At 41.6% G+C, this 249,870-nt stretch overlaps 4 protein-coding genes across 13 annotated transcripts; 3 read left to right on the top strand and 1 right to left on the bottom strand.

Moving 5' to 3' along the window:
• Window positions 1–15,177: 15,177 nt before the first annotated feature.
• ephx4 (epoxide hydrolase 4) lies at window positions 15,178–71,955 on the top strand. The gene is made up of 7 exons (XM_041208677.1): window positions 15,178–15,536; window positions 19,858–19,943; window positions 27,464–27,621; window positions 33,189–33,317; window positions 45,664–45,767; window positions 46,535–46,683; window positions 71,460–71,955. The coding sequence occupies exons 1-7, from the start codon at window positions 15,294–15,296 to the stop codon at window positions 71,680–71,682; spliced, it is 1,092 nt and encodes a 363-aa protein (XP_041064611.1). The 5' UTR covers window positions 15,178–15,293; the 3' UTR covers window positions 71,683–71,955.
• Window positions 71,956–103,174: 31,219 nt separating this feature from the next.
• btbd8 (BTB domain containing 8) lies at window positions 103,175–191,871 on the top strand. Of its 7 annotated transcripts, none has more exons than XM_041208838.1 (19): window positions 103,175–103,278; window positions 105,610–105,807; window positions 111,271–111,471; window positions 129,212–129,516; window positions 132,260–132,377; window positions 133,056–133,145; window positions 138,640–138,720; window positions 145,925–146,021; window positions 149,195–149,283; window positions 149,374–149,476; window positions 154,543–154,725; window positions 159,472–159,609; window positions 160,217–160,346; window positions 168,313–168,374; window positions 168,669–169,386; window positions 169,920–169,995; window positions 179,560–179,699; window positions 185,914–188,274; window positions 190,016–191,871. In XM_041208838.1, the coding sequence occupies exons 2-19, from the start codon at window positions 105,671–105,673 to the stop codon at window positions 190,483–190,485; spliced, it is 5,499 nt and encodes a 1,832-aa protein (XP_041064772.1). In that variant the 5' UTR covers window positions 103,175–103,278; window positions 105,610–105,670; the 3' UTR covers window positions 190,486–191,871. The 7 variants fall into 7 exon arrangements, with proteins under 7 accessions (XP_041064772.1, XP_041064773.1, XP_041064775.1 ...); XM_041208839.1 differs by having other exon boundaries at window positions 103,245–103,282; XM_041208841.1 differs by lacking the exon at window positions 103,175–103,278 and adding an exon at window positions 103,293–103,645 and having other exon boundaries at window positions 159,472–159,606.
• Window positions 155,476–247,613, bottom strand: glmna (glomulin, FKBP associated protein a). 4 transcript variants are annotated; one of them, XM_041208846.1, is made up of 20 exons: window positions 247,550–247,613; window positions 242,369–242,437; window positions 240,436–240,561; window positions 239,107–239,226; window positions 237,607–237,715; window positions 235,517–235,763; window positions 235,304–235,406; window positions 226,592–226,782; window positions 224,615–224,668; window positions 223,018–223,048; window positions 220,287–220,376; window positions 220,093–220,134; window positions 214,321–214,394; window positions 212,954–213,038; window positions 211,341–211,450; window positions 210,134–210,197; window positions 209,169–209,295; window positions 208,739–208,821; window positions 208,474–208,627; window positions 155,476–155,541 (listed from the first exon to the last, which is right to left on the bottom strand). In XM_041208846.1, the coding sequence occupies exons 2-19, from the start codon at window positions 242,405–242,407 to the stop codon at window positions 208,502–208,504; spliced, it is 1,821 nt and encodes a 606-aa protein (XP_041064780.1). In that variant the 5' UTR covers window positions 242,408–242,437; window positions 247,550–247,613; the 3' UTR covers window positions 155,476–155,541; window positions 208,474–208,501. The 4 variants fall into 4 exon arrangements, with proteins under 4 accessions (XP_041064780.1, XP_041064781.1, XP_041064779.1 ...); XM_041208847.1 differs by lacking the exon at window positions 155,476–155,541 and adding an exon at window positions 202,780–203,316; XM_041208845.1 differs by lacking the exon at window positions 155,476–155,541 and having other exon boundaries at window positions 207,762–208,627.
• LOC121288974 (protein SPO16 homolog) lies at window positions 196,706–204,773 on the top strand. The gene is made up of 5 exons (XM_041207835.1): window positions 196,706–196,747; window positions 199,185–199,278; window positions 203,182–203,353; window positions 204,320–204,398; window positions 204,654–204,773. The coding sequence occupies exons 1-5, from the start codon at window positions 196,706–196,708 to the stop codon at window positions 204,771–204,773; spliced, it is 507 nt and encodes a 168-aa protein (XP_041063769.1).
• Window positions 247,614–249,870: the final 2,257 nt, after the last annotated feature.

The raw sequence follows: 249,870 nt of genomic DNA, 5'->3' as shown, positions 1-249,870 counted from the left end.
TGAATTTGCAGGACTTGCATTGAATGGGGGAACTTAGTGCACAATGGATATTATGGACGAAATAGTTTTGTGTACACATTTATATAAACTCAGAAGAAAAATATCTGTTAGAGATCGCTGGTATTATGAGGTTAATGAGAGAATTATATACAGTCAAACTTCAGTTGCACCAAATATAGTGGACATTTTTTTAACCTCTTTTCCTATTAATTACTGATTACTGTTCTGATTTTTGTCAATATCTGTTCATTTATTTGTATTAATTCTTCACAAATTGGTTGTTTGTAATCTAGCATTTACTGTATGAAGTTGATCCATGTGCATTTACAAAAAAAAAACTATATGCATAAATTTAGCATATGATTTTGTATTTCATCATTAGAGAATGAAACACTGAACATGTTGTATTGTTGACTTTAAGAATGAGCTGGTCACATTTGGTGTCAAATTTCTCAAAACAGCTCTTATTTAAGGGAAAACAACCTCTATAAATGTGATGGTCTAGCTATGTTATCTTTCTGTCCCATTTAGAGTTTTTGTTTTGGAGATGAGGTCACTGGTTCTATTACTGAATGTTTTGTTACATTCATTCTGTAATAAACTAGCACTAAATTTAAAGTCTTTCAATATGTCTGATTATTGCCATTAGTATTGTTCCTTGGAGCTGCCTTTTTGTTGGCTATTTATAGTTTACTTATATATCTTAAAGATCTCAAGATTAAAACTGTCCAGCCAAGCCATTTGGTGTATTGATATGCTGAAATGGATAGATTTTCAATTTGCTGACTTGGAGTAAAATTGGCATTGTATCTCCAATCTCCACTCCCTCCACCCCACCCATCAACCCCCCAAAATGGCTGTGACTCTAGGACTAACTTTGATTTATTTCGTTTAGGTCTATCAAATCAGGCTTGACGGAAGATGTACATGCATTAAAAGTAATGTAAGCTTGATTTGCAGCAGACTTCAAAGTTGTCAAAGCATCACGATTTCATAACAATCAGAGGATATGTTGCTACTTTCTGCTATGAGGCAACCTTGCCTGACACCGAGCACAGCATCTCAAAGATGCACTCTGTCCAGTGAACTGTACCAGCTGAGAGCTTTCAATGTAGCATTCCTGCAGGTCACCATCTAGGTAGATAGCTATTGTTCCTTTGGGTATGCAACTGTCAGCATTTCTCAGCAGTTGTCTATCTCTCTCTCTCTCTCCCCAAAATCTTTTGATGAAGTGCCAAATCAGATGTTTCTCTTCCTAAAGCCTAACACTTTACTACCAATTGATAAGAAATACAAGGCCCCAAGCACCTTATTGCCCAGTGCAAATTCTTGTGCAGCTGGTCATTCATATATTGCTGGGAAACTGGCGGGCCTGAAGTCTCTTAATTACATATCGCTATTGGCATCAATATACCTGTTGTTTACTCAGAACCAGGTTGAATATAGAAGGTTCAGAGGGGAATTGAAAAAGCAAATGAGAAGCAAAGGGAGTATGAGAAGAGACTGGCAGTAACATTAAAGGGAATCCAAAAATATTTCTATAGCCATATTATTAGTAAAAATGTGATGAGGTAGGGCCAATTAAGGACCAAAAAGGGGATTTATTAATGGAAGCAGAGTGAGGTATTAAATGAATACTTTGCATCTGCATTTACTAAGGTAGATACTGCTGCCCAGGCTATCTTGAAGGAAATACTTTGGACACTAGAAGGGCTTAAAATTGATGAGGTATTTGATAGGCTGCCTACACTTGATCTTAATCAGACACCAGGCACTAGAGTGCAGCTTGAGCTGAGAGAGAAGCTAGGAGTTTAGTGAGTGAGGGAGTTTGGTGCAGAGGCGAAGGAAGTGTTCCTTTCTTCTATCTTTTTCACCCTCTGGTGTTTGGTTCTTATATCGGCGCAGTGGAAGAAGCTGATTGGTGAGTAGCTGGTAAGTTATTCTACTCATAAGTAGTTTGTGAAGTTAAGGTTTGCTGGGCAGCTCAGCCAAGTGCCCCCTGTGGTAAATGGAAGTCACAGACGCAACATGTGTCCTAGACAAACACATCTGCAGGAAGTGTCACTGGCTGCAAAAGCTTGAGCTCCATGTTTCAGACCTCGAGCAGTGTCTGGTGTCACTGTGATGCATCTGCGAGGCAGAGCGCTAAGTCGTTGTATCGCAGTTTAGGAGCATGCAGGCAGAGGGAATGGAAGACTTCCAGGCAGCCTAAGAGAGTCTCCCCGAGTCGATCATCTTTGCTAACCAATTTTCCATTTTGGATACTGGTGAGGGAGATAGTTCCTCAGAGCAGTACAGCAAAGGCCAAGTCTGTGGCACCGCAGATGACTAAGCTGCAAAAGAGGGGAGAAAAAAAGAGTGGAAGGGCAATAGTCTTCGGGGATTTGTTAGGGGAACAGACAGGCGTTTCAGTGGCTGTAGGCGTGACTCCCTGGTGTCATGGTCATGATTTCACAGAGCAGCTGCAGGACAGTCTTCTGGGGGAGGGTGAACTGCCAGAGATCGTGGTCCACATTGGTACCAACAACATAGGTAGGAAGAGGGATGAGGTCCTGAAAGCAGATTCGAGAGGGTTAGGAAAGAAATTAAAAAGCAGGACCTCAAAATCAGTAATCTCAGGATTGCTCCCAGTGCTATGTGCTACTGAGCATAGGGATAGGAGGATTGAGTGATTGAACACTTAGCTGGTGTAGGAGGGAGGGTGGGTATCAGATTTCTGAGACATTTGGACCAGTTCTGGGGGAGCTGTACAGGATGGACAGGTTGCACCTTAGCAGGACTGGGACTAACAGGAAGTATAAAAGTAGTAAACAAAATTAGAAGGCAGGTGAAACAAAGGTGAGCATCAACTAAGATCAGGATGTGGAATACTTATATAAAATGAAGTTTAAGGGCACTCTATCTGAATGCATGCAGCATTCGCAACAAGTTAATGATTCGAAGGTACAAATAGAGGTAACTGGGTATGATTTAATTGCTATTACAGGATGAAGAGTACTCTGAACTGAATATTCAGTGATATTCATATTTAAGAAGAATAGACAGAGGGGGAAAGGATGTAGGGTAACACTTAGTAAAGGACAAGATCGGCATGTTCGTGAGAGAGGATCTTGGATCGAAATATCAAGATGTAGACTCCGTTTTGGAGCTAAAACAGGAAGGGCCACCAAACTGTAGTGGTAATGTTGGGCACTGAATAAATCGGGAAATTAAAGCTGCATGTTACAGGAGAAATACAGTAATGGGCAACTTCAATTTACATAGACTGGATAAACCTAATTTGCAATAATGCTTTGAAGGATGAATTCCTGGAGAGTGTACACAATGGGTTTCTGGAGCAGTTTGTTGAGGAATCAACAAGGAATTGAGCTGCTTTAGATTTATGTATTGTATTATGTATTGAAAAGGGGCTAATTAATAACCTTGCTGTAAAGGAGCCATTAAAAATAGTGACCATAATATGATAGAGTTTTACATTAAGTTTGAAAGTGATATAGTTCATTCTGAAACTAGGGTCCTAAATCCGAACAAAAGAAATTTTGAAGGTATAAGGGGCAAGTTGGCTATGATGGATTGGGAAAATGCAGTAAAAGATTTGATGATAGACATGCAATGGCTAGTATTTAAAGAAGTATTACATGGTTAACAACAAATATACATTCATCTAAGACACACAAACCCAACAGGAAAGTTGAATCAACCATGGCTGACAAAAGAAGTTAGATTGCACTAGATCAAAGGGACTGGCTTGGCTCAAGGCTGCCAGAAAAAGTGGTAAGCCTGAGGATTGGGAGCAATTTAAAATCTGAGAAAAGATGACCAAGAAACTCAACTGGTATATCAAGATGCATCATGGGATCACCCAGGCTTGGCCAAGTTGAAGATATTCATTTTAAAGATGTCTGCAGTTTCTTTATAAAAAAATTAAATGAATATGATCTTTTGGCCAGGCCAGGAAGTTGGTGAGTAACCTATGGTAAACTAAAGGAATGTGACCTTTGGGCCAGGATAAAATAAGTTGATGAATGGTCTATGAATCGTACTGTAATAAACTGAATTGCTTAACCTCTGGGTCAAACTGAGATATGCCAATGTCCTGGCACAGCAGCAAAACATCTGGATAGATAAGCAAAGTTCATGTTTTGGAATAAACTGTGAACATCTTTTGTGCTAAAAGCATTGTGATTGTTTTACAAATTCCTCTCTAACTGCAGCAGATCATTTCGTGTATATGTTGTAAACTCATTTGTAATTAAGGATGTAACGAATTAGACGTACAAGGTAAGAACATTGAGTTATCCCAAAGATGGTGTGTATTTATAACTGATAGAAACTGTATAACTTCAAATTGCCTTTTAGAGCATTATGAAAGGGCACTTCCCCTGTGTGCACACTTGTGCTGAATAAAACTGCTGATTAACTCTACCTGACTGTGTCATGCCTTTTAGATAATCCACAACAAAACTAATAAAGGGAAAAGAGAATATGAATGCAAACTAGCGAGTAACATAAAAGCAGATTGTAAAAGCTTAGTTAAGTATCTGAGAAGGAAAAGATTAGCAAGGACAAATGTAGGTCTATTACAAGTGATAACTAGATACTTAGAAAATAATTATGATTGGGCAGGGTCAACATGGGAAATCGGGTTTGACAAACCTGTTGGAGTTTATTGTGGTATAGATGAAGGAGAATCAGTGGATGTGGTGTATCTATTTTCAGAAGGCCCACAGAGGAGGTTAGTAAACAAAATTAGAGCCATGGGCTGAGAAATAGTTAACAGGCAGAAAGCAGAATAGGAATAAACAGGTCATTCTCAGGATGGCAGTCTTGTTACTAGTGGAGTACTTCAAGGATCAGTGCTTGGGCCACAGCTGTTCACAATCTATATAAATGATTTGGATGTTGGAACCAAATGTAATATTTCCAAATTTGCTGATGACAACTAGGTGGGAATGTGAGGTGAGGAGGATGCAAGAAGGCTTCAAGAGAATTTGGACAAGCTAAGTGAATGGGCAAGAACATGGCAAATGGAACATAATGTGAATAAGTGTGAAGTTATTCACTTTGGTAGAAAAAAAATAGGCAGTTTTTTCTTAAATGATGAGGTTGGGAAGTGTTGATGTCCAAAAGGACCTAGGTGCCCTTGTTCATGAGTCCATAAACTAGCATTCAGGTGCGGCAAGCAATTAGGAAGACAAATAGAACGTTGGCCTTTGTTGCAAGGAGATTTGAGTATGGGAGTAAAGTCTTGCTACAATCTTATAGAGCCTTGATCAGCCTATACCTGGAGTACTGTGTACAGTTTTGGTCTCCCTATCTAAGGAAGGATATACTTGCCATAGAGGGAGTGCAACAGGGGTTCACCAGACTAATCCCTGAGATTGTGGGACTGTCCTGTGGTGAGAAATTGAGGAAATAGGCCTGTATTCTCAACTTTTGAAGAATGAGAGCTGATCTCATTCAAACTTACAAACTTCTTACAGGGCATGACAGGGTAGATATGGATAGGATGTTTACCCTAGCTGGTGAGCCTAAAACCAGGTGACAGAGTCTCAGAATAAGGGGCAGAGCATTTAAGACTCAGATGAGGAGGAATTTCTTCACTCAGGAGGGTGATGAATCTTTGGAATTCTTTACTCCAGAGGGCTGTGGAAGTTCAATCATTGAGCATTTTCAAGACACAAGTCGAAAGAGTTCTGGATACTAATGACATCAAGGGACATGGGGATAGTGGGGGAAAAAAATGGCATAGAGATTGATGATCAGCCATGATCTTTCTGAATGATGGAGCAGGCTCAATGGGGCAAATGGCTTACACCTATTTCCTATATTCCTAGGACCGGGTGAGATGCATTCAAGGATACTGAGGGAAGCAAGAGTGGAAATTGCAGAAGCACTCGCCATAATCTTTCAGCCTTCCTTAAACTCGGGGTGTTTCCAGACTGGAGAATTGCAAATGTTACACCCTTGTTCAAAAAAGGGTGTAAGGATAAGCCTAGCAATTACAACCAGTCAATTTAACCTCAATGCTGGGGAACCTTTTCAAAATGATCATTCAGGGGGAAATTAATAGTCATTTAATTAGGTTAATTAAGAAAAATCATCATGGATTTGTTAAGGGAAAATTGTGTTTCACTAACTTGCTTGTTTTTTGATGAGGTAACAGAATTGATGAGGATAATGATGTGATATGTTGTACATGTACTGTACAACAGATTTGTGAACATAAGACCATAAGACAAAGCAGCAGAAATTAGACCATTCAGCCCATTGAGTCTGTTCCGCCATTTAATCGTGGCTGATAAGTTTCTCAACCCCATTCTCCCACCTTCTCCCCGTAACCTTTGATCCCCTTACCAATCAAGAACCTATCTATCTCAGTCGTAAATACACTCAATGACCTGGCCTCCACAGCCTTCTGTGGCAATGAATCCATAGATTCACCACTCTCTGGCTAAAGAAGTTTCTCCTCATCTCTGTTCTAAAAGGAGTCTTCCCTTTACTCTGAGGCTGTGCCCTCAGGTCCTAGTCTCTCCTACTAATGGAAACATCTTCCCCACGTCCACTCTATCCAGGCCTTTCACTATTCTGTAAGTTTTAATCAGATCCCCCCTCATCCTTCTAAACTCCATTGAGTATAGACCCAGAGTCCTCAAACGTTCCTCATATGTTAAGCCTTTCATTCCTGGGATCGTTCTTGTGAACCTCCTCTGGACCCTCTCCAGGGCCAGAACATCCTTCCTGAGATACGGGGCCCACAATTGCTCACAATATTCTAAATGTGGTCTGACCAGAGCCTTATAAAGCCTCAGCAGTACATCCCTGCTTTTATATTCTAGTCCTCTTGAAATAAATTCCAACATTGCATTTGCCTTCCTAACTACCGACTCAACCTGCAAGTTAACCTAAAGAGAATCCTAGACTAGGACTCCGAAGCCCCTTTGCACTCCAGATTTCTGAATTCTCTCCCCATTTAGAAAATAGTCTATGCCTCTATTCTTCCTACCAAAGTGCATGACCTCACACTTCCCCACGTTGTATTCCATCTGCCACTTCTTTGCCCATTCTCCTAACCTGTCTAAATCCTTCTGCAGCCTCCCCGCCTCCTCAATACTACCTGTCCCTCCACCTATCTTTGTATCATCTGCAAACTTAGCCAGGATGCCCTCAGTTCCTTCATCTAGATCATTAATTTATGAAGTGAAAAGTTGTGGTCCCAACACTGACCTCTGCGGAACTCCACTAGTCACCAGCCGCCATCCTGAGAACATTGAATTATCCCAAAGATGGTGTGTGTTTATAACTGATAGAAACCGTATAACTTCAAATTGCCTTTTAGAGCATTATGAAGGATATTATCCCCACTCTCTGCCTCCTGCCAGACAGCCAATCTTCTATCCATGCTAATACCTTGCCTCTAACACCATGGACTCTTATCTTACTGAGCAGCCTCCTGTGCAGCACCTTGTCAAAGGCCTTCTGGAAGTCCAAGTAGATAACATCCATTGGCTCTCCTTTGTCTAACCTACTTGTTACCTCCTCAAAGAATTCTAACAGATTTGTCAGGCATGACCTCCCCTTGATGAAACCATGCTGACTTTGCCTGATTTTACCATGCACTTCCAAGTATTCTGAAATCTCATCCTTAATAATGGACTCTAAAATCTTACCAACAACCAAGGTCAGGCTAATCGGCCTGTAATTTCCCATCTTTTGCCTCACTCCCTTCTTAAACAGGGGGGTTACATTAGCGATTTTCCAGTCCTCTGGGACCCTCCCTGACTCCAGTGATCCCTGAAAGATCACCACTAACGCCTCCAATATCTCTTCAGCTATCTCCTTCAGAACTCTGGGATGTAATCCATCTGGTCCAGGTGATTTATCCACCTTCAGACCTTTCAGTTTTCCTAGCACCTTCTTGGTAACGGCCACCATACTCACCTCTGCCCCCCGACTCTCTTGAACTTTGAGGATGTCACTCGTGTCTTCCACCGTGAAGACTGACACAAAGTACCTATTCAGTTCCTCTGCCATTTCTTTGTTCCCCACTACTACTTCTCCAGCGTCATTTTCCAACGACCCAATGTCCACTTTTGCCTCTCTCTTACCCTTTATATGTCTAAAAAAAACTCTTGCAATCTTCTTTTATATTACTGGCTAGTTTACTCTTATATTTAATCTTCTCCCTCCTTATTTCTTTTTTAGTTGTCCTCTGTTGGTGTTTGTAGGCTTCCCAATCCCCTGGTTTCCCACTGCTCTTCGCCGCATTGTATGCTTTCTCTTTAGCTTTTATGCTCTCCCTGACTTCCCTTGTCAACCATGGTTGCCTCGTCCTCCCTTTAGAATGCTTCTTCTTCCTAGGGATGAATTTTTGCTGTGTCTCCCAAATTACTCCCAGAAACTCATGCCATTGCTGTTCCACTGTCTTTCCTGCTAGGCTCATCTCCCAGTCAGTTCTGGCCAGCTCCTCCCTCATGCCTCTGTAGTTGCCTTTATTCAACTGTAATACCGTTACATCTGATTCCAGCTTTTTCCTCTCAAATTGCAAGGTAAATTCTATCATATTATGATCACTTCCTCCTAAGGGTTCCTTCACCTTAAGCTCCCTTATCAAATCTGCCTCATTACACATCACTAAATCTAGAATTGCCTGTTCCCTAGTGGGGTCCACCACGAGCTGCTCCAAAAAGCCATCTTGTAGACATTCCACAAATTCCTTTTCTTGGGATCCATTACCAACCTGATTTTCCCTGTCTACCTGCATATTGAAATCCCCCATGCTCATGGAATAACAGAGACAGTACCGACATGGATACAAGATTGGCTGAATGACAGGAAACACGGCACTGGTTAATGGATGTTTTTCAGACTTGGATGTAAGTTTATAGCGGAGTTTAGTGTTAGGACCCCTGCTGCTCTTGATGTATATTAATCACCTTGGTGCAGAGGGCACAATTTCAAACTTTGGAAGTATTGTCAACTGGGATGAGGATAGTGTTGAACTTCAAAAATACATGGACAGGTTGGTGGAATGAGCAGACACTGGGCAGATGAAATTTAATGCTGAGAAATGTAAAGTGGTTCATTTTGGTAGGAAGAATGTGGAGAGATGATAGAATGTAAAGGATACAACTCTAAATGTGTTGCAGGAACAGAGAGACCTGGGTATATATGTGCATAAATCACTTAAGGTGGTAGGACAGGTTAAAAGAGCAGTTAATAAAGCTTTCTCATTCGGGGCATAGAGTACAAAAGCAAGGAAATTATGCTAAGCCTGTATAAAACACTGGTTTGGCCTCAAATGGAGTACTGTGTCCAGTTCTGGGCACAACACTTTTTAGGAAGGATATGAATATATTAGAGAAGGTGCAGAAAAGATTCAAGAGAATGATTCCAGTGATGAGGAACTTCAGTTACTTAGACTGGAGAAATTGGGACTCAACTATTCTATGATTCTTTCTCCCTTTAATGCTAGATTTATCTGGTTATTCTCACACGCAGTAGATCATATTTACTTTTGCACTGCTCATGAACCTTTAGAGATTTGTGTGCAGAGATACTTGAAAGCAATAGGATTGAAGTAATGGGAATGGTGGACTTTAATTAAGAAAATGCGCAGCAGGATGTGGATGAGCTGTAACTTGTAAAGTAGTGGAACATGCAAAAAAAATATTTGAAAAGTCAAGCTTTGGAGTCAAAATGTAAGCTCACTTCCCTCCTTTGCACCTCCTTCTCCCTTGTCAAAGTATTGAAAGTAGAAGAAGGCAATCCTAGTGACTGAAAAGGAAGGGAACTCAACTTGAGATTGAGCAGCATATAATCCTGGTTTGCATCAGGACTCTGTATAGTATAACTACTGCTTTAATCTGAAGTCAGGCCCTTGCCTAGTGCTGAGCATAGCTTCAGAGTCCATTCAAACCTTAATTTTCATTTTACATGTTCAAATTGGTCTGAGGCTGAAACTATTTGTATAAATACATCCTAAAGGCTGAAGTTGGTAAAGTCAACATTCAGACCACATTGCTGCAGAATAGGATACAGGAAAATGAAAGAGTTTTTCTTCAGGGTCTTGAACTTGCTCAGAACAATGTAGGATGCAATGGTTGGAATAGAAATTGAAGTGGAAAACTACAGCAAGATCACGATCATACTTTCAGATGTGGTCATTCTAACTCACTTTGGTGTCCTCAATGACCACACGGTGAGCGCAAAGCAGTGCACTATATGGCAGATGTACTCAATGTCCATTGGAAAGTGTGTTTGGAGTACCATTCAATATAGGTACAAGTAAATTCTCTTGTTATGGTTTCATGGGGAAATCGCAAGAGAAGGGAAGCCAGAAATGGAACAGTGAAGAGTGAGCAAGAGTATATTGAGGAAGTAGTTCATTTTCCTAAAAGAAAAGGAGGAGGATATGTGCTTGCTGTTGAGTTTAAACTATGAATGGCAAAAATAATGGGAAATTATCTGCTAGATGCAAGAGCTAGTGGAATGGAGTGTGAGGATAAATAGAATTATGGCTGTCATGCTTTTGGGTTTGGCATTAAATAATTTTCTCTACTTCACTCTGTCACTGGCCACACAGGCTACCCATCCTCTACGATTTGAATTGTGCATTACCTTCCCAGTATCTAATTAACAATACAAAATCCAGGGATGGCAATGGCAAGCTGTTTGAGCCATTTGAGTTATTGGAATGCAACATGTGTAGCCAATGACTGATTAAAAACACACTATAAGACCACAACACTCACTCTAAATCAACAGATGGTTTATTAATAAGGAAGAAATGAACAGAATATCACAAAATGGCGACTCAAATGCTTCACTATTATCTTTGCCTAAAATAACATAGGCATTCACTGCCTATCTATACACAGACTTTAAATGGGCTTGCTACATCTGTGAAATGTGCTGTAGTTTTAAAACTGATCTACCTTTTCTGCTGATTGATGAAATTAAACTTCCACGATGGTGGGAAAGATGAAAACTCTATTTTCTGGCACAAAGTCAACATCCTTTTGAAGATGTACTGAGACTAAAAGAAATAAGGCAATCACCTCTCCAACAATTACATTAGATCAACAGTTACTCATAGGTTATTTTACTTGTACGACTGCAATTTCTACTTTGAGTGTCATATAGAAGCAGATATAAGCAAAATGGCAAGCTGAGTAAATTGAATGGCATGACAGCGAAATAGCAAAGGATCACTAAATGCTTTTTAGAAATAATGCAACTAAATGAATGGACAAAAAAAATTAATTGATTCAAGGAATTAGTCATTGGCAAGGTCAGCATTTATTACCTATCCCTTTTGTCCCTGAGAAAATGATGGTAAGCCACTACCTTGAACTACTGCGGTCCGGGTGGTGAAGATACACCCACAGTGCTGTTTTGGTGGGACTTGCAGGGTTTTGACCCATTGATTATGAAGGAATGATGATTTATTTCAAAGTCAGGATGATATGTGACTTGGAGGAGAAATTGCAGTTGATGGTGCTTCTGTGCACCTGCTGCCCTCTTTCTTTTAGGCAGTAGAGGGAGGTCATGGCTTTGGCAGGTATTGCCAAAAGAAGCTTGGCAAATTGTTGCAACACATCTACCAGATAATACACGCTGCAGTACACCAGTGGTGGAGGGAGTGATTGCATAAGGTGGTGGATGGGATGTTGATTAAGTGGCCTACTTTGTTCTGGATGGTGTTGAGCTTCTGATGTGTTGTTGGAGCTGCACTCACCCAGGAAAGTGGAGAATATTACATCAAACTCCTCATTTGTTCATTGTAGACAGCGGAAGAATTTGGGGAGTCAGGTCGTTAGTCACTCACCACTGAATACCCAACCTCTGACCTGTTCCTGTAGCCACAATATTTATGTGACAATCCAGTTAAATTCCTGCTCAGTGGTGACCCCCAAAATATTCATGAGAGAATTCAGTGATGGTAATGCCACTGGATGTCAAGAGGAGGTGGTTTTACTCTCTTGTTGGAGATTGTCATTGTCTGCTACCTGTGTGGTGTGAATTTTACTCGCAACATATCAGTTCAAGGGTGGGAATCCACCAAGATTGGCCATAGGGCATAGGATTGTCCTGGAGTCTCCAGGAATGAACAATTAATATCTTGCACATTGCTTCTAGCAGCCCAAGAGAAAAGTATTAAGTATTCTTTTTGTTTTCTTTGAACACTTATTTTTGTAACTAATAAATAAATTAGAGATGGTGGGAGAAGCCCATTTAACAAAAAAGAATCACTCAATACATTAATAGAGAGTCTTTTTTTTATTCATGCAAGGGATGTGGGTGACACTGGCTAGGCCAGCATTTATTGTCCATCCCTAACTGCCCTTGTTCAGAGGGCATTTTTAAGAGCCTACCACATGGCTGTGGGTCTGAAGTCACATGTAGGCCAGACCAGGTAAGGACTGCAGATTTCTTTCCCTAAAGGACATCAGTGAACCAGATAGGTTTTTACAACGAAGTCTGTCTACTTTTTAACTGATGGGGATAGGTGATGTGGCAGGAGGCTGGAGAGGTTTTGCAACCGGCTCAGGGTTTGGAGAAAACACAAAATACTGGAATTCTGGACTTCATGTCTAACATCAGCCCGACAGAGTCATCTTCAAGGAATCATACCTTACAGAAAATGTCCCAAACACAACCATCACCATCCCTGGGTATGTCCTGTCCCAAGAGCAGTGTATACACTTGGGAAGGAGTTGCCCTGGGAGTCCTCAACATCAACTCCAGACCCTATGAAATCTTATGACATCAGGTCAAATATGGGCAAGGAAACCTCCTGCTGATTACCACGTACCGCCTTCCCTCAGCTGATGAATCAATACTCCTCCATGTTGAACACCGCTTGGAGGAAGCATTGAGGGTGGCAAGGACACAGAATATACTCTGGGTGGAGGACTTCACTGTCCATTACCAAGAGTGGCTCGAAAGCACCACTATTGGCTGAGTCCTAAATGACTTAGCTGCTAGACTGGGTCTGCACAGGTGGTGAGGGAACCAACAAGAGGGAAAAACATACTTAACCTCATCCTCACCAACCTACCTGCCACAGATGCATCTGTCCATGACACTATGTGTAGGAGTGACCACCGCACAGTCATTATGGAGATGAAGTCCCGCCCAAAACATTGAGGATAACCCCCATCGTGTTGTGTGGCACTACCACTATGCTAAATGGTATAGATTTCGAACAGACCTAGCAACTGAAGACTGGGTATCCATGAGGAGCTGTGGGCCATCAGCAGCAGCAGAATTGTACTTGCACATAATCTGGATGAGTGCAGCTCCCACAACACTCAAGAAGCATGACACCCTCCAGGACAAAGCAGCCTGCTTGATTGGCACCACATCCACAAACATGCACTCCCTCCACCACCGTTGCACAGAAGCAGCAGTGTGTACCATCTACAAGAAGCATTGCAGTGATTCACCAAGGCTCCTTCGACAGCACCTTCCAAACCCATGACCATTAACATCTAGAATGACTAGGGCAGCAGGTAAATGGGAACACCACCAACTGGAAGTTCCCCTCCAAGTCGCTCACCATCCTGACTTGGAAATATATCGCCGTTCCTTCGCTGTCGCTGGGTCAAAATCCTGGAACACCCTCCCTAACAGCACTATGGGTGTACCAACACCACATGGACTACAGCAGTTCAAGAAGGCAGCTCACCACCATCTTCTCAAGGGCAACTAGGGATGGGCAATAAATGCTGGCCCAGCCAGCGAAGCCCACATCCCATGATGAATAAAAAAAATCAGGTGCATGATGGGCAGAAATACCCTCCAATTAAATATTGGGAAGACTGGCCATTGTTTACAGTCCCCATGACAAACGCATTTCCCTAACCATTGATTCCAACCCTCTCCTTGCAACTCTCTGAACCAGACAGTTTGCAACCTTGATGCCATATTTCAGCTTGACTACATATCGACGTCATCAGTGAGGCCTCCTGTTTCCAACCCCCTAACATTGCCTGACTCCATCATCACCTCAGCTCATCTGCTGCTGAAGCCCTCATCAAGCTTTGTTACCTCTAGACTTGACTATTCCAGCCCAGCCTCCCACATTCTAACTATCCTTGTCTTCAAATCCCTCCATGGCCTCCACCCACTATATCTCTGAACTCACCTCCACCCCCACAACCCTCTGATAAATCTGCATTCCTCTAATCCTGTCTTCCTGAGTATCCCCGACTTTAATCTTTCCACCATTGGAGGCTCTGAAATTCTTTCCGTCTCTCTATTCCCTTTTAAGATGCTCCTCAAAACCTACCTCTCTGACCAAGCTTTTGCTCACCTATACCAATATCTTTTTGTTTGTAGCTCAGTGTTAAATTTTGCTTTATAATGCTCCTGTGAAGTGCTTTGAGATTTTTATTCCATTAACAGCACTATATAAATACATGTTGTTGTCGTTGAAACCCAGCAGGGCAGGCAGCATCTGTGATAGTTCAGCCCAACAAACGTGTACTCTCTGCAGTCCAGTGTTGCCAACCCTCCAGGAACAGCCCGGATTCTCCAGAGAAACAGAATTAATGTTTCCGGTTGGTATTCCTCTATATGATTTAATCTGTTGAAGGGACATTCCAGGAACACTCCCTGCTTCCCAAAAGGTAATGAATGTAAAATTGCATGTAGAAAATAGCCAACCTCTCCTCTCTCTTCCTCATGATACCCACATGATCGCTAGTCCTAGTCTAAGCAGGAAGGAGTCCAGTGCTTTCATTTCGAGGGGACTTTCACATGGATTTGATTGTCTTTGCTGAATGGAAGGTTGGTTTTTGCATATCCAGTCGAATGGCTTTATTCAATGCGAACCTAGCTCCTCCGAACAAATCCGACCCTTAAACAAGATGCTTATGACATGACATGACATGACAGCCTTTCAGCCAGGCAGCACAGTCTGTTGTCCTGCTTCTACGGTGGGACTATTTTTATACCTAGTGATGATTTGCATTGACATGGCGTCTGCACCACATTCACCTGGGCCACCTCACCATGTTTCACCCCGCTTTTTGGAGAGCTGTTTCCCATTGCAGGCATTGATCCGACCAATGAAATCTGTAACATAAATTTGAAGAAGAAAAAAAAAGTAGTACGCTTTACGTAGGCGTAATCTTTGACGCTGCGATCTCTGGTGGTTTCCATGACTTCAGTTTGAGGGGATCTTCCTTGGCGCCCGCTGCACTGAAGGTGAATCTGCCGGAGTGAGGGAGAGGGATCTTTCAGTGGATCGATCGCTGGCGAGAGCCCTCCTCCCCAGTCGGACTATGGTGAACCTGCTCTGCGAATTCCTGATGTTGACAACTCGACTCCTTGTGAAATCCAGGAAGCTGCTGCTCTGGGCTCTGACTTACAGTTTCTGTGGGCTCTGTGCCTGCCTGGTCTTGCTGAAACTTTTGTGGCACATAATCAGGAAACCAACAGAGACCTTTCAGTGGATTGTCCGCGAAACTCTGCCCGCCTGCTTAAACGACACGTCCCTGGGAACACACTGTTATGTACGAATTAAGGTAAAAAAAAGAGAACCATCCGCCCGGGGTTGCTGCCCACTGCAGGGTTGAGTAGCGAGGCAGGCTGGTGTTTTCAAATGGTTCTTTTTTGCATTAATTTTCCTCATGACCACCAACCCCCCCCCCCCCCCCCCCCCCCCCAGTTTTATTCTTGTTTCTCGTCGACCTGCAGGAGGCCTGCATCTGATTTACTAACAGTAACTCCGAAGTGGGGCTTTGAGCTGCTGTGGAACGGCTACAAGCATCTTAGACCTTTGGCTTAAGCGAAAATGTTCCCTTTTTCTTTAAAACAAAAAGCAGACCAGTCTTCTGAAATCACTGGAGCGCCCCAGTCCTGAACTATGTAACGTGCACTGCAGTCTTTCCTTACACGGTCATATTTCTCCCATTTGCAATGGGGCTGACAATTGGCCAGTCTTGTTTATCAGCGGCAGGGTTGACCGAGGAAGTGCTGAAATTGAGGACAGCTCCTCCATCAACTCGGTTTTAGGCGCAGCTGAAATCAAACAAGAACGCACCAGATACGGGGAGCAGAACAAATCTTTTGACGTGTATCAATTTGCTTTTCCCCTTCTCCCCCTCCCCCCACCCCCTCGTTGTCCTTTCATCCAAAGCAATGATGGCCAATTTCACGCGGTTTTCCCCCACCCGCATTGCTCAAACTCCGAACCATGTGGTTTTCACAAAGTACAGAGCCTTTTACCTGCTGAGCACGTTCTCCCGCTGCAGTTCACCTCTAGCTGTGTCTTGGCTAACACGCTGCTGGAATAGTAATTTCAGAAGTGCCTCCGAGCAAGCAACTCACATGTGGCACAACATTGTAATACTTTTAGGGATTTTGTTTAACCCAAACAACGAATTCCGAAACCTGATCCTCCCCCGATCCTTAAAGCCACACGTTAACGGACTCCGCCTCGAAAAAATAACTACTTTGAAGATTTTAATGTGAATATTTCTAGTTGCTTCCACATATAAAATATTACATTTATATTTAGCAAGGTGGGTCAATGACAATTTGAAGCTTAATGATGCTATGGCAGTTTTGCTGCCAAACTTTGGGTTTAACAGTGTAGTGTCAAAGACATGTCTCATTTAGTGGTGTGATTTATGCCTCTTCAAAATTAAGTGTTTTGCAGTACATATTTATTTGAAATCGGATTAATTATGGCCCTAACTGTTAAAAAGGTCCAATAGTGATGCGGTGATAATTCGCATATTGGTAGTTGCGAAACAGTTTTTTTGGAACATTGTTGCGTTTAAACAATTGGGTTTCAGATAACTTGGGACTCTCAATATCTAATACTAGCTAACAATGCGTTAATTTAAATGATGCAGACAGTTATCTGTGCCATCTAATTTCTTATTATTTAAATGTAGAGCTAGTAAAATGCGTTGAGAAAATTAGAATAATTTAATATTGGATATCTTGTCTGTCTTTTATTCCATGTTTTGTTTTGGTGCTTTAATGAACATTTTGATTGACAGCTCATTAAACTGATTTTATTTGTACTGCTTAAATACACTGGAATGTTCATCATCATCATATGATGCCAAAGATGCACAGATAAGAAAATTGTAGAAGAGAGTGATAGCTGTAAAGTCTGTGATAGATTACTGTTATTCTGTCTTAAGCTGCTACATTTTGTACATATTTTGCTCTGTACGTGCTTCTTAATAGCATTTTTGATATCTAATGGATGAATTGTTTTGCTATTATTTTTGCCTTATGTTGATTCCCCATATCTGTGCTGAGTCTCTGTTTCAGATTGCCTTCCCTCTGCTTCAGGTGACCTATCCTTTCTGTCTATTTCAAACCCTCCTTCAGCTATTACACACATCAGTGCTGCTGCATTGTGTCCACTTTTATTTTCCTAGCATTCCATCAACAAGAAATGCTGCAAAATGTGAGCTCTGCTGCCAATATTGGTGCTATGGAAAGTATATGCACTTTTAAGAGCGGCACTGAGGGTGTATGGATGACCCATCCTTAAGATTGCGAGGTAGCAGCATTAATGATTGCAGGGGATGTAATGATCTGGTGGGAGTTATCTATCAGGAGGGTCAGGAGACATGTAGAAGGAGGGTTGGAGACAAGACATTAAGTACTTGGTTTTGGTGGGGTGGAGGGGGGCATTTTTTAAGTGGGGGATTTGAAATCAGAGAAAATTTCAGAGGCGCAAAGTGAGCAAGGTGTAGCCAGGGGTAAACTATGGGTAAAAGGAAGAACAGAGATCTTTGAAACCCAAAGCTGGCACAGAGACATACAGAGTGGTCTCCATGAGAAAAGAAAGTGGAACTAGAAATGACAAGCAAGTGAAAGATGAAAGGGAATATTTGAAGTGCATGGAAATGAGAATACTGAAGAAACAGAACAGAAGGACAAGGCAGAAAAAAAGAATAACCTGACTTTGAGGTCCACATTGTTTTCAAGTTAGCTGAGAATTTTTACATGCTCTTAGAGAAATGTCGTTATATAAAAGGTCCTGTCCGAGCTCTGTAAACTTATTATAACTTGTCTCCTTCCACACTATGCTGTAGCTGAAAGATTGAAAAAGAAGTATGTGCGTGGGGTGAGAATGTGGGTGTAAGTGATGAAGGGGGTAGAAATGTGGAGGAGGACACTAGAATCTGGAGCAATTAGGGTCACCTGTATTTTCCCAGTTACCATGGTGCTTATTAGTCATTTTAAGTACAGCTTTAACAATGCACGAATGCTTCGCGTCTTATCAAATTGGATCACTTTTTGCGAATTTATACACTGCTATTATTATAACCTATTTTAAAATTTTAACTGTAATATGTGACTTTGGTTTGGTAACTACAAAGAATTACATATATTCTTGACTCTTAAAACAGCAGAAGTGGATGAGATTATGCACAATGATAATGTTTTAATGGTGATTAATTTTAATTTGCAGATCCTTAACAAGATTCTGATGACAATAAGCGGCACATTTAATTAGTGACAAGTGCTGAAGGCTGAAATTCTAATAATGCCTTAGTGTTATCAGAAGTAGTGTAACTCAAAATACATATTTAATTGGTTAACTTCAAAGTGAAATGTATTTTGCACATAGGAGAGCATAAGAAAATTCAAGTTGAGATAATACTATTCACCTCATATGGGCTAGTCTGACATTCAAAAGAAGAGGGGGAAATAATTTGATTTTTAAAAAACAGTCACCAAACAAAAGATGATAATTTTTTTTACAGATAGAATTTTGGGGAATAAAAACAAAAAAATGCTGCAATCCTCAGCAGGTCAGGCAGTATTTGCGGGGAGAAACAATGGTTAATGTTTCAGGTCGAAGACCTTTCATTAGAACAGAAGGAAGATAGAAGTGTAAGAGTCTTTAAGCCAGTAGAAGTGGGGAGGGGGCAGGCGGAACAAAAGGGAAGGTCGATGATCAAGGGTTGAGATTCAAGGAAGAGATGGGTGAGAGGAAAGGGGAGGGGTGAAGAATCTAGAGGGGTATTGGTACCCATGAGTTGTTGAAGCTTGCAATCCTTCACACCCAAAAGAAAAATAAAAGGTTTTTTGTTGAAGTGCTGAATGAGGCTAAGGGTGAAATGAAACTGTGAACCTGGTGACAGAATGAGTCGGTGTTGCTTAAGAGAGAGATCTCACTTAATATTGCCTTACGTGACTCAGTATCAATTTTTGTTCCTTGATGCTCCTATAAAGCACCTTGGTACATTTTACTACTTTAAAAGCCCTACATAAATGCATGATGTTGTTATAAATTCCATGTAGCTCTATGTAAAACTGGTAATATGTGGGTTAGCAGGAGGAAAATGACTCTGGAATCTACTGGATTGGCATAAAAGCCAAATAAATTCACAAATATCCTTCAGGGAAGAGAACCAGCAATCCTAATCTGTTTTGCCTACATGTGATTCCAGTCCCACATTATGAAGTTGAATCTTCATGGTCAAAAATGATTCATTACCTGCATTGTCTAGATCCCAAGGACAACTTAAATATTGTCACATTAACTTCACACCAAATTGCTCCTATTTTATTAAGTGCTTGAGTTATTCAGCGATCGATAATTTACTCAAAAGACTTGTCTCATTTTATTCTCACGGATAGGGTGTAGACCATTAAGATTACTTATTGCTTTATATCACAGTTTCATGCTGTCCTGGCAACATGATTTTTCAGTGTAGATGATGTATTTGGGTAACCATAGCCTCTAGTGGAGCTGGTGGATATAGCACATATGTTTACAAAACAATTTAAAAAGAAACTACCACCTGCTGTTTTAAAATGGATGACATATATTGTACTCGATTGTTTCCTCTCTCTCTCAATTTCCAGGAGTCAGGATTAAGGTTCCACTATGTTGCTGCTGGGGAAAGAGGCAAACCCCTTATGCTGCTGCTGCATGGATTCCCAGAGTTCTGGTAATGAACCCCGTAGTTTGTAGCATTTGAAGATGTTGCTATTCTACTCCGTTAGTATATAAAACATATTTAATTACAGTATAAAATTATTTCTACAATAAACCGAAACTGGTATGTAGTATTTGCTTCACTAGTATAGTGTTTGAGTTACTGTTGTTATGAGAGTTGTGATGTGGGTGAAAGAGTATTGTAGCATTTGGCCTGAAGGTGCATGACATCATGTGATATCTGCTATGTGTTGTTGAGAGAGAGCAAGAGAGAGATGCAGAGCTGCGCACCCTCTTGATACTCTTGAGAGCTCATTGAAGCACTTCTTGCACTGGATCCAGGTCATGCAGCTAGAGCTCCTGAAGCTGACAATCTCAGCCATGCCTCTTCATGCCTGGTGCACTTGGTGCTTTTGGATCCTCCTGGCACTGGCTAAAAAGATAACCTCCCCCTTCTCTCTCGACTCTTCCAGCAGGACCTCAAGGGACTACACCTATGAAACATTTGAGCAATTGCCTTTCCTACCAGCCAAACTGCGAAATCTCGCAGAAGAGGAAACAACCCCGCTTTAGGAGGTGCTTTAGTTACCTCTGCAAGTGAGTGGGTTTCTCTCATGGGTCAGTGAATTGAGTTGGAAACCCACTTGTAAGTTTATAATGAGGCCCAGGAGTTGAAGTACATTGGGCTTATTCTCTGAGGCGATAGGAGTATTTTGCACTTGCCCCATTCTTCACCAGCCCAAAAACAGCTTGGGACCCCAGACTTCAGTATGTAGAAGACTGGTGTAATTCTGTAAATATGGTGGCCATTCTGTACTTATAGTGAGAATGCTCTACCTAAAATAATTGGTAGCACAATGGCATTCTGTGTTCACAGTTCAAAAAGTTTTGATAGTGTATAGTATTCAGTCTGCATTGAGAAGCATTCTCTTACATATCACTGCTGGCTAATACAAACAAAATTGGATTGTTTGTGGATGTAGACTGTTTGTACTAGGATGAAAGAACAACTCTTTTGGTTCAGACAGAAAGGTAGGCTGTGATGTTGCTCTGCAAATTTTAGTTAACGGATTGTAAACTCTCTTCAGTTGTGAATGTTGTTCTCCTTGGATTGGATTTTCTGTCCATTGATTATAACCTTGGTTCGATTGTCAAATCTAATCGAGGTAAACGAAGGGTCTCTGAAGAAGAGTCATACAGACTCGAGGCATTGGCTCTGTTTCTCTCTCCACAGATGCTGTTGGACCTGCTGAGTTTTTCCAGCCTTTTCTGTTTTTGTTTTGGATTTCCAGCATCCGCAGTATTTTGCTTTTATCTAAACAAAGGGTCTCACTGGCTGAAAGAATTTAAATCCTTAGGAAAACCTGACATTTCTTGTTGCTGTTACCGAGATCAGCATCCTAAAAAGCCTCTGTATCTGCCTAACATGGAACATTGAAATCCTGTTTGTTAAACTGCAGAGAAATCCTACCTTCTGCTCCTGAACTAAGTACAGTGAAAAATCAGGGAGCCCTATCTTAATTCTGTAAGTGAATATTGTTTTGTTATGTGAGTTAAAATCTCCCTCATGCAGTCTTTTGCTCATTGTTAGAATCTGTCCTCCCCAACATTGAAAAGATATGGCCAGGCTGCAGGTTCTCTGCCAGGCTGTCTGCAGCTTTGCTCAGGTCTGCTTGTGCTGAAGTCTGATGCTCACGTTTTTTTGCAGAAACATGAACACTTCTACAAGTACACCTCAGTGTTCTGTATCAAGCCAAGTGTTTGGGCGGAAAGCCAGCGACAAAGCTTTGTGCATCTCTTAACCTGCCTGTAGAGACATTTTCCAGATAATGTAATTGTCTAGAATGCTGTCCCTATTGTGCACAGTTGGCTATAAATTGCTGAGTTAGGATTCCTGGAGCATAGATTAGCCTTTGGAAAATCTGTCGCTCATTTTGTCCCTAGGTAGAATTCCTTCAAGTCTTTCCAGCAGCCAAACGAGGATCAGTCTCATGAGGCAGCTGTCCTTGTCACTCTGCCTGTCCCCTAATGTACTAAAACAGTCCTGGCTACGAAACTTTGTATTTACAGTGAAAGTGCCCTGCGTATCAGACAAGAACACAAGGACATTCTCAATATATTTACAATGGGAATGTTCTACAATGAAGGCTGTAGTGCAAGGGCATTCTCTATTTATAGTCAAATGCCCTACATATGAAACTCTTGCGTGTTACAGAGCATTCACAATAAAAGATGATGCTGATTCAAATTAGGCACAAGTTAAGTTTTCCAAGCGTGTATTTGTTCTGTTCCAGTGTTCCTAACCCGGCAGTGCATTGCCCTGCAGTTACAGCATTTGTATGGTCATAGCATCTGATTTTTCAGTATTCTCAAAATTAATCCTATTCTGCTAAAATTCTTGATTTTCAAACTTTCAGGTCCTTAATCTAATTTTGATTTACTAAATCAATTTCAGTTTGTCCCTGGAATTAATTAGAATAGTTAACAAAAAATTATGAAGTTCCTGGTTTCCATTCCTAAACTTGAAGCATTACAATTTCAAGTTAAATTTATAACATTCATTACATTCTCCAAAATGAAATCCCAGTAATTCACAATGTCTCATGCAAGAATCAGTTGTAATTTTTAAAATAGAATTACTCAATAAAAATCACAGAATCACAGAATCTTAACAGCACAGAAGGAGGCCATTTGGCCCATCGTGTCTGCACCGTCTTTCCAAATGAGCTTTATGACCTGGTGCCATTGCCCGGCCTTTTCCCTGTCCCCCTGCACACTGTCTCTATTCAAATAATCATCTAACACCCTCTTGAATGTCTCGATTGAACCTGCCTCCACCACACTTCCAGGCAGTGCATTCCGGACCCAAACCACTCGTTGTGTGAAAAAGTTTTTTCACACATCACATTTCCTTCTTTTGCAAAACACTTTAAATCAGTGCCCCCTTGTTCTCGATTCTTTTATGAATGGGAACAGCTTTTCCCTATCTACTCTGTCCAGCCCTGTCATGATTTTGAACATCTCTATCAAATTTCCTCTTAGCCTTCTTCTCTCCAAGGAGAACAGTCCCAACCTCTCCAATCTACCTTCATAGCTGAAGTTTATCATCCCTGGAACCATTCTTGTAAACCTCTTCTCCACTCTCTCCAATGTGTTCACATCCTTCCTATAATATGGTGCCCAGAACTGTACACAATATTCCAGCTGAGGTCTAACGAGTGTCTTATGTAAATTCAGCATAACCTCCCTGCTTTTGTACTCCATGCCCCTAATTAATAAAGCCCAGGATACTATATGCTTTATTAACTGCTCTCTCCTCCTGTCCTGCCACCTTCAATGATCTATGCGCATATATACTCAGGTCTTTCTGCTTCTGCACCCCTTCAAAATTTCACCCCATATTTTATATTGTCTGTCCATGTTCTTCCTATCAAAATGAATCACCTCACACTTCTCCACATTGAACTTCATCTGCCATCTATCTGCCCACTCCACCAACTTACCTATGTCCTCTTGAAGTTCTACACTGTCCTCCTCACAGTTCACAGCACTGCAAAGCTTCGTATCATCTGTAAACTTTGAAATTGTCCCCTGTACACCAAGATCTAGATCATTAATATATATCAGGAAAAGCAAGGGTCCCAATACTGACCCCTGGGGATCTCCACTACAAACCTTGCTCCAGCCGGAAAAATATCCATTGACCATTACTCTCTGCTTCTATTTTTCAGCCATTTTTGTATCCACGTTGCTACTGTCCCTTCTTTTCCAAAATGTTTGTGTTGCTTGCAATGCAACCAACTTCCAAATCCAAATTAGCTATCAAATGTGGCAGTAGCATAGCGTTACATATAAATTAAAATATTGAAGCAAGCCATTTAGTCCAACCACTCCAAGATGTTTATCCTCCATGTGAGTCATAATTTTAAATTTTAAACATCTCTCTTGAGTAAATCACTCCTTAATTTTCTCTTCTAACCTTTCCAATATTTTCTTCATTTTTGCATTTCCTTTTACCAGGCCCAGTTGATCTGCGCTGTACCCTCTCTATTGCCTCAACATCTTTGTTACACTGGGGAGCCCAAAATTGTCCGATCCACTTGAGGTGCTGCTCTTAATGCCTTGTGAGCTTCAGCTCCCAAATGTCTCTGTTTTTCCGCATTACCTAATCATCCTCCATTCAAAATATAATCATTCTTGTTATTTCATTTGCTGAAACTTGCCACCTCACACTTGCACTGAATTCCACCTATCATATTTTTTGCCCATTCCACTATCCTTTCTGCTGAATTCTTTGGCATCTTAAATGGTGAGCATTCAAACATCTAACTGTGTGCACTTAATGTTTTGGAAATTCAAACAATCCCACTTATCTTCCCACACATTTAAATAAAAGCAACATGATGAATTATTTTACATTTATTGTAGAAAGGCCATTAAAGTTGTACAGGCATAGATTCACCATGATGATGCCAGAGATCTGAAACAGTAGTTATGAAGAGATTTTCGGGCCATTTTTGCTGGCACAGAGAGGCTTAGAGGAGACCTAATAGAGGTTTTTAAAATTGCGATGGTTTTGATAAGGTGGATAGGGTGAATTGGAGGAATATTTCCTCCAGTAAGGAAGTCAGTGACAAGTGTTCATTGATTTGCAATTATGAGGGGAGAGGTTAGAAGTTTCTAAACATAGAGGGTTGTTCAAGCATGAAATACTTTTCCAAGTAATTGAAGAAGAGACCATTGTGTGTTTTATTGGAAACTTGTGTCACAATTTTAACTGAAGGAAGATGCTCAAATATTGAAGAGAGCTGGGCACTGATATTAGCAAAGAGCCAGCAAACATGATGGGCTAAGTGGCCACCATTTTCTGTCAACCTCCCAAGTTATTCTATTGTGTGTCTTTTACAGGCAGCCTCTTAGTGGTACAGGTATGGGATCAGCTCAACTGTTCTCTCAGTCACAAATGGAGCATATACCAGCAGCATAAGTGCGGGACATTTGACTATATATATTGGATACCCTTGCATTACAATCTTCATTGTAAGACATTCCCATTGTAAACATATAGAGAATATCCTTGTGTTGTAATCCAGTGTAGCAGGGCATTTATTTTCACTATAAATATAGAATTATCAGCATTGCAGAGTTTTGTACCTAAGGCTGTTTTAATACATTAGGGGACAGGCTAAAGCTAATCAACAACTTAAAAAAAATAAACTAATACAACTCTAAATAAAACTGAAAAATATCTGTGAATAAAGGCCTGTGGCTAAGGCCACAGCTTTGACATGAGTAAATACTGGACTAGTAACCTAGAGGCCCAGGCTAATGTTCTGGGGACATGGGTTCAAATCCCACCACAGCAGCTGGTGGAATTTGAATACAATTGAAAATCTGGAATAGAAAGCTAGTTTCACTATCATCAATTGTTATTAAAAACCCATCTGATTCACTAATGTCCTTTAGGGAAGGAAATCTTAACTGGTCTGGCCTACATGTCACTCCAGACCCACAGCAATGTGGTTGACTCTTGCTCTCCGAAAATGTTCAGTTCAAGGGCATTTAGGGATGGGCAACAAATGTCCACATCCCACAAAGAAAACTGTCAATTTTTATTAGTGTCTTTGTTTGTCCCCCTTGTTTGTTTGACATACAAAAAGTAGTGGTTACAATGAGCATGAAGTTGAATGTGAGCTTACCATGAGTTATGCCGCAGCTATCTCCAAAATTCCATTTATTGTATTATGAGTGAAAATGGAAGCACGAAAATTGCAATTTTTGCAGTGGGGAATTATGTCATTTTGCAGAGTTTTGATAGTGAAAAATATATTTCCTAGGGGAGTTTGGGAGTCTTATCTCACCATGCCCACAATGGAATATTCAGATTTTTGAGATTTTTTTTGTGCATTATTAAGCATTATAAACTGTGCTGTAACTTGGCATTTGGAGCCAAAAATAATTTATTTTGGGATGGTTTCATGTTTACATATGTATATATATATATATATATATATATATACATACATAACATTTTGAATAATTTTTAAATATTAAAATAACAATAGTTTTGTGAGGCAAAATTACCTCTTGATTTGGGTATCACTGAAGGGATCCTTCAATGAGTATAACACAGAAGGCTTCTCTATATGCAGATGCGATATGCTATTATCATGGTAGAGAAAAAGAAATCCAAAATCCCACTTACTTACCGAAAGAATTAAGCCATAAGATTCCACGAAAAACAGAAAAAATTTTACAATACAGGAGTCAAATAAAACAAACACTAAATACTATCTTGTGGTAGTCCTGTCACATCCATTCATGAATGGTGGTGGACAATTCAACAACTCACTGGAGGAGGAGGCTCCACAAAAATCCCCATCCTTAATGATGGGGGAGCCCAGCACAACAGTGCAAAAGATAAGGCTGAAGCATTTGCAACAATCTTCTGCCAGAAGTGCCAAGTGGATGATCCATCTCAGCCTCCTCTGGAGGTCCCCAGCATCACATATGCCAGTCTTCAGCCAATTCGATTCACTCCACGTGATATCAAGGAATGGCTGAATGCATTGGATACTGCAAAAGCTATGGGCCCTGACAATATTCTGGCAATGGTACTGAAGGCTTGTGCTCCAGAACCTGCTGTGCCCCTAGCCAAGCTGTTCCAGTACAGCTACAACACTGGTACTTACCCGGCTAAGAAAGAACACCCGGCACAAAGAATTTCAACTCTTCTTCTAGAATTTAGCTGGATCCCCAGCCAACAGCAACGCTCAACAAACTTGAGTTCCATGGGCAGGGTCTTCACCAAAAATGGCACCTGTCTGCAGAACCTCCTCAACTCTGCTTACAATGTTCTGGATGGCGTAGATCTATCAATGTTATCTTCAAGTAGCAGAAATAGCCACAGCAACTGTATCTGCTTATTCTCAGCTTCTGGATCTAGCTTCTGTCTTCTTTAACCTGCCTGTACTGCACCACTGGAATCACCATCATCATCATCTACTGAGCTTTGATGGCTCTGTGTCCTTTTATTAGGTTTCAACCAATTTCAGTCTATCCGGAAGCTTTGGTTTCCGATCTCAGTTTCAATCTTAGTTTCTTTAGAAACCGAGAGAGTCAGTACCTTTATCAGTTTCCTTTTTGGTTTCCCTTTTCAGTTAGGGTCTATCTGAAAAACAAAATACAAGCTTTGAAACCACGGATTCCACCACATAGAACTGAAGGAGATAACGGCATAAATAATGGAAATGCAGAAAGAGGAGGAGCAGAGCCATTGGACTTAGGAAGAGTTTGAATTCAGACGATTTTGAGTCATGCATTTGGACAGCACAAACAGGGGCCCCTGAAACACTAGCAGTTTAAAAAAAACCGCAGGCATATGCCATATATACACTTAGGTGGCCCGGGTAGCACAGGGATGTAAAAAAAAACTTTTGATACTTTAATTTTTTGTTTTTACGGAAAGGGCTAAAGGTCATTTGGTTTCAGTGAGCATCAATATTTCTTATACAATTTCCTTATCTGATATAGGTACTCTTGGCGTTATCAGCTTCAAGAATTTAAGAGTGAATTCCGAGTGGTTGCAGTTGATTTACGAGGATACGGGGAATCAGATGCGCCCATTGGTCGAGAAAACTACCAGCTGGATTGTTTGATCACAGACGTAAAAGACATTGTGGATTCCCTCGGTAGGTTAAGTTGGAAGGATTGTCTGGTTGGCTCTGAATGGTGTATTTTATTCTGTGGCTGTGCCCCAGAGAACTGAGAGTCCTACTCCCTCCATGTCTCCTTCTGATTTCCACAACTATTTTTTTCCCTCTGCAAACCTCCCAGCAGAGTGCAGATAGTGCGCTTGTGTTGTAACCAATGGTTACCAACTTACATTGTAGCTCTTCAGCTTTGTTCAGTCGCCATGACTAACTTTTTAAGTGTGTTGGAAAGCTGGGAAGCAGTGGGCTGATCTGCCAATCTGAGAATTCTGTAATGCTCAAATCATTCTCTTCTGCTGTCAGCAGGCTGTAATTTTTCAATTATGCCTACAATCACAGAAATAATTCCCATTGATATTTTAGGCAGCAATTTTTCCCCAAGCACTTAGAATTACTTTTTTTGCCATTTTAACAAATAAGGGGCTATTTTCCTACGGTTCTGTACTTTTTGGTTTTCATCCATCAGCATGATGGATGAGCACCATTTTATCTTCCATATTTTCAAGCAACCCTAATCACAGAATCACACCTTCAGCCCATCGAGTCTGCACCGACACGTGAGAAACACCTGACCTACCTAGCTAATCCCATTTACCAGCACTTGGCCCAGAGCCTTGAATGTTATGACGTGCCAAGTGCTCATCCAGGTACTTTTTAAAGGATGTGAGGCAACCCGCCTCCACCACCCTCCCAGGCAGCACATTCCAGACCGTCACCACCCTCTGGGTAAAAAGGTTTTACCTCACATCCCCCCTAAACCTCCTGCCCCTCACCTTGAACTTATGTCCCCTTGTGTCTGACCCTTCAACTAAGGGGAACAGCTGCTCCCTATCCACCCTGTCCATGCCCCTCATAATCTTGTCATCTCAATCAGGTTGCCCCTCAATCTTCTCTGCTCCAATGAAAACAACCCAAGTCTATCCAACCTCACTTCATAACTTAAATGTTTCATCCCAAGCAACATCCTGGTGAATCTCCTCTGCACCCCCTCCAGTGCAATCACATTTCTGTCACATACAGTGGCAGAAATGAAAGAAACCAATCAATTGTAACATCCCAATAAGAATTATACTTCCAACGTTTTTCCAGTGGGGAACACTCAATTCTCACCATAGAAAAGAAGATCAGAGACTGGGAAATCAAGATCCTAACTGTTCAGCACTGTGGAAGGATGTGCTGAGCTTCTCAGTCTAAAGATTGCCCCACAACTTTGCACTGATTTGACCAAGAGGGCAAGGCAGCAAATTGCTGACCAGATCGACTTTTCACCTTTCCTTCAAGGGGCTGAGATTGGCAAGAGGTTCAATTACTTTGGCGGGTGGGGGGCTGGACATAAAGCATGAGAAAGACCTGCTTGCTGTTATGAGGAAATGAAGCACGTTTAGTATAAACAAATGTAAAATATCACACATAAGGAAGGAAAAAATGTGTAACGAACATATTGCATGAATTTCCCTGCCCCGACCTATCCCAAATTTCTCCCTCAGGGATATCCTCCCTCCTTTCCTCGCTCACTCCCTGCACAGAACGACTCCTCTTCCTGTTTCTCGAAGGCCACAAAGTTTCATTGCAAGAAAACCTAGATTGGTCAGCCCAAGTATAATGGCTGTTTGGGGAGAGAAGTTTGCAGATTGGAAGGTGCTTGTGAATTTGTAGTCAGAAAGAAACCAAATAAAATAGCTACTTTCAAAGGTAATTAGCCATTGTCTAAGGAGGCCCATAGGCATCTCTCCCTTAGAGAGAAAGACAATTGTTTATATAGCTTGAGGAACACCACATCAACCCTAGGACGAGGAAAGGAGGCAGGTCTCCATGAACTACCACAGCCAGTGCAAGGATTGAACCCATGCTGTTTGGCATTGTTCTGCTCCAAACTCTAGCCATCTAGTCAACTGAGCTAACCCACTCTCACACTTAAAGGAAAAACTTTTAACACATTTGATACTTTAAAGTATAGGGCTAGATTTTCCCATGGGTTTTGGGACCCCAACATCAGGACCAAATGGGAGTCCCGAGCCCACACACCAGCAGTGAGACTTGCTCAGCAATCTTCTGGGAGGCAGCCTCCTAATTAACAGTGTCCATGCTCATTGTCCTGTTAAGGACGGCAGGCAAGCTTTAGATGCTGCAAGCCCAACGTCACCGAGAGAGTTGGGCACTACTGAGGTAGGCCGGGGACCGCGAGGGCATCTCAACATAGAAGCACCCTCGCTGTGCTGCAGTGCAGTGCATAAATTAACAGGATTAATGCCGAAATGTCCAATGGAATGGAGGGGTGACCCCACTGCCAGATCGAGATTGGCCACCATTTCAGTCTTTCATGCCTGAGGCCAATCAATGGAGTTTCTGGTTCTGATGGCCACCTAGCCTGCCACAGGGAGGCTGCCTTCATTAAGCTGGCTATCTCCATATGTGGCCTTAATCACCTGAATTGGCTGCCCGCTGCATAGTGCGGCAGTCGATCCTCTTCCCAACCCGTGCCCGCCTGTCCTCAGCGGCAGGAATGCATCGAGACCTACCCCAACACAGCTCTCCACTATTTTCCAGCACCCCCCACCCCACCCCCGTCACCCCACAACCCACCTATAACCCTCTCTCTGTGGGTCCGGGAAAATCCAGCCTGTAATGTGTGAAATATGACAATTATTCTCAAAACAGTTAGATATAGCACGTAGATAAATGAAGTACCAGCAGTACTGAGATTTAGAAACTGTGTGCTTCCTTTTTATCACTGAGTCACAGGTGTGAAGTGTGACTTAATAATTCAATTATAATTTATATCCCGCCTGATGATATAATGGTAAGATGGCAAGGTTGGTACTTGAGAAGAACAGAAGGTGGGTTGGCAAGCCACTTGCATCCCAAACTATCCTGCGATCTTGGAAAGTGTCTTGTTTTTCTACAGAACTATTTATTTCCATCCTAAAATATATCTTCAATTTTGAACTGAAATTACAGAAATAAAATTCACATCCTTTAATACTTGGTATGTGTGCAGCAGGCTGCAGTAATTCTGAGGAAGCTGTGTAGGTTTTCAGCAAAACTTTTATTGTGCCAAGGCTGTGTGACCTTTCTCTAACACCCTCAGCAAGATAATAATTGGCTTAATTGTTGCCTTCAATTCCCAAGCCTTAACCTATTACCACTGTATTAAATTCCTGTTGGAAAATACAGTTTGCCAGTAATGTGGACAATATCACCTTTGGCATTAAAATTATGATTTTCTACTCACCATTAAGCAGGTGTTAATAATGTTCAGTTTCAAAAAAGGTCCATCCAATTTGTTTGTTGTCTCATATTTTGCACATGCTTAAAGGAGATTTAAGAAATAAATACTGGAATAAAGGCTCAATTTTATTCAGGCTTTAAATGTCTTAGCAATGATTTTCACAATTAAATCTAAGGTCGCTGGAGACGACTGCTGCTAGTTTTGAAAAATGTGTGTTTTGAAATCCTTATCCTTAAAGCGCATTTAACAGGAATTCAAAAAATATCTTTGGGTGTTATGATTTTCAGTTTGAAAATAATGGTCCACATATTTAAGTAAAAATACAGGAGAGACTTTCAACACTCAACGTTAATAAAGTGTAAATCAGACAGCAGCTTCCAGCAACCATACTAGTGCAGTTAAACTTGGAAATCAGGAAGTTGCTGTTTAAGTTACCCTGCACTTCTAGAAGCTTCACTGTAACAGTATCTTGCTGAGAGACTGAGAGATAGAAACATATGGAACAGTGTGAGGTTCCTGTACTTACATAATAAATATCCACTAAATTTGTCAGAAAAGGTTGAAGCTTGTGCATTTCGATGTAAGTAAAATTTTAAAGGTGTGATAAGCCTTAATTACTGCCAAATCCAGCTGGCACTGATAATTAACTTTTACAAGTGTGGTGTCTCATTCCTTCAGATTTTAATTATTATTGGACATCTAAAATATTTTTCAAACAACTTTATCTTTCTGTCTCTTTTGCTTAATCCAGTCTTTCTTTCCCTTTATTTATTTCATTTTCTATATGATTTGACATTGAATTAAATATTCTAACTTACACTTCCTGGTTCTGACTCCACAGTCAGGATTTTCGAGGAATTGGGAGGAACAAAGGCAGATGGGGCCCGAAAATGCCAGCAATAGTCACTGTAAAGGTTTCCCAATTCTATTCCCACTGCCGACCAAGTTAGCAGAAGTGGATTCTGGACCAGCAGGGCTACCCGGCATGTGATGGGTAGCTGATTAGCTTGTTAAGAGCCTTGTTAAGTCTAGTTAAAGGAGGTTGGTTGGAATTTTCCAGTCACCCTCTTGTTTCCTCTACTGATGGGACCATTTGAGTGCCCGGAGGCAAGCACCCATTGGCAGGCTGGAAGTCCATGTTTCAGGTAGGCCCATGGGTCCTTTCTACCTGACCGGTTGGAAGAACAGTGACAGGCCACTGTGTAGAAGGAATCCCCCTACCCCCTCCCTGTTTCCTGCTCCTGAAGGGAAAATCCTGCCCTATGTGTCAGAGTAAGGAATTTTCAATCTGATTGGTTCAGGAGTTGCAAGGTTGCTTTCCCTGTTCACGAAAACAGATGGTGTACTGGTAATGTCACTGGACTAGTAATCCAAAGGCCCAGGTTAATGCCATGGGGATGTGGGTTCAAATCCTAACATGGCAGTGGGTGGAATTTAAATTCAGTTAATAAATCTGGAATATAAAGTAATGGTGACCATGACAATAATCATCATTTGTTTTAAAAACCCACCTGGTTCACTAATATCCTTTAGGGGAGGAAATCTGCCGTCCTTTTCTGGCCTATCCTACATGTGACTCCAGACCCACAGCCTAGCAAGCCACTCAGTTCAAGGGTAGTTAGGGATGGGCGACAAATGCTGGTCTTGTCAGCGATGCCCACATCCCATGAAAGAATAAAAAAAGACCTTAAATCCTCTCTAGAGAACACTGCACTGATATGGATCTCTAATCACTGCAGGTTCCAGTGCAAAGTCCTACAGAAAATCTCTAGATAATTATAACTGTAATGAATACTTGACACTGGTCATTGGCCACTGACTGAAAAATCCTGGTCTATTGAAGGCTGTGTGATTTATTTTGCTTTTCCATGTTGTAAACTATCTTATCAGTTGATATATTTTTCTCATTTTAAATTTGGCCTCAAGATTATCTGCACAAGGATAAGGTTAGATTCTAAAGAATCTAAAAACAAGATTCTAAAACACCAGTGAACTATTGTACTGGCTGTAGTAAGCAGCTTTTAATGGAAAGCTATGTTCTGATTTTACTTGTCCAGGCGTTTTGAGGCACCACGACACAATGATACTTTACAGCCCAGCTTGCTACGACCACAAAGCCAAGTGTATGGAAAACAAAACCTTCAGCCAAGTGGAATTTATGATTTGGGTTTAGAAAGAGATGGGATGTTTCAGAACTGAATGGTTTTGCACTATACAGTTTTCTGATCGAGTTGATTTTGATTTTTCTGATCAAAATTCCTTACATTAATTTTCTCAATTCTATGTATCGAGGTGTTGGCTTTTGCTTTTTGCGCAGGCTACAAGAAATGTGTCCTGATTGGCCATGATTGGGGTGGATTAATCGCCTGGTGTTTTGCTATCTATTATCCTGAGATGATAAGTAAGATTGTCGTTTTGAACTGCCCACATCCTACAGCTTTTTGTGGTAAGTCCCATTCTAAGCCACTTGATACTGTTTACTTAATGATAAATGATTGATGTCCAGGAACCCGTGGTGGGTGAATGAATTTTCCAATGAGTTTTTGAACCTCAGAGACCAAGTGACCTCCTGAGGGTGCTGCATTGGCTGATCTCTTGGGTTGGGGCACTACAATAGGTTTCAGCATCTGTTGGTTAGGGATAAGAAAATGATTATTCAGCAATACGTCTGGAAGTAAAGCCAAGATTAGGTTCGGTGGTAATGTCCCTATGGGCAGAAATTTTCACTTGGTGGGCGGGCATGCACCCAACCTGCTCGAACGTGAAATGAGACGTGTTGACATCGGCCTGTTAAGGCCATTAATTAATCAATTAAGTTCAATTTTTCGTTGCCCATCCAACCTAACAGTTGCCAGACAGGTGAAAAAGGCGGCCTTTGCATTTTTTTGGAAGCCTCATCCACGGGCAGGATGAGGTTTCCAAAAGCAAATAAAATTAAAATAAAAACTTTAATTTTTCTTTAATCATATGTCCCTGCTCATATGACAGAGTCATATGAGGAGACATGTTTCATGACATTTTTATTTGCTTTTTTTTTAACAGCACTTCATCTCCCTGAGGCAGCCTTGTGCCTCAGGGAGATTATGAAGCGCTCACTCGCGCACACGCATGAAGTTTGTGCTCGGCCCTCTTGCACCCCCCCCCCCGCGCCCCCCCCCCCCCCCCCCCCCCCCCCCAACCACACAGGCAGTGCTCAGTGCTGTTGCTCGCGTTTCATGCTGGACGAGCCTTAATTGTGAAATCGCAGTCCGGTGCTGATCGTGCGCAGCGATTGGCATCCCGACCGCCCCATCTGACCCCTGCCAAGCTTGCCCACCAGGGACAAAATTCTGCCCTATGAGTAGCAGCCATTTTTGCAAAGCACTCAAAGTCCACAGATTCCAATAATATATATGTATATGGCTTAAATAACAGTGCTTAAGTTTTGAGGCTGCTCATAAAAAGGCAATGTATCATTTTTTGAAATGCATGAGTTTTATTCCTAGCCCCACAAAAAAACCCAACCAGTTGTCAGTGCGTTTGTGCCTTTCAACTCCACCCTGCACTGCCACCATCCCCCACCTCCTCAACAACCTCAGATCATCCCCCCACTCACTCCGTCCCCCACACTTGCTTCTCCCTTCCCCATCCCTGTCTTGGGACCTGCTGGCCAGCTATGTGTGAGAACCTGTCAATTTCCCACCTTCCCTAACCAGGGACCTACAGCTCACCAACTTCATTTAAATGAGGCCCAAATTTGTCTGAAGCCGGAGACTGGCAAAGATCACAAAGACACTGTTATTCTGCTGATTTTGCAGCTGTTTTGGCTGCATGTATAAGCTTTCACAATTAAGACTGATTTAATTAGAAGCAAAGTCTTCATTCTTCTTCACCTGCTGATTTTTCCCCAAGTTATTCCAACCCAGGTTAGACCATCTATCTGCAAAGGTTTTGATTTGGGATTGATATTTCTCTAGTTTCTCTTCCTCAGAATGGAATGCAAATATTTGATGCATCTTCCTTTAGAAGTTTTGAAGCACTGTTCCCCAGATGGAGTTTAGTTCTATTTCTATCCCATTTCTTTATTATAATGTCCTGCCATCCTAGACATTCACCTACTATTATCCACTTTCTCTTAGAGCAGATGCGTAGAATCTAATTATCACGGTTTCAACAATGGGACTCAGTTCAACTCAGACATTCTCTAATGATTCATCCCTCCTTTCTTGTCTTCCTCATGATTCCTTTGTATTTGAATTCAGTGTTAATTAGTTTCTATTTCAAAATTGTTTCTAAAAAGATTTTTGTTTTATTAAGGTTCCCAGTTTGGCAGATCCTTACAGTTCACAACTAGGATTTGAGCAATTAAATTATTCTTAATACAAAATATAACAGCACCAGACAATTTAAAGAACATAAGAAGTAGGAGCTGGAGTTATCTATTTGGCCTTTCGAGCTTGCTCCAACATTCAACAAGATTATGGTTGATGTTCTATCTCAACTCCACCTTCCTGCACTATCTCCATATTGCTTAATCTCCTTAGTATGCAAAAATGTATAGACCTCTGTCGCAAATACAATATTAGGTGAGTAAAAAAAGTACAACACAAAATACTATTCTGCATGGCAATGATTGTGGAAAATACTCCATTTTATAACACTGATGCAAAGTAAATCCAGACCATTACTTTAAGATAAACCTCTCAGCAGACATGGGAGGATAGCTTCAAAATGTCAAAAGGCAAATTTAGTAACAATAGATTCTTCTGCATGCAAAGGGTGACATGCCGGATGGCATTCAATATAGAGTAACGCAGGTGAAAACCTTGTAGGTGTTTAAATTATATTTAGATCCTTGAAGGGGGCTGCAGATTTTTCTAGAATGTGACATTAGGGTGCCTGTAATTATGTTGTGGAGGAGAGGCAGGCGAGGACCTCATAAATGTTTAAATGTCGGAGTCCTATGATGCAATTAGCACCCCGTCATTAACGGCCCATGGTACAAGTGATGCCCAGTGCCAAGCCCGCTAGTGAAATTTGGCAGCAAGCAGGAGTGGGGCCAGGATACCCTCAGGTATGGAGATTAAAAATTCCTTGTTGGGAACAGAAATGCCCATCCAGATCCTACAAGCAAATGTCCGGGGCTGTGCAGCCCTTCCCTTCCCCCACCCGTGATCTCCCCGATAGCCACCCTTAGCTAGGGCCAACGTCGTCAGGACCCCAGGGGCAGCCCACTACCACATGAAATTCCAACAATTCCCACAGTGGTCAGGCAGGAATCTGTCCTGGGGCATGTCACTGTGTTAAAATAACTCGAGACTCATCCTGGTGCTGTCATGGCCACTTCCTGTCCACCCTGGCTCACATGCGCTGCAGTAACACACCACGTTAAAATCGGGGCTAATATCTCTGCCTGAAATGATGGGCAAGGCTCGGGCCCATTCAAAACCCAGAGTTAAAATCAGGCCGAATATTGTCTGGTTCAGGTTTGCGTATCATTGTTGCCGATGATACATTGGGTTCACAGAACCTGGAGACAATGCCTCATATTTTCTCTTCACCATTTTGTATTCTGACTAATCTAATAACTACCTCAGCTGTGTCAGTATCTGACCAACCTTTACTTCAGCCTGCTAGAATTTCATCAGGGTGCTTTCATCAAGTTGAGGGCCTGTAACACCACAGCAGAAGTTCTAAGGCTGTTTTCTCCCTGTAATCAAAACTAAAAGTTGGTTTCATTAAGAAAATTCACCGTTTGCCCCATAACATCAGTCCTCTGTGGGGTACCATTAATCCAATGCCTTTAAAAGATGGCTGCTTCAGCTGCCAATAGCTGGATTCCATCCTCTGCAGTCTAAAAAGGAGAAACTGTCATAGAAAATAATGGGCAGCGAGGCTCCAAGTTTATGCATCAGGCAAAATGCAATTTGCACATTTTTACTGCTACAGAAATAGCACGGCATCCTCTTTGTTCCTTCGCAGTAGAGGTTTGCTTTCCTGAATTATTTCATTCCTGCTTCCAAAAAAAGAGAGATTATTTCAAATCTGTTTTCATCAGTCAAGGACAAATAGAGTAGCACCATGGCAACATGCTTACAATATGCACAGTATATAAATATCTGAAAAATGTTTTTGCTGATGTCAAACAGAATCTGATTTATGTCCTTGTTTTTGAGGTTAATCAGAGTATTAAATGAATTCGGGACCTATTGTGCACTGTTGTTTGCACGTTAGGAATCTCTCAAAGTAAAGCAGACCCATAGTGAGAAACAGATTTGCTTTGTTGCTCTTTATGCTGAATGGATGAGTGTTAATCTGCATCTAATTAAGTGCTTCTTTTAATGGAAAAGCCCCAGTTAAGAAATGCACATAGCCTAGCCTGCAATGTAAAAGCTGCAAAGACGTCAAATGAGAAGGAATAATTAGATATACATTAGGGGGTATGATTTCCTCTCGCTTATGCTCACTGAGATTTCCTGCCTGTGCTGTTTTCATCCACCTGTTTATTTTAAATGGGTTAAAATTGTGTTAAAACAGCACAGTTGGGGATGTAACGCTAATCTATTAATCAGTGCGCTGAGGAAATTAATACCCTAGATAATTGTATGACATAGGTTCTTCCTGATTAGTTTAGTTAAAGCTAAATGAACTGTGAATTAATTATTAATGTTTCTAAGTCAAAGCTAGATTATTGATTAGTTCAATAATGCAGAGAAACCATAGCTATCAATGGTGATAGTTTTATCTTGGCGTTCCAAACCAATGGAATCCTCCAGGGATCTCTTGTGGACCTTCTGCTGTCCACTAATATTTATTAACAACTTTGTCTTATTTCTTGTTTTAAAGATGCACACAGGCCATCGACAGTGTAGCTGAGCTAACTTTATAGATAACACATTTTCCTAACATGAACACACATCTGCAGTAACTGAACTGTCAAGACAGGTTCAACATGTAAGAAATGACCTTCAGCCTCCAGGTCAGGTGACCCTCTATATAGTACAGAGTACTGTATAGTATCTAATACTGGAGTCCACAACCACAGTCAACTATTATCAAGTCATTCGCCTTTTTTTGGAAACTTTTATATAACTCAAGAACCCTTATCTATTCTTTATCACTCTGTTTTGATCAGTCTGTTTTGTCTTTTACTCATCTCTGGTTTTTTCACAATTCTTACACTGGATGTTCTGAATGGTGACAGAGGTGATTTTGAAGAACAAGGGTCTTTCTCCAGCTCTGAGTCATTATCACCCCTTGGATAGTTTTCGGGGCTCTCAGGCTTTGATTGGTTATCTGTTTCTTCACTGGTGCATTCTGGTTTTTGATCTTCAGCTCCACTTTCTGGTTCGGAGCAGGGTTGTGTTTCACTTGTTTTCCTTAAGAATTTCTGGTTTCTCCTGTGCTGTTATCTGTTTGGGAGTCTGCACCATGTAAGACCTTGGTTCTCCTGTAATTCCTGTGACAACAGCAAAATTCCAGATCCCTTCATGCTGAATCCTCACCGTCTGTCCCGTACTCAGGTCAAGCAGAGGTTGGGCACCTTGATCAAAGTACTGTTGCTGCTTCTGCTGTCTCAATTTGAGCAGGTCCTACTAGCTGTGGAAATAACAGCTGGGGTGCAGTGGAAGCTTAGTGCTTAGTCATCTCCCCATTGGGAGCTGTGCTGGAGGTGATCCAATGCCATCTAATAGAGTATTCCTGAAATCCAGCAGAGTCAGGTAGGGGTCTCTTCCATCTGCCTTTGCCGCCTTCAATTTGTGTTTTAAGGTCTGCACAGTCCATTCCACCATTCCATTGGATTATGGATATTTGGGACTTGATGTAGTCTGGCAAAACTCCCAGTCCTCTGAAAATTTGCAAAACTCAGTGCCCGAGAATTCTGGACCGCTATCTGAGGTGAGCACAGCTATGCCATGGTGAGCAAAATTGATTTTAAATGATTTATTACAGTGATGCTCTTACTATCATTTCTCAGCCGCATGGACTCAAAAAAACTTGGAGTAATAATCTACTGCTAGTAGGTACTCACTGTTGTCAGATGTGAACAAGTCCACTCCAATTTTCCGCCAGGGCCTCTCTGGAACACTGTGTGGTTTTTATTGCGATTTACTGTACTTTTGGCACATTGCATTCATCATTTCCCCAATTTGTGCTCCTATTCCAGGCCGATACATCTCGAACTCTTCTCCCGCGTGTTTCTATGCCGAGGTGACTTTCATGTATGTGCTGCAGCATTTCTCTCCTCAGTGTTGCAGGAATTATGATCTTTCCTCTCCCTTGTAAAGTATTCCTTCTGCTCCATGAAGTTCCTCACAAAAGTTCCAGTACTCTTGTACAGTAGAAGGGGCTCCGCACCGATGTGTGGGTCAGCCAGTTGGCACAATCTGCTGCAGTTTTCTCAGAGTGGCGTCATTCTTGGTCGCTTTCCTGATCTCATCCAGTTTGGTTACAGCCACAGGTAAGTTCTTTGTCAGCGTGTGAACATGTGATTCCGTTTCTTTATCCTCTTCCTCCTGCATGTGACAGAGTGTCTGTGCTGTACATTTCCTTACCTGGTTTGTATTTAACTCTGACCTGGTACTTCTGCAGACGCATGAGTAATCTTTGGATTCTTGGTGGTGCACAGTTCAGGGGCTTTTTAAGTACAGCTTCCAAAGGCTTATGATCAGACTCTACCTCCATGTCTTTGCCATAGACAAACTAATGGAAGCGTTCCAGACCAATCATATTTGCTAGCATTTGTTTCTCTATTTGGACATACCGCTGCTGTGTTTCAGTCATTATCTTTGAAGTATGTCACCGGTGCCTCAGTTTGCAAGAGGACAGCCCCCAGGCCAGGCTTTAAAGCATCCACTGAGATCTTGCAGGACTGATTTACATCGTAATACATAACACTGGTGCCTGGGTCAGTGTTCTCTTCAAAATAGTCAAAGCTTCCTGGTGACTTTGTTCTGAGTGCCGTTACACATTGTTTTGTAGAAGTTCTCTGAGAGGTGCTGTCAGGTCTGACATGTTCAGAATGAATTTCCCAAAAAAGGTCACCATTCCCAAAAAACCTCTCCAAATCTTTCTTACATTCTGAGGGTGGCATGTTCATGACTGCTTCGATTTTACTGTGGTCCAGCTTCAGTCCCTCACTCATTAGCACATGTCCCAAGTACTCGATTTCATGAAGACCTATTCTGCACTTTTCCTTCTTCAACTTGAGGTTCCTTTCTCTAGCTCTGGCCAGCACCAGCCTCAGTCTATGGTCGTGCTCTTATCGTGAGGCTCCCCAGACCAGCATATCGCCAATATAGGATTCCACACCCTCCAACCCTTCAAACACCTGCTTCACTGTCCTGTGGAACACCTCCGGAACTAAATTAATACTAAAAGGTAAGCATAAAAACCTGTATCGCCTGAATGGTGTGTTGAAGGTACAGAGATAGGAACTGTGTTCATCCAGCTTGACCTGCCAGAAGCCTGAACTCGCATCCAGGAGTGAATTGTATTTAGCATCACCTAGCTTGCACGTGATCTCTTCTACTGTAGGCAGCTGGTAATGCCTGGTTTAGGTCTCTGGGATCCAGGCAGACTCCCATCTGATTTTTCTACAGTTACAATTGGATTAACCTTTGTCGGTTCATCAACTTTCTTGATGATGTGAAGTTTCTCCATTTTGTCCAACTCTGCTTTCAGTTGATCTCTCAGCATTACTGGTGCCTATGGAATTCATTGCCACAGAAGGCTGTGGAGGCCAGGTCATTGAGTGTATTTAAGACTGAGATAGATAGGTTCTTGATTGGTAAGGGGATCAAAGGTTATGGGGAGAAGGCAGGAGAATGGGGTTGAGAAACTTATCGGCCATGATTGAATGACGGAGCAGACTCGATAGGCCGAATGGCCTAATTTCTGCTCCTATGTCTTATGGTTTTATGGTCTTATGGTCTTTCCTGGGTGGGTGTATTTTGGGTGTCACAGTTTCATGAGTCTTGATGGTGTGTTCTCCTTTTAGGCAGCCAATCCCCTGGAACACATCTTTATACTCGCTCAGGATGTCATCAGTGGTGACAGTCACTATTCTCTTGATTAGCTTCAGATTTTCACAAGCTTTGATTCCAAGAATGGGTTTTGCATCAGTTTTCACACTGTGAATGGAAGTGCTTGAGATTGTTTTTGGTAGTTTAAGTGTGCACGTGCCTTCAACAGCAATGTTTTCACCTGTGTAAGTAGACAGCTTCATTTTTGTTTTAGTTAGCTGTTTTTCTTTCTTTATCTTATGATACAGGCTGACGGGAATGACATCTGCTTGTGCACCTGTGTCAAGCTTGAAATTCACCATTATGTTGGCAATTTTTAAATCAACTTTCCATTCGTTGTCTTTGGAATTTGTTGTTACTTCACCAACAAAAAGTTCAGTTTCAGTATCTGTGTCATCATCTGCAATTGTGTGCACTTTCTTCGATTTACACATCTTAGCGAAGTGATTTAGTTTATCACAGTTCTTATGCTGCTTTCCGTAGGCTGGACAACTATGTGGTAAATGCTCTGTTCTGCATCAGCTGCATTTAAATGTTTTAATAGCAGTTTTGTTCTTTTTACCTTCAGGCTGTCTATTTGTTCTTTCCCGGGGCTGTTTCTGTTTAACTGCATATAACTGCTTGATTGTGTGCAGTTTAACATCTTCTGTCATCTGTTTAATCTAGCATTTTGTTGTTTCTACATTCTGCAGATATTTATTGCTTTCTCTATCGTGCACTCAACTACTTTCAAAAGCCGTTCTCTCAGAGAGTCATTTGCGATCCTGCAAATGATTCTATCTCAGATGAGTGATCATTCAGACTCTCCAAATTCACTTAATTTAGCTTGTTTTCTCAGCACACTATTGACTAATGTTGTCACTGCCTTGTGTGCACGTAAAAAATAGGTATCTTTCATGTGATGTTTTTCTTAGGGCTGCAGTAGGCTTCAAATTTTTCCATTATTTCTCTTTCAAGTCATTTCATTTCTCATCACTTTCAAACATGAATGTGTTATAGACTTCAAGGACCTCTTCCCTTGCTACATGAAGAAATATTGAAGACTGTGCTTGAGGGTCTTTTTTATCACTGCCCATCGCTGTGAGGTAGAGCTTGAGGCGCTGTTGGAACCTCCTCCAGTTTTCACTGATATTATCCTCCAAACTGAGCTCTGTCGGTGGTTTCAGAACCTCCAATGTTGCATTTAGTTTACTCCTGACACCACGTCTTGTTTCTTGTTTTAATGATGCACACAGGCCGTCGACATCGTAGCTGAGCTAACTTTATTGATAACACATTTTCCTAACATAAACACATACCTGCAGTATCTGAATTCTATCAAGACAATGTGCTATCTGACCGTCAACCCACAGGTCAGGTGACCCCGTTTACAGCACAGAATACCATACAGTATTTAATACTGGAGTGCACAATCACAATCAGCTATTACCATGACAAACTTCATTGAAGGTGCTGTAAGCAGAATTCCTAGTTTTGTTCTGACATGGATTTGCATGTTAAAACAACATTTTAAATGATGAAGAAAACTGAAGAGCAGTTTCTGCAAACTTTGGAGCTTCCTTATAAGCTAAAAATATATCAAGCTAAATGGAGCCTAAAGCAGGAATTCCTGATGCAGCACAGAGTAGGACGGCTCACACATAGTCCATGAGGGAAACGTATTGGTCTACACCAGGTCCCTCATACAGATTTTTCTTTATTAATTCATGCAAAGTGGGCATCGCTGGCTAGGGGCAGCATTTATTGCCCAACCCCAGTTGCCCTTGTGAAGGTGGTGGTGAGCTCCCTTCTTGAACCGCTGCAATCACTGGTACATCCACAGTGCTGTTAGGGAGGGAGCTCCAGGATCTTGGCCCAGCGACAGTGAAGGAACGGCGATATATTTCCAAGTCAGGATGTTGAGTGGGTTGCAGGGGAACTTCCAGGTGGTGGTGTTCCCATGTGTCTGATGCCCTTCTCCTTCTAGATGGCCATTTTTGTGGGTTTGGAAGGTGCTGTCTAAGGAGGCTTGATGAGTTGCTGCAGTGCATCTTGTAGATGGTACACACTGCTGCCACTGTGCGTTGATGGTGGAGGGAGTGAATGTTTGTGGATGGGGTGCCAATCAAGCTGGTCTGCTTTGTCCTAGATGGTATCAAGCTTCTTGAGTGTTGTTGGAGCTGCACTCATCCAGGCAAGTGGAGAGTATTCCATCATACTCCTGACTTGTGCCTTGTAGATGGTGAACAGGCTTTGGGGAGTCAAAAGGTGAGTTACTTGCCACAAGAATCCTAGCCTCTGACCTGCTCTTGTAGTCGCAGCATTTATATGGCTAGTCCAGTTCAGTTTCTAGTCAACGGATGTTGATATTTGGGGATTCAGCAGTGGTAATGCCATTGAATGTCAAGGGGTGACGGTTAGATTCTTACTTGTTGGAGATGGTCATTGCCTGGCACTTGTGTGGCGCGAATGTTACTTGCCACTTGTCAGCCCAAGCCTGGATATTGTCCAGGACTTGCTGCAAATGGACATGGACTGCTTCAGTATCTGAGGAGTCGCAAATGGTGTTGGACATTGTGCAATCATCAGTGAACATCCCCACTTCTGACCTTATGATGGAAGGAAGGACATTGATGAAGCAGCTGAAGATGGTTAGACTGAGGGCACTACCCTGAGGAACTTCTGCAGTGATGTCCTGGAACTGAGATGATTGACCTCCAACAACCACAACCATCTTCTTTTATGCTAGGTATGACTCCAGCCAGCGGATAGTTTTCCTCCTGATTCCCATTGGCTCCAGTTTTGCTAGGACTCCGTGATGCCACACTCGGTCAAATGATGCCTTGATGTCAAGGGCAGTCACTCTGATTTCATCTCTGAAGTTCAGCTCTTTTGTCCATGTTTGGACTAAGGCTGTAATGGATAAACACAGTAAGAGAGGAAATATTATCTAAATTACCAGGTCTGGATGAAATGAATCTCAGACTATTAAGGGAAGCAAGGACAAGGGCAGCAGATATCTGGGAACACCACCACCCGGAAGTTCCCCTCCAAGCTACTCTCCACCCTGACTTGGAAATATATCATGCTCCTTCACTGTCGCTGGGTCAAAATTCTGGAACTCCCTTCCTAACAGCACTGTGCATGTAACTACACCACATGGACTGCAGCGGTTCAAGCTGGCAACTCACCACCACCTTCTCAAGGGCCATTAGGGATGGGCAATAAATACTGGCCCAGCCAGCACTGCCCACATCTCTTGAATTAATGAAAAAAAGGGAGGAAATAGTACAGGTTTAGCCATAATTTTACAATGCTATGGTGATAGGCATTGAAAATATTACTGGTCATTTAGAAAGGCATGGATTTATAAAGAACAGTCAGCAAGGACTGTTAAAGGGAAGGTCCTGTCTGAGTAACTTGATTTGATTTTTTGAGGAGGTAACAATGGAGGTAGCAAGTTTGATGTAGAACATGTATTTTAGCAGTGCTTTTGACAAAGTCTCATTTGGCAAAGTTAAAGCTCACAGGTTCAAGTAAAAGTGGCAACTTGAATCCAAAATTAGCTTGGTAGCTGGAAGAAAGGACTAATGGTCAATAGGTGTTTTTGTGTTTTGGAACATTATTTCCAGAGGAATTCTGCACATCTCCAGTCCCTTGCTGTTCATGGTATTTATTAATGATTTAGACTTAAATTGAGGGTGGTTAAGAAGTTTTCAGATGAAACAAAAAATGATTGTGTGGTTGATAGTGAGAAAGAAAGCTATAGACTACAGGAAGATATCAACGGACTGGTCAAGGTGGGTGGAAGAGTGGCAAATGGGGTTCTATCTGGAGAAGTGTGAGGCATTGCATTTGGGGGGGGCAAAGAGGCAAGAAAATACACAAATGGTAGGATTATAGTGTATACAGCGGAGGGGAACAGAGGACACTGGATTGAATGTCTACAGATCCCTTGAGGTAGCAGGACAAGTAGAAAAAAAGAAGGTATGTGGGATACTTCCCTTTAATAGTCAAGGCATAGAACATAAGAGCAGGCAGGTTAATGCTAAAACTGTATAAAACACTAGTTAGGCCACAGCTAGAGTATTGTGTTTAGTTCTGGTCATCGCAGACATGGGAGAATAGCTTTAAAATATCAAAAAGCAAATTTAGCAATAATAGTGGGAGATTATTCTGCATGCAAAGGTAACATGTTGAATGGCATTCAGTATAGGATAAAATCTTATAGTTGTTTAAAATACATTTAGATACCATGAAGAGGGCTGCAGATTTTTCCAGATCATGAGATTAAGGTGCCTATAGTTACGTTGTGGAGGGGAGGCAAGTGGGGACCTGATAAATGTTTGAATGTTGGAGTCCAATGATGCAATTGGGTGTTAGAGAGGATGTTTCTGAAATTTTCACCAGAACAGGTGAATTTTTACCATGAGGAAAGGTTGGATAGCCTGGGGTTGTTTTCTTTGGAACAGAGAAGGCTAAGGAGAGATTTCATTGTGGATCAGAAAATTATGAAGGGCCGAAATGGAGTGGAGAGGAAGGACCGAATTCCCTTAGCAGAAACGTCAGTAACCAGCGGGCACAGATTTAAAGTAATTGGCTAATGTTGAATCTGGTCTTTAGTAATAAATGTCAAGGATTTAACGAATTGGAACAGCGATGTGGGCAGTGCGCCCAGTTCTCTGCCACTGGAGCAGATCCAAGTTAAGTCACCGAAGATGAGATTCTGTGTTGAATGTACTTTACGAAAAACAACATTATACATTTTTTTAAAACGTGAAAGAAATTCATTGAAATATCTTTTCTCAGATTACATGGTACGACATCCCTCCCAGCTGATAAAGTCAAGTTACTTTTTCTTTTTCCAAGTGCCATGGCTTCCTGAATTTGTTCTTACAATAAGTGATTTCAAGGTGAGCAATGATCCAGATGTAAGTGAACTGGTTGAGAGAGCCTTTAAAGTTTTTAAGCATATACTGAATATAATTCTTTCATAGTTTTAACACAGTAACGTTTCCTATTTATTTTATCCAGCAGTAAGTTGTGTGACTGTGTTACCCTGGATGATGAAATGCAAGAAGATACTCATAGTCTTCATTTAATACAATTATTGCATTAGTTTTGAATGTCAATAACAACAAAGTTATTAGGAATAGTGTTAAGTTTGTGCCTGCCATTTAATCTTGGAGTTCAGACCACATCCGTTAACTAATCTAGTTTACCTAAGCTTTGAGTAAGTTACTTCCTCATTATGTATTCTCAACCATCCAAGTGGGACCAGTTTTGCTGGGTGCCACACTACCTGCAGGACACATATTTACAGTTATTTTGTGTTAGTCATATAGTGTACACTCAGGCGCATTATTAGGAAAGGCATGCAAGTAACTTGTGGTGCAAGAAGACCTAGGGACAGATCTTAACTTTGTGCAAAAGTAAAACGCGTGATTGTAAGCCAGAAACCTGTTCCACGTCTCGTTCCAGTTTGACTCCTGTTGACTTCAATGGAAATAAAATTCAGGGGAGATGCAGAATGGGCTGCCAACTAATTATCACCTGTTTATACTGTCACATAAAATCAGTAACTATCCCTTAAAGACTGGGAGAAAAGAAAACAGAATCAGCCAGGAATTAGACAGAAATAATGTGACTGCCACAAAATATGGTTATGTTTGTGTTCTAGGTGTTGAAGTACTTATTCACAAGTCAGAGCACAGGCATTAGGACAAATGGCTGCAAGATGACTGCGGATGAGATTGAAGCCTATCTGTACATCTTTTCCCAGCCTGGAGCCTTCGCTGGACCACTCAGCCACTTCAGAAACATATTCAGGTACACTGATTACTAGAGTTGAAAAAAACAAAGCCTGTGCAAAAGTTAAGTACAAACGTATGATGATTTTAAAGCCCTGTGATTATGTGACCCATACATACACTTGTTTGGTTTTATATTTGGATTCAAGTACTGCAGCTAAATAAGATAAGGATCCAGGCTTGACATGTATTTGCAGAGTCTGTCAATCAATTCCCATCACTAAGATCCAGCAAAAGTCTGGAAAGATGCACTCTTCTATTTTACTCTCTCCTACCTCTCTGTTTATCACTTATTATTTTTAGTACTAACTGTCCTATACCTCAAGATCAATAACTTACCTTTAGGGAACAGAAAATAGGCTGCAGCACAGATTAGAATCAGGTCAAATTTCTGTCTGATATTTTCTCCTGTGAAACACCTTAAGACTTTTTACTGTTTTATAAGCGCTATATAAATGCACATTGCTTTTGTTGTTGTCCCAGACTAAAAAGGCAGATGGAAAACCAGCATTGTATTTGACGAGGCTATGGCATGAGAACGGTATCACCTACTTCACCATCACTCTGCCACCTCCTTCACCATCACACTGCCACCTCCTTCACCATGGCTCTGCCACCTCATCCACTGTCACCCTACCACCTCCTTCACCGTCACTCTGCCACCTACGTCACCGTCACTCACCCACCTCCTTCACTGTCATTCTCCCTCTCTCCTTCCGCCTCGCTCTGGCACCTCCTTCACCATCACTCTGCCAGCCCCTTCACTGTCGCTCTGCCACCATATTCACCATCACTCTGCCACCTACTTCTCCGTGGCTCTCCCACCTCCTTCACCGTCACTCTGCCACCTCATCCACTGTCGTTCTGCCTCTCTCCTTCCGCCTCGCTCTGCCTCCTCCTTCACCATCACTCTGCCACCTCCTTCACCATCACTCTGCCAACTCCTTCACCGTCACTCTGCCAACTCCTTCACTGTCACTCTGCCTCCTCCTTCACCATCACTCTGCCACCTCCTTCACCATCACTCTGCCAACTCCTTCACCGTCACTCTGCCACCTCATCCACTGTCGTTCTGCCTCTCTCCTTCCGCCTCGCTCTGCCTCCTCCTTCACCATCACTCTGCCAACTCCTTCACCGTCACTCTGCCAACTCCTTCACTGTCACTCTGCCTCCTCCCTCACCATCGCTCTGCCACCTCCTTCACTATCGCTCTGTCACCTCCTTCACGGCGGCTCTGCCACCTCCTTCACCGTCTCTCTACCACCTCCTTCACCATCGCTCTGCCACCTCATTCACCGTGGCTCTGCCACCTCCTTCACTGTCGCTCTGTAACCCCGTTCACCGTTACTCTGACACCTCGTTCACCGTCGCTCTGTCACCTCGTTCTCTGTCGCTCTGCCACCTACTTCACCGTGGTACTGCCAACTCCTTCATTGTGGCTCTCCTGCCTCCTTCACCGTGGCTCTGCCACCTCCTTCACCATGGCTCTGCCACCTCCTTCACCGTTGCTCTGTCACCTCCTTCACCGTCGCTCTGCCACCTACTTATCCATGGCTCTGCCACCTACTTCACCGTCACTCACCCACCTCCTTCACTGTCGTTCTCCCTCTCTCCTTCCGCCTCGCTCTGGCACCTCCTTCACCATCACTCTGCCACCTCCTTCACCGTGGCTCTGCCACCTCCTTCACCGTGGCTCTGCCACCTCATCCACTGTCACCCTACCACTTCCTTCACCGTCACTCTGCTGTCTACTTCACCGTCACTCTGCCACCTACGTCACCGTCACTCACCCACCTCCTTCACTGTCGTTCTGCCTCTCTCCTTCCGCCTCGCTCTGGCACCTCCTTCACCATCACTCTGCGAACTCCTTCACTGTCACTCTGCCAACTGCTTCACTGTCACTCTGCCTCCTCCCTCACCATCGCTCTGCCACCTCCTTCACTATCGCTCTGCCACCTCCTTCACGGCGGCTCTGCCACCTCCTTCACCGTGACTCTGCCACCTCCTTCACTGTCGCTCTGTCACCCCGTTCACCGTCACACTGACACTTCGTTCACCGTCGCTCTGACACCTCGTTCACCGTCGCTCTGTCACCTCGTTCTCTGTCGCTCTGCCACCTACTTCACCGTGGTACTGCCAACCCCTTCATCGTGGCTCTTCTGCCTCCTTCACCGTGGCTCTGTCACCTCCTTCACCGTCACTCTGCCACCTACTTCACCGTCACTCACCCACCTCCTTCACTGTCGTTCTCCCTCTCTCCTTCCGCCTCGCTCTGGCACCTCCTTCACCATCACTCTGCCAACTCCTTCACGGCAGCTCTGCCACCTCCTCCACCGTGGCTCTGCCACCTCCTTCACCATGGCTCTGCCACCTCCTTCACCGTGGCTCTGCCACCTGCTTCACCGTTGCTCTGTCACCTCGTTCACCATCGCTCTGTCACCTCATTCTCTGTCACTCTGCCACCTACTTCACCATGGTACTGTCAACCCCTTCATCGTGGCTCTCCAACCTCATTCACCGTCACTCTGTCACCTCCTTCACCGTCACTCTGTCATCTCCTTCACCGTGGCTCTGCCACCTCCTTCACTGTGGCTCTGCCACCTTCTTCACCGTCACTCTGTCACCTCCTTCACCGTCACTCTGTCACCTCCTTCACCATGGTACTGCCAACCCCTTCACCGTGGCTCTGCCACCTCCTTCACTGTGGCTCTGCCACCTGCTTCACCGTTGCTCTGTCACCTCGTTCACTGTCGCTCTGTCACCCCGTTCACCGTCGCTCTGTCACCTCATTCTCTGTCGCTCTGCCACCTACTTCACCGTGGTACTGCCAACCCCTTCATCATGGCTCTTCCAACTCCTTCACCGTGGCTCTGCCACCTCATTCACCATGGCTCTGTCACCTCGTTCACCGTTGCTCTGCCACCTCGTTTACCGTGGCTCTGCCACCTCCTTTACCGTGGATCTGCCACCTCATTCACCGTCGCTCTGTCACCTCATTCTCTGTCGCTCTGCCACCTACTTCACCGTGGTACTGCCACCTCCCTCACTGTGGCTCTGCCACCTCCTTCACCGTCACTCTGCCACCTACTTCACTGTCGTTCAGCCTCTCTCCTTCCGCCTCGCTTTGACACCTCCTTCACCATCACTCTGCCAACTCCTTCACCGTCACTCTGCCACCTCCTTCACTATCGCTCTGCCACCTCATTCACCGTGGCTCTGCCACCTCCTTCACTGTCGCTCTGTCACCTCGTTCTCTGTTGCTCTGCCACCTACTTCACCGTGGTACTACCGACCCCTTCATCATGGCTCTCCCACCTCCTTCACCGTGGCTCTACCACCTGCTTCACCGTTGCTATGTCACCTCGTTCACCGTGGCTCTACCACCTCCTTCACCATTGCTCTGTCACCTCATTCACCGTGGTTCTGCCAACTCCTTCAACATGGCTCTGCCTCCTCCTTCACCGTTGCTCTCCCACCTCCTTCACCGTCGCTCTCCCACCTCCTTCACCGTCGCTCTCCCACCTCCTTCACCGTCGCTCTCCCACCTCCTTCACCGTGGCTCTGCCACACTTAATGTAAAATGTTTGTTTTGATTAAGCTCAGTTAAAATGTCAAGCCTCCTAGTTGATCATTTACAGCTAGCTCATCATTGCACCATTATCTGGCTAAGTCTTCTTTCCAAAGAAAAGAGAACAGTATAGCTTGTCAATTTCAAAACAAGGAAATTCCTACTATTGGTGAGACATGATTTAAGGATTGATTCAGTTGTTAACTAACATCCGAGCTGTGACAAGCTTTTATTTGGATTGATATCAAGAGCTCAGCTCATTCACTGTCTCTCTGCCACTTTATTCACCGTGGCTCTGTCACCCCGTTCACCGTCGCTCTGCCACCTCCTTTACTGTCGCTCTGCCAACTCCTTCACCGTGGCTCTGCCACCTCCTTCACTATCACTCTGCCACCTCCTTCACCGTGGCTCTGCCACCTCCTTCACTATCACTCTGCCACCTCCTTCACGGCGGCTCTGCCACCTCCTTCGCCGTGACTCTGCCACCTCCTTCACCGTCTCTCTGCCACCTCCTTCACCATCGCTCTGCCACCTCATTCACCGTGGCTCTGCCACCTCCTTCACTGTCGCTCTGTCACCCCGTTCACCGTTACTCTGACACCTCGTTCACCGTCGCTCTGTCACCTCGTTCTCTGTCGCTCTGCCACCTACTTCACCGTGGTACTGCCAACTCCTTCACTGTGGCTCTCCTGCCTCCTTCACCGTGGCTCTGCCACCTCCTTCACCGTCGCTCTGCCACCTACTTCACCGTCACTCACCCACCTCCTTCACTGTCGTTCTCCCTCTCTCCTTCCACCTCGCTCTGGCACCTCCTTCACCATCACTCTGCCACCTCCTTCACCGTGGCTCTGCCACCTCCTTCACCATGGCTCTGCCACCTCCTTCACCGTGGCTCTGCCACCTCATCCACTGTCACCCTACCACTTCCTTCACCGTCACTCTGCTGCCTACTTCACCGTCACTCTGCCACCTATGTCACCGTCACTCACCCACCTCCTTCACTGTCGTTCTGCCTCTCTCCTTCCGCCTCACTCTGCCTCCTCCACCATCACTCTGCCACCTCCTTCATCGTCACTCTGCCAACTCCTTCACTGTCACTCTGCCTCCTCCCTCACCATCGCTCTGCCACCTCCTTCACGGCGGCTCTGCCACCTCCTTCACCGTGACTCTGCCACCTCCTTCAACGTCTCTCTACCACCTCCTTCACCGTCACTCACCCACCTCCTTCACTGTCATTCTCCCTCTCTCCTTCCGCCTCGCTCTGGCACCTCATTCACCATCACTCTGCCATCTACTTCACCGTCACTCACCCACCTCCTTCACTGTCGTTCTCCCTCTCTCCTTCCGCCTCGCTCTGCCACCTCATTCACCATCTCTCTGTCACCTCCTTCACTGTCTCTCTGTCACCTCGTTCCCTGTCACTCTGCCACCTACTTCACCATGGTACTGTCAACCCCTTCATCGTGGCTCTCCAACCTCATTCACCGTCACTCTGTCACCTCCTTCACCGTGGCTCTGCCACCTCCTTCACTGTGGCTCTGCCACCTCCTTCACCGTGGCTCTGTCACCTCCTTCACCGTGGCTCTGCCAACTCCTTCACTGTGGCTCTGCCACCTCCATCACCATGGCTCTGCCACCTCCTTCACCATGGCTCTGCCACCTGCTTCACCGTTGCTCTGTCACCTCGTTCTCTGTCGCTCTGCCACCTACTTCACCATGGTACTGCCAACCCCTTCATCATGGCTCTTCCACCTCCTTCACCATGGCTCTGCCACCTCCTTCACCGTGGTACTGCCACCTCCCTCACAGTGGCTCTGCCACCTCCTTCACTATCGCTCTGCCACCTCATTCACCGTGGCTCTACCACCTCCTTCACTGTCGCTCTGTCACCTCGTTCACCTTCGCTCTGTCACCTCGTTCTCTGTTGCTCTGCCACCTACTTCACCGTGGTACTGTCGAGCCCTTCATTGTGGCTCTCCCACCTCCTTCACCGTGGCTCTACCACCTGCTTCACCGTTGCTATGTCACCTCGTTCAGCGTGGCTCTACCACCTCCTTCACCTTGGCTCTGCCACCTCCTTCACCGTTGCTCTGTCACCTCATTCACCGTGGTTCTGCCAACTCCTTCAACATGGCTCTGCCTCCTCCTTCACCGTCGCTCTCCCACCTCCTTCACCGTCGCTCTCCCACCTCCTTCACCGACGCTCTCCCACCTCCTTCACCGTCGCTCTCCCACCTCCTTCACCGTCGCTCTCCCACCTCCTTCACCATCGCTCTCCCACCTCCTTCACCGTGGCTCTGCCACACTTAATGTAAAATGTTTGTTTTGATTAAGCTCAGTTAAAATGTCAAGCCTCCTAGTTGATCATTTACAGCTAGCTCATCATTGCACCATTATCTGGCTAAGACTTTTTTCCAAAGAAAAGAGAACAGTATAGCTTGTCAATTTCAAAACAAGGAAATTCCTACTATTGGTGAGACATGATTTAAGGATTGATTCAGTTGTTAACTAACATCCGAGCTGTGACAAGCTTTTATTTGGATTGGTATCAAGAGCTCAGCTCATTCACTGTCTCTCTGCCACCTTATTCACCGTAGCTCTGTCACCCCGTTCACCGTCACTCTGCTACCTCCTTCACCGTCACTCTGCTAGCTCCTTCACCGTCACTCTGCTACCTCCTTCACCGTGGCTCTGCCACCTCCTTCACCGTGGCTCTGCTACCTCCTTCACCGTCACTCTGCTACCTCCTTCACCGTCACTCTGCTACCTCCTTCACCGTCACTCTGCTACCTCCTTCACCGTGGTTCTGCCACCTTCTTCACCGTCACTCTGCTACCTCCTTCATCGTGGCTCTGCCACCTCCTTCACCGTCACTCTGCCACCTCCTTTACCGTGGCTCTGCTACCTCCTTCACCGTGGCTCTGCCACCTCCTTCACCATCACTCTGCTACCTCCTTTACCGTGGCTCTGCTACCTCCTTCACCGTCACTCAGCTACCTCCTTCACCGTGGCTCTGCTACCTCCTTCACCGTGGCTCTGCTACCTCCTTCACCGTCACTCTGCTACCTCCTTCACCGTCACTCTGCTACCTCCTTCACCGTCACTCTGCTACCTCCTTCACCGTGGCTCTGCCACCTCCTTCACCGTCACTCTGCTACCTCCTTTACCGTGGCTCTGCTACCTCCTTCACTGTCACTCTGCTACCTCCTTCACCGTCACTCTGCTACCTCCTTCACCGTCACTCTGCCACCTCCTTCACCGTCACTCTGCTACCTCCTTTACCGTGGCTCTGCTACCTCCTTCACTGTCACTCTGCTACCTCCTTCACCGTGGCTCTGCTACCTCCTTCACCATGGCTCTGCTACCTCCTTCACCGTCACTCTGCCACCTCCTTCACCGTCACTCTGCCACCTCCTTCACCGTCACTCTGCCACCTCCTTCACCATCACTCTGCTACCTCCTTCACCGTGGCTCTGCCACCTCCTTCACCGTCACTCTGCCACCTCCTTCACCATGGCTCTGCCACCTCCTTCACCGTGGCTCTGCTACCTCCTTCACCATGGCTCTGCCACCTCCTTCACCGTGGCTCTGCTACCTCCTTCACAGTCACTCTGCCACCTCCTTCACCATGGCTCTGCCACCTCCTTCACCGTGGCTCTGCCACCTCCTTCACCGTGGCTCTGCTACCTCCTTCACCGTCACTCTGCCACCTCATTCACCGTGGCTCTACCACCTTCTTCACCGTCACTCTGCTACCTCCTTCACCGTCACTCTGCTACCTCCTTCACCGTCACTCTACCACCTCCTTCACCGTCACTCTGCTACCTCCTTCACCGTCACTCTGCTACCTCCTTCTACCTCACACTGCAACCTCTCCCTGTGTTACACTGTCACCTCCTTCAGTGAGAAGGGCCTCTAAATCTGGCTCACTGATGTTCTGAACTTGCCTCCCAGTTCTGCCACTAGTTGCTTGAGAACCTCTTTGGGATTTTATGTCTCACATTGACTCTGTTCCTCCATTTTGTAGAAGCTCAGAAATAGCCTGGTGAGAAATGACTGCAGATGCACAGGATGATGAAAGCTGGGGAAGAAAATACCTCTGTCTCTGGGAACCTGCTGTCACTTTCATGGCTTTTAAACCCTACAGCAACACATATTCTTTCCCCCATTCCCAGCAATTTATTCCCGAAGATCGGAGGACCTGCTGAATCTTAATGCCTCGACCTCATTAGAATTACTCTGTTTCCTGCCTAACATCAAATATTGCACCTACCCAGTGGATCTGGCAGCTTCCTCTTCCTTTTGGCTGCTGGGAAGCCCCTCCCATAGCTGCTCATTTGAAACTATTGCTAAAATCTTATTTCAGTGTTACAATCGCGGGCCTCATTCTCCAGACTGGGTTACTTGAGTGCCTCCAAACCCACACCAGAGTAGCAAACTTTGCTGATTTGCATGCACCCCCACACCCCACCCCTCCACACACCGCCACAGCCCCACGACCTCCCCACCACCCCCAACCCTAATCAACTCCCTGCTGTCTTGGGGAGATTAAAACTCTCCCACCCTTCACACCTCCCAAGATTTTGGATTTCAGTCACTTAACCTGCTCTATATCAATCAAGTTTACATTCTACCTTCAGTGACTATTTCACCATAAATATACTTTCTCATTGGCTTTTAATGTTTGGGTTTGATAATACTTTTGTCTTCATCATTGTCACAATAGCTGTAATCTGATTTTTTTTTCTTCCTCTAAGGGAGCTATTAATACATTTCCTTTCTTCCTGGAATATCTTACGCTTGTCCTTCTATCACTTGTCACAGTATTCAAATGTGGGTCACTACATCATTTTAACCTTTTAAAATCTATAGTTTGAAAAAATCATTTGAAATGCAACCTTAGAAATTGAACATCAATAAAGTCTTAGGTGGAATCACTAACAAATATACTCTCTGTCACTTTGAAATGATGCATTTTTTTGAGGATCTTCACATTCAAATCCTAATTTAGCACCAAGAAGTAGAAAGATGTGGTGTAGCCTCACAAATTTCCAATGCATTGGGCGAGATTTTGCTGTTTCAGGGCATCTAACAGCATTTGTCATTTGTTTAGACTCGTCCCTCGAATCCTTCAGCTATAAAACGTGTTTGCATCCAAAGTAATAGAAATTGTGAGCTGATAACTGTGTTGTGAGGGAAGCAGGGCACCTGGGACCTGAGTGAACACAGCAAGCAAGTATCTCCTTCAGCAATGAGATTCAAGGATTGGAAAATAGCACAACAGAAAGGTTGGGTGGGAGTGGGAGATAGAGTTCAATGTCAAATCAGGTACAACAAGGGAAATAAAGAGAGGGAATAAAACATTGGGTTGAGAGAGAGTGAAAAGAGGGAAAGGAAAAGTAAGAAAAAAGCATTTTAAATTTAAAATTTGACATTTTTAAAAATCTCCCCTGGGGCAGGATTTCCTGGTCAGTGAGCGGGGGAGGGGGGTGGGGCCCGCTCACTGACACGTAAAATGTCACGGGATGATGATGGGCGGAATTCCCGATGTCACCCCGCGTCATTTCAATTTTCAGGTTGGCGGGGGTGCAGCCGAATCAGCTGGGCGCCCGCTGACCTGTCAATGGCCTATTGAGGCCATTTAAAAACTAATTGCAGTAGTTAAAGGACCTGCCCGTCCAATGTTAAGGTTGGTGGGCAGGCCGGGAGCCCTGGCGGGTTTCAGAGAAAGCATCAAACCTCATCCATGGGCGGGCTGAGGTTTCATCTAGGTTTTAAAAATTTAATATAAGTTTAACTAAAAGTGATGGACATGTCCCAACTCATGTGACAGTGCCACATGAGGGGACATGTCAGGGAAATTTTATTTTTATATTTTTAACATTTTTGAATTTGGCGCTGATCTCCCTGAGGCAGCACTTAGCCTCAGGGAGATGAATGCACGTGCGCGCGAAAGAACAAACTCTCGGCTGAGGGAATCCCCCCCCCACACCGTCCATACAGAGAGCGCACAGCACTTCCTGGCGAATGTCACGGTGGGCGGGTCTTAATTGGCCCACCCACATAAAATGGCGGCGCGCCCTTGATCGGTGGTGCACCTGCACATGCCCACTCCTGAACTTCCCCCCCCCAACAGGGGGAAAATTCTGCCCCTGAATTTCGTAGCTACCGTGCAAATACAACAATTTAATCTTTCAATGCATTTTAGTAGTGAGGCCATCAGTGAGATGCCATTTCCATGAAACTAACAGCAGAGTGGCGCATCTAATAGAACAGCTTATGAGCAATCGTATTTAACTATGCATCTACCCTGAAGTTGCTGTACTATTTACACATGAATAATGGCAAGCGCCATTCACCTCACTGTTATCCTGACAGCAAAATCTGGAGTGAGTTGAAAATTTCAATTGGGTCCAACTGGGAATTGGATGCAAAGGGGAGCAGATGTGGTGAATGAGTTGACTTAACCTGTATGTCGCCTAGTTACCAGTGACACAGGTCTAGCACTTACACACCTTTGTACTTGTAAATGCTTTGTGGGGATGGAATACCTTTGCAAGGGGGAAGGGACCATTTATTTGGGGAGAGAGACTGTGAGGTTCTTAAGCAAATTGATAAAGGGAGTGACAAGGTATTGGAGGTGTTGGCAGGCTTCAAAGTAGACAAATCTCCAGGTCCGGATAATTTGTGTCCCAGACTGTTGAGGGAAGCAAGGGAGGAGATCACATGGGCTCTGACGCAAAATTTTTAATTCCTCTCTGGCCACGGGGGACATGCCAGGGAACTGGAGAACAGCTAATGTGGTTCCACAATTTAAGAAGCATTGTAGAGATAAGCCAGGGAACTACACGTCAGTGAGTCTCACGTCAGTGATAGGGAAACTATTGGAGAAAATTCTGAAGGAGAGAATCTATCTCCACTTGGAGAAGCAAGTTTGGTCAGGGATAGTCAGCATGGCTTTGTCAGAGGGAGGTCATGCCCAACAAATTTGATTGAATTTTTTGAGGAGGTGACCAGGCGTATAGATGAGGGTAGTGCAGTTGATGTAGTTTATATGGATTTCAGCAAAGCCTTTGACAAGGTCCCACATGGGAGACTTAAAAGAAAGCAAATGCACATGGGATACAGGGTAATTTGATAAGGTGGATTCAAAATTGGCTTAGTTGTAGGAGACAGAGGGTGATGACAGAAGAATGCTTTAGTGACTGGAAGTCAGTGTCCAATGGCGCACCACAGGGATCTGAGCTGGGTCCCCTATTATTTGTCATTTATATAAATGACATAGATGACTATGTGGGGGGTAGGATTAGTAAGTTTGCAGATGACACAAAGATTGGTCGGGTGGTTAATAGTGAGGTTGAGTGTCTTGGGCTACATGAAGATATAGACGGGATGGTCAAATGGGCAGATAAGTGGCAGATGGAATTTAACCCTGAAAGGTGTGAGGTGATACACTTTGGAAGGAGCAACTTGACAAGGAAGTATTCAATGAACGGCATGACACTAGGAAGTTCTGAGGAACAAAGGGGCCTTGGCGTGTGTGCCCATGGACCTCTGAAGGCGGAGGGGCTTGTTAGTGGGCTGGTGAAAAAGGCATTTGGGACACTTATCTTTATCAATCGAGGCATAGATTACAAAAGTAGGGAGGTCATGTTGGAAACAAAAACAAAAATACCTGGAAAAACTCAGCAGGTCTGGCAGCATCTGCGGAGAGGAACACAGTTAACGTTTCGAGTCCGAATGACTCTTCAACAGAACTAAGTAAAAATAGAAGAGAGGTGAAATATAAGTTAGTTTAAGGGGGGGTGGGACAAGTAGAGCTGGATAGAGGGCCAGTGATAGGTGGAGATAACCAAAAGATGTCACAGACAAAAGGACAAAGAGGTGTTGAAGGTGGTGATATTATCTAAGGAATGTGCTAATTAAGGGTAGAAATCAGGACAAGCAAGGTACAGATAGCCCTAGTCGGGGTGGGGTGGGGTGAAGGAATCGAAAAAGGCTAAAAGGTAGAAATAAAACAATAGATGGAAATACATTTAAAAATAATGGAAGTAGGTGGGAAAAGAAAAATCTATATAAATTATTGGAAAAAAAACGGGGGGGAAATCAGAAAGGGGGTGAGGATGGAGGAGAGAGTTCATGGTCTAAAAGTGTTGAACTCAATATTCAGTCCTGAAGGCTGTAAAGTGCCTAGTCGGAAGATGAGGTACTGTTCCTCCAGTTTGCGTTGAGCTTCACTGGAATATTGCAGCAAGCCAAGGACGGACATGTGGGCATGAGAGCGGGGTGGAGCGTTGATATGGCAAGCGACAGGGAGGTCTGGGTAATGCTTGTGGACAGACTGAAGGTGTTCTGCAAAGCGGTCACCCAGTCTGCGTTTGGTCTCTCAAATGTAGAGGAAACTGCATTGGGAGCAATGAATGCAGTAGACTAAATTGAGGGAAGTGCAAGTGAAATGCTGCTTCACTTGAAAGGAGTGTTTGGGCCCTTGGACGGTGAGGAGAGGGGAAGTAAAGGGGCAGGTGTTGCACCTTCTGCGGTTGCATGGGAAGGTTCCATGGGAGGGGGTTGAGGTGTAGGGTGTGATGGAGGAGTGGACCAGGCTGTCCCGGCGGGAACGATCCCTGTGGAATGCCCACATGTCCATCCTTGGTTTGCTGCATTGTTCCAGTGAAGCTCAACACAAACTGGAGGAACAGCACCTCATCTTCCGACTAGGCACTTTACAGCCTTCTGGACTGAAAATTGAGTTCAACAATTTTAGATCATGAACTCTCTCCTCCATTCCCACCCCCTTTCCGATCCCCCCCTTTTTTTTCCAATAATTTATATAGATTTTTCTTTTCCCACCTACTTCCATTATTTTTAAATGTATTTCCATCCATTGTTTTATCTCTACCTTTTAGCCTTTTTCGATTCCTTCACCCCACCCCACCCCCACTGGGGCTATCTGTACCTTGCTCGTCCTGCTTTCTACCCTTAATTAGCACAGTCCTCAGATAATATCACCACCTTCAACACCTCTTTGTCCTTTTGTCTGTGACATCTTTTGGTTTTCTCCACCTATCACTGGCTCTCTATCCAGCTCTACTTGTCCCACCAGCCACCCCACCCCCCCAAACTAGTTTATATTTCACCTCTCTTCTATTTTTGTTGAAGGGTCATTTGGACTCAAAACGTTAAATGTGTTCCTCTCCACAGATGCTGCAAGACCTGCTGAGTTTTTCCAGGTATTTTTGTTTTTGTTTTCGATTTCCAGCATCCGCAGTTTTATGTTTTTATTTTAGGTCTTGTTGGAGTTGTATAGAACCTTGGTGAGGCCACAGCTGGAGTACTGTGTGCAGTTCTGGTCGCCATGTTATAGGAAGAATATGATTGCACTGGAGGGGGTGCAGACGAGATTCACCAGGATGTTGCCTGGGATGAAACATTTAAGTTATGAAGAGAGGTTGGATAGACTTGGGTTGTTTTCGTGGGAGCAGAGAAGACTGAGGGGCGACCTGATCGAGGTGTACAAGATTATGAGGGGCATGGACAGGGTGGATAGGGAGCAGCTGTTCCCCTTAGTTGAAGGGTCAGTCACGAGGGGACATAAGTTCAAGGTGAGGGGCAGGAGGAAAAACCGTTTTACCCAGAGGGTGGTGATGGTCTGGAATGTACTGCCTGGGAGGGTGGTGGAGGCGGGTTGCCTCACATCCTTTAAAAAGTACCTGGATGAGCACTTGGCACATCATAATATTCAAGGCTATGGGCCAAGTGCTGGTAAATAGGATTAAGTAGGTAGGTCAGGTGTTTCTCACGTGTCGGTGCAGACTCGACGGGCCGAAGGGCCTCTTCTGCTTTGTGTGATTCTGTGATTTATTTGAAACTAATTATTTTTTAAAATGCTCTATGACTGTGTGCACTGCTGGCAAGGCATGAGTGGTCCAATTGTGAATGATGTACTGCTTCAGTTAAATGTAGGCCAGTCAAGGTTGGATTGGCAAGTTTCCTTCCCTGTAGGAGATTAGTAAATGACTCGGGTTCTTTCCATCAATCTGCAATTTTCTTTTTTTTTCTCGATTCTGCCAGTTCAGAAATAATTTGCTGACATTGGAACTTTGGATTCCTCATGTGGTACAATAACCACTACACAACTATATACTATGCCTCTCTTTACAACAATAATATAAGCTTCAACCAGTCCCATTGGACCAGAATAGTATTGGTGTACATAAGATCACCAAGTTAATTGCTTGAAAATTAATCATTTTGACTCGAGCTATAATTCCTAATAAGGTCAATGTTTTAAAATACATTTATCTCCATTATAGTATGATTATGTTTGTGATGAAGGGTGAGAGTGAAGAGGCTGCTTATATTAGTGTAAGAATCTAAGTAATTCACTGCATAATGATTGCCTTCATAAAGCTTGAGGAACTAATAAATTCTGCATATTTTCAAAAACAATTGTACAAATTTCTGTTTATGGTTTTTATAAGCTATGTACCCAACATATTTTACTCTACTTAATTAGCGTAGGGGCTAGACCTTTAACCTCAGGAACTGATCAATTATGAGTACCTGGCACATGCAAAGTAACTATTTGCTTGGCTGACCATTTATTTAAGTTTTTGCCATTGTTTGGGCTGATGTCAAGTGTTCTGCTTTTGATCTTTGGCCAAAACATCTCTCTGGTAAATTTCAATTATGTGATAATAAACCTTTCTGGGTGATAAGGAAATATCCATTCTGATGACCATAAGTGCAGTTTAATATTGCCAGTTGGACAAAATGGGAAAATAATTATGATTTAAGGAATTGCTGTGCCAAAAATTGAAAAAAAAAATCAGAAGGAAATCAGTTACCAAGGAAGCACTGCAATCAGCTGGAGAACAGTGCCTGTTCACACTCAGCTTGAAATCGCACACTATCATATTGGAAATAAACACTTTCGAAATTTCTCATTACACTGTTTTAATGAAGCCATTACCCTGTTTAAGATAAATGGGTTATTTCACTAACATGATTGTTAATAACATCACACATCGCAATTTGAGCCAACAAGACATTCATGGGTGACTCCTTGCTGATACACAGCCAAATAGACAGAGAAGAAGAGTCATACGGTCTCGAAACATTAACTGTTTCTCTCCTCACAGATGCTGCCAGACCTGCTGAGTTTTTCCAGAATTTCCTGTTTTTATTTCGAATAGACAGTGTTAGTAGAAGAAAGATTTGCATATATATAGCAACTTTTATGAGCTCAGGACATCCCAAAGTGCTTTATAGCCAATTAAGTACTTTTGAATTGTGGTCACCATTATAATATAGAAAAAGTGATTGCCAATTTGCACGCATTAATATCACAGAAGCAGCAATAAGATACATGGCCAGATTAACTATTTCAGTAATGTTGGTTGAAGAATAAATATTAGCTAGGCCACTGTCTTCATACTAGTGAATTTTCACTTTTACTTAATTTTCATCCTGATTTTATTCTATTTAACTTGCAGTAAAGACTTGAATTTTGACCTAATTGCATTCTATCATCCTGTAGTGAAAAGTCAAGTTCAATAAAATAAGGTTACAAAGACGTAAATGAAGAATAAATTGCATTCCGTTAATCTCGCCATCATATCAAAGATGAACCCACGACCTTTAACATCTAGAAGGACAAGGGCAGCAGATAGATGGGAACACCACCACCTGGAAGTTCCCCTCCAAGCCACTCACCATCCTGACCTGGAAATATATCACCGTTCCTTCATTGTCACTGGGTCAAAATCCTGGAACTCCCTTCCTAACAGCACTGTGGGCGTACCTACACCATAGGGACTGCAGCGGTTCAAGGAGGCAGCTCACCACCACCTTCTCAAGGGCAATAGGGATGGGCAATAAATGCTGGCCTAGCCAGCGACGCCCACATCCCGTAAATTAATTTTTAAAAATGTGGGCGTCACTGGCTGGGCCAGTATTTATTGCCCATCCCAAATTGCCCTTGAGAAGATGGTGGTGAGATGCCTTCTTGAACGGCTGCAGTTCATGTGGTGTAAGCACACCCACAGTGCTGTTAATAACCCCTCTATCCCAAGTACAAATTTAAGCAAAAGCATAAGTTTGAAAAAAACAACATTGTCCTTGTCCCACCCACCCCTTGCTCAAAACCTATTACATCACTAACTTTTCTGATGAAAAGTCATCGACCTGAAATATTAACTCTACTTCTCTCCACAGATGCTGCCTGACATGCTGATTATTACTAGAATGCTCTGCTTTTGTTTGATTTCCAGTATCCGCAGTATTCTGGCTTTTCATGTAGAGACTAATAGAATTACATTTCTTTTTTCATTTGCAGCGTGGCAATCCAATTTTTTCAAGCTAGATAAGCACAGCAGAATAACGGAATGCAATAAATTCACATTTCGGTTCTTTGTTGTATGCTAACTTTCACCTTGGTGGTGTTCTGTTTATATGAAAATGAAAGGTCATTCGGGCCAGTTTGTGGATACTTTTGGTGCCCTGGTTGCGGGGTGAGGGGCTGGTGTTAGATGTTCAATGGAAATTGAGTGAAACTGACAAACTCTTTTCGTGGAAGATCGTCAAGGCCGATAAAGGAAAGGAAACTTGGATTCCGTCTACCTCAAGTAGAAAGTTAGTGGGCTAGCCTGCTGTACATTCAAGCCCCTTTCTCAAAGGAAGCATTATACCAGAATCCTCAAGGTTGTAGCACTTCAGTGAACCAACATGGCTGCTGTACTTGGTTCTTCTACGTGATTCGCCACATGCCGAATCTCTGATTTTTCTTTGTTATTTGGGCAGGCACAAAACAAAGAGATGCACATTCCCACGGAGAGAACAGAACTACCAGCAGCATCAACACCTCATCAAGGATAGGGCCATCCAGAAGGGATATTGCATTTTTTTTTAATGGGCTTCCAAATGGGCACTAAATATCTGTAGCAACAAACAGATATTTAACCTGCATTATTTTGGGTGGGGGGGGCACTGATCAGTGCTGGGTGCATAGTCTGGGGGCTAGTCGGGGGGTGGGAGTTAGTCGGAGGGTGTGGGGAGGGTATAGCTGGGGCTGTGGCTATAATCAGGGGTGGAGGGATTGTTGGGTGGGAGGCCAAGGTGGGGGGGCTGTCTGCTGGTGAGGGGGGTGGGGGGTAGTCGACAGAGTCTAGGAGCTGGGGTGTTGGGCGTTCAGGTGGTAAGGGGGAGTGGGGAGGTAGTCAGGGCGTTGGGGGGATAGCGGGGGGAAGGGGTATAGTCAGGGAAATGGGGGCGTAGTTGGAGTCCAGTGAGGAGGTTAGAACTGGTTTTAATCCTAACTTTTCCTGGGTAACTAATGCACTAAGAGAGTCGGAACCATCTGAAGTCTCTGACTTTAAATCAGAGTTTCGAAGGATTCCAGGCCTCCAATGGAAGTTGAAACTTCCCCAACATCCTGTCATCCCGGGCAGTCATGGAAACTTCTAGGTGGGGGGTGGCTGGTAGCATCATATCTTCCTGTGTATGACCCTCTGGAAAAAGGAAGATCTGGGTCCTTGATGTTCACACTCAATGATGTGGGCACAGGTGTCGAGTAGAGCTGATTTTATTTGATCCCACTATTCTGGAATTGAATTGAATGTATGAAGATTTTTCAAATTGGTTGTGAGCTGCACTTGGAAAGTCTCTCTTTGGTGGGGCTGCCTTAAGGCTGAGTCATTGATCTTCCTCTTGGACTTTTGGGTCTTGCGATGTCTTGGTGCTAGGTTGACGTTCATCACCAATCAGACAAGTCTGTGATCGCCCAACAGGCATCAGTTCCCCGTGTGGATCGTGTGATACAGACATCGCTTAGATCTTTGACCTGAACAATGACATAATCCAGGAGGTGTCAATGCTTTGATCTAGGATTTCTCCATGAGGTCTTGTATTTGTCCTTCTTACAGAAGAGGGTATTTGTTATAATGAGGCCGTGCCAAGCACACTTTGTCAGCTGGACGATGCCATTTGTATCGGCTTTTCCCACGCCAGTTTTCCCAATGGTTCCTCTCCAGACGTTGGCGTCATGGCCAACCCTGGCATTGAAGTCCCCCAGATGGAGGACCTTTTCTTCTTTTGGGATGGCATTGAGGACTTCATCAAGGTCAGAATAGAACATTTCCTTCTTCACTGGAGTCAAGAATTGGGACATAAGCACTGGTGACAGTGGCATATTGGTTAGGGCTAAGCCCTAGGTGAAGTGTCATGAGCCTTTCATTTATACAATTGGGGAGTTCTGGCATTGCATCCAAGATCCTATTCTGGATGGCAAAACCAATTCTGTGGACACAGGGGCCATCGGCAGGCTTTTCTTTCCAATAGAAGGTGTATGCCCCTGGTTATTCCTTCACCTGCCCCTCCCCTGGGAGGCAGGACTCACCGAGGGTGGCGATGCCAGTTTTGAGTCTTGATAACTCACGTGATACAATTGCAGTTCTTCTTTCCAGACGGTCATCCTGAGATTATCCATGGGCAGAATTTTGCTGTCGGCAAGCAGGGGGCGGGGCCCGTTCGCTAGCGCGTAAAATGACGCGGGATGATGTCGGGCAGAACAACTGACGTCATCCTGGCCCATTTAAATTTTCAGGAAGGCGGGGCGCCGATCTGTCAATGGCCAATTGAGGCCATTGACAGGATCAGTTATATAATTAAAGGACCTGCCCGTTCAACCTTAAGGTTGGCGGACAGGCCAGGAGCCCCGGCGGCTAATAGATAAAACATGAAACCTCATCCAGCGGCGGGATGAAATTTCATGCAGGGCTTTAAAAAGTTTAATAAAGTTATGATGTAAATGATGAACATGTCCGATCTCATCTGACATTGTTAGGGAATTTTTTTCTCTATTTTTCAAAGTGGAAGCGATCTCCCTGAGGCAGCACTTTGTCTCAGGGGGATGTGCTCTCTTTCGTGTGCATGTGCGAAAGAGCGCACTCTCGCTTTTGGGGAATCCCCCCCGGCCCACACAGGGAGCGCATAGCGCTTCCCGCCGGATGTCAGGTAAAATGGCGGCGGGGCTCACTTCTCTGGCAGGAATCAGCTCCGCGCCCGCTGGGGATTGGGTCGGGCCCGCCCACACCCGACAGGCAGAAAATTTTACCCCATGAGTGTTCTCTCATTCCAAGGTGCAAAATTTAAAGTTTCCTTTCTTTGACCACAAAGATGGTGATCCCACTGGGTGTGATTCCACAGCCAGGAGTAAGTGGGACAGTCTATGTTTAGGGCACCTTTTCTAGACCCCACTCCCACTTTGGGATGAGCAGAAGATATCTTCTAGAGGACTGCTCAGCTACAGTTACTGCTTTCCAAAGACACCTCTGTCCCAACATAGGTATCCAGCAATCTTCATGCATCTGTCACCAGGGACTCCCAGGTTCACAGACCTGTCCCTGTCACCAATTCTCCATTGCCACAGGACTTGGCAAATAGGTCCTGGTAGAAACCTGTACGTGACTTTGTTTAATATGAGGACCTTGGGATGTCGTCATTGTCCACATGATTTTGATGGAAGCATTGTGAACTGTGAGGAGGATCGTGTAAAACTTCAAAAGGACATAAACAAGTTGGTGAATGGACTGACAGGTGGCAGATGAGGTTCAATGCAGAGAAATGTGAAGTGATTCATTTTGGTAGGAAGAACATGGAGAGACAATATAAAATTAAGAGCACAATTCTAAAGGGGGTGCAGGATAGAGGGACCTGGGTGGGTATGTGCATAATTCATTGAATGTGGCAGGACAGGTTCAGAGAGCGGTTAATAAAACATACAGTATCCTAGGCTTTGTTAATAAGGGCATAGAGTACAAGAGCAAGGAGTTTATGTTGAACTCATATAAGACACCAGTTTGGCGTCAGCTAAAGTATTGCGTCCAGCTCCAGGCACCACACTTTAGGAGAGATGTGAAGGCATTGGAGAGAGTGCAGAAAAGATTCACGAGAATGGTTCCAGGGATGAGGAACTTCAGTTATGAAGATGGATTGGAGAAATTAGGTCTGTTTTCCTTGGAGAAAAGAGGGCTGAGAGGAGATTTGATAGAGGTATTCAAAATCATGAGGGGTCTGGACAGAGTAGATAGGGAGAAACTGTTCCCATTCGTGAAAGAATCAAGAATGAGAGGCCACAGATTTAAAGTAATTGGTAAAACAAGCAAAAGTGATATGAGGAAAGTCTTTCACGCAGCAAGTTGTTCAAAATGCACTGCCTGAGAATGTGGTGGAGGCAGCTTCAATTGAAGCATTCAAAAGGGACATGAAGAGGAAGAATGTGTTACGGGGAGAAGGTGGGGGAATGGCATACGAACATGCAAATTAGGAACAGGAGCAGGCCTCTTGGCCCTTCAAGCCTGTTCTGCCATTCAATAAGATCATGGCTGATCTGATTGTAACCACAATCCCACATTCCTACCTAATCCCCAATAACCTTTCACTCCTTGCTTGTCAAGAATCTATCTACCTTTGTCTTAAAAATATTCAAAGACTCTGCTTCTACCACCTTTTGAGGAAAGGAGTTCAAAGACTACAGCCTTCTGAGAGAAAAAAATTCTCCTCATCCCTGTCCTAAATGGCAACATTTATTTTTAAACAGTGGCCTCTATTACCAGATCTGCCCACAAGAGGAAACTTCCTCTCCACATCCACCCTGTCAAGACCCCTCAGGATCTTTTATGTTTCAATCATGTTGCCTCTTAATCTTCTAAACTCTAACAGATACAAGCCTGGCCTGTCCAACCTTTCCTCATAAGACAACCCACCCAATCCAGGTATTAGTTTGGTAAACCTTCTCTGAACTGCTTCCAACACCTTTACATCCTTCCTTAAGTAAGGAGATCAATACTGTACACAATACTTCAGATGTGGTCTCACCAATGATCTGTATAACTGAAATATAACCTCCCCACTTTTGTATTCAATTCCCCTCACAATAAATTATAACATTCTATTTGCTTTCCTAATTACATGCTGTACCTGCATACTAGCCTTTTGCAATTCATGCACAAGGACACTCAGATCCCTCTGCATCTTAGAGCTCTGCAATCGTGCACCATTTAGATAATATGCTTATTTTTAATTTTTCCTGCCAAAATGAATGATTTCGCACTTCTTCACATTATACTCTATTTGCCAGGTCTTTGCCCACTCACTTAATCTATCTATGTTCCTCTGTAGCCTCCTTGTGTCCCCTTCACATCTTACTAGCCTACCTATCTTTGTACCATCAGCAAATTTAACTGCCAAACCTTTGGTCCCTTTATCCAAGTCATTTATATAAATTGTGAAAAGGAGGCTCCAGCACTGATCCCTGTAGCACACCACATCTTGCCAATCAGAAAAAGACCCATCTATTTCCTGTTAGCTAGCCAATCTTCTATCCATGCCAATATGTTGCCCCCTACACATGAGCTTTTAGTTTTTGCAATAACCATTAATGTAGCACCTTATCAAATGCCTTCTGGAAATCTAAATACATTAAGTCGACTGGTTTCCCTTTATCCACAGCATATGTTACTTCTTCAAAGAACTCCAATAAATTGGTTAAATATGATTTTCCTTTCACAAAACTATGTTGACTCTGCCTTATTACTCTGAATTTTTCCAAGTGCCCTGCTATAACGTCTTCAATAATAGCTTCTAACATTTTCTCTATGACAGATGTTAAGCTAACTAGCCTGTAGTTTCCTGCTTTCTGTTTCCCTTTTTGAATAAAGGAGTTATATTCACTATTTTCCAATCTAATGGAGCCTTCCCCGAACCTAGGGAATTTTGGAAAATTAAAACCATCAACTATCTCACTAGCCATTTACTTTAAGACCCTAGGATGAAGTCCATCAGGACCAAGGGATTTCTCAGCCTGCAGCTCCAACAATTCTCTCAGTACCACTTCCCTGGTGATTGTAATTTTCCCGAGTTCCTCCCTCCCTTTCATTTCCTGATTTACAGCTATTTCTGGGATGTTATTTGTTCCTCTATATTGAACACCAATGCAAAATACCTGTTCAGTTTATCTGCCTTCTCCTCAATTTTCATTATTAATTTCCCAGACTCACTTTCTATAGGACCAATGCTGACTTTGTTAATGCTTTTCTTTTTTAAATATCTATAGAGACTTTTACTATCTGCCTTTATATTTCTAGCTAGCTTTCCCTCGTATTCTAATTATTCCTTCCATACCAATCTTTTGGTCATTTTTTTGTTTTTTTTTAATTCTGTCCAATCTTCTGACCTGTCACCCATCTTTGCACAACTATATATTTTTTCTTTAAGTTTGAAACTATTTTAAATTTTTTCTAGATAACCACAGGTGGCGGGTCCACCCCTTGGAATATTTCTTTCTCGTTGAAATGTATCTATTCTGTATATTCTGAAATATCCCTGTAAGTGTCTGCCACTGCATCTCTGTTGACCTACCCCTTAATCTAATTTGCCAATTCACTTTAGCTAGCTGTGCTTTCATGCCCTCATAATTGCCATATTTAAGTTTAAAATACTAACCTTGGACCCATTCTTCTCTCTCTCTCAAACTGAATGTAAAATTCAATCATATCATGATCATCAGGCTTCAGAAGTGATCATCAGGCATCTCAAAACAATCACCATCACCAGGGAAAAGATACTAGGGCAACTATTAGACCTAAAGGCTGACAAGTCCCCAGGACCTGATATGGCCTGCATCCTAGGATCTTAAAAGAAGTGGCTGCAGAGATGATTAGGTGCATTGGTTGTAATCTTCCAAAATTCCTTCGATTCTGGAAAGAGCTCAGTAGTACAGAGGGATTTAGGTTTCCTGGTACATGCAACACATAAAGTTAGTATGTAGGTACAGCAAGTGATTAAGAAGGCGAATGAAATGTAGGTGTTTATTGCAAGGGGAATGGAATAAAAAAGTAGGAAAATTTTACCCCAGCTGTACAGGGCTTTGGTGAGACCGCATCTGGAGTACTGTGTAAAGTTTTCATCTCCTTTTTTGAAAAAGGATGTAATTGCATTAGAAACAGTACAGAGAAGGTTCACTCAACTCATTCCTGGGATGAAGAGCACATCTTGTGAAGAAAGGCAGAACAAGTCGGGCCTATACCTATTGGAGTTTAGAAGAATGAGAGGTGATATCATTGAAACATATAAGATCCTGAGGGGTCTTGATAGAGTGAATTTTGGGCAGATGTTTCCTCTTGTGGGAGAGACTAGAACTAGGTACCTGGTTTAAAAATAAGAGGTCTCCCTTTTAAGACGAAGATGAGGACATTTTGTTTCTTGCATCATTAGTCTCTTCCACAGAAAGCATTAGAGGCTGGATCATTGAACTTATTCAGGCGTGAGTTAGATAAATTTTTGATAGACAAGGGAGTTAAGGGTTATGGGGGGCAGACAAAAGGGTGGAGTTGAGACTACAGACAGATCAGCCATGATCTTATCAAATGGCAGAGCAGACTCCCGTGATCTCCCCCGAGCTGCGGTTGCACTGTCTAGCGGAAGTAACTCCCACAGGTGGAGGATTAAGATGGCCCAGTGCAGGAAGGCACACTGCAGGCTGCAGTTGAGCTATTGGTTCCCGTGCATCTCCCAATCACAAAGCAAGTTAAATCTGGGTGAATTCGATTCAAACTTTGCTAGGAATCCATGCACATGTTTCTGGGATGTGGTATAAGTCCTTTCTATTAAGGTTTGACAGTGAAGAGGTGAACTGGGGACTGAAATGATTACACTCTTGCTGTCTGTTGTGACTGTATGCCCTGTGGAAGTTGAATTGTCTTCCATTCAAGTATGTCTCTCATATTGCTGCTAACAATCCTGGGTGAATTGGATAAGGAGGCTCCTGTGTCACAAAATGAAGCATTGACAAGTTCCCTGTGGTGGCAGTGTACAGGGTGACAGCCACTCTAGCCTATGACAGAACCTAGGGGTGAAATTTTACGGACCCCTCGCAACAGGGGTGGGGCTATAAAATGAGGCGAGCCATTGACTTCAGTGGGACCGTAAAATCCCGCCGGCTAAAATTCCGCCCTGGAAATGTAAACATCAGAGCAATCTTCACTTTTGTTGCCACAATTAAGACAATTCTATTGGTTGACCATGTGTCCAGACCTGGATGTAGCAGATATGGTAGTTTTTTGACTATATCTTTGTTAATAGCCTAGATTTTTTTCCCCCTCGATGTTGAAGTGCCCTTGTGTTCCCCGACCTGCCTCAGCTGCATCCACCTCTCCCAATGGGGCTGCCGGCGGCTCTATAGCTACCAGCCCTATGGGGAGAATTTTCTCTCCGTCCAATGGGCCAGTTGGGAGTGGGCGCATGCGTGCACAGAGCCAATCGCCAACCGTGATCGGCTGCGCGCAGCCATTTTACATGGATGGGCCAATTAAGGCCTGCCCAGCATATCGCTCACCCAGAAGTGCTCAGTGCTACCTGTACAGGTGGGGGGAGGAAGGAGAGTCGGGGCCTGCACTCTTTCATTGTAAATCATTGAAAAAAAGAGAAAATAATATTATTCAGACATGTCCCCTCATAGCAGTGTCACATGAGCTGGGACATGTTTATAAATTTTGATAAAACTTTTTATTTCATTCATAAACCCTTCATGAAACCTCATCCCGCCCGTGGATGAGGTTTCATGAAAATTGCGAAGGCCGCCTGGGCTTTTTGCCAGCCCGCCAACCTGACAAGTACTTAAATTAGTTTATTAATGGCCTTAACAGGCCTTTGACAGTTCGGCAGGCACGCAGCCAACTCCGTTGCGCACCCGCCGAACTAAAGATCAGAATGACGCATGGTGACATCAGGACACACGCCCAACGTCACTGTGCGTCATTTTACACGCCAGCGTATGGGGCCCACCCCTGTATGCCAAACAGAAGATTCTGCTCTATGAGTAGATCAGTAGTATCGATCAATCTCCCTCCCGGCAAATGTGGGCTCGGGAGCCCCATTAGGTTCAGACACAACAGGAAATTTTGCCCCTTAACCCTGATTCTCTCTCCATTGATGCTGCCAGGCTTGTTGAATATTTCCAGCATTTTCTCTCTTTATTTTAAATGGAAAGGTGTCTTTACAAGGGGAAATCAACAGCGTAAAATGTAATAGAACAAAAAAAACCGGCCCATTCTTCATTCTTGACTTTTAGCCTTTTAGCTTAGTTAAAAACAGAAGCCTGAATTCCTGCACTTCTCAAATTTAAACCTAAAGCTGTTCGCTCTCAAACAATGATTACTTTTGTTTTACAGTAGCCTTCCCCTGAATCAGAATGAGGTGATGTCACCCACCCTGTTGCTGTGGGGAGAGAAGGAAGAATTTCTGGAATTCAGAATGGCCGAAGTCACAAAGACATATGTGAGGAATTACTTCAGACTGAATATTGTGCCCAAGGCCAGCCACTGGCTTCAACAGGACCAACCAGAAACAGTTAATAATTTAATCTGGGCATTTTTAAAGGAGGTTGACCAGTAAAACATGTTGTCACTGATGATATGATTTAAGACGAGAAGATTTTGCGACAGTTCCAGTGTCAAAAGTAAATGTTTTTCTGTGTCGCTTAACTCTAGCCAATCCCCCTTTACATGTGCTGTCTGAAATCTTTCAGTGGTGCTGAATGAAGGTCTGCTTGTAAGGTTCGTACTTTGTTCAAGCACTATTTATTAGGCTACATGTAATTCTGCGCAGTAACCATTTAAAGCTGTGGTGTCCCTTTACAAAATGTGCATTAACAATAATAAGTGTGTGTGTGTGTGCTTGTATATACATATATATATATCTATATAGATAGATATGTCTATGTGTATATGTGTGTATATATAAAATTAAGATTCCTAAATTACAAATGACCACATTTCTGTGTACTTGGACTGACCGAGGGGTGAAACAAAGAAGAATGCCGCAGAGAGTATTTGACAAGACATATAAAACTTTTTAAAGTTTTTCTGTTTTCAGTGTGGAGCTGGGGGGAGAAGCAAGGAGGGTGTGTGGGGGATATAAGGAATGTGGCAGCTTTAAATGGAAAGAGGTCCGACATATCTTTTGAGACAGCATTTTAGCGTATATGTTCCTGAATCTTTGCACATGAAAACACCAGCCTTAAAACTTGTAATTAAGAAACAATGATGTCACCATATAAATGACTGATACATGCTCTTTACTGTTTTCATTCACTTGGTGGTGCCTTCCACTGCTTTCTTACTGAAAACAAAACAAGAGTGCCATTTCTGAAAATTCAAATGGGGATGTTTATATTTTATATTTATAAGTTGTATAGATTGATGTTTTTATTGACAAAGATCATGTATTGAAAATAATGCTGTAACTACAATCTGGTCTCCATATAGAGTGTTTATTCATCCATAGAATATTGGAAACATATTATCTACCTGGTATATTCCTGGAACAACAATGCTGTGAATATGGTTGTAGCTGATTTTCTAAGTAGGAACAAATCTGTGCAATGCTCCATCTACTGGACCAATTGAGAACAGATCAGCCTCACCTATATGAAATGGTTGGGTATGTGTGAAAGATAGTCTTCAGGTTTGAACCTATATGTTCAGGAGATAAGCAGCTGGAATTCCCTTATAGTGTTCTCCTGATCAACCACCATAACCTCATTTTACATACTGCCAACCTTCTGCCAACAATAATACAGCTAATCTGGAGAAACTTAGTAAAATTCCCAGCAAAGCAGTTTAAGGCTTCACCTACACAGTGGTCTGACTAGGAGATGCCCAGAGTTTTTTCTGAAGGGAAGAAGGGAGGTGGAGAACAAGTCAAAAACGTATCTTGCGGAGTCAAAAACCCAGACTTTAAAACCAAACTGCAATTACCAACAATTGACATCCAGTTAAGTTCGTGGACGGACACAGAGTCCCAACATTCCTAATCCCAGATGAGATATCTACCCATTTAACTAATGGTTTTGTTTTGCACTTCCAACATTAAGTTCATGCGTGGACACTAATTCTCCATTTCCCTAATCCCTGTTAATATATCAACCTATTTGGCTAATTATTAATTCCAACATTTAGCTCAGAACACATGATTTAAAAAAAGAAAAATCCTGCATGATAGCATATTAGCTTTCATACAGTGTACTGCTAAGGTCATCGATATAAATTAATGACATCTAAGTATGCCATTTCTCTTTATACCGGTTCTGCCAATTCTCAACTGAGCCATTGGGGGGATAGGTCAACAGCTAGGTGGACAGTGGGGGGAAACCATTGGTATTTCCTCTACTTTGCTTAATCTGAAATAGTTGGTTTACCTTATTAATCAAGTGTGAAGTTTAATGGACCACTGGGAGGACTGTGACCTATTTGCTTGCCTTCCTCCCACAGTGTTCAGATGCCAGTGTTCTATAAAAAACAAACCTTTAAAATAGTCTCCTACAAAGCATGTTCAAGATGTGTTCAAAGATCAGAAAATATAAATACAATCAAAATGTAAGAGTAAATTCACTGAACCCTTGCTCCTACAGGTTGGGAAATTGAGCTGCAACCCACATTCCCTTCAGTGCTGGGAGCACAGATCCAGTGAGTTTATCCAGTAATGAATTTGTATTTCAGATGTATCAACACTTCAGATACGAAATCTTTTGGTGACATTGCACAATGGAATTCATGTTGATAACAATTTATGTTTTGCTGCTAGTTTCTAAGATTGAAAGTGATTGCACACACAATTTTTACTTAATATATTGATTGTACTTTCCATAAAACGCAAATATATATTTTCTGCCTTAATTAAATATTTTCATGGGGCACCCTTGCATCACAAACTTAAATCATACCAGGACAGCAGGCACATGGGAACACCACCACCCAGAAGTTCCCCTCCAAGCCACACACCATCCTAACTTGGGACTTTATCGCCATTCCTTTACTGTCACTGGGTCAAAATCCTGAAACTCCCTTCCTAACAGCACTGTGGGAATAGCTACACCAGATGGAATGCAGCAGTTCAAGAAGGTGGATCACCACCACCTTAGTCAAGGGCAATTAGGGATGGACAACAAATGCTGGCCTAGCCAGCGATGTCCACATCCCATGAAATATTTTTTTTTAAATTAGCTTAGGAGTGAGCTGGAGTTCTGTGTACTTTTCAGTGCAAATCATGCTAAGAGCACATAGGAATATTGATGATATTCCACACCCAACAAGATATTTACTTAATGAGGGGTTAATATTTTAACTGTGAGAGAGATTAATTATCTGCTTAAGGTCTGAGATTAAAGCATCCAACATTCTGCTCAGTGATGCCTCTATGACTACTTATTGAGTCCATGGGAGTGTGTTCACAGTTTAATAAAACTGTAGCAGTTGTTTGGTAGTCTAAAAAAATACACATTAAAAAAACAAAGTAAGGAAATTTCTGTTTACTAAACAGATTTATAATTAAACTTGCCAGTGCTGAAATCATCTACAGACAGTGCTGGTGAGAGTGACTGCCCTTGACATCAAGGCAGCATTTGACCGGGGTGTGGCATCAAGGACCCCTAGCAAAACTGGAGTCAGTGGGAATCAGGGGAAACTCTCTGCTGGTTGAAGTCATACTTAGCACAAAGGAAGATGGTTATGGTTGTTGGAGGTCAGTCATCTCAGTTCCAGAACATCACTGCAAGAGTTCCTCAGGGTAGTGTCCTCGGCCCAACCATCTTCAGCTGCTTCATCGATGATCTTCCATCATAAGGTCAGAAGTGGGGATGTTCGCTGATGATTGCACAGTGTTCAGCACTATACATGACTCCTCAGATACTGAAGCAGTCCATGTCCAAATGCAGCAAGACCTGGACAATGTCCAGGCTTGGCTGACATGTGGCAAGTAACATTCATGCCACACAAGCACCAGGCAATGACCATCTCCAACAAGAGAAAATCTAACCATCGCCCCTTGACATTCAATGGCATTACCATCGCTGAATCCCCCACTATCAACATCCTGGGGGTTACCATTGACCAGAAACTGAACTGGACTAGCCATATAAATATCGTGTCTACAAGAACAGGTGAGAAGCTAGGAGTCCTGTGGAGAGTAACTCACCTCCTGACTCCCCAAAGCCTGTCCACCATCTACAAGGCACAAGTCAGGAGTGTGATAGAATACTCTCCACTTGCCTGGATGAGTGCAGCTCCAACAAAACTCAAGAAACTTGACAACATCCAGGACAAAGCAGCCCACTTGATTGACACCCCCATCCACAAACACTCACTCCCTCCACCATCGATGCACAGTGGCAGCAGTGTGTACCATCTACAAGATGCATTGCAGTAATCACGAAGCCTTCTTAGACAGCACCTTCCAAACCCACGACCACTACCATCTGGAAGGACAAGGGCAGCAGACACATGGAAACACCACCACCTGGAAGTTCCCCTCCAAGTCACTTACCATCCTGACTTGGAAATATATCACCGTTCCTTCATTGTCGCTAGGTCAAAATCCTGGAACTCCCTAACAGCACTATGGGTGTACCTACACCACATGGACTGCAGTGGTTCAAGAAGGCAGCTCAACACCACCTTCTCAAGGGCAGTTAGGGATGGGCAATACATGCTGGCCTAGCCAGCAATGCCCACATCCCATGAATGAATAAAAAACTTACTGTTATTAACATTTACAGGTGATGAACCTGTGGAATACTAAGATACAAGCAAAATACTGTGAATGCTGGAAATCTGAAACAAAAACAGAAAATGCTGGAAAAACTCAGCAGGTCTAACAGCATGTGTCAAGAGAAAAAAAACAGAGTTAATGTTTTGAGGCCGTATGTCTCTTCTTCAGAGCCCAGTGGAATACAACAATTAAGAGGGAATTGGGAAGGAGCATATTAGTGGGTATGGGGATCGAGGATTAGAATAAGCTTTTCTGATTCTGCACATGCAAGCCCATATAGGGAGGGCCGAATCAGAAATCCCTGGCTGATAATTTCAGCTGGAGTTAGTGCAAACACAATGGCCCAAGTGGCCTCCTTCTCTGCTGAGATTTCTATGGTTTTCATGATACCGTGAGCTTATGTAACTACACGGTAAAGGCATTAGAATCTTTGTCTGCACTTCCATTCCTGTTTCCATAGACACTTCTGCAGGAAAATGATAGTTTTGAATCTCCATCCATTTAGCACATAATCTGACAGCGGTGTAACACATGTGTATTATGGAAATGTATTTTAATTATTGAGGGAGGTTAACAGAAGAAGTAGTTTTATTCAAGCATTCTTTAAACAATTTTGCCATTTAGCTAAAAATAAAATACCCACAAATTTACAAAAAGGAAGCTGCAAACACCTTGCATGTGCCAGTGTCTGTAAATATTAGCAGGTGTAAACACAGTCTATATGTGCTTATATATATAGTTATAGGAGAACATATATCCCCAGTTTTCACAGCATAGACATTCCTGTCAACATTTGGCTCAACTCCATTTTTCTGGGATCTTTAAAATGTGCAAGCTAGCCAATGCAAATTGAGCCCGTCTGATATCAAAAAGGACCACACTTTTGTACTTGGCATTCAGCAGCCAAACATATTGTGCTTAAGGGGATCACGGTGGCCCATTCAAAAGCCTCCTTGTGACGACCTCTCTGAGGCCAGGAGGAGCAAATCACCCACCCTTCCCCAACTTAATTCTGCCAGCTCAGCCTTGCAGAGAAGCTGCCAGATTCCCTGCCACCCCAGTCGGTGAACTGCCTTTCAGCACTGACAGTTCGCTGGTATTATTTTAGTGACCAATAAAATTGATCAGGCCTCCCACCTGTGACACTGTGTGGACCACATGATTATCTTATCTGGCATCACCTAAAACCGAAAATTGTCTCCATTATACCTCCTTGAGAGGTGCATCGTTGATTATATACTAGCAGTGACCACTATGTAGAAAGGGAAGTAAAATGGTAATAAGTCAAAAGTCAATGAACAAAATAGAAAGTATCAAAGTTCTGTCACTCTTGTGGGAAACACCTTCAAAACTGCTGAGTAGCCTATTAATTAACAGATGAAGGCAGGACTGTTAAAAGAACAACTGGTCTGACTGGTTACAAATCAACAAAACTTTTCAGCCATTTGTCTAGGTAATATCTAATAACAAGCTAATTACCAATTCTATCAGGGGAATGGCATGAGCTTGTGTACATTTTCCACCAGCCACGCTGTGTGACTGTTTCATCCCCACTGACATTTGATACCCTGCTGTCAAGTAAATTGGCAAAACTCACTGATTGGGAACTGGTAAGTTACAACAGGCGAGATATTCCAATGCCTGATTCCATGGTGATTGAGTTATTGCATCATTACCGAATCTCTCCAGACTCTAAAGGTGTTTGGGTTTTCCTACATGATCCATGATGGGTGCTAGTTTATGAAGTCTACTCACTGGACTTGGTGTGTTTAACAAATTCAGTTTATAGTATCCATCATGCATTTTTGCGTATGAAATTGGAAGGAGCAAAAGACAAGATTTATTGGCATGAATGAAGAATACTCGAATAGCCTACTGCACACAGTCCAATGACACAAATATATTTTTGTATCAATGTTATTGTTCATTCAAGATGCACTGTGTTGCTATTCTGGTTTCACCCTGATCCCTTAGTGGAACGTGTAGCATATTTTATGTATAATAAACTCCCACTTAGCTTATATATTGTGGAATATATTCAAGTAGCTTATGATTATTACCAAAGAAGCTAAATTATTTTTCAAAAAGGCCATCATTGCCCATTATTAGTCAGTTAAATTGAAACATGTAATTTCTTAATGAGATTAGATGGCATTTGATGGTATTTACTATATTTCTTCAAACACAAAAAGACTCATATTTTGTTGGTGTATAGTAAATGAGGCCTTCTAAAAAAATGTGATTAAATTTGTCCAACTTATTGATGCAGCATAATTTAACCACAAGACACGCAAACTAATTTGTATTTGTTTCCATTGTAATGTAACACATTGTGTCAATTTAATAAAGTAATGAATGCTAGAGATCAGATGGAGTCTAATTATTGTAATTTATTTTTACTGTTGCGAAATTGCTAGATTAATTTTCCTCCAATAGTCTGAGGTCTTTGTGAGATTCAGATTCTGACAAGGTCACTCTCTTACTGTGAAGCCTAGCTATTTCTCTCAGCATCTGCCTGAGCATATACCCTGTATTCTCAGTTCCTGTCAGCTCCTGTTAAACCACACACTAGAACACAGACTCTTTAGAACAGGTTGTTTTTCACAACTTTGTTGTAATTGTTTTGAGGATCCTCTGTCCGAAACCAATATTGAAACTATGGAGACACATTAAGGTAGATTCTCTGATCCCACCGAAGTTCAGTGATCATTGAATCTCACTCTTTAATAGGGATTTATCTACCTTTATTTTTTTCAGGAGTTTGTCTCACCAACTGCTTTCACTTACGCGTATCTGCTACTCTACAGATGTAAAGCATTTCTTCAGATTACACTTTAAGTGTTAATTTTGTTCTCATGCCCCATAGTTCTATGATCACAAAGTTTCATAATGAGGCTGGGTTTTACAGTGCCTGGCCGGGCATGTTTTCAGCAAGGGAGCATGTAAAATATGAAGGGTGGCAAGCCAACCATCCTCCTGCACACCCCCAAGCTGTCCCACATAATACAGTAGGTGGATGGGTCCCAAAATCAGCAGCCTGCCTGCCAATTTTAAATAAATAATTAACGTTCAATTGAACTTGTTACCAAACCAATTGACTTGTATATGACGTTGCTTACACCATGATATGGTTGGGCCGGGGAAAAGGGCGGGAGTGGATAGGCTGTTTTTATGCACAAGTGTTTATATGGCGGGAAGGAAGGGGGGATGTCTTTGTAGGGGTGTCATGTATGCATCGGGGTTATTCCTCCCCCCAAGATGTTCCTCCCCACCTGGCCTCCAAAGCCTGCCTTCCCGCCCCAACACACCCCTCCCAAGGTCATCTGATTCCTTCCCGCCCTAAAAGCTTAGAACTTGCCTCACTCTGGATGCCATCACTCTTCCTCGTGGACCTGCTTACAGTTCCGGCGGCACCCACGACTGCATTCTGACACTGCTGGGACTGCTGGAGCGGCTGGCCAATCTGACTGGCCGGCAGCTCTCGAGGGCAGGACTTTGTCCCGCTGAGGGGCAGAAGTCCCACTCTCTGCCTGCTTAGCCCACCAGCAGCATGTTATGGCTGCAGAGGCCAGCTTTTTTTTTAGGGACATCAGCTGCCAGCCGACACTTGCAATGCGTGGGGGTTGTGAGGGGCGAGCAATATGCTACCAACTCCCCCACCCCCCCGCCCCAAACAACCCTGGAAATCCAGCCCATGAATCCAGATGCATGATCAAAGACTTTCAGTATTAAAATATTTGAATTGATCTTATTTTCACTGTAACTCCTGCCACTGCCGAACAGGAAAATGAAATCAGGAAGTTGGCTCTTACTCCATCTGCCAGCGCCTGCGTGGTTTCTCCAACTGTCTCGTCATCAGCTTCCTGAAACCTGTAGTCATGGTCCAGAAAGATATTAAAGTGCAAGGAGAGGCCATAGCTTGACTAAATTATGTAATAAAATAAGTACTACAGAACATTCTAGAAACACTACTGGAAGTAGGATTCCTCTTGACTGGAAAGTTTTGGTAGCTGCCACTGAATTAGAAGATGAATTAATAAGAGAGGCAAAACAAAAAGAGTTCGACAGTTGAAAGGACTTTAGCGTCAAAAGAGCCAGATAAGGGACAGTCACAGATGGATCTGTACAGAAAATGTCCTCCCAGCTGGGTCTTATAAGGCTAAAGGGAGGCTCATGGCTCAGTGTTTCAAAGAATGACTTGGAGATTAAGATGTCAGAATGGACTCCCCCACAGCGGGAAAAATAATCCTGAAAATTTTCTTAGCTCTATTGGCCACATATTCTTGGGAGCGTAGGTCGATCAATATAAAAGTTGCAGAAGGGAACCTGTGGAAAGTAAACAAATGTGTTTAAGGATTGAATGATGTATAGAGGGTATGGTATTTCTCAGTTAGATTTCTATTGCTGAAAGTAGATCCGGCAAAGTTCTACTGGTGCCCGAAAGGAAACTCTCAGGCATCTTTATCATGCATGTCAATGATTTTCTATGGAGAGGTTCTGTGGAATTTAAGCAGTTTGTTATAAATAAAATTAAAGGGGCATTTAAGATTGGAAGGCCCAGATTTTTGTCACTGGGTGGGAAACCAAGAGTTGGGAGATTTCCCGGCTTGGCAAACCTGACCTTTAAAAAAGTGTCTGCCCGCAGGTCTGTTGGGTGGTGGGGGTAGGTGGACTGAAACAGCAGTTTGGATGGGTGACCAGCAAACAAATGCTCAGGGTGCTGGGTACAGAGGCAGGCTGCACACAATGAATCTCATACAGTCATAGAGGTCTACAGCACAGAAAAAGGCCCTTCAGCCCATTGAGTCTACACCAGTCAAACAAATACTGAACTATTCTAATCCCATTTTCCAGCACTAGGCCCATAGCTTTGTATGCCATGGCATTGAAAGTGCACATCCATATATTTCTTAAATGTCATGAGGGTTTCTGCCCCTACCACCCTTTCAGGCAGTAAGTTCCAGATTCTCACCACCCTCTGGGTGAAAAAATTCTTCCTCACATCCCCTCTAAATCTCCAGCACCTTACCTTAAATCTATGCCCCATGGTGATTGATCCCTCCACCAAGGGGAAAAGTTCCTTCCTATCTACCCTTTCTATGCCCCTCATAATTTTATACACCTCATTCATTTCCCCCCTCAATGTCCGCTGCTCCAGGGAAAATAACCCCAGTCTATCCAATCTCTCCTCATAACTAAATAACTAAAACTCTCCAGCCCAGGCAACATCCTAGTAAATCTCCTCTGCACTCTCTCTAGTGCAATCACATCCTTCCTATAATGCGGATTCCAGAACTGCACGCAATACTCTAGCTGTGGCCTAACCAGCATTTTATACAGTTCCAGCATAACCTCCCCATTCTTATATTCTATGACTCTGCTAATAAAGGCAAGTACCCCATATGCCTTCTTAACCATCTTACCTACCTGTCCCGCTACCTTAAGGGGCCGGTGAACATGCACAGACATGGTCCCTCTGATCCTTGGCACTTCCCAGGGTACTACCATTCATTGTGTATTCCCATGCCTTGTTTGTCCTGCCCAAGTGCATCACCTCACACTTATCCAGATTAAATTCCATTTGCCACTAATCAGCCCATCTGACCAGCCCGTCTATATCCTCCTGTAATCTAAGGCTATCCTCCTCACCATTTACCACCCCGTCAATTTTCGTGTCATCCGCAAACTTACTGATCAACCCTCCTATGTTCAAGTCTAAATCATTTATATATACCACATACAGCAAGACACCCAACACCGATCCCTGTGGAACCCCACTGGACACAGGCATCCTTTCACAAAAACACCCCTCGACCATCACCCTCTGCTTCCTGCCACTCAGCCAATTCTGGATCCAATTTGCCAAATTACCTTGGATCCAATGGGCTTTTACCTTCGTTATCAATCTCCCATGTGAGACCTTATCAAAAGCCTTGCTGAAGTCCAAGTAGACTACATCAAATGCGCTGCCCTCAACTACACACCTGGTCACCTTTTCGAAAAACTCAATCAAATTGGTCAGACACGATCTCCACTTAACAAAACCATGCTGACTGTCCTTGATTAATCCCTGCCTCTCCAAGTGTAGATTTATTCTGTCCCTCAGAATTGCTTCCAATAGTTTCCCCACCACTGAGGTTAGACTGACTGGCCTGTAGTTCCCTGGTTTATCCCTTCTTCCCTTCTCGAATAATGGTACTGTCCTCCAGTCCTCTGGCACCTCTCCTGTGGCCAAAGAGGCATTGAAAATTATTGCCAGCACCCCTGCTATTTCCTCCCTTGCCTCACTCAACAGCCTGGGATACATTTCATCCGGGCCTGGAGGTTTATCTACTTTTAAGCCTGCCAGACCACTCCTCCCTTTCTATGCTAACTTCTTTAATCATATCACAGTCCTTCTGCCTGATTTCCATACTTATGTCATCCCTCTCACATGTGAACACCGACACAAAGTACTCATTTAGAACTCTACCTACGTCTTCCAGCTCCGCACACAAATTACCACTATGGTCCTTAATGGGCCCTACTCTTTCCCTAGTTATCCCCTTACTTTTAATGTACTTGTAAAATAACTTTGGATTTTCCTTTATTTTACCTGCTAATGTTTTTTCATGCCCCCTTTTTGCTCTCCTAATTTCCTTTTTAAGTCCCCCCTACACTTTCCATACTCCTCTAGGGCTTCCACTGTTTTGAGCTCTCGGCATCTCCCATAAGCCTCCTTTTTTCTCTTTATCCAATCCTTTATATCCCTTGACATCCAGGGTTCCCTGGATTTGTTGGTCCCATCCTTTGTCTTTGCTGGAATACGTTGGCCCTGTACTCACTACTTCCTTCTTGAATGATTCCCACTGCTCTAAAACAGATTTACCATAAGTAGCTGCTCCCAGTCCACTCTGGCCAAATCATATCTGATCTTATTAAAATCGGCCTTCCTCCAATTTAGAACTCCGATTTCTGGCCCATCCTTGTCCTTTTGCATAACAACCTTGAATCTAATGGAGTTATGAACACTATCTGCAAAACGTTCACCCACTGATACCTCTACCACTTGCCCGGCTCCATTACCTAAAATTAAGTCCAGGACCGCCCCCTCTCTTGTAGGACCTTCTACGTACTGGCTTAAAAAGCTCTCCTGGATGCAATTTAAGAATTACACTCCCTCTACACCTATCACACTATGACTAACCCAGTTAATGTTGGGGAAGTTGAAATCCCCACCATTACTACTCTACTATTTTTACACTTCTCTGAAATTTGCCTACATATCTGCTCTTCTATTTCTCTCTGACTGTTTGGGGGCCTATAGTACACTCCCAGCAATGTGATTGCTCCTTTTGTGTCTTTCAGTTCTACCCACATGGCTTCATTTGAGGAGCCTTCTAAGATGTAATCCCTCCTTACTGCTGTAATTGATTCCTTGATCAATATTGCAATACCCTCTCCTCTTTTACCTCCTTCCTTGTCTCACCTGAAGACCCTATATCCTGGAATATTGAGCTGCCAATCTTGTCCCCCTCTCAACCGTGTCTCTGTGACAGCAAATACATCATACTTCCATGTGTTAATTTGTGCTCTCTACTCATCTGCCTTATTCGTCAGACTCCTTGCATTAAAATAAATACCATCCAACAGTGCCAAACTCCCTTGTGCCTTAACGGGCCTATAATTTCTATGCCTTCCAGACTCACTTGCTCTCTCTTCTAATTTTGGCTGTGCATCTCCCCCTGTTGAACCTCTTCTCAGGATCCCATCCCCTGCCAACCCTCCCCAACAGCACTAGCAAACCTCCCCACAAGGATGTTGATGTCATTTTGGTTCAGGTGCAACACGACTACCTTGTACAGGTCCCACTGCCCCCAGAAATGGTCCCAACGTTCCAGAAATCTAAAGCCCTCCCTCCTGCACCATCTCTCCAGCCACACATTCATTTGGACTAACCTCCTATTTCTATACTCACTAGTGCGTGGCTGAGATTAATACCTTTGAGGCCCTGTTTTTCAATCAGTTTCCTAGCTCCCTAAATTCTGCTTGCGGGACCTCATTCCTCTTTCTACCTATGTCGTTGGTACCAATATGTACCACCATCTCTCTGTTTGCCCTCCCCCTTTAGAATGCCCTGCAGCTGTTCAGTGACATCCTTGACCCTGGCACCAGGGAGGCAACATACCATCCTGGAGTCACATCTACGGCTGCAGAAATGCCTGTCTGTTCCCCTTACTATCGAGTCTCCTACCACTATTGCTCTTCCCCTCTTTTTCCTCACCCCAGCTGTGCAGCTGAGCCACCCTCAGTGCCATGAACATGGCTGCACTTCCCAGAGAAACTGTCACTCTCACCATTTTCCAACACAGAAAAACGGTTCTCAAGCGAGATGCACCCTGGGGATTTCCTGACTACCTGCCTGACACCTTTCTGACTGATGGTCACCCATTCTCTGTCTGCACTTCTGTAAGCTGTGGGGTGATCATGTCTAAAAACATGCTATCCATGAAACTCTCAGCATTGCGGATGCACCTCAGTGCCCCCAGCTGCCGCTCAAGCTCCGAAACTCAGAGCTCAAGTAACTATAGCTGGTGGCACTTGCTGCACACGTGATTGGTCAGAGCGCAAGGAGAATCTAGGACTTCCCACATGTTGCAGACGGCACATTACACGGGAGTGAGCTGCCCTACCCTGCCTCTAGTTGAAAAAAAACTCTTTCAGTTAAATACAGTAAAAAAGTTAAATTATTTATGTACTTTAAATAAAAACTAGAACCCTTACCTTTACTTAGTTTATTCTATTTTAAACTGGAGGAAAACTGGACAAAAAAGCTGCAGAAAAACACTTACCCACCACTCACCTATCAGCTCTCACCTTTGTGCTGACGTCACTTTTTGAAGCTTCCCCGCACTCGTGCTGGTTCTGATCTCTCCACCACTCTCTCGTGCTGTCTTGTGATGTCACTCTTGTTATTTTCAACAAGAACTGGCTGCAGGACACTCTTCCCAAACTGCTTCACCGCGATGCTGATTGCAAGACACTCTTCCCAGACACCGTGTTTAAATAAATAAAAAATAATAATAAAGCAAAAAATATTCCTCCAGCCCTCAAGCTCACACACTTTCTATGCCCCATCCATGCCAACCTATGCCATCCCATGCCCTCCCACCCATCCCCCTTGGCCCATACCCCCTGCCAACACATGTTCCCCCACTCCCCTCTGTGGCTCCTCACATCCCTATGCCAACTTGGTGCCAATTCATGCTAACCCACGCCTCCACCCATCACCCTTTGCCCATACTGCCTCCATCACAACTCACCTGGTATCCTTGGACAGTTCTTGATAGCTTTGACACTTCCTGGATAGCTTTGAGAGGTTTGAAAGCTGGACAGCACTTGGATGGCTTGACAGTTCCAATGATTTTGTGTGTGAAAAATGCATAATCATGTTCACATTTCACAATCTCAAAGGGTGCCATGCCTCTCCCAAAGGTGTCCTGGGATCCTATCCAAAGGTTATCCAAACACATCCACCAAGTTCAGACCTCCTCTTACCTGTTCTATTCTGCAAACTCCAGAGTCCACATTCCTGTTCTTCCAAAATCCCACTTCAGTGAAGGCAGCTGGTGATTTAAATGGCCAGCTGCCTCTGTGAATCACGCACGTGTGAACACTGGCCTGAATCCAGTCCCACCCCTGCGAATATGGGAAATGCCAGGTTCGGAGACGGGATTTAGAATTTTCGGCCATTTTCAGGATTTTTGCCACAACTCTGTTGTGATGGAAGTCCAAGCCAAAGTCAAACTTCAGGGCCTTTAAATATATAGGATTAGACATTAAGCAGAATGCTGAAGGTCTGGGGTAACCTTGAATCAACAATCTTATCTAGAATGTGTGACTCGTATCCTGATAAATCATGCTAGGTCATCACAGAAAGATTATGTTACATGTAAAGAAAAACAGAGCAATTAAGAAGCTTGATTGGACAGTTAAATTGGCTATGCACTCAGACAAGACCAGATGCTAGTTTTGATGTTTTGGAACTAAATACTATGATGAAGGGCAATACAGTCAAGAATACTTTAAGGGCAAAAAGGACATTAAAAAACTTAAATATAGAGAAATGAGTAGTCAAATTTCTAGACTTGGGGAACCTGAAGGACATTAAATTAATAATTTTCAGTGACACTTCTCATGCCAATCTTCTGGCTGTATATTCAAGTACAGCTGGTTTTATAATATTCATGGTGAGTGAAAATGGAAGATGTTGTACTTTTGCCTGGGAACTAAGAAGATAACAAGGGTGGTTATAAGTACTTTAGCTACGGAAACACTGCCTCTTGTAGAAGCAATAGATGTGGGGGTTTTACCTGTCAAATACTCTATACAAGGTGTGTTCTGAGAATAGTTTGTCCATTGAATGTTATATAGATCATTGTTCCCTGTGGGATAGCATACATTCAACTAAAAGTGTGGCTGAAAAGTTAAGGATTGATCATGCCCATGTTAGAGAGATAATAGAAAAGAAATTTCCAAAATAAAATAGGTTAATGCAAGTCACCAATTGTCAGATTGCTTTACAAAAAGGAATGCTTACACAAAGAGACTATTGGAGATCCTAGAAGATGGGTATTTTGTATTATGACGTGGTGTACAGAACATGGAAAATCTTCTTTTCTCTCTTGTTCTTTTCTTGGATTTGATTTTGAAGTTATGGGGCTGAATCTTCAGCTTGGTGAGCGGGAGCAGGGCCCACTTGCCAAGGCATAAAATGACGTGGGATGATGTTGGGCATGTGTCCCAATGTCACCGCACGTTATTTAGGTTTTCAGTTCAGTGGGCGCACAGCCAACTCGGCTGCCCGCCTGCCAAACTACTAAAGGCCTGTTAAGGCCATTAATGAACTAAATATGCCTATTGAGAAAGCTGTCCATCCAACCGTAAGGTTGGCGGGCAGGCGAAGAGTCCAGGCGGCCTTTGCATTTTTCATTGAGCCTCATCCATGGACGGGATCAGGTTTCATGAATGATGTAAAATTTTCAGAAAAATTTTTATTAAATTTAACGCACATGTCCCAGCTCATGTGACAGTTTCACAAGAGGGGGCATGTCATAAAAATTTACAACACTTTATTACACTGTGAACTGAATGGAGGTGTTCGTGAAGCAATCATCCAATCTGTATTTGATTTCTTCAGTGTGGAGGAGATTGCATCCCGAGCAGAATTATAAGTAAATTGCTGTTTCCTCTCAAAGGAGTGTTTAGGGTCCTAGATGGTAGGAAGTGAAGAGGTGCAAGGGCAGATTTTTAAAAATTTGTTTTTGGGATGTGGCCATTGCTGGTAAGGTCAGCTTCTTTTTCCTATCTCTAATTGCCATTGAGAAGGTGGTGATGAATTGTGTTCTTGAACAAATGCAGTCCATGTTTTATCTCCTGCACTTGCACATGGGAAGGGGAGGGGATATTGGGGGATAGTTGATGAATAGGACCAGGGTTATTAGAGGGAATGGTTCCTTTGGAGCGCTGAAAGGGGAAGTGAAGGCGTGTTTGCTGGTGGTGTCATGCTGGAGGTGGCAACAAAGGCAAAAGGATGAATTATTGAACGTGGAGGCTGATGGAGCAGAAGGTGAAAACAAGAAGAATCCTATTAAGGTTCTGGTACAGAGGGAAGGGACAACATAAGTGTGGGAAATAGAACAAATGTATGGACCCAGTCAACCACAGTAGAGAAGGATCCTCAGCTGAGGAAAAAGGAAGACAAATCAGAAGTTCTGGTCCAGAAGGTGGCATCATCAGAACAGATGTGACAAGGATGAAGAAACCAGAAGATCAGAATAGCATCCTTACAGCAAATTAAATGGGAAAACGTGTAGTCAAGGTAGCCATGGGAGACAGTGGGCTTATATTGAATCCCTATTTCTAGATTCTGCAGCCAGGAGAAACAACCTCTTATCATCTACCTTGTGAAGCCTTCGAAGAATTTTAACTTTTCCATTAGACCTCCTCTCATTCTTCTAAACACCAGAGAATTAAGGCCTATTCTACTCAATGTTTCCTCCACAGGACAGCCCTGTTGTCTCAAGAATCAATCTACTGAGCTTTCATTCCACCTCCTCCAAGGTTCTGTTTTCTTTCTAAGATGAGGTGACCAAAACAGTACCCAGTGACATGATCTCATCAAAACCCTTTACAATTGATTAAGACCTCCTTACTCTTGTACTCCAACCTTCTTGCCATAAAGGCCAACATACAGCACAGAAGGAGACAACGTGGCCCATTGTGCCTATACTGGCTCTCTGAAAGCTGTCCAATTAATGCCATTCTCCTGCTCTTTCTCCAAAGCACTGTTTTTTTTTCCCTTTCAATTATTTATCTAATTCACTTTTCAAAGTTACTACTGATGCTGCTTTGACCACCCTTTCAGACAGTGCATTCCAGATCACGGCAATTTGCTGTGTAAAAGAACTCTCAATGTCCTCCCTTCCCCCACACCACCACCTCCACCCCACACCTTTACTGTTTTGCTTTATCTTAAATCTTGTGTCCCCCAGTTATCAACCTTCCTGCCAGTGGGAAGAGTAGCTCCTCATTCATGCAATCAAGGCCCTTTGTCATTTTGAACACAAAATTGCAGCATAAATAACTGGGAGAATCCTTGCCAGAGAGAGAGAAAATTGGCTGATGAAATCTGGGATCAAACCAGGGACCTTAGATCTACAGTTTACTAAATTTGTTGGCTGAAGTCTTTTACCTCAAATACAAGAAAAGCACCAGCTGATCTTTATTGTCTATTTTTTGATTTACCCAGATGGTAAAATAGAGAATATGATTTACTGGTGGTTTGCAGCTGACCACACAATTCAAGCACTTTAAAGGACAAGGACATTTACTCTTTCTGTTCCTGATTTTATATATAGTGTGCATCCTAGAAAACTTTTGCCTTGAGGGTTTAAATTAAATGTAAAGTTCTGCAAAGTCTTGTGCATTAGAGGTCCTTGCACTCAACTGATTTTGCAAAATGCATTTACTTGGCTCCATGTAATACCCAACTAGCTGCTTGAAGCTCTCAGTTTTATCTATTTTGGGTAGACTAATGTAGGTTAACTAAGAAGCTGTGCAAGAATACACATGACGACAAATGTGAGCGGGTCCAAAAATCAGACACAAAAATAAAGCCTAAAATATTAATTTTAAAATATATTTTAAGTTAATCACAGAGACATTAAAGCCACAGTTGACAGCTGTGGCTCAGTTGGTAGTACTCTCTTCTTTGAATTATAAGATTGTGGTTTCAAGTGCCACTCGAGAGACTTGATGAGAGAAATCTATCCTAATACTCCAGTGCAGTACTGAGGGAATGCTGCACTGTTGGAGCTGTGTTATGGAGCTGATCTTCCAGACAACTTTTCTTAGTGGACACATTTAACTTTATTTACAAGACAGCAACAGCAACAACAATTGTGCATCAAACTCCATAACTAAAGAATAACTCCCGCCTAGAGATTCCCTGCACTGCTAACGCATTGGTTTACACAGGTCATGTGATCTTACACCACAGGATTATTCTTAAAGCTACAGTCCTACATTTCTCAAAACTATAATTACTACATTCCTCCACCTTTAAATTTTCTGTCCATTTTGTGTTTACAAGGATATTTATCTCATGACATTACAATATTTACACAGGTCATAAAATTACAAGTTCAGTCTTTCAGGTGGGTTCCTGATCCATGTGGAACGTCGCAGCTCCACGACTTCTGATTCCTTTGCAGGACCCACATTCTCTGTAACTGCATTAACATCAGGTACCTCATTAGGCACTTGCAGTTCAGTGTCTTCAGCTCTGACAGAGACATCAGGCATACCTGTCCTTTGTTGAGCAACTTCAACAGGAACCACTGGTTCAGCCATGGTTACAGGTGGAACATAATTTTGTTAGGGTATCTCTCTTTTTCTTAAATAATCCACATGCTTACAGATAATCTGGCCCTCCACTTCCACGTGGTTCGACAATGGCCCGGTCACAGAACCTACATTACCAGGTAATCACTTCGGTCCTCCACTGAAATACTTTACATATACTACTTCTCCAATAGTAAATTGTTGCTCACGACTATGCAAATCATGAGTCGCTTTTTGGTTCCCTTGGCTTTTCTCCACCTTCCCCTCCAAATTGGGAACTATCAGGCTTAGTCTTGTTTGAAGACAGCGCATCATCAATAATTCTGCATCCTCTTCCTATATGTCTTCTTTTTACCACAGATTCAGTCTTGGCCTACTTTTTGGCTTCACTGTTGACCAAACTTCTCTCAGGTGAAATCTCAACTTGCCTTGGTTCAGTAGTTGAGCTACCCATGATTTTGTTATCTACTTACATCATGGAAAGTTCTACGACTTTTGCTTTCAAAGCCTCTTTAGCTTCATTCAGCTGATTCTCTCTTCTGTTTCCTTCTTATATCTGGTAACTTCCTCCTGGAAACTTGAACATTGCTGTGTCTTCTGTGAAGCTTATTCACTTCATCTTGAATTCTGTCATTCAGCAGAGTCCCCTTGTGTTTCTTCTGCTGTTTTTCCATGTCGTTGTTTAAGACAGTCTTAATTTCTTCAGGTTACTGAATGGCTACACATTCCTTTTTCATCCAGTTGCAGTCCTTGGACTCCCCAGGCTCTTTCTGAAGTATCTTGCCTTGATTTTTTTTCAACTCAGGAACTTTTCCTAATCCCTTTTTAAATCTCACTGGCCAATCAAGATTAACTTCCCTCAACCAATTTCAACCTAGAAAGCTTGGTCTTCTGCCTTCTAACACTATCAAGGGTAGATGTGTGATTTGGTGTCTATGATGAACTGCTACTCTGGCGATACCTTTTACATTGATTTCTTCACCTGTGTACGTTTTCGACATGCCAGATGTTTGTTCCAAATTTGATTGATGATCACCTTTATTTAAATATCTGAAAGCGTGTTCTCCTATTATAGTGGTAGAAGCACCCATGTCTACTTCCATTTTTAAGGGTTTACCACTCAGTTGCATTGTGACAATAACTAGCTCTGTCTTCCCAGCTTTCATGTTGAATAGTGAATAAATGTCAGAATTGGTTATTTCTGGCTGTACTATGTACTTCATTGGACTTCGTTTGTTGTTTGGAAGCCTGTTCAAATCTCATTTTGCACTGTTTCATTATGTGTCCTCTTCTGTGACAAAAATAACATTTTACTTTTTTAAATTGCCAATCACCAGAAGAATGGTTGTTTCCACATCAACAAAAATCAGTTTTCGACTTTGTTGCCATACTGTTTCCTCTCATTTTTTGGTTAGCTGGGGCTGTTTTCCACTTCACGGCGGAGTCCTGGCTTTTCACACCACTTTTGGCTAACTGCTCCCACCCAACCATGAGAACCATTTTGTGCCCTTTGAATTGTTTGTGAAAACGTTACAGCGCTTTCCATCACCAGAGCTATTTCTAATACTTTCTTAAAGTCAAGATTCACTTCAGCCAGAAATCTTTGCTGAATAATATCTTCCTGCACACCACATACCAAACAATCCCTGAGCACATCATTCAGGGTTTCACTGAAATCACAATATTCCATTAGTTGTTTTATTTCACCACTTAAGTAGCAATGGTCTCCCCTGAGGCTCTATTCTGTGAATTGAACCTGAACCTCTGTATTGTGACTGAGGGCTTGGGTTGAAAATGCCCCCTTAACAAGGTCTACTTCACTGAAAGTCTTCAAATCAAGGGCACCGGGGGCTGTCAAGCTTGATTTAAACTGTAGGTCTTGCTCCCACAAATACTCAGGAAAATAGCTCTCTTCTTTTCTTCCCCCATGATTTCATTGGCTTGAAAGTAGAATGCAAGATGTTCTATATATTGAGACCAATTGTCTGTGGCTGGCTCAAATCTGCCAAACTGTGGCATTTCAGATGAGTATATCTTTTCTTTTTAATGAACTTAAATACTCACAATCTCTGGACAAGGTACCACACCAAATCTGATCCCACCCTCGTCACCAGTTTGTTCTAGCGTTGAACAGGAGATGCACTGTTCCCAAGGCATTATTGACATACACTGTAAACCGATGGTTCAAATGTATTGTACACCACTTTTACTGCTTTTATTTCCACATCCAGCTTTAAACTTAGAGAGGAAACACCTTCTTTATTCTTTAGAGTTAAGTGAGGCCAACTTCACCCTGATTTGGCCTGGAATGGGTGTGTTGTCTTATGAGGAAAGGATGGACAGGCTAGCGAGTTTAGAAAAATAAGAGGAGACTTAATTGGAACAAATAGGGCAGAATTTTTAGGTCATCAGGTGGGTGTGGCAGGTGGGCCCCCGGAGCAGCAGGGGAACAACCCCAAGGGCAAGGGCGGGAGGAGGGTGAGCACAAAAGTCTGCACATGTGCTGGGGAGTGCAGACTGAAAGCTCCCTGAAGGCAGGGAGCTGCCTCAGGGAGCTGAAGAATTGGGCATACACAAATAAAGATTTTAGAAACTATATAAACATGTCCCCACATGTGATTCAGTCGCAGGAAGAGGGACATTGTTAAAAATGATGTTAAAAAAATTTTTATTGGATTCTAATTTACCATTGGAAACCTCATCCCGCCCGTGGATGAGGTTTCATAAAAATGCAAAGGCCGCCTGGCCGATTCGCCTGCCCACCGAACGGTTGATCGAGCAGCGAAAAATGGAAATAAATTAATTGATGAAGGGCCTTAATAGACCTCTTAATTGTTGGCGGGCACACTGCTGACTCTCGCATATGCCCGCTGACCAAAATATCGCACGAGTGTGCGATGATGTCAGGACACTCGCCCGATGTCATCACGCACCATTTTACACCCGCGGGACATAAAATTCACCCCATAAGATCCTGAGGGGACTTTGATGGAGTGGAATGTGGAAAGGATGTTTCCTCTTGTGAAAGGACCTAGAACTTGGGGTCACTGTTTCAAAGTAAGGGGTCGCCCATTTAGGACAGATGAGGAAATGTTTTTTCTCTCAGAGGGCTGTGAGACTTTGGAATTCTCTTCCTGAAAAAGTGGTTGAGGCAGAGTCCTTGAATATCTTTGAAGCGGAGTCCTTGAACATCTTTAAGGTAAGGGTAGATAGATTCTAGATAAGCAAAGGGGTGAAAGGCTATCAAGGGTAGGCAGGAATGTGGAGTTGAGGTTACAATCAGATCAGCCATGATCTTATTGAATGGTGGAGCAGGGTCGAAGGGCTGAGTGGCCTACTCCTGCTCCTAATTTGTATGCTTGTATGTAACAACAAAACTCTGTTGTTGTTGTGGCAAATCATGGTAATACAATGGAAACATTTCTACCTTCTAAAGGGGAAGTGTTTAACTTTGAATATTTTTGGGGGAGGATATTTTCTCCACTTCTCTACTGAAGGTGCAGACTCCTGCTGGGCTGCAGTTCTGTAAACACAGGTAATCCTGCACAAAATCACTGATCTGCATTCGCTATTTCATTATCACTTTGCAGGCGTGAATTTACATATCCAAAATATAATCTCTGGGAATGATGGAGTTTAGCATCTTTTTACTCACACAGACTGACTGGAGGTGACACTTTGCATTATAAATAGTACTGTTCATGAACATGGAATATACTCACCCAATGTAGTGTGAATAGTATGAACTGCAGCTCCTAACTGGCAAAAACAAATGAGAAGCATAATAAATTCTATTGTTCTCTGCAAACTAATGGGACCCAGCCAATGCTGAATTATCGGCACACATCTGTTCCCCTAAAATGTCAGTTTGCCAGCGGCTCCACAGCAGCCAATTATAATAGGTTATTATTTACAGATAGGAATTTGGCCAAAGAAGATCTGGGAGAGAGAATGCAAGTAACTGTCCTTGACAGTAACAGCCTCATCTAACTCCAGGCATTTTTGAAGTAATCAGAACAATTGCAACAAGGCTGTATTTTTATTTTGGTCCAGAGCAGCTACTGCAGCTTCAGAATGTGAAATCAATCAGTTCCATGTGACTGGACAGTATTTCAGTTTTGCAAATTAGTGTTTCCGTGAATGGTGCTTTTTCCCTTCGGGGAACTCACACCGAATGTTGCTGATCATGTTTATAGCTGTCTGGACAAGCTTTCACTGATTAAACAGTAGTTTCACTCAGCTGACTATGTTATTTGGAGGCAGAAAATTTCCTGCTTTATAGTTATAACATTTCTGTTTTTCTCCACTTTCTTTACATTCTTTCTGCCCTAACAACTAAAGATAGGAGGCAGAATATCCCTATGGTTCTGCCAATGGCTCTCTGCAACTATTGGTGCACAAAGCCTGGTGGCCTAGATACAGTCACCATCTATAGGGAAGCATTGTATAGCTCCATCAGGTGGACTGGGTCAGATAACCATGTGGGGAACTGCAGGCTGAACAAGCATTTTCTTGCTGTATGATGTGTCATGTGTGTTATAATGACAGCGATAAGGAGAAACTTTTTCTCTCAGAGGGTTGTGCGACTTTGCAACTCTGCCTCTGATGGTATTGGAGGCAGGGTCATTGAATATTTTTAAGGCAGATGTGGTTAGATTCTTGTTAGGCAAGGGAATCAAAGGTTATCAGAGGTAGATGGGAATGTGGAATTCGAAACAAACAGATCAGCCATGATCTTATTGAATGGCAGAGCAGGCTTGAGGGGCTGAATGGCTTACTTCTGCTCCTATTTCATACATTCATATGATATAAAGGCACCAATCGCTCATATGGGGATTGTGCAAATGCGTTGTGAGTTCATTTATTGAGAAAAGGCACATGGGAGCAGATAAACATGGACAGAAAGCTTGAAGACATCATCAGCAGAGCTGAAAGCTGTTTGCACTGCTGAAAATTAAGAGTGAAACTAAACTGGATTGCATGACACACTTCCTTTCTAGTGATGTTTTGCTCCTATCCCTTCAAGGCATATTACAACATGGTGCAGCAAGCTTTTTGTATGTCATTGGTACTTCTGCATGTTGGTGGAAATTGGTACATTGTTCCAACCCTAGAAATTAACTCTTGTTTTACTATTTACACTTCTGCTCCTTGTGAATATCCATTGGATGTAATAATGCATTTCAGGTCAAGTACAGGAGGCAAGTTAGGCATTAGAAGCAAAGTTATACTACTGTGCCAAACTTCATACAACACAATGTACAATGGAAATAAACATTGATTCTTTTGACTGGAGAGTCTGCTCCTCTAAAGCAGGCATGATTAGAAGGTAAACTGAGTAATAAAAGTTTTGGTCTCTGTTTTTAGAATTAGTTTATTGTTAACTCTGCAATACCAGCTGAAACAATGAATAGCAGGCCAATTCAAACAACTTCAAGTTTCCACAACCTCAAAAAGGAAGTTCAATGACACCAGTGAAGAGAGCAGCAGCTGCTCCCAGCTACAAAAATATCTGCAATGTAGATGGGGAGAGACAGAATACAAATAATGACCATACACCACAACTGGGAATTACTCCAAAGGGATGCAGAATTCAATACAAAACCTGGGTACAAGAATAATACAAACTGTAATGCAATACTAAAGAATAATGAAGAGCCAGAGGCTCTGAACTTAACTCTGCACTGTTAAAACTAAGAGCTTGCAAGAGGCAGGAGCTAAAAACTCCTACAGCCGAGAGTGAGACTTGATTTAAAGCTATGTATCCCTTATACCACAGAATGGTTAAGGCCGCACAAGTTGCTTTCATAGAATCTTTAAAACTTTTTTTTATGCCTACCCTGGCCTCCTCCTCCTGGATCAGTTTTAGTCTTGGCAAAACGCAACAAAATAAATAACAGTAATTGTTGAAAAGTAGTGATACCTCTCTTGACTTAGTGAGCCAGTGAAGTACACATTCCTGTAGAAGCAAAAACCATTCATTTCCTAGTATTTGTTTGGTTGGCTGCTGTAAACTAGGGCAGGTGTTGGGAGACTACTGACCAAAGTGAAGAAGATAAAAAAGCAGCCAGGGCTCCAACTCATGGTAATTATCAAATGATGGTTGTGTGTGTGTTGGACGAGAACAAAATTGAAATAGGTTGCAAGGCTTTTCAAGGCAAGGAACATTTTTTAAATTTTAAAAAATTCTTTCACCGAATGTGGGAGTCGCTGGCTACATCAGAATTTTTGTTGGCTATCCCTAATTAACCTTGAGAAGGTGATGGTGAGCTGCCTTCTTGAACCGCTGCAGTCCATGTGGTGTAGGCACACCCACAGTGCTATTAGGAAAGGAGTTCCAGGATTTTGATCCATCGACAATGAAGGAACAACGATATATTTCCAAGTCAGATTGGTGTGTTGCCCAGGGGGGACCTTGCAGGTGGTGGTGTTCCTATGCATCTGTTGTCCTTGTCCTTCTAGATGGTAGAGGTTGCGGGTTTGTTGTCCTGGTCTTACTGCACATGGGCACAGGCTGCTTCAGTATCTGAGGAGTCACGAATAGTGCTGAACATTGTACAATCATCAGCAAACCTCCTCACTTCTGACCTTATGATGGAAGGAAGGTCATTGATGAAGCTGCTGAAGATGGTTGGGCCTAGGACACTATCCTGAGGAATTACTGCAATGATGTCCTGGGGCTGAGATAATTGACCTCCAACAACCACAACCATCTTCCTTTGTGCTAGGTATGACTCCAACAAACAGAGAGTTTGCCCCCAATTCCCATTGACTTCTACTTTGCTAGAACTCCTTGATGCCACACTCAGTCAAATGCTGCCTTGATGTCAAGGGTAGTCACTCTCATCTCACCTCTTGAGTTCAGCTTTGTTCATGTTTGGGCTAAGGCTTGTCATGAAGCTATTAATGTATATAATATTTTGGAAAATATTTTTCTTTTAAAATAGAGGCTTACTCTGTGGCTGTGTCTTAATTGGATTAAAGCCAGCTAGTCTGGGTGCTTTGATACGTACTAGTTCTGAAATGTAGGAGAGATAGCGTGCTTTTGCATTTTTTGAATAGAGCATTCAAGTGGGGTGAAAATTGATGCCTTTCTAGCAGCTACCAAGCAATATGTTTATATTACTAATAAAATTGGTATGATGAAAGGGGTTTCATCGTTAAAAGGTGAAGTTCAAAGAGGTTGTTGATACAATGAGAATTAACATTCAGTGGGGCTGGTAGGAATAACTTCAGTAGTTTTCAGGTGTGTAGGCAGAGGCAATGTAAGATCAAAAAGCTGTAAGCTTCCTACTGGTCCAACTGGCTCCACAGTGAGAAGAACCTCATTTTGAATCCGTAAGGTGAAAATGCTTTGCCTGATGTTTGGTTATGTCTATGGGTTGCTGTTGCCTTAATGGAGATTAGTTTGGGAATTTGTGAAAAGTAATTTGTAGCCATGTGTACATATATTTTAACCTGTGCAAATTAATAAAATATTTCATTTAGTTTAATGTAAAACCTCGAGAACTAGTGGTCTGATTCCTGAGTTTAGAGTCGCATCTCAAACATAACATTTAAAATTATAGGTTATGACAGTTGTTTAAAGTTTCCCTCTGGGATTTTTAAAATAACACCGCTTTACCAACTGCATCATTCATAACAGGCTGTAATGAGGTCAGGAGCTGCATGGCCCTGGCAGAACCCAAACTGAGCATCAGGTTATTGTCATGTAAGTGTCACTTGATAGCACTATCAACAACTCCTTCCATCACGTTGCTGATGATCGAGAGTAGACTGACAGGGCGGTAATTGGCCACATTGGATTTGTCCTGCTTTTTGTGGACAGGATATACCTGAGCAGTTTTCCACATTGTGGTTGTGGAGAAGCCTTGTATTTGTTAACATTGGATATTTTCATACAACATTGCAAACAAAGGTCCATTTTCAGAGAATTAAGGGGATCAAGGATTATGGCAAGAAAGTGAGGAGGGAGAAGATCAGTGAAGATCGCATTGAGTGGCAGGGCAGGTTCGAGGGGCTGTATGGCATACTCTCGCTCCCGATTCACAGAGTTTTGAGGCAGAAATTTTACCTCATCAGGTGGGTGCGGAGGGTGGGCCCGGGAATGGTTCCGAAACCTGTGATCGGGCCCCGACTGCGATTTCACGCTGGCTGTGCCAAGTTACAGCCCAGCCGGTGTGAAACGCGCGCCAAGAAACTCAGCGCTGCCTGGGTGGGGGTGCCAGGAAGAGGGCGAGCATGAAAGTTTGCGCTTGTGTGTGGGCGTGTGCGCTGAAAGCTCCCTGAAGGCACAGAGCTGCCTCAAGGAGCTGAAGAATTTTAAAAACATAAATAAAGAATTTAAAAATGTTAAAAACATGTGTCCTCATGTGACTCTGTCATATGAGCAGGGACATGTTAAGGATGAGTTTTCCCATATCTCTTAATTCCCTGAAAGGCCAAAAATCTGTTTATTCCCAGCCTTAAAATTATTCAATGATGGAACATCCACAACCCTCTGGGGTACAGAATCCCAAAGACTCGCAGCCCTTTGAGTGAAGTAATTTCTCCTCATCTCAGTCCTAAATGATAGGCCCCTTATCCTGAGATTGTGCCCCCGTGTTTTAGATTCCCCGACCAGGAGAAACCATCTCTCGGCATCTAACCTATCAAGCCCCTTCAGAATTTCGTAGGTTTCAATTAGATCACCTCTCATTATTCTAAACTCCAGAGTATATAAGTCTAATTTATTCAGCCTCCCAACATAAGACAATCCCCTCATACCAGGGACCAATTTAGTGAACCTTCGCTGTATTGCAAATATATCCTTTCTTTAATATGGAGACCAAAACTGCACACAGTATTCCAGATGTGGTTTCACCAGAACCCTGTACAATTGTTGCAAGGCTTGTTTATTAATGTATTCCAATCGCCTTGCAATAAAGGCTAAGGTCATGCAAAGGTTATGTCCATGCCGGCAGTCTGCAAGAGCATCTTGCCTAGTCCCACGTTCCTGCAGTATGAGGGTACCTGACATAGCAAGGGGTAATGTGGCACAGTGTGATGTAAAGAGACACATGACCTGAGACAAGAGTCAGTTGTGGACTGGACAGAGACCTCTGCAGAAGCAAGTATGGAGTTAGCTCATAGCTTAGGCTCTACCCTATATATTTGTACACAGTAATTTGTTATCAATAAATACTTAATTTTCAACCATTTAAGACTCAGAACCTCTCTGTGAGACCTACTTAACATACAAAAACGACTGTCTTTTTCCCAAGGCACTGCAATTTTTATTCCCTTCAGATTATAGTCCAATTCCCTTTTAAAAGTCCCAATTGAATCTACCCCCACCACACACTTAGGTAGTGCATTTCAGATCCTAATCACACACAAAAACAGAATTACCTGGAAAAACTCAGCAGGTCTGGCAGCATCGGCGGAGAAGAAAAGAGTTGACGTTTCGAGTCCCCATGACCCTTCAACAGAACTGAATGAATATTAGGAGAAGGGTAAAATATAAGCTGGTTTAAGGTGGGGGGGCGGGGGTGGAGAGAAGTTAGAGGGGTGTGGTTGTAGGGACAAGCAAGCAGTGATAGGAGCAGATAATCAAAAGATGTCACAGACAGAAGAACAAAGAGGTGTTGAAGGTGGTGATATTATCTAAACGAATGTGCTAATTAAGAATGGATGGCAGGGTACTCAAGGTACAGCTCTAGTGGGGGTGGAGTGGAAAGACTAGCAGGGCATAAGAAATTTAAAAATAATGGAAATAGGTGGGAAAAGAAAATCTATATAAATTATTGGAAAAAACAAAAGGAAGGGGGAAGAAACGGAAAGGGGGTGGGGATGGAGGAGGGAGTTCAAGATCTAAAGTTGTTGAATTCAATATTCAGTCCGGAAGACTTTAAAGTGCCTAGTCGGAAGATGAGGTGCTGTTCCTCCAGTTTGCGTTGGGCTTCACTGGAACAATGCAACAAGCCAAGGACAGACATGTGGGCAAGATAGCAGGGTGGAGTGTTAAAATGGCAAGCAACAGGGAGGTTTGGGTCTTTCTTGCGGACAGACCACAGGTGTTCTGCAAAGCGGTCGCCCAGTTTACGTTTGGTCTCTCCAATGTTGAGGAGACCGCATTGGGAGCAACGAATGCAGTAGACTAAGTTGGGGGAAATGCATGTGAAATGCTGCTTCACTTGAAAGGAGTGTTTGGGCCCTTGGACGGTGAGGAGAGAGGAAGTGAAGGGGCAGGTGTTGCATCTTTTGCATGGGCATGGGGAGGTGCCATAGGTGGGGGTTGAGGAGTAGGAGGTGATGGAGGAGTGGACCAGGGTGAGCCGGAGGGAACGATCCCTATGAAATGCCTCGGGGGGGGGGGGGGGGGGGGGGGGGGGGGGGGAAGATGTGTTTAGTGGTGGCATCAGGCTGGAGTTGGCGGAGGATGATCCTTTGAACTCGGAGGCTGGTGGGTTGATAAGTGAGGACAGGGGGTACCCTATCATGTTTCTGGGAGGGAGGAGAAGGCGTGAGGGCGGATGCGCGGGAGATGGGCCGGACACGGTTGAGGGCCCTGTCAATGACCATGGGTGGAAAACCTTGCTTAAGGAAGAAGGAGGACATGTCAGAGGAACTGTTTTTGAAGGTAGCATCATCAGAACAGATGCGACAGAGGCGAAGGAACTGAGAGAATGGGATGGAGTCCTTACACGAAGTGGGTGTGAGGAGCTGTAGTCGAGGTAGCTGTGGGAGTCGGTAGGCTTGTAATGGATATTGGTGGACAGTCTATCACCAGAAATTGAGACAGAGAGGTCAAGGAAGGGAAGGGAAGTGTCAGAGATGTACCATGTGAAAATGATGGAGGGGTGGAGATTGGAAGCAAAATTGATAAATTTTTCCAAGTCCCGACGAGAGCATGAAGCAGCACCGAAGTAATCATCGATGTACCGGAGAAAGAGTTGTGGGAGGGGGCCGGAGTAGGACTGGAACAAGGAATGTTCCACATACCCCATAAAGAGACAGGCATAGCTGGGGCCCATGCGGGTACCCATAGCCACACCTTTTATTTGGAGGAAGTGAGAGGAGTTGAAGGAGAAATTGTTCAGTGTGAGAACGTTCAGCCAGACAGAGGAGAGTAGTGGTGGATGGGGATTGTTCGAGCCTCTGTTTGAGGAAGAAGCTAAGGGCCCTCAGACCATCCTGGTGGGGGATGGAGGTGTAGAGGGATTGGACATCCATGGTGAAGAGGAAGCAGTTGGGGCCAGGGAACTAGAAATTGTTGATGTGACGTAAGCTGTCAGAGGAATCACAGAAGTAGGTGGGAAGGGACTGGACAAGGGGAGAGAGAAGGGAGTCAAGATAACAGAGAAATAAGTTCCATGGGGCAGGAACAGGCTGACACGATCGGTCTCCCAGGACAGTTCTGTATTTGAATTTTGGGTAGGAGGTAGAAGCGGGCCGTCCAAGGTTGGGCAACTATCAGGTTGGAAGCTATGGGAGGAAGATCTCCAGAGAAGATGAGGTTAGTGATAGTTCAGGGATGGACTTGGAAAAATTTATCAATTTTGCTTCCAATCTCCACCCCTCCATCATTTTCACATGGTCCATCTCTGACACTTCCCTTCCCTTCCTGGACCTCTCTGTCTCAATTTCTGGTGATAGACTGTCCACCAATATCCATTACAAGCCTACCGACTCCCACAGCTACCTCGACTACAGCTCCTCACACCCCACTTCGTGTAAGGACTCCATCCCATTCTCTCAGTTCCTTTGCCTCCGTCGCATCTGTTCTGATGATGCTACCTTCAAAAACAGTTCCTCTGACATGTCGTCCTTCTTCCTTAACCGAGGTTTTCCACCCACAGTCGTTGACAGGGCCCTCAACCGTGTCCGGCCCATCTCCCACGCATCTGACCTCACGCCTTCTCCTCCCTCCCAGAAACATGATAGGGTCCCCCTTGTCCTCACTTATCACCCCACCAGCCTCCGCAATCAAAGGATCATCCTCCGCCATTTCCGCCAACTCCAGCCTGATGCCACCACCAAACACATCTTCCCTTCACCGCACCCCCCACCCCCTCCCCCACCGACCCAGCAGCATTCCATAGGGATCATTCCCTCCGGCTCACCCTGGTCCACTCCTCCATCACCCCCTACTCCTCAACCCCCACCTATGGCACCTCCCCATGCCCACGCAAAAGATGCAACACCTGCCCCTTCACTTCCTCTCTCCTCACCGTCCAAGGGCCCAAACACTCCTTTCAAGTGAAGCAGCATTTCACTTGTATTTCCCCCAACTTAGTCTACTGCATTCGTTGCTCCCAATGCGATCTCCTCAACATTGGGAGACCAAACGTAAACTGGGCAACCGCTTTGCAGAACACCTGTGGTCTGTCCGCAAGAAAAACCCAAACCTCCCTGTTGCTTGCCATTTTAACACTCCACCCTGCTATCTTGCCCACATGTCTGTCCTTGGCTTGCTGCATTGTTCCAGTGAAGCCCAACGCAAACTGCAGGAACAGCACCTCATCTTCCGACTAGGCACTTTACAGTCTTCCGGACTGAATATTGAATTCAACAACTTTAGATCTTGAACTCCTTCCTCCATCCCCACCCCCTTTCTGTTTCTTCCCCTTCCTTTTTTTTCCCCAATACTTTATATAGATATTTCTTTTCCCACCTATTTCCATTATTTTTAAATCTTTTATGCCCTGCTAGTCTTTCCACCCCACCCCCACTAGAGCTGTACCTTGAGTACCCTGCCATCCATTCTTAATTAGCACATTCGTTTAAATAATATCACCACCTTCAACACCTCTGTGTTCTTTTGTTCTTTTGTCTGTGACATCTTTTGATTATCTGCTCCTATCACTGCTTGCTTGTCCCTACAACCACACCCCCCCACTTCTCTCCACAACCGCCCCCCCCCCGCCCCCCCACCTTAAACCAGCTTATATTTCACCCCCCTCCTAATATTCACTCAGTTCTGTTGAAGGGTCATGAGGACTCGAAACGCCAACTCTTTTCTTCTCCGCTGACGCTGCCAGATCTGCTGAGTTTTTCCAGATAATTCTGTTTTTGTTTTGGATCTCCAGCATCCGCAATTTTTTTGTTTTAATCTCCTAATCACACGTTGTGCAAAGAAAAAATCCTTGTTGTGCCTCCGGTTATTTTCACAATTACCATAAATCGGTGCCTTAGGCACAGGTACAAAAACAAAAAGAAGCTGCAGGTGCTGGGCTTTTGAGAACAAAAGCAGTAAATGCTGGAAAAACAGTGGGTATGGCAGCACCTATGGAGAAAGACAAGAGTTTTCCTCCCCCACAGATGCCATCCCCAGCCCGCCCCCTGCCCCCCCCAAATTTATGTTTCAATGACAGGTAGACTGGAGAAAGCCTACCTGGGGAGGGCAAAGGCAGTAGCTCCCGATTGGCCTGTTGATAGCACGTGACAAGCAGTGTGAGCCAATGAAAGTGGGCCAAGGGTGGCGTCCTATTGTGACGTCAGGAAGCCGGTGTTTCGATGTGTTTTTGTAGCCAAAAGGAGCTTAGCAACAGAAGCCGGAGGAGAGAGAGAGAGGATACAGTGGGTACAGGAGCAGTGGAGTTTAAAGGGATGCCTCAGCCCAGCGCTTAAGCAACATTACCGCACCGCCCTGCGCGCAGGGAATCCAGCTGCTGGGAGGCTCCTCATTGCTGCTTGGGGTTGCACTTTAAATCCGCCTTTTCTGGTGCTTCATTCGGGTGCCTGGTACTTTTAAAGAGAATTAGAGAGAGAAAGCTGACCCCCACCACCACTCCCCCCTCCTCAAACGCCTCGCCGTATGCTCTGACATCTTCAAGAGTTGCCGGTGTGGCTTGGCCTAAACCCATGGTGTAAGCGTGGGCGCGTGTATGTACGTGCAGCCGAAGAGCTTAGTATTTCGCTGACACCCCAGTGAGTTCTACCGGAGGTAATGTGAATTCTAGGATGAGCTCCTCCACTTGTTTACCGACCCCACGCCTCCACCCCCCCCCCCCCCCCCCCCCCCCCCCCGCCCCCTTTCAATTTTGTTATGTCTTATTTTCTGTCTCTTTCATCTCCCTCCACTCCCAGCAAAATATCAGTCTCTTACGATGATATGCATCTTATGGTAGATATTCTGAACAAGTGGGTCACTTAAATGTTAAACAGTTGCTGGGTTTGCTGTTGGCTGAGGCTATGATTGAAACATCAGGGGAGGGGAATAGAAAGTCACTTTGTGCTGTTCAATGCATTGTATAAAGGAAAGTTTGCATTGCATACTTTCAGCTGTATTTATATGTTTAATGGCATTGTTTTGTTTGCAATTTACTCAAGTTGACATTCGCATTGATTTATAATTTAAAGGTGGCGCTCCAGTTATAAAAAATTTCAAAGAAAACAAATTTGCATTATAGCACTGAATTTATCAAACTAATAGCCTGGAGCAGGAAAAAAAAATTAGTACAAGCAAGATGCAGAAAAGTAAACTATTTAGGTTTGACTGCAATCTGTGTTTGGGTTTAATCCCTTGCAGGCAGTTGTCAACTCAAAACAGATGGTTATATTAACAAATTAATGTCTTTTAAATGAACAATTTGTAGATTTAAAGAAGTCAGTCAGCATAGGGTTTAGATGATAAAAGCCAGTTAAGCTTCATTCTTATGGCTGATTACCTCAGCCTCATAATTTTGTTCATTGCCACTTAATCCACCATCCTAGTATATGTATTTCATAGGGCATGGGGTTTAATACTAATCATAAACAAAAACAGAATTACCTGGAAAAACTCAGCAGGTCTGGCAGCATTGGCGGAGAAGAAAAGAGTTGACGTTTCAAGTCCTCATGCCCACTTTATTTAACAATACTGTACAGAGAAAGTTGCTGTAGCTGTAAATTTGCTACTTTGTAATATTTTTAAATCCCACAATTTTTTTCATTTGGTAACCTAAAACAAAATAAATACCATGCAGTGAGTTGTACTCTGCAAAGGTATTACCGTGACTGAGTGATAGCACTCTGACCTTAGTCAGAAGATTGAGTGTTCAGGTCCCAATCCAAAGACTTGAGCACAAGCTGCAGTACAGAGAAAGAACTGCCCTGATGGAGGTGTTGTCTTTTGGAAAAGATATTCAATTGAGACCTAGGCTTCTCTGGTAGCTGTAAAGGATCCCATGGCACTATTCATAAAGGAGTAGGGGAATTTTTGTTGCTGATCAGGAAAGACGACAAAACGGATTAGTTTGATGTTTATCTCATTACTGTGCACAAATTTCCTACATTATAGCACTGACTATGCACTGCGCTTTAAATTTGTTGCGTGCTTTGGGATGTCCCCGAGGCTGCAATACAAGTTCATTTTTGCTTTAAGTTGAATGTTTATGCATCCTGCATTAATTTAGCAACTATTTAAATGAACGATTGATGAGAGTAAACACAACGGTTGATTAAATTGAAATAACCGCCGCATGTAAATTCCTGTGAAATTTTAGTAGATTGATGCTCGGTAGTATAAGTGCATTGTGGAATAGTGCAAGATTTAGAAAGTAATTTATTGTAATTGTGTCAAGTAGTGTTGCTTTGTTCTGAGTTATAAATGGTGGTATCCTAAGATTGAAATACAGCCACTGACAGATTTCATATCTATTTTAAATTATTGCATTGCCATTTATAACTGTACATTTAATGAATTAAATGAGAGAGCAAGTGGGATACTAACATGACACAAGTTGAGGTAGAAATTCAACTCCCGGTCACCTGTTTTGGAAATTGATTCACGTGCAGTTGAAAATCAGAGGCACCTGAATTGGAGCTGGCAGGATCAGTGCATCCAGTTTTCCTGGCTTAACAGAATAATGTGGATTGTGCCTTGTGCAACTTAATTGGTCAAGTCTTTTTTACTTTTTTCAAAAATAGATTATTTCCTTTGAGATGAATAAGAAGAAATACCAACAAGACTATTATTAAGAACCTAGAAATGGCAACATGGAATGGAGGAATTGTACAAAGAGTACCAAATCTAGAAAACACTAATGGTTTCCAAGACAGAGCAAAAAATGAAAGGCAAATATTGAAAGAAACACTGGCTCTGCAGTTAAACCAGGACCTTCTCGGGTATGAAAATTACTTCCCATAATATTTTTAGTAAAAGGAATGTTTTATTTGGTAAATATTCTTGTTATTGCAAAGTGTTCTTTCATCACTTATGTGATATAGTGGCCCTGTTGTGTTTCATATATAATAAATTCCCTTGAAGTCACTTATTTAGACAAACATAAGCATGGCAAAATATTTCATGTATGTCAGACTTTCCTTTTAAAAGGGCACTTTCCCTACCACCTCCTCCCCCCCCCCCCCCCCCCCCCCCCCCCCCCCCCCCCCCCCCCCCCCCCCCCCCCCCCCCCCCCCCCCCCCCCCCCCCCCCCCCCAAAACTTTCTTGGACCTTTAAGTAGCAGACTGCAGACTATTATGACTATCTGTGGAATACTTGTGGGCAGGAGGAACATAGGGGCAAGAGTAGGCCATTCAGACAATCGAGTCTGCTGCGCCATTCAATGCAATCATGACTGATCATCCACTTCAATACCTTTTTCCCACACTATCCCCATATCCCTTTACATCATTGGTAGTTAGAAATCTGTCAATGACTGAGCTTCCATGTTCTTCCGGGGTAGAGAATTTCAAAGATTCACAACCCTGAGTGAAAACATTTCTCCTCATCTTGGTCCCAAGTGGCTTCCCTCTTATTCTGAAATTGTGTCCCCTGGTTCTACTCTACCCAACCAGGGGAATCTTAACCTGCATCTACCCTGTCTCCCTTTAAGTATTTTGTAGGTTTCAATAAGATTACCTCATTCTTCAAAACTCTAGAGAATATAGGCCCAGTTTCCCCAATCTCTCTTCATAGGACAGTCCCGCCATCCCGGGAACATGTCTGGTTAACCTTCGTTGCACTCCCTCAATGACAATAATATCCTTCCTAAGGTAAGGGGACTAAAACTGCATACAGTACTCCAGGTGTAGTCTAACCAAGATGATATACAATTGAAGCAAGACTTCGCTACTCCTGTACTCAAACCCTCTTGTGTTAAAGGCAAACATACCATTAGTCTTCCTAACTGCCTGCTGCACCTGCAAGTTAGCCTTCAGGTGACTTATCAATGAGGACACCCAGGTCCTTTTGTACATCTGCACTTTTTTGATCTCTTACCATTTTAAAAAGTGTTGTGTATCTGTTTATCCTACCAAAGCAGAGAACCTCATATTTTCCACATTATATTCCATATGCCATGCTTTTGCCCACTCGCTAAGTCTGTCCGAATTCTCTTGCAGCCGCTTGGCACCTTCCTCACAACACGCATTCCCTCCTAGTTTTGTCATCCGCGAACTTGGAAATATTACATTTGGTCTCCAGTTCCAAATCGTTGATATATATTGTAAACAGCTGGGGCCCCAAGTACTGATCCTTGTGGTACCCCACTGGTCACAGCCTGCCACCAAGAGGCTGACCTGTTTATTCTACTGTTTTCTGCATGTTAACCAATCATTAATCCAGGCTAGCATATTACCTCATATCCCATTTGCTTTAATTTTGCTAATCAACCTCCTATGGGGGACTTCATCAAAAACCTTCTGAAAATCCAATGTCCACTGACTCCCCTTTATCAACTGTTAGTAACATTCTCAAAAAAAAACTCCAACAGGTTCGTCAAACATGATTTCCCATTCATAAATCCATGTTGACTAGGCTGAATTAGATCATTATTATCCAAATGTCCACTTATCACATCCTTAATAATAGATTCTAGCATTCTCCCTACTACTGATGTAAGGCTAACAGGTCGGTTGTTTCCAGTTTACTCTCTTCCTCCCTTGTTAAATAGTGGACCAATTAGAGGAAGTACAATAATATGAAAGTACTGTAATTGGCCTCCCCTTAACAGGGTTGCTATAGCTGAGAGTGTGAGCTTTGCTTTGTCTGTTCTCCTTTCTCCTGAGATCATCCTGGACAAGCTGTTGGCATCCTGTCCCATCTCAGTCCTACCCATGTCTTGCCCATGCTTATTCTGGTCTTGGTCTCCATGCTCCTCTCCGGTCTGTTGATTTCATGTTCCCCTTTCTCTGACTGCAGCGTGATTGATCTTGCTCTTTTTTTGCTGCCCCCTCCCTCAGTGTCTTCTCTGTTTTCTTTTGTTCCTGCCCCAATCTGAAGTGTTTTAATTTCTGTGACAGTGATTAGCAAGATTCTTTTTGACACCCAATCTCAGGCTGTAAAATATAATGAAGTCATACTTCATGGGAAGTGAAGGTAAGCTATGGAGGAGACTTTTTGCCCCTCTGAAGTGGTGCAGGCCATGATGAGATGCATGTAGAAATCTAGGTGAAAACCAGGATATGCTGGATTTTGTTGTTTGTAAACCAAGAGGGGGAAATTGAGTACTGTCGACCTTGAATACAGATGAGCTGAGCTTTTAATGCATGCAAAGATGGCAGATTCAGTAAAAGTCTTCCCCTCCTGCCTGTTACAGACAGGAGGGGGTTTAGTTTAAACAGCCTTGATTTTTTTTTCCTTCTCACCACCGGGCCGTAAACAAGTGTTTTTTTTTATTTTTATTTCCCCCTTTTAAGTATTTTCCCAACACCTCAGTTTTGGACTGATCCAATCCTCTACTAATAACCCCACAGCAAACTTGAGAAAGGGTTAGTTTTGTGCAGGCACTCAAAAGGCGGGGAGGGGGGTGTCGCTATGTAATTCCAGTACATTCTCAGTAAAAGAGGGATACGTGAAGGAAAGGAGTACAGGGCAAAGAAAAAATAGGAATCATTGTTTCACCTGATTCTGGGTTTCAGAAAGTCATTGTCCATGGAAGGTTCTTTCAGTTGGCTTTGTCTGGCAGAAGTCCTGGTCTTTTTCCCAGGAGCTCAGGTGAAGATACAGCAAAGTATTCTTGTATTCTGGGAATTAGTTCACTTTGTAGGCGAAATGCAGGATTCTTTCTGGAGCCTAGGCTTTGAGAGAGATGAAGGACAGGGCAGGCTGCCATAGCCTGGAGTTCTATTATCTGAGGTTAAACAGAAACTGAAGATGGAGCCCAAAAGCTGTATAATTAAAGTAATTCAAACAGCTCCAACCTTGGTCATGTGACAGGGTGGTTTCAGGTTGAGCCATTCAGCTTATGAGGCCCCCTTGTTAAAACCCATTTTATTTTGAGCAGGTAACTGTGGATCCATTAGCATAATGTTGGAGATGAGTCACAAATAGCTCGGCCTTTATCCAGAGCTGGCTAGTTCAGATGCTTTGTCTATTAGCTCAGCGTTGGCTTGGCTGGAATGTTCATACAATACAAGTCACATTCCAGGAGGTTGATGAGTTCGCCTATGTCTATTGGACCTGCTCAGAATTTTACAGAACTACCAGCATGTGGCCATTTTATCAGCCCAGCAATTGTTCGTTCTAAAAACAGAATTTAAACAAGAGAATATGGAAGAGAAACAAATTTCTTTTAGATTTTCTTTTCAAGCCTTCTTGGTATGACAAACCCAGCATCTGTCATGTAAATGTTGCTCTTGGCTCACCTTTACAAAGGGAGGGAAGCATCGGAGAAATGAGTAAGATTAAGATGGATGGGAGAACTGGAAATAGGGTCGGTTTTTGAAGGAAATTGGCAGAGGTTGTGGTAAAATGAAGTGGTTTGGGGATAGTTGTGCCAACTTGGTAGCAATGATTGAAAGTTCAGCCTCCATTGAGTGAGTGGTAGTCCGGAGCTGGAGGACAATGTGACTTTACATTCAACCTGTTAAGCACTGAACCATTGGCTTAGCTGAACTATATGCAGGAAAACATAAGAGGCTGGATATACCATTCATTTATAGTTAAAGAACAGAAAATCTATAGACAAATTTTGTGCTGAAATAGTTCATTTTAATTGAGACTGCAGCAGGACCACAATTGGCCTTGGTGTCCTTTGATTAAGGAGAGGGCAAAACTGTCTGAATTTCTGCCCCTGATAGCAGTCCATTGACCTGGGATGGATGTGTGGGAGTGGGGTCTGCCATGATGTCTTTGCAGTTATTTAGCATCCAGACATTATCCAGGCTTGCAAGAGGTGTATGGCACTGAAGGAGCAAAGCCTCAAGGGGTTACGACCCAAGAGGGGCAGAAAAAAATGTTAACTCGATGTTAAACAGTTTTTTAAAAGAAAAATTCCCAAGAATTGACTGAAATCAAATGGAGTCAGCCTTGTACAAATTACTTGTACATGCTGTGTTGCATTTTATATGCAGAACACTTTGTGTTAATGAAGTTAGGGCAAAAAATGTCTTTGGGGAGAAAAGGAAATCAATCCCAGTGTTCTCTTAAGTGGCAATTATTTGGAACAAGTGCACTTGAAGCTTTGCTGACAGCTAAGGAAACTTCACATAATGGTTAAAATGGAATGTCACCTGCAAAAGTAATTTCTTAGAATAGTGCAACTAAGTTAGACAAGTGTCTTGTATAATTTAAGTATTAATCTTTGCATTGTTCGCTGAAAGTCGAGTGATTTTTCTCATTTGAACTTTCATCAGAAAATTATTATCTTTGAAAATTATCCCAGCCAAGTTTGGCAAGAACTTGATTGTTAAATGAAAAATCAGAACATCCCCTACTTTAAAAGGATTTAAGAAATGTTCCTAATTATTCAAAATTGATGGGTTTTAATGAAGTTCTGCATTGGGTCTTGGGCATAGCTGAATTTTTTTTTCTCAACCTGTTCAAGGTCTGGTTGCCCAGCACTAGGTGGGAAATGGCAAGACTTGCTTCCTTGATGTTGACAATGGTCTATTTTGGAAGTGATACTAAATCCAGGAGGTATATATTTTTTTGGAAAGGTGTAAGTGAACGTGATCATGGACGAGAACAATTTGTGTAGGTTTCTATTTATACTTAGTTTCAGTTCTCTCTGCACTGCTGCTTTTAATCAGGTCAAAAAGAATAGGCTGAATTAAGATGACTGGCAGTAGGAGACTTGTTTTCACAGATAGGTATGTGTTTAGGTTCTTTTTATGAAGGAAAATCAATATCCTGCCCCCCTCCTCTGAAAGCGAGTTCTAAATATCTGTTTAGATGTCTGAAGGATGTTGAATGACTGGATTCCAAAAAAGGGGGAAATTGTGAAATAAAATAACTTGCTCTACTAGTCTTTCACATCAGAAGTAATGGTTTAAGATGGTGGAAGGGGCTGGTAACTAGCTGCTGCTCTCAACTTTTAGTAGCATATTTAATAGAGACTTAGTTGAAAAGAGACATGATGTTGAAGCTGGCAACACAAGTATCTTTTCAGCTACATTCAAAAAACTTAGTTTCCAAATCAATCTGATTACACAGGTGTCAGTAGCTATTTTGCATATTATCACAATCTTTCTTTTGCCATGTTCATTCATTTCAGAGGGAATAATTCAGTTGCCTTTGTCACTTAGTTATTTTTAATCCCTCAGCCTAACGAGCTTTTGGTGAAATGTAGCCCAGCCGGTAAAGGCTGTTGTAACAAAAAACCTTGATTGAAGGAAGTGTTCTGTTCTACCGTTTTCTTTGAAAGGATTCTTATAGACGGAAGTCAGACAGATGTCACGTTCCATGTGGGTGCAGCTGTGTTCCAAGCTCACAAAGCGGTGCTGCTTGCGAGGGTCCCAGAGTTTTTTGAGAGAATTTCTGGAAAACAGTTGAAACAGGATGCTGAGAAGCCACAAGCCATCAATGTAGAGAATTTCAGACCTTCACAGTTTAAATGCTTTTTGCAGTAAGTGTTTCCAACAGTTGTGTGCTATATCTTTGGCATGTTTGGGAGATTTGTTTTGATGCTAAATTAAATTTATTAATGCTATTTCAAAGGCTTTCTGAACTACATCTAATGTCAGATTGCAAGCATCTCAGCAGTGTGGTTTTTATTCCTCTTCTCTCCTGGTTCCACCAAGTGGTGCTGAAAGATTATGCATTTATATAGGGCTTTTTATGACCTCGGGGCATCCCAAAGTGCTTCAAAACTACTGCAGTGCAGCATATCTAAAATGTAGTAACTGTTGTAATATCTAAGTCTTGCGTATGAAGAATGATCACTTGGGTGAAGTGTCTGTGGAATCATATCAGAGTACAAGGTAAAAAATTGTATATTTAAGGCATGTATTAGCACTATTCTAAAGCTAACTTCCCAACACTACAAAATTTGGCAATTATGAATAATTTAGTAAGCTAAAAACATAATAAACACCTGGCTGTCTCAAGTGTGGGAACATTACTTGGGTCATTCAAAATTTAACTTTCAATTTTTGTTTTAGACTTTTTTAATGCAACATACAAGATTCTGAAAGGGTTTGACGAGGTAGATACTGAGACTTTGTTTCCCATGGCTGGGGAACCTAGAACATGGCGGGGCACAGTCTCTGGATAAGGCGTTGATTGTTTAGGACTGAGATGAGAAATTTCTTAACTCAAAGCATTGTGAATCATTGGAATTCCCCTCACGAGAGGTTTGTGTATGTTCCATCGTTGAATCTATTTAGGGCTCAGATAGTTGGATCTTTAGTCTCAGGGAATGAAGGGATATGGGGAGTGGGCAGGAAAGTGGTGTTAAGGCCAAAGATCAGCCATGATTATATTGAATGGCAGAGCAGGCTTGAGGGGCTGTATGGTCTATTCCTGCTCCTATTTCTTAATGCTCTTGAGGTTGAAATGCATTCCAGGTTGATGAAGAAAGTAGCAATTTATATAGCTGTGCTATTTCTTAAAAAGGAACAGGATTACCCTAAATATTAATCCACTAACTCAAAAGTAAAATACTACAAATGCTGGAAATTTGAAATATAAACAGAAGATGCTGGAAATACTCAGCAAGCCTGGCAGTGTTTGTGGAGAGAGAAACATAACGGTCAGGTCCGTGATCTTTCATTAGAACTATTTTTATCAAATGAAAGAAACATAGAAACTAGGAGCAGGAGTAGGCCATTCGGCCCTTTGAGCCTGCTCCACCATTCATTATGATCATGGCTGATCATCCAACTCAATAGTCTGCTCCCGCTTGATCCCTTTTGCCCCAAGAGCTCTAACTCCTTCTTGAAAACATACAATGTTTTGGCCTCACCTACTTTCTGTGGTAGCAAATTCCACAGGCTCACCACTCTGAGTGAAGAAATTTCTCCTCATCTCGGTCCTAAATGGTCTACCCCGTATCCTCAGACTGTAACCCAAGGTTCTGGGCTCCCCCACCATTAGGAACATCCTTCCTGCATCTACCCTGTCTAGTCCTGTTAGAATTGTATAGGTTTCTATGAGATGCCCTTCATTCTTCAGAACTTCAGCAAATATAATCCTAACCACCTCAATCTCTCCTCATATGTCAGTCCTGCCATCTCAGGAATCAGTCTGGTAACCTTCGCTGCACTCCCTCTATAGCAAGTACATCCTTCCTCAGATAAGGAGACCAAAACTGCGCGCACTATTCCACGTGTGGTCTCAACAAGGCCCTGTACAATTGCAGCAAGGCATCCCTGTCCCTGTACTCGAATCCTCTGGCTATGAAGGCCAACATACCATTTGCTGCCTTTACCACCTGCTGTACCTGCATGCTTACCTTCAGCGACTGGTGTATGAGGACACCCAGGTCTCATTGCACATTCCCCTCTCTCAATTTATAGCCATTCAGATAATAATCTGCCTTCCTGTTTTTGCTACCAAAGTGGATAACCTCACATTTTATCCACATTATACTGCATCTGCCATGCATTTGCCCACTCACTCAGCTTGTCCAAATCACACTGAAGCATCTCTGCATCCTCCTCACAGCTCACCCTCCCACCCAGCTTTGTGTCATCTGCCGATTTGGAGACATTACATTTAGTTCCCTCATCTAAATCATTGATACATATTGTGAATAGCTGGGGTCCCAGCACCGATCCCTGCGGTACCCCACTAGTTATTGCCTGCCATTTGGAAAAAGACCCGTTTATTCCTACTCTTTGTTTCCTGTCTGCCAACCAGTTTTCTATCCATCTCAATACACTACCCCCCCAATCCCATGCACTTTAATTTTACATGCCAATTCGTAGAAAGCCTTCTAAAAGTCCAAATAAACCACATCCACTGGCTCCCCCTCATCAACTCTACTCATTACCTCCTTGAAAAATTCCAGTAGATTTGTCAAGCATGATTTCCCTTTCATAAATCCATGCTGACTGTCCGATTCTGCCACTGTTTTCCACGTGCTCAGCTATTAAATCTTTTATAATGGACTCTAGAATTTTCCCCACTACCAATATCAGGCTGACTGATCTATAATTCCCTGTTTTCTCTCTGCCTCCCTTTTTTAAATAGTGGGGTTACATTAGCTACCCTCCAATCTGTAGGAACTGTTCCAGAATCTATAGAATCTCGGAAGATGACCACCAATGCATCCACTATTTCTAGGGCCACTTCCTTAAGTACTCTGGGATGTAGATTATCAGGCCCCGGGGATTTATCGGCCTTCAATCCCATCAATTTCCCCAACACCATTTCCCGACTAATACTGATTTCTTTCAGTTCCTCCCTCTCACTAAACGCTGTGTTCCCCAACATTTCTGGTGTGTTATTTGTGTCCTCCTTTGTGAAGACAGAACCAAAGTATTTAGCTGGTCAGCCATTTCCATGACAACATTGGTAGGAGTGACCACCGCACAGTTGTTGTGGAGACAAAGTCCTGCCTTCACATTGAGGATACTCTCCATTGTGTTATGTGGCACTACCATCATGCTAAATGAGATAGGTTTCGAACAGATCTAGCATCCATGAGGTGCCGTGAGCCATCAGCAGCAGCAGAATTGTACTTGAACACAATCTGTAACCTCATGGCCTGGCATGCCCCCCCCACTCTACTATTACCATTGAGCCAGGGGATCAACTCTGGTTTAATGAAGAGTGGAGGAAGGCATGCCAGGAACCGTACCAGGCATACCTAAAATGAGGTGTCAACCTGGTGAAACTATAACACAGGACTACTTGTGTGCCAAACAGCAAAAGCAGCAAGTGATACAGAGCTAAGTGATCCCACAACCAATTGATCAGATCTAAGCTCTACAGTCTTGCCACATCCAGTCGTGAATGGTGGGCAATTAAACAGCTCATTGGAGGAAGAGGCTCCACACATAATCCTCATTCTCAATGATGGGGGAGCCCAACACATCAATGCAAAAGATAAGGCTGAAGTATTTGCTACAATCTTCAGCCAGAAGTGCTGAGTGATATATCTCTTCCTCCTCCAGAGGTCCTCAGAATCACAGATGCCAGTCTTCAGTCGATTCGATTCACTCCACGTGATATCAAGAAATAGCTGAAAGCACTGGATACTGCAAAGGCTACGGGCCCTGACAATATTCTGGCAATCGTACTGAAGACTTGTGCTCCAGAACTTGCTGCACCCCATGCCAAGCTGTTCCAGTACAACTCCAACACTGGCTGTACCCAGCTATGTAGAAAATTGCCCAGGTATGTCCTGTACACAAAGCAGGACAAATCCAGCCTGGCAAATTACTGCCCCATCAGTTTACTCTCGATTTTTCAATAAAGTAATGGAAGGAGCCCTCAACAGCACTATCAAGTGGCATTTGCTTAGCAATAAACTGCTCACTGATGCCCAGTTTGGGTTTCGCCAGGGCCTGGCCTCATTACAGCCTTAGTTCAAACATGGACAAATGAGTTGAACCCCTGAGGTGAGTGTGACTGCTCTTGACATCAAAGCAGCATTTGAACAAGTGTGGCATCAAGGAGCCCTAGCAAAACTGGAGTCAGTGAGAATCGGGGAAAACTCTTTGGTTGGAGTCATACCCAGTACAAAGGAAGATGGTTATGGTTGTCGGAGGTCAGTCATCTTAGCTCTAGGATCATCACTGTAGGAGCTTCTCAGGGTAGTGTCCTCGGCCCAACCATCTTCAGCTGCTTCATCAATTAACTTCCTTCCAACATAAGGTCAGAAGTGGGGATGTTTGCTGATGCACAATGTTCAGCACTATTCACGACTCCTCAGATACTGAAGCAGTCCACATCCAAATGCAGCAAGACCCTGACAATATCCAGGCTTGGACTGTGATGTGGAAAGCAACATTCGTGCCACACTAACGCCAGGCAATGACCATCCCCAACAAAAGAGAATTCAACCATCGCCCTTTGATGTTCAATGGCATTACCATCACTGAATCCCCCACTATCAACTTCCTGGGGGTTACTATTGACCAGGAACTGAATTGGTCTAGCCATATAAATACTGTGGCTACAAGAGCAGGTCAGAGGCTAGGAATCATGCGATGAGTAACTCACCTCCTGACTCCCAGAAGTCTGTCCACCATCTACAAGGCACAGGTCAGGAGTGGTGGAATACTTCCCACATGCCTGGATGGGTGCAGCTCCTTCAACACTCAATCTTGCCGCCGTTCAGGACAAAGTAGCCCGCTTGATTGGCACCACATCCACAAACATTCACTCCCTCCACCACCAACGCACAGTAGCAGCAGTATGTACCATCTACAAGATGCACTGCAGGAATTCACTAAGGCTCCTTTGACAGCAACTTCCAAACCCATGACCACAACCATCTAGAAGGACAAGAGCAGCAGATAGATGGGAGCACCATCACCTGGAAGTTCCCCTCCAAGCCAGTCACCATCTTGACTTGGAAATATATTGCCGTTCCTTCGCTGTCGCTCAGTCAAAATCTTGGAACTCCCTTCCTAACAGCACTTTGGGTGTACCTACACCAAGTGGACTGCAGCATTTCAGGAAGGCAGCTCACCACCAACTTCTCAAGGGCAACCAGGGATAGGCAATAAATGCTGGCCTAGCCAGCGAAGCCCACATCCTGTGAATTAATAAAAAAAAAGGTTTCCTTACCCATTTTGCCAGTAGAAGAGGACATACCCAGGGATGGAGGAGTCTGGGACACTGGCTGTAAGGTATGATTTTGAGAGTATGACCATTACTTGATTCAGTCAGTGGAAGAGCTGTTCCAATTTTGGCACAAGACCCCAAGTGTTAGATTTTGCAGGATTGACTAAGCTGGTCACATGTCATAGTGCCTAAGCTGATGCCGGATGGTCTGTTTGGCTCTGTCCTCAAGACTTCTGTAACAATTTGGCACAACTGAGTAGCTTGCTATAAACAAAAAAGGAAAGTACTGCAAATGCTGGTAGCATTAACGACCTTTCATCAGAACTGGGTCATCTATCTGAAAAGTTAACTCTGTTCCTCTTTCTCCATAGATGCTGCCAGACCTGTTGAGAATTTCCAGCAATTTTCTGCTCAATTATTTGCTTAGCTATTTGAGAGTAGTTTTGAAAAATCAACCACATTTTTGTTGGTCTGGAGTTCAATATAGACCAGACCGAAGAGACAGCAGATTTCCTTCCCTGAAGGACATTACTGAACCAGCGAGACTTTACGACAATCTGGTAGTTGCATACTCATCATTTCTGATGATCAACTTTACTCAAAATTTCTTTAAAGGATTGAAGTTAAATCCCCCAGCTGCAGCGGCAGAATTTGAACAAAAATTCTTCTTGAAGCTTTTGTATTTTTAGAAGCAAAATGGTTGTGATTGCGTAAAAGTTCGATGCTTTTATTTTTGTATTGTTAGAAGTTTAAATCCGGACAAAATCCATTGACAACCAAATGCAGAAGCCAGATGGTAGCCAGGTTACTGGTTTAGTAATCCAGGGACCCAGGCTAATGCTGTGGATTCAGGAGTTCAAATCCCACCACATTCTGTGACATCAGCTGGGGAATTTAAATTCATTTAATTAATAAAGCTGGATGACTGGCGATGGTGATCATGAAATTACCAGGTTGCTGCTTTTTTTTTTTTTTTAAAAAAAAAGCAATCTCGTTCACTTTTATCCTTCTGGGGATGGGAGGAAATTTGCTATCCTTACTGACTCTACACCCACAGCAATATGGTTGACTCTTAACTGCCCTCTGAAATGGCCTAGCAAGCTACTCAGCGAGGACTGTTAAGGATGGGTAATATTGTTGGCCTTAATTGCCAGCGATGTTCATATCCCAAGAACTAATTTTTAAAAATCGGTCATGCACAGCACAACCTAGGAGAGTAATAACAATGGCTTACATCTGTATACCATCTTTTAACATTGTAAAGCACCCCAGGGTGTTTGCAGACTGCAGACCAACTTCTGGAAGGGGGTCTATTAATCAATTTTTCAATTTTAAAAACTGGGAGTTGAGTTGTAAACATTAAAGTAAGATGAATATGACTTCTGATTCAGCTGCTCAGTGGAGTAATCAGTTTATTCTGCTGGATTTGCTATTCCTTGAATTTCCTGCAGCATTCTAATTGAATACATTTTTCAAAAAATTGGATTGTGTGTAAGGAGATATTATCTGAAGACCCAGCAATTGTACTTTTTGCCATTGGGGACAGGAAGAGTCCATGATAAAGTACCCTCTCATAGTGTGAGCGGTTGCCATGCTACCAAACATACTGTTCAAAGTCCCGGCACTGAAGAGCACGCACTTCTGGTTTTGGACACAAGTCTTGAGCCACTATCAAGAATGTGCTGATAGAAAGCTAGGAGAGTCCTCTTCAGGGACATAGCTGTTGTGTCCCCCTGATGTGCTGTAATATGCTTCATCCCCAAGTTACTGTTGGAGATGTGTATTACCCACTCAGTTTCTGCATACAAGTTTTAGCATTGCTACAATAAGATTAGGTTCCTGTTTTAATCATGAGTTAAAAATGGCCAGTATTTCTTGGTTTCGTGGTGGGAAAATTCCCCATATACAATGTTTAAAGAAAAAAGTATCTTGACTGAAGGCCTGATCTTATTAGGGTAGTAAAGGCAAATAGCATGTTGAGTTTTATTGTAAGGGGCCTTGAGTACAAGGATAAGGAAGTTTTGCTCAACTGTAGAGAGCTTTGGTGAGATCATGCCTGGAATATTCTGTGCAGTTTTGGTCTCCATATTTAAAGGATATACTTGCTTTGGAGGTGGTATGTGGAAGGTTCACCATGTTGATCCCTGGGATGAGCAGGCTGTCCCAAGAAAGGCTGAGTAAAGTGGGCCTATATATTTCCTGGATTTTAGAAGTGGAATGAGAGGTAATCTCATTGAAACATAAGATTCTGAAGGGGGGCTTGACTGGGTAGACAGCAGTTGTAGAACATGGGGGCACAGTCCTGGGATAAGGGATTGATCATTTGAGACTGAGATGAAGAGAAATTTCTTCAGTCAGTGCTGTGAACCTTTGGAATTCTCTGCCCCAGAGAGTTGAGTGCATCATCACTGAGCACATTCAAGGCTGAAATTGTAAGATTTTTGATGGGGGAATCCAGAGATTGGGAAAGTGGAGTTAAGGTAGAAGGTCTGCCATGATTGTATCGAACAGTGGAGCAGATTTGAGGGGCTGTATGGTCCCCAGTTCCTAATTACATTCTTTGTGTTAAAACAAATTTGATATCATAAGACTTGCACCAGAATAATGCTCTGTTGTGGAACAGAAGTGGCAGTACAAGAAGTTAAACCCCACAGATCCTAAAATCATTGCTAAAGGTTAATACTTCACGTCAGAAAATAAACAGTAACTGCCTTGGCATTGCACAGAGACCCTTTAACATTGCAAAAGCTGCTCACATATTGCATGCTACTGGCTTGGAAAATTTATACCAGAAATGACCAGGGATCTAGGATAAGAGGAGAATAAAATTTCTCTTCATCATCCTGACTGGCCATCCAAACACTTATAGCCACCCCCTTTCGTTCTTTGTCCCTCTTGTTTACCCTGGGAAAACTGGAGGTAAGAAAGAAGCTGAATTAATTCTGGAGCAGTGCTGCACCAACATCCAGAGCCACTGTGGAGAGGCATAGCTCAGAGATTTCAGCTTCTAAATATGTATAGGCCCAACAAATATAAATATTGTGCAAATTAAAAGTTACATAACCCTCCCCAAAAGAAAAGGCAAAACTTTCACCATTATCCAAGTTGAGGAAAAAAGTGCTGTGTGCTAGAGATGCTTACCTTCAAATCAGCAGAAGCAGACTTGTGCTGTTCGGAGTACAGGGAATTCAGTTCCCTGTGCCACTGCTCCCCAACCCACCCCTTTTCACACAACCACTTCCTACGCTCACCTAGCTCTCATGCCAAAGATCAGAGGGTGGATGAGTGCCATTTACTCTAAAGAACCAGAGTTGTAGTGCTTCACATCAACACTCAAAAATCACACTCTGTGTTACCAATTTAGATTAATTTATGCAGAGTAACTCACATCAATTACGTTCAAACCCAACTGGTAAAGCTAATCTTTTATTTAAACCACAACTGAGAAATTCATGTTCCTTCCTTTCTAAATTAAGCAGCCTTACACTGAGTTAGTAACAACCTGAAGGCTGTGGGCAACTAATAAATTGAGGGATATGCAGCCTCTCTATGGAGGAGACCAATTCTGGTGTCAGTTGCTGAGTGTTTCTACATGCATCCTGGTAAGTAATCTTAAGATTAGCCTTCTGAATGCTGGGAGATAACTGGTTAATCAAATTTAAGTTTTAAAAAAATTAAGCTGCCAAGCTTTCAGAGCAAGAACCTCTGATTTACTGAGCAGAGTATAATGATGTTTTTACGAGTTACATATTGTGTGTAAAGCCAAGGAAAGTGCAGCACAGTTAATGCAGTGGTAATTTTAAGTTTTACATAGTGAAAAGTTGTTTTCATGGCAGCATTAGAGTTGATTTTATTCCGATGGTTTGCGGGTACTGAGAATTTTGGGGACTGGAATTTTTGGAGTCCTCCCAGAAGGAGGAATTTGTCCTGTTCTGAGTCAGAGGGAGGAACTGCCATGTGCAGATCCCTGTGGCAAGCAGCCTTGCTGATGGAGAGCTGCACCATTCACACCTTTGTATTCAAACAGCAACAACTGCTAATATGTTAAAGGCCCTATATTTTTTTAATCCATTCATGTGGCTTCATGCCCACCCTTAATTGCCCCTATTCAGGGGGCATTTTAAAAGTCAAGCACATTGCTGTGGGTCTGGAGTAGAATTCCTTCCCTAAAGGACATTCATCATTTATTTTTATGACAATCCGATTTTAATTCCCGATTTTTATTGAATTCAGGTTTCACTATCTGCCATGATGGGATTCGAACCTGGGTCTCTGGAATACTAGTCAGTGACAATACCACTGTGCCACCGTCTCCCCTGACAAGGTGCCTAAGGTGCTTCACAGGAGCATTATAAAACAGTATGACACTAAGCCACATAAGGAAATATGAGGTCAGATGGCCAAAAGCTTGATCAAAGAGCTAGGTTGTAAGGACTGTCAGAGGAAAGTGAGGTAGAGTGGTGGAGAAGGGGGTAAGGGAGGATTTTTTTAACTCTTTTTATGGGATGTGGACATTGCTGGCTGGACCAGCATCTTTATTACCTGTTCTTAATTGCCCTTGAGACGGTGGTGGTGAACTGCCACCTTGAACTCCTGCAGTCCGTGTGATCTAGGTACACCCACAGTGCTGTTCCAGAATTTTGACCCGGTGACAGATAAGGAATAGAATATAATTCCAAGTCAGATGGCTTGGAGGGGAATTTGCAGATGGTGGTGTTCCTTGCCCTTTAAGGTGGTAGAGTTTGTGGGTTTGGAAGGTATTCCAGAGCTTGGGGCTTGGGCTATTGAGGGTCTGGCAACCAATGGTGGAGCAATTAAAATCAGGGATGCTGAAGAGGCCAGAATTAAAGGAGTGCAGATATGAGGATTGTGGTGCTGCCGGAGATTACTGCGAGGGGCGAGACTATAGAGGAATTTGAAAACGAGGGTGAGAATTTTAACATCAAGATGTTGCTTGACCGGAAGCTAATATGGGCCAGTGAGCTCAGTGGTGATGGGGACAGGACTTGGTATGAATTAAGACATGGGCTGCAGAGCTTTGGCTGACCAAGTTTGCAGAGGGTAGAATGTAGGAGATCAGCCAAGAATTGAGACCAGCATTGGAATAGCCTAGTCTAGAGGTAACAAAGTCCTGAATGAGAGTTTCAGCAACAGGTGAGCTGAGATGGGCAAAATCTGGCAACATTAGAGGTGGAAATACAGTTTAGGTAATGGTGTAGGTATGAGGTCAGACGCTCATCTAAGGGTTGAATGTAACACCAAGGTTGTGAACAGACTGGCTGAATCTCAGACTACTGCAAGGGAGAGGGATGAAGTCTATAGTTTGGGGAACAGAGTTTGGAGCAGGGAGTGAAAACAATGGCTTTCGGTATTCCCACCATTGGAGGAAATTTCTGCTTATCCAGTATTGGATGTCAAATAAGTAGTCTGATGATTCAACAATAATGGAGGAGTTTGGGGAGGCGGTGCTGAGGTATAGCTGGGTGTCATTAGCATACATGTGAAAACTAACCCTGTTTCTTGGATCATGGCACTGAGGGACAGCATGGAGATGAGAAATAGGGGGTGACCAAAGATAGATCCTTGGGAGACACTGGAGGTATTTGTGCAAGAGGTAGAGTGGAAGCCGTTGCTAGTTATTCACTTACTACGGTTGGATAGGCAAGAATGGAACCGAGTGAGAACAGTTCCACCTTGCTGGAAGACAGTGGAGAGGAGTTGGAGGAGGACGATGTGGTTAATCATGTCAAAGACTGCAGACAGATGGAGAAGCAGGAGGAGGGATAGTTTACCATGTCACAGAAGCAGGTTCACAGAGTTTTCTGTAAATTCAGTTTTAAACTATGGGTAAGATGTGGAGCAGTACAGATGCCAGTAAGTTCCCTAAGGGGTCAACCTCTGTTCTGCAAGCAATTCTGGGGTTAAATTAGCCTGAATGAATAAAATTTGCTCAGTGTGTTTTCCCTTGGTTTAAAAAAAAACCACAACCCTTGATTCAGTCACATAACTTTAAGTTTTGAAACACTCAATCTGCTTTAGGCTAACTTTTAAAATGAAAACAAATTCAGCTGTCCAGCAGAAAGAAAACCCATCTTTGCACTATAGCCATGTCTGCTCTCTGATTTAAAATCTGGAAATGCTATGTCAGTAACAGTGGATAGATTCCACTTAATTTGATCCCATTCTAGTTTTTATAAGCGAGTGAAAACCAATTGTAAAGATTTGAATGATAGAATCATAAAATGGTTCAGGGGCACTATCCTATTTTTAAACTGGCTGTGTGTCAAAAATCATTCCGCTTCCCAATTGCATGAATGCAGACGACACCCTGTATGGAATCGGTGACCCATGTGAAGGTATAATGTAAAATTTGAGAGCCAACATTTGCAGGGAAAAAGAAGTTGGTGTGCAATTTATTTTAAAATTGTACATTTTGCACAAAGGCAAATTATTCAAGTTCAAAAATGCCTTTGAAATTTTTGTTTTTGTTTTAAAGGGGATTGTTTTAGATCAAAGTTGCAAAAAAAATTGATTCTTGCCCATGTGTTATGTAAACCATAGGGGTGCTGATTAATTTGTTTAACTGGTGGGGGAAGCTCAAAGGTAAGGATCAGATACTTCACCTTGACAGCATCAGAAGGCAGAACTATTACTGATAAATATAGCAATTGTCCCATGGAGCTTCAAGTCTCCATTTCAACTGATGATATTTTCATTCAATCAATGTTGCATTCCTTTTTCAATGAGGCCTCAACAACACTTCACTATCTCAACAAAAAATGTTCAAACTCGAAATAAACCAACAGTAAACAGAATGCATCGAATTTTGACCCTAATCATTTCACTTTTAAAAGTGCTACTGATGGCAAGACACTCTCAAAAGTGAGTGCCTATAAATGAGTTGTCTCTTCATCCACACCTGTTTTCAGAGGACAGCGCCCTGTGTTGTTTAACACTGGGTGGGGGTAGACCATTTGGCCCTTTGTACCTACATCGCCACTCAATTTGATCATGGCTGATCAAACGTTTCTACCAGTCATTATCTTATTTCACAACAGGAAATGCAGGTTCTATTTTGTAGGTGGTGTATATCTCTTGCCATTAACCAAACCTTAATCATAGAGTCAGAGTTGTACAGCACAGAAACAGACTCTTCAGCCCATTATATCCGTGCCAGCCATCAACTACCTATCTATTCTAATCCCATTTTCCAGCACTTGGCCCATAACCCTGTATGCTTTGGTGTTTCAAGTGCTCAGCTACCATCCCAACTACCCTTTTTGAATAACAGTACCACATTTGCTGTCCTCCAGTCCTCTGGCAGCTCTCCTGTGGCCAGAGAGGATTTGAAAATTAGTGTCAGGGCCCCTTGCCTCAGCAGCCTAGGATCCATCTCATCTGGGCCTGGGGATTTATCCACTTCTTAAGCCAGCTGAAACCACTAATACCTCCTTCCTTTCAATGCTAATTTGTTCGGGTATATCTCAGTCCCCATCCCTGATTTCTACACCTACCTTGTCCTTCTCCATAGTGAACACAGGTGAAAAGTAATCATTTAAAACTTCACCTATGTCCTCTGGCTCCATGCACATGTTGCTACTTCGGTCCCTAATTGGCCCAACACTTTTCCTGGTTAACCCCTTGCCCTTAATATATTTATAAAATGCCTTGGGATTTTTCTTTATTTTGCCTGCCAGTGATTTTTCATGCCCCTTCTTCACTCTCCTAATTAGTTTTTTTAAATACCCCCCCCCCCCCTACATTTTCTATACTCCCCTGGTTTTCTGCTGTTTTTAGCTCTCTGTATCTGCCATAAGCCTCTTTTTTTTTTCCCCTTATCCAATCCTCTATATCCCTTGACATCAGGGCTCCCTTTACGGGAACATGTTGGCCCTGAACACACTCTACTTCATTTTTGAATGACTCCCACTGGCCTAATGTAGACTTTCCTACAAGTAGCTGCTCCCAGTCCATTTTGGGCAGATCCTGTCTTCTCATTGAAATCGTCCTTCCCTGAATTCAGGACCTTTATTTCTGGTCCATCTTTGTCCTTTTCCATAACTACCTTAAATCCTACAGAGTTATGGGCACTATCCCTGAAATGCTCCCCCACTGACACTTCTACCACTTGCCTGGCTTCATTCCCTAAGATTAGGTCCAGTACTGCCCCCTCTCTTATAGGACTTCCTACTTGCAGGCTCAAAAAGCATTCCTGGATGCACTTGAGAATTCTGCCCCCTCTAAACCTTTCACACTAAGACTATCCCAGTTAATATTGGGGAAGTTGAAATCCATTATTATTATTATTATTACCCTATTTTTGCATTTCTGAGATTTGCCTACAAATCTCCCACTGACGGTTTGGAGGCCGATAGTACACTCTCAGCAAAGTGATTGCCCCCTTTTTGTTTTTGAGTTCTACCCATATGGCCTCATTTGAGGAACCTCCTAAGAAACCATCCCTCTTTACTGCAGTAAATGAATATTGAGCTGCCAGTCCTGCTCTTCCCTCAACCATGTCTCTGTGATAGCAACAATATCATGTGTTAATCAGCACCCCCAATTTACCTGCCTTACTTGTAAGACTCCTTGCGTTAAAATAGATGCAATCCAGCCTTGCATTATTCCCTTGTGCCTTAACAGGTCTGTATTTGCTCTGTCTGCCAGACTGACTTAGTTTCTCTTCTATATTTGGCTGTGCATCAGCCCCTACTGTACCTGCACTCTGTATCCCATCGCCCTGCCAAATTAGTTTCTACTTATGTTGGTACTAATGTGAACCATGACCTCTGTTTGCCCTCCCCCTTCATAATGACCTGCAGCTGTTCTGTTCCTTGACCCTGGCACCAGGGAGGCAACACCATCCTGGAGTCACGTCAATGGCCACAGAAGTGCCTGTCTGCACCCCTCACTACTGAGTCTCCTACCACTATTGCTCTTGCATTCTTACTCCTCCTCTCTTGTGCAGCTGAGCCACCCACAGTGCCATTAACTTGGGTCTGGCTGCGCTCTCCAGAGGAACCTTCACCTTCACCGTTTTCAAACACAGAAAAACGGTTCTTGAATGAGATGCACTCTGGGGCTTTCCTGACTACCTGCCTGCCTCCCTTCTTCTGACTGGTGGTCACTCATTCCCTCTCTGACTGCACTTCCTTAAGCTGCAGAGTGACCACGTCTAAAAATGTGCTACCCACGCAACTCTCAGCCTGGCGGATGCACCGCTGTGTCTCCAGCTGATGCTCCAGCTCCAAAACCCGTTGCCCAAGCTGGTCAAGCCGGTGGCTCTTCCTGCACATGTGGTCATCCAGACTGCAAGGAGTGTCTAAGAATCCTGCATGCTGCAGGCCGTACAACACATGGGACTGAGCTCCCTTGCCATACTTTTTATTTGTTTTAATTAAAAGACTATTTCCTTAAATTTAAGCCAAGTGAAAACCTATTCAGTTTTTCTTGAAAAAAGACAAATGCTGAGACTCTTGCCTTCTATAATGTAGCTTTAAACTGGGGGGTGTGGGGAAAAAAACACTTGCCCAATACCTACCAATCAGCTCTCTTCCTTGTCCTGACATCACTCCTTTTGAATTCCAGCACTACCCAGTGTCTGGTTGGGAACCAGCTCCCTCGCCGGTAAACTCCGCTCCCACTCTTTTTATACAGCCGCTCCACTCCCTTGCAGGTAAACTCCCGCTCTTTGGGTCCTCTTCTTGCACTCTCCTCTAGGTGCTTTGCGTATGGATTGTTGTGGTGGGTTTCCTGCTTCACAGGCAATGAAGTACCTTCTGAAGTGTAGTCACAGTTATAAAGGAACCTAGCAACAAATTTGTGCACAGTAATGAATATAGCATTGAGATGATTTACTGGATAACCTGTTCTTAGTAATGCTGATTTAGGTGGTTAGTTACTGACCAGGGGGACCTGAGGGCTATGAACAAGGTAAATAGTGAGAAACTGTTCCCACTCAGGAGAATATCAAGAACTAGAGGGCACAGATTCATAATTAGCAAAAGGAGTAAATGTGATGAGGAAAAATTTTTTCACCCAGAGGGTGGCTGTAGACTCAAACTTCCTGGAAGGATGGTGGAGGCAGATTCGATCAATCTTTTCAGGTAGCAATCCAATTCTTTTTTGAATACCTTGAATGTGCAAGGTTGCGGGGAAAAGGCAGGGGAATGGGTCCAGGTAAAATGCTCTTTCAGAGAGCCAGTGCAGACTCGATGGGCAGAATGGTGGCCTCCTCTACTGTAAAGACACTGATACAGTGAAGATATTGAGGACACCAGAAGAGCTCTCTTGCTCTTCCTCAAATGGTGCCTTTTTTTTAATTAACATCCACTTGAGATAGTGAATGAAACATTGGCATGGCATGTGATCTGAAGGGTGGCACCTCTGGCTGTAGTAGTATCTCAATCTTGGTGTTACTCTAGGTCAAGAGTCCTTAGTCCACTGCCCTCTTAAGGTCTGTGTGATGGTTTCAAGGGGTAGGACAAAAACACATCATACCTGATCTATGAACTGCTATTATTTAGTTTGTCTATCTGTTCTAAAAACGTGTTCCTTGGTAATGGGGAGTAAAGAAGGAAAAAAAAACAAAGCATATCTGTGCCTTAATTGCTATCCTTTGTTCAGTGACAACACTTGCCTTTTGAGAGTCGATCATGGACTTGAGCTCCACCCAGGGACCAACACATTATCTAAATAAGCGATTCCAAAACTTTTTTGCTGGTGAACCCCCTCCAACTCACGTTAAGAAAATTCTGTGAACTCCCTAATTCTTTTTTTCTACATAAAACGTCAACACTGATTCAAAAACAGCTCATTCAGGCTCCCATTTGCTGTTCTACATTTAGGTTCTGGGAATTTTTTTTTTGCTTTGCTTTGGAAAAATACTTGCCATGGATTATATTACATTGATGTATTAAATTGCGGATTTTGCACATGAAAACCAATTCCTATTAACATTTTGATTTCCTGTGGGAAGTCCATGGGAGGCTGTTGGTGTTCAGGGAATCCTACAAGGAGCTTCGTGCTGCCAGTAAAAGCTGCAGTGCTAAATAAATAGGAAATGTGCATCCTGAAACTGATGGTCGGCAATTGCCTTTCAGCAGGTTTATAACTCGGTAGGGAGCTTGGTGATGGGACATAAATTAGTGGTTAGTTTGCAAGACTTGTTTACTTAGTAGCCCCTGCATCTAATGATGTATGAGACAGACAAAACACTCCATTCTCCAAGCTTGCAAGACAATATCATTAAGGGTAAGGTACAGAAAAAGCTACATTGTGCAAAATTATTAACAATTAAATTGCATTCTTGTAAACTAGTGTGGGGGACCCAGCATAGGTATGCTGCATGGATCTGGCAGAGCTAATTCTAAATACAAGACCCATTCAAAATATTACTTGTCCTGTTGGGAAGAGATTTACAATTTTGTTAAAATAAATCTAAGAATACAAATTTCTGGTATGTGAAATGTGAGCATTGTTACAAGGAAGTAAAATTAAAGACAGGATCGCAACTGTTCATTTTTTTTAAATGATCAAGTTGTAGAATTTGATATAACTGCTTTTCTTAAAAGAAATTCTTGCTGTTTATTATTAAGGATATTCCTGATTTAAAATAGTCTGTGTTATCTGATTATCGTTGAATTGAGCCTGATGCTGCATTTGAATATAATTATACAGTTAAATTATAGGGTTGCTGAAGAACTCTGGAATTAATGGCTTAAATTAATCTCTTCTAATGTTAATTCTGTTCCCTTAAATTGTTGGGCTTGACAGCTCCAGTAGTTTAGTCCCTTTTAATGTTGCCAGGGCTTCATTTTATAAGAATCAAGATCACAGGAATAGATAGCCAACTGGAACAAATACTGAGAGAACTCTGGCTTTAGTTTTTCATTTCAAGCCATTGCATAAATCTTGTTTTAGACCAAATTATAGCAGCATGGAAGTAAAACATGGATATGATTAATGAGTATTAGCAAATTGTTTGTTGTGTTGTGTTGCTTGCAGTCAGTTGATGAATGTTTAGGTAGAAAAGTACACAGACGAACAAACAGAGGCAGACACACCCACACTTTCTGTTCTAACTATTTGTAAAAGACATTAACAGAATAGCTATAAATACTCAGCAAACCAGACAACATCTGTGGGGGAAGTTGACCAGTTGCCATTTTAGGTCTAAGACAGGAATTCTGTTTTAACCTTTCTAGTCTCTGCAGCATTTTGCTATTTATTTGTAAAGGCCTGTTTCAATGAAAATTTATGTTGCAAAATTTGACTATAAAATTATGACAAGAAGTGCATGTATAAACAAGATTCCTATTAAATAGATGCATTGAAAGGCTTTTCAGGATAGTTATCTTCTGTGTGCTTTACCTAGCTCTTTTCATCTAGGTTTGCCCTGTGGACCCTGATAAACTGAATATATTGGGAACCTTGGAACATGATTTATATCTCCTCTGTGTTGCTGATGTTAACAGTTGACATTGTTAATTATTGGGGTATGATTTATATTGCTTGGGTGAGTACAAAGAATAACACAACAGATTATTAGGTGCAAGTTATTTTAGCATGCAGGGACCTGCTAGAAAATGCAGTTGGTAAAATGGTTTGCCTTTCTTATTCTATAATAGGCAGGTTTACACAGCAGATCGAAAAGTAGACCATCTTGAAGAAGAGCTGCTTATGAAGAAAGAACCCAGTCAAGCAAGATTGACAGAAGAAAACAATTTTTCCCCCGGTGTTTTTCCTAATGTTGGGATGTGCAATGGAAGAGGTATTGATAGAAACATGCCATCTAATCAGTTTCCTCCCGATAACCGGATCTTGGAAACAAATGAGGAGATGTTGACCTCAAGCCTGTTGGAAGATGACATGCCTGAAGGAATGTTTGATATGCCTGAGGAAATTGAAGCAGACTCTGAGACTCTATCCAGTGGTAGGTAACTACCAAAGTAATTCCTAACTATTCTTTTCCATTTGTCACCTCCAACCTTGCCAACCCGCCGCTTCTCTTACACTCCTGAAATTTAAAAAAGCTAGTTTTTCCACTTGTAACTAAATTATCTATGAAATAGACAAGGTACTTCATTCAGAGCCTACTTCAAATCTCATTTTATCAAAACTCAATTTATTTATCTATTAGTGGAAAATTGTTTTCAAATACCTGTGGATGCTTTCTTTTACGCATGCTACGAAGCTTCTATTTTTGGAACAACGTTTTTTTTTACATGCTGTCCCTTGATGCCATTTTATTGAATGGCAAAGCAGGCTCAAGGGGACATGTGGACTGCTGCTGGTTCTAATTTTTACTCTGACGTTGGTACCAGGCTGCCAGGGGAAAATGGAGTGTCAGCCCCTGTTCGTCAGTGTTACAAGGCAATAACACCAACATTCAATAGCTTGACTGTCCAGGACAAAGCAGCCCACTTGATTGACACCACATCCACAAACATTCATTCACTCCACCACCACTGACGCACAGTAGCAGCAGTGTGTACCATCTACAAGACGCACTGCAGGAATTCACTAAGGCTCCTTAGACAGCACCTTCCAAACTCACAACCACTACCATCTAGAAGGACAAGGGCAGCAGATAGATGGGAGCACCACCAACTACAAGTTCCCCTCCAAGCCACTCACTATCCTCACTTGGAAATATATTGTCGTTCCTTCACTGTCGCTGGGTCAAAATCCTGGAACTCCCTTCCTAACAGCACTGTGGGTGTACCTACACCACAGCAGTTCAAGAAGGCAGCACACCATCACCTTCTCAAGGGTACCTAGGTGTGGGCAGTAAATGCTGGCCGAGTCAGCAAAGCCCATTTCCCATGACTGAATGAATGAAAAAAATGTGAATTGCATCAGGTAGTGATACTAATACTTGTTAGTGGACAGTGGCAAAACCATGCCTCAGGAAAAGGCTCAGCTGAAAGTTCAATTTGGCCTCACCCAATTTGCTGCATGGGTTCTACTGTTTACTGAGGTTTGCTTAATGGATTGTGGTAGCCAGTTTGAAACAGGAGAATTTATAATAGAGAACAAGGAAATGACAGAACAATTAAACAACTACTTTACTTTAGCTCTGTCTTCACCGAGGAAGACACCAATAACTTCCCAGAAATGCTAGGGAATTGAGGGTCTAGTGAGGAGGAGGAATTGGAGGAAATTAGTATTACTAAAAAGCTGCTGAAGAAACTAATGGGACTGAAAGGCAATCAATTCCCAGGGCTTGATAATCCACATCCCAGGGTGCTAAAGGAGGCGGCCATGGAAGCAGTGAATGCGTAGGTTCTGGAACAGTCTGGCAAATTGCAGGGTGACAAATGTAACCCCACTATTTAAAAAAGGAGGGAGGGAAAAAACAGGAAATTACAAACTGGTTAGCCTAACATCATGATAGGCAAAATGCTATAGTCTATTATAAAGGATACTGTCTAATCACATTGATATTTTCTAAGTTAATGTGGATTTATGAAAGGGAAATCGTGTTTGACAAACCTACTGGAGTTTTTTGAGGATGTAACTAGCAGAGTAGATAAGGGAGAACCAGTGAATGTGGTGTATTTGGATTTCCAGAAAGTTTTTGATAATGTCCCACATAATTTTACACACTAACCTCTTAAGGCACATGGGATTGGGCATAATATATTGGCATGGATTGAGAATTGGTTAGCAGACAGGAAACAGTAGGAATACATGGGTCTTTTATGGAGTGGTAGGCAGTGATTAGTAATATTTCCAAGTTTGCTGGCAACACAAAACAAGAGGGAATGGGCGTCAAGGCAATTTAGACAAGTTGAGTGAGTGGGCAAATTCATGGCAGATGCAGTATAATGTGGATAAGTGTGAAGTTTGGTAGGAAACTTTGGTAGGAAAAACAGAATGGCAGAGTATTACTTAAATGGTGATAGATTGGGAAAGGGACCTGGGTGCCCTTGTACACCAATCACTGAAAGCAAGAAGGCAAATAGTATGTTGGCCTTCATTGTAAGAGGAATTGAGTACAGGAGCAAGGATGCCTTGCTGCAGCTGTCCATGGCCTTGGTGAGACCACACCTGGAGTATTGTGTGCAGTTTTGGTTTCCATGCCTTAGAAAGAATGTATTTGCTATAGATGGAGTGCAGTGAAGATTCACTAGGTTGATTCCTGGGATGGCAGGATTGTTACGAGGAGAGATTGGACCGACTAGACCTGTATTCTCTGGAGTTTAGAAGAATTAAGGGGGATCTCATTGAAATGTATAAAATTCTGACAGGGTTGGACAGACTGGATGCAGGAATGATGTTTCCTCTGGCTGGGGGTTGGAGAACAAGGGGTCACAGTCTCAGGATATGGGGTAGGCCATTTAGGACTGAGATGAGGTGAAACTTCTTCATTCAGAGGGTGGTGAATCTATGGAATTCTCTACCAGAGAGGGCTGTGGAGGCCAATCCACTGAATATATTTAAGGAAGAAATAGATTTCTAGACTCTAAAGGTGTCCAGGGATATGGGGAGAGAGTGGGAGTATGGTGTTGAGATAGAGGATCAGCCATGATCATATTGAATGGCAGAACAGGCTCAAAGGGCCGAATGACCACCTCCTATTTTCTATGTTGCTCCCAGAAAAATTGTGATATGACATCTTCATTACTGCAAAAATAAAATTTACTTCTATAATACATGTTTCTCTTGAACAGATGATCCTACTCCAGAGCCAGCATCTGTGCTGGGTGCTGATCTGTTAGCTCTGTATAGGAGAGGATATTGTCCTGACATAACCCTTCATGTTGAGAACAGAATTTTTCATGCACACAGGTACAATCGTGTCAGAATATTCTTACAAATAGTCATGAATTAAACTGAAGAACTAACATAGAAATGTTGCATTTATTTCTTACCAACAATTGATAGAGGTAGTCAAACCTAAGTGTCAGATCTTTCCTTTAGAGTCCCAACTGTGCGAGTGTACTAGCATATCTGCAGCATTGGTGTAAATAAAATTGATGATGCATGAAAAATTATCATATGTTCTTCATATCTCTCAGCATGTCTCAAATTTTGTAAAATATCTGCTTCTCAGTACTTTGGAATTCTTTTGTTTTCTGATTATTTTAGTTTCTGTAGCAAAGCTTTTTCTGCTCGAGCCACCACCCATCTTTGCTTCTCACTGCCTCTTCCAAATTGGATTTGGACATTGCTTATCCAGTTAGAGATACAGTGCCGCAGCTTTGTGACGACTGGATTGTTTGTTCAATTATTTGATTTTAATGCTTCAGTAAGATAGCTAATGAGGAAGTCATTGAATTATATATTTTCTACATATACAAATGAGTTCATTATGCAACCACAATTGAGTGTGGAGTGAGGTTGATGCACTATTTTTAAGGAAAAAGAAACTGCTTGTATTAAAGATTTATTAAGAACATTTAAAAATGAACAAAGTAATGTTACAAAGTTTGGATTGTTAAGTCTTTCACGTGTTCTGTTATCCAGGGCCATCCTGTGTGCTCGCTCCAGTTATTTTGCAGCTATGTTAAGTGGAAATTGGGCAGAAAGCTTTCAGAAATCGATTACTCTTGCTGGGTACGTATGATGACAAGAGGGGAAGGGTAAGTGTGTAATGATGACTGAAGAACACTTAGAATATCTCTACTTGGGTCATATGAAAATAGTTAAACAGAACTTTGCCAAATTTGTAAGGAAAATATTTGGCTTTTACTTGATTTGCCAGAAAAAAGGAAATGAAAAGTGAGCAGGCCACGCTGTTCGAGTATGTTCCACTCTGTCTTTATGCTGCAGAAGTAACAACTGATATTTGTGACAATTTAAGGGGCTTAATGAATGTTTGAAAAATGCTTTTGATTTTCTCGATGCATAACAAAACAAGTATTGCAGTTTCCAGGACAAAGGTGATCAAGGTAAATAGAATGAAAGTGTGCAGGCTTGCCAATGTTTAGCACATTCATACGAAATATTTTACCTGAAGTACAGGGCAACCTAGATGCTCCGAAGAATAAGGAAATTAAGATAATTCATATAAGCAGAGAAAAAGTACCAGTGAAATTTAAGGGACTATATAATCTGACAAATCCCCAAGATCTAATGGCCTACATCTTTAGGGCTGTAGAAGAGAGAGCTGCAGAGATAGTTGATACGCTGGCTATGATTTTCCATAGTTCTCTAGATTCTGGAATTCCCCAGATACCCAGCAGATTGGAAGTTAGCAAATGTAACACAGCTTCCCAAGAAAGGAGGGAGAGAGAAAACATGGGACTACAGGCCAGTTAGCCTAACATCTGTCATCAGAAATGCTGGAATCTATTACTAAGGAAGCCTTAACAGTTCACTTAGAAAAGCATTGTATGTTTAGAACAAGTCAACATGGTTTTAAGAAAGGGAAATCATGTTTGACAGATTTTAGTTCAGTTTTTTGAGTATTAACTAGTGAGATAGATACGGGAATCCAGTAGATGTAGTATACCTGGATTTACAAAAGACATTTGACAAGGTGCCATGCAGAAGTTTAGTAGGCAAGATAAGGGCTCATGGATTTGAGATTAATATATTAGCATGGATAGAGGATTGGTTAACAGACAGGAAGCAAAGAGTAGGCGTTTTCAAGTTGACAGGCTGCAATTAGTTGAGTGCTGCAAAGATAAATGCTGGGGTCTCAAATGAAGAGACACTAATGTATCATAACTTGCTGACAATATGAAGCTAGATAGAAATGTAAACTGAGGAGGACATGGGCTGCAGAGAGATATAGACAGATAAAGTGATTGGCCAACAAGATGGCAAATGACATACCATGTGGGGAAGTGTGAGGCTATTCACTTTGATTGTAAGAATAGGAAAGCAGAATTTTTTTTTTTTTAAAGGCATGAAATTTATCTCTCTGAACATCAACATTTACTTTGGTGTACTTGTACAAGTAACGCAGAACATTAGCATACAGATACAACAAGCTTTAGGAAGGCCAGTGACATGTTGGCCTTTTGCAAGGGGATTGGAGTACAGGAATAAAGACACCTTGCTACAATTGTACAGGGCTTTGGTGAGACCACACCTGTATATGGTATTAGTCTCCATGTTTAAAGGATATGTTTGTGTTGGAGGCAGAATAGCCAAGGTTCACTAGATTGGGGTAAGGGGGTTCTCGCATGATGAGGCTGAGTAAAATTGACCTATATTCTCTGGAGTTTAGAAGAATGAGAGGTGATCTCATTGAAATATGTGACACTCTGATGGGATTTGACCAGGTAGATACTGAGAGTTTGTTTCTGCTGGCTGGGGAATCTAGAACACGGAGGCACAATTTCAGGATAAGGGGACAATCATTTAGGACTGAGGTGAGAAATTTCTTCACATGTGAACCTTAATTCTCTACATGGGATGGTTGTGCATGCTGCATTGTTTGAATATATTGTTATAATCCCCGTAGAGACCAGGAACTTTAAAAAAAAAAATTAATTTTCCAGTGACTGTCAGAGAACCAGTAGACACGATTTTGTTTTTTTTAAAAGACTTTTACTGTAACAAACCAACTAAAATAACTAGATCAAGCATTAATCAAACAGGCAACTAATATGTAAATGTTTTTTAAAAATTCTTTCATATTCACTAACTCACGTGGATGGGGAGATGATGGTGTAGTGATGATGTCTAGTAATCCATAGGTCCAGACTAATGTTCTGGGGACATGGATTTAAATCTCATCACTGCAGTTGGTGGAATTTAAATTCAATTAATAGCATTTGAAAGCTAATATCAGTAATGGTGATCACGAAATTATCATTTGTCATAAAAACCCATCTGGTTCACTAATGTCCTTTAGGGAAGGAAATCTGCTGTCCTTACCTGGTCTGGCCTACATGTGGCTCCAGGTCCATAGCAATGTAGCTGACTCTTAACTGCCCTCTGAAATGAACTAGCAAGTCACTCAGTTCAAACGCAATTAGGGGTGGGCAACAAATGTTGTCCTTGTCAGCGACGCCCGCATCATTTATTCATGAAAGAATAAATTAAAAATAAAACTGACTTACAAAGCCCACATTTCTGGCAGATGTAACATGAAAGGAACAGCCCCACAGTCACTCTGGTTCTCACCAACAAGGCACACCTCAGTGACTCCCTGTTCCTTTTAATCTTCAGGAGCCCCATCTGTTCTGTTCCCTTCCTTTTTGATCAGAAACTAGGCTCCTTCAAGCACCCTACTTGGTTGTTAACATGCAATCTGTTCAACCTGCTCCCATAGCAGTGGCTCCTTTATTTCTGCTTCACAAACAGCAGCTATCCTTTTCCTATGCGATCCCGTGAAGAGATGTTAAAACTGCCACACTCACTTCAGTGGGTTTCTATTTGAGTTTCTTGCCTCATAGTAACCAGATCACATGGGCTTGTATCCAAGCTGAGGTGCTTTACTTTGCTGTATTGTAGGCCTTGCTTTGAGTTAAGGGTACATTTCAGGACAAATATTGTCATGAATGAAGCCAGTTAGGACTGTGATAGACAGATTTTTGCACTCAGGGAATCAAAGGATATAGGGAATAGGTGAGAAAGGAGTTGAAGCTCAAGATCAGCCATGATCGCATTGAATAGTGGAACCGGCTTGATGGGCTGTGTGGGTCTACTCTTGCTCCTATTTCTTGACAGAGGCATTAACCTATTAAAATCATATTGTACAACATGATTTCACCTCTTCTGTCTTCTCCACATTGGGGAAAGCCAAATACAGATGGAATGACTGCTTTCCTGCATAATATTTCCTTTTATAGGGGTGGTGCTGACTCTGTCTGGGGCTCTTATGTCAACATATACTCCCATTCTCTCGCTGACTTCTGACTTTGGCCTTGTACATAAGCACAAACGTCAGAAACACTATCTTCCTTTCGTCCTTGGTGATCTGCCTTGGATGAATATTCACTTTGCAGTCTGTCCCCGTCTTTTTTATTTATCCCCTTCATTCCCTTACATTCTGGAACTTTGTTTATCCACCCTCAACTCCCCACTCTTGTTGGTCAAATGTATTTTCACTGTCGTCTTGTTCATAGTGCATCATTTTCATTTCTTTCCAACCTTTTTAAAAGCCTCCTGACAGGCTTTTGGGCCCGTTATTTGTTGCTTTGTGATGGTGTCTTTAGCAGTTTCAAGGTGTCCCAAAGTGCTAGGCTGCAAATAATGTAGCCTGTGATGTTGGGAAGCTTTAAAAAGATGAATTTCCCAACAACAGCAAAAAGAAGCAGTTGAGGGGAGTTTCACGTTTTAAATCTTTAACTGTAACAAACTAAAATCAACATCAATAAAACATTAAGACCACTGATAAATCAAACTAAGGAAAAAGTACTTTGCGTTAATTAATAATACAATGGACTATGTCTTAGGAAACCCTTTCATTGGGCGCCACACTTCTGGCAGATATGTAACGTTAAAAGTATGGCTCCACAGTCACTCTGATTATCACCAGCAAAGTATGCCTTAGCAGCTTCCTTTATTCTAATGTTCTTCCCTACTCTCCTGCTTTGTTGAGACCTATAAACGGCACACCCACTTCACAGCTTTCAATCGTAACACAGGACTTGCACCCAAATGTTAATTTTTTTTTTTGGATAGTGGTAGGCTTGCTGTGTATTTTCCATCTTGTGTTGGCTTGCATTCACTTTCTCTTTTTACTTCTATCTATTATTTTTTTTTTTCAGTCTGCATAAATAAGATAACATTTTAAATCTGTAGTTTTGGAGAAACTGGATATTGAGGCAGCAGGAAGTTCTGAATGCATGCTCTGGAAGATCTCTTCAAATATAAATCACTTAAAATATCTGTTTGCATTGAGTGCTCAGTCTCTAAATTATTTTGTCCTGTTCTATCGTGTTTTCTAGCTGATGTTTTTGGATTTAGTGAAATTTATTGCAGAAGCATGATAAAAAAAACAGTGTATACGCTTATGTTAATTGTAATGCATCTTGGCTGTTCAGTAATATAAACCAGTTTAAAGGGCAAGCAGCCATCAGTGATACCATGACTTTGCGTAAACAGTCTTGAAGTGATTTTTATGTAAATATATTCATTAGGGCATCATTAGCAATGTATCTATATTTCCCTTTGAGGAAAAATACATCACAAGAAGCAGCTTATGTTTGAGGGGGATTCGGGGATGTGCTTTGATTCTTAAGTCATTTACACATGCAGTCTAAATTTCAGCTTCAAAGTGTTGGCTTCGGGCAGAAGCTGATGAGCTGTGACTAGAAAACTGCATATTAAATGCACGTGCAGATGTAGTCACTGATAATTGATAAGGTAACTGGTGATGCTAATTACGTTTCATACGTTCATTAATTGGTAGTAAGAGATAAATAAAGGAATATATTAAATATTTTTGTAACATTTTATTCAGTATTGACTGAGTCTTTGTATTATGCAGTATTTTGATTTCTCAAAAATATTTAGGATGCTTTATGAGCATGTAATATAGAATCATAGAACCATAGAATGGTTACAGCACAGAAAGAGACATTCAGCTCATTATGTTTCTGCTGGCTCTCTGCAAGAGCAATTCACCAAGTGTCACTCCCCTGCCTTTTCCCAGTAGCCCTGCAAATTTTATATAATCATTTCATGTAATCCTTTTAATATAATCCACTTCTCTTTTGAAAGCCAAGTTTGAATCTGCCTCGATTACATTCCCAGGCACTACCATCCAAATCCTAACCACCCACTGCCTAAAGTTTTTCCTGTATTGCCATTGCTACTTTTGCCAATCACCTTGAATATGTTAGCAAGATTGAATGGCAGTGACATTGTACTGGGAAATAACTTCCAACAAAGTGAGATCCTCATCTTGACTGTCATCGGGGTAGCTACCTCATAGTGAACATATGATTGCTGAAGCAAGACCTTGAAGCTATCCTTGGACCAAAGGATTAATTTGGGGGAGCATTGGTTAGAGTCAAGGGAGCAGGTTGCCTGGGATTTTTTTTTTTTTTTGAAGCTGTGAAAAATATCTTTTAAATTCTTTGTTTATAAATTGTCTTCACTGTTTTCAATATGATCTATATAAAGATAAATTATATTTTAATTACAGTGTGAGCCATGTAGAAGTGGAAATCATGATGAACTTTTTATACGGAGCCATTTTAGACTTGCCCAAGGAAGCTCTCCCACGGTAAATATTTTTGTTTTGGACTTCAATTTGATCTAGGGAAAAGGTGTTTGTCTATCTAATAGTTTTTAGCGATCAATAATTTAGGAAATGTAAAATGTTTGAGGATCTTATTTTGGAGCTTTATGAATTTGTTAATCTCATTAGTACAAGTATCTGTGTCTATTAGTACAAGTATCTGTGTCTATTAGTACAAGTATCTGTGTCTATTAGTACAAGTATCTGTGTCTATTAGTACAAGTATCTGTGTCTATTAGTACAAGTATCTGTGTCTATTAGTACAAGTATCTGTGTCTATTAGTACAAGTATCTGTGTCTATTAGTACAAGTATCTGTGTCTATTAGTACAAGTATCTGTGTCTATTAGTACAAGTATCTGTGTCTATTAGTACAAGTATCTGTGTCTATTAGTACAAGTATCTGTGTCTATTAGTACAAGTATCTGTGTCTATTAGTACAAGTATCTGTGTCTATTAGTACAAGTATCTGTGTCTATTAGTACAAGTATCTGTGTCTATTAGTACAAGTATCTGTGTCTATTAGTACAAGTATCTGTGTCTATTAGTACAAGTATCTGTGTCTATTAGTACAAGTATCTGTGTCTATTAGTACAAGTATCTGTGTCTATTAGTACAAGTATCTGTGTCTATTAGTACAAGTATCTGTGTCTATTAGTACAAGTATCTGTGTCTATTAGTACAAGTATCTGTGTCTATTAGTACAAGTATCTGTGTCTATTAGTACAAGTATCTGTGTCTATTAGTACAAGTATCTGTGTCTATTAGTACAAGTATCTGTGTCTATTAGTACAAGTATCTGTGTCTCATTAGTACAAGTATCTGTGTCTCATTAGTACAAGTATCTGTGTCTATTAGTACAAGTATCTGTGTCTATTAGTACAAGTATCTGTGTCTATTAGTACAAGTATCTGTGTCTATTAGTACAAGTATCTGTGTCTATTAGTACAAGTATCTGTGTCTATTAGTACAAGTATCTGTGTCTATTAGTACAAGTATCTGTGTCTATTAGTACAAGTATCTGTGTCTATTAGTACAAGTATCTGTGTCTATTAGTACAAGTATCTGTGTCTATTAGTACAAGTATCTGTGTCTATTAGTACAAGTATCTGTGTCTATTAGTACAAGTATCTGTGTCTATTAGTACAAGTATCTGTGTCTATTAGTACAAGTATCTGTGTCTATTAGTACAAGTATCTGTGTCTATTAGTACAAGTATCTGTGTCTATTAGTACAAGTATCTGTGTCTATTAGTACAAGTATCTGTGTCTATTAGTACAAGTATCTGTGTCTATTAGTACAAGTATCTGTGTCTATTAGTACAAGTATCTGTGTCTATTAGTACAAGTATCTGTGTCTATTAGTACAAGTATCTGTGTCTATTAGTACAAGTATCTGTGTCTATTAGTACAAGTATCTGTGTCTATTAGTACAAGTATCTGTGTCTATTAGTACAAGTATCTGTGTCTATTAGTACAAGTATCTGTGTCTATTAGTACAAGTATCTGTGTCTATTAGTACAAGTATCTGTGTCTATTAGTACAAGTATCTGTGTCTATTAGTACAAGTATCTGTGTCTATTAGTACAAGTATCTGTGTCTATTAGTACAAGTATCTGTGTCTATTAGTACAAGTATCTGTGTCTATTAGTACAAGTATCTGTGTCTATTAGTACAAGTATCTGTGTCTATTAGTACAAGTATCTGTGTCTATTAGTACAAGTATCTGTGTCTATTAGTACAAGTATCTGTGTCTATTAGTACAAGTATCTGTGTCTATTAGTACAAGTATCTGTGTCTATTAGTACAAGTATCTGTGTCTATTAGTACAAGTATCTGTGTCTATTAGTACAAGTATCTGTGTCTATTAGTACAAGTATCTGTGTCTATTAGTACAAGTATCTGTGTCTATTAGTACAAGTATCTGTGTCTATTAGTACAAGTATCTGTGTCTATTAGTACAAGTATCTGTGTCTATTAGTACAAGTATCTGTGTCTATTAGTACAAGTATCTGTGTCTATTAGTACAAGTATCTGTGTCTCATTAGTACAAGTATCTGTGTCTATTAGTACAAGTATCTGTGTCTATTAGTACAAGTATCTGTGTCTATTAGTACAAGTATCTGTGTCTATTAGTACAAGTATCTGTGTCTATTAGTACAAGTATCTGTGTCTCATTAGTACAAGTATCTGTGTCTATTAGTACAAGTATCTGTGTCTATTAGTACAAGTATCTGTGTCTATTAGTACAAGTATCTGTGTCTATTAGTACAAGTATCTGTGTCTATTAGTACAAGTATCTGTGTCTATTAGTACAAGTATCTGTGTCTATTAGTACAAGTATCTGTGTCTCATTAGTACAAGTATCTGTGTCTCATTAGTACAAGTATCTGTGTCTATTAGTACAAGTATCTGTGTCTATTAGTACAAGTATCTGTGTCTATTAGTACAAGTATCTGTGTCTATTAGTACAAGTATCTGTGTCTATTAGTACAAGTATCTGTGTCTCATTAGTACAAGTATCTGTGTCTCATTAGTACAAGTATCTGTGTCTATTAGTACAAGTATCTGTGTCTATTAGTACAAGTATCTGTGTCTATTAGTACAAGTATCTGTGTCTATTAGTACAAGTATCTGTGTCTATTAGTACAAGTATCTGTGTCTATTAGTACAAGTATCTGTGTCTATTAGTACAAGTATCTGTGTCTATTAGTACAAGTATCTGTGTCTATTAGTACAAGTATCTGTGTCTATCTCTCTTGGGAATAAAAAGTTGCGTTATGGGTGAAGGCTGGTAACTGGACTAGAGGAAGGAACTTGATGCTCCCTTAAGGTAGGGGGGAATCAACATGTGGTGGAGGGGAGAGCACCTAATGGAATCATCAAATAATGATGCTGGGAGCAGTGAGATATGGCCTGATTGACCTTCTCTTGTTTGTTTGCTCAGCAGACCGGTTTTAAATTGTTGTCATGGCGATGCTGTCAGATGCCACTACTGCTGTTACTGACTATATGGTGTATAATACTTACATTGTTGTTCATCTGAATAGTAACACTTAGTTGACTTCAGAAAGATCCAAGACTCTGATTCTCTGGCCTTGAAGTGCAAATCCTAAATGGATCGGTAGAATAAAATCTCTTACAGGCAGTCAGGAATTGGGTGTGCTTATTAGCTAATATATTTAAACCAAAATTTGATTAGTTGCTGATGTGGTATGAAAACAATTGATTTGTGCAAATGGTGTAGGGGTAACATACTAGCATGAATAAAGATTTGGTAGCTAACAGGAAGCAGAGATTGGGGGGGGTGGAAATAAGATTTTTTTAGTTTGGCAGGATCAGTGCTGAGGCCTCAACTAGTTACAATCTATATTAATGACTTGGATGAAGGGACTGTGTACACATTTGGTCTCCTTATTTGAAAAAAGGATATAATTGTGTTAGAAACAGTTCTGAGAAGGTTAATTCCTCATTCCTGGGATGAAGGGCTTAACTCATGAAGAAATGTTGAACAGGTTGAGTTTATACCCATTGGATTTTGGAAGAATGAGAGGTGACCTTATTAAAACATAAGACCCTTAGAGAGCCTTATTGTATACTGGGAGGGTGGTTCCTCTTGTGGGGGAGGCTAGAACTAGGGGACAGTTTTAAGATTGACCTCTCCCTTAGACAGAGATTGAAGGGAAATTTCTTCTGAGGGTCTTTAGTGTGTGGAATTCTCTTCTCAAAGCACTGAAGGTTGGGTCATTGAATTTATTCAAGGCTAGACTTTTGATAGACAAGTGAGCCAAGGGTTATGGGGAGCAGACAGGAAGATGGAGTTGAGACCACAATTGGATCTGCCATGATCAACTTGAATGGCAGAGCAGCCTTGAAGGGCTTACTCCTTCTCCCAAGTCCTATGTTCCTGTTAAAATGTTTTTATGCCTCCTTGGAAAACGTTACTTTTTTTATATTTAAAAAAAAGTACTTTGTGTTATTTTAAGCTTCCCTTCTACCTTGAGGCCATTCAGAAATTAATATTTTCTGAACTGCACCAATAATCTTTAGCCTTTTGGCTGTGCCACAAGAGTGAAATGCAGGGATGATTAAGCCAGAATCACCTCTGAAAGTTAAAGGAACAGAATGTGTTTAGATGATAACTTGACATTCATTTGCCACTCATTAGTTTTCGAATCAGAAATTTTCGGGGAGGGTAAACTTTTTGACAGTAGTCAGTAAGGCAGAAATGGGTGATAGCTGAGCAGCTCTGTTTTAAATCCTGTCCAATTTTTTCTTCCCTGCTGTGGTCAAGAAAAATTGGGCTGACTTTGTACTATTTCCCCTCAACCAGTTTGACTCCCTTGCAGCTCATCCAGATTCTCTTATCTAATGGTAGTAAACAGTTCTAGAGGCAAAGAAACTGACATCTTGATTCCACCTATCTTAGTGACTTTACAAACTGGATATTGGGGAGTTACTTTGTAAATGTACAATCAGAAATCCTATGCTTCTGCTCATTGTGCTGGTGATATTAATTCCTTCTGTGCTGTCGGAAGGGGACCAAATTGCTTTTCTATTCCCAGGTAAGGCTGTTGATGTATCAGAGTAAAAAGCAGATCGCTTTGTGGTAATTTTAATGCCTTGGAATCAACAAATATTTAATATCCAGTAATTGTATGTTTATAGAGCAATTGGGATTAACATTGGTCATTGGAAGCTACAAAGCTTGTTCATGGATTTCACACTGAATTTCTAATTGTCGCATCAGTTTTGTTATGAAGTGACATTTGGCTAGTTCCCAAGAAGCACATTGCAAAGAGTGTCTGCTGTACATGTCTCTGATCATATTACAGTAAGTCCCTGTTTGAAGTTGCTTCATTCAGCATCATTCTGCTTTAATATCGCGGATATAATGGGTATGCACACTAGCATTGTCTCACACTGGGACCTATATAGCACTGCATGGCCTGATCGGTGTCATTTTGGAGCAGTGTCCTCCGTTCCCTGACACACTCCCAATGTCCCACTCACGGCAAGGGTTTGAGAGTGGTTGGCAAACAGAAGGTAAATAGAAAAGGCTAGCATATTTCATTTTTATTGACATGCAAAACAAAATAAATTTATTTCATTTAAGAATATAAGAATTTGGGAATGTACAGTACTTCAACTTAGTATAATGTTTTAATTAATTTTCTAATCAGAAAGGACCTAATTGCAGCTTTTACGTTAGTCATAATGGGAAAATCTGATTCGCTTAAAGTTGATTCACTTAAAATTTTACTTTTCAGGAACGCAACTATAATAAGCAAGGAGTTACTGTACATTGTTGCAGTACTAGAGTATGACCAGAAGCTAATATCAGAGCATTGATGCGGAAGGGGAGAAAATGCTTAGACCTACAGCCTTGAGCCTTGCAAGACAACCAGAGTTTTTCTGTCGCTACCTTTTGCTTCCAAGTTGAAATTAATTTTTGATTTTTTAAAAAATCCGAGATTGTTGAAATATGCCACGGCTGTTATTTTAATTGTCTATAATTATTCAAGTTTTTAGAGAAAACTCAAGCCATATGTGTCCAGCAAATGTAATAGTCTGGCATTTCTGCTCCACACTAGCTTTTGGTGAAGTTTGCCTGAAATCAGCAAAACCAAGACAAGAGATCATGGAACCTTGGTCAGGATTTTCCCCTTGGCGACTTGGGGGCGGAGCCTGCTTGCTGAGGGGAAAATGACGCAGGATGACGTTGGGAGGATATCAGCTGTCTGCCGGCCGACCTGTCAGTGGCCAATTAAGGCCATTGACAGGCTCATTAAGATAGTTAAATGCCCTGCCCGGCCAACCTTAAAGCTGGCGGGCAGGCCAGGAGCCCCAGCGGCCTATAGATTATTAATGAAACTTCATCCACCGGCAGGATGAACTTTCATTACCGTTTTGTAAAAACTTATTAAATTTTTACATGAGTTTATCAACATGTCCCATTTTGTGTGACATTGTCACATGAGGGGGGAACATTTTAATAATTATAAAATGTCTTTTTTTTGACTTTACTTACCTTTCACTAAACCGCCTGAGACAGGACTTTGCCCTAGGAAGCAATGCGCTCTTTCGCGTGCATGCGTGAAAGAGCGCACTTTGACAGTCGGGGATTTTCCCCCCACCTCCGGAGCAGGACGTGCAAAGCACTTCCCGTTGGACAGGCTGCTGGGTGGGCCTTAATTGGTCCGCCCACTCAAAATGGCGGCGGGTTTCAGCAACCTGCCCACCGCCAAGCCGGTGGGGCCTGCCCGCTATTCCAAGGGCTAAATTCTGCCGTTTAAGTGCAAATTGAGTTTCCATGATCTTTTTATACTAGTTTTAATAAAATATGGTGCTAGAAGCAGGCACTGTATCTGCATAACTAGCCACACCTCCAGACTGAATTGGGAATTTCTGATTATTGTACTTATTTGCAAGCCTTTGAGGGGGCTTTCAAAATTAAGCCAGTTTTTATGGATGCTAATAGGTATGTTTTACAAGTCTTTGAATATCTATTTTAGTTTATTGAAAAGCTGATTACTGTACCCCAATATAACTAGGAAATGGTTCTGTGCATTTTTTTTTAGTTGGATATTTGAGATCAGTACTCTCAGTTGGTGGACTCTGATTAAAATGTTTGTGTTTTTTTTGTGTGACATAACCATTTTCAGCTGTTTTAATCAAACTGCACCTAGTTACCACCCTTAATTACATTTGGGTAATTTTAAAGGAAAAATCATTTTAATGTGTTCTAAAACACTGCCCATTTGCACCAGTTCAGTAGAGATTTCGTTTTGGCAACAGGCATAGGAGTTTGAGCAGAAACTTGAGGGAAAATAAACTGCTCAAAACTAGCGCAATTTCAGATGTGACTTGCACCCAAAATGGAAACTCTACCCCAAGATATTTAATCATTTCAGAACATGCATCTGGTATTTGAGGGAGACCCTCATCAAATATATATGCAACTATTTTATTTGGCAGCAAGGTTTTCCTTTTATAAATTAGGATGACTAATGAACAAACATTGTTATGGGTCCATTGGTCAGATGCATGCTGCACACACCAATTATTCTAAAGATCACTAAGTGAAGCATGAGCTTAAGCAATGATGAAGAATCCCAAACACAGAACATGAAAGCAAGATGATAACTTGAGTAAATCTTGGTGCTAACTTGGCACTTTTCTTTCCCTCAGCTCCGTGCTTACGTTAGCAGATATGTACAACTTGGATGGGTTGAAGAAAGTTGTCCTCCATGTTTTGAAGAAGGATTATTGCAAGTTTTTTCACAAGGTAACATTCTGTTTTGTATAGTAATGATTGTACAGCAACCCAAAATGCAGTTTTATGCTGGAAGTGAACACAATTCTTGTTTTCAGCTGTTAGTGTTTTTCTTCTTTGATTTTTGGGCTTTCCATGTTCATGCTGTTGCTTTGGTCAGAGGACATCTTGCCTTATGGGAGTTGAAAAAATAAGTTTTGTTTTGATTAACTGCTGAATTTGGGCAGTTGGTTCTCAATTTTAACATACACAAGCAATATAATTGACATTAGATTTGTTGAGGCAATAGACCCAAACCTCATTTTTAAGATGAACATTGTCTATCTGTGAATTTAGCTGCAGATGTTGCGTACTGTCTAAATTGACTCCTGTTACATTCACTAAGTTCTGATTGTGATCAGTTTATAACCCCTTCCTCCATTCATTGCCCCAGTAAATTCCTCAAGCATATACACATCATAAGAATCTACAGCTGTTAAAAGGTTTCCATGGCCTAGAACAGAAGATTGTCTTGAGCCCAAAGACAATGCGTTATTGTTCCCCAATGGTTAGTCAGCCAGTCATTGTGCATTGAAAAACAAGAAATGGAGCTATATTCTGCCTGGTTTAGCTTCAAACTGATTTGTGCAGCAGTTGCATTCCTCAGAATTCCGGTGGGCTGCTTTTTTTTTTCAATTTACATTTTTCTCACTTTTTTTTTCCCCCCTTGTGTTCCTGCTGATAATTTAGTATCTTGGACTCCCACCAGTCCTTGAATTTATGCAGTGTATTTCCTTTCAACTCAAAATTAACTTTTGCTGCCTCTGCTTTAATTGCATGACAACTCTGAAGTTTTCAGTCTCCTTGTAACTTAAGTGTTAAATTGCATCCACCATTACCAGAAAGCGTCTAGGTACATAGGAAAACGAGTAGGCCATTTAATTCGATCATGGCACAGTTAACCACAACCTTGGCACATGTCTTTCATTGTTACAGTTGTTTTTAAATAGTGCTCTATCAGGGTATGTAACTTATTTGCACTTGATGTAAAGCTCAGTGCACGATTCAGTAATTGTATGCATCCATTGAATAAGCGAATTATTTCTAAGTCTGAACCTATGACCGGATTTAGTCTAAGTTTGAACCCTGGAGGGTGGATTTGTTTTGTTATTTGAAGCTTAATAAATTGAATATTCTGGGACGTGAGGGAGATTTGAATGCAATTTTCTGATCACAGGTTAGCTGCAGTAGACAAAGGATTGGTGTTGGTACTATATAAACCTCTGTTTGAATTATTATTCCCTCCCCCTGTCTCTTTCCCCTGAGAGCTCTGCAAAGGCAGACATCAAGGGTCCATTATAAATTCTTTACAAAATACATCATGCACTGTTGAAACTACATCAGCTAAAGCTTTTGTCCTCTAGTTGACAGGATGTGACCAGTGATGTTGCCAGGGGCCTTGACTTTTCACTGTATTTATCAATGGCTTGGTTGAATGAATAGAGAGCTGTATATCCAAAGTGGCAGATTGTATTGTAAGAAGACAGCAAGTTGTGCAGATGTGAACATGAAGTTACAAAAGGACATAGAGTATTTGCAGTCCTATTCACTCACATAGAATTCACAGGAGCTGAGAGTCATCCACTTTGGATCCAAAAAAGGCAGATTAGAAATTTTTTCTTAACGGACGGAATTTAGAAACTGTGAAAGAACAAAGATTTGGATGTCTATATAAGAACCTGAGCGGTGATTTGATCAGGGTATTTAAAACGATAAAAGGATTCAATAATACTTTATTCAATATTAAAACGATGCTGGCTGTAGTAAATATAGAGAAACTATTTCCTGTGGGTGAAATTATGAACAAGTCAGCATAATCTTAAAACCAGAGCTGGGCTGTTTAGGAGAGAAATGGGGATGATTTTTTAAATGTACAAAGAGAAGTAGAAATCTGGAGTTCTCTTCCCCCAGAATGCCATGGATACTGGGAGAATTGGATCTTTTTAATACTTGGATTGATTTTTTTTTTAATCAAAGGTGGGCAAGTGCATTGAGGTTTGGATCAACCATGATCTGATTTAAGGGTGATACAGGCTTGAGAGGCTGAATGGTCTACTCTCTCTTGCATGAGGAGAGATGAGGACAAGATGCGGATTGATGGGTTTTTTTTTCTTCCCCCATGTTTCCACATTAGATATGATGTGTGCTGTGTTATATAGCTTGATATTCTGAAAGATTAATTGGCCAGATCGTGGCAGAAAAGTGAAATGGCCGTAAAATGTGAAATGAAAGCTGCAGAATTTTTGAGGCCAATGCAAATTCCAAGAACTGTTGGGGTTTTTTTTTCAAGTTCTCTTAAAATAAAATGAAACCTTCCAGAAAGAGATGATTTATGATTTTAAAAACATTTTACCTGAGGGCAAAAAAAAAGTTTTTCTTTATTTCTGATTGTCTCTGAAGCATTTCATCCAATAGTTTTAAATGCTGACCAACTTGCATGTTACCACTTTTATTTTGCTCAGGTCTCAGTGAAACAATGGTTGATACTTTGATAACTGTCAAAAATCAATAAACTATAGTTTTGCCTGTTTTTCAGCAGAACTGCAAGAAGCCTTATTTGGACCCCTTTCTAGCCTAATAGTCAGTACATTACTTCCCCCAAGGTCGTTGTTTTCACATACTTGATGAGCTTTTAAGGGGTTGCTCCACAATGAGAGATTGAAGACAGCCATTTGTTTCAGATATTTCAATTATACTCGCTTTCCCGTTGCTGATTTAGAGCCTTCATTTCTGGTATTGTTTTTGAAATTTCATTTGTACATTAAACAGATTCTGCTTCTCCCCAATTGTTGCAATTGTGATTTTTTTTTTTCAAGCAACAGCGGAGGACTTGAGTGAATAGGATATCCACTGTGTTTTCACAGTGTGTCTCTGCTTGATGTTGCTGAGCAGAGGATAGAACAGCATGTGTTTGAGAGCAGGGATGACATATTTACCAAAAAATCAAATAGAACCTTTAACTTGATTTTCAGTGCTTGTGAACTGTTTGCTGTCCTTTTTTTCTCTTTGGTTTAGATTTTGTTGCAATGTGAATGTTATACTGCCAGTGCACTAATTATGGAGAGATGTATTTAATACTAATTGCATTCAGTCAATGTGGTCTGTTTGCCCCCTTTCTCATTATTTTTCTTTTGATTAATTTATAGCCTGTTATTGGAATGCAGCAGTCTATTCTGGAATGCCTGCAGATATCTCACTCAGTTGGAATTGATGGCCTTTACAGTTCCTGTATGAGGTAAAATTAATTTGGTGTGAATCTGCAGGTGCCGAATGCAACTTTTTTTTTGAAAGAAAATTGTTCTAAAATTTATGGGGTTTTTTTCAGATGGATTACCAAATATTTTGTGAAATGCTGGTCAGGGAAGAATTTTGCCCGCCTTCCAGCAGAACTGCAGAAAGCCTGTCTGATGTCTGTAGTCCAGTCTTTAGTAAGTAATGTCCATCAGCAATATCTTTTTAAGCCCTAACAATGATGTTGCAGTGTTATTATAAAGTGGCCTCACAATATATTCCCAGCCAGAATGGAGATAATTGGGTAGCTCACCATACCTGCAGACCACAATGCTGTTAAGTGACTTGGATTGATTTTATGCACATAGTTTCTATTAAGCAGTTTTCCTCCACTCTGCGTTTCACTGGAGATGTTACCCTGCTTCTATTGGGAGACTTGGCTGAAGTTTTGGTTGGGAACTTTTTTGTTCTCTATAGCTTCTAGAGACTCTTTATAGACTTGGTTTGCTGTAAAATAACTCGACTGTTCTGACATGAATCCCACCCTACCTCACAATGGTATCAATGCTCGTTTCAGAATTCAAAAGCCTTATTGCGTATGGTTATGCAGTGCTTATGTTAATAACTTGAAATGCAGAGGTCCACCATAATTGTTTAAATATGCGGATTACTTTTATTGCATACGTAGGATATACACTATAGAAACAGGCCATTGATCCCAACCAGTGTATTTAAATTTGGAATTTTTAAAAAATCAGTAATGACCATGGCACTGAAGCTGTCAGATTGTTTTTCGAAAAACAAAGAGAAGAAACCTGCCATTATTGCCTGGTAACGCCTGTACATGAATCTAGTCCCACCCTGAACATGGTTGACACTTCGCTGCCTTCTAAAGTAAACTAGCAAGCATCTAAGTTATAAGATAGACAATAAATGCTGGCTTCTCCAGCAACAGTCACACCCCTAGAAGGAATGTTTAAAAATGGCATTGCATTTTGGGGAGACCTTGGGCAGATCAGTCTGTGGGGAATTTTGTAGATGATACAAAATTTAGTAATCAGTCAATTTAATAAAAAATTCCAGTATTTAAAATAGTAAATACATCTGTAAATGTGGTTGAGGCCCCAGCACTGATCCCTGTGGCTCTTCACTAGTTATAGCTTGCCAATTCCAAAGAGACTCATTTATTCCTATGTTCTCCTTGTTGGCTTTATCCATGCTAATGTTACTCTCTATACCATGTGTTCTTGATTTGTGTTGCAACCTTTATCAAATGCATTTTGTAAATACACATCTGCCGGTTCCCCTATATTCACCTTGCTTATTACTTCCTCAAAAAAGCACTAATAAATTAGTTAAACACTATTTCCCTTTCACAAAACCATGCTGTCTCTGCCTGATCCCATCAATTTTCTAAGTATCCTGCTAGAATCTCCATGACAGATGTTAGGCTAACAGGCTTATAGTTTCCTGCTTTCTGTCTCCCTCCTTTCTTGAAACAGGGTGTTAAATTTGCTATTTTCCAATCTGCTGGGACCTTTCTCAGGATCGAAGGAATTTTGGAGGATGATAACCAATGCCTCTATGATCTGTAGCCACTGCTTTTAAGACCGTAGGATACAGGCCATCTGGTCCTGTGGACTTGTCAGCCTTTAGCTCTAGTAGTTTCTCAGCATCTTTTCCCCGATGATGGGAATTGTTTTAGGTTCCTCCCTCCCTTTCATCTCTTTATTTTCAAGTATCTTTGGGAAGTTTTCTAAGTCTTCCACAGTAAAGACAGGCACACAATATCCATTCCCCAGAATCGCACCCTAGCTAGCTTTAGTTACTGTTTTTCTATATAAATACTTATAGAAAATTTTACTATCTTATTAGATAGCTTTCTCTCATACCCTACTTTCTCCCTTTTTTTAACTCATTCTTTGTTGGTTCTTTTCGATCTTCTGACCCACCACCTAACCTTTGCAGATTTCTTTCCATTGATGCAATCTTCAATTTCCTATTCAGCCACAGATGATGTATCCTCCTCAGAGTCTCTCTTTCTTACTGGGTTAAATATTTGCTGAGAGTTATTAAATATCTCCTTAAAAGTCTGCCACTGAATCTTCCCAGTTTGATATAGCCAGCTCTGCCTTCATACCTTTATAGCTGCCAAATCCCATGGGCAAGGTACTCACTACTGAGCACAATCTCATGGGATTTTCGTTTTGAAATGGCTCTGAGCCTGTTCTACTTTTTTAATTGCTTTTTTGCTTCTCCTGCACATAAATCAATTTGAGAAGCCGCCGCCGCCTCCTCCTTCCTCCACCTGTTGTATGTCCCCAAATTGGTATTGTAGTAAACTGGGGTGGGGGCTCGTCATTTCTATGATCTGGGAACCCATTATGCAGCAAACTAAATTTTAGATACAGACTGAATGCAGTTTGCTGTGTATTCAATCAACTGTGAATTTAGTTCCCCATCAAATGGGGTCACTGCACACTAGGTGGGAGGAATTGCCAGGCCTGGCTGGTAATCAACGACCTGTGGTCTTCCTGCTTTGGATTGGTTCAGTATCTATTCATGTCCTAATCAGAGAGCTTGTATGTGAGGTTACAGATGGAGTAGGCGGGTGTGGGGAGGGGGTGTGGTGGAAGGGGATGAAATCATACTAGTGGTTTAGACTGACAAAGCAGTTCATGGACTTGTAAACATGCTTGGAGGAGGGATGATCGTTCCCATTTTTAAAATTTCTGTAGTGGTTCTTTGAGATTTTAGTTGTGGGAACACAGGTTAAAGAAATTTTGCTGAGCTGCGCATGGAGTGGGAGGGTGCACCCATAGCCCAATTGCAATCTCAATAAAGTGCTTTATGCTGCATGAGAAATTAAAGAGATGAAGGGGGCAGCTGTTGGAGTCAGATATATTGGCAAGTTTGTAATTGATTTTTCCTTTTGGGAATTTGGAAAAGGGATGTGGATGGGAGCCTGTCGTGGGGTTGAGCAAAATATCTATTTTGCTAGATTTTTTTTGGTGAAATGTAATTTGGGAGGGAATCTCACGATAAAAATAAAGCCTGAAATATTTGATTAGGACGAGTAACTTGCCTAATGATTGATCATCAAATTTGTTTGCATTGAATGTGGTTGACCCCATTATTTTTTTTTAAAAGCCCAAGTATAAGCGAAACACAGTTTAAACACTCCGCCTCTTATTGATACGAAATCCAATTACAACTGTTGTAGCATAGCTATTGGAGGAATTCTGTGAAGATTTGTTTCCTGATCTTGTCAAAGCTCATCCTTTTAACAATATTCTGACTCTCCGTAGATTGAGCAATCACTGGATGTTTGTTCTTTTGCCTGTTTCTTTTGGAGGAGGGAGCAAAGTTTGTCGCCTGATTTTTTTTTGGCCATGAGCTTCAATCAGTTGTGCAGAAGAGAGTTTCAGCTGCCTTTTGTAGATAAGCTAGGAAAAAATTAAGCTGAGTTGTTGATATCGAATATCATGCCATTTATAGAATCTTAAAGCACAAAAGGAGACCATTTGACTTGTCATGCCTATGCCAGCTCTTTGAAAGCTGTCCAATTTAGTCCCACTGCCCAGCTTTTTCCCCATAACCATGAAAATTGGTTGTCTGGTTGCCTTTTGAAAGTTACTACGGAATCTGCTTCTGTCAGCCTTTCAGTGTATTCCAGATTTTAAACACACTCAGGTGGGGTGGGTGGGTGAGTTCTTCTCAATTCCCCTCGAGTTCTTTTGACAATTATTTTAAATGTATGACCTCTGGCTACTGACCGACTTGCCAAAGGAAAGAGTTTCTCCTAACTTGCTCCAGCAACACTCCCTCATAGTTCTATTGATTCTCCCCTTAACTTTCTCTGCTCTGAGGAACCTTGAGGAATGCGCTGCCTGGGAGGGTGGTGGAGGCAGGTTGCCTCACATCCTTTAAACAGTACCTGGATGAGCACTTGGCACGTCATAACATTCAAGGCTATGGGCCAAGTGCTGGTAAATGGGATTAGGTAGGTAGGTCAGGTGTTTCTCATGTGTCGGTGCAGACTCGATGGGCTGAAGGGCCTCTTCTGCACTGAGATTCTGAGATTCCATCCCATTTCTCTGATTTCTGCACATAACTGAACTCCCCCATCCCTGGTAAGCTCCCTCTGTACATATTCCAAGGTCTTGACGTTCTTTCTAAGATGTAGTGCCCAAAATTGTGCACAATACTCCGGCTGAGACCTAAATAGTGATTTGTAAAGATTTAGCATGGCTTCCTTTATTTTTGTATTTTAATATCCCTATTTACAAAGCCAATTAATCCTATTTGCTTTCTTAACTGCCTTATTAACTTGCCCTGTCATTTTCAAAGAATTATGAATATGTGCTCCCAAGTGTGTCTGCTCTTGCATCCACGCAAAAAGTACCATTTAGGTAATACTACCTCTGCATGTTATTTCTCCCACAGTGCATCACTTTGTACTTATCCTCATTAAACTGCATGACTAACCATTTCACCAGTCTATGTCCTCCTGAAGTCTATTATCCTGCTCCATATTTAAACCATTGCCAAGTTTTGTACCATCTGCAAACTTTCCAATTTGCAGATCATTTATTTATAACAAGTAAAGCAACGGCCCTAATACCAAGCGCTGGAGATTATATTATATTATGATCACTGTTATCCTGAAGTGTTCTCAATGCAATCCCCTGGTTGCCTTACTTTATTTCCCAGAACTAAATCCATCACTGCTTCATTGGGCGATAATTTTTAGGTAGCCCTGCCATACATGTTTTAGGAATTCTTTGCTGTCCTTGCCCTTTACATATTTTTTGTCTTGTATCCCAGTCCATTTTAAGGTAATTAAAGACTTCTGCTATTATTGCTCTATTTGACAACAGATTTCCTGCTTTATCTCCTCTATTGGGATCTAAAATAAACGCATGGCTCCTTTTTGGTTTCTTGGCTACAGCCAAATAGATTCTGTCTTTGAGCCCTTGAGTGTGTCATCTGTTTAGAACTTTAATAATATCCTTGATCCATACTGTTACACTCCCTCCTATTAGGTAAGTGCAACCTCTAATAAGGTGATTATGTTCAGCCCTTTTTGGCTGTTTGGTTAATACCTATACATGCTGGCAGTTTGATTTATATTTTCAAAAAATTTGAATTTGAGTGTGAAGGATTTATTGAAGACAAATTATGTAAGGTTATATTAAAGTGCATAGCTTTTTTAAAAAAGAATCTTGGCCACATTAACCAATTGTACGTACTTGACCTTCAGAATGTGAAGAATGTAGTTTCAGTGTTAATGGAAAGTGACCGTCTACTGTGGAGCCTTCCAGAGGTAAAATGGGCAGAGCAAGCAATTGCCTTGACAAAAGAGCTACAGGATGAATGCATCAAGTTCATTGTGCCACACTTCCTTGAGACAATCGGGAGTAAAAGCTTCCTTCATCTGCTAAAGGCAAGATTCATTTTTCTTATCAATTATGCATCTCCAGTACTATTAATGTGAAAGATCTAATCATTAGTAAGAGTCAGATTTTGAAATGAAGAGCTTGTTCTTTATTCATTGTTACATGCCAAGGTATGTGATTGGAAAAGAAGAGTTTGTATTTAAACAGTGACTTTTATGACATCACAAAACATTTTTTTAAAAAAGTACTGCATTGACTTCGAAGTATAGTCACTGTCATATTGTAAGAAAAACATGGTAACCAGTTTGTATACAAGGTTCCACAATCAGCAATGAGGTAAATGAATGCTTTGTTAATCTGTTTGTCATGTTGCTTGAGGTGCACACATTGGCATTTGGGAGAGCTCCCCTGCTCTTCTAATAGTGTCATGGGATGCCATATGCCCACCAAGAGGGCTGATGAGGCCTCTGTTTAACATTTCATCCAAAAGATGGCACCTCCATCAGTGTGCTACTCCCTTGGTGTTGCACTGGAGTCTTGGTCTTTGTGCTCAAGTCTCTGAAATGTCTTGAATCTATAAACTGCTTACATAGCTTTTCTTTTCTCTAAGCTTAACTCCAAGAATTGATCTTGTTATATTGCAGGAAATGGGAGCCCCAATCCTTTGGAAGTGGCAGAATGGAAGTCTTATCCACTCAAAATTAAGTTTGTAATCTCAGCTGTGCTGTCCATGGGGTGGTACTAAATGTAGTTGGGCAGTTCATTAGAGGTGAAGAGAGTGTGTCAATTGATGACTTCTCCACTCACCTAAAGTTAATCCAGATGCACAAAGATGTGTCAGAAGCTTGAGAGTATTCACTTGGCTGGGTGTTATTCATGAATATATAAAAAAAAAAAAGGAAGGAGAATAAAACAGTTGAAATAAAGATAATGAAAGTGATTTCAGACTGGATCTGTGCAATCATTTCAGAATAGCTGAGTTTTAAGATGTTAATCTTGTTTGCTGGAAACTGAGTTGAGAGCCCAGAGGAAATAAGCCAGAATTGTCTTTATGGTCATCTGAAATTACTTTGAGATCATTTAATTGTTCTGGAAATGTTGCCTGTCTCTGCTAGATGTGGTGATTTTATCACTGAAATTAAGCAAATTTGGCAGGAATGTTCCATAAAATGCAGTTATGAAGCTATGCTTTAGAGTCAATAAAACATTTAGCCCCCCTCAGACCTTTTATTTAGAACTTGAAGTACAGGTGGTTGCTGGCATATTGTTGAAACTACAAACTGAAGACAATCCAGATCATCTGGAATCTACATTCGATCAAGATCAGAACATGAATTTGTTGCTATTTGCAAGACTCCAACTTGCCACAATTGTAATGTATCTGGGAGCCATTTGAGTTTTTGAAGATGTGTGCAATGGGAATTCCTTGGAGGTAGAATTCAAATTTCCAGGTTCTTGGAAGGGAATTAATTGTCGATTACCCATGAGTTTGTAACTGAGTAATGCTTAAACTGAATCTCCTTCATGTGGTGATTCTCTAGAAAGGATTACACTCTTTGTTTGCTCTGTTAACTTTGAGGGATGACAAGCTACAACCTGTTATTTAGCAGAGGATAGAATGATACAAGACCTATTCCAGCAATCTTTTATGTTGTGGAGAAAGTCCATTTGGCCCAACAAATCATAGTGACTAGCCACTGTCTCTATTCCTTCTCCCTGGTATCTGAGGCTGAACCACAGCGCTTACAAAATTGGTGTCATATTTGACAGAGAAGCTTCTGACCATGTATCCCATCATCACTAAGAGCGCCTATTTCCATCTCTCTAACATCAGTTCAGCTCATCTATTGCTGAACCACATTGAAAAGACAAAGGCAAAAGTGAGCACACGAAATAACATCCTGAATAAGCTCACTAACACACAATGGGGAGCAAGCTCGAACACATTACGAACCAGTGCACTTGCTGTTTGCTATTCCACTGCTGAATACGCCTGCCCTGCATGGGAAAGATCTACTCACGCTAAGAAGATGGATGCCATTCTGAATCCAAGCTGCCAACTTATCACAGGTTGTTTAAAACCAACAAACACTAATAGCCTATATATCCTGACAGGTATCGCTCCCCCTGATATAAGAAGAACGGTAGCCAGCAAGAAAGAGCGACTCTGTCAAACTTTAGATGAGAGGCACCCTCATGGTCAGACACCTACACCCAGCTGCCTAAAGTCAAGGAAGAGCTTCATGAACAGTGTTGTTCCATTACAATCAACCCCATCTGAAACCTGCATCGCCTTGTGGAAAGACCGGCTCGCCAGTCTCGAACAACCCCCAGCAATGGAAATTCTACCAGATGAAAGCCTTCCCCCAGAAGCTAATTGCAACTGGGCAACCTGGAAGTACCTTAACAGACTTAGGACTGGTGTAGGTCGTTCAAAGGTGTCACTAAGCAAATGGGGTTATACAACCTGCCCGACAACTTGTGACTGTGGAACTGAGCCACAGACTATGCAACATCTCCTGCAATGTCTATCGCTAGAGGAACCCTGCATTATTGCAGATCTTGCCAAATTCAACAACAAGGTGCAAAAATGTGTCCAGTTCTGGCTGGGCCATGTATAGGCTGTCCATGGTCATGATAAGAAGATAATCTATTGCTAAAACCCGCGTCTGTCTTTGTTACCTCTGGACTGGGCTATTCCAATGCACTTCTGGGCCATCTTCATGCTCCAATAAACTTAAGATCATCTAGCACTCTGCCCATATCCTAATTTGCACAAAGTCCTGTTCACCCGTCACCCTTATTCTCACTAATTTGCACTAGCTCCTGTTCAAGCAACATCAATTTTTAAAATTCTCATCCATGTTTTCAAATCTCACCAGGGCTTACCACCACCATCAATGTGACCTCCTAAAGCCCTCCAAGAGAATTGGTGCTTTTTCAATTTTTGTCTTATGCAGATCCCCTATTTTAACTGCTCCATTGTTGGTGGCTGTGCCTTTAACTTCCAAGGCCCTGCCTTAAACTCTGGGGTTCCCATGCTAAACCTCTCTCTCCTTTTTTAAGACTTTCCTTTAAGCACTACTACTTTGGCCAAGATTTTGGTTATCTATGTTAATATCTCTTTGTGGCTGGTGTTCAATTTTCTTTGGGTATGCTCCTCTGAAGCACCTTTGGAATGTTTACTGTGTTAAAGGCCCTATAGAAAAATGCATGTTATGATATCTGGTCATGGCAGTTAAATCTTTGCTTCATCTCTGGTCTGTTCCACATGGATCTGAGATGGACAAAGCTTATGCCATAGCTCCTCAGAAGCCAGCAGTCAGTTGCATCATTGTAGAGGATCCTTTTACTGCCTGCAGTTCAGGGAAGGCTATGGTAATGCAGCCTATCTTTGCAATTGTACAGCTCCCACTTCACTAATGTTGGATGTTATGTTGAGCACAATAGTGATGATGCATACAGCAGCAGTATATAAACACACACAGGATTCTGTATTGATTTTGATTTACAGCTCTGATTCCACTTTCAAAAGCCTGATCCACACCACACGAAATACCTTGCTGGCAGCCAGATCTGATCTCCTTCACTGGCATAGCGTGAAATGTTTGCATGTACATGTTTTGGCAGCTAACAGATGGATAAAGGGCTCATGCAGACAAACTGCTCAATTTACCACAGCAACTGTTTTTCCTTGTATTTCAAATTGGTATAAATGCACAAAAATACAAGCGCACTTGACTTGAAAGTGCTAGTAGTTGGCGCAGGAAAGACAGAAGTGAAGAGAGAACACCATTAAATTAAGAAAAGATTGAAAAGGAAAACTGAGAAGTTTTTAATCATGGTATGAAAACATTGTGGTGCAGAATATTTGAAGTCCAACATTCGGCAGCACAGCATGGAAGAATGAGCTTTCACTGCCAAAATTCTCCATGCAATGAGTTGTCTATCTTTGCCGTGGCACTTTGGGGAAGTAATAGGTAGAAACCAAACATTTCCCCAGAAATGTGAAATGCATGTGTGTCTGACTGTTCTCTCATGCTCTTGCTGTCAGAGAGTGTGTGGAACAAGTTTGGGAGCAGCTCATCTTCAAGAAAGAAAAATAATGGAAGCATTTTCTGATTTTTTTTTGTGAGCATTCAAGGTTTTCTTTCTACCTCCACCAGAGGAAATGGGATGCCTGTTATACATGGCTAAGGCTGCTAAAAATAAATCATACTTAAAGTTTCAGATGTCATGGCTCCAAGCTTACATATTTGCACTGGAGCTGCTTTTGATTTATTATTACAACACTAATTACTTAGGGGAAAAGTTTTTTTTTAAATTTGGAGCTAAATTTATTGTAATATATGTGAAAGCTCTCGACCTAATTTAACCTTGTATGTGGAAACACTTGCATCTGGATGCTAGATATTTGAACCAGGTATGCAGTAGTTGATCTATTTTAAGAGACATCTGTTTCCTTGGCATAATCCATCTTATCTGTCATATACTCCAGGCTACAAATGCAGCTCTCTTGGGGAACATGTTACCTTGGTTTCAAGAATCCTTTGGGGCTAAGTGCACTGGAAATGGAGCAAATGAGAGCACACCTGGTAATGTGCTCACCACTCCGCCTGTATAGTACTAAATAGCCTGCATATTTGGTGTGCAGAATTTCATCTAGTTTGCTACTTAATGCATTTTTGTAAAGCAGATTAAATTTTTTTTCATGAGTACTGAAAGGAGGAAGCTGCAAGGTAAAGCTACATTTGTTTTGAAAATGCCAGCTATAAAATAACTCTATTTTCTAGGCTCAGACGATGAGCAGAAGACCATATCTGGTGGAAAGAATTTTTGCAGCCATTGAACAAAACATTACAGTGACAGACGGCTGCTTGCAATTTATAGCTGTGGACTTGCTAAGGAGCCAGGTGGCTCACAAAGAGGTGGCAAGTATTTAATCATATAAACATCTAAGCTTAAGTTTATTTCAGAAAAGGAGAGAGCTTTGAATAGTTTATTTCTGGAACAATATATGGTAACTGTTGGCCACAAATGTAACACTTCCCAAAATTTATTTGCTCCCGGTATATCATTATTTGTCCATGCCATGTTAATGTACAAGTTCTTACTCTACTCTTACTGCGTTTGCATCTGCCTGACACAGTTCTGCCCTCTCCTGAAGTGGGAGGATTAATTAGCTTAATGTAGTGGCTTCCATGTAGAAACTTTTCTGTCAGCAGCATAAATCGATCACTTCATATGTCTTGAGAGAATTTGACCTTGTGGCACCAGGAAATAGCTGGATGTTAATGCTTGCTTAACTGCTGTAGCAAACAGAGGGATCACAGTGTGTGATTTCAGCACTGCGAAGTGTCGGTGTCTGATACTGAGGGTTTATTTTTTTAAAAAAACCTTACTACACCAGACGGTTGTCCAGGCGGAGCAAGTGACATCATTGATTAGCTGGGGGAGTTAGCAGATTCTTGAGTGGAATAATGATTTGGTTGCTATAGTAACGTGGTTTACCAGCTCCTGATTCGTCCTCTTGCACAGGGTTTTGCGAGTGAGATCTCGGCCCTCTTTGACAAGCTCTGGACGTTTCTGGTTCAGTCTTTTTATGCAGTTCGTCACACGGAAGGCTGGAAACTGATGAAACCTCAAGACCAGGAGCAAATACAAGCAGGTCTGTAATACTCAAACAAAAAAAAAATAGGTGGTGGAGGAGGCTGTTCCTGGAGTTTTGTCACCTACAAAATTATGTTTGCCAATAATCTGCGAGGTTGTCTTTGTTCTCTAAAGCGTGTAAAAACGTGGGCAGGCATTGTGTGCGGACTGATCGTTTTTCAAATGTTACAACCTTCCATCCAGGGGTGTACAGGAAATTTACCATTAATTGGCTATTTTTTTTAAAAGATGGGGTTGTCATGCAGGTTTGAATAGCAATAATTTCATTGTCGGCCATAAAATTCATACAATGATGTGGGGTCAGTCATACTGTAGCACTGAGATTTTCTATATCTTGATCTAACCTTTTTTATAGTGCTTTATGTTCTATTCAATTTGTTAGATAATTCGTAACTGTTTTGAATCATTTTATCATCCTGTTAGGTTAGGAGAACCTTGGGCAGCCGGTGCTGTGGTGTTTGTGCATAGCTGATGGTGCGCATACATGATTTTGCTCTGTACGATTGGGATTCGTGATTTATTTTGCAGGTTGCTGTTATTAAGTCAGTTAAAGTGTCCCTAAGGGCCTGGATGGCTATTTAACAGTTATTAAACACTCTCTTGCTCTGATTGACGCCAGTATTTGCAGGATGAGGTTTTAATTGCTTGATACGGTGAATGTTGTTCTTTGTTGCGAAGTCTGTTACGCAATCGTGAATTAAACTGCTTTATGGGTGTGAGGCTATGGAGTAAGTGTAGCTTGAAGCTCTGCCATGGAGAACGTAGCAAATTAATAACCATATTCTAGAGAGCATAAAATCGATTCGTTGCATTGAAGTGGTAAACACTCGGGTTGAACAACCCTATTTATAACAAATTCCCTGCGAGATTGATGTAAAAAATGATTATTGCTTCCCATTGATGCAACCTCTAGTCAAACTCGACCATGTATTTGTGGGAATCGCGTTTAGATGGTCAAGTGTGTGACCACCTCCAGGAGCCTACCCCATGCAATTGTAGCTGTTTCACCCTATCTGCAGTTCAGCTGCAATAATTGCAAAGCAAAATTTATCCCGACTGTGTCCAGCTGAACAAGCTGGGAAAATTTTGCATGTAAATAGTTTTTGATGTTTGATGTTCCTAAAGAGCTCTCAGGACAGTCACCTCTCTGCTAATACTACTTACAACAGTCATCTATGCTGGATGTTGATGAACAGCAAGGCGGATGCAGTGCAACTTCAATCTGCTGGAGGCTGGATAAATGAGTACCAGTTTTCAAGTTAAATATTGTCATTAACTTATTTTGTTTTAAAATTTATGTTGGTTATTCAAGCTTCATGCAGGCAATGTGACAGATTTATTATTACATGATCTGGGATTCAATTTTCATCTGTCCAATCACTTCACTTATTTCATTACATAGAATCTCCAAAATAAATTAAATGGTAACATGTTATATGGATGCAGTATACAACATATTTACTGTTAGTTTTCTTGGGTAGGGTCAGGAAATAGTCATGTGAGTTTATTTTTACGTATCCCCTCATACTTATGTTTCACATATATCGTGTCCTCTGTGTTGTCTGAGGCTTGCTATACCTCAGTGATGCCATGATATCACAATTGGGCAATCGGAAGAGACAGGCTGCACAGAACTACCTTGGCCAGTACAGGGGATTGAACCATGGCATTATCAAGCACCACGCATAACCATTTGAGCTATCTGGCCCTACTTCAAATGCACATCACTGTTTGATATTTGGTTTAACTAAATATTTTTATTAAATAATGTTCACCTTTCTGCACAGCATTTATCTGGTCTATATTTAGCAAGAAATAATGAACCTTCCCCTGCTTTCCATACATTGTGTAACTGTGGGTTGACACATTGATTTCTCTTGAGCTAAATTCACTTGTAACTGCTGTGATGTCATTCCTCATTACAATGATTGTGATTATCATAGACCATGAATGGATGATACTCCCATGAATCTATCTACAAAACATTTCCATTATTCAAAAGCAGTGGCCAACGATAAAGAGGTGGAAGCATTTGGAATGATTGAGAACTATTTCAGTGAACTGGCTGATGAAGGATAAGTGGCACTTTTGAATTTATGATAGATATATCTGAGGATATGTAACCTCGCAACTCACAAAATGGTTTATTAAAGTGTAAAATCTCTCCATCTTACTTGGAATGGCAACACTGTCTGCCATTCCTCCTGCATGTAAGAATATCGAATGGCCTGCTTCCAGGCCTCCTCAAATGTGACTCTTCAGGCAATTGCAGGCAATGCACAATGGCCCATGTTGACTTCCTCCACTTGCTGCCTCACCATAATTAAAATTAGGAATGTGGTGAAATGGGGGAGTTGAAAGAGTTGAATATGTGGAAACTCTGTTTGCTCTGGCATGCTGCACCACCCACTAAAAAGTCACCCTGTCAGTTCTGATTTTAAAACATCAACTTCTAATTCCTGAGGAATTTTACGATGTAAAATTGTAAAGTGATTACTGGGCAATTATTTAGAAGCAATCCGAAATACCACCATGAAATAAAATTTGACGCTGGGTAATTACCAAGAATATAAGAATAATTGACAATTACTGTGTAATTGGCCATTTTTTGTCAGTGTTATGTCTTTATTCATTAAGTGTAACAAAAGAGCTGGTATTAATTTGAAGCAAATCACAGGATAAGCTGCTTTTAAAAACTCATAGGATTTCAACTCATTTACTAAATCTTTTGAATGTTTGATTAATGTATGGCACTTTCTTTTTATAAGGAAGGTCCATTGTCATAATGCACTTGTCAAGAAATTGAATGCATTAATGGTTAAGGCCTGCTATATGTTACAAGTCTGTAAAACAATCTCATTCAAATGATATCAAACACCACAAAAGAGTAGCTCGAGTGGCTTTCAGTTATTTGATCCTGAAAAGACAGGTTTAAATACAATCCAAGGGCATATTTAAAAAAACATTTTCTCTTGGATTTGTATTCCATTTTAGCAACTCAAAGCACAAATCACTTCTGGAGAGCAGTAACAATTGTATTTTCTTGCTCTTTTCTCCCCCAGTGATATATATAGCTTCTGTCAGGTCTTGCTTTTGTATCTTACCCATATTGTTGGTTATGTGTGGTGGACATACTGGATTATAAAAGGGCTTGCTGATGGATGGTTTTAAGAAGGGATAGTGGAGTGGTACGATGGTGTTATATACATTTTACCAAAATTATCTCATATTAAGTATTGAATGACAATTTTCCATCATTTGGCCTAATGAGATTTAGACAAGCTGATTTATGAAACATGAGGGAAGCTGGGATTGTTGCTTTTAGAGCAGAGAAGGTTAAGGAGTAATTTAATGTTCAAGGTAATGAAAGGATTTCTTTTAACTCTGAGTTATCTCAAATCCATACCCTGAAAGGGTGGTGAAAGCAGATTCAGAAGGGAATTGGATATATACTTGATACATACAGAACTGAGGAAAGAACGGGCATGGGACTACTAGATAGCTCTTTCAAAGAGCTGGCACAATAGACTGAATGGCCTCTTGCACTATAAGGTTCTATCAAATACTGACCTTTGCATTGAGGGAGATCCTGACAGGATGGAAGCAAGTCGAAGTGATCAAACTGTATCTGGCATCTAAGGTTCATTTTAGTCTGATATTTCAAGTCATAGCTTATTGCAAAATTAGTCTGATTTTAATAGTTGTCATTGCAAGAAAGTGCACACAAGTATCAAGAAAATAATATTTGATCAGTAACATTGATTTAGATGTATAAAATTTTGCCTGACCTTTTTTTGTTGAAACTACATCTGAAATTGACTCTGGAGGCAGATGGGGGTCATATAACAATGCACCTTTTTAGAAGAAGGTTTCTAATAAATGTACTACGTGAGACACTTTTATACTTCAAAACTAAATTGCAAGGGTAGGTCAAGGGAGTTTGGGCTCAAAGTCATAAAAGACACATTAAGAATTGATACAGAAAATTATTCATGAGGATTGATTAACGTTTGGAATGGACTTTGGGAAAGAATAATGGGGCAACAGCCCAGTAATCACTAAAGAACCAATTGGTTGTCAGGGTCTTCCTGGATGGATGAATTAATGTAGACAATGGCTTCCTTCATCTGTAATGATCCTGTGATAAACTAAGGTCATTGCTGATTAGTACCTCACTAAAAGGAAGAAAGCAAAGGAAGTAAGATGGCTAGGTTGTGCTGAAGAAAGTATTGAGTGGAGTGGACAAGGATCCCCTACTGTCACTACATCTTTTTCCTGGTACAGGTATACACAAGTGCCCAGCTTCACAGACTAAATGCAGGTAATACCAACCTGTGAGCTCTTGAGGAAGCAGTTAAAATTTTACAGTAAGAGCTCACCAGGGTTTGCACCTGAGCTGATCATTGGCAAAAGATGTTCAGTTCTGGCAAATGCATGGTACTACATATTTGAGTAAATTACAACTTGCCAAGGGGAAAGTTAAAAGATCTAGCAGGCCTTTGACTGGTTACTCACAATATTTTACCCATATGAGATGCTAGGTTATATTGTCAGATAGGCTGTGTTCAAAGACTTGGAGGTTATACTGAAACTGTTCAGTGTTCTGGTTTGGTTGCCTTTTTTGCCTGGAGGGCCTGTTAGGTGGCAGCCAATGTAGAGCAATGAGGCTGAGCTGTAGTGTTAGCGATTTAGGAAATTGATGCAACCATGAAAATCAAGAGAAATAATAATTTAAGATAGATCAGAATAGGGGGCACTAGTACAGACAAGGTTGTGAGATTAAATATTGCTTTACATTAAGGGTAGTCAGCTTTGTAGAATGTGTTACCCAGGAAGAGTGACTGGTTTGAGTTGATATTCTGGGGAGGAAAAGAATAGGTGAAATGGGCTGAAGGTCCTTCATTCAAATCAGTCTTATGATGAGCAGTGACCTAACCTTAGCTGAGTGGTAATCAGCAACTCCAGCCGTAATCTGTCTGCATGTTGATGAGGGGACATCTCTCAGTTGCAATTTTTAAAAACATCAGTTTCCAGGTGAGTTTTCAGAAACTGCTTGCCTTGGAATCAGTCTTTTTTGTGACCTAGCCTGAAACACTCCAGATATGTTGAAAACTCTGATGAAGCAAAGAATTTGCATGCTGGGTCTGGAAGCTATTCATATCAATGTTGGGAATCTAACAATATCAGGTTGACTGGTCAGTTGTCTGCTTCTGCATGTGAAATACTGTTCTGGCATCCAGGAATTTGAGATTCACTCCGTATATGCATTCAGGACTAGCAGGAATACTGGGAAAGCAGTTGAAAATAAAGTGAAAATCATATCTTGCAGGGATAGCTATGTTTCTTTGAAGGATTGTAGAAAAATTGAAATATATGGTATGAATGTTGGTAAGTTAAGTCATGTTTTTAAATAAAGTAAGATACTGTTTAACAATATACACTATGAAAACCAATGGACAGAGAAGGACACAAGCTGTCCTACAATCTGCACCATCGTTTTCCAATCATGGATCTTGATCCCAATTATATTAAACAGCAATTTTTTTGTTCTTTAATGGATGTGGGCATCACTGGCTAGGCCACATTTATTGCCCATTCTTAACTGCCCTTCAGAAGGTGGGGGTGAGCTGCCACCTTGAACCACTGCAGTCCATGTGGTGTAGGTACACTCTCGGTGTTGTTTAGGGAGGGAGTTCCAGGATTTTGACCCAGAAAGGAATGGCAATGTAGTTCCAAGTCAGGATTGTGTGGGGCTTGGAGGGAAACTTGCAGGTGGTAATGTTCCCATGTATCTGCTGCCTGTATCCTAGGTGGTGGGGGTTACAGGTTTGGAAAGGTGCTGTTGAAGGTGCCTTAGTGAGTTACTGCAGTGCACCTTGTAGATTGTGTACACTGCTGCTACTTTGCATCGGTGGTGGAGGGAGTGACTGTTTAAGGCGATGGATGGGATGCCATTTGAGCCTGCTTTGTCTGGATTATGTCCAGCTTCTCGAGTGTTGTTGAGTTGCACTCGTCTAGACAAGCAGGGAGTATTCTATCATACTCTTGACTTGTGCCTTGTAGATGATGCACTGACTTGGGGAGTCAAGTGGTCAGTTACTTGCCATAGAATTCCCAGTCTCTGACCTGCTCTTGTAGCCACAGTGTTTTTTTATATGGCTGGTTTAGTTGCTGATTAATGGTAACACCACCGCCCCCCCCCCCCCCCCCCCCCCCCCCCCCCCCCCCCCCCCCCCCCCCGGATATTGATAGTGGGGGGAATCGGTGATGGTAATGCCATTGAATGTCAAGGGGAGATGGTTAGGTTACAGCCTATTTCTAATCAGAGTACCCATATGTACTGCAGGAATCCTGTATCCTCATGAAAACCTATAGATAGTAAGGTAGGAGGGGTTCAGATGGCACAAACCCCCTGTCTTCCATATTGAATTAGGCAAATTCTTCAACATCCAGGAAACAATTTAATTAGTTTCCCATTGGTTCTATATTTGTTTCTGACTGCTGATAGGTTAACCTACCAAGCTTTTCTATATAGTAACTCTTAAGCATTCCAGTTGCTCTGGCCTTTAATGTCGTCTTCAACTGGAGTTCTTTGCTATTGAATGAGTATCCCATCCTTATGTTGGCCAAAAATGAACAGAAGACTTGATCAGTTCTTTGTAACATTACTTAGTCTGATTTGCATAATTGTGGTGGGGGATGCGATTCTGTTGAAGATGAATGTATTTGTTTAGTTAACCTCATTGCCAAGTAGACCTACATGTTTTTAATTGATAGTTGATGCATTGAGACACGCGGGTGTTTCAGAACTGCAGCTTTGGAGGTGGAGTTAAATTCCTGTTGGGATTAGACCAATTTTACAACATTTCTACAAATGAATGAATTTTCTTGATCCCTACACTCCATCTAACAGCATGGAGACTTGAGTGGGATAGGAAGATTTGTAGGACCAAGGGAATTGCTAGATGAGAGAATATCCAAGTATTACCTAGTTAACTTTGCAACTTTCTGGTAATTGCATGATACAATGTTAATAGAACTGTTGATGAATCACAGCAATTTACCTCCCTCATTTAGTTTACAACATATCCAGCTAGAAATGATGAGGAAAATCATAAGGGTCGAGAGCTTTGCAGGCAAGTCCAAAGATGGTGCCTCTCAAACATACTACACTTATCACATGTCTCAAATTACCCATACAGTATACTAAAATGTTATCTTTGCACTGAGTCTTAATTCTGTTGCTGTAATCACTGATTGCTATAGTGTCTTTTCCTCATCAGTAAGTTGGCAACCCAGTTCAGACTGAGACTCTTGAGGGGATGCATGTTACTGTGCGCAGATTGCCAAATATGTGTTGCTCCTTTCATCTCTTTAGAAAGAAAAGATTTCCAGCTGCATGAACAGAGTCTAAAGCATGTTCAATTCCCCCTTGTTCCTGGTGGTGCAGGCATCAATACACTAGTAAATTTAGAAAACATTTCCTATGTATCCAGACCTTTTCAATTGCTTGCTTTTGCTCAAGAGAAAAATAAATGTTTTGTGTAATCGTTTAACCTTTTACTGCTACTTTTCAACCATCTGTCAAAGTATTTATGTCAACTTTAGAAGGCTTTAAAGTCTGAATATGCTGTTACCAGTGCCAATCTGGTATACACAAGAGAATAAGGTACTAGATCTTTTATATAAGTTCCTGAAAGTAGTAGATTCATACTGTTGTACTCAAGTTTGTTCTGTTCCTACTTGAAAACTTAAATTGTTTAAAATAACTTTTTTATTATGTTATATTTGTAGAATATAATACACAGGTGGTACATCTTTCAGCCCATTTGAATCTGTTCTATTATGTTACCCAGGCCAGGTTTTGCGACGACTAGGTGAATTTTGCTTGGCAACATCTACGATATTGGTGCTGGGAATGGGCAATTTAGTGTATGGCTAACTAATTTGTATTATTTTTTCAGCTGCTCTCGACAAAGGTGATGATAGAAAGCTTGGCAAAAGACCAACCTTGACCAGTTCACAAGTAAGATGGCAACTTAATGTAATTTTCCAACTTAGCCACTATTATTTTCCTGTAAATTTAGAAAAAGCATTTTCTGAACTGGACATTAATTTAATATACCATTTTATCTTTTCAAATTACAAATTTAAGCAGGATTCATTTAGAACTGTAGCTGTAAATCCAAAAGTGTAACTTAAGTTACATAAATTAATATTCCCCTCACTAATTTTGAAAAATAAATTTGTAAATGGCACACCACTTGTTAATATATTATTCTTGGGGAAAATTATGCTTTAACCTTGCATCTCTTAACAGCAAAAGAAACGTCCTCTACTTGACCCTTCTCCATTTGATGTGGCAGAGCAAGTGTGTAGAAAGGGGAAACTGCTGTCAACAGATACAATTGTATCGAATAGTCAATTGTCCGCTTCAAAAATGAAGTCTGAAGGTTCAGTGCATACAGCCAATGGGCGACTGTCAGCTGGTGCTTTGAGGAAAGGTGAAGCAAAAGGAAAGGACATTAAAAAAGCAAATGAGAAAACGCCAAAAACTGGGAAAGCCAATGAAAAAAGCACCTCGACAAAGATGAACACTCCTGTAAAAGCTAGACTCGAGGCCAAGACAAAAGTTGAGAGCATTGTCAGTAAAGTGAAAGCATGCTCTGACAGTACGTCGTGTCAGACAGGTTCTACAGTGAGCAGTAGAGGGGTTGGTGGGCAGGATGGAAAAGCAAATACAGGTGCACGACCCAAAGTATCTCTCAGTTCCTCCAGCATCCAAGCAAAACTAGGAAAACCAGTGAAGAAAACCATTCAGCCACAGGCAGAGAAAAATGGGAACAAGTGTAACTCTGACAAGTTGGAACTTTCAAACAAGGATGCTACTGTGGGCGCAAATGGACATACTAGTGGATTACAAGAGGGGAATGCAGTTGAAATAAACAGTCGTGGCAAGAAAATGGCATTTGTCAACAGTCCTGTTGAAAGCGCTGCACAGGAGACAGCAAAGAGCCCAGTTGGCCAGAAGTCTGCAGGTTTGTTGTTTATATAATAAATTATTTCTTCCATCCTCCCTATTTCTCCTTTTCCATAAGTATGCTGCAAGGCTTCATGGTTGGAATATTTTAAGCTATGAACTGCACTTTAGCTGCTATGTTGGCTGTATCCAGTGAAAAGTACTTGGGCAAGGCATGCTTGGTGTACTCTTTGGTTTATTGTTAATATTTCCTCCTCCTGCTCCTTCCCCACCCAACCCCAAACCAAATCTTTCTCTCTTATGCTTAAACCTATATAATTGAGAGCTGGGGTTTTAACTTTCATACCAAACACCCCCGCCCCCTCTCAGTAAGGAATGTAGGGACTGGGATGAAAATACCACTCAAAGTAATTAAGATTCTCCTTCCCACCTCCTCCCGTTCTGTGCACCAAACACACATGCGCACACTTGCTTTGCTCTATCTTTATGTTGGCCTCTTCTAGTTTACCGTGTTGCTGCAATAGAAGAAAATTTGGTAACTCTGAACAATTGCACATTTAAATATAACTTTTTTTTTTAACTGCTTTGCAGTTAGGCCAGCAAGCGTCGTCAAAGCAACAAAGACGCCTTCTGCATCAACGAAAACTGGTAGACCTCTTTCTAATAGGTGAGTAATGATTTTCAAATGTGAATGTCGGTCACTCCTTAATTTAATTCCCTCCCTCCCTCCCTCACTGTATTGATGGGATCTTGGAGACATTTTAAAACGTTGCTGCTGAGAACTAGTTAATGATGTTGCAATATTAGGATTCCAAACACTTTGAACCATAGCATGTCACATCACAGGAACAGGCCATCAAATCTGCAATGGTTGACCATACTTGAATAGAGTAGTGGTGTAAAGTAGATCTTAAATGACCATAGCACTGTAGAACTTCAGTTGTAGAGATTAAAACAAGAATTATCCAGTGTATTTTCTGAAAACAAAATCTTAATAGGCCACATTCAGGTATGTAAATTGAACCTGATTTGTTATAGATAATGGTGCCCTCTGCTGGATTACTGTCATGCTTTTGATCAGGGTTCAATTAACCATGGCTCACATTTTGCAGCAAAAGTAACTGTGGTTATTGGCAGGCACTGATACTGAAGTGTAAATTGGATAGTAACTTCAGTGACCACACATGCGCAGTTAAATACGGAAATTAGGAATTGCTTTCCAGCTTAGCCTGGTTCCTTCAGAAACTGTTCTGTAATAGTAATCTCGTAAGAAGCTTGCCACATGAAGGGAGTGAAGTTGTACTTGCGTGGTACATATGCACACATGCACAGACATGCAGACAGATGCATGCAGCTTATCTATTTCATTGTAAGTTTTTTTTATAGCATGTTAAGTTTTAATTACTGACAAATCCTTCTGACACTCTAACTTCCAGAAGTATGTGAGTCTTTCATTTAATTTTTTTTCCAATTTCCAACAATAATTAAAGATTTGAACCTACTCCTTCCTCTTTCTGTTCCCCTCTCTCTCAATCCCATCTTTCTTTTTCCCTCTCTGTTTTGCTTTCTGCCCATGATTTGATGCAGAGTTGACCATACTAACTTTCGCATCCTGGTTCAGGCTGTGTATGCCTCAGTAGAGATTCTTTAGTCTGGGTGGTCAAGGGGAGAGTTATTTGCCCTGTTCATGCAGTTCCCAAATCTCCTGTAGAAGGCGTTGTGCTAAATTTGTTCTCTGCTGATTGCAAAATCCAGTTCAGTCTCTTGTAAACATTAAATTTAATTTTGATAGTAGTAGAAGTACGTTATTTAAAAAAAAAAATTCTGATATCTCAAATAAGAGATCCAAAAAACTAATTTGCCTAAACTGAATAGGTGTGGACTCTGTGTTCAAACACTTGTTTGTTCATAGCAACATAGAGGTTAGAGTCAGAGGAACAGAGTTATGGAGAGCCTGTATGCCTGGAGGAGATTAGAGAGAGATTGGAGCAAGGCAGTGAAAGGATTAATAAGTTTTTGAGAATTTTGAATTGGGAGTGCAGAAGGACTAGAGGGTTCTTCAAGAAGGATGGGCAGTACACGAGCGTCATGAAGTACAGAGTACAGGCAGCAGAGTTTTACATGAGCTAAAATTCAGTGAACACATGGCCTAGCAGTAATGCGTGGGTATAAGATGTGTATATAAGGGTTTTAATAGAAGGGACAGTGGAGGTGTGAATATGTGGTGGTGATGGAGAGGATATGGGATTGAATAGGATGCCAGCATTGTGAACTATTTGCTTCATCTGGAGATGATAGCTGCTGGGAAAGGGGACAAAATCCGTGTCACGATCACAGGTTTATCGCGGGGTGCAAAGCCTATGGATTTGGTCTTCCCTGTGTTTAATTGGAGGCTCATTCGGTGCTGGATATTGAATGAGCAGTCTGTCAACACGCAAGCTGGAGTGTTTGAGAGAAATGGTGCCAGGGTATATGTGAATACCCAATATCTGTGGATGATGTTGCCAAGGATTACCTTTCAGTCGAGCAGATAATTTTGGGGGCACACAGAGGTATTAGTATGAGGGTTGGGAAGTGAAGCTATTGCTAGAGAAGTCCCAGCTCCAATTGGATGGGTGATAGAGCCAAGCGAGTGCAGTCTCATCGAATTCAATAATGCAGGAAAGTGATGTGGGTGACCAGTCAAAGGTTGCAGAGAGATGGAGGAGGACGTGGAGGGGTAATGCACCACTGCCACAGTGTGACATCATGACACAATAATGTCATTTATGGCTTTGATTAGAGCAGTTTCAGTGCTGTGCAAGGAGAAAACCTGATTAGAGTTTCAAACATGGAGCTTCAAGGAATTTGTGAAGTGTGGCAAAGAAGTCCAGGAAATTAATTTCAGTATTTAAAACATTTAGTAGCTTCATTTTGGGAGGAAAAATGTAGAGGGTAGGGAGTGACTGGGAGCATAGTTAGTAACTAGCAGCATGTTATAAATAGTTTTGTAAGGTGGCATATTGAAGCTGCAGTTCACTGTTCTTTTGAGCGTTGGCACATTAGTATTGACTCCTGATTATAGCTATCTGCCACCAACCCAAAACAACATATTGCAGTCCCAATCTTGAATTTGGTGCTTGGAAACGATCAGATGGAGGCTAGGCAGAAATTGTGTGGTGGTCAGGGGAGCTGCATTGAAGGGAAAGTCTTTGTGTCACTGCATTTATGTTGTTCCACATAACCATCTCTGCAGGGTGCTTGATTCTCGCAGCAGTTTTCTAGCCTCTGGTTCCCTTTCTATCCCTCTTCCTCCCTCTGTTATTTAAAATTCTACTTTTTTGCCACTCTCTGTAGCACTTCTGAGCAACTTAGGTATTTGGCTCCAATCTGGATGCTGCAATAGGTGTCTCCACTTGTGCAGGGTAGTAATGAGCCTGCAAAGTTTTTTGCTCAGCAGTCCAGCTGTGTGCAAGATTTCATGGTGTTCTGTCAAAATTCTTCAAGGCTCTCTGCATTATCCAAGCAACTGCCACTTGGAAAGGTTTCCTTTGAAAAATGCCCCGGGGTTTCAGAGCAATATTGTATTCATTGGGAGCGCTATCCCAGAAAGAGGGGTTGAAAGGGTTGCAAAAATAACTTCAGGGTTAGCAGGTCTGCCAGATGCCAATACAAGTAGATGCTATAGATTAGCTCGTCCTGTTAAAAGGAGCTTTTTGAATTCTTGTTCACATAAGTTCATAAAAATAGGTGGAGTTCCTCCACTGACTCAGGAACTGTACCATGTTGCCCTGACTTCAAACTGACCAAAAAAGCTGATAGGTTCAGTACGTGGCCATTGTTGAGTTAGCTGATTTCAACAGGTATTATGGTCTAGGGTCTTATGGCACAGAAGGAGGCTGTTCGGCCCATTGAGCCACATTTGGCCTTTCAGTCAAACAGAGAATTTTGGGGTACACTATAGAGGTATTAGTATAGGGGTAGGAAGCAAAGCTGTTGCTGGGGAAGCTCCAGTTCCAATAGAAGGAGCAGCGGGGCCTTTAACCCTGCCTTTAACAGTGAGAGCAAGAGACCATTAAAGAGCATGGAAAGAGAGGAAAGAGATCATGAAAGAGCATGGCGGGCAGATGGTTGGTGAGTATTTCTAGTCTTTAAAATAAAAGTAAGGTCTTTAGTTTGTGTTTAAGTCTCTAGTCTGTTCTTTTTGCTTAAAAGAGTGGGGATACTAGAGGAAATAATTTAAGTAATTAAATAAAATACAATAGTGATGGCAGGACGGGTGATGTATGGGTGCTGCTGGACACCAAGGTGATCCAGAGCGAACACATCTGTAGTTGTGTTTGCAGCTCGAACTTTGGATCCGAGTTGAGGAGCTGGAGTCTGAGCTGCAGACATTGCATCACATCAAGGAGGGGAATGTTACCTGGACACTTGCTCCAGGAGGAGGTGACACCCCTCAGATTAGGTCATTCAAATTTGGGTCTGTGATCAGGGAAGGAGAGTGTGACTGCAAGTGAAGCAGGTATGGGGGTCCAGGGAATAGCGTTCAAGGAGCCTCGGCCCCTGCAACTTTCTAACAGTTACAAAGTTCTTGCAAGCTGTATGGATGAGAGCGTGGATTGCAGGGAGAATGAGCAAACTGACCATGGTGCAGGGAGCCATTCAAGTGGGGGGGAGGAAATAGGAACGTAATGGTGGCAGGGGACAGTATAATGAGGATAGATGCTGTTCTCTGCAGCCATAAGCATGAGTCCCAAAGGCTGTGTTGCCCTGGAGCCAGGGTTAAGGACATTTCAGCTGGAGAGGAACTCGGAGTGAGAGGGGAGGGATCCAGTTGTTTTTGTCCACGTTGGTACCAATAATATTGATAGGACTAGAAAGGAGGTTCTGCTGAAAGAATTTGAACAGTTTAGGAGCTAAATTATAAAGCAGAACCTTCAAGATAATAATCTCAATATTACTACCTGAGCCACGGGCAAACTGGCACAGGGTAAATAAAGTCAAAGAGTTAAATGCGTGGCTTAAAGATCGGTGTGGGAGGAATGGGTTTCAGCTCATGGGATAGTGGCACCAGTACTAGGGTAGAAGGGAGTTCTTCCGGTGAGATGGGCTTCACCTGAACTGTGCTGGGACCGGTGTCCTGTCAAATGAAATAATTAGGGTAGTAGAGAGGGCTTTAAACTAAATTGAGGGGGGGTGGGGAAATAGTTCTGGAGAGGGGATACATAGGCTAACAAAGAAAAAGATATGGCAGCATTGCAGGGCAGCTATTTAGGTAATGATACCCAGAATGTGACGGGAAGTGACAGTGTACAAACATAAAAGCAACAAATAGGGTCAAAGGGGGAAAAAAATGGTAAAAATGCAAAATTACTGGCCCTTTACTTAAATGCATGTAGTATTCAGAACAAAACATGAATTAATGGCACAAATAGAGGTTAATGAGTATGGTCTTATAGCCATTATGGAGATGTGGTTACAAGGAGATCAAAGCTAGGAACAAAATATTTAGGGGTATGTGACTTTTTGAAAGGACAGGTAGGAAGGAAAGGGTGGTGGGATAGCTTTTAGTACGAGATGGAATAAGTATGATAACAAAGGATCTTGGATTGGAAGATGGTAAGAAATAACAAGGGGAAGAAGACATTGGTGGTAGTAGTCCATAGACTCCCTAACAGTAGCTATACCGTAGGACAGAGAATAAATCCAGAGATAATGAGGGCATGCTTAAAAAAAAGGCAGTACATTAATCATGGGTGACTTTAATCTTCTTCATGTAGATTGGGAAAATAAAATTGGCAGAGGTAGCCATGAGCAAGAATTCGTTGTGTATTCGAGCCACTTTCCTAAAACAATATGTTGTGGATCCAACCAGGGATCAGGCTATTTTGGATCTGATAATGCATAATGAGGCAGGTCTAATAAATGATTTGAATAAAAGGTCCCCTCGGAAACAGTGACCAAAACATGGTAGAATTTAGCATTCAGTTTGAGTGAAATTTGTGGGTCGAAAACAACTGTGCTAAACTTCGATAAGGGTAATTACAAAGGAAATGAGGGCAGAGTTGGCTGGAGTGGACTGGGAAAGGAATTTAGCAGAAAAGACAGTTAGTGAACAATGGCAGACGTTTAAGAAAATATTCCATGACTTGCAACAAAGATATATCCCAGTGAGGAAGATGGATTCAAGGACAGGGATAAACCAACCATGGTTAACCAAGGAAGTTAAGGAGTGTATCAAATTGAAAGAAAAAACATACAGTGATTAGTGGTAAGCCAGAGGATTGGTAAAGTTTTAAAAACTAATTAAAGATGACCAAAAAATAAGAGGGAGAAAACAAACTTTGAGGGTAAACTAGTAAGTAATATAAAAACGGACAGTAAGAGCTGCTTTAAATATATAAGGAGGAAGAGAAAGGCCAAAGTGAGCATAGGTCCCTTAGAGAATGAGGCTGGGAAATAATGGGCAACCAGGAAATGGCAGAGGAGTTGAATAAATACTTTGCATCAGTCTTCACGGTAGAAGACACTAATAACATTTGAAAAATACTAAATCAAGGGCAAAAAGGGGCAGGGAGAGAGGAAATAACTATCGCTAGAGAAAAATTACTAGGGAAACTAATGGCACTAAAGGCCAATAAGTCCCCTGGACGTGATGGGTTGCATCCTAGGATTTTAAAGGAAGTAGCTACACAAATAGTGGATGCAGTGTTAGTAATCGTCCAAGAATTCTTAGATTCTGGAAAAGTTCCAGAAGATTGGAAAACTGCAATATAACACCTTTTTGTTCAAAAAGGGAGGGAGACAAAATAAGTTAATACAGGCCGGTTAGCTTAACATCCACAATTGGGAAAATGTTAGCGTCTACTATAAAAGATCTAATAGCAGAGCATTTAGAAATACATAATGTAATCAAGCAGAGTCAGCATGGCTTCATGAAGGGGAAATCATGCCTAACAAATTTATTAGAATTCTTTGAGGTAGCCGGCAGGATAGATAGAGAGGAACCAGGTAGATGTAATATATTTGGATTTCCAAAAGGCATTCGATAAGCTAACACACAATGCTACTTAATAAGATAAGAGCCCATGGTGTTGGGGGTAGTATATTAGCATGGATAGAGGATTGGCTGACTAATAGAAGACAGAGTTGGGACAAGGGGGGCATTTTCAGGATGGCAACCTGTAACTAGTGGAGTGCCACAGGGATCAGTGCTGGGGCCACAGTTATTTACAATTTATATTAATGACTTGGATGAGGAAGTGAATGTACTATCGCCAAGTTTGCAGATGACACAAATAGGTGGGAAGGCAAGTGGTAAGGATGACACAAGGAGTCTAGAGAGGGATATACTCAGGTTCTGAGTGGGCAAAAAACTTGGCAGATGCAATATGATGTGGGAATATGAGGTTATTCATTTTGGCAGGAAGAATAGAGGGCCTGAATATTATTTAAATGGAGAAAGTCTGCAGAAAACTACAGCACAGAGGGATTTTGGAGTCCTCGTGAACTAATCCCAAAAAGCTATTATACATCAACAGGTAATAGGGAAGGCAAATGGAATGTTGGCCTTTATTTCAAAGGGAATGGAGTATAAAAAAAAATAGGTAAGTCTTGCTAAAACTATACAAGGCACTAGTTAGACCACACCTAGAATACTGTGAACAATTTTGGTCCTCTTATCTGAGGAAATATATACTGGCATTGGAGGCAGTCTGGAGAAGGTTCACTATGTTGATCCTGGGTATGGAGGGATTTTCTTATGAGGAGGGGTTGAGTAGGTTGGGCTGTACTCATTGGAGTTTAGAAGAATGAGAGGTGACCTTATTGAAACATATAAGATTCTTAGGGGGCTTGACAGGGTAGATGCTGAGAGGTTGTTTCCCCTTGTGGGATAGTCTCGGGCCAGAGGTCATAATCTCAGAGTAAGGGGGTTGCCCGTTTAAGACAGATGAAGAGGAATTTCTTTTGAGGGTAGTGAATCTGTAGAATTCTTTACCACAGAGGGCTGTAGAGATTGGGTCGTTAAGTCTATTCAAGGCTGAGATAGACAGAATTTTTAATCAGCAAGGGAATCAAGGGTTATGGGGAAAGGGCAGGAAAGTGGAGTTAAGGATTATCAGATCAGCCATGATCTCATTAAATGGTGGAGCAGAGTTGATGGGCAGAATGGCCTACTTCTGCTTCTGTGTCTTGTGGATGGGTAAGAGCTGAGTGAGTGCAGTCTCATTGAGCTTGCTAATGGAGGAAGATGGTTTGGCTGATCATGGATTGCAGAGAGATGGAGGGATAATGCGCCACAGCAACAGTAACATGACTTTCATTAGGGTAGTTTCAGTGCTGTGCAAGGAGAAAACCTTATTGTAGAGATTCAAACATGGAGATTTAAGTAATTTGAAATCTGCAGTAGAGACATGGAGGAAATTAATTTCAGCATTTGAAGTATTTAGCTGTCATCATTTTAAGAGGAAAGTTTCTAGGGTGGAAAGGGAGTGACGAGGGGCATAGTGACTGGCCTATGTTTCCCTGGGTTTATGTAGAATTCTCGTTTGTCCAATTTGTAAAATTATTTTGTCAATTTGTGGGTCCCTTCATGACTTAAGTGTCTGATTGAGATTGGCATGGATGTCTACAGAACTGGCAGCTCACCTTGTCATTGGTGCTTGAGGGTGGGGGGTACTTCATCCAGTTGTGCCACCTCTGGCATGTCAGATGTTGAGAGTTTAGCATGGATGGTCCTCAAAGCATATTGAACCTCATTTAGGCACTTGCCTGCACGTGGTCGACTGCAGCGTTTTCCCAATAGATGTGGTCTGCAATGTTGAAGTTTAAGGTGCATTTTTAGGGTGCCCTTGTACAGTTTATAGTGACCACCTTGATGTTTATCCTGCAAAGCAGATCTGCTTGAGGATTCTGCAATTGTCCAGACCAAGGTGAGCAAATTCTTGAGTGCTGCCAAAAATTTTGGTCTCCAAAGTAGTGTCTCCAAGACAGGTTGTTTCAACCAGCACCAAGCACATGCAATGCAATACCAGACATAAGTGTTGATGGCACCAGTCTCAAGACTGGAAAAACTCTCATATCTTGTTAGTGTGCTTTCCAGGGATGAAGGTATCTATGCGAACATCCAGAAAACAAACTCTGCCAACAAACGACTCCATTATCAGTTTGGAAGCAGTATGGCATTAAGCTGAAGACTAAAATCAATCTCTTCCAGTCCGTTGTGTTTGCCATCCTGTGTATGTGTACGGCACAGAATCCTGGGTCTGCTATAGGTGCCACATCAAAACTTTGGAACGCTTCCATCAAGGACACCTGAGGTCCATCATAATTCGATGGCAGGGCAAAATCACAAACAATGAGGTCCTCCATCAAGCTGGACTCAACAGCATAGAGACCACCCTCCAGAAATTCAAAAATTCCTTGGGTTAGGAAGGGATAGAATTAGCCATGTTTTTTGCTCTGCTTTCCATCTGGTTGTCTCTATGGAAAATGGATGGATGTCAAGTGAAAACGGGATTAGCTTTGCAGCCCTGTATGCTAACTAATTAGTCACCGGTATAAAGTGGTAGAATGCAACTGTTGCTTTGGATTGTATTCCAGTAGCTGCCTTTTGGGGGTACAAAAAAGACAAGCACAAGAAACAGCTATTAATTTTGAGAAGTGCCGTTATCAACCATGCTATATTGGCTACTTTTTTTTAATCAATGAACTGTGAAATTGAAATACAAATTAAATTCTTGTGAAGTGTTGCAATTTACATAATTTGTGAAAAGAAAATGTTGATATGTTACCTACTGACCTGTTTTGATATGAATTGTCAGTTTTGACTTACAAGCAAACCTTTGAACTTTTTAAAAATTTATTTTTCAAGATCGCAATTCGCTTTTCTATGTCACATGGTATGGTTGTTGATTGGATTGTGTATTTCCAGTCAGTGTTGGCTTTGCCTCAGGGTAAACGTTGTTTACAAAATGTTTACAGCACAAACAGGCCATTTTGGCCCAACATACTGCCAGTTTATAACTTTTAATTGATATTTTAATCTGTTTAGGGCCCTGCAGTAGTCCTCATGATGAGCCAAATTGATTTGCAATGGCAAATCTAATGTTAGTTGAAACTTTTCCAAGGTTTGCGAGGTTACATGTATTTCATTGTTTGATTGGGATGGATTGCTGTGTTTATAGCTGGTGCTATTTCAAGGACCTAGAGTGGAATATGGAATGACTTTTTTGTTGTCTTTCTTTGGTAGTGTGCCAAACAAACAGAAAACACAAAATAAAGATGAAGGGATGTCACAGGCGCATATGAAGAAAACCTGGAATAGCAGCAGTAACTCATCTGTTCAGCAGAGAGCAAGGAGTGCATCTGGAGCAGCAGCCAAAGCTAAAGGTATCCATTTTTTGGGGGGATGTGGGGTGTCACTGGCTAGGCCAGCATTTATTGCCTATCCCTAATTGCCCTTGTTCAGAGGGCATTTAAGAGTCAACCACATTCTTGTGGGTCTGGAGTCACATATAGGCCAGACCAGGATTTTCTTCCCTAAAGGGCATTAGTGAACCAGATGGGTCTTTACAACAATCAGCTATGGTTTCGTGGTCGTCATCAGACTTTTAATTCCAGATTTTTATTGAATTCAAATTTCACCACCTGCTGCTGTGGGATTCGAACCTTGGTCCCCAAGGTATTACCCTAGGTCTCTGGAATATTAGTCCAGTGACAATACCATTATGCCACCACCTCCCCATTTATACCAATAATATCCCCCTGTCTTTTTTTTATTTTTGCATTTGATGAGAATTATAAAATAAAACTGCTAGCAGCATTTGCAAAATCTACTTAAAATCTTGCATACTCATCAGGACTTTTGTGATAAAATCTTAATTATTGTAACCTCGTGAGTGCTTTATAATACTGCCCAAGCAAAATCTATTCGGCAAAGCCACTTAAAAATGTTGACACAGAATTTTTGGTAATTAGTTTAGCTAAACTCGATCAATGCTGCTGAGGGTTTGTTGGCAGGTGCTCATTGATTACACAACCTCAGTTTGTTGCTTCACTGACTCAACAGCAGCATGTTGATCTGGACAAGAACATTAGGAATAGGCAATATGACCCCTCAGGCCTGATCCATCACTCAGTATCATGGCTGATCTTCTACCTTCAAATCCAATTTCCCATCCTATCCCAAATGCTTATTCCTCTTGTTCAAAAGTCTCATCAATCTCTGTCTTGAGTTTACAGACTGACTGGAATTTTCTACCTAGAAAGCTGTGGATGCTCAGATTCACAATTCCTTAGTGAAGAAATGTTTCCTCATCTCAGTACTATATGGCCTGATCTTTTATCCTGACAATGACCCCTAGTTTTAGACTTTCTAGCCTCTCAGAAACTATCTTATCTAAATTTCATATGTTTCAATGAGATCACCTCTCATCTTTTCTAAACTCCAATGAGTATAAGTCCATTCAGCTCGCTCTCTCCTCATAGGACAACCCTCTCATTTTGGGAATCAACCTAGTGAACCTTTGCTGCATTGCTGCTAAGGTAAGCATGCCCCTCTTTGGGTAAGGAATCCAAAGCTATACACAGTACTCCAGATTTGGTTTCACCACACTCTCTTGTATTGTTGTAGCAATGCCTCCTTGCTCTTACCCCAGTCCCCTTGCAATAGATGTTAACATACCATTTTCCCCCCTCTAGTTGCTTGCTTTACCTGAATGTTAACTTTGATTTGTTTATGAGGGCACCCAAATCTCTCTGCATATCAACATTTACAAGTCTCAAACTAAGTAATGACCCCCTGTTTGCAAATGGTAGCAAACAAATTCATTAGTATTTTCTCCATTCAAAAGCATTCAATATTGATTTTTTAAAAATTATTTTGCTGTGATAAATTTTGCTTGTGCAGTGCTTTCAAACCATATCAACTTCCTCTGGAGAAATTCCAGTTAATTAAACATGCTGTTCAGCACAGCACTTTCCTTGGATGTTTCATATCCTTTGGTGAGGATATGCAAGCCAATATTTTTCCTCCATGCTGTGCAGCATAATGATCTCTCTTAATGATTTAAAATCCATGATGAATACATTTTTCTTTGTAAATAATTTGGGTTTCTTGTGGGCCAAGTACTGAGTATGAAGCTTTACAGACTAGAAAATTGGTTCCATTCTTGGGCTGTGCTGTTAGTTAATCTCAGTTAGGGTAGCAGCTGTGATGCTACAACATTCGGTGCTAGGGAAGGGAAAAGTCGGACATGGTGGTTGATTTTGATTGCTTTGTGAACTATAAAACTAGAAATCTGTGCATACAGATGAACACCAAGTGAGAACAGGTTAAGTTCCGTTATGATCCTCCCCTTGATAAAATAGCCTAACTTTTTATATTTGTTTGTGGGATGTGGGCGTCACTGGCTAGGCCAGTATTTATTGCCCATCCCTAATTGCCCTTGTTCAGAGGGCAATTAAGAGTCAACCACATTGTTGTGGATCTGGAGTCATATGTAGGCCAGACCAGGTTAAGGACAGCAGATGTCCTTCCCTAAACGGACAAAGGTTTTGTGACAATCAGCAACGATTTTGTGGTCATCCGTCTTTAATTCCAGATTTTTATTGGATTGAAATTTCACCATCTACCATGGTGGGTTTCGAAGCCAGGTTCCCAGAACATTACCCTGTGTCTCTGGAATACTAATCCAGTGACAATACCACTACACCGCCTCCTGCCCCCATGTTAGTTCAGAACTAGACACCTTCACCTGGGTGAAGTAACTTGAGAGTTGCTCGTACCAATGGGTCAATGTACCCTGCATCCTGAAAGGGATTTTTTTTTAAAGAGGCAATGTAATTGGAAATAACAAACTCAGGAACTGCATGCTAAATCGTCTACAAATGTTAGGAATCGAAGGCTTCTTTAACTTATCTGATTTCGTGATTTATATAACTGATTTTGTTTTAATTAAATTTCTGTCCAAGAGTAAGTGCAATTTACAAATGATTTAGACTTGCAGCTGAAGTCAAACTTCAAAATTTTCAAGCAATTCCAAATTCACATAATCACAGTGCAGAAGAGGCCCTTTGGCCCATCAAGTCTGCACCAACACATGAAAAACATCTTATCAACTACCTAATCCTATTTACCAGCACTTGGCCCATGGCCTTGAATGTTATGACTTGCCAAGTGCTCATCCAGGTACTTTTTAAAGGATGTGAGGCAACCCACCTCCACCACCCTCCCAGGCAGTGCATTCCAGACCGTCAACACCCTCTGGGTAAAAAAGGTTTTCCTCACATCCCCCCCCCCTAAACCTCCTGCCCCTCACCTTGAACTTATGTCCCCTTGTGACTGATCCTTCAACTAAGGGGAACAGCTGCTCCCTATCCACCCTGTCCATGCCCCTCATATTCTTGTACACCTTGATCAGGTCACCCCTCAGTCTTCTCTGCTCAAACGAAAACAACCCAAGCCTATCCAACCTCTCTTATAACTTAAATGTTTCATCCCAGGCAACATCCTGGTGAATCTCCTTTGCATCCCCTCCAGTGCAAGCACATCCTTCCTATAATGTGGCGACCAGAACTGCACACAGTACTCCAGTTGTGGCCTCGCCAAGGTTCTATACAACTCCAACACGATCTCCCTACTTTTGTAATCTATGCTTCGATTGATAAAGGCAAGTGTCCCATGTGCCTTTTTCACCATCCCTTTAACATGCCCCACTGCCTTTAGAGGTCGATGGACACACATGCCAAGGTCCCTTTGTTCCTCAGAGCTTCCTAGTGTCATGCTGTTCATTGAATACTTCCTTGTCAAATTAGTCCTTCCAAAGTGTATCACCTTACACTTTTTTCAGGGTTAAATTCCATCTGCCACTTATCTGCCCATTTGACCATCCTGTCTATATCTTCCTGTAGCCCAAGACACCCAAACTCACTGTTAACCACCTGGCCAATCTTTGTGTCATCTGCAAACTTACTAATCCTACCCCCTGCATAGTCACCCACGTCATTTATATAAATGACAAATAATAGGGGACCCAGCACAGATCCCTGTGGTACGCCACTGGACACTGGCTTCCAGTCACTAAAGCATCCCCCTGTCATCACCCTCTGTCTCCTACAACTAAGCCAATTTTGAATCTCTTATCAAATTACCCTGTATCCCACGTGCATTTGCTGCCTTTATAAGTCTCCCATGTGGGACCTTGTCAAAGGCTTTGCTGAAATCCATATAAACTACATCAACTGCACCACCCTCATCTACACACCTGGTCACCTCAAAAAAAATTCAATCAAATTTGTTAGGCATGACCACCCTCTGTCAAAGCCATGGTCCCTGATCAAACCTTGCCTCTCCAAGTAGAGATAGATTCTCTCCTTCAGAATTTTCTCCAAAAGTTTCCCTACCACTGACGTGAGACTCACTGGCCTGTAGTTCCCTGGCTTATCTCTACAACCCTTCTTAAATAGTGGAACAACATTAGCTGTTCTCCAGTCCACTGGCACCTCCCCTGTGGCCAGAGAGGAATTAAAAATTTGGGTCAGAGCCCCTGCGATCTCCTCCCTTCCCTCCCTCAGCTGTCTAGGGCACAAATCATCCGGACCTGGAGATTTGTCCACTTTTTTAAGCCTGCTAACACCTCCAGTACCTTGTCGCTCCCTATATCAATTTGCTCAAGAACCTCACAGTCTCTCTCCCCGTGTTCGATATCCTCATTCTCTTGGGTGAAGACGGATGTGAAGTATTTGTTCAACATTCTACCGATGTCCTCTGGCTCAACCCATAGATTGCCCCCTTGGTCCCTAATAAGCCTTACTCTTTCCCTGGTTATCCTCTTCCAATTGATATATTTATAGAATATCTTGGGATTTTCCCTACTTTTACCAGCCAGAGCTTTCTCATATCCCCTCTTTGCTCTCCTAATTGCTTTCTTAAGCTCCGCCCTGCACTTTCTGTACTCCACGAATGCCTCTGCTAATTTGCTTCCCTTGTACCTGCTAAAAGCCCCTCTTTTCCTTCTCATCGTATCCTGAATATCTCTGGTCATCCATGGTTCTCTGGGTGCGGGCTTGTTCCTCCTTCCTATCACCCTAGAGGGAAGATGTTGAGTCTGTACCCTCCCCATTTCCTTTTTGAACACCGCCACCACCACCCCCCCCCCCGCTGTCAATTTCCCCACAAGTAGCTGTTCCCAGTCTACCTTGGCCAGATCCTGCATTATTTTACTAAAATCTGCTCTCCCCCAATCCAAAACATTTTTTTGCAACTTGGTTATTTCTTTGTCCATAACAAGCTTAAATTGTACCATGTTGTGGTCGCTATCACTAAAATGCTCCCCCACCACCACCTCAGCCACCTGTCCAGTGTCATTCCCCAGAATTGGGTCCAGCACTGTGCGGTCCTTTGTTGGACCCTCTACATATTGACCTAAAAAGTTCTCCTGTACACGTTTCAAGAAATCCACTCCATCCAAGCCCTTAACAAACTATGCCTAGCCCAATTAATGTTGGGAAAGTTGAAATCACCTAATATAATTACCCTATTGTTGTTTTTACAATTGGTGGATGTTAGTTTGTGACAAAATACAGGAAGACACTAAACTTGCAGAATAGGCACATGGCTAACAAATGAACTTCTATATAGTTAAGTGTGAAGTGGAATATGTTAATAGGAAAAATAGAGGCCACTTGCGCCTTGGGAAATAACTTTCCTAATAGGGTAGAGGTGCAGAAAGATCTGAGGGTACAGATACACAATCACTGAAACCGGTGATGTAGCAAAACAAGGCACCCCTAATTTCTAGCGGCGTTCTAAAAGCAGAGGGTATGCCAATCGTGTTTTGAACCTTAGTTAGAGTACACCTGGAGACCAGAACTATCCATAGTGCTCCATATTATAGAAAGAATATCAAGGGACTGGAGAAGGTTAGAATATGTAATCGGATGGTACCTGAACAGAGAGGTTATAACCTATCAGAGGGAAGGTTGAATAGGTTGAGGTTTTTTGATTGAGGGGAGGCCTAATAGAGGTCTTTTGAAGATTATGAAAGGGGAGACCAGGACTATGGGCCATAACTATAAGATAATCACTAATAAATCCAAAAGACATTTTCAAGAAAATGTTCTTAACCTAGAGAGTGGTTAGAATGTGGACCTCACTAGCAAAAGTAGTAGTTGAGGTGACTAACACCGATGCATTTAAGGGGAAGCTAGATAAATGCATGAAGGAGAAAAGAGTGGACTATGTCGATGGAGATGGATGAAGAGTACCAGGAGGCTTATAGGGAACATAAACGCCGATGTAGACTACTGGAATCGAATGACCCCTCTGATCCTTTGAAGGCTTTTAATATAATTTATGGTATCACAGTACACTGACTTTGTGGAAATATTAAAATTTAGTTACATTTCAAATCCCAAAAGTTGTTGAAATTTCTAATTGCCCTTAAAGCCACTTTTATGGTGCACATTAAAGAGAAATATTTTTGTTTATTCATTATGCTGTCCTTTTGTAGGTGTAGTACTTCAAACATTTTTAGGATTGTATGGTGTCTTGTACAATATGAAGTACACGTGTGCAATTTTAAACTTACTTTTGTCATTATAGATCCAAAAGGAGGGACAGTGAGTTTGGAGAAAACAGACCCTGCTTCAGAATTAAGTGATTCATCAAAGCAGGCTACCAAAGCTCTAAACAGAGAAGAAACAACTGCTAATGAAATGCTTACCAAAGCTCATTCTAAACCAGCGAAAGCAGCTGCTCTCACTACAGTGAAGACAAATACAAAGAAAATGACACAAGTTGGCGCCACAAGTCCAAGGACGCCTATTAATTCAAGTAAGCTTGCACTGAAAGAGAAAAGTGCATCTCTGCCCAATGTAAGAAAGCCATCAACTAAATTGCTCCCAGCTACAAACAAAGTCAGTTCTAGCCTGAAAAGATCTATCTCTGGTTGTCACGACAAGGCAGCTCCAAATTCTCTGTGCCATGATGCGAAAAGTGCAGCACAAGTAAAAAATGATCATACGGGAGCAAGTATTCAGTCAGAGCTCAGCCGGAATGCAGAAGTACTACCAACTGCTTTACAAGATAGTAAGCTGGCAGAAGGGGACCAGATATTGACGTGTGCACTTTCACCGCAAACTGTGAACTCCAACAATCTATCTAATGTTGCTAAAAAAGCAAATGATTGTACATTAGAAAATATTCTCTCAACTTCGGTTCTGGCTAATTCTGAAGGTCATACAACACAGAAGCCATTCGAAGACATTGGACCAAAGTCAAATCTGCATTCTTCAAATGCAAATAAGGAATCCCCAAGTGACCTATCTTCTGAAACAAAGCCGCCAGTTTTTAATGGATGTGGGGACACACAGGAAGGCCCTCTTCAAAGAGGAAGTAATTGTGCTGCAAAAATTAAATCTGGTCATCTTTTGCCAGGTAGTAAAAATGAAGGAGAGTCCCTTCTAAACAAACACATATTTCAACTAAACAATGCGACAATGTCTGCTCATTCATTTGGCCAAACCAGTGATGCTGCAAAACGTAGCGTCAAACAATGTGAAAAACAAACACTGTCAGACTTGCCTAAAGAAATAAATGAGACAGGGATCCCTGAAAGTCATGAGCATTCAGAAACTCCGCTAGTGGGACCTTGGAACTTGGGTGCAGAAGTCTGTCCAGCTGCAGATGCATTCTTCCCGAAACAAAGCCCAGACACAGACACTGGAAGTGCAACAACGTCATCTGATGATATAAAACCTAACTCAGAGGACTATGATGCTGGAGGTTCCCAGGATGATGATGGATCAAATGAGAGGGGCATTTCCAAGTGCAGTACAGTTGTATGCCATGACTTTCTTGGGCGAAGTAGCAGTGACACAAGCACACCAGAAGAGCTTAAGGAATATGACAGTGGATTAAGAGTAGAAGTAAAAGTGAAAGGTATAGAGCTTCATGGGAAGACACGAGGTGCTAGTACAAGAGAATTGGTAGGTAATCACTGTTCCAAAATGTCTCAAGGAATTAAAGCAGTGGAAAGAGGTAGTGAAGATGCTATGCCAGTTGGTGAGAAATTAGATCCTGCCTCTGACCTCTTGTCTTCATGCGAAGTGACTGAAGAAGACAAGTCAGAAATTGAGAACGCAGAAGAAATCTTCCCTGTTCCTGCTCCTCCTCCTCTGCCCCCCTCTGACCAGGGCATCTACCATTTTCAGGGTATTGACAACCTGGCTTTTGAAGACGTTACCGAAAACGAGACAGAGGTCACAAACTTTTCTTCAGCTGCAAATTTCAAGCGTTCTGTTCTGCTGTCTGTGGACGAATGTGAGGAGTTGGGTTCTGATGAAGGAGAAATTGAAAGTCCCCTTGCCTGCTCTTTTGATTCTCTTACTCCCTCTGATGTATTTGACGGTGGTTCCCAAGAGGGTGGCCACCGTTACGGGAGAACTTACTATTCACGATATTCACTGGAAATTGATGATGATTTTTTGGTATGTGGCCAGCATCACCAGGAGAAGGGCAAAAAGCAATCGAGAGATCCAAGTCCTTCACTAGATGCAGATAAAACTAGTGTGGTGGCTAACTATGCACTGCCACAGCTCGCTTCAACAGAAATGGAGCAGGCAACAAAAGTCAGTGTTGCACCTGTTCCACGTCTTTTTGCTGAACCGCTTGAAGGAGGAAATAAGCATGTAGAAAAAGACTGGATGGAAGGAAGCATGCTCGAGAACCAGCACGAGGATAACATGTTGCCTGAAAAAAATTATATCCAGCCCACAGATGACGGTGGTGATAATAGACCTCAGGAAAGACCCTGCCATTTGCATCTCTGCCAGAAAGGGCATTCTTCCGGTGTACACAGCGACAACCTTGATACAAATGAGCTTTTAGCTAACATGGAACAAGGGCATGTGCAAGGTTACTACTCCACATCCAGTGAGCAAACTAATAATACTTTGCCAGCAGGTAATGTATATTGTAATTAACCTTTGATACCAACAGAAACCACTTGGTCTGAAGACAGCACTTGATCTTCTGTGCCACACTGCCCAAATGTAGGGGGATAAAAGTAAGACCACATTAGTTTAGCTTGTGGACTGTGGGAATTTTAAGCTGAAGCAACAAAATGTAAAGGGCTGGGGGGAGGGTTTTCAAGGTACAAAAAGTACATATTGTATTATTAAATGTGAACATGTACATTTTTCCAGTAACTGTTAGCATGAATACTGAGAGCTTAGTTATTTCATATCCAATTATGATGACTTGCTGAAAGGAAAAAAAGAACCTGCACTCCAGAATCTTCTGGCCATTTTCTATGTATGACATTAAAAATCATTTAGCTAATACCATGTATTTGATATGTGTATTGTTTAATGTATTAAACCAGATGCTGGTAAGTGGACCTTCTTGGAGATCTATTGCACATTGAACTTATGGAGCTAGGCATGCAAGATCAAACCAATATAAAGCCCTTCAAGCAGTTGGAATGCCAAAGTATTAGATTTAGAGAGCTAGTTGCAAAGACTGATTTGCAAGTAAGTGTGTTTTCACACTTGTTGAACAAATTAAAGTGGTGTGGTCTCAGGACACATGGGGAAATGTTACTATGCCAATTGATGAGCGAACCTAAACTACATTTGCACTGAAATGTTAATAGCAGTACTTGTACACAGTTCTGTAAATCAAACTTAATTAGATTCCAGGTAATTGTCCAGGCAGCAAAATGTATTATGGAGACTGTATTTGTTTTGTCCAGGATGTAATTAAAATTATTTGTGCTTGTATTCCTAATAAGTTAAATTCTGCCAAATGTATTTCAATGATTGTCTAATTGTTGGCTCTCTGGATTGCTTAGCAATGAAAATTAAGGTTTTTGCTGAGGTTTTTTTGTTTGATGAATGGTTGATCTTTTAACTGGTTTACTAACCTAATAAACTGCATCAGATTTTTCTGACCTTTTTTATTTAAGTTTTTTATTAGAATGTGTAGCAGAATACAGAACACCAAATCAGACTAAACCAATGCACAAACCATTAGCACATAGCCTGTAATTAACGCTGACAATTAGAATAATGAAAATTGAGGTTTAACTGAATTTTAAATCAGCAAATTACATTTTTATCAATTTTTAGTAGCAGCTGAATCATGAGGGCAATATTATCCATGAGCAGTGGATAGTCCACAAGGATCACTTGGAGTAAGGTTACAACATTACGCATAAAAACTACTTGATGTATTTTCTTTTTACTGGAATCAAGTGGTTCAGAATTATATAGAACAACTTATTAGGATTGTCAAAAATTCTCTGCTGTTTAGCAAAGGTATGAATCCAACAATTTTAATCCAGTGAGCGTACCTGTATGAAAATAAGGAATTTCAGAAGAATGCATTGGGCATTTGTATGAAATTTTACAACCATAGGATTTCACTACCAACTTGTTTCTGGATTAACTAATGGGATAGCATTAACACTTTTACTTTGATCATTTCACTTTTTTGGGCCATGTGTCCTTTGTTTCATGCTTAACCTGTATTAAATTCTACCCAGCTGCTGCCCTTCAGTCCATCAGAAACCGATTTACAATTCGTTAATCGTTATTGCAATCAGTCTTTTAACCAAAATATTCCAAAGTAGCCTGCAGCAGCCCCAGTTGAAGTTTTTCAGTATTGGAATTTTTACCATGTTTAGTATTATGAATTGTTTCAGGAAACTTAGCTGATTGCGACAGATCACAAAGCTGCGCGTTTGAGCGTCGCCCTTCAAAAACCCTTTCTCCCATATACGAGATGGAAATCACTGAAGATGTGGATCAGAGCTCAGAAGTAGAAGTGAGGTGTGTGCATCAAGAAGAAAAAGAACACTTTGCAGAAAGAGACTGGATACTACTTAAGCAGCTTCTTGGAGATCAGGACTTAAATTGTGGGGTTGTTAACTGTCTACCTGAAGATGTCAACCTAGCACAGTATCTTATCAACCAAACACTTTTCCTTTCCAGAGATACTTGTAAGACTCCAGGTAAAATTGCTGTTGAAAAAGAGGCACTATGTAAATGGACTGAACTACTGTCTCCATCAGAGGACTCCACAGCTAGCATTACAGTGGCTAGTTTTTCCCCAGAAGAATCAGTGTCCCCACAGGGGGAATGGACAATTGTAGAACTGGAAACCCACCACTAGCATAACCTCTAAATTGTGTACATTGGGGTGTAGGATGAATTGGATTCTTATGTCACATGGTTCTGCCTTTTTCTGTAGCTTAATAACCAAGTCTTATTGCATCACTATTGGATGCAGCAGTAGGTAATAAACTTGACTTTTTGTTACAGAATTGCCATTTGGGGGGTGTTTGTGAAGGATTTTTGTATAATATAAACATTAGATGTGTGTGTCAACATTTGTTTTATCTTTTGAAATGTGGGACTCAGGAAAAAAGAAAAATCTTGTAAATTATTGGTTCATATGCCTAAAAGTGCAAGTAAACTTATTTTCATTTTCCTAATGTAAAATTATAGTAAACTAAAATCATTTACTTTTGAGAACTAATCACCTTAAAAATAAACTTCTCAAATTAGGTAATAAGGAGGTAACTTAGAAATCCCAAGATGTAGGAGTTTTTTAAAAACTGTGTAAAAAAAAAAAAACTTGTTCTGAAATCCAGGGCAGCTATAGTAATTTGTACTTTTATTTTTTTACTTTTTTTACTTTGAGATTTTTTTTATATATATCCGATTATTGATGTCCATGGGAACCAGAATCTGAACTAATTTCTTTAACTCTTTTTGACAAAATAAACTACAGGACATGTGGCAGCTTCCAGCTGGCTGTAAAATTTGGATTTGTTAGTGCAAAGTAGGAATTTTCTTCTCTATCACTGCAGGTATAACTTGATATAACTTGAATCAATATAAACTAGACCCTTTATAGATGAAGTGCATCCCTGTAAAATTAACTTTAAAAAAAACTCATAGTTTTGATCTTCAAGTAGTACTGATTTGTTTAACATCCTGTAAATTTAGGGAGATGATCGTAATTTTGTTACCATTTTTTTGACCAGATGGAAAGCCATTTTGAAAAAAACTGGATGGAAATAATTCGAAGATTGCACTTTCGACTAGCGTAACTTTTTAAATCAAGTTTTACAGGTGCTATTAAAGTCACCTTTCCTGTGGCTGTGCAGAACCCACTCTGGTTTGATTTAGAAACCCCCTGGGCTTCTACTTAAACAGGATCTAACTAGCTGTATTGTAGGTGCGATACACCTTGTGGAAAGGACAGTTGGGGATGTCTTTGAAATCCTATGGTTTAATCTCACAATTATATCATTGTGACTTGTGAAATTACCTGACCTGAAAGTGCTTGATGTCCATGCTCGCAGTTAAAAAAAAAAGTGCTTCCATTTTCCCTGTACTTATTGTCCCTGAGTTTGAAAAAGATGAAAATTTTCCCACCTGCAGACTAGTTTCAGTTCAGTGATTCAGCTTTTAAACCCCAAAAGCTTGGTTAGTCTTAAACTTAAATGTATGTGAATGAATAATTAACCAATAAAAAAAATCTATTAACCAAGCATTAAACTGGTCTTGATGCTTTTTACTAAATGTCACATCTTTAACAAGATATGGAGAAATATTATGCCATGTGCCCTTGTTCGTATGCTGCTTTAAAGGAAAATTATATCCTGCATTGAAAGCTACTAGCTATGTTAAAGGTATGTATTTTAACCTGAAGGGTGCTTGTGGTTCAAAAGCTGCTTAACCAATTATACCGAAACGCATCATAGCTAGATTGCAGATATTTTTGTATTGTTTCCTTGTTTTGAAAATAATGAAGTTGCATCTGCAAAATTAATCTAATTATAGATTATCTCGAGTCATTTCAGATCAGTACTGAAAAGATTGTTTTTCATTCCAAAAAATGTCACCCCTGTTCTCTTTGTGTTGTCATATTGCACATCTCACCCTAGGAATGAGTTGTCGAAGCCTTTAAAACAGGTAAGAAAAATGGGAATGTTTCGGGGTGACTTTTCAAAACTATTTTTCCCTTCCCAGTAAGAAAATGATGCTCAGTGCTCTTCCTAACTGCATTCCAAAACCCCTCACCAAAAGGGTGGTAAATCAAAGTTCAGAACCTGCATTGTACAATTTGTGGCAGTCACACACCTGTGAACGTGCCTTGGTGCTTTACTAAGTTAAAAGTTCCATTGTTCTTGTATGGTATGAGAGAAATACCTGAAGTTGGATACTGTTAAAATGCCTGGTAATATCATGCTAAATGTTTGTGCTGTGGGGAAACTACAATTCCAAAATAGAAAGTTAATGATGCATTTCGAATTACTGTTACCAAAGTTATGGGATTTGTTCCCCCCCCCCTACAGTGATAGTAATGAAGAATAATATTGTCATTCTCAAGTAAGGGGTTCTACAAAAGTATCAGCATTAGTAAACCTCAGTTAATAAGCTCTTCCATGAAGGAAGTGGATATCTCCTGGAGGTTTCCGAAAAGAAGGTATGATTTTTTTAAAAAAAAACAGATGTTTAATATAATCTGATACTTCAGTGGCTTCAAACCTCACCACCTATGCAATTTATAAATACAAACCCTGGATCGCAAGAGAGTTTCCTATTCCGACTGGTAAATAAAAGGTGCTCTGGATCCTTGAACAAATGTATCGAAGTTTTGGGGGGAAATTCTATAAAGGTTACACATGAAAATTTAGATGTCAACTTTTTATTTAATATCTAATATAGTTAATGTAACTTTGCAATTTTAAATTTCATACTCAATCCAGACCTTGACTAATTCCTCCTGTATTTTTGTAATATGTATGAGCAATTCTATAAATACACAATGATTTCCTATAATGTTTACAGTGTAGTTTTCTGGTGAAGTAAAGGTTATATTGACTCAAACATGTAGATGCAGTTGAGTTACCAGTTTTATATAATTAGCATTTTTGCATTGGTTATTTCTAACAATGTAAACTGGTTGTTTTAATGCATCCTCCTGTCATTGGCATTACAAGACCTCTGCCTATGGAAGGGTGCAATTCCAGCATGACTGGATTACATAGTTTGTTATGAATGAACATGGTAATTTTATAATGGAAAACAGTTAGCAGTTAGATAGACATAAGATTTTAATACATAGATGTCCAGTTTGCCCCTTCATAATCTTTCTTTATTAGCATAGTAGTTGCAGTTTAATAAATACCTCGTGTTCCCTTTTTCTTGATTTTTGAATGATCCCTAACAAAGGAAAGGGTGTATGCAAAAGCAGTTAGGATAGGATCAGACTCCACTTTAACACAGGGTTGACCAGCCTGTTGTTGTTTGTTGGCTAGGTTTTAAAAAAGAGAAATAGCCATGAGGGTGTGTTACTGTACAACAGCATGAGTAGGTGTCCTTGGAAAAAGAAAAATTGTAGCAAGGCACAATTTATATTTTAAACAAGCAATGGAAAATGATGCACTCTAACTGCAGTACTATAGGGCTTTGATACGAGTTTATTTACACGTACTGATTTTAAATTGAATGTAATGTTTTTTAAAATGTAGAATGTTTTTAGATCCTATGGTGTCTAGTACAAATATCTATTAGTAATTATGTAGATTATTTTTAAAACAATTTTCAATAAATGTGTTTTTAGTGATGTTGTCTTGCATGATTTAATCTACTCAGATTTTGTGCAGATGTCATTTTACTTCAGTGCAAGATTTATTTTAAGAAAACAGTTGAAAATGATCAGAATGTTTTATACTTCTGTGCACATCTAACTAAATTTATTAAATAGGTACATTAGGCAATAAGAAATGGAATCATTCATGCTAATTGCATCTTGTGTTATTTCACTTCCTTGATGAATCGATCATATTTAGCACAAAGGTAAAATTGACACTTTTTGGAGAAAGGCAACTGATTATATCATGGATTTACTTCCTCTGCTGCTCACTGTTTGGAAAACAATATAAATATTTTCAGCATTTTCTGCTTTTACTCAGCAGGTCTGGCAAGACGTTCTGGAGAAAGAAAGTTAATGTTTCTGGTCGATGACCTTCCATCAGAACTGGGAAACGTTAGAAATGTAATAGATTTTAAGCAAGGGGTGGGTGGACAAGGACACAGGAAGATCTATGATAGGGTGGAAGACGGGAGAGATTGACAGCAGAGTTAGTCTTATAGGACCAAATGGAATGGTGATGGGGCAAGAAAAGAACAAAACTGTTCCTAGAACAGATGTGCTACTGACTGAAAGCAAAAATAAGAGAAAAACCAAAGCGTGCCAAGAAAAGGAAACAAAATGGGGGTAGGGGGGATGGAACAGAGTTTATGGTCTGAAATTTTTGAGCTGAGTCCAGAAGGCTGTAAAGTGCCTATTTGAAAGATGAGGTGCTGTTCCTCAAGCTTCACTGAAGGTGAAGGACTGAGAAGGTGGAGAAGTACCACCAGAAGCTCAGGGACATGCTAGGGGACTGCAGTCACCCAATCTGCATTTGGTCACCTTGCTGTACAGGAGACCACATTGTGAGCATCGAATACAGTATACTAAATTTGAAAGTACATGTAGAGTGTTTAGGGCCTTGGATGGTGAGGAGGTAAAAAGGCACATGTTACATCTCCTGCATTTGAGTGGAAAGTGCTTTGGGAAGGGGGCTGGGTGTTGGGGTGACTGAAGAGTGGACTAGTGTACCACAAGGAATGGTCCCTTCTTGGCAGCATCATGCTGGAGATTGCAGAAATGGTGGCAATGATCTGTTGAATATGGTGGCTGGTAGGATGGAAGGTGAAGACAAGGGGAAGGTGAGAGCCCATGTGCAAGAAATGTGGCTGATATGGCAAAGGCCCTGTTTAACCACGCGGTGGGTTGGGGAGAGAGATCCTTGGTTGAGGAAAAATGACATCTTAGAAATACTGATAGGAAGGTTGCATCTTCTAAACAAATATGACTGAGACAGAGGAACCAAGAGGAGGGAATGGAGTCCATAGTGTGTAGGCTGTGAGGGAGTATTGTCAAGGTATAAGCCCACTGACATCCACAACTACCTATTTGCATAAAGTTCTGCGGGCAATTTGACAGAGTACATGTAAAGTACTTAAGTTACAGTTCTGTAGAGTAATTTTAATATTTACTGCCACTTCCTATTGCCCTGGAAGGCTGTATCCAACATGCTTGTAGATAGCTCAGTTTCTGATAAGCAGACTCTCGATGATTGCACATTATACTCTGAGGACTGCACACAGAGAACCCATATATAGAATCCAAATCTAAAACAAGCAGATGAGTTAGCTGAACCTAGACCCTTAGTCACGATAGTTCAATGGAAATACATGAATGGTAAAGAGTCACCCTTCTGTAGTATGGTGCTAACAAACTTCATCCTAGACATACAATAAATAAGTCTAGGACTACTTAACCAGTAGGCATCCACGTACCACCTGCTACCAGCTTAACATTGGTCAGGATTTAGTGTTCACTTTCAGCCAGGTCCTACTTGCTTGACTAATAAGGCAGCCCTTGATTGGTACATCAGCCTTGGACATTGACTGTTTAACACCATTTAGTTCAACCCCTTGCCTCTTAGCCACTGAATGCTTCCGCAGATATAATAGCTTACTTGTACTTTATGCGCACAATTTAGGGCTGCTGTCAGTGTGCCATTCTTGCGTACATGAACTTTGCAGCAGAGCTCCTTGATTGATGCTTACTATACCCCCTCTTTCTCTTCACTTCCTGTTTTCCTCACCTCTGCACTTGCTCTATCCTTCTTTCTGTCCGCACCCCCCCCCCTCCCCCCGCCCAACTTTGCTACAAAACAACCCTCTTGACTCTTTGCCCTACTTGGTGCTATTTAAGATAACGATGTTTCCTCAGATATTACTGTAGGGTTTAAGTGCCTACAGGCCATGACCATATTTCTCTGCTCTTGTCTGAACACCTCAGGAACCGTTTTAATGGAGAGTTTTTTTTTACGACTGGTGTGTAAATATTTATTTGTTGAAATTCTCCATTTAGAAATTAAGTAGGAAAGCAAGCAGCGGCGTTACCTTAACGTGTATTTTTGTTTACGCATTAAGGTCGGTAAATGGGAGTTTATAAATTACTACTAACTTGCCCAGTACTTGGTGGTGATCATTAGTGTTGCATTACCATTTCCTTTCTATGCTACATAACAAATCACTGATACAAGGAAAGTGAGGGCAATTTTTCTCATTGGTTGCAGCGCCCGTTTTGCGCCAAATGCAGATCTGGCACATCCTCCCCGTCTGATGACGTTGACCGGCCAAGCGCGGGAGAAGAGCGGGGGGGCGGTGGGAGAGAAGCTTTTGCGTTTCCCGACGTCACACAATGGACGCTACGTGACGTCACACAAAGGGCGTTCTATGATGTCACGGGGGAACGTGTCATGGCGACGAGCGGGGCTGTGATCGTCAGCGCCGCCCTTCAGGTGCAGCCGGGCTAATGCACCACGGCTTAAATATTGGTCTAAAGGTGTAATCAGCTCCTGACATTTCTTCCTGATGGAGCAGACCGCTGAGCTGCAGTAATGGGGCGAGGGGGTTGGGTTTAACCTCTGGTGAGGGGGTGGGGGGAGGTCCTGGTGCTGAGGAAGGTGCCACGTTACTCATCGCCTTGTGGATTGGCGGCAGCTGCGGTTGTTCATAATTTGTGCCTTGTAGCTGGGGCGCGGTCCCAGGACAAATGGTGGTCAGTGACCTCACCAGTTACGGCAGTGCCATGCACATTGGGGGCTATTGTTGTCCACAGCTCTAATAATCAGACTAGGGCATTAAGCACACTGTTGGGACTCTGCTTATCAAACAAAAACTAAGCTATCCTATCTACTGAGGATGTTGGATTGGAAATTTTTTTTCTGGATGGAAACCTTGATGTAAAATTTAAAGGACATTTTCTGCTGTTGGTTAAATCTTTACAGGACGTTATAGTTTTTTCAATAACACCTTTTGTTTTAATAATTTCCATTAGAGGTTTAAGGCCCGAGGCCCTTGTGCACCAGGTGTCTTTATGCACTGCCATGTTTGCATTGGTATAGGATAGGTCTAACAATCTCAATCATGTTAAATTGGTTACTAGGACATCTAAGGAATGTCCAGTACATCTGCTAATTCAGAGGAAGAAAAAAACTTAATATTTTAGATCACTTTATTAAACTTGATCTGTTTAAAATTTACTTAAAACAAAATACAGCAAAGGCCACGGACCCTGACGACATCTCGGCTATAGTACTGAAGACTTGTGCTCCAGAACTAACTGTGCTAGCCGAGCTTTCCATTACAGCTACAACACTGGCATCTCTTGACAATGTGGGAAATTGCCCACGCCTTGTTCCCGAAAACCAAGATAAATCCGTCCAATTATCATCAGTCTACTCTCAATCATTAGCAAAGTGCTGGAAGGCATTGAAAGTGCTATTAGCAACACTTAGGCTTTGTTTTTTATTCTTTCATGGGGTGTGGATATCGCTAGACCAGCATTTGTTGCCCATATCTCTGCCCTTGAACTGAGTGGCTTGCCAGGCCATTTCAGAGGGCAGTTAAGAGTCAACCACATTTCTGTGGGTCTTAAGTCACTTGCAGACCAGACCTGGTAAAGGACAGCAGATTTCCACCCCTTGATGGACACTGGTGAACCAGATGGGGTTTTTCTTTACTGGCACTAGCTTTCAATTGCAGATTTATTAATTTAATTGAATTTAAATTCCACCAGCTGCCATGGTGGGATTTGAATCCGTGTTCCCAGAGTATTAGTCCAGTTTCAGTACCACTACAACATTGTCTCCCACCTAAACAGTCACTCCCTCCACCACCACCATATTGTGCAGCAGTGTGTGCCGTCTACAAGGTGCACTGCAGCAACTTGCCAAGGCTCCGTTGGCAGCACCTTCCAAACCTGTGACCTGTATCACTTAGAAAAACAAGGGAAAAAGGACAGCAGATGCATGGGAACTCCATCACTTGCAAATTTCCCTCCAAGTCACAGACCATCTTGACTTGAAACTATATCGCAGTTCCTTCACTGTCGCTGGGTCAAAATCTTGGAACTCCCTAACAGCACTGTGCGTGTACCTACACCAAGTGGACTTCAGCAGTTCAAGAAGGCAACTCACCACTACCACATTCTCAAGGGCCAGTAAGGGTGAGCAATAAATGCTTGCCTTGCCAGTGATGTCCACATTCCATGAAGTAATGAGAAAAATGATACACAGAAACAAAATTATTTGGTGAAAATGTCAAATAGTAAAGTACTTAAATCAGAGATTTGGAATTAGGCCACAAGACAAACCAACCTAGTTCCAGATTCCTATAATGTAACAGAAGACTCATCTTATTCCTTTCCATTTGGGGTTCACAGTTTTGACAAGTATCTTTCAGCTTAAGATAATACAAGTCTTCATCACTGTATTTTGATGTTCTTAGTTATGTTTTCTTTTAGTTCATTGCGTAATGCTAACCAAATTATTTGTACAGATGTCTGAAATTGTTTTGCACTCAACACCAAACTTAAAAAGTGTTAACAAAAACAGAAAATACTGGAAAAACTCAGCAAGTCTAACAGCATGTGTGGAGAGAAAAAAAACCGAGTTAACGTTTCAAGTCCTTATGACTTGACTCTTCAGTCATAAGGACTCAAAACATTAACTCAGTCTTTTTTCTCTCCAGACATGCTGTTAGACCTGAGTTTTTCCAGCATTTTCTGTTTTTGTTTTAGATTTCCAGCATCCACAGTATTTTGCTTTTAAAAAGTGTTAACGTTTACATAGGAATAGTCATTGATATTTAGTTATTTCATGAACTAATAGGTGGATTATTTTGATTTTCACTCATACTGATAAGTGCAGTATTTTGCTTTTCACTGTTTTCCAGCATCATGAAGCTATTTTGTCTTTGTCTAATCAGCACCAGCGAATTAGGTTCTCTGACTCTGTGGTAACTGGATCAATCATTTTCCCACTTTCAGGTACAATTAATTAAACTAGTAGTTTATTGTATAATTATTATGTTTCTACAACAAACATGTTAGCAACAACTATATCCACATTCCATTGTGGTGTAGCATTCATTACGTGTAGAATGGCATGTAATTGCCAAATTAATTTCAGTGTAGATAAATGTGAGGCGGTGGTGATGGAAGGAACAAGAAAACCACAAAATTCTTGGATAATAAAGGCCTAAATGGGATAGAGAAACTAGGGATTTAGGAGTATAGTTACACAAATCACTAAAAGTAACATAGTTTAAGGCCATAAAAAAGGAAACTAATCACAATTTCATTTCTAGAGGGAGATAAATTTGAAAAGCAGAGAAGTTATGTTAAGCTTGTAACAAACCTTTTATTTCTAAAGTGTCTTTAATGTAGTAAAACATCTGAAGGTGCATCACAGAAACATTATCAAATAAAATTTGTCACTGATCCACAAAAGGGATACTAGGGCAGATGACCAAAAGTCCAAAAGCTTGGTCTAAGAAGTAGGCTTTAAGAAGTGTCTTAAAGGAAGTAGCAAGATTTAGGGAATGAATTCCAGGGCTTAAGGGCTAGCTAGCTAAAGGCATGGTCATCAGTGATGGAGGGATTAAAACCAAGGATGCTCATGAGGCCAGAATTGGAGCAGTGCAGATATCTTTAGACGGCTGTAGGAGATCACAAAGGGGCGAAGCCATGAGCAATTTGAAAACAAGGATGAGAATTTTTAAATCGAGGCATTGACTCCCAGTTAAGCAATGTAGGTCAGTAAGTACATGGGTGATAGGTGAACAAGATCTGGTATGAATTAGAGTTTCAGGTGACCTCCAGTTTACTGAGAGGGTAAAAGAAGGAAGGGGAGCCAGGGTGCACTGGAATAGTAAGGTTGAGAAGTAACAAAGGCATGGATGAAGGTTTCAGCAGCAGAGGGGTGGAGTTGAGTGATGATATGGAAGTGAAAATAGGCTTAATGATGATGCAGATATGAGATCAAATGTTCATGGGCCAAGTATGACACCAAGCTTCTGAACAGTGGGTTAGCCTCTGACAGTTTCCAGGAAGAAGGATGGAGCCACAGGAGGAATTAGAGTTTATAATGGGGACCAAAATCAATTACTTTAGTCTTTCCAATATTTAATTGGAGGAAATTTCTGCTCATCCAATGCTGGATGTTAGACATGCAGTCTGACAAGTTAAGAGACAGTGGAGGGGTGGAGAAGGATGGTGATGAGGTAGAGCTGGGCATCAAGTGTACATGTGGAAATTGACATTGTTTTATGATAATTCTGAGAGGCAGCGTGTAGAGGAGTAGTAAAAGGGGACCAAAGATAGAACTGTGTGGGACACCAGAAGTAATGCGGAGTGGCAGAGAAGACTTTGCAGGTGATTCTCTGGTTACAACTAGATAGATAAAGTTAGAATCCAGTGAGTGCAATACCACCCAGCTGAATGATGTTGGAAAATGTTCAAGGAATTTGGTATGGTCAAATGGGTGAAATGCTGCAGACAGGTCAAAAAGGATGGGAAGAAAAGGTTTGCCTTGTCACAGTTATATAGGATATCATTTAAGAGCCATTTAGGTTTTGAATGAAGGGATTTTTTTTTTAGCTTTTGGGATTTGACTTTCGTTGGCAAGGCCAGCTTTGATTTCCCATCCCTAATTGCCCTTGAAGGTGGTGGGGAGCCACCTTCTAGAATTGCTGCAATCCATGTGGTGTCGGTACACCCACAGTGCTGTTAGGGAGTGAGTCCAGGATGAGAGAACGGCTATGTATTTCCAAGTTAGGATGGGGTGTAACTTGGAGGCAGGTGGGGTTCCCATTAACTTATTGCCCTTGTCCTTCCAGGTGTTAGAAGTCATAAGTTTAGGAGGTACTGTCGCTGGAGCCTTGGCAAGTTGCTGGAGTGCTTCTTGTAGATAGTAAACACTGCTGCCACTGTGTGCCAGTGGTGGAGGGGGTGCTGATCAAGTGGGTTGTTTTGTCTTGGATTGTGTTGTATTTCTTTGAGTGTTGTTGGAACTGAACTCATCCAGGCAATTGGAGAGTATTCCATCACACTCTTGACTTTTGCTTTGTAGCAGGTGGACAGGCTTTGGGGAGTCAGGAGGTGAGTTGCTCGCCATAGAATTTGCAGCCTCTCTGACCTGCTTTTGTAGTGATAACAGTGTGGAAGTGGGAAGAGAAACCATTGCAAGTGACAATATTATTAGATAGGAGCCAGGTGAAAGCAGTTCCACCCAGCTGGATGACAGTGAGAGACTTTGGAGTAGGATGGTGTTGTCAACTGTCTCAAAGGCTGCAGACAGGTCAAAAAGGAGGAGGAATAGTTTACCTTTCTCTCCGTCACATAGGATAACATTTGTGACTTTTCAGTACTGTGGCAGGTGTAGAAACCAGGTAAGGATTTGGGAGTTAACAGCAGATTCAAGGTATTTAGAGAAGAAAAGGATATAAAGACATTGAGGAAGATGTAAAAGATTGAGAGGACATGCTTGTTAGGAACGGCTGAACAGGCTGGGACTCTTTTCTCCAAAAAACCCACAGACAGGGCTGACCTGATAAGGGTTTGATTGGGTCTGTGTAAAGAAAATGATTCCACTTGTCGGGAATTCAAAAACCAAAGTCATAAAATAGGATAGTTACTAATAAACCCCATGGGAAAATCTCTTTAGCGAAAGAGTGGTAAGAATGTAGTACTTATTACAAAATGTTGTTGAGTCAAATTACATAGATACATTTAAGGGAAAGCTAGATAAGCACATAAAGGAGAAAGGATTGGAAGGATATGCTGATAGGGTTAGATGAAGTAGGGTGGGAAGAGGCTGATGTGGAGCAGAAACACCAGGTGGGCCAAATGGCCCGTTTCTGTCTCTACATATGATGTAACTCGATACACTACCTTTGCCACGTGCTCTGACGTGCACTGAATGAACTGACCCAAATCTTTGCCTTAATTATATTTTATTTTAAGGGAATGTCCAGTCAGGAGAGCAAGCGGGTTGAGGTATAACTTTCACCTATTAAATACTAGATGAAAATCATCAATACCCACCATATTCTCTGTGCCCTCACCTCCCGCTATCCAATATCTAAGGCTCAACTAGACTGCACAAAAAACATGCTCTGTTTGACCCTGACCTGAGCTTCTGACCCCAAAACCTCTCCAGTACAAAGACCACATACTTTCACCTTTCTAACACTGTCTGGTTCTGTACTTACCTCAGCACACTTTCCCACTGAAGTCTTCATCTCCTGATCCGTCACTCTAATATTGTCTTGGCTCATCTTTCATTTTCCATCTTCCATAACCTTAAGTTTATACTAAACTGCTGTCCATATCCTATCCTGCAGAAAGTCCTGTTCATGCATCACTCTTGCCCTAACTGACCTGCACTGTCTCCTGCTCCCTGTAAGTTTCTGCCTCACCCACTAACCTTGAAAGTGAATTCCACAGCCTCACTATATCTGTTGAACAACAAAGCATTTCTGAACACAGTTACAATTGATGCTGTGTATTTTAATGAGAAACAGATAGGGAGTCAAGGGTTAAGCAGGCAGGCAACAAAATGGTATATAATGATCTTATTGAATGCTAGATCAGGCTCAAGGGACCAAATGGCCTACTAGTGCTCCTATGTCTTATGAACTTCTGATTTTCAGGGTTATACAACAAAATAAATATTTAGAATCTACATTTGGGTTACTCAGCTGATGCTACTTCTGTTCAACAAGAAAAATAGAAATTCAGACAAATAGTCCATAAGCCTTGTTCAATTATTTTTCTTCACAATGAGTTTCTTGCAAAATATTTGCTATGATTTACTGAGATCATTTTTTTCAATTTTTGAAAACATTGGAGTTTTGTATTATTAACTAACTATATTCATAATTTTCTCAGGTATTGCCTTTATTATAGTAGAGATTCAAGATTTCTGTGACAATTCTACAGAAACAAAACTGATAGATCGGATTGAGCAATTTGTTCGTATTCATCGCAACAGTTTCCTGCTTTTGGCTGCAGCCCTTTATGGTCCTATAGAATGGGAAATACTATTTAAAATTCAACAAAGGTGAAATTAAGTGGCCATATTTTAAAAACTATTATACACATGAATTTAAAAATAGCTAGTCAAAATGTAGTAAATTTCTCTGAAGAGCAAGTAAAAATGTGAACAATTAACTGCTGTTATTGAGGATTCATGTTGTCACTGTTAATTTAAATCAAAAAACTTTATAGAAAGTAGTATATTTTTCTGAAGTTATTTGATTTTCAAAAATCCTTACAGAACAAAAATTAAATAAGTTTTATACAATTGAAAGTGAAAATTGTTGGTCTACAGGATGTAGATCATTGCCAGATGCTTTAAGATATTATGTTTTTCTTCCTTTCTTTCTACTCTTCTGAGTCTCCATGTACCACACGACCCCACTATCTGGCATGACCTGGAATGCCAGTTGGTAATTTTTACCTAGTGTTGAGTGTACTATCAACTGGGAGGACTGCAGAAAGGAGAATCTGGTGATGATGTGAAGATTACTTTCGAAGTGCAGTCACCATTCATGTAGGCAAACAAGATAATCAATTTGCACACAACTTCCAGCAAACAGTAAATGAAGGGCTGACCAGATGATTTGTTTTTGGTGATACTGGTTGCAGAAAGAAGTTTGTCAGGGTGACTTTCTGCTCCTCCTCTTGTAGTATCATGAAAAGATTTAGATTCAATTCAGCAGGCAGTCTGGGCCTCCATTTAACATCTCAAACAAAAAATTGCACTTCCAATAATGCATTGATTCTGCATTCCTACGCTGAACTGTCAGACAAGATGTAGACAGTGCTACCAACTGAGCTATGCTAACACTGCTACTGTTTTATACTTTGAGAAAAAAGCTAGTTCATAAGAACAGCTTATTATTGAGAAATTAGTACAAAGAGAAACCTTTTTCTGCAAGTAATCTAATTTTGTATTCTGTTTCCTTTGTTTTGCATGGCTAACCATAATTAGCTATGGCATTTCAGAAGTGTCTTTTTTTTGCAGGTTTTTAGGTAGTAATCTGAGAATCATACCTGCACACAATGCTGGTGATATAGTCAAGAGTATGCTCACTATAGCCAAGGTAAGTATATCTCTTCATATTTAAGATTTCACAAAACATTTGAATATTGCATGTTGATGATTTTACACATGAACTACTGTAAGGTAATTATGGTACAGTATAATTGTAATTATTAGCAACAATGATTTAGCAACAATAAGGATGGAGTTTTAATTTATATAAATATTTAAGTATTTACTGATGAGAACATCTACATTCTTTATGTAATATGATATGACCATCATTAATCAGTGATTCAAATATTTATTCCTTAAGGTTACATGTAAACCACATGTGGACAGTGTTCGTGACCGCATTGCTATGATCCGAGCCCAGGTTATAGAACGTAGTCCTGTCTGGGAGATGCTTCACAAGCGACAGATAAATGATGCATAAAGTGAACAACTATGAATAAAGTGTTATTGGTTCACAATGCTTTGCATTCTATAAAACCGTTCAGAACTATTTCCAGTGAAATAAATTTTCAATTCATAAATGTTTGTTATGAACATGCTGATTTGTTAGAAAGTTTGAAATAAAATTCTTTGGATGTAGCAATTTTTTAAAATCTTAAACACTGCTTCCTTTAGTAGTTCATATTACTCTCCAGCCAGTTGAAATACCATCAGTTTAAAAACTTAGTATACAAGTGATGATGTTCTCATTTATTTACACGTAGATTCTAACAGCTTGTCAACCGTATGCATAACATGGTGTAAGCTTTAAGGATGTAGATTAGTTTGTCCTTACTTGCATCCAGTACTATCCAGGTTACAATGCGGATAAATTTGTCATTGACCTATATATGGAATATCCAAGGTACAATATTTAGAAGGTTGAAAATATGTGCGTGGTAGCATTAAAGAACTAACATGCTGTCCACAGCAGCGGAGGAATGCAAATTCAATTCCTTCAGACTTGTGTGGAATATAAACAACAGCATGGACTAGTTAGATGAATGGCCTGTTTCTGTGCTGTATAGTCCACGTATTTAGTTCCAGAAGCAAGCTAGTATTGTGTGTCTTTTAATGGGCACGGCATTGGCAAGGACCAAGAGCAAGCCTTCCCCATCACCAGGAGAGAGGAAGGGAAAGTAAGTGACATTCATTAAGTTGAATGAATGGCACAATGTGGTTATGTTCCCTAATAGACCAATGTACAAATGCATGCTAAGCACATGTAATTGAAAACAGAAGATGCTGGATAAGTCAACTGTTTTCTAAAAGACATATTTAAATAAGTTAAAGTTCGGAGTAGAATAATTCTTTCTTTATCAGATCCTATTCAACCTAATGTGGGTTTTCAGCATTTTCTATTTTTTGATCTCACACTTCCAGCGTTTAATTCAATCTCCACTATGCTTGGAGACATTTATTTCCCATCACGACTTCCAGGACAAAATATTTCTGATTTCAACCCAGAGGAAAGAGTTCATATCTCTCACCTCTTAGTGACCAATCAAACTGGCAGTTCAAGAATGCACTTACTACTATGCAAACTACAGAAAAAAAAAGAGGAAGATGATGAGACCAGTGCAACCCAGCAATTTTTTCCCATAGGTGAGCCTTTCGTTGAGATATTAGGGAGGAGAAACTTTCACAACAGAAAACAAGAAACCTTGTGTGGCACTCACACACATCTCATTGTTAGATCAAATAATTGAATTTTACCTGGAGACAGGCGGGAGGCAGAAGGCCTTGTAAAACGTCAGTGGAAGATGTCAGGAGCTCAGTGTCTTCCTGCAAGAATGGAATATTACCAGTTTCTGTAGCGTCAACGGTGCATTCATTTAACTGTCAGGATGCTGCTGCAACATGGGGAGACTGTCAGTCTCTGGCTTCCCAGAGGACTTCCCTTATGGCCATCCCATGGTTACAGTGCTGCCATTGGAGATTGCACTGCCACCCCCTTCCAACTCCACCAATTGTCAGGGCCTGCCTGCCTGGCCCCAGCTTACCTTGTCTTTGAGGTAAGGAGGCAACAACTCCTTCTCCCTGCAGCCTCGGCAGTGGCCACATCTACCAGTGGCACTACCAAACTGGGCTGGACACTCTAGGAGGCATGTTGCCATTCTCAATTGGATGATGGTTCCAATGACAGCCTTTTCATTACTTGTTGCTGGTAAAGTACTACCCACCCATGCAGAATTGGGTCCCACTTTTAGTCCCAACGGTGAGACTACTTTCCTTTCCAAAAATATTCTGGCCACTCTAAAGAATGTTTTTCGAATTAAGAAAGTATATCATCTTTTAAGAAATTATATGTTCATCTATTACCAACTGGGTTTCCGTGCAAGTTTAAAAGGGAAAGTGGGGTGATAGAATTGGCTCCCTAGTCTTTCCTCAGAGTTGCTTTAGAAGGTGTAAAGTACAAGAAATAGGAGCAGGAGTAGACCACACAGCCCATTGGCCCTGCTCCACCTCAATACGATCAAGGTTGTTCCGGCTTCAAATCTATTTTCCTGTCTGCTCCCTATATCCCTTAATTCCCTGAGACACCAAAAATCTGTCCACTTTAGCCTTAAATGTATTCAACGATGGAGCATCCACAACCCTCTAGGTAGAGAATTCCAAAGATTCACAATCCTTTGAGTGAAGTAATTTCTCCTCCTCTCAGACATAAAAGATCGCACTCTTATCTTGTGACTGTGCCCCATATGTTTTAGACTCCTGACCAGTGGAAATAATCTCTGAGCATCTACTCTATCAAGCCCCTTCAGAATTTTGTAGATATTTGTAGAATTAGATATAAGCCTAATTTACCTAGCCCCTCATCCCAACAAAGTAACTTTCTTTTTCCTTTTCAAATTGTTTGGCTTCCACTCAGAACTTCATCACAGCAACCACAGCATGGTGATGATCAGGAATTCTGCACTGTGGAATCTTACTGGCACAAACTCATAGCTCAGTGCACTACAACCAGCAAACTACAGAACTATTAGCTTAGCTGATATGAAAAATTATGCTGTTAGTAGTATGGTTCTTATGAATTGTAAGCCTGAGGTTATTCAGTATGCAATATGTATTACCAAAAACTTTATGTATTGAGTTTACAACTTGTTGGTCTTTATTAATTGTCCAATTAAAACGCAACGTCAGGAACATGTAGTAACTGAGTGAAACAAAAACAAAAATTGCTGGAAAAACTCTGAAAGCATCTGTGGAGAGAAATACAGAGTTAGCATTGAGTCCATTTGACTCTTCTTCAGAGCTGGAGAAGAGTCATATGGACTCAAAACACTAGCTCTATATTTCTCTCCACAGATGCTGTCTGACCTGCTGAAATTTTTATTTTTGTTTCAGATTTCCAGCATCCACAGTATTTTGCCTTTATCTTAGTAACAGTGATATTCTCAGAGACTCCTACTAGTTGTAAGGCATTCAGTTACCAGAATAATTGAGTTTTATTTTAATTATAGGATACATAACAGCCTGGATTTTGCAGTAGGAATGGAAAGGAAACTGTCAGTGTTTGCTATCATTACTCCTCTGACAGCAACTTCTAGAGTGCACACAAATGCAGTTAAACACAGAAATAAACTCACCCTTTTACATTATTAGTATCACTATAAATATCCTGACGCTGGGAAGGGGCAATTCACATCACAGAGTGCTAGATCGATGTGGGCAGCTTTCCTCAAGCTCTGTCACCTTGCCGCTGACCACAGTCTGGGCCAATACGTTTTCTTAGTAAATTCAACAATAATTGGAAAGATATTTTGCTCTCCTGTCTCTACCAATTTGTTAGGGTAGCACCACACCACATATCTATCAAATGGGATTTTTAAGAAGTTTGGTGTGACTCTTGTTGACGATTATTGTGTTGCCACTGATTCTCAACTCCCTGCAGAGTATATGCTGTTATCATTTGAAACTTAAGCAGTAGCACACAAACTGAAATTCGTGGTAAAATTTAAGTAAATCTATACAATATCACCTCTTTTGGGTAATCTCATTACAGAATTTCAGTACAATGGGTGCCTCATGAAAATATTTGAAATTATCCTGTAAAAAGGCTGATTTGAACAATAGCATACAAAGTGAATCTCTGTAGTAAATATAGTAGTGTAGACTACAAGGTCAAAAGTTATATTTACAGAATTTTCACACTTTTCCTGAGGAAATCTATGAAGCTTCACTGGCCACGTTTTTATCCCCCGCCCTGGATTTCATCTTTGGCTCAATCAGTTCTTCTATTCGTGCCTGTACACTTTCCATTACGTCAAATGTGTAGATAGCCGACTGCAGAACCTGAAATGATGACAGTTAAAAAGGATTAAGTGACATAACATTAATGGGAATATAAAACCCCTACTTTAAAACAGTGAAGAAGTAAAAATATTCAACCAGCAAGATGCTTACCTCCAACTCCATAGCCGTGGTCATTTTTGGGAGCTTTTTACCGCCAACCGTCAAGGAACACTGTGTTTCACGATTAGGGGCATCTGTAATTATTACAGTAAAATGGAATAACTTGCCTTCAGTTTTCTGCATAGTAGTTTGCTTCCATAAAATCCTTTTTCTGATAGAAAAGTGAAATGAGTCAAACTATACTTTGCTATAATTTCCAGCATGCCCTTCAACCTGTAATGAGTCAAAAAGTAGAATTTTTGTAGAACCAGCATACTTGGCTGATCTTTCAAGTGAGGATTGTGCTTCACTTGCTTTTTGGTTGCCGAATGTGAAATGGGATAATAGAGAGGCATATGATCTCTAATTCAAGCTAAGTGCCAGCAGACATGAGACACATTGGTTATGACAATACAGTTAAGGCTGCATTTAAAGAACAAACCTTTGATTTTCTGGTTCTCTCTTTTGGCCCTCATTTCTGCTTCATAATGAGCCCTAGACATATTCAAACCAGTGCGCAGTGGCTTCAGGAAGCTTTCAATCCAAAAAAGATCAGTCCATAATCCAGTCTATATAAGATTTAAAAAATGAATAACTTGTTTGGCAGAATGAAGAATTTCATCCGTTATGAAGACAATACATTCAATTATTATACAATGTTAATTCCCTTCATTTTTAATTATTGGAATCTGCAAATTCTGCTTAGCTGCTACAAGTTTAGCAAAGCAGGACTTCCACCTGACAATCTGTCCTAGTGGTGAAAATATCTTAAAACCCAAGATCATATGCCTAAAAAAATGTAGATAACACTCATTTGTGACACCTCCTAAGTGTTCACTTGGCAAATGCACTGTAAATTTTAGGAGTAGCACCTTTGCTACTCTTGATTTACTGCATTCCTGCTGGCAATTTCCATTGGGAAATGGCGCAAGATCTCTCTTTGTGGCATACGTATTATATAAAGCATCATACAGCATACAATATAAAGAACTTTTGCTTGGTAAGAGTATCGGGATATGAAGCCGGATGAATAAAGTTGAGTCATGATCTAATTGAATGATGGTGCAGGTATCCTATTGTTCTTACTTTACATTGGATGTCTGCTGGGCAGAACTGGAGGGCTTCTGGCAATGACTGTCATTTCACCAGTTCTGCTGCCAACTACAATGCCATGATGGAGGGGGACAAGGTTGGGTGGGCTGAGGTACCCACCCTCCCACTCAGCCCCGCCTAGATTGGGTCTCCTGTAACTGTGCTCACAATAAACCAGATGATACACAGTTATGTGCATTATATATTATATACCTTAAATTGCACAATTGGAGGTACTTAGCATTAAAACTAAGCAAAGTCAGGAATAAAAATTATATAAATACACTAGGTCTGCTTCTTTATCAAAATACTTACTTGATTTTCCCACTCATTATCCCTGATCACAAGGTACCTTAGAAGATTCAGTGATGCCATGACCCTAACACAAACAGAACAATACAAAACTGAAATGCCTTGCTTGTCAGTATCCAGTTTTAAAATCTTTACCTTAGTTGGAAAACAAGGAGTTGTTTATCATCTTAAAGAACCAAAGAGACTACATTCTTATTTTACCTACTTGAAAATCAAAGAGATGGGCTTTTCCAATGGTTCAATAAGTTTCCAGTAAGTAGTTAAGTCATAAAAATCAAGACAGCTCCTGGTCTGACCCCTGGTAGTGTGACAAGTTAACTGGTTACAGTCAGAGCTATAACAAATCAGTATCCCTGGGTTACAGATAGGAAATATCAGCCAGGAGTCTGCACCAGCCCATTTTGTGATTCTTCCTGAAAGTACACATGAGGACAGGATTAAGCTTTGCTCTGACGGTTCCCCCAAGAATAACCAATTGATACCATCAAGACTCAAACCCTAAGAATGCTATGAGGTATAGGAGTGAATTCTGATGCCTACGGAGCCATACATCAGCAAACAGTTAAAACTGGGGAAATGACAGTGGAGAAAAGAGAAAAGAATAATAAAGGATATTGAGAAGCAACTTTCACTCTATTTTTTTGAGTGCACGGGCAATTTATGTACTTGTCTGCTTTAAATGTTTTGGTGAAGCTGTGCACACGTAGTAATTTAAAGGGGCTGACTTGTGCACAGCCTACACTGGAACTTTGGGGTGTTACATGGCTGCACAACTTAAAGGGAACACAAGTGAATACAGGAATTTCTTTCTTGCTCAGCGGCGCGCACCGCGTCCTCCTTGCTCAGCGGCGCGCACCGCGTCCTCCTTGCTCAGCGGCGCGCACCGCGTCCTCCTTGCTCAGCGGCGCGCACCGCGTCCTCCTTGCTCAGCGGCGCGCACCGCGTCCTCCTTGCTCTTTGAGGCGACACTGCATCATTGCCAAGATGGGTAACCAAGTTGCTTCCAAGTCATGCCTGACACAACTGTTATAACAACAGTTCTGTGACTCTTCCAGCTTGGTACACTCTAAACCCATTTACTGTGACGAAAACCCAGAATGAGGACTCAGCATCGGAAATCACAGGTTGAGCTTCGGTTTTGGTTATGCACACTGATATACTAACCAACTGCTATTTTTTATTTTACTAAATCAAATGTATTGAAACTTACCTATCTGAGTTTTGAAGCAAGTCTGTTTCTGCTCCTTCAGGGAGTGAAAGGACTGAATGAAGAAGAGGCATCAATTGTGGGCCTGAGAACCACACATTTTTATTGCCAGGCTGAAAGCAAATGAAGAGTTTAAATGTAAAAAGAAGCAGACTTTTAAAAAAGGGTTGTGTGGAGGGTAAAAGGCGGCAAATATTTAGAAATCTACACTAAACATTGGGTTATACTTCAGCATGGTTAGAAAAAGATGGTATACCATCTGGAGCATTTAACCAGTAACTTAAAAGATTAAGTGGTTGGTTATACAGAGGTTGACATCAAGTCAAAACAATGCAAGCCTGGTTTCTTCCGGTGGTCCTGCAATCAACAGCAAATCCCAGAAGTGACTGATTTAGTTGCAGTTACACTGTTATTATGTTGCTGTGAAACAAAGAAACATTACAAAGTCTGCAGTATGAAGGCTGTGTAAATGCATAGGCCATAACGACAGATGACACTTGATTTTGTAGTTGTGATGAGGATGTAACTGTCAATGTTTGGCAACATTACAATTTGAAATTGACAGCAACTTTTGGCATTGGCACATGTTTGGTTAAATGCAGAAAACCATAAGTTGCTGTCAGTGATTCCTGCTCCTCCACAGGGTGCACTGTTAAGTCCCAGCGCAAGTAGAAATCTTTAGAAATTGCTTGAATTAACATATATCCTTTGTGCCAATCTCACTGTAAATACCCCAAAACATTACACCTTGTTGAGTGAGATATAACAGAGTTTTTTAATGGTTTACTAAGTCATAGCACAACCTCTGACCCTGAAAAGCTAATCTTATATTTGCGTAATGTGGATTTTTTACAGTACGATAAAAATATTCCATAACATTTTAATATAATAAAAAGTTAATGTTTGTTTATGATATTTCAGCTTCTACTTTAATCCAATTTGTATGTCCCAATCTTTATCTTGCTCTTTAGAACATGATTAAAAAGTAAGGGACAAGGAGTGCAGTTTACTTCTTGGTTTGCTGGTTGTGAGAATACTTTAATGTGTTTGGAAGCTTAGCCCACTTGATGACATTATTGTTGCTGAATGCCGGGAAATCTCTTAACCTTGGAACCGGAATCAAACTAACAAGAATGGAGTAAATCCAAACCACAGAAATCACCAGATCTTTGTTGGCAGTTTTCTTTGAGGTCAGTGGCAAGTCCTGTCACCACCAATCACTGCAGAATCCTGGCCACTGCCTTCACAGGAGCAGAATAAAGATAAAGATTGTACTTAAAATTTATTTCCAATTTGACTAAATGAGAGATTTTTTGAAATTACCAATTTAACAGATGTGTTTGAGACCAATCACAATTTGATTCACTCTTATTTTGCTGTTGTATTTTTGTATATTGCAGTATGTAAATTCTATTGTACCATCTACTTCACCTCTCTGAAGAATAATTCTTTTGCTTGTACTTCATACATTAGGACTGGCAAATGATTCAGAAAACTGTCCAAAATGATAGACATGGCTATTGCTAGTGATACCTATAAGAGCATTACAGCACTTTTGAAACATGTACACAGACACATACACAGGTGAACCGAATAATTCTTATTAACATGCTTACCTTCAATGCTAGATCAACCTGATTTTTAAGATTTTGTATAATGTAACCTTGTACCCCAGCATGTTGGCTAGTTTTTAACAGGCATCTAAAAAAAAAAGTAACAAGGAGCATAAAAACTGTATCATGGTTCTAGCCACTGGATAGCAGAATGTGTTAATAGCTGAACCGTTATTACTGCTTTACACTGCTTGGCTTTAGTCTGATCCAGTGACAGATTAGCATTTGATACTGGAGTTATGGCCATTTTCACATCATTCCATGCCTGAAACTGCTTTGCAATAATGTGAAAATTGCAGCCTCAGTAAAATTACTGGTCATCTTGATAAAATTCATGAATTTCATATTTCTCTCTTCCTGCAATTTAAGTGTGATTTATTTGTGATGGAAAAGGCCACTTTATTCTCTTGTTTAAATTATATTGTTAGCAAATCCAGTACCATTTTATACAAAAATAATTTAAGATTTCAATAGAAAATCTTACAAAAACAGTATTTACAAAAAGGAAAATGTCTAATGAATGTTACTGGATATTAGTGATTTTAAAACACACCCAGAATGCAATTTGATGAAAATCTTTACATTAAAATATTGCTTCAAATTAAAATCAACAGAAAAGGAGAAATATCTCTAATGACAGTACTTCCAATCAAACAACTAATATCCAAGTCAAGTCTCTAAGGGAACACTTAGATCTATATGAATGCAGGGTAAGCAACAATCTAAAACCCTCTGATCCCTTGCACCACATGATCATCAACTAGGTTGCATAATTAAATCAAAGAAGCTGTATTTACAAAGCAGTAACAGCACAGCAACATCTATAAAGGAACTTTTTTTAAATAACTCAAAAGATCACAATTGTATACAATGTAAAGAAAAAGATTTGTAATTTAGTAGAGTAGAACACAATTTCATGGTTCAAATGACTATAGTTTGGTCCACTAACAGAACACCACATTTGCGATTCAAGTCATTTTGCTAAAAGATGCTACATAAATTCAAGTTTGCAGTTTATTTTATCAAAATAGAACTTTATCACTTAAAAATGTGTTGCAAACTATAGTTAAAAATTATGCGATGTTATTTATCTGACAAAGTTTAAAAGCTCTTGTCTTCTCTGGAATGGATATTGATAATACCTTGAATATTTTTACATTTAATGAGTTTGTTAAAAGGTATTCTTGAGTTGAATTTACTGTTGTTTTTATTCCAATTGGCATGTCCACCTGACTTGTAAACAGTATTCTATATGTCCCAACCTACCGTATATCAAATGTGTTCTATTTAAAATTTTAATACCTGTTCAGAAAAACTTGCAGAAGGCACAATCTTAAAAATGAAATAAATGTCTTCTAGACTGTACTCACCTAAATAATTTGTATTTTCCTTCTGAATCAAATTTGTCTGTGTACTGCTGAAATATCTTTAGACTCGTTTTCCGCTAAAACATTTAAAAGACAGTCAGAATCACAGAATGATACAGCACAGAAGAAAGCCATTCAACTCATCTTCCTAGTATTGGCTCTTTGAAAGAGATATCCACTTAGCCCCACTCCCCTGCTTTTTCCCCATAGCCATGAACATGTTTTTCCTTCTAGCATTTATCCAATTTTCTTTTGAAGGTTACTATTAGATCCGTTTCCATCAGCCTTTCAGGCAGTACATTCCAGATCATAATGGGCCATAACTTCGAAACTCCAGGGCAGTGCTACACCAAAGATGCGCTGGGACCTGAGAAGTGCAAACTTCCCTTAGGCAATAGCCCTGCACTAGGAGCCATCCAGGTGTGATTTAAATTGCAAACTTCAGATGCTTCTGACTGTGTCACATCAAGATACCCAGAAGAATTAAAACCTCTTCTAACTTCTGCACAGACCCACACCGACCTCCCCACGGGACTGCTCCCACCTCACCTGAACTCCCAGGGGACTCACCCATCCCCATGTTATTCTCCCCACCCCTGCCGCATGGGAAATCCCCCCCTACCCCGACGCCCAACACAATACCCGCACCCCACCCCAGGGTCTGTATACCAATTACCTTATACACTTACCTCCTCCCTGGTCTGTCAAGGATCTTTAAACTTGGCTGGACCTTTAGCTTACCTGGTTTACGGCAGTTAGGGCTGTAAAAATGGGTGGTATGGCCTCCATACAATTGACTGAGCTGACCTTGACATTAGGCATTGCACTGCCTGGCCTGGGTTGGAAGGTTGGGTGAGATAGGATTGAAAAAAATTTCAGGTATGAAAGTAGGAGCAGAGTGGCAATCCAACTCTGATTGCCACTCCGTGGAAGTTCAGGCCTAATAACTTGCTGTGTGAATTTTTTCCTCATTTTTCCAATTTTTCTTTTGCCAATCACCTTAAATCTGTGTCCTTTGTTACCACCCCTTCTGCCACTGGAAACAGTTTATTATTTACTTTATGAATCCTGTTCATGATTTTGGAAACTTTTATCAAATCTCTTCGTAATCTTCTCTATTCTTAGGAGAACAACCCAGATTCTCCGTCTCAAAACTGAAGCCCTCATTCCCAGTACCATTCTAGTAAATCTTTTCTTCACCCTCTGAGGCCTTGACATCTTTCTGCGGTCTCCAGAATTGAAGATAATACTCCAGCTAAGGCCTAACTAGAAAGGTGTAGCTAGCGTATCTTTCTTGCTTTCATGCTCTATGTCTCTGATAAAGTCAAAAATCCCTAACAGCCATCTCAAGTTATTGTGCTACTGGACTCTGTTCCTGCCCCTTTTAAAATTGTATTGTTTCATTTTTATCGCCTCTCCTCATTCTTCCAACCAAATGCATCACTATTTTGTGGAATTAAAATGCATCTGTTTTGTCTGCTCAGTTTACCAACCTGCCTATATCTTCCAGAAGTCTGCTACGATCCTCCTCATTGTCTACATTTCTGAGTTTTGTGTCATCTCAACCTATATACCAAGTCCAGGTCATTAATGTGTATCAAAATTAAAGCAGTCCTAATACTGAAACTACTGTGCACTTCCTTCCAGTCTGAAAAATAATTGTTCATAACTACTCTGCTTTCTCTCCCTTACCCAATTTCATATACACAGTGTTCTTTTAATATCAGGGGCTTTCATTTTGCTTATAAGTTATTCTATGGTAAAAATCTTTTGAAAGTCCATATACGTAACATCGACCATACCGTGATTATCAACCCTCTCCGTTACTTCATCAAGTTAGTCAAACAATTTCCCTTTAATAAATGCATACTGGCTTTCATTCATCAGCCCACATTTTTTTAACAATTTTATTACCCCCATATACAAGGAGAATTTCAAGATTGTGGCCAGTGCCAGTGCAATTTGCACCCTTACTCCCCTCCTAACCTAATGCACTGTCTCATCTGGACCAAATGAATTTTCTACTTTTGATTTTGCCAAACTTTTGAGTACCTCTGTAATTATTTTATTTAGTCTTCATTATCGATTTTTATCCCATCAATACCACCTCCTCCTTTCATGTTACATTTTCAGCCTCTTCTAGTGAAGTCAGATGCAAAATACTCATTTAGTATCTTGGCCACGCCCTCTACCTTCTTTTTGGTCCCTAATCTGTTCCAACGCTTGTTTAAGTACCTTTTTATTATTTATATGTTTTATAAAAAAAACTTTTGCATTCCCTTTTACGAGAGCCACTAATCTATTCTTATACTTTTTCTTTGCCTCCCCCCACCATTCCTTCTTTCTGTGCTTCCTTTATTCATCTTGATTCTCTGCTGCATTATGAACATTACAGTGTCATAAGCCATCTTTTATCTGTTTCATTTTATATCTTTAGGCATCTGGAGAGCTCAAGATTTGACTGCCCTGCTGTTACTCATGGGAATGTGCCTACTCTGTACCTGAACTCTCTCTTCTTTGATGGGCTCCCATTCTTCAATTACTGGTTTTTTTTATATTCCAACCTACTGGGCCAGATCCATTTTTAACTCAATGAAGTTAGCCCTCTCTCAGTTTAAGTATTTTTATCAAAAACAAAAACAGAATTACCTGGAAAAACTCAGCAGGTCTGGCAGCATCGGCGCAGAAGAAAAGAGTTGACATTTCGAGTCCTCATGACCCTTCAAAAGAACTGAGTGAATCTAAGGAGAGGGGTGAAATATAAGCTGGCTTAAGGTTGGGGGTGGGGGGGGGGGGGGGGGGGGGGGGGGGGGTGTGTGTGTGTGTGTGTGTGTGTGTGTGTGTGTGTTTGGGTTGGGTGGGGGGGGAGAGAAGTGGGGGGGGTGGTGTGGTTGTAGGGACAAGCAAGCAGTGATAGGAGCAGATCATCAAAAGAACACAGAGGCGTTGAAGGTGGTGATATTATCTAAATGAATGTGCTAATTAAGAATGGATGGTAGGGCACTCAAGGTATAGCTCTAGTGGGGGTAGGGTGGAAAGGCTAGCAGGGCATAAAAGATTTAAAAATAATGGAGATAGGTGGGAAAAGAAAAATCTATATAAATTATTGGAAAAAACAAAAGGGGGAAGAAACAGAAAGGGGAGGAGGAGGGAGTTCAAGATCTAAAGTTGTTGAATTCAATATTCAGTCCGGAAGGCTGTAAAGTGCCTAGTCAGAAGATGAGGTGCTGTTCCTCCAGTTTGCGTTGGGCTTCACTGGATCAATGCAGCAAGCCAAGGACAGACATGTGGGCAAGAGAGCAGAGTGGCGTGTTAAAATGGCAAGCGACGGAGGTTTGGGTCATTCTTGCTGACAGACCGCAGGTGTTCTGCAAAGCGGTCGCCCAGTTTACATTTGGTCCCTCCAATGTAGAGGAGACCACATTGGGAGCAACGAATGCAGTAGACTAAGTTGGGGGAAATGCAAGTGAAATGCTGCTTCACATGAAAGGAGTGTTTGGGTCCTTGGATGGTGAGGAGAGAGGAAGTGAAGGGGCAAGTGTTGCATCTTTTGCGTGGGCATGGGGAGGCGCCATAGGTGGGGGTTGAGGAGTAGGGGGTGATGGAGGAGTGGACCAGGGTGTCCTGGAGGGAATGATCTCTACGGAATGCCGCCGGCGGGACGGGGGGGGGTGGTGTGTGTGTGAAAGGAAGATGTGAGGACGAGGGGGACCCTATCATGTTTCTGGGAGGGAGAGGAAGGTGTGAGGGCGGATGCGCGGGAAATGGGCCGGACATGGTTGAGGGCCCTGTCAACGACCGTGGGTGGGAAACCTCGGTTAAGGAAGAAGGAGGACATGTCAGAGGAACTGTTTTTGAAGGTAGCATCATCAGAACAGATGCGACGGAGGCGAAGGAACTGAGAGAATGGGATGGAGTCCTTACAGGAAGCGGGGTGTGAGGAGCTGTCGTCGAGGTAGCTGTGGGAGTCGGTAGGCTTGTAATGGAGAGTCTATCACCAGAGATTGAGACAGAGAGGTCAAGGAAGGGAAAGGAAGTGTCAGAGATGGACCATGTGAAAATGATGGAGGGGTGGAGATTGGAAGCAAAACTAATAAATTTTTCCAAGTCCCAACGAGAGCATGAAGCAGCACCGAAGTAATCATCGATGTTCCGGAGAAAGAGTTGTGGAAGGGGGCCGGAGTAGGACTGGAACAAGGAATGTTCCACATACCCCATAAAGAGACAGGCATAGCTAGGGCCCATGCGGGTACCCATAGCCACACCTTTTATTTGGAGGAAGTGAGAGGAGTTGAAGGAGAAATTGTTCAGTGTGAGAACAAGTTCAGCCAGACGGAGGAGAGTAGTGGTGGATGGGGATTGTTCGGGCCTCTGTTCAAGGAAGAAGCTAAGGGCCCTCAGACCATCCTGATGGGGGATGGAGGTGTAGAGAGATTGGATGTCCACGGTGAAGAGGAAGCGGTTGGGGCCAGGGAACTGGAAATTATTGATGTAACGTAAGGTGTCAGAGGAATCACGGATGTAGGTGGGAAGGGACTGGACAAGGGGAGAGAGAAGGGAGTCAAGATAATGAGAAATGAGTTCCGTGGGGCAGGACCAGGCTGACATGATCGGTCTACCGGGACAGCTCTGTTTGTGGATTTTGGGTAGGAGGTAGAAGCGGGCTGTCCGAGCTTGGGTGACTATCAGGTTGGAAGCTGTGGAAGGAAGATCTCCAGAGGAGATGAGGTCAGTGACAGTCCTGGAAACAATGGCTTGATGTTCAGTGGTGGGGTCATGGTCCAGGGAGAGGTAGGAGGAAGTGTCTGCAAGTTGATGCTCAGCCTCTGCGAGGCAGAGGTCAGTGCGCCAGACAACAGTACCACCCTTGTCAGCAGGTTTATGACAATGTTAGGGTTGGACCTGAGAGAACGGAGGGCAGTAAGTTCAGAGAGAGACAGATTAGAATGGGTGAGAGGAGCAGAGAAATTGAGACGATTAATGTCGCGCCGACAGTTCTCAATGAAAAGATCAAGAGAAGGTAAGAATCCAGAGGGAGGGGTCCAGGTGGAGGGAGAATATTGGAGGTGGGTAAAAGGATCCGTTGAATTAGGAGAGGACTCCTGCCCAAAGAAGTGAGCATGGAGACGAAGACGGCAGAAGAAGAGTTCAGCATCGTGCCGAGCCCGAAATTCATTGAGATGAGGGCGTAAGGGTATGAAACTAAGTCCTTTGCTGAGCACTGAACGTTCAGCGTCAGAGAAGGGAAGGGATTGGAAGTGGGGTGGGGACGGAGGGACAGGCAGGGGTGGAGGGTCCTAGATGGGTGTTGGTGTCGATGAGTTGTTGGAGCTTGCGTCCCTTAGCACTTGAGAGAAAGAGAAAAAGTTTCTTGTTGAGGCATCGGATGAGACAAAGGTATTAAGTATTTTTATGCTTGATTGCTCCTTGTTCTTTTCACAACTATTCTGTTGATCTGATGATATTATGATCACGGTTCCCAAATGCTTCCCTGACTGAAACATGCTCCATTTCCCCCACTTCATTTCTCAAAACTAGATTGAGCACTGCTTCGTTCCTTGCTGGGCTGAAAGCACGCTGGTCAAAAAAGTCCTTTTGTACACGTTTCAGGTATTCCTCCTCCGTTGCCTTTACACTGTTACTAACCCAGTCTGTATTAGGATAAAATTCCCCATTGTCACTACTCTATAATTCTTGCATCTAATAGTTAATTCTAATAAAGCATTCCATACTCTTCAGATAAAAGCAGTTTCATGTAATTACACTAATACATACCAAATGCTCAATGGGACAAAGTGTCATCACCTTCACTAAATCCTAAAGGTAGAAATTTGAAAATGTATTTATTAAAATAGTAGCCAGAAAGTAAACGTTGTAATCCATGTTACAATTCCTAGATTTTTCAATGTTAGTCTAAATTAAAGCCTGAACCACATACACTTTTGCTTTATGCTCGAATTGTGGATTACCTGAGGAACACTCAGAATATTCTTCATTTCCAAATACTTGTGAGAAAGATTATTATCTTCAATCATTAATAAACAATGTTCAAACAATTCCTGAAAAAGAAAGTAGATTCAAATAAGTATGCAATAAAGTGAAGACGTTCAGACATCAAAAAATATTTAAAGTGAATTAAAATAAAAATATGTTGGGCTGGATTTTGAAGTCAGTGGCGAAACAATGATGCTTACTGCTGACCTTAAAGAAAGCTGTTCACAAAAGTCTAGGAATCTAGCAACCTTCCCCTTTCCTGATGTCAGTTTGAATCTAGTGTCAAGTCAAGAGGATCTTCAGTCAGGGTTATCAAACGGTAAGCAGCCAATCACATTAAAGTATTCTCCCAGACGACAAAGCAGGTAGTAAAAACCATTGAATAACTTCACTTTTCATTTTTAAATTTTGCACATAGCAAGAAAGTGGCCATACGCATGGATTAAGGTAGAAGCTTTTTTTAAAAATATGTGGAATTTCATATCATAATGGAGAAATTTGACATTCAATAAACATAAAATAATTTTCAGACCTAGTGACATTGCTTAGCCGTAATTAGGAACATAGTACACCATTAAAAACCTAGCACCTCATTCAACAAGGCCAGAGTTTTTCTCTTGTCGGGAGGGCTCAGCAGGAGCAGTCAGGGAGCCGACCGCCCCCCACGATCAGCTTCGTACAGCAATTTCACGCAGACAGGCCAATTAAGGCCCGCCCTGTGTGGATCATAAGCGGTAGCGCTGAGAGCACTACCAGTGTGGGCGGAGTGGGGGGGAGGGGGGAAGAGGAGGGACAGCAGGGCTGGCGCACAGTTCGCACATCCATGCAAAAGAATGTTTCAATATTCCTGAGGCACAGAGCTGCCTCAGGAAGATTGAAGTGCTTTTTAAAAAAAATAAAGACATTAAAAATTTAATGTCACATGAGATGGGACATGTTTAAATTTTCAAAGCAAAGTTTTTATTTAATTTGTATTAGCTTTAGGAAGCCTAATCCCACTCGTGGATGAGGTTTCCTAAAAAACGTAAAGGCTGCTTGGCCTTTTCGCCTGCCCGCCAACTGTAAGGTTGGACAGGCATTTTAAACTTCATGCTAATTAGCTCATTAATGGCCTTAATAGGCCTTTCAGTAATCGGCGGGCGTGCAGCTGACTCCGGTGTATGCCCGCCAAATGAAATATCGACGGGACACACGCCTGACGTCATCGCATGTCATATTACGTGCGTGCGTGTCGGGCACGTGCCCACATGCCAAAGGTAAAATTCCAGCCCAAGTGTTTTTACAGTGAGACTAAGGGCTGGATTTTCATGGAGTCAAGGTGACTATGGAAGTCTTTAAAAATAGTAAGCAGGACCCAAAAGCGGAAGTCCTGCCATTTCCAGCAGATCCCATTTTTGTCAGAAGGGGGGAGGGGGCAGTTCAATAACACAGGCCGGAAATCCAAACTCAGCAGAGCCATTTGAAATTAATGCTGAGTCCAAACAAACCCCGTTTTCACTGTTCCAAGGGCCTTTACCCTCAGAGTGGCAGACACAAATTTATGGAGGAGGCATAAATGCTCTTGAAGGGCAGTATCATGCTGAGGTTATTTAAATCTCCACACCTTTATAATTGAAAAAAGGCTGCAGCTGTCAGAGTAAGAAAAACACCCTACTGCAATGCATTAATTGACAGGCCATCTGGTGCAGCTTAGAAATAAACACTGCCATCTGTTATTGCAGGTTCAATAGACTTTGTTGTTGACATTTCCCAAGGGCTGTTATTACAGCTGAACCCATTGAGATTCAAAAGTTCCAAAACCACTTATATCAGCAGGGGTGCTGAGTTCACATTTTTATTGACAGTTTTAAGAGGCTTTTAAAGGACTGTCCTTGACATGGTTAATGAATATAAGTTTGTTTTTATAACAGATTGATTAATTGAGGGGATTTAAAATCTTCCTTAAGTTTTCATGAATGAGAGTTTTTTTTCAACATCATATATATGATTCAGAGCTCCCGTAGATTATTCAAAGTCTAATTTTTTTCACCTCTACATGGTTCCTGAGGTTTTCCCCTAGTAGATACTGGTTGAGAGGCTATGGAGGTGGCATGGAGGGAATGAGATGGCATGGTGGTGGGATGAGGTCACGGAGGTATAGGGAATGGGTAGGGAAAGGGGAGAGGTGAGGGCTAAAGGCCTAATAGCCTTTTATAAAATGGACTGAAGTTTCAGAGAACTAAGGCAGGCCTTCTAATCAGCCCAACTGGCACTCGCCCACCTCCATGGCTGCCTCCAAACTGTCTCCGGAGGCAGTAGGCCTAACTTGAGCTTCCTGCCTTCATGGCAAAAATCTAGCCCTAAGAGTGGAAATTATTGTCAGTTCAATGATTCCTAATTGATTGCAGCCTGGGGTGATGTCAACAGTACACTCTCTCAGGATACACAGAATCACTGATACCAACTTCTGGATTTCTGTATTTCACCGTTGATGCAGGGACTCTAAATGTCAGTGTCCGCTTCAGAGGAGTAATGACAGCTAACGTTAATTATTTTGCCATCATTACTGCCACAAAATCCGGGCCATTATCCGACACACCAGAAGAAACCTATACTTTTGACTGCATCTATCAAATATATTTGACTAACAATGTAAAGATTGAAGATTCAGAATTGAGTTGCAAGAGGTGCTTTAGGTTTTCTGATATAGTAAACGAAAATACCTACCAATCCTTTGGACAAAACAGACTCTTCAGTCCTGCCATTAGAAGTTATATTATGCAGCCGGAAGAAAAAATAAGTTTTATAATTATAATAAAAATTTCACTCATCATAAAATATAAAAATCTTCACAATCTTCTAAAACCAGCAAACTCAATAATTAAGTTACTATGCTTGAAATATTCATGAAGATACAAGATATTAGCAAGGCAACTGAATTATATGATGTTAATGCAAAAATTTTCTGTTCTTTTCTTCAGTACAGATAATTTAGGGTCTTTGCCCATAAAGCATCAATAGGTCTAATGCAAAGTGCAGAAATATTGGAAAATATTTTACAAAAGCAAAATTCCGATTCTGATGAAGAGACATATGGACTCGAAATGTTAACTCTGTCTTCCTTTCCACAGATGCTGTCAGACCGGCTGAGTTTTTCCAGCAATTTTTGTTTTTGTTGGAAAATATATTTCTCAGTTTTCCTATTGGCAGTACAGATCAGGAAGGCCATAGTTTAGAACCCTGTGCTGGGTTAGCTAATTTCAGGCAGCTTGCTGTGTAAGGTACTAAAGTCTGCTTTAAAAAAAATTCCAGTGCCAATTACCATCCAACAACTTCTCCTGGAAGAGAGCAGGTGGGGACATCAGGGTCGGCAGAATTAGGTTAATCTGTGATTTCCCTTCATCCTTTTCCTCTGACAGCTCCATGCTCCAAGGTCCTGATGACACTAGGTTTGAGACAGTGGTCAACAGCATAATCCCGTCCCATGGTACAGTCAATGGGCTGAATTTTCATTCATGAGTCTCAGTCCTGCCATACCAAGGGAATGCAGGGCAGGAACTCTCAAATGTCAGCGCTGGGAACTACAGGATGATTTTCCAGGAGGCGGGCTCCCAAGTCAGAATGGCCAATAGCCAGCCCTCCATCAGTGAAAGAGCAGCAGCCCCACCATCAGAGGTGGGAGCTGCTGATGTAGGTAGGGTAACAAGAGGGCACCTCAAGATGGAGACATCCTGTGAAGAATTTTTCAAAAATTAAAAATAAAAAGTGGCCACAGCTGCCAGACTGTCATTGTGGAGAGAGAACCCCTCGATAGGATGTGCTGCAGCTGCAGTTGTAGCCGTCTGGCAATTGCAAAAAGAGGGTGGGAGACTAAACTCAATGCATCATCCCTGGCCTGCTGCCGGGAAGCCACCTCAATTCGTCAGCTGGACTTCGACCTCAGCACAGGGCCCACCTGCCTTCTGGAAAATTCCAGATGGCTTCTGAGAAATGTACTTGATGGGCAATTTAATTGGATACCCCCCCCCGCCAACTGGCATGCAGGTAGCAATCACCGCCATCTCCCACATCCTTGCGGTTCCAGCCTCAATGAAAACTGCCCAGGGGTGGGACCATGGTGACAGATTATGGGATCACCCACTTTCACATCCCATGGAAAATTCAGTCCAATGTCTTCAAGACAGAAGGGAAGAAATCAACTGGGAAAGAAAAGGGGATGGGTATCTCCTTTCATTTGGGCTATTACTTTAAAACCCATATAAAAAAAAAAGCTTTCAAATCACAATTAATTAGTTGCAATAATTCTTTGGATGTATTAACTTACCTACTTATTAGTGCAGCAATGTATTCCATGTTAAATAGAAGGAAGTATCCAGGGCTGCAAAGCAAAGTTTTCATTAAAAATATTACATTAATACTGTTTCTTTTAATGAAATACCATTCACATGTGATTCTGTGCAAATTACGATGCCTAGAAATGACCAAATATTAATTGTTCCTTTTCTGTATCATTTTAGTTTTCAAAATTTGAATTAAAAATCACAAATAAAAGATATTTTGTATTTCTGCTCTATGTCAGTGAGATTGCAATAGCATTATGAGCCCCTAGTCTTGTTGATTTGTTCATGTAACTATGTGATATCACAAACCAATTAAATCACCACAAAAATAGATGGAATCTTTTTTTTGTAAATTTGTACTTTTTTTTTCTGCTACACTACTTTGGTTTTGGTCATAGCCAGCATTCCAATTATTAGTCTCCAGCTGACAAACACATCTACCTATAGAATCCCAAGCAGCTGTGCTATGGCTTGCAGTGTAATAGCCAATCTCCCCCGTTTCACATTCCAGATAAATACTCTGTTTTCCAGTCTGCGTCCTTGTCATTTTGTAGAATGCCACTGGACATCAACTAGTGACACACAATAAATTGTTCCTTTTATAAATTATTAACTTTCTGGAATTTCACCCCCAACCCGACTAATGTTCTTTTGTCCCATCCTGAAGCTGCTGACTTCTTGCTGGGCAACAGAGTCCTGTCCCAAAGTGGAATATCATTCATGCATTAAATCTTGAAAATGAATAGTATTAGATCCAGAGTCACTTTCAATAGCCCTGTGATTGCCTGGCTGAGATCAACTATCTCAGCAGAGACTGGGGAAAGACCTGGAATACTCGGGTACTTAATAGATAATCTTGCTGAGCCACTGGAGAAGTTACTTTGATTGCATGACAGTCAACGGAAAGCAGTAAAATCCTGAAACTTGTTAGCAAGCAAACATTACCTTAGTGTCTGTTATCTATTCTGTCTTAAATGACCACATATTATTCCATGTTGATTTTTTTTTGCAATCAGATTCATAAATCTTTAATGCCACATCTAACAATGATGATCTAACAAAGTATTTTCTCTGAAGGCAATCAAACCTCTGTTATATCATTGCTCTTTGCATGTGACTCTCACAATGATCAATCTCTAGCTATTTTCTCCACTACGTGATCCACATACACAGATACTGATAAGCTCCATGAATCAGTTGGAGATGATTCGAACGGCGCTTATGGTTCTGTATTACTGCCAGCACTAGTCATAGTGATGTTAACTGTTCCTTGAGAATTATCAGCTGCAGCTGGTGCCCTTGGAATCTCTGTTCCCAGAATTTTCTTTCTCCGCAGATCACTAAGTACATCTTCCTTCATAATGAGAAACACACTGTTCCACATTCTATTTGAAATAATGTAATTGTTGGCTTCCTCATTGAAGAATCCTTCATCATTTGTACCCTTTACGTTGTTCTTGATTACAGTCTGTGTGTAATGAACATAATGACCACTGGTATTTATCTAATTCTGTATTTTGAAGTTATTCTACCTACTTAACCACCCTGCGTCAGTGAAGTTTCATTTTGGCACTAGAAAGAGCACAAAACTAATTGTGCCATTTAAAACAAAAAAGTCCTTGAGAGGACTGTGTGAAATCACAGCATCAGACCTTGCATTGTAAAATATAATTAATGTAACAAAATATTCTATAGTGCCTCACATAGAGTAAGGGCAGACCAAGCAGAAGAATGGATAAGGTTACCCGAATGAATGGTTGTTAAACAAAATAGATATAAGGAAGTTTTTAAAAAGAGAGAAGTTCCAAGTTGCTGGGGTGGGCCAGTGAGGAGGGCAGGTGGCAGTGGTTTGAGTTCCAGAGACAGCAGCTAGCTAACAATAGTTACAATTATTCTGAAGTTCACGTTACATTAAATCTCTGGAATACAGTGCAAAATAATGGGCCTTCACCTTTACACACCTGTAAACAGCTGGAAATTGGTCAATGCCGATATGCTGAACAAATAAGAGATATGCCAAGCTTGCCAGTGAATTTGTGGGGTATTTTACATCTTCTTTCAGAGGGTTAGTCTCTCGCAATGTCTTTCTGGACTGTAGCAACTGATGAACCATCAACACAGGAAGCGTCTCGCCCATTGCTAACAGGTAAACCTAGAAAGGAGGATAGCACTTATTTAAACATATATAAACTTCTCTGCCAAATTGATAAAATGGATTGGATGTATTAAATATTTGGTCCACAACCCTTGTCTTGAAAACATTCTTCTACAGAACTGCGCTGTAAAGTATAAATTATGCTGACTATACATTAATTTTTGACAGATTTTTGTAAATATGTGCTTCAGCATGTAACTACAAAGGGCTACTCTATTTACACATCCCATGAATGAATAAACAAAATTAAAAAGGTCAATGTTCACACATTGTTTTGATAGTGGCAGCGATGCTTGGGAATAGCAAGTCCAGACAACTGTGTATCATCAACATTAGTTATTCCATCAGCTGATTCTAGGGGGTTAAAGGAATGTTTCCAGAATGTTTTCACAACATCCTTTCTTTTCTTCAAACCTCTTGGGCAGAATTTAGCCCTCGATGGGCGGGCGGGCGGGCCCCACTGGCTCGGCAGTGGGTGGGTGGGCAGCCGAACTCTGCCCCCCAAAACGGGCCCTGCTGCCATTTTGAGTGGGCGGGCCAATTACGGCCCACCCAGCGGGCTGCTCAACAGGAAGCGCCTTGCGCGTCCTGCTCCGGGGGGTGGGGGGGAGAGAGATTCCCAACTGTCAAAGTGCACGAAGGAGTGCACTGCTCCCAGAGACTAAGTGCTGTCTCAGGGAGATTGGTGACAGTTTAAAAAACATCAAAAGTAGCAAGATGAGAAAATGATCAACATGTCCCCCTCATGTGACAATGTCACACAAGATGGGACATGTTAATAAATATTACAAAAACTTTATTAAAGATTTTTTAAACAGACATGAAACCTCATCCCGCCAGTGGATGAGGTTTCATGTTTTTTCTCCTTCCCGCCGGGGCTCCTGGCACTGTCCACCAACCTTAAGATTGGACAGGCAGGGCCTTTAATTAGCTTAATTATCCTGTCAATGGCCTTAATTGGCCATTGACAGGTCAGTGGGCGGACAGCTGATTTCACCCACCGCCTTCCTGAATACTTAAATGGGGCGGGATGACGTCGGGGGTTCCTCCCGATGTCATCCCGTGTCATTTTCCCGTCAGCGAGCGGGCCCCGCCCCCAAATCACCGACAGAAAAATTCTGGCCCTCCAAAACAATGGCTTTGGTCTTCCCAATATTTAGTCGGGAAGGAAGTTTTGCTCATTAAATACTGGTTGTCAGATAAGCAGCCTGACAATTTAGAGATTGAATGACATGGTAGTGAGGTAGAACTGGTGCTGTCAGCATACATCTGGAAACTGACCTTGTGGATTTGGATGATATCGCCAGAGGGCAGTATGTTGAGGAGAAAAAGGAAGCAGCTAATAAGTCCTTGGGAGACACCAAAGGTAATGGTGCAGCAGCATGAAGAGAAGCAATTGCAGGTTACTCTCTGGCTATAAGAACATAGGATCTATAAGAACAGGAATAGCTTATTTGGCCCCTCGAGTCTGCTCCGCCATTCAATAAGATCATGGCTGGTCTGATTGTGGTCTCAACTCAATTTCCCTGGCTATTCCCCAATAAATTTTGACTTCCTTGTAGATCAAAAAATCTGTCTAACTTAGCCTTGTATATATTCAATGACCCAGCCCCCACTGCTTGCTGAGGCAGAGAATTCCAAAGATTCGTGAGCCTTTCAGAATAAATTTTCTCATCTCGGTCTTAAATGGGAGACCCCTTATTCTGAAACTATGCCCAGAGTTCTAGATTCCCCCAAAAGGGGAAACATCCTCTCAGCATCTACTCTATCAAGCCCCCTAAGAATTTTATATATTTCAATAAGATCACCTTTCATTCTTCTAAAACTCCAATGAGTATTGGCCCAACCTGCTCAATCTTCCCTCATGAGACAACCCTTCATTCCAGGAAACAATCTGGTAAATGTTCTCTGAACTGCCTCTAATGCAAGTATATCCCTCCTCAAATAAGGAGACTAAAATTATACACAGTACTGTAAGTGTTGAATCACCAAGCCCGGTGCAGTTGTAGCAAGACTTTCCAACTTTTACACTACATCCTCCTTGCAATAAAAGCCAACCATTTGCCTTCCTAATTACTTGCTGTATCTGCATGCTAACTTTTTTTGATTCATATACTAGGAAACCCAGGCTCCTCTGTATCATAGCACTCTCCATTTAAATAATCTATTTTCTATTCTTCCTACCATGTGGACAACCTCGGATTTTCCCACATTATGCTCCATCTGCCAAATTTTTGCCCAATCATTCTGGAGACTCTCTGGGCCGGATTTTTCTGTCCCGACACAGGAAACCCATGTCAAGCAGATGGAAAAATAGGCAGGTGCTTCCCACATGCTCAAATCCTGCCCCTATTCCCATCTCTGGCAATTTGAATGGCGTGAGAAATGCAGCAGGTTGCACGCAGCAGTCCTGACCTTGCAGTGCCCCGTGCAGGGGTGGGCATTTTAGATCCCCTGCAATTTTGATGGAGTTGGGTTGGATTCTGAAGGCGATGTGGTGTCTTAAACCATGGGGAGTTGGTGACCAGTTGACAGATAAGTTCAAAGGATGTTGCCAACTTCACTTGTCATATTGAAGTGCTATATGATCAATTAAATATGTTTAATGCCGTGATTGATGATAGAACTTTGTTCTTAAATGGTAAGTGACCAATGAATTGACCACATTGTGAAAGTGCAAGTCCTCAAATGCAGAATATTATCCAATGGATAAAGTGGTCTTGTGCATTAAACAATAGTGGTATTCGTATTTGACTGTGTCAAATGTCCCCCATGATTTAATCCCTTCAGACGCCTGTTCTATTGCTTTAAAGCTTGAACAGATGGCTGATCTCCTTCAATGACTTCAAAGGTTTCAATGTATTCAGCTCTGGAGTTTTTCTTGATATACTTGTACAACAGAATCCAATTATGAGTGCCTAGCTGAGCTCCAAACCCCACTAATGGATTCAACTCAGCAGGGGCCATTCACATAGCTGTCAAGGGGACTGTAAGTTTGGTTATCTTGACAATTTTATGAGCTCTAATTAGCATAATGTTTCAAATAGCTTTTGAATGACTGTTGCTTATTGACACTTTTATGAGCATCTCAAAGAATTCCCAAAGATATTATAGGGCTTGAGAGTTCTGTATATAGTGCATACTCAGTGAGGTGGTATTTGGGGGGGGGGGGGGGGTGGTGAATGGGCATGGAGTGATATAGGGTGCATGGGGGTGAGGGTGCAGTAAGGAGTGGATGAGGGGGTGAGAGGTTAGGCTAAGGGGGGCCCCACATTCATCTACAGAACTGGACTTATGTTCCAGCACACAGGCAGGCTTTCTAACCTGCCCATCTCTGCAACTGCTCACCTTTGTTTCCACCTCTACCCTGCTTTGAGAAGTGGCAGCCCTGAATCTAGCCTCTCCCTGATTCTACAGGGTGAAAACTCAGGGGGCGGGCACAGCCACTAAGGAGGCAGGATTGCAAAGTCAGGACATGGTCCGACTCCCGATTCTCACCTCAAAGTGGAAAATGCAGACCTTTGTGTCCTCCTCGCAAATTGCTTTCCCTCCTATATTTGCAATGTAGCAAATCTGGTTACAATACACTTTATCCCTTCATCCAAGTTATTAATATAGATTGTAAATAGTTGATGCCCCACACTGTTCTTTGTGGCACCTCGCTAAAACCATAGAAAAGTTATAGCACAGAAAGAGGCCATTTAGCCCCTTGTGTCTGCGCCAGCCGAAAAATAAAAAATAACTAGCTATCCATTTTAATCCCACCTTCCAACACCTGGTCCCTAGCCTTGCAGGTTACAACACTTTAGATACAGACCCAGGTAACTTTTAAATGAGTTGAGGGTTTCTGCCTCCACCACCAAACCAGGCAGTGAATTCCAAACGCCCACCACCCTCTGGGTGAACAAGTTTTTCCTCATGTCCCCACTAATCCTTCCACCAATCACCTTAAATCTGTGCCCCCTGATAACTGACCTCTACTAGGAGAAACAGGGTACCCCTGTCTATTCTATCTAGGCCCCTCAATTTTGTACACCTCAATCAGGTCACCCCTCAGCCTCCTCAGTTCCAAGGAAAACAACCCCAGCCTATCCAATCTTTCCTCATAGCTGCAATTTTCAAGCCCTGGCAACATTCTTGTAAATCTCCCTGTACTCTCACCAGAACAATTATGTCCTTCCTGTAGTGTGGTGACCAGAACTGTACACAAAATTCCTGTTGCCTAACCAGCATTTTTATACAGTTCCATCATTACGTCTCTGCTTTTGTATTCTATATCTTATCCAATAAAGGAAAGGATTCCATATGCTTTCTTTACCACCTTATCCATCTGTCCTGCCACCTTCAGGGACCTGTGGACATGCACACCAAGGACTCTCATTCCTCTACCCCTCCCAATATTCTTACATTTATTGTGTATTCCCTAACTTTGTTTGCCCTCTCCAAATGCATTACCTCACACTTGTCTGGATTGAATTCCATCTGCCACTTTTCCACCCACTCGACCAAACCATTGATATCACTCTGGAGACAACAGCTATCCTTTTCACTATAAACTATACTGCCAATTCTTGTGTCATCTGCAAACTTCCCAATCATGTCACCCACATTTAAGTCCAAATCATTAATATATACAACAAACAGCGAGGGACCCAACACCGAGCCCTGCGGAATGCCACTGGAAACCATTTTCCATTCGCAAAAATATGCAACAACGTTGCCCTTTGTTTCCTGTCACTGAGCCAAATTTGAATCCAACTCACCATATTTCCCAGTATCCCATGGGCTTTTACTTTTCTGACCAGACTGCCATGTGGGACCTTGTCAAACGCCTTACTAAAGTCCATGTAGGCAACATCCACTGCACTATTCTCATCAATCCTCCTTGCTACTTACTCAAAAAATGTAATTAAATTAGTAAGACATGGCCTTCCCCTAACAAAACCATGCCGACTATCCCTGATTAATCTGTTCCTTTCTAAATGACAGTTTATCCTGTCTCTCAGAATTGATCCTAATAATTTGCCCACCACAGAAGTCAGACTGACTGGCCTATAATTATTTGCTCAATCCCTCGCACCCTTTTTAAATAATGGTACAACGTTTGCAGACCTCCGATTCTCTGGTACCTCACCAATATCTAGTGAGGATTGGAAAATGATCCTCAGAGCATCTGCTATTTCCTCCCTGGCTTCCTTTAACAACCAGGTATACAATCCATCTGGCCCGGTTGACTTATCCACCTTCAAGGACGTCAGTCCCTCCAATACATCCTCTCTCACTATGCTTATTTTATCTAATATTTCACACTCCTCTTTAATTAGAATATCTGCTTCATCACTCTCCTTAGTGAAGACAGAGAACCCTGCCCACATCTTCAGCATCAGAGCACAAGTTACCATATACAACTCTGATCAGCCCTACCCTTTCCTTATGCTCCTGCTCTTATGTACTGGTAAAATATCTTTGGGTTTTCTTTGATTTTACCTGCCAATATTTTTTCATATCCTCTCTGCTTTCCTAATTACCTTTTTTTCACTTCATCCCTACACTTTCTATAATTTAGGCTTTCTACAGTATTAAGTTTTTTGTGACTGTCATAAGCTTTATTTTTCTGCTTTATCTTATCTTGTATACTTCTAGATAACCAGGAGGTTCTAGATTGGGCTGTATAGCCCTTTCTCTTTTTGGGGATATATATACACTGCGACTGTAGAATCTCACTTTAGAATGCCTCCCACTAGTCTGTCACTGATTTCCCTTCAGTGTAACCAATCCACTTTCACCAGATCACCTTTCAGATTCATAAAATTTGTCTTTCCCCAATTTAGAACTTTTACTCCTGTTCTATCTTTATCCTTTTCCATATTTATATTAAATCTAACTGCATTATGGTCACTTTCTCCAAAACGGTCACCCACTGCTATTTTGTCCACTTGCCCAGCTTCATTTCCTGATACTAAATCTAGAATTGGATTCTCTCACTAGTTACAGTTTGCCAACCTGAATATGACTCTGTTCGATGTTAGTCAATCCTCCATCCATGCTAATATATCACCCCCAACACTATGAGTTATCTTGTGTAGTACCCTTTTCTGTGGCACCTTATCAAATGCCTTTTCAAAAACCAAAAATAGACTACATCTACTGGTTTCCCTTTATCCACCCTGCTTTTTATATCCGAAAAGAACTCTAATAGATTTTCAAACATGGTTTCCCTTAAAAAACCATGTTGACTCTGCCTGATTATATTATGTATTCCTTAATAATGGATTCTGGGATTTTACGAATGACAGATGTTAGGTTAACTGGCTTATAGTTTCCTGCTTTCTGTCTCCTTCCTCTCTCAATTATTATATTTGCAGTTTTCCAATCCACTGGGACCTTCCCAGAATCAAAGGAATTTTGGAAGATTACAACCAATGCATCCACTTTCTCTGTAGACGCTTCTTTTAAAACTTGAGGATGATGGCCATCAAGTCCAGGGACGTGTCAGCCTTTAGGCTCACTGATTTTCCTAGCACTTTTTTCTGAAGTGGTAGTGATTGTTTCAAGTTTCTCCTTCCCTTTTGCCCTTCAGTTTCTACTTTTCTTGGAATGCTTTTAGTGTCTTCTACCATGAAGATAGATGCAAAATACTTGTTCAGTCTCTGCCATTTCCTTGTTTCCCATTATTAGTTCCCCAGTCTCATTCTCTAAGTGACCAACAGTTAGTTCAGCTACTCTCTTCCTTTTTACATGCTTGTAGAAGCTCTTACTGTCTGTTTTTTATATTTCTTTCTAGTTTACTGTCATTTTCTAATTTCTCCCTTTTTTAAAAAAAATCATCCTTGGCTGGTTTCTAAATTTTTTCCAAACTTCTGGCCTATCACTAATCTTCACAGCATTGTAATCCTTTTCATTCAATTTGATACCATCTTTAACTTCCTTAGTTAGTCATGGACTTTTCATCCTTTTAGGTCCTTTCTTTCTCAATGGAATATATATTTGTTGAAAGTTATGAAATATCTCACATGTCTGTCACTGCAGATCTAATGTCTTAACTGCTAACCTACTTTCCCAATGTACTTTAGTCAACTCTGTCTTTATACTTTTGTAATTGCCTTTATTTAAATTGAAGGTAATAGTTTCAAAACCAAATTTCTCACCCTCAAACTGAATGTGAAAGTCTATCATGTTATGATCACTCTTCCCTGCAAGATTCTTCAACATGAGATCATTAAATTGATCCTGTCTCATTACACATTACCAGATCTAAAATAGACTGTTTCCTGATTGGTTCCACATTGTATTGTTCTAAGAAACTGTCCTGAATACACTTTATGAACTCGTCCTCAAGGCTATCTTTGCCACTTTGATTTGTCCAATCTATATAAGATTAAAATCACCCACAATTATTGCAGAACCTCTCACAAGCCCCCATTGTTTCTTGATATAAACTCTGTCCTGCAGTAGCTACTGTTAGAGACCCTCTCAACTACTCCCACTTGTAGCTCCTTTCCCTTGCTATTTCTTATCTCCACCCAAACTGATTCTATATCTTGATCTTCCAAATCAAGATCATTTTTCACTACTGTATTGATTGCATCCTTTATTAATAGAGCTAACCCACATCTTTTCCTTTCTCCCTATCCTTTCAAAATGTCAAATACCCTTGAATATTCAGCCTTGGTCACCTTGCAACCATGGCCGGGATTTTCCAGACCCACCCGCAGCAGGAATCATCAAGGGCAGGACTGGAAAATTTGGAGAGCAGCCAAAAGTCCAGTGACTTCGGGCAGGAACTGTTGGTCCTACCAGCAAACTTTCATATGAAACCCATTTATTTCTATTTGTACCATCAATTCATTTATCTTGCTCTGAATGCTGTGTGCATTCAGATAAAGAGCCTTTAATTCTGTCTTTTTACTATTTTTCACTACTCTGATCCTATTTGCTGCTGCACTCCTATGTTTGCACACTATGTCCCTTCCTGTTACATTCTGGTTATCATTAACCACACTGCTACCTTGCCCTTTGCCTTGTTCTTTCTCTTGAACTTTCCAAATCTCCCCTCATGGACAAGATGAGCTCACAGAGGACATGAGGGAGATAGGGGAGGAATTAGAGAGTGATGCTAGTTTAGGGCTAGGGCAAGGGGAACTTAGAGGGAGTCTGATCAGATAGGCTGGGGAAAGGGAACAAAGCAGCAAAGGCAGCTTATCAGATGATCTCAGTCACACTGACTAAGAAGTCCATGAGTGAAATTCAAAGAACTTTTCAATGCAATCTACTTTCACAACTGTGATTAGAGGAATTGGCTAATTTTATTGATGCAATTAGACGTAATATCTAATCCATTATAATGATGCATGATAAAACATGAAATTGGACAAGAACCATAAAAAAAAATATGAATTAAACACCATAAATTATTTAATTTAGAATTAATTTAATCAGAATGTAGAACCTTCACCAAAGCAGCAGATCAAGACGATACCACTAAGGAAATACAATGGCGTGGGCAAATCAAGCTTACCAGAATTTCAGTAGCAAAAGTTCTTAATGAATTGTCCTCAATCTCTCCAGTTAATGGATGTAACTGTGCTGTCAGCAGTGGGTATTCCAAACTTTTCATGCAACTACATCAATGGTTAAAAATATTAATTAGGCAGCACACACATTAATTTTGCTGACAAAAGCTCTTAGGTTAAAAAAATGTAGATCACAGAAATGAAAACTAAGTACCTACAATTTCAGAAGTTCCTCCTTTAGCTCATTACAGGAAGGGTTTCTCTTAGATTTTGTTGCTTGATTCACTTCATCCACAAAAGGTTTAATAAAAGAGATAACAGCCATACAACACTTGCAAAGCTCATATTCATCCTGCTTACGTTGCTCATTAGTATAAGGTACAGGTAGTTGGGAGAGTTGGCTTTGAATGGTTGCAAGAGACAGTCCGACAGAATATGCTTTTTTATGTTTCATTTTTATAAGCACTGGAAAAACAAGTTTTATGGAGTTAAATCCAAGAAATCAAGTAAAATCTCCTTAAAGATACAATTTATCATGAGAAAAGATTTTTACTACACTAATATTCCATACCTGCAGAATACCAGAACATATTAAAAACCTAAGTCAGTTTGCAACTTAACAAAAACTAGTCAAGCCAAATGTTGCCTAAGCAATTTGTTTAATTAAAAGCAGGTTGGTCTTCTAAGAAAAAAATTCAATTAACTTGATATTTTCCCTTGATTACAAGTAGTGTCAGCTTCGGATCAGGTCTTAGATATTTATCATCACTTTGTATGTTTAGTATAGAATCACATGAATACTTTTAAAATAAAAATAAAGGTTTCTAAAGGTCCTGAAACAAAAGATGAACTCTGCTTCTGCAAAGCATTCTGGTAACAATTTGTTTATTTAAAGACAGCACAAATAAAGCAAACAGTATAGTAAAGTATACATCCCATTGACTCTAGTTTTGCTAGGGCTCCTAAATGCCATATTCGGTCAAATGCTATCTTGATGTCAAGGGCAGTCACTATCATCTTATGCAGCTTCTGACCGCATTAGTGTCTTGGTTCAAACATGGACAAAAGAGCTGAAATCCAGAGGTTAAGTGAGAGCAAACTCCTGCAGTGATGTCGTGGATCTGGAGTCAATGGGAATTAGGGGGAAAACTCTCCGCTGGTTGGAGTCATACTTAGCACAAAGGAAGATGGTTGTGGCTGTTGGAGGTCAATTATCTCAGTTCTAGGGCATCACTGCAGGGATTCTTCAGGATAGTGTCCTAGGCCCAACCATCTTCAGCTGCTTCATCAGTGACCTTCCTCCCATCATAAAAGTCAGAAGTGGGCATGTTCGCTGATGATTGCACAACATTCAGCATCATTCACAACTCTTCAGATGCTGAAGCAGTCCATGTCCAAATGCAGCAAGACCTGGACAATATCCAGGCTTAGGCTGACAAGTGGCATGTAACACACACACCACACAAGTGCCAGGCAATGACCATCTCCAACAAGAGAGGGTCTAACCATTGCCCCTTGACATTCACTGGCATTACTATTGCTGAATCCACCACTATCAACCTCCTGGGGGGTTACCATTGACAACTCTGTGGCTATAAGAGCAGGTCAGAGGCTAGGAATCCTATGGCAAGTAACTCATCTCCTGACTCCCCCAAGCCTGCCCATCATCTACAAAGCACAAGCCAGGAGTGTGATAGAATACTCTCCAATTAACTGGATGATTGCAGCTCCAACAACCCTCAAGAAGACTGACACCATCCAGGACAAAGCAGCCCACTTGATTGGCACCCCAACCACAAATATTCGCTGCCTCCACCATCAAACAGTGGCAGCAGTGTGTACCATCTATAAGATGCAGAATCTCACCAAGGCTCCTTAGGCAGCACCTTCCAAACCCACAACCACTACCATCTAGAAGGACAAGGGCAGCAGACGCATGGGAATACCACCAGCTGGAAGTTCCCTTCCAAGTCATTCACCATCCTGACTTGGAAATATTTCGCTGTCCCTTCACTGTTGTTGGGTCAAAATCCTGGAACTTTCTCCCTGACAGCACTGTGGGTGTACCTACACAACAGGAGCTGCAGCAGTGCAAGAAGACAGCTCACCACCACCACCACCTCAAACGCAATTAGGGATGGGCTATAAATGCTGACCTAGCCAGCAACGCCCACAGCCCATAAATGAATTTAAAAAAAGACCACAAGCGGCAGGTAGCTTGTTAGGTTAATTAAGAGGTCAGTCAATGCCACTGAATTTGCTAGTCTTCGGTAAAGTTAACTCATATGGATATGAAACTTCAAATTACCTGTCTGAAGTGGCTGCAGGAGCAATAAGATCGTTTTAGATATGTTATTTCCAAAAGCTTCCTCAATCTGTTCAAGTAAACCCACCAGGAGTTCCTTTGGGTTGCTTATCTAAAAGGAAAAAACATAAGATTGTGAAGCAAATTTATATCATTTCGCGACATGCCAATTTGACTTCCAGAGTAAGATAAAAAGTTTTTGTGGCTTTTATTTTTTTTGAATACCTAACTGTAATACAGTATATTTGTTGTATTTGCCACATGATTCATGTTTGAGAATTATCATTCAATCATGCCTCCAGATAGAATTTTCATACCATAAATCTGCCGGTCACTGAATTAGCTGGTTAATTACAGCTAGATAGAGCTTCATAAGCCCCAGCTCCCCATCAGCTCGCCTACAGCATCAGCAATTTTCTCTGAGGGAAAGCCACAGGTGATGCACTAGTGTATTTATTACTCAGTGTATTATATAAGAAAAGGTAAAGTCTATTAAAGAAGGAACTTCTTTATATAGCACTTTTCACAACTTCAGGACCGCTCAGAGTGCTTCACACTCATCAAAGTATATTTTGAAATGTTATTACTCTAGAAATGTAGGAAATGCAGTGGACAATTTATACACAACAAGCTCGCACAAGCCAGCAATGTGACAATTGCCAGATAATATTTTAGTGATGTTGGTTAAGGGATAAAAATTGATCAGGACATTGAGGAAAACCCCCCTGCGACGGGATCTTCTTAACATCAAAGTAAAAGGGCAGACAGGGCTTTGGTTTAATCTGAAAGATGGCACCTCTGACAAGTATAATATATTGCAGATAGATATTCCAAAAAATTAAAAGCCACAAAAACTTTGATATCTTCTTCCCCAGGTTGAATTAGCTGGTCACAAAATGACATCCGTTAATACTGTGCTTAAATGTCAGCCAGGAATTATGTGTCAAGTGAGGCTTAAACCCAAAAGTTTCTGACTTGGAGGCAAGAGTTTTACCGCTGAGTGAAAGCTTTAAAATATCAATTTAGCTCATCTGGTCGAACTAGAGTTTGATGGTCGTTGCCTCAAGCTGCACTCCAAGACCGTAATCCCAATCTAAGGTGGTGTTTCGGCTGGTTACTGAGGGACTACAGCTTTGTCAGGTGTTCATTATTAAGTCAATGTTCCCTCAGCCTACTTGGATGGATGTAAAAGATCTCATGGTACAAATTGTAGAAGAGTAGATTTCTCCCAGTGTCCTAACATTTTTCTCATGATCAGCAACACCAAAAATAGATTAAGTGGTTATTCACCCATTTATTGTTAATTCTGGGATCTTGTATTGTGCAAATTAACTAGTACCTTTGTTTATGTAACAACTAATTGTACTTCAAAATTAATTTATTTGTTGTAAAGGGCTTTCAGATATCTTAACGTGAGAAGATTATTTCTTTCTTAAAGTACGTAACAAATGCAAGAAGCTTTGCACTCTGTTTTATGGTTATTTCTCTAATATAGGCACTTACCTGTACTACATGGTCTAGTATTTTTAAGCAGTTGTCCCTGTACTCAGTTACTTGTTTGTCTTTCAAAGCACAACTGACAATAGGGCCAATAAAATTCCAGCCCATGCAGATAACAAAGTCCTGTAAGATATTAAACAAGAGCAAGGTAAAGAAACAGAAAATGGAATGGTAAATTAAATGGGTCAATACATATAGATGCTGCGTTGATTTCTTCACAAAATACTCGTTTAAAAGACGGAAATTTGTCCTGCCAAGGAGCAGTTACTACAACATCATCACAATGGGCTGTTGGATCTTTTCAAAAGAAACTGGGTTAAACCATTTAACTGAGAAGTTGTACACTTCATTTTCAACTCCACGTCACAAGGTTGTGGGTTCAGGCTATATTCAAGGTCTTCTTGAATACAACCTCGGCTATAACTTCAGTGAGCTGTGGGAAGTGTTACATTGACTGAGTTATTGTTTCGTAGAGAAGTTAAGCTGAGCCCATATCAGCAAACATCATGAAAATACAAATTAACTACCTATTCATCTGTTTTTCTCTCCACAGATGCTGTCAGACCTGCTGAGTTTTTCCAGCATTTTCTGTTTCTCTTATGTATTCATCTAATTTGCTGTTTTAAAGACTTATTGGTGCAGAAACTGTCTGCTGCATTTCAATATATAGATCCCAAAGAATTATTTAACCAGATGGTCTATAATGGGCGATAGAAAGATAGAACGTGTTCCTAATTAAAAATGTTGCTGTTCTGAATGCTAAAGTCAAGTAACTGGCTTGGTGCTTTTAAGTTATTTGCGCTACATGAAAGTAGTTGATTTAGAAGTATAAAGTTACAAAGTAACTAGAGCTATACCTTGAGTGCCCTACCATCCATTCTTAATTAGCACATTCGTTTAGATAATATCACCAACTTTAACTTTAACACCTATGTGTTCTATTGTACTATTGTCGTTGACATCTTTTGATGATCTGCTTCTATCACTGCTTGTTTGTCCCTACAACCACACCCCCCACCTCCACCTCTCTGTCTCTCTATCTCTCCGCCCCCCACACACACACCTTAAACCAGCTTATATTTCAGCTCTTTCCTGGACTCGAACTCAAGTTCTGTCGAAGGGTCATGAGGACTCGAAACGTCAACTCTTTTCTTCTCCGCCGATGCTGCCAGACCTGCTGAGTTTTTCCAGGTAATTGTTTTTGTTTTGTAGTTACAAAGTAAGTTGTTTATCCATGTTGCTGACCAAGTTACTTATTGACTTATTGAAGGCAAGACGATTAATAGTATATTTGTATAAAACAGAGTATGCATGTTAAAATTGCAGGAGCACCTTGTTTTTTTCATCTTGTAGAATTTCCAAAAGTTTAGCTGCATGCCCTTCTTCCAGGCATTGACAGGCTGCTGCTTGAAATATACCGTGATCTTCTTCTTTAAACTCTGTTTCGGGTAGGCCTCGCTAAAATGAATAAAACAGCCTTTTTAATCCACATATAGTGCAAAATAATTTCAGACAATTTTAATTGATGTTACCTAAAGTAAAACATCTGTATATAGCATTACAGTAGTCAACCACAGTATAACTATAAATCTCATGACTACAATTTAATAATTTTTAATAAACTAACAAGATTTCCTCCTTAGAGGGAACTGGGTCCATGACAATAATTACTCAACTTCGATTACATCAAAAAACATGATTAGGCACCTTGCAGTTCATTTACAAATTTTCTTAAAATTAATTTGGATGTGGGTGTCGCTGGCTGGGCCAGCATTTATTGCCCATCCTTAATATTTAATTACATTATTTAATTTACATTAACATTTCATGAAATACTACAGCAAAATCAAATCATGCTTTTGTAGGCACCTGTCTAATTGACTAAGGGCCAGTTTTTACCAAGTTGGGGAGGCTCTGCAGGCCTTTAAAAATGGCAGGGGGTTCCAAATGTGGAAGTCCTGCCACCATTTCCAACAGGGGAAAGGGGATGGGGCATGATTCACACAAGAGGGAAACCTGAACTCAGAAGGGCCGTTTGAAATAAGAGCCAAGTTCAAACAGACCCCCTTTTAGCTGTTGCAAGGGCCTTAACCCACAGTTTGGGAGTCACAAATTGATAGAGTAGATGTAAAAGCTCTTGATAGTGTGGTAGTGTCTATTTAAACTTCTGATCTGAGTTCTTTTTAAATCCCCTGCTCTTTAAACTTAAAAAAAAGACCGTGGCTGTCACAGAGTTAATAAAAATCCCTGAACGACTTTGGTTGACAAACCGGTTGCTGCAGGCTAGAAAAAACAGTAGCATCTGGTTGTGCAGTATCAATAGAACATTTGTTGACAAGGGCTTTTATTATGTCATTATGAATGATTGGCTGAGTTTCAAATGCTACAATTATCTCAGCAGGGGCTCTGAGCTCAGTTTTATTGACAGTTTAAAGAGGCTATTAAAGGATTAACTGTTTGTGTTGTGGGGTCTGAATAGAAGTTTGTTTTTATGAAAGATTAACCACTTGATATTTAAAAGCTTTGAATGGATTCTATTAAAGTTTTTCCACTATCACATCAGTGAGATCTGTAGTAGATTGTTCTAAGTTTATTTTTCCACCTCCACATGGCTCCTGAAGTCTGCCCATGGTGGATACTGGTTGAATGGCTATGGAGATGGCATGGAGGGTATGAGGGGCCAGGGGGTGCAGGTGGGGGCATGAATTGGCATGGAGGGTATGAGGGGGCATAGGGGTGGGTAGGGGTGTGAGAAGTGAGGGCTAGAGAGCCTAAAAGCTTCTGATAAAATCTGGGGTAAAGTCCCAGAGAACCGAGACTGTTGGCGCTAACCAGCCTATCTTGGCACTTGTTGCCCCCGTGACCACCTATGTTCTGCTTCTAGGGTTGGCGGGCCCAGCTCCAACCCATACCTGGTCCCCCACCCCACACACCCAGACTCGCATGACTCAGAGTATTTTTCACTGAGGTGGATCCAGCAAATTGGAAATTTCCTGATTTGAGCTACCTGCCGCCAGCCTTAAATGTCTGCTAAGATGGAATGTCTGTGTTATTACTGTAAAAATAAAGCTGCTGAAGGCTTTGGTGTCTCACCAACTGAGACTCACTTTTCAAATCTGGTAATAGTTAGGATTGTTAAACAGTAAACATTGTGGGTCAACACTCACAGAATTGCTGTATTGTCATCTCTACAGTGCAATTGTTAATTTTTGCTGCATATGAATGGCAACATAATGAAAAGATAATAAAAGCTGCCAGTACTTACACATCGCTCAATTACTCCTTCCAGTTCTTCTAAAGCCATTTAGCTGCTGTTTTCTACTAGCACTTAGAACTGGAATATATGGGAAAAACAGGCATTAAGTTTGAAGAAGGAAAGTGAACAGAAACCTCTCTGCAATTACATTATCCATGATCATTAAGTATTTTAAGAGTCATTCCACCAACCGCTCAGTTGATAAATTAACTACCCACTATGAAACTGAGTCATACGACCAGAAATATCTGAGATTTGAAAATATCCTAAATTATTTCATTTCAACTGAGACAGTGGTGTGGGCACGCCAACTTACTGAGGCTTGGGCTGGGGCATGTGTGAAAATTCAGGGTTCCCACTCTGTACTTACATCAGTTTTAATTTCAAACCCCAGCTGTATGGATAGCATCCTCCAGCATAACCTCAGCTAATATCAGACAACTTATATACACCAGAATTTCCATTCTTCAGTTGTCTGGCTTTAGTAACATAACATACGATGTTTACCCATCAGGGAGATAATTTGACTCCAATATCAAGTTAGCTTTCATTTTGGCTGATCAGATTGAAAATAACAGGAGTCATTGGGGCAGTTTGTAATTGGTGCAGGCCTACAGTATATGTCAATGTTTATCCAGTAAGTAGCTGAACCATAGAAACTAGAAAGGTCCCAGGTTCAATTCCTAGTTTGTGGCAAGGTGACTGAGATCAACTAACTGCACAGACTAGGAATCAAACACTACAATTGGTTGGGGCTTTCCTGGGTCTACTCAGTACGTAAATGGGTCGAATTTCAGCCAGAGTTTCAGTTCCTGATTGCTACTCAGTAATCACTTCTGAAAGTATTTTTTAATTCACTCTTGGGATGTGGGCGTCACTGGCAAGGCCATCCCTAATTAACACTGAGAAGGTGGTGGTGAGTTACCTACTTGAACCACTGCAGTCCATGTGGTGTAGGAATACCAGAGTGCTGTTAGGGAGGGAGCTCCAGGATTTTGACCCAGTATTGATGAAGAAATAGTGAAGCATTTCTAAATCAGGATGTTGTGTGATTTGGAGCGGAACTCATAGGTAGTGGTGGTTCCAAGCACCAACTGCCCTTGTTCCTGTAGGCAGTAGATGTTATGGTTTTGAGAGCTAATGCACTGCACCTTGTAGATGGAGCCATATTGGTGGAGTGAATGTTTAAGGTGGTGATGGGGTGGTAATCAAGTAGGCTACTTTGTCCTGGACGGTATCAAGCTTTGCGTTGTTGTAGCTGCATTCGTCCAGCCAAATAGAGAATATTCCACCACGTTCCTGACGCATGTCTTGTAGGTGCTTTGGAAAGTCAAGAGGTGAGACACTCACCACCGAATACCTAATCTCTGACTGAATCTTGTAATCACAGTGTTTATATGGCTGGTCCATTAAGTTTTGGTCAATGGTGAACTCCCTACTTGCAGATGTTGACAGTGGGGGATTAGGTAATGGTAATACCATTTTTTTAATGCCAAGCAGAGACGGTTAGATTCCCTTGTTGGAGATAGTCATTGCCTGGCACTTCTTTGCCACAAATGTTACTTGCCACATCTGCACGTGGTATGAGGTGAGCACAGAGATGGGGGGGAAATGGTCCTCTACGTGGGCTGTGCCCCACAGGCCACTTTCTGGTTGTTAGGCGCACAGTCAGTTTCATCTATAACAAAAACAGAATTACCTGGAAAAACTCAGCAGGTCTGGCAGCATCGGCGGAGAAGAAAAGAGTTGACGTTTCGAGTCCTCATGACCCTTCGACAGAACTCATCTATGGTTGGTTTCACCAGGAACTAAATCTAATGTCTGTAGAAATCACCTGTGTGTGATTAATACGAAGGACAGCTCAGATAAAGAGCATAGTTAGTCCTCCAGCCCTTCTGAAAATCAAAACTTTCCAGACTGGAGGGTTAAAGAAGCAAAATAAGCCAAGGAAATTTAAAGGGATAAGCTAAATCTTCCCAGTTTTCAAGGTTTGGAGGAGGGTAAGGATGGGAGTCAGGACAAAAAGGATGAGGATGAGAACAATGGGGAGGAGTTTCTTATATAAACAAAAACTGCGGCTGGAGATGTGAAATAAAAATAGAAAGTGCTGGAAAAATTCAGTAAGTCTGGCAGCATCTGTGGAGATAAACAGAGTTAATGTTTTGAACAGAGTGTCATATTGGACCCGAAATGTTGGGCAGAATTTTCCCCTTCTTGCAGGGGTGTGGGGTTTTGATGAGCTGGCGCGTGTGGGCGTACTTCCGATTGACACCTCCCAGTCAGAGGCACGACACCATTTTACATGGGCAGGCCAGCTGGCCATTAACAGGTCAGCGGGCGCACAGCTGATTTTGCTGCGCCCCCACCTTCTTGAAAAATTAAATGGGGCGGGGTGACGTCAGGAGTTCCACCGGATGTCATTTTATGCGTCAGCAAGTGGGCCCCACGCCACCCCCCCCCCCCCCCCCCCCCCCCCCCCCCCCGCCACCCCCAGCTCGCCAATGGTAAAATCCTGCCCGTTAACTCTGTTTCTCTTTCCACAAATGCTGCCAGACCTGCTGAGCAGCTTCTTATGTTTGGGAGCCTGAAAGGGTTCTTGCTTTATGGTTAGGGTTTATACTTTTGTATGGGATTCTTGCAATTTGTGTATGAATTTCAATTTTCTGTGTATCAGGACTCATAATTCTGCAAAATCATTCAACCCATTCTTGCTTGGATGTGACACCCTGCCTTCAGCTCTAAGTTTGGGTGCCCTGCTATACTTGGGAGTCGAGGGATATTTTTGGGCAGAGCAGGAGCATTATTCTGTATCTATCTTTAGTACCTGTTTCATACTGTAAATCAGGCAAAAAAATTGGAGGAAAAATTCCATTTCCCACCATGGCACTGCTTCATTTTAATGAGTAAGACAATGGATAACAAAGCTTTAGCCAGCAATATTTATTAATTGCAGTGGAAAATTCTTAATATATTCAGCTGTGCTTCATCTGTTCACATAGACACCCTCCCCCAAAAACAAAACACACATGGAGTGCAGTTTTGCCACACAGATGGCAGTGTGATATTTGATCCTGGCTCAGATAGCTCAAGTTGCCAAACTCTTTGTGGTACAGAATGTAGAGATGAAAAAAACTATTTTGACATTGTTACTGGAAATGTTTGGCAAATCTGTTCAATTCAATTTACCTTTTTCTTTGCTCTTGTTAAACCTAGGTTCTTAAACTTGGCAATAAGTAAGGATTGCTGGGATCAGCAGCTCTGGATTAGAACATAAGAAATAAGAGCAGGAGTAGGCCATTTGGCCCCTCAAGCCTGCCCCGTCATTCAATAAGATCATGGCTGATTTGCCCCAGGCCCCAACTCCTCTTTCATGCCAGCTCCTCATAGCCCTCAACTCCCTGATACTTCAAGAATCTATCTACCTCTTCATTAAATACTTTGTGAAGTAGCCTCCACAACTCTCTGGGGTAGAGAATTCCAGACATTCACTACCCCCTGAGAGAAGAAATCCATTTGCATCTCAGTTTTAAATGAGTGTCCCCTTATTCTGTACCTATGTTCCCTAGTTCAAAATTTCCCCACTAGTGGAAACATCTTCTCAACATCTACTCTGTCAAGCTCCCTCAGAATCTTGTACATATCAATAAGATCACCCCTTAGTCTTCTAAACTCTAATGAATAAAGGCCTAGCCTGTTTAACCATTCTTGATAATTCAACCTTTTCATCCCTGGAGTCAGCCTAGCGATTCTCTTTTGAAGTGCCTCCAATGCCAGTATATCCTTTCTTAAATACAGGGACCAAAACTGTACACAGTACTCCAAGCGTGGTTTCACCAACACCCTGTACAGTTGTAACAAGACTTCCCTATTTTTAAACTCCAATCCCGTAGCAATACAGGCCAAAACTCCATTTGCCTTCTTAATCACTTGCTGCACTTGCATGCTAACTTTTTGTGTTTCATGCACAAGAACACCCAGATCCCTCTGTGCTGCACTTCTTTGGAGTCTCTCTCTCTCCATTTAAATAATAGTCTGCCTTCTGATTCTTCCTACCAATGTGCATGACCTCACACTTTCCTCATCACAACATGCTTTCCCGCTTATTTTTGATCCTAAACTGACTCCAAATTGTACCTTCTTTGATAAAGTTGGTTCAGGATTTAACAGTGCACCTTCCTGCCATTCCAGGGCACATCCTAGCGGTTGGGAATACTTTTGAAATACAAGTGCATTTACCAACAGGCAAGATCAGCCAACTCATGCACTAACTTATTTTTCTCATAGTTCAGTGTGGCGCATTTCGCAAATGTGCCACTCTGCACTCTCAATTGCAATTTTTTTTTTCGGCTATGCAACCAAATAAACAGTTAAGTTCGTGAAATCCCGGAATTCCACAGGAAACAAGACTCGGGTCAAGGTTAGGTGTGAGGCCACATCCGTGTCATGTTTTGAAAAGGTCAGTTCAGTTTGAAGGTCTGCCCATCATCTTGACAATTATGTCTTGTTTTGTCTTTCATCTGTCCTCATTCTGAGGGTTGACTGCACTATGAACAATCTTTCTCCACTGCCCTCACTGCTTGTCCCATAGAGGACGGTCCACATTCTAATATTACCCATCCTCACCATAATGGGTCTTGCCAATAATTTGACAATTGCACCCAATGAACCCCAAAGTGAGCGAAGAAAAATGAATCTTGTTTTTGAATTGTCAGATTGGTGGCAACTGAAAGGGCTCACACTGAAAACCTGCCAACAGTTGCTTTGAATTGCGTGAAAAAATATTTTCCTTCACCACCTCAACCTTGAGTGGGAAGAGGAAATCACTTTGCTATTGGTCATGGAGTGAGATTTTGGATAAGGGAGTGAGGGGCAGATTGCAAACACACGTGCGAATTAAAACCAAGGGAGTTGCATGTATTTTCAAAGCCAGAACACACCTCAATATAATTTTAATGGACTGGGTGGATTTACGATTGCAGTAAGATTGGATGGGACACCTACAAGCAATTCAACACCCCCCCTAACCGCCCCCCCCCCGATCCATCTCAGAAAGCTGAACACTCAATCAATAAATTATGCGCTCAGCCCCTCCCCCACTGTTCTACAACACGAGCACACATGCCGCCCGCTGACGGTTGGGTTTAAACGGGAACGTTCCGTTCCATTCCCTTCCCCCACCCATCCGCTTACCTCCTCAGCGCAGCTGCGCAACACCACCTCTCCTGCGCGCGCATTCTCACGCAACATTACGCTCAGGGGCGGGACTTTCCAGGATCACGTGGTACTCCGGGGAACACGCCCCCCCCCCCCCCCCCGCCGCCAGGTAAACTGTCAAAACTCACAAGTTGACACAACATTATGCTGCATTTAAAAATTGTCCTTCCCTTTGTACTGGATCAGGAGCTTTCGAACGCAGTCACAACCAGCTATTCACAATATATATCAATAATTTAGGTGATGGAATCAAATGTAAAATTTCCAAATTTGCTGATGACACAAAAGTAGGTGGGAATGAGAGTGCTGAGGAGGATGTAAAGAGGCTTCAAGAGGATTTAGACAAGCTGAGTGAGTGGGCAAATGCATGGCGGATGCAGTATAATGTGGATAAGTGTGAAGTTATCCACTTCATTAGGAAAAACAGAATGACGGAGTATTATTTCAATGGTAAGTGCTGGAAAAACTCAGCAGATCTGACAGCATCTGTGGAGTGAGAAACAGTTGACGTTTCGAGTCCGTATGACTCTTCTTTAAAGCGGACGTAGGGACCACTTGAGAGCAGTCATACGGACTCAAAAGGTCAACTCTGTTTCTCTCTCCTCAGATGCTGTCAGACCTGCTGAGTTTTTACAGCATTTTCCGTTTTTGTTTCAGAATTCCAGCATCTGCAGTATTTTGCTATTATTTAAATGGTGATAGATTGGGATACGTTGATGTACAAAAGGACCTGGGTGTCCTTGTACACCAATCACTGAAAGCAAGCATATAGGTGCAGCAAGCAGTTAGGAAGGCAAATGGTATGTTGGCCTTCATTGCGAAAGGATTTGAGTGCAGGAGCAAGGATGTTTTACTGCATCTGTACAGGTGAGACTTGGAGTATTGTGTGCAGTTTTGATCTCCTTACTTAAGAAAGGATATACTTGCCATAGAGAAAGTGTAGCAAAGGTTCTCCAGACTGATTTCTGGGATATCAGGATTGTCGTATGAGGAGATATAGGGTCGACTAGGCCTATATTCACTGGAGTTTAGAAGAATGAGAAGGGACCTCATTGAAACATAAAATTCTGACAGGGTTGGACAGACTGGTTGCAGGGTGATGTTTCCCCTGGCTGGGGAGTCTAGAGCAAGGGGTCACAGTCTGAGGATACGGGGTAGGCCATTCAAGACTGAGATGAGGAGAAATTTCTTCACTCAGAGCGTGGTGAACCTGTGGAATTCTCAAACACTGAAGGCTATGGAGGCCAAGTCATTGAATATATTTAAGAAGGAAATAGATAGATTTCTAGACACTAAAGGCATCAAGGGGTATGGAGAGAGAGGGGGAGAATGGCATTGAGATAGAGGATCAGCCGTGATCATATTGAATAACAGAGCCGGCTCAAAGGGCCAAATGACCTCCTCCTATTTTCTGTACTTCTATCCTTATTTTACTATTGTCAAACTAAGGGTTGGCAGTGCGTCAGGATTGATATTTGTGTAATAGATGTAAACCTATTTTTGGGGGATCAGTTAGCTCAGTTGGCTGGACAGCTGGTTTGCAATGCAGAGTGACACCAACAGCCTTGGTTCAATTTCCATACCAGCTAAGTTCATCCATGAAGGCCCTACCTTCTCAACCTCACCCCTCACCTGAGGCGTGGTAACACTCAGGTTAAACTCACCACCAGTGGTCTCTCTCTAATGAGAGGGCAGCCTCTGGAACTACAGTGACTTTCACTTTCAAACCTATTTAAAAGATGTACAATTGTGTTCATTTTCCTGTATTAAATATCAAAAGAAGGATTTAGACAATTTGGGTGAGTGAGCAAATACATGGCAGATGCAATATAATGTGGATAAGTGTGAAGTTATCCATTTCGGTAGGAAAAACAAAATGGTAGAGTATTATTTAAATGGTAAATGCTGGAAAAACTCAGCAGATCTGACAGCATCTGTGGAGATGCTGTCTATAACTATAACTTCAGACAGGATTGTTTTCAAAAGATCTAGAAGTTGTTACATGTAGAATAATGATAAAGTTAAGTTATAGCAGATTGAGGGCTTCCTTAATTGATCAAGGGGTAAGTACTCTGCCTAACTTGATATTGAAACCTCTAATTCTGGATATAGAGATGGGGTGCACCATAGACCAAAACTTCAATGTTCTGGCTGTGTATCGCAATATTCTTATATGCCTCTTTAGTTATTTTTTCATTCATGTCACTTTTAAAGCTTCCCTGTGCAAATTCTATTTATTTTGTTTGCAGTGACTGCATTGCAAAAATAAATAATTTTGCTGTGAAGCAATTTGGGAC

The sequence above is a fragment of the Carcharodon carcharias genome, chromosome 16 (genome assembly GCF_017639515.1).
Source record: "Carcharodon carcharias isolate sCarCar2 chromosome 16, sCarCar2.pri, whole genome shotgun sequence".
Lineage (NCBI taxonomy): Eukaryota > Metazoa > Chordata > Chondrichthyes > Lamniformes > Lamnidae > Carcharodon > Carcharodon carcharias.
Note: the sequence above shows the minus strand (reverse complement) of the source record. Positions and strands in the feature narration are given on the sequence as shown.

Excerpts from the sequence above, each read along its gene's own strand:
- ephx4 (XM_041208677.1), top strand. The coding sequence starts at position 15,294 with ATGGTGAACCTGCTCTGCGAATTCCTGATGTTGACAACTCGACTCCTT. Across the intron at positions 19,944-27,463 it reads CATGGATTCCCAGAGTTCTG|GTACTCTTGGCGTTATCAGC; the intron begins GTAATGAACCCC and ends TATCTGATATAG. Across the intron at positions 27,622-33,188 it reads AGACATTGTGGATTCCCTCG|GCTACAAGAAATGTGTCCTG; the intron begins GTAGGTTAAGTT and ends CTTTTTGCGCAG.
- btbd8 (XM_041208838.1), top strand. The coding sequence starts at position 105,671 with ATGGCAACATGGAATGGAGGAATTGTACAAAGAGTACCAAATCTAGAA. Across the intron at positions 105,808-111,270 it reads TTAAACCAGGACCTTCTCGG|GATTCTTATAGACGGAAGTC; the intron begins GTATGAAAATTA and ends TTTCTTTGAAAG. Across the intron at positions 159,610-160,216 it reads AGGTGGCTCACAAAGAGGTG|GGTTTTGCGAGTGAGATCTC; the intron begins GCAAGTATTTAA and ends CCTCTTGCACAG.
- LOC121288974 (XM_041207835.1), top strand. The coding sequence starts at position 196,706 with ATGGCGACGAGCGGGGCTGTGATCGTCAGCGCCGCCCTTCAG. Across the intron at positions 203,354-204,319 it reads CTATTTAAAATTCAACAAAG|GTTTTTAGGTAGTAATCTGA; the intron begins GTGAAATTAAGT and ends TTTTTTTTGCAG. Across the intron at positions 204,399-204,653 it reads GTATGCTCACTATAGCCAAG|GTTACATGTAAACCACATGT; the intron begins GTAAGTATATCT and ends TTATTCCTTAAG.
- glmna (XM_041208846.1), bottom strand. The coding sequence starts at position 242,407 with ATGGCTTTAGAAGAACTGGAAGGAGTAATTGAGCGATGT. Across the intron at positions 239,227-240,435 it reads TACAAGATGAAAAAAACAAG|GACTTTGTTATCTGCATGGG; the intron begins GTGCTCCTGCAA and ends AATATCTTACAG. Across the intron at positions 208,628-208,738 it reads CCACGGCTATGGAGTTGGAG|GTTCTGCAGTCGGCTATCTA; the intron begins GTAAGCATCTTG and ends TCATCATTTCAG.